The sequence below is a fragment of the Eublepharis macularius genome, chromosome 2 (genome assembly GCF_028583425.1).
Source record: "Eublepharis macularius isolate TG4126 chromosome 2, MPM_Emac_v1.0, whole genome shotgun sequence".
In the NCBI taxonomy this organism is placed as follows: domain Eukaryota; kingdom Metazoa; phylum Chordata; class Lepidosauria; order Squamata; family Eublepharidae; genus Eublepharis; species Eublepharis macularius.
This window is the reverse complement of record NC_072791.1, coordinates 232,526,798-232,776,909: the sequence shown is the minus strand read 5'-3', so window position 1 is coordinate 232,776,909 and position 250,112 is coordinate 232,526,798. Positions and strand designations below refer to the sequence as shown.

Here is a 250,112-nt window from a genome sequence, read left to right as displayed (position 1 = left end):
GCTTCTGTATTTTACTTGCACAATAAAATATATTAAGGTGAATTTTAAAAGAGGATGGCTTGGAAGACCCTGGAAGTTATCTCCAGTGCAATCCTAAACAGAGTTACACCTTTTTTAAATTCATTGGAGTTACTGGACTTGAAAGGATTTGACTCTGCTTGGGATACTGCTACTCTGGCGTTTTATCTAGGCTGATCCAAAGAGGCAAGAACCACCACATTACAAACGTCTGATGTAATTAGACCATTTTAATTCCATTTTATTTTATTTTCTTCATGTATAGCCTGCCTTTCTCACAAGTCTCAACGTGGATTACAAAATCTAAAAAACATTTCAATCAGACAAGTACCTGCAATAAACAATTCAGTATCACAAGTGGACAATTTAGCAGGACATACTGCGTCACACCTGTGTGTGTAAAGTGCCGTCAAGTCACAGCTGACTTATGGCGACCCCTGCTGGGGCCTTCAAGGCAATTAAGGAGTGGAGGTGGTTTGCCTGTGCCTTCCTCTGCAAAGGCTTCCTTGGTGGTCTCCCATCCAAGTATTGACCCTGCTTAGCTTTTGAGATCTGAGGAGATTGGGCTGTACCATGCCACCTTCCCTCCCTGCATCACACCTAGACTAATAATTAAAATGGAAGCATCTCCAACCTGTTAATTCATAAGGCCAAGGAGCCTCTCTGACAAGGTTGATTATGATACTAAAGGCACATCTATGATTGACTGATTGGATTTTTAGCCCTCCCTCCCCGCAAGCAGGCTCAGGGCGGGTTACAATAATAAATAAATAACAATAAATATGGTGTACCTGACAGCTGTCCAAAGACTTTGGAAAGCTGCTATGGTAGATTTACAGCACGAATGCCATGCTGCTACTTAACTAAATCTGGTAAGGCTTTAGGTCCACTTCCGGTTAGTAGGCAGACCAGGGACAGCCTCAGCAGTCAGCCTGTTTGAGTGCCTGGCAGGCAGTTCATCATCAACGAGAGGTGCGGAGTCAGTCTACTGCTTTCTAGGGGCAGATGTGCCTGGATGCAGCTGAGCACTGCAATGGCGCAGAGGACTCAGCAACGCAGGGGAATCTTTTTTTATACCTGCAGACACTGAGGAGGTTTAAAAGAATGTGGGAAAGATGCATTCTGCACCCTCCAACATAGCTATGATTGTTTGAGGAGTGCGATGGAAGGATAGTTTGGGTAGAGGCTGTGGCCGGGCAGCAGGTGATTTGAAGGACTGCCCGAGACGCTGGAGAGTTGCTGCCAGTCTGGGTAGGCAATACTATCCTTGATGGTGGTATGCCAGTCCAGTTTAAGGAAATTTCATGTATTCAGTTAAGGAGGGAACTGTTGCCGTCATGGAGAAGACATAGCAACTGGTTTGAGCTTGGGATGGAGGTGTGGTGTTGCACGTTCCATGATGTCATTTCCAGGGAAACCAGGAAGTGACAATGTCAGGCTATGGATGACAGGCTATGGCAGATAGACCCCTGTACCATTACAGCAAGAATCCAGGTTCTTGGTTAAAAGGTTTTATTCAGGAATCAGATCATTTCCACAGATATGTCCATAGGGTTACTTAGAAGCAAGGTAGGAAACTAAGCAGTAACAGCAAGTTGACAGAAATACTCAAGACGTGTGAAAAACATTCTGTTATAGAGCACAATTACTCCGTTCCCCCTCCAACTAGTAAAACAGAACTTTTGGCGCGAACCGGTCCTGAGAACTTCTCACATATTTTACCTATCAAGTCTAGACACTAAAAGGCATGGGATTACAATTGAAACAGTAATTCATGGGAGTGAGCAGTGTACAAGGTCAGAAGCACTGAGAGCTTCAAAGCATTAGATAAGACACCTACAACTTCTGAGGGCCTGTGAAAGTAAGCTATGGTATTGGAAATATGACATCGGGGTACAGCAACAACAATGGTTCAAAATATCAGGCCAACACTAGACAATGGCATGGATGTATGGGTACAGACATGACCAGGGCTCTTTTTTCTGGGAAATGAGGTGGTGGAACTCAGTGGGTTGCCCGCGGAGAAAATGGTCACAAGGCTGGTGGCCCTGCCCCCTGATCTCCAGACAGAGGGGAGTTGAGATTGCCCTCCACACCAGCGGCAATCTCAACTCCCCTCTGTCTGGAGATCAGGGGGTGGGGCCACCAGCCATGTGACCATTCTCAAGAGGTTCCAGAACTCCGTTCCCCCACGTTCCAGCTGAAAAAAACCCTGGATATGACAGACCACCAGCCATGTGACCATTTTCTCCAAGGGCAACCCACTGAGAGCCAAGCTACAAGTGACGCTTTACACAGGTTGGACACTTGTCAGCTTCCCTCAAGTTTTGATGGGAAATCTAGGCATCCTGGTCTTGCAGCTGTAATGGAGAGCCAAGCTGTAAAACCAGGATGCCTACATTTCCCATCAAAACTTGAGGGAAGCTGACAAGTGTCCAACCTGTGTAAAGCGTCACTTATAGCTTGGCTCTGAGTTCCACCACCTCTTTTCCCAGAAAAAAAAGCCCTGGCTGGCACAGTAAAGCATTGATAAGGGTGTAGCGATTTCCTTGAAGCAGCAGAAGCTTCTGTGGCAGAACTCTTAGGCTGTGGGTGTGGGATGCCCTACAGAAAAGATCAGCCAAAAAAGAGAGATGGATTGTAGAATCGTAATAGAAATTTATAAAAATTAGACCTGAGGAGGAGTAAATGGAGAGAAATTGTTTTACTTCTGTCACAACACTAGAAGGGTTATCCTATTGCATTGATGGCTAGTCAGTCCAGGACAGGAAAAAAAGTACTTTTTCACACTTACATAATTAACTTATTGAATTCACTGCCTCATGTCTTGGTGATGGGCCAGCAGCTTAGAAGATCTTTAAAGAGGATCAGATAAACCCATAGAACATGGTTCTAGGAACAAGTGTGGTTTATGATGGCAAAAATGGATCTTCCAAGTTTAAAAGCAGTATCATTCTGAATGCCAGTTGCTAGGGAGCCACTGTTGGTGCCCCAATGGTTCCCAAAAGCATCCATCTGGCCATTGTTGAAAAGCTAATAGTATCAGCTCAGCTATGAATCTATGATTGATAAACAAGGAAATGAGAAAACCTGGCAAGAAATTCAAGCTCAAGGGGAAAATATTTCATAGTTGTTGTATTACCAAACAGTATCAAGGTTCAAAGAACAAACCAGCAGGCTAAGAGAAAAAACAGCATTTGAATCACTAATAATTGGAGATTTGAAGCATCTATTAGGGAAAATTTACAAAATTTAACTGCAATACCACACAGAAATGGAACAAGTTAAAATCTTTATGCTAAAATGGATGGAAAACTTTGAAGAAACCATCCCGATGCACCAATGGGAAAATCTATGGACTAAAGATATTAAATTTACAGACCGTCAGTTATTAAGAGAGAACTGGTATAATTTTTTTTTGATGGTGTACTACTCCCAAAGACATTGTGGACAGTGTTGGAAATGTCAATGCATGGATGCAACAATTTATCATATGTGGTAGACATGTAAGAAAGCACAGAAATATTGGCTAAAGATACATGAAGAGATACAGAAAATTTTCAAGCTCAGGTTTGAGCTAAATCTGAAAAATATGCTATTAAACAATTTACCAAATAATATTACAAAAGAACATGGAGACCTTTTCCGGTACATGGTGACAGCAGCAAGAGTGCTATATGCAGCTAAATGGAAAACAGATCTGTGCCCTGATACGAATTTGCATCTATGGCCAAATTAACTTCTTATGTGTATAATAGACCAATAGCTGAATTTTGGAAAAAATGGAAAGATTTCTTTGACTACTTAGGTTCAAAATAAGATAAATTAAGGTAACTTAACTAACAAAGATAAAAAGACAAAACACAGGATAAATGATTAATTAAAAATGTTGATATTAAAGTCTGGTTATAAGCAACTAAGGAGAGGGAATGAGAGCTATTATATAATTTAGCTGTGCTGTAACATTCTTTTAACATACTTTAAATCTTTCTATTAGTTTAACTTTAAATGTAGTGCCTCTATGAGTTTGAATGCACTTTCTATTGTTATATCTTTTCTTTTAAAATAATTTTTTAAAAATTTAAAAAAGGAAAATGAATAATAGATTTGATATACCCTTGATATGATAGGGCTATAGCCAGCGGCATCACAAGCAGTAGTGGAAGAAAGGTGGTGGGGAGGGAAGGAACTGGCCAAGCAAGCAGCAGACTAACGAGAAGAACAAACTCGGACTGAAGGCAAACCATTGCATTGCCACTCAAAAGTTACTTGAATTCAAAGTGATTTTGTGACGTTCTGGGTTTTCTTCACTTTGCTGATACTTATCAGGGACGGGGCCTTCCTAAGGCTGTTGCAAGTGGCCGCAGCAGCTGGAGCCAGTGAACAGCAGGCAGAAGGGGGCCTGCCCTCGCCCGGGTTGGGACCCACCACCACCTGCTGCTCTGCTGAGTGAAGGAGGTATATGGTAAGATGCAATGAGAGAACAGAATGGAAGGAACTGCTGTGAATGGCCTGAGTTCCCTTGCTACGGTTGCTAACCTCCAGGCGGGGCTTGGAAAGCTCTCAGAATTACAGCTGATCTCCCGACAACAGAGCTCAGTCCCCCTGGAGAGAAAGGCTGGTTTGGACAGTGGACTCTACAGCGTCACGTCCCTGCCTTTCACCTCCCCAATCCTGCTCGGGTTGCCAGTTCCGGGTTGGGAAACTCTTGGAGATTTGGGGGAGGGGAGCTTGGAGAAAGTGGGGTTTGGGGAGAGGAAGAACTTCAGCTGGGTATAATGCCAAAGAGTCCACCCTCCAAAGTAGCCATTTTCTCCAGGGGAACTGATCTCTGTGGCCTGGAGAGCAGTTGCAATTCCAGAAGATCTCCAGCCACCACCTGGAGGCTGGCAACTCTATTTGAGGGGTGGAGCCTGGAGAGGGTGGGGTTTCGGGAGGGCCTCCTCATCAGGGTGTATAATACCATAGACTCCACCCTCCAAAGCAGCAATTTTATCCAGGGAATCTCATCTCTGTGGTCTTGAAATCAATTGTAAATTCTGGGAGATCTTCAGTCCCCACTGGGAGGTTGGCAACTTCCCAGGCTTCCTCCCCCCACCCCCCGAATATCCAGGAATTTCCCAACCTGGAGTTGGCAACCTTATTACTGGCACTAAACTGGTTAAGGATTGACATAATTTTAAAGGAGCAGCTTTGTTCCGGTCTAATCATAAAAAGAGTCACGCCCTTGCAAATCCATTTAAGGCAACGGGCTTTGATATGGTTGCCAACAGGCTTGGGAATGAACACCCCGTCCCTTGAATCAAGGGGCCTTGTGCGTGGGAAAGGGCAGGCGAAGCTTTTCGTGGCCTGGGTGTCCGCAACATCATCCAGTAAAGAGCATCCCCTGAAGCCCTGTAGGGTTGCCAGCCTCTAGGGGGTGGCTGGAGATCTCCCGAAACTACAACTGATCTCCAGGCCGCAGAACTCCAGTTGGTCCCCTGTAGAAATGGCTGCTTGGGGGTGGGGGGCTCTGCCCAGGTGTTGCTCCCGGCTGCGGTCCTGTCCCTCCGTGGCCCTCCCCTCTCCGGGCTCCATTCCCTAAAGCTGCCAGAATTGCTCAGTCTGGAGCTGGCAACCCAGGAGCGGACCGTCAGCCTCCCGAAGCACAAATAAAGACTAACTGGGATCAAATTCTTTCATTAGTCTTTAACCTTTAACTAGTCTTTGAAGTAGGGTTGCCAGCTCCAAGTTGGGAAATTCCTGGAGATTGGGGGGGGGGGAAGGGGGGGCGGGACCTGAAGAAACCTGGAGAAAGTGGGGTTTGGGGAGGGAAAGGACCTCGGCATGGCATAGTTCCATAGAGTTAGGGTTGCCAGCCTCCCGGTAGTGAGAATCGCTCAGGACTGAAAGTAATACAATAATTTTTCAATGCAATATCTGCAATTATTCAATATCCAGTTTTTATACAGTTATCCAGACCAGTTTTAATAATTAGGATGTAATCAATTACCACATAACAGCTGCAACAAGTCCCACACCCGGGGGACTAGGGGAGTGCAAAGTGAGTGCAAAAGAGTCCACTAAATTCATATAGTTCATATGTATAACACAGCCTATTACAGTTAATTAATAGGGATATTTAAGTCAGCTTTACAGTGCAGGAGCTACGTCGGGGTTCTTCCGGCGTCACTTCCGGCTGCTGTTAAAGGAGTAAGAAAAAGGGTAAATGTGGATGGGCACGCTTCTTTTTGACTATTTATTGTTAAGACCTTGAGTGAGACGCGTGTAACAAGCTGTTGTATGAATTTTTATTGTACAGTGAGTTAGGCTGTTGCCCCTGAGGAAGTCTTCTCAGACGAAAAGCTGTGGAGAATATCGTCGACCCCAGCTCTGGGCACGCTTTGGAACTGCGCCTCCTTCATCTGCATTGAGTCCAATACTGAAAGGAGTCAAGACTGTGTTAATTGATTACATCCTAATTATTAAAACTGGTCTGGATAACTGTATAAAAACTGGATATTGAATAATTGCAGATATTGCATTGAAAGAAAATGGCTACTTTGGGGGGTGGACTCTATGGAATTATGCCATGCCGTGGTCCTTTCCCTCTCCAAACCCCACTTTCTTCAGGTTTCTTCAGGTTTCACCCCCCCCCAGATCTCCAGGAATTTTCCAACTTGGTGCTGGCAACCCTACAGTCCACCCACCAAAGTAGCCATTTTCTCCCGGAGAACTGATCTCTGTGGCCCGGAGACCACTAGTAATTCCGGGAGATCTCCAGCCACTACTTGGAGGCTGGCAACCCTACTTTGAAGTACAACTCCTGTTTCTTCAGTCGGCCGCGCGGCAGCCCTAAATCCGGCACACGTTTAGGCCTGAACTGGCCCAGGCGCCTCCTCCATTTTGGACAGGGCTGCCACCTTCTCCGCAAATCTCCAGGAATTTCTCAACCCGGAGTTGGCAACCTTGCCCTGAGCCGCGACGAGCGCCGCACGTACGGAGCGAAGGAAGCTTTGCCCGGAGTAAACATGGCCTCGGGACGCCTCCGGTGACGCCATCTCTAGGCGCCGGGAGAGAGGGCGGTGATGGGCGGGGCGGGGCGCGGTGGAATGTGGGCGGGGCGCGTGCCGGCGATGTGGCTCCTCATTCGCCGCCGCCGCGCCGCTCCGGCCGGGCTCTGACTGAGGGGGCGAGAGAGCAGCGGCGCCGCTCGGCCCGGTGAGGGAGCGGGAGCGGGAGCGGGAGCGGGAGCGGGCCGGAGCCCGGAGGGGCGGCAGGCAGGCGGGCGCGGGAAGGAGGGGGGCGGCTTCTGCTGGCGGCGGGCGGGTGGCGGGAGGCGGGGAAGGGCCGGCGGGGCAGCCCCGGCTCGGGGAGAGGAGAAGCCGCAGGTCATTCGGCGGGAGGAGGAGGAGGGGGGGGCTTCGAAATGAGCCGGGACGCGGGGCTGGGGGCGAGTGAAACGCCTGACGCGCCCCCCCCCCCCCAGCAGAGTTACGCCGGTCTCCGCCCGTTGAAGCGAGTGGGCTGAGACGGGCGTGACTCTGTTCGGGATTGCACCGGCAGCTTCACCCTCCCGGGTCCGGTCGCGGCTTAGAGACCGCCTCGATTTCGAGCTTCCGAGCGTCGGCGCGCCCTTCCTCAGAGGACCCTCCTGGGACTCAGAAGCTCCTGCCCTCCCTGGGCAGCCGCCTTAGTCTGTCCGAGAGTCCGGTAGTGCCTAGAAGACGCGCAACATTTGTGGTAGGGTGTCAGCTTTCGTCAGCCGCAGCTCACTTCTTCACTTTGTCTGTAGCTGTAGAAAAGAGCAAGAGCCCAGTAGCACCTATACGACTAACAGCATTTGTGGTAGTCACAGCTCACTTCTTCAGCTACCAGTATACTTCTTGGGTATCTGAAGAAGTGACTTGTGACTCATGGAAGCTTATACCCTACCACAAATTGTGTTCGTCTTATAGGTGCTACGGGACCCTGGAAATCTAGTTGGTCTCTAAGGTGCAAGTATAACCAAATCTTGCTCTTCTGCTGCCCAGCCACCTGCCTGAAGCTAAATACCTTACGTTGCAGCAGGTCACTTCTTGACTGTAGCTCTGATCAAGGCCCCGCTCTGGTAAATAAGTTTCCTTGCAGTAATTCAGTCATGACCCCTGAGGGAGACAATGAAACAGCACCTCTGGTGCCACCGGTTTCCTAACCACCCGTTCCGGCAAAAGCTGACCCGAGTCCCCACAGCTCCTTTCCATGCATTTGTGGATGCGGTCTGGGAGCCAGCAGTCTTGACCGTCTGTGTGTGGGAAGGGTTTTTCTTTTCTTTTTAAGAAAAAGGCTCTTTTCCTTCTACTTAAAAAAAAAGTGGTTAGGAAAACAAAGCAAATCGCTCTTGATGCCTAAGCTTCAAATTAGTTTGTGTGGGTATATGTCACAAGACACGGCATGCCCTGAGAGCTCCAGGAGTTAGCTGGTATGGTAGGCATTTCTGAAAGAAAGATGCCGTTTCCTTATTGGACACTCTTTCTGTTGGCAGGTGGTCAGTCCATTCAACTCACCTTTCTGGTGCATCAAAAGACCTTTTCCCTCCACACCTCCAAAACCTGGTAACTTTTGTCATTCAGAAGATGATGATTTGAAATTAAATTGGACAGCAACGGTTCCTGGAATCTCCCGCTCTTCTTACAACATAAAGTGATAACTTTTCCTTCCCAGCATCAACGCAAGCCCAGCAGGATCAATTTTACTTGTAGGCAGTAATTCCAAACGAGCATTGATGACGAGGAGAGGAAGGCCGGCGCTCGCCTTTCGCCTCTGGACCTGTGCAGCCGCATCAGAGGCCTTCGTTTCCTTTCTCTTTGATTGAACCCAGAACTACCACGTATGTTTTGAATAGAAAGTAAGCATGGTAGGATCCTGAGCATACTCTGTGGCAACCGAGAGCGAAGGAGTGAAGGATGGCATCCCGGGAGAGGCTGTACGAACTCTGGATGCTGTACTGCAGCAAGGTAACTTTTGTTTTTTTACTTGACGTGCATTAAATGGGAGCTGACTTCTGGAAACCATGAATTTCTTAAGGGAATTGCCAGATGCAGTACGGATGACTCAAATGGCCAGTGTTTTTCTTGTCATACCCATATTCTCCTTTTTTGTATAAGTAAGGTCTGCCTCGCAGACGGAAGCGTTTATGTGTTTTCGGTGTCCCTCTACAAATGAAAAGCCTGAGGGCAAAGAACGTGTATCCTACAGGCAGACTTGACAAGGAACCAGGACTGGCGTCCTGTTCCCCCTTGGGGTGCCCCCTCTAAAATGCGCGATGTAGTTTCAGGCCTATGTAAAATGGCAACTCTGTTGAAGGTGGGTGAGAAAAGATGTGGGGCTGGATCCTTTTGTGTGAATGTAGTACTCAAGATGGGAGAGTGTGAGTTTGTGCCTGCCCGCAGGAGGGGTGTTTTGGGATATGTGAGGGGCTGTAACAGGAAGAGGGAGGCAAGGAAGATCCAATCTGTGAATGGATGCTACAGAACAAGTGAAGAGCAGCTACTGAAATGATATAAATTTATGGCGCCCTCATAACTTTCTGAGAATTATCACTGTTCTTGCACAGTACATTTCCAATATATTTCTTGCCTTGGTTTTGGTTGTTGTATTACTTTTCCTTTGATGGTTTTTGGAACGTGGCTTTGTAAAATAATTTATTTGTAGGTTCATTATCTCATCAGATCTCAGAAGCTAAGCAGGGTCGGCCTTAGTTATAATTGGATGGGAGACCTCCAACGAAGCCCAGGGCTGCAGAGGCAGGCAATAGCACACCACCTCTGGTCGTCTCTTGCCATGAAAACCCCACCAGGGATAGCCGTATGTCAGTTCTGACTTAAGGGCACCACACACACACACACACACACAACACACACAAAACACACACACGCACACGTTCATTATTAATGTAGCAAAGACTAAGGAAATTTCTGCATCTGTCTTTCCAACTTTGAAAGTGCAAATATGCTCTTTGGCACGGAAGCTCATTATTGCTGTGCTAATAGATCTTCCTTTCTGCATGAGCACATGTGAAATAATAGCAGTGAAGGCTGGCGTGAAAATGTTGAGGTGGAAACTTCCCAATTTTGTTTTCTGTCCCAGCTTGTAGTACTAATCACCTCAGCTGCTTTAGGCTGTGATACCTTGTACTCCTGTGTACTTACTTAGGGTAACTACATTGATATTGGAATAGAAAAATTGCGTATTGCACTCACAGGGAATTGCAAAGGAGCTAATACAGGGAGCTGGTTGAAACAGCAACAACTGAATGGAAGCATGATTGTGAGAGATTGGGCAGGGATCTTTGGCTACCGGGTAAGCGTGATGAGAGGGCAGCAGTGGCTTTTAAGTTGACCTTGTCCCTTCACAGGCAGGCTTAGGGGAGAGGGGAAAGGAATGACTCTTGTGACTGAGAAGAATCGGCTTTTTTTCAGCGGGAATGTGGTGGAACGGAGTTCTGGAACCTCTTGAAAATGGTCACATGGCTGGTGGCCCCGCCCCCTGATCTCCAGGCAGAGGGGAGATGAGATTGCCCTCCACACCGAGGGCAATCTCAACTCCCCTCTGCCTGGAGATCGGGGCGGGGCCACCAGCCATGTGACCATTTTCTCCAAGGGCAACCCACTGAGTTCTACCACCTCTTCCCCCAGAAAAAAAGCCCTGAAAAGAGTTAATCCCAGCGTGCACATGACCCAGGCAGTTCTCACTCAGGTCTGCCCGGGATGCGTTTTGTTACCTTCTAGTCCTCTAAGGCCTTGCCCAGGAGAAGAGGAAGAAGTGACTCCAAGGAAGGGCCTCATGCAAAGGCATGTTAGGACAACTGGCAGTCAAGCAGGAACCTAAGCACCCCTGTAGAAAGCACAGTTGGAGAACCTCCAAGTTCTCCTCCTAAGTGTACCTGGTTTTCCTTAATGGCCATCACGTCCCCTATTTTGAGAAGGCATTTTTGGTATTCATTAATATTAAAAAGGCTAATTTGACAGGTCTCATTAAATTTCAGATAATTTATGATCTGATTTAAAATGCAGGACAAATTTGTGCTTTGGAACACATCAAGGTGTGTAGTGGCCACAGATGATTTGTGGCTGAGGAAAGGACGAGAAGATGGAATCTTCTGTTGGGCCAGCATCTGTCGATGGAAAATGTGCAGACTTTGTGTATAAAAACCCAACCGGAAACTTGAATCTGTTAGTGGTTTATGGCAGTTCTGAAGCTGTTGACGTTCACAGGGCATCTGTGCAGTTTGTGATCTGTGAAAGTTGTATGTCTCAGTTCCAGAACATTTGTTGGCTGTTGTATTTGTGAGCTGGGTGATTCTGACTTCAGCAGTCATCCTAGAATTGTAAAGATGACCTTTTAGGATACTGCTTGCTTTCCTGCTTGAAAGAGCAGAAAAAATACAGAAAACTTCTGCTTCTACAATTACTCTTTTTAAAAAGAGTTTCTACAATCACTCTTTTTAAAAAGCCCAAATCCAGTTAAATTTACAGATGAATAAATACATTCTCCCGTTTGCTATTTAATCACTATTTAAATGGGCTATGTATTTAACTAGAAGTAATAGTCTTTCTACAGGAATTTAGGAAGGAGCAAGGCTGTAACAAACTTAGGAGCATTGTACAACGTGCTATATCAAGGTACCAGTGGCTGCTGAGAAACAGCTCATCACAAAGCAAACTTCTAGCAATACAAGTTTTAAATCAGTGATACTGCAGGGCATTTTCCTATTCCAAAATATGAAGGTAAGAGGGATTACTGGCAGAGTGGGCATGCAGATTATACTTTGAGAAGTAAATTGCGTGCATTTTTATTCATGTTTTGTTTGACATCCAATTCTAATTTCTCTTCCCAAAAGTACTTCAGGGTAGTTATGTGGCATTTCAAAGACACCACAGTGACCCATAACCATCTTCTCCCTTGCTTCTTGCAGTGTATTCTCTCACCACCCTGAACTCTGTGGAAGAATGGGAATTTGAACCCATTTCTGGTCTAATGTTCCAACCATTATACACCACTGTCATTTGCAATATCATCTCCACCTGGCACCAAGCACAGATTAATATTTATCATGGAATGGTTTACATCTGACAAACTTTGGATATAATCCAAAATTAAGCCCATTTCAGTCCCATTGGTTTCTAGGAGGGAGGTTTTAAGAAGGTGATTTAAACTCCTCTATCGATATCAATAAAAGTTGCAAAATGTGCAAGAGTGTGCCTTTTATTTTTGGATCAGTGTACAGAGTTAAAATGTGTCAGCTTCTGGTTTTGCTTCCAAGTCAGTAAACTGCATAGTGTATCAATTGCTTCTGCCTCTTTAAGGTACTTGTTCTATTGAGAAGATAGGAAAAGTATTACAGTCAAACAGCCAATCGCAATAGAGTAAATGCCCCGCAGCTAAGAAGAGAAAGAAACGTATTTCGAAAGGTTGGCATAAATTTGGCACAGGTTCATCATTTGCTGTTTAAACTTTCAAAAGCTTTTCTAACTGTTGAAAGGCTGTGTAGCTGGGTCAGTTACAGGTACAAAGAAAGACTCTATCCATTGTGTTGTAATTAATAAAGTTCTTAAACTTCTAAATACCTTTAAAATGTGTGTTTGTGTGTGAGTGATAAAAGTCACTGAGCCCTTCTTTTCTGTTTTTTTGGCTCATGTTTACAAGTCTTCTTCCCACTCTTTTATTATCCAGAGGAGTTAGCCGTGTTAGTCTGTAGTAGCAAAATCAAAAAGAGTCCAGTAGCACCTTTAAGACTAACCAACTTTATTGTAGCATAAGCTTTTGAGAATCACAGTTCTCTTTGTCAGATGCATCTTTTTGACTCTTTTATTAGTATTAGTAGTCAATAAGCCAGTGGTTTGAAATAATTTGGCATGTCTATAAGGAGAATATGGTTTTAAAAACTGAAAAATATGCTCAAATCAAAATTTTGTTCATTGTTTGTGCCATTTATAAGCTCCAGAATCCTAAAACAAAAATATGAACTGTCCTTCCTGGAATTGTGTGATGTCATCATACAGGTGGCAAATTGCACGTGTGAATTCTTCTAGCAGCAAAAATCCCCTGCTTGCAGGAAGCTGGGGTGAGTTAGGACGCTTGTCCCTGAGATGTGAACTTTCCATGGAGTCCCAGAAGCTCTCAAAGTATCCTATAGAAGAAAAATAAAGTAACATCCAATATATGAATTACAACTAGTATAATAAAATAGCAGAATAAAAGAAAATGGGTGCCGTTAAAATCCCTCCCAATGCCCATTCGAATCCAGCCTAAAACCCCAGAATCTTAAAAGAAGCAATAACAACAAGATTTTTTTTTAAAAAAATCCCACACGATTACTGGTAACAATCAACAAAACAATCAAATTTGGGGAGATGGTTCATTTAGGCCTCCTCAAAGGCTTACAAGCCTTGCTCGTGTGTGAGCCAAAAAGCATGAGAAGAAGGCCCTTTGGTTTGGTAATTTTTAGTTGCTACTATGGTATTAATTCTCAGATAACTGCATGTTCTAGTCCTACAAATGTCCACTGCCCAATGCCAACCAACTCTTTAAGTGAGAGCCAGCATGGTATAGCATTTAGAATATTGGACCAGGACCCGGAAGGACCAGGCTTGGATCCCGATTCTGCCATGGTGAGTTGCCGGGTGGCCTTGGGCCAGTCATACCGCTCAGCCTAACCTACCTCATAGGGTGGGTGTGAGGTTAAAAGGGAAAAAGATGAGAATGATGTAGGTCTCCTTGGGTCCCCATTGGAGGGAAGGGTGGGGTATAAATGAAGTAAATCAAAATAGAACGTCAATAACATTGGTGTGTAAGAATATTGGTATTTTCTGCCTCCTGGCCTGGCACTCCAGAGGCAAAACTGGACGTGTGAGACAGATGCTTGAGAAATGATAGGTGTGCTCCACACAGGAGTTCTTTGCCTCTGTGGACTGGGCCACCTGGGCTGTGACCTCTAATCCCCCTTCTCTGTTAAGTGGGCAGGTGAGATGGGCTTAAGATGGACTGCGCACAAGTGCAGTGTGGTTTCACATAGCACAAACCCTGAATGAGTAATGCCCGTGTCCTGAGGAAAGCAAACATGCTCTAAGATGAATGCCAGTGCAACTGTTAAATGTGTCAGCTTCTTAACAGATTTCATTACTTAAGCATTAGGCACTCAGGCGTTGTCTGTTGACATTCAAGGAGTTGAGACAATGGTCTCTTGAGTTTGCTGCGTCTCTGTATAAATATTCTGCTGTTGTTGTGGGAGGCCTTATGAAAGGCTGCCTGTTAATTTTGTGGGGGGAAAGGAGGATCCAAGCCTGCCCAGTTTTCATGTAGACTAAATAAAGTAACCATTCCTTTTGCTCAAATACCCATTTGTTTAAGGGCTGAAGAACAAAATCCTAGAACTTGAGTTGGGGCTGCCGTGCAGCTCATTCCAAAGGATTTCAGATGTGGAGTAAAAATACCACCTTTTCATTATCCTATTACTGCACTATAATTAGACCTGTGTGTCATCCATATTTGATTTATGTACTTAGAAAATGATATGTAATATGTTTCAGACTGTTCATTCACAGAAACTTAGATCAATGAAACTTCTACTCAAGTGAAACAGAGCAGTCATAGTCACACGAGGGGTACTGAATTAATTAGGGGATTCTTTTTTTTTCTGTTGTGAAATCATGACTTCTGTAGTGAATGTAAATGTTGCGGTGGTTAAAAACCTTCAACCGGGCACCATATCAACTCAGTGGACTGTATTCTCCAGTTGTTGAGTTTCATTACTGGATTTTATAATTTTTCTTGGTGGTGCCCGCCACTGGCTTTAAGACCATGTTTTAAATTATTGCCGAACATCTGTGGTGTCAGATGTCTGAACAGAAGCACGTTCTCCCAGATCTGGATATCTGTGTGTCAACAATGTAAACAGTTATCTAACAACAGGCATTAGAGTAAGCAATCGGCCATTTCCCCCAGATGTGGTCCGAGTAAGGTACTCAGGCCGTGCGATGAAGAAGTGAGTCCTCAAAATTAATCGTTGGCAGACTGGCTGGAAGTATCATTTTAGGAGCAGATATTGATTGCTTCCTTGGTCCTTCTCAAATAATTGGTCACTGCTGGAGCACCTGTAACCTTATTTCCTTTCAAAAAAGTCTTCCAAAAAATAATAAAAGTTAAGGATGTCTCTGTTATCAGGCGGCTGTTTACCTCGTGAACCATTTTTTTGCACTGCAGGATGGAATAATCCAGTATTCAGTGTGTGGGTGTGGCCAGAAAACCTCTTTTAATTCATTTTCAATAAATACTGCGACTGAACTAATAATCAATCAGTGAGGTGCTGAGAGGCCAGTATTGAAACGTCGCACGGGGTGGTTTGCCAAATAAAATATGGTCCCTAGTGGACTTGCAGAGCCCACAACTTGCAGAGCACGTTAGAAGAAAGTTACCAGAACCGCGGCGTTTGAACCCAGCCTTCTAAAGCCCCCCCTTCCCCAGTTGGATTGTATCTGATGACGGAGAATTCACTTCTGCTGAAGTGGGCTGCAACCTATGAAGGCTGACCTTTCAGTCAATGTCAGTCCTTCAGGTGCTGGAAGACTCCTTTTTGTATTGGATTCTCAGAGTGGCACAGGCTGGGAACACTTGCTGCACAGCCCAGGTCTGCCCTCAGGGCTGATTCGGGGCTGTGCTTCTGGCTCCAGAGGCGAGTCGCTGCCTTATCCCTGGCTGTCGAGGCTAGAGGTAAATCCACCCCAAGGTACAGAAAGCCACTCACAAGCTGTGCTGCACATTGCAGTCACACTTCCTCATTCTTCCGACTCTGCTGGTGACATGCTTGATCCATCCCTGAGAGATTTCTTTCGGTGGAGCAGTTCTTACAGGTTTTGACTAGTGTAATTGACTTCCCAAGGTGTATTGTTTAGAAGAAACGAGCAATCTGTAAGCTGTTCAGAGGACCTGGAATGTACTATTGTAGAATACCTACGCCTAAGTTAAATCAGTGGTCTTTTAATACAAGGGAAGATGTAGTTGGATTTGAGATCAAATTCAAACTGGGATTATGTCTCAGAATATCAGTCCGCTAGTTGCCTGTTGAGCATCATGGGAATACTCTTATGTGCAACGAGACAGTGTGCCTGTAAGATATCGACGCAGCATGCAACACAAGGTGTGCTCTCGTTACCTTTAAAAACTGCCTTACCATTTCAGGGTGGAGCACGCTTAGGCTGAGCCAATGAATTCCACCCCCCTCCGATTTTTTAGCACTTTCCTTAGTCCTGTTTTATGCCTACATGATGAAGAGTTTATTTTTGTAGTGAACTTGCTAACTGGGTGGATTAGTACTGCCCCATATAGTCCAACTCCCTTAATGGCATTTCTTTATCTCATAGGAAATTGACTGGTCCTTTGCGTGGGTGACACAGACTTGGGTCATGCCTAGAATTTACACACACGGTGGTGGTTTTTATTGATTTCCACTTCCTGCAACAGGCAAAACTCCCCCCTCCAATGCTGCTCCTGGGGGACAGCCCCCCCCCAATAGCTTGGAGTGGAATCAGAGGTCTTCTGTGGAAGGAGGGAGTCAGCAAAAACTTGCCCCCCTTTGCACCTGTGGAAATTCTCTGCAGGATCCAAATTGCGGTGCAAGCTGCCCAAGCAAGACACCCACTGATTAGGTGGGTCCAGAACGGTTGGAATTTGCAAAGCAGCTGAGTGTCAATAACAGGAAGAAAGAAAAGGGGGAGGGGGAAAAAAACACACCCGCCACTCCAAACCCTTTGAGAGCTTTAGAGGCTCTTGGAGGGGGATCTTGGAGACTTTTCAACTGATCCTCCCCTGCAAAGAGCTCCCAGCTTATTTTGATTCTGTGCTGAAGCCCAGAGATCTGAGCAGAAAAACAGTTTATGCTTTTTAATCTGGAAAGGAACAAACAGCTTGCCATTTGCATGGTGCTTTTTCTCCCTCTGCTACTGCAGGAACTAATTACCCTAAGCCATTTGTTAGCAATTAGAATGTACTTAAATATGCCGAGACATTTCAGTGAAAACAGCCTGAAATGATGAGGCAACGGGGACGTGCTGGCAAGGCTGATCCTTAAATAAGGATGGGTTTATGACTGGAGTAACTTTCAAGAATGCCTGTCTTTGATACCCTGTACATCATGGAAAACAGGTAGGAAAAATAAGGGATTAAGTGGAATTGTTAAATTTTGGAAGCTCGTGGTGTTTTACCTCGGAACTGCGAGCAAGAATCCCATCCAGTTTAGGGATCTGAGGGCAGCATGGGGGCCATTGCCTGTGCTGTCGAGCATTCTGGGCAAAGAAGAAACTGAGGCAGGCAGGAGAGAGAAGGTTGGCTGTGCCCCTGGTTTATGGGGCATCATTCAGTTTGGCAGCACTGGGTAACGGGAGATCATGGCAGTTCCCGTTGGACAGATCTTGCATCTGTGTTACTAAATGACCAGCAGAAGTTTGCCATGACTTGAAAGTTTTTGCTTTGGGTCCAACTGCCCCCAAACCAAGAGAAACGCTGTTGCATGGCTCACCCTAGTATTCCTGCCCTAGCTTTTGTTTGTTTGTCATTTAAAAGTTCCCAGTCAATGTTTTCGGGAATAAAAATGTTTACTGTGGCATATGTGTGGGTTCTGTATGTAGTTTGTTCCATAGTCTGCAGCTGGGCTTGCTTGCTTGAGTTATGTGCATAGTTCTTGCTTTCTGGTGGCCTGACTGTTATGTGCAGATCTTACTGCATAATGGCCTCTCCTGCAGCTTGAAGCATTAACAATTTTTCCACCTTAAGCGCCATTTTAAGAGAACTAAAAGATCTTTGTTACTGGTCAGTCCAGATGTCCCTCTACATTTTTATGATTGTGTGTTTTCATAATTAGATGATTTTGTATCTGATGAAGGGCACTTTTACTCTCAATAGCACATACCCTGAAAATCTTGTCGGTCTTTAAAGTGCTACTGGACTCGACTCTTGCTGTTCTACTGCAGACCAACACAGCTATGCACCTGACAATACCTTTATGATTAAAAATGCTGTTAATGCAACTTCATGTATTATTCTCCCAGCCCTCCTCCCCTCCCAGTGCGGGAGTTCCATTTTTTACTTACTGGTTTATATGCAGCATAATTTGGCTAGATGTTTGTTTTGGGAGAGGTAGCTGCGGCATCAGACAGTGAGTTGAATTGGGTCTGTGAACCTTGGCTTTGTAAGTGAGCACTCCCCATAGTAACCCAGTTGGGACTCATGGTGGATGATTGCCAACAGGCGCCAGGAAGCGCAGCGGGAATCCACGTGTGTGGATGGAACTCAGGAGCCAAAGGACGGTTTGGCATGAAGTCTCCACGTTCTCTTGCGTAGCGCGGCTGTAATAGATTCCCTAGTTGAGTTCATTCTTCTGTGTCTTGGCTGTTGGTCTGTTTACTAAACCCGCCCTCCTTCTGGAAGTTCTTTCCCAAATAATTTTGCTAAGTAGCAATTCCTTAATGGATTAATTGAACTGCAGTCACTGATTTTCACTATGGGTGGTGGAGGAAAAATGAAGTGCCGTTTAAAGTCAAGCCTGTTAGAAGAGGAATAATTAAATCAATGACTCAGCCGTATTCCAAAAAAACGCCCATTAACATCGCAAACCTGCTGTCTAAACACCTTTTTGAGAGAGGCTGTGAAAGGCTGTGAATTGCATCCAGTTTCTAGGAGGAAGATTTGTATGCGGACTTTCCAGCAGTGAAGGGCTGTATGCAGTGGCCGCAGGTTTTACCTTGATGCCTTGAGTGTGCTACCAATTTCTTCTGCCACCCACTGCCTCTTCTGATGAAACTGGAGCCCTTGGAAGGGACATGGCTGGTGCAGTGCTATTGTAGCCCCCCACCCCCCACCCCAGTCAGGTGCTTGTGGCAAGGAGCTACTTTAACCAGGCAGTTCCCAATGGAGCCTCAAAAATGTTTGGTCCCCTTTTGCTTCTTTTCTTTTAGAATGTCATGTAATATGTTAAAATGCCTTCTGTTAGGAATGACAAACACAAACGTTACTAGCCTCCTGGAAAAGGAGTAATGAGTGGGTAGCTTTTAAATTATTAGATAGTTGGCATAGCTTGTTAGTGAAGGAATGAGATGCTAAAGCTTCAGGAGTTGTAACTTCAGATTAAATCTGTTTCAGGATAATTAGATGGCTCACGTTCAGCTACTGATGCTTAGTTTGGCTTCCTGTACGAGATGCAGCATCAAGAATCTTCTTTTGAATTTGCTTTTAAAAATTTCCATTAGTCTAGAGTATTCCTCTGTGGCAGAATATAAGATGCGCTGCTTCTAGGCAAGCGTGGGAATTGCCTGTGATGTTTCCTACTGTTTTTTGGCAAATCATACAGCGTGGTGTTTCCCATCATGCATCTCTCTGGTTACGTTTTAGTAGTGAAGTAATTTTTATAACCCGAGGAGAAAGCTTCCAGCGAAACAGAGCTGTTGTTGGTGGAAGGGAAAGCACAGGGTCTTAGAACCCGATAAATCCTGGAAATGAATTGAATTTGAAAAACATGAGCAGGGCATCACGTGATACAAGTAAGAGATCTTTTGCAGCAGAAAGGCAAAATTCATAGTGAATTTAACCAAATGATATATTGGGGTAGTTAGCCATTTGGTCTGCAATAGAAGAGCAAGATTTGAGTCCAGTGGTACCTCAGAGGCCAAGAGGTCCAGGGAGCTTGGCTCTTGAAAGCTTAGACACTGGCCTTTAAAATGCTACCGGACTACGGTCTTAACCAAGTGAAGTACTTTTAAAAACCTGATTTCTGTTAACCAGTAGGGCTTTATTAGAAACTTCTTTGCGGTAGCAAACATCCAAGAAGATAGAATTAAAATTCAACAAGACCTGAATACTCTGGAGAAGTGGGCAGCTGTGAATAGGATGCAGTTCAACAAAGACAAGTGCACAGTATTACATCGGGGCCACAAAAATGAGAAGCACAAATACTGGATGGGGGATACACTTCTGGGCAGTAGTCTATGTGAAAGGGATCTTGGGGTAAGAGTGGACTGTAAACTGAATATGAGCAGTCAGTGTGATGCAGTGGCAAAAAAGGCTGATTCAATCCTGGGTTGCATCAAAGGGGCCATAGCATCGAAATCGCAGGAGGTCATAGCCCCTCTCTATACTGCCTTGGTCAGGCCACACCTGGAGTATTGTGTGCAGTTCTGGAGACCTCACTTCAAAAAGGATGGGGCCAAAATTGAGAGGGTGCAGAGGAGAGCGACGAGAATGATCAGGGGTCTGGAGACAGCCCTACGAGGTAAGGCTGAGGGCCTTGGGAATGTTTAGTTTGGAGAAAAGGAGATTGAGGGGGGGACATGATTGCTCTCTTTAAATATTTGAAAGGCTGTCATTTGGAGGAGGGCAAGGAGCTGTTCTAGTTGGCAGCAGAGGGTAGGATGCGAAGCAATGGGCTTAAATTACATTCACAAAGGTACCGGCTGGATATTAGGAAAAACTTTTTCACCGTCAGAGTAGTTCAAAAGTGGAATCAGCTGCCTAGGGAGGTGGTGAAGTCCCCTTCACTGGCAGTTTTCAAGAAGAGGCTGGATGAATACTTGTTAGAGATGCTTTAGGCTGATCGTGCACTGGGCAGGGGGTTGGACTAGATGGTCTGTATGGCCCCTTCCAATTCTATGATTCTTCAGTATTATTTATTTACTTAATTTAGAACCCATGTTTCTCCCCAGCGGAGGCCCACAGTGGCTCCTATTGTTCTCCTCCAGTTACGGGTGAGAAGCACCTGCTTATTTAGAGAGAAACTGCTCCAGTACATGAAGGCTGTCTTAGCTAGAATCAGGGCTTTTTTGGGGGGGAAAGAGGTGGTGGAACTCAGTGGGTTGCCCTCGGAGAAAATGGTCACATGGCTGGTGGCCCCACCCCGTGATCTCCAGACAGAGGGGAGTTTAGATCTGCGGCACGGAGGGCAATCTCAACTCCCCTCTGTCTGGAGATCAGGGGGCGGGGCCACCAGCCATGTGACCATCTTCAAGAGGTTCCAGAACTCCATTCCACCACGTTCCAGCTGAAAAAAACCCCTGACTAGAATAGGTAGTCATTGGTGATAAGCCCAGCCCACAGGCTATGCGTAGGACTGCAGTGGGAAGAAGACTCAGAAATATTTCCACTTGAAAACAAATCCATTTTAAAAAGAGGAGAAAGGTATTGATTGACCGGGTGGGGTTTAAAGTAGAATGCAGAGTGCTTTACTTGGGGCATTGTACACAGCTGACTTTCTTCCCCATTCTCCTTCCTCACATTCTTTCATTTATTTTCCCAGCCTTCCTGCCCCTTTGCTCTGTCAGTATTTCCTTCTCTCCATTTACTCATACCCATCCAGTCATTTTTGGTGCTTCTCTGGTCTCTTTCCGCCCCCCCCCCACACAAAGACTTTCTGTCTTGGTCTCCTACTTTCCTGCTCTTCTATCTCTGTTAAGTGACCCAATTCTCTCTTTTAAAAAAAAAATATTTTATTTAACAGAAATGATTGCAATAACTTTTAACAACAAATATACAATAAGAGTGAAATAACAGAACTATATAACAGTAGCAAGTTGTGGTTGACAGTTATATAAACAGTTGCAGTTAGGGCTGTGCTATTCGGGTTTCACTTCGAGTAAAGATACCTGAAGCGGAACTGATTCGGCAAGCTTCAGTATTCCCGAAGTGGGGCCAGCATGCTGGTCCTGCTTCGGAATACTGAAGCAAAGCTTTCCGAAGCATTCGGAAATGCTTCGGAAAGCTTCGGGCTTGTTTAAACATCAACCCCCACCTCCCCCCCACCTACCTTGCAGTGGCTCCGGGCCAGCTCCTCTACTGCCACCGTGCCGCCGCCCAAGCCTGCAGGGTGGTGGGGAAAGCCAGAGTCGCCTCCTCCGTCCCTTCCTGCCCCTTCCTGGAGGAGGCGGAGAAAGCCCTTCCTGCCCCTCAAATGGCCACCGCGCTGCCTTGTGCTGCCGCCGCCGCCACCATGGCAGTGGCGGCAGCCCGCCGCCCAGCTGATGACCCTCCCGCCACCAGGTATGTGGGTGGGGGTTGGAGGGATCTCCCCAGGGTTGGGTGGGGGGGTCTCCCCAGGGGGGTGGGGGGTAGAGGGTTTGCCCCAGGGAGGGTGGTGGGGGGTGGTGGGGAGTTTCCCCCCCTTGCTTCAGTATGCTCTGAATCTTCACGGAGCATACCGGAGCAATTCCTGAACCCCGAATCTGAAGCGGCTTGCCGCTTTGGATTTGGGGGTATTCCGAATCAGTTTCAGAAAAAGCCCTGACCCAGGCTGAGGCCAGACGGATGTCCTTTGGGCCGGGTTCCACTAGGAGTTGCTTGTCTGCAGAGCGCAACACCCTGCAGGGGACGTAATGGAAGAGGTGGTCCCACAGGTATGCAGGTCCCAGTCCGTGAAGGGCTTTAAACACCAAGGTTAACACCTTAAACCGGATTTCAGTGAGATACTCCAGCACTGGAAGCCAGAGGCTGAATCCACACGTCCCGGCATAGCGCTAAACTGCCAGAACAATAGCGCCATTTGGCACGATGACGGCAGAAATCGCGCCAGGAAGATGCTATCGTTCCGGCAGTTTAGCACTATGCTGGGACGTGTGGATTCAGCCAGAGTTCCGTAAACCGGGATTTGTAGTTGTGAAGTTCTGCTTGTGTGATCTGGTCTAAGAGCTTCTCCATAATAAAATAGTCCCAAACTCTGGTAAGCCAGTTTGAGACCTGGGGTATATATATTTTTTCCCCAAAAGGAGGCTCTAATCGCTTTAGCTGCTGATAATGACCCAATTCTCTTTCTAATCCTTCACTTTCTGTCCCATTAACACACATCTCCTTGGACCCCCCTCTGCTACATCTCCCCAGCTGCTTAAACTTTCACGCTGCCTTGTCCAGCAGTGTGCCGTGGCCTGCTTAGGGTTGCCAGCTGCTTGGAGAAGTACAGCCTTGCCCCCTTAATAGAGGCATAATGGGTTGTTATTGCCAGGTAATGTTGTTTGCCTCCATGCCATGAAAAGCTTCACTTGCTCTTTTCCGCACATTAAGCCTCTGTTAAAGGGACAGGATTTTTTTCTCCAGATGGTTGGAAACACTAGGCCTGCTTATCCTAAGGACTGGGCACCGTTCCAGCAACAAGCTCTGTTATGACAGTGTTGAGTCACCCAACGGGCCTGCAGGCTGCACAGCTGGGTTTCCGACATTCCTGCCTGTGGGTCCCTCCTGCTCCCCAGTCTCTAGCAGTGTCCTTTGCTTTTCTGCTGCTACCCCTTTAATCCTGCCATTTTGATGCTGCCTGCAGAAACATACCAGGCTTATATAAATTGCCACAACGTGAAGGACTGCCTACTTCCTTATATACTTGTTGATGGGTGGCCGGCTCTGCTCTGCCATGGATGTTGTCACGGGCTGGGCCAGCCCAGGCAGGGTGGTTCAAGTCCAAACCTTAATGGCAGAGTCTGAGGGGAGTTCCAAGAGCAAAAGCCAGGTCAAACCGGTGGTCAGAGCACAAGATAAAGCCAGGAGTGAGTCCAGAGTCCAAGAGCAAGGTCAGGTACAATCCAAGGTCATTTACCGGTAGTGTCAGGTCCAAAAGCGGGCACGGGCACGGGCACGGGCAAGGTTCACAGAACACGGAGTGGTTGCAGGCAATAGACACGTTGCTTCCACACCCGGCAGTTCCTCCAGACTGGCTCTTATAGCCAGGCGTGGTTTTCAGACAGCTGCTGGGGCTCCATCCTGACACTACTCATCGTCACTCTCCAGCAGCTGGCGTTGGCTCAAGAGGCGAGCACTGCGCCGTCTCTCCTGCAGGTCCAGTCTCTGGCGCTGCCTGCGGCGTTCCTTGGGCGTGGGTGAACCTGGGGGGGTGGAGGCTCTTGGCTGTGCTGCACCTGTAGAAGTCCCTGGCTGAGCTTCCCCTGTGCTGTTGGAGCTAGAGGGTGCTGGTGTCTCAGCTGCTGGCTGCAAGCTCTGATCAGCCAGCAGCTGTTGCCCCTGATTGCTGGCTTCTGCTGAATCAGGGCTAGGGCTAGCTACACAGGGCTCCTCTTCTCCTGAGGAGTCCTGGCTGGCTACACGAGGCTCCTCTCCTCCAGAGGAGACCTCACTCTCAGACTGGGCCATGACAGATGTCCGGGCAAGAGCTTTGGCGGCCGTGTCTGGCTGGATGAAGTAGAGTTGACTGAAGTTGAATCCGGCAAAGACAGAAGTCCTGTACTTGCGTCGTGGGTCGTTGGATTTGGGGATCTGGCTGCCGGCCTTCGATGGGGCATGACTTGTGCCTGCTCCAATGGTCAGGAGTCTGAAAGTGATACTGGATGCCTCCTTGTCAATAGAGGCCCAGGTTGCAGCAGTGCCCCGCTCTGCTTTTTTCTATCTTTGGCAGGCCAGGCAACTTGTCCCCCGTCTCTCGACCCAGGAGCTAATGACAGTGATCCATACAGTGGGGTCACCTCTAGATTGGACTACTGTAACTCGCTCTACTCAGGGCTTCCCTTGGGTTTGACCCGGAAATTACAATGGGTCCAGAATGCTGGGCACGCGTCCTTACTGGTGTTCCGTATAGGAGACATATTACTCCCATCTTGTAGCAGCTGCACTGGCTCCCCGTGCAGTTCCAGATAAAATTCAAGGTCTTGGTTTTGACCTTTAAAGCCCTTAGCGGACAAGGACCGGCATACTTATGGGACCGCCTCTCACCATATGTGCCCCAGAGAGTGCTGAGATCAGCCAACAAACATCTACTGGTGGTCCTGGGCCCCAGACAGGCTAGACTGGCCTCAGCCAGAGCCAGGGCCTTCTTGGTCCTGGCTCCAACCTGGTGCAACTCTCTATCAGAGGATACGTGGGCCCGCCAGGATCTTTTATTGTTATCTTTTATTAAGCCTGCAAGACTGAAATGTTCCACCAGGCATATGGTTGAGGCCAGATCAGTAGTCACCTGGAAGCCTCCCCACTGGCCTCCTGGTTGGGGGTGTGTGTGTGTGTGACCATCTGCCCCCCCCCACCATATGAGTTATAGCTAATTGGAAAGGCCTGCCCCCCTCTTTCGTAAGGCCTGGAGGTGGTGTCAATGGCATTTTTGCTGTTTTATCGATCTTTTTAAATGTAACTTACGTTTTACTGTTGTAACCTGCCCTGAGCTCGCTTGCGGGGAGGGTGGGATAGAAGTTTAATAAACAAACAAACAAGCCGTTGTGGTCCTCTTCGGAGGCCCTCCTCCAGACGCCCCTGCCTTCTGAGACTAGGCAGGCGACCACCTGGGAAATGGCCTTCTTAGTGGCGGCCCCAAGACTCTGGGACTCTCTCGGGAGGGAGATGCATGGGTCTCTTTCTTTTGCCGTTTTCCACCAGCATGTGAACATTCTTTTGTTTTGCTTGACGTTTCCTCAGTGAGCCGTCCTGTCCCGTGTCTGAATGGTTTTTAAAATTGATTTTAATATGTATTAATTTGTTAGCCTCCGTGGTGACGCTTCTGAAGGCAGAAAGGCAGCATATACATTTTGAAAAATAAACCATAAACATACCATAAATAACATGTTTTCTTTGAGAACTCTGAACTGTCAAAACTTGCTTAACACACCCAGCCATTTTTCATCGAAGAAATGAGGTTACAGTCTCTGGAAAATTTATTGGAATTTAAACATGTGCAAGGAAATGTTCGAAGTTGTCTTCTCTGTGTGAAAAAAAAAATTGCACACACAATACCCCAGCAAATCTAAGAATTTTTTAAAACTCCTGTAATGGATTTTTCTGACATGTGGCCAGATTATACCTCTCATAAAATCTATCTTTTGTGCAGGATTGGAATTTCTGGATTGTATAAGACTGAAGTTTTCAAGCATTATAATGCTGTTTAACAAATGTGTTTTAAATTCTCTCTACCTGCATCGTTTTAAGAAGTGCTTTTATATTGAATCTGGAGCAAGAGATGGTTTTGCTAAATAAGGCCTCTTTATTAGCTGTGCCTGTAGTTTTCAGCCTTCAGAAGCTCAGTCCTTCCGCGTGTGCTTACCTAGTTCCTAAGACTGGTTGATACGAGTATCTTAATTGCATTTTTATTGCTTCCAGAGAACTCAGGGCTGGCATATGGCGCTCCCCCCTCCGTTTTGCTTTCACATCAACCCTGTGAGCCAGCCTGAGTTTCAAGATTGTGGGTTATCCCGTGAGCTTAATTTGTCAGCAGGGATGTCAGCCTGGGCTTGCCTCCGTGGATCAAGGCCAAGGCTCTTATCAGCAGGGCTTTTTTTCTGGGGGAAGAGGTGGTGGAACTCAGTGGGTTGCCCTCGGAGAAAATGGTCACATGGCTGGTGGCCCCGCCCCCTGATCTCCAGACAGAGGGGAGTTGAGATTGCCCTCGGTGTGGAGGGCCATCTCAACTCCCCTCTGCCTGGAGATCAGGGGGCGGGGCCACCAGCCATGTGACCATTCTCAAGAGGTTCTGGAACTCTGTTCCACCACATTCCCGCTGAAAAAAAGCCCTTCTTATTAGTATCCCCACATCTCACATTGTCTCAAGTGACAAGAATCACTTGATGAGTGAAATTTCAAGTGAAGACTTGCATGGATGAATGGTAGGGTTTCCAGCATCCAGGTGGAACCTGGACATTTGGAATTATAGCTGTGGGAGGGGGTGGGGAGATAGAAAGAGAGAGAGAGTTCATTTCCCCTGAAGAAAATGGCTGCTTTCGTGAGTGGACTCTATGGCATTATACCCCATTGAGATTCCTTCCCTCCCCAAACCCCGCCCTCTCCAGGCTCCAACCCCCCCCCCCCCAAATCTCCAGGAATTTCCCAACCCAGAATTAGCAACCTTACTGAATGGGCTATTGTAGGTACTGCACTGCAAATAGAACTGTTGTGTTGCCTCAGTCACACATGGAGTGAGCTCACACATGCAACTATCTTCCCATAGGGTAAGTAATCAAGTGTAGAGAGAAAAAGGGGATATCAATGGGGTAGATGGCATCTATCAGCCCTCCTCTGTAGTAGTGCTGTAAATTAAGACTCTTGAAAAATTTAGGTTGAGCTCAGAGTGTATTGCTATTTTTAAGAGCAAGATCTGGGTCCAATAGAACCTTAATGACCAACTAGATTTCCAAGATATGAACTTTAGAGAGCTATACTCTCCAAACTGTAGGGACAGCATTACTGATTTTTAAAGTAACACTTAGCACAAAAGAATAGGAATGATCATTGTAATATAAGGTTGTCTCCTTTTTTGAGAGAGTTACTAATTTGTTGGATCAGGGGAATGCTGTAGACACAGTTTATCTTGATTTCAGCAAGGCTTTTGATAAAGCTCCACTTGATACTTTGGTTGACATGTTGGTAAAGTATGGTTTGGATCTTACTGCTGTTAGGTGAATGTGTAACTGGTTGACAGATTGCACTCAAAGAGTGCTTGTAAATGATTCCTCTTTATCTTGGAGTCTCTCTACACAAGATACGTTACACGGGGACGCTCAAGTGACTTCCTTTCTGTGTGGTCTTATATTCAGGTGCTCTCTGTTTCCCTAGCAGTGCATGTACATCCACAATGGGAGAACAAGATCTTTCACTTGAGCGCCCCTGTGTAAGATGTCTTGTGCAGAGAGAGACTCTTGGAGAAGAGCGACAAGTGGAGCGCTTCAGGGATCTGTCCTGGGCCCTGTGTTGTACAACACCTTCATAAATGACTTGGATGAAGGAATAGAGGGGATGCTCATTAAATGTGCAGATGATACTGGAACTGGGAAGGATTGCAAACACAGTAGAAGACAGAAGCAAGTTTCAAGGTGATCTCGACAGGCTGGGCTAAAACTAACAAAATGAATTTCAGCAGAGATAAATGTAAAGTTCTGCATTTCAGTAGGTAAAGTTAAAGGCACACTTACCGGATGGGGGAGACTCATCTTGGCAGTAGTGTGTGAGAAAAGGATCTTGGGGTCTTAGTAAATCATATGCTGAACATGAGCCAGCAGTGTGATACTGTAGCTTAAAAGGCAAATTTGATTTTAGGCTGTATCAAGAGAAGTACAGTGTCCAGATCAGGTCAAGCGATGGTATTTTCTGCTCTGGTTAGACCTCACCTAGAGTATTGCGTTCAGTTTTGAGCACCCCAATTTAAAAAGGATGTTTTCAAACTGAAACATGTCCAAAGGAGGGCAACAAAGAGGGTGAAGGGTCTGGAGACCAAGTCTTAGGAGGAAATGTTGAAGGGCTGGGCATGTTTATCCTGGAGAGGAGACGCCTGAGAGATGATATGATTCTCTTCGAGAATTTGAAGGGCTGTCACACGGAGGACGGAGCGGAGTTGTTTTCTGTAGCCCCAGAGGGTTGAACCAGAACCAAAGGGTGAACATTTAAACCGAAAGAGTTTTGGGCTAAGGCATTAGGAAGAATTTCCTGAGAGTGGCAGAGGCTCCCTTGGGAGGCGGAGGTCTCTCCTTTGGATGTATCTAAGAAGATGCTCGATGGTCATCTGTTTCCATGACTCAGTATTAATTTCAGCAGATCGTGAGAGGGAGGGCAGAAGGGATGAGCTGGGCGGCTCTTTGCGGCCCTTTCCTCTATGCCCAGGGTAATGCTGATCGCCTCTTTGGGATCCGGATGGAATTTTCCTCCAGGCCAGATTAGCCAGGGATCCGGAAGGTTTTTTGCCTGCCCCTGGGTATACCAGCAGCGGTCACTGGGGGCGTGGGGGTAGGGAGGTAGCAGTGAATTTCTTGCATTGTGCAGAGGTTGGTCCAGATGACCCTTGGGGTCCCTGCCAGCTCTGTTTCTGTGTAAAGCTTCGGACCAATAGTCTAGATTTTTCTTTGAGGAGACAGCGGCGCGGATCCCTAGATATTTATTACCTCCCCCCTCTCGAAATACTGTTTCTGAGGGGCAGGCCCCCAGGAAAAGATTGGGGAGGGGGGATTGAAGAGCTGCTGAGGTAGGGAGGAATTGGTGAAAATGACATCCCCTCGCATGCATGGATCTATTCAGTGGGATCCAACCCATTGATCAGAAACCTGTACTGATACAGTTTAAAATCAAACAGAAGAGGTACTTTAGGATAGGCGTAGTGAATGGTTGCATTGTGCAGCAAGTCCGACTTTGTTTCCGAATTGCTACATGAAATTTTTTCCCCCCTTTGGAGTCTGGAACGTAACCCTGAAAATAGCCAGCCACTGATCCTACTTTTGTTTACTGCTGCCCGTACTTCCTGATGCAGCTATAAACTGTGCTGAACTTTGCTCTTCTGACTGTGCTGAAGCCCAGTAAAGACCATTTGAACTATACAAACTGTGGGAGGATCTAAGCAGAACGACAGCCGAGAAGCAACCTGTTGCTTTACCAAGTTGGCTGGTTTGCTTTAAAAAAAGAAAAGTCATGTGCCCAAATCCTCCTTGACTGTTGTTCTCATAAACTCAATCTGTTTCCACCAGCCAGTGTCAGGTGACTTTAATGGACTCCATTTCTCACAAAATTAACGGCTGATCTGCTGTTGAGAATTTGCCACAGGCCCTTAATCCTGATCATGTGAGGCTCGTCTTGAAATGTTTGCCCTTCAAGTCAGAAGGAAGCTGGGGATTCTCGTCGTAGTCTCTTGTTGTACTTCGAATGCTTTCAAAACTCAGAAGTCAGTTCCAAGTGTTAGAGTCTACAAATAATGCAGAGGCTTCGTTGCCCAGCAGATACAATACACGAGTTGGCTGGTACTGGAAGAGGTTGCGATTGGCTTTCAGTCAGGATGGTTGTGGATGATGTGGAGAGAGCAGAGAGAGTGAGCATTTTTTCTTCTTTGCTAGAGCTTGGAATCAGCCAATAACATAGATTAGCAGTAGATTCAGGACAGACACAACATATTATTAACTTGCAGTAACTGAATTCACACATAACCTTCCTGAGGACTGGAAACATGCCATGCCATCTTGATAAGCAGGAACGCGCCATTCAAGTGGATGAGCAGGAATCGAGTGCGGACTCTAATCGTGCTGATGTGTTTGTTGTTTCCAGGGTTTGGAGCGACTTGGTTTTCCTGCAGTATGAGACTTCTGAAATACTCCAGTAAATGCTGGTTGCAGAATAATGTCTGTATGATTGGGAGCCTTTGCAAGCAGGACTCTTGCGACTCTTTGAAGTCTAACCAGTTTTTTATTCTAGTTCAAGCTTTCATGGGCTTTCTCAGAGACAAACTACAAAAGACTCCAGACTTGTGTTCTTCATGTGTCAGGTCCCACAAGATTCCCTGGTCAGTGTAGAAAGTGTATGAAGAAGAGCTGCTCGATGTGATTCTTTGCCAGGGGAAAAGCGATGGGAGGGTTTCTCTCTCTTGCAAAAAGCCTCACCCTGGGGTTTTCTCTGGGAGCTCAGGGGAGGGGGAGGACATAACAGGGGCTAGGAAATCCATGGTGGCTTTTTGAGAGAGAGAGAGAGAGAGGGAGAGAGCAATGGGGGATTCTCTCTCTCTCTCTCTCTCTCTCTCTCTCTCCCTCCCTCCCTCCCTCCCTCCCTCCCTCCTGTTACATCCTGCCCCCAAGCTCCCAGAGGAAAACCTGAGCCGAGGCTTTTTGCAAGAGACAGAGAGAGGATCGCTCCCATTGCTCTTCCCCTGGCGGAGAACTGCATCGAGCAGCTGTTCTTTGTAAGACTACACTACCCAGGGAACCTTGCGGGACTTGACATGCACCCAGGCATCTTGTGTAGTTTCTGTCTTGGATAGTTCAAGTGGACTTTAGTCCATGAAAGCTTGCATTAGAATGAAAAATTGGTTAGACTTCAACGGTGCCCCAGGCTCCAATTTATTTTAGCCCCAACAGATGAAAATGGCTGCCTCTCTAGAATCTGTATGATTTGTGTGTGTGATGGGGAAAAGCAAGATCAGAGCAATGTGGAATAGTGATCAGAGTGTTGGACTAGAACTGGGGAGAATTAGGTTCAAGTCTCTGCTCTACCATGAAGCCCACTGAATCACCTCTCAGCCACGCCTACCTCACAGAGCTGTTGTGAGGCTGATATGTGAGAAGGGACAGTTTACAGGTTAGCAAGAGCTCTGTTTGCTTTTGCTTTCTATATACCAGAAACCTTTCCCCTTTATTCAGAGACCAGCTCTACAAGATTCTTAAAAGGAAGGTATGTCATTTTCAAAGGTGTAATGTATCACTTCCTGATGATAATCTCATAACGTATTAGCTTTGTTGTCAAGCTTAATGAGGAACAGGGGTTTTTAGCTTATGTATCATTTGTTTGTTAACACTAACAGCAGAGCCCCACCCTTCTAAATCTACTGAAGTCAATGAGCTTAGATGGGTGTAACTCAGTTTAGGATGACGCTGGTAGACTGCTGTTCCCTTACCTCTCTAAGGGTTCAGGTGAGGAAACAAGAAAGATTTAAATGTAAGAAAATTAATATATTAAAGGATTAGCATTGAACACGGGGTCCCCAGCGTGGTGCCCATGTGCCCCACCAACACCTTTCCCAGTGCCCAAATGTTTTCAGAAAGTGGGTGTGGCCAGATCCGCCTTTGTCCGGCAAAGCTTCTGGTGGGCCATTAGGGCTCTGATTTATTTGTTAAACCGAGCGTCTGCCCAAAATGTTGAAAGTTGCTATCCAAGTTACGCATAAAGTCACTCCCTAACATTTTGTGGTTGGTTCTGCCTCCATGGCAGTCATTTTGTGGTTGCGTCTACCATCCCGTGTCAGAATTCCAATGGTGCCCAAAAAGATTAGGGACAGTCAACGTAGCACATCCTAGAATACTCTCTATTTTGTCAAATTGGAATTAACTAAAGTTGCTGACTAAGATTTCCAGTGTTTGAGAGTAGGCCCATAAGTGCCTTGCCTATTCTTGCAATTAGTAAAACCAGAATAAATTACACAAACAGCAGACGTGGCAAGTTATGCAAAAAGAGAAAATACGTACATTTGTTTAATGTTTATGATTGACACATGTTGCAGAAGTTGGCTTTTTCTTGGGTTATAACGTGAACTGTTCACAAAATTTTATAATGCATTTTAGTGTCTACTCAAGCACCTGTTTGGTGTGATGGAGCCCAGTGTGAGTATTGGATTCAAAGGCTTCAGTTGAAAGAACGCCTTCCTGGGGTCAAGCCCTATTGAACAAAATAGGACTTACTTCCAAGTAGACCTGCTTGGGATTGCTCTCTAAGCATAGTTAATGATTGGGCACCTCGGATTCTACCATAAATGCTACTGCTAAGTGTCCTTTTTTACCCACAGAAAAGGTAGTTGGCTAACAGGGTTGTACGCACCTGTAAGCGCAGTCCCAATGTGGGGCTGCACCAAAGAAGGACGATGAAAACAGCAGTGTGCATACCTGCAACTATTGTTCATCGAGTTCTTCTGTGCGGGCACACCTTGGGACTGCGCGTGTGTGCAGGCCTGCCAACAGCTTCAGCAGGTCTGCACCCATGTGCAGTCCCACTGTGGGACTGCACAGAAGAACGACGTTGAACCAACCCTTTATCTAACCTAAGCCTGGCTCAGTTTTTTCCCTTTATGTTACATAACTTGCTAAAAAGACTGACCAGTTAACAAAAAAGGAAAGAAAACATCTGAGTGCCCTGGGATAAGGATTGGTTGCCTTCCTGAACATTGAAGTCAGAGGCCCTGTTGAATATGCCCCCATTTAGTGAAGAGAGGCAAGAGGCTATACAAGAAAGGGCCTTTTCTGCAGTGGCACCCTTCATGTTGAATTTCTTTCTGCCGATATGTGCCTGGAACGTTGCAGGCCCCAGATAAAAACGTGATAATGCCAGATGGGGTCCAAAGCGGTTTATGACACTGTTCTCCCCTTTCTCCGTTGTATCCTCCCTACAGCAACCTTGTCCTCAAGGCAGATCACAACGACACGTGAATGTGTTCCTGCTGATTGTTTGCATACCGCCTGGAAAACGTTTACAGTTACGGGGAAATACACAAACAAGTTCGTAATACATTTTCAGAAAGATAAAACCATTTTATTTCAGTCTTCCTTCCTTCCTTAGAAATACTCTGCTGAAGATTCTTCCCTTAGAAGTCTGTTTAGTACATTCTTACCCTACCCTGTCCCAAGGAGCTCAGGGCACCCCCTGAAATCACGCTGCGGGGCCCCGATTCTGGTCAGCATCACCACAGCATGGGAGGAGGAGGGGATCCTGCCTTCACCTGCACGCCATCTTTCAGACCGCAGATGGTCCCTGAAGTGCTATTCTCCTGTGGTCCTGAGAGTGGGGCAGTCAGTCCTGACTCTTAGGCTCCTCCTCCTTCCAAGCAGGGTCGGACAAACTTGCGATCCTAGGGGGAGGGGCTCCCCTCGGCTCTCCAGTTTTTTCCGGCCCTGCTTCTGCGGGGACGCAAACTTCATTGCTCTCTGGAGCAACGATCCTAGGAAAGAAGAAAGAGAAAGTGGACGGCGCTGGCTCGCAGGGGTAAAGGAAGGACTTGTTCCTCCAACCCCACCCCCCTCCCGAATCTGGTGGCACGTTTGGCAGCGAGCAGCAGAGCCGACGTTTTTCCCAGGAGCGGGAACCCGGCTTCTGCAGGGGCTAAGACGAAGATTTAGAAAAAAAAAAAAAGCCTGCCGCTGCAGAAAACAAGGCTGCAGCTCTTTTCTTTTTGGCGCGAAGAGTCGCGATCGGCGCAGCCGCGGCTAGGAAAGCTGCGACAGAAAAGCCGCAGCAACAACAGCAGGAGAAAAAGAGCGGCAGAGCCCCAATTCGCGCCGAAACGCCAGATCAAGGTAAGAGCGTTTTTCCGAGGAGGGGGTGCTTCCCGCCTGCCGGTTGGGGCTATGGAGCAACTCTAAGCTGGCCCTGTAGGGGGTTGCTGGGTTCAGTGTGTCCCCACAACTGGCATTTTCCCTTTTTCTATACAGGGAAGTTTTTGGCGGGAATGGCGGCGGAGGCGAACGCGACTGAGGGAAGGACGGTGGAGACAACCCTCAGTGGTAGGGAGTCACCCAGCTCCCCTTTATCACCCTACTTAACCCAGAGGGGGACCCCAGAGGCAGAACCTGACCTTTCTGGCCAGGAAGCTAAGGCCAATATATTGGCATGGATTAGGGCAGAAATAAAGAAAGGTTTGGATGGGGCTGTTAAAGACCTTAAAAAGCAGGCTGTGAGCCCAGGTAAAGAGAAGGCAGGATATTCGATCCAAGATAGGAAGAGACAGGCCAAGCAATCCGTGACCACTAAATCAAAGAGAAAGAAGGTGGAGAGTTGGCTAGGGGGAGACTCCAGTGAGTCGGAGGATTCCCCTTCAGGTTCAGACTTACATGGACAATCCTCACTGAGCGAGGAGGGAGAGCTTTCAGATGAAGAGGAGGAAGATGTAGGCCAACTGCAGACTAGGCTTTTCCCTCAAGAAGTGTACAATAAATTACTGGCTAAGGTCCTCAGGACACTGGAGATTTCTCAGACCCCTTCAGGGTCCCAAGATTCTGGACAATTATATCCTCAAGGCTTAGAAAGGGCACTTCCTAAAATGGGGCCCAAACAGTCAGGGGTGCCACTCCCGGCTGCTTTTCACGGCATTCTCAAGGCTGAATGGGATAATCCTGCAAAACCCAAAACATATCACTCTGCCTTCAATAAGTTTTACTCTCTGACTCCTGATTCGGCAAAACAGGTCAGGTTGCCTGTTGTGGATGATCCTGTATCGGTTCTTGCTACATCATCGATTCTACCAATGGACGCAGAGGGAGTGCCAAGGGACCCATCAGACAAAAAGATAGAGCAAGCTCTACGTAGAAACTATGAAGCTTCTTCAGCAGCACTGAGAGCCTCAGCTACAGCATCACTTTTTGCTAGAGCAGCATACACCTGGGCCTCAGATCTGGCTGCCGCAGGGAGCGAGGTTCCCAAGGACATTAAAAACGAAGCGAAGAAGATTGCTCTTACTTCGGCTTTTGCGGCAGATGCCACATTGGATGCCTTCCAAATGTCGTCCAGAGCCATGGGTTTTAACGTCACCGCCCGGCGTAACACATGGCTTAGAAATTGGGATGTAGACCCACAAGCGCGCAGTAGAGTAGCAGCCATTCCCTTCTCGGGGAGTAAGCTCTTTGGAGAGGCCTTGGAGAGGTATCTGGTGGAAGATACTGAAAAGAAGAAGGTTCTACCGTCCAGGAAAAAAGACACGAAGTATAAAGGTCGACAGCCCTTTCGGGATAGCAAAAGGTTCTCAAGACAGGGTCCTGACAGAACCTTTGGAAGTCGTTGGCAATCTAGACAAGGAAGTGACCGGCGGCCATTCACCTTCAGAAAATCGGCCACACAGACAAAGGGCCAAAAGAAAGGTGGTCAAGCGTGACTATCGGCCGATGGTCAAGCAAATTGGGGGACGCCTACAGCATTTCTCCGATCAATGGAAGCAAACGATCTCAGACAGATGGGTGCTAGACATAGTATCCAAGGGCTATTCTTTGGAGTTCGACAAGATTCCGCGACGACGTTTCATCCAGTTGCCACGGGACACTCTCATACAGAAACATCTCAAAGTGAGAGAAGCCATCCAACATCTGTTGGAAATACGGGCCATAGAACCGGTGCCAGTAAAACAGCAGAGGCAGGGAGTGTATTCAGTGTTTTTCATCGTTCTGAAGAAGAATGGGGATATTCGAGCTATTCTGGACCTCAAATGGCTGAATCGTCATGTGAAGTCACGCAAGTTCAAAATGGAGACAATGAAATCAACCATACAGACCATCCAAAAGGGAGACTTTCTCGCATCCATAGATCTGTCGGAGGCCTATTTGCATATCCCTATTCGAGAATCCCACAGGAAATATCTCCGCTTCGCCTACGATGGGAATCACTATCAATACAGGGCCCTGCCTTTCGGTCTGAAATCTTCTCCGAGAGTGTTTACCAAGGTCTTAGTGACTCTAATAGCCTTCCTCAGAACCCAAGGAATAGCCCTGTGCCCATACCTCGACGACATCCTAATAAAATCCTCATCCATGCGAGCGACTCACTCAGCAGTGAAGGTTACGATGGACTGCCTGGAAAGACACGGATTTGTTGTCAACAAGCAGAAAAGCACTCTGACACCTACACAGATTATTACCCACTTGGGAGTTATTGTGGACACGATAAAAGACAGAGCCTTCGTGTCATTGGAGAGACAGCAGAAAATCATAGAGCTGGTCCAGGAAGTTCAGAGGAACAGACAGGTGGAGGTGATGACGTTGGCAAAGCTTCTGGGAATGATGGGGTCATGCCAAGAGACACTACAGTGGTCACGATTTCACACACGTCCTCTGCAACGCTTCCTTCGCCCATATCAACGGATAATAATGACCAGAAGGGAGATGGTAGTAGAGGTTCCGGAGGCGCTGACGGAAAGGATGGAGTGGTGGACAAATCCGACAAGATTCATAGAGGGTGTACCACTCAGAGAACCAAAAAGACTGGTACTAACCACGGATGCAAGTCTGACAGGTTGGGGGGCACACTTACAGGACAGAATGATTCAAGGTCTGTGGAACAAGTCGGAAAGACACTTCAGCATAAATCTGCTCGAACTAAGGGCCATAAAAAATGGTCTAAAAGGGTTAAAGAACTCTTTAGAAGACCATCATGTTCTAGTACAAACGGACAATATGACGGCGAAAGCCTACATAAACAAACAGGGAGGCACCAGGTTCAAAGCTCTGAATGCGGAGGCGGAGGAGATCTTCACTTGGGCAGAGGTAAACTTAAAGTCCCTAAAAGCGGTACACGTGGCGGGCCAACAGAACCATCTGGCGGACTGGCTGAGCAGGAACCTGATAGACCAGGCCGAATGGAGGCTGGACCCTCTGGTCTTCGCCCAGATATGCGTGAGGTTAGGGACGCCGAAAGTGGATCTTTTTGCACGGGCTCGGAACACTCAACTTCCGAGATTCTTTTCGAGACAGAAGGAACAACACGCAGAGGGAACAGATGCGCTAAATATGGACTGGCCAAAATGTCTCCTGTATGCGTTTCCTCCATTGAGGATCATACACAGGGTAATTCAAAAGGTCGTAGAACAGCGAGCAGAAGTGATCCTAATTGCTCCGTTCTGGCCCAGGAGACCATGGTTCCAGGAACTCAAGAGACTGTCGCAGTACGAACCATGGAGGCTTCCATACAAGAAAGACCTGCTGACCCAAGAAGGAATATACCATCCAAACCTGGAAACGCTAAATCTGGCAGCCTGGAAGTTGAGCGCAGTCAATTGATGGATCTAGGATATGATGAGAAGGTCATCTCTACGATGTTGGCCTCGAGAAAAAGCTCAACGAACAGGATCTATAATAATACGTGGCAAGTGTTCCATTCCTGGTGTATGGAGAGGACTCTGGATCCGAGAAAGGCTTCTGTCAAGAAAATTTTGCTGTTCTTACAAGAAGGGCTGGAGAAGGGGCTCAGCACGAGCACGTTGAAAAGACAGGTGGCAGCATTGTCGGCAGTACTGGGATTGAAAAGAGGAACTTCGCTCACAAAGCACCCACATATTAAAAGATTTTTGAGGGGCGCAATGCTGCTGAATCCACCGCAAGTTCATAGATTCCCGACGTGGAACCTTAATTTGGTTCTGACTGCTCTTACGAAGGAACCGTTTGAGCCTATGGCTACTTGTTCCCTTAAGTTACTAACTCTAAAAACAGTATTCCTAGTAGGGATAACGTCGGCTAGAAGGGTGTCAGAGATTAGGGCACTCTCAGTGAATAAAGACTTGTGTACCTTCCATAACGATAAGGTAGTGCTCAGATTAGACCCTGCTTTCATCCCAAAAGTAAATTCTCTTTTCCACAGGGAGGAGGACATAGTTTTGCCTTCCTTCTGTGTTAATCCGAAACATGATAGGGAAAAAGAATGGCACAAGTTAGATGTCAGGAGAGCGCTGAGTTTCTACATAGATAGAACCAGACATATCCGGAAGGTAGAGAGTCTGTTTATATCTTTTAGGAACTACTCATTGGGACAAGGAGTATCAACTTCCACGTTGAGTAGATGGATTAAGGAATGTATAGTCTTAGCTTACAGAAATAGGAAGGTGGAATTGCCAATAGGGATCACAGCTCACTCATTAAGGGGGGCGGCTACTTCTGCGGCTTATAGGTCTTTCCCTTCTTTGGAAAGGATTTGCAGAGCGGCAACATGGAAATCGGTTCACACATTCACTAGGCATTACAGAGTAGATCAGTTGGCATCGGCGGAGGCCGCCTTTGGGAGACGGGTATTGCAACACGTGCTGTAAACACAGGATAGCTCCCACCCAGGGATTCACTGCTAGATATATATCCCAAGAGTCAGGACTGACTGCCCCACTCTCAGGACCACAGGAGAATGGAAGGTTCTTTTTCACTTACCGTGAATCTTCCTTTCTCTGTGGTCCGAGAGTGGGGCAGTCCAAATCCCACCCTGAGACACTGTATACAGACACTAATGATTTATGCTAACTAGATGATATGGAGAAGGAAGTTAGAACTTGTTCGAGTTCGTTTGTTCCTGTTTCTGTTTGTTTTTGTTGGGTGTATGTTACTTGTGAGTTCAGTTATTGACAGGTGCAGAATTTGGAGGGGTGTTCTGGGCTTGAAAACGAACTGGAGAGCCGAGGGGAGCCCCTCCCCCTAGGATCGCAAGTTTGTCCGACCCTGCTTGGAAGGAGGAGGAGCCTAAGAGTCAGGACTGACTGCCCCACTCTCGGACCACAGAGAAAGGAAGATTCACGGTAAGTGAAAAAGAACCTTCCATTTGCCTCCCCCCCCCCCGTGCTGTTATGGATTGGAAGACGCCGTGGGGCAAGGCGGGATCCCCTCCTCCCACCACACTGCCCTGGTCCCGACTGGTATTGGGACCACTGCACTGCAGTTTAAGGAATTCCTGAGTGGGACCCCACCCTTTAAAATGGCGGCACGTCTCCAAGGCGAACGCAAGGGTGGCGTTGCTTCTAGTTGAGTGCCAAAGTAGGGTTTTGCTTTGGGGATTTTGGGGGTCTGGTTGGACGCTCTGTCCCCACTGCATTTCTACCAGCTCATCTCCTTACTACCTTTCCGGGTGTTTCTGCCCTCCTCTTTAGATCACTCCCTGTGGGAAGTCATCTCAGTATTTATTCCTATCAAAAATTTGAACTGAGCATCTGCATTACGTCTTAAAGAACAGGCAAATGGATTTTAAAAATCTGCCAAGTTTCAAGCAATGTTTTAATAATCTCTTGAAATTGGACTTGCAGCTATATAATCAGACCTGTTTGAAATCCAGCTTGCCAGGGGCTGCGAGCCGGAAAGGCTCTCTATGGTGTTTCCCTCAAACAGAACAGCAGCCTCCAAGTGAACGACTTTTCCTGCTGCTGCCAGGATCTGGCCAAGTCATCATTTAATTCTACGCTGCCTTTGTGTTCTTGCAGCTTGAGTTGTATCTTCTGCTTTACCTTCATAAACAATTTAATTGTTCAAGATTATTTTGCCATGGTTCATTCAAGGGCTTCTGCCTGCTAGTGTCATATTATAGGTTGGCACTGGCAGCTAGTGGCTCTGTCTTGTTTAGAGTGTCAGACTGGGATCTGGGAGATCCAGGTTCGAATCCTGAGTCTGCCATGAAAGCTTGGTGGGTGATAGGGTTGCCAGTCCCCTGCTGGGGGTGGGGGGATCCCCTGCTCCCACCCTCCACCTTCTGCCCCTGCTTACCTGGCCAGCGGGGGAGGCACAGGCCTCCCAGGACATGCTCCCGGGTGGTGCGGCATGCTCCCATGGGCCCGCTCCGGGCCCGAATATTTATTTGTTTGTTTGTTTGTTTATAGTCCGCCTTTCTCACTGAGACTCAAGGCGGATTACATAGTGTGAGATCAGTACAATCAGTAGCAAGGGCAAGGGTAGGCATTTCCATACAGTGTCAAGGACATTTCCATAAACAGTGTCTTAGGGTAGGTGAATACAAGTTTACAAAGACGTAGCATTAGCAAGGATCCAATACAGGGTTGAAGGGTTGCTGAAACAGAACATAATCCATTCTAGAACTGACATTAGACAACATGAAGCACAAGCAGTATATACGAGTACATATGTAAAGCAACATAATGGTGGAGCCCATGGTTGGGCTGCCAACTCATTGGCAAAACGTCTGAGACCCCCTCCCTACAATACAGCCCTCCCATCTGAGTAAAAAAGCCTTTTTGAATAATTCAGTTTTGCATTGTTTGCGGAAAGCCAGGAGCGTGGGGGCTCCTGGGTAGCGCTTGCAGGGTCGGTGCAGCCTGTGCGATGATGTCACTTCCCAGAAGTGATGTCACCATGCGGCCCTGGGCCTGCGTGCGCAAAGGAGAACACAGCAAGTAGGTGCCAGGTCCCCCACCTCCCACCTGGAGGACAGTAGGTGGCCTTGGGCCAGTCGCATGCTCTCAGCCGAACCTACTTTTGCAGGGTTTATTGCGAGCGTAAAAAGAAGAAGAGGAGAACAGTGTAGGCAGCTTAGGGTCCCTATTGGATGCAGAGCGGGAGTATAAATGAAGTAAGTAAATTATTTATGCTATTGCTTTCTAACATGCCTGAGATAAGGATAGTGCCATATAAAAGCAGCGTAAGAATAAAGGAGAGTGCGGAGCCGTTCCATGCTGCCTTTCTGAATAAAGATGGGTGGGTGTGTTCAGTGCTGTCAGTTAAATACGCTTGTATGTGCTTGATCCATCTGTATATTTGGAGACATACAGACTATTAGCAAGATGACATGGGTCTCTAGTGACCTCTCCTCCAAAATGAAGAGCAGCCCAGAATTTCTTACCTCCCGTGTTAGGAGAGTTCAGTCTGTTCCTTGGAACAGTGATTTGCTTAGCTGGTGTTGGAGGTGAATTTGGTAGTTTATGTCATTACACTTTGGGAAAGTCACCAAGATTATAATTTTACCGCTTGCAGAAAGAACGCCACATAGCAGCATTGACTTTTATCGACCCAGGCCGGTTTCCTCTGCTAGAAGCATGTTTGTTCCTTGGATACATTTTCCGGTTAGATCACTGCCACCTCAGTCCTCAGACTAACTTGTCAACTGCAAACCGTATTTTAAAAAACACAATCGCTTGGTAAAAGTCTCCTGCATATTCCAGTCTCCCATATAGTTACCATCCCCTTCTGTTTTTAGAATAGACCTTTGCTGGCTGGGAAAGAGTTTTTACTCCAAAAATGCTGACCATGGGAACTCTCTTTCCTCTTAAGTCATGGTATTGTGTGGGCAAAAGCCCATCCTAAATGTGTGTATAGGAACTCCCCACCCCCTGCCACCCCATGGTGCTTGAACCCTGGATATTTCAGGTATGGTTAAAGTCTGTTCAGTCCCCCCCCCCCCCGATGTATAGAAGTTGTTCAGAAAAGCCTTAAATTTTAAAAGATTAAAAAGTGCATGAAATCTGTATTCTCCATATCTTATTTCCTTGTTTAACCTATCCCCAAACTCCCTTCTGTTGAGGGGGCCTGAGCTGCTCAGAGCATGTGAGAGAGGGAAATCAGAGCAGGTTTTGCAGGTGGATTTTTCACGTGCCGTTTTGGCCACTGTCACTTGTACCGGCTTGTAGCACAACATAAATTTTGCAGGCTAGATGCATTTCGGAGTGCTTAAAAATGGTACCAACCCATAAGGGAAACAGTTGTGAAGATAATAATTTTTTTTTAGAAAATGGTTTAGGAATCTGATCATCTTTTGGGACTGTTTGGCTTTGTTACTGAATAACTCTGAAATTTGATTTACAGCAAGTAGAATTATGTTAAACCTATATGCATTGTGCAACTATCTACGTTACCGTAGCAGAAAATGACCGGGGTGCTATGTGCACGTGTATAGCTGTAGAACAATAAATAACATTAAATCTGTTCAATTGTCTTTACAGAAAGATCCAGACTACTTGAAACTCTGGTTGGACAGCTTTGTGTCTAGTTATGAAAAGTTTCTGGATGTGGACTTTGAGAAGCTGCCCACTAGGTACGTGTAAACAGGCCTTTGTGTTGATGCCCAGTAGCAGTGTGGCTGGCAAAATAAATATGTAAAACACAATTGTGTGTATGCATGTGTGTGTGTCTACTGATCTGTAGCAATGTTTAACTCGCGTGGAACTTTTTTACTCTGCAGACGCCTGTGTGCGTATTTCTGCACATACAGAAACGCAGTGCAAACTTGGTAATTCCATCCACTGTTGTTTGGTCTTATATCTTGCTGAGCTACATGTTATCATTGCTGGATTTGGGGTCCCGCTTCATTAGTGAATGAAGAGCCCCGTGGTACAGAGTGGTAAGCGGCAGTACTGCAGCCCAAGCTCTACTCACGACCTGAGTTCGATCCCAGCGGAAGCCGGGTTCAGGTAGCTGGCTCAAGGTTGACTCAACCTTCCATCCTTCTGAGGTTGGTAAAATGAGTACCCAGTTTCCTTGGGGTAAATTGCAGATGACTAAGGAAGGCAATGGCAAACCACCCCGTAAAAAGTCTGCCAAGAAAACGTCGTGATGTGACGTCCCCCCATGGGTTAGTAATGACTCGGTGCTTGCACAGGGGACTACCTTCATTAGTGAATATTCTGCCTGTCTTCAAGTGTCCTAGATTACTACTCTCAGGTGTCAGTTATGGGATTGTCCAGAGCAAGGAAGGGATCTGAAAAGTACTGCCAGCTTAGACAAAAGTATGAAAAATGTGACCAGCTTATAGGGACAGATTCTACATTGTTGACTGAACAGGATTTGAGTCAGGTGTCTACATTATTCCTGTCCATGGGCTGCATACACCCCAAATTGGGTGATTCAAAGATTACACGTTGAACCTACAGCCCCTATTTTTAACATTACCTCTAATATGAAAAGAGATTGGGCAGACTCTTGGGTGCGGTATGTGGCCTCCCTTCATTGACACTCTATGAACCTTAAAAAATGTAGCTTCTGGTGACATCGACTTCGTTTCTTGTATCAACTACGACTCAGCAGTGACCCAAGGTAAACTTGTATGGCGAATAAGCCTGTTGTCTGTGTAAAGATTTTTTTCTCCACTCTACACTGGTATTTCTTGATTTTCCCGGCTAACGTTCTTTAAAAGCAAGTTTGGGACTGGTAAATTATGCAGCAAAGTAAACATTGTTGATTGCATGGAACCAGGAAATAACCTCTGTCTGTGCTTCTTTGAATATACTCATTGCAGCAAAGAGGTATTTCAGGAAAGATAGTTGCTGGTAATACTAACCGAATGTATAGTTTATTTCAGTTTGATGCCTAAAAATATAGCTAGCAGATCTATTGTATTTCTCATCTCTGGTTTTTAAATGAACTGGAAACTGCTTTATGGTGAAATCACATTTCCAAACTTTTATGGACTGCCTCATTAGCTCTTTTATTCCTAAGCAAATGTATCTTGATGGTTGGGACAAATTAAATTACTTACCTACTAGGCTGAAATCAACCAGTTCTTTTGTTTAGCTCTTTGATGGTTGTTAGCCTTTCAAGTGGTTGTTAAGGGTGTGCTCTGTTGTTTGAGTGTCCCTGCTTACTGCAGACGGCCATGTCCCCTGAAATCCTGCCCTGGGGAATATTGGGTCCCTGGAAACAGCATTCGAGTCCACTAATCCTTGGTGACAAGATTTCTGATTACATGGCAGGCCGTGATGGGGTGGGTCTACAATGGCAGGAGGGAAGGGCAACAATTATGAGGGGTCCTCTTCCACAAGCAAAAAGCTAAGCCAATATATTTATATAACTGAGATCAAATAAAGACATCAAAGTAATTTTCTTTATTATGATTCATGCTTCCTGGGGCTACGTGCTTTAAACCTCAGAATTTACATTGACAGTAGTTGGGTTTGCAGTCTGCACTGACTCAGAGGCTATAAAGCTTCTTTTTACAACTTAACAGGTACTCCAGGGAAAGCAGGGTGGGTATGACTTAGCTCCCAGCGCAAGAGCCATTCGGCTGCTTACATAGTCAGTTGACCCTTGCCAGGGGAGATCAAAGGATAGTGGAGCCTCACCCAAACCACAGAGACTGGGAGACCAGATGGGAAAGGTTAGATCTTCCCTCTGGGACAGGAAAAGAAATAGGACCCACAAGAGGTGGACAGTGCAAAGATTATAAAAACCAAGACAAGAGGATGAAATTCTTAGGTCTCTGTAAGAAGGTAAGATGGTTAACTAACACTAGAGCTCCCTTACAGTTGTTGCCAAACAAAGGCGAGAAACCCCATAATAAGAAACTTAGATAAAGGATGTTTTCTGAAACTTGCGTCTTTGAAGAATATATAGCCTTTACCATCATTAGGGGTAAGTCTAGCATCCACGTCAGAGGCTTCTGGTTATATAATTTAAAAATGGTTTTTTATTAGTGCAAAAACATTTTTAAAAAGCATACAGGAGAGAAAAAGGGGAAAAAGAGACTACAGTGCTGGCTACAAAAACACTATTGGCAAATCTGTACACATGCATCTATAAAAGATTTCCAAATATCTAAATATAAGTCCATGCATAGTTGCCTTCTATATGTGATACATTCAAATGTGTTTTTTTATAATCTGTTTTTTATTTTTAAAACGGAAAAGGGGGTACATTTTCCATTCAAATGTTGATAAGTTTATAAGGTCTTCAGTCCAGTGATTTACACTACACGGACTTTTGTCTTTCCAATGTTGAAGTCTTTTAGCAATGTAAGGGCATGGAGGATCCATTTCTGTTGACCATTGGTTAGATTCCAAGACCCACAGGCAAGTAGTTCGACAGGGCATTAACATCCTCAAAAATAAATGAGTTTTCTAACACACCATTAATATGACCAGGGCTTTTTTTCTGGGAAAAGAGGTGGTGGAACTCAGTAGGTTGCCCTCGGAGAAAATGGCCACATGGCTGGTGGCCCTGCCCCCTGATCTCCAGACAGAGGGGAGTTGAGATTGCCCTCCGCGTGCTTGGTGGCGTGGAGGGCAATCTCAACTGCCCTCGGTCTGGAGATCAGGGGGCGGGGCCACCAGCCATGTGACCATTTTCAAGAGGTTCCGGAACTCCATTCCACCGCGTTCCTGCTGTGGAAAAAAGCCCTGGATATGACTAATAACTTCCTCCCCAAGGGCCTAATGACTAAACATGACCAAAGCAGATGCTTATGACATGCATCTTGTGATGGTGCTTAAACCTTTAGTAAAAGGACGCTGCGATGTCCAATAGACCCTGAACATAGTTTGTTGCTGAATAAGTCGTCAAGTTAAGATCCGTGGTAGCAACAGGTTTATGGCTCAAGGCTGATCCCATTGCTTCAACAAAATTGGATGCTCCAGATCATTATTCCATTCATCTCTAAGATTCTGTGTATCATATTTATTAACTGGCCTCAAATATTTATATACAAATATTGTAGATTTCAGTTTCTGTATTGATTCAGTAAGAATCTCTAGAAGTGGGGGAGATTCTGAAGCACTCAAAGCTGCAGACCATATTTTGACACCAACCAATGTTGCAATTGTAAATATTACCATTCAGCAGAAGTTGGCAAATCATATTTAGACTTCAGCTGAGAAAAATGACAAGAACTCATCTTCATTTCCTATCAATTGATCTAAAGTAAAAAATTCCCTTATCTGTCCAAGCCTTCCATAAGAAAGATTGCTTTCCGATTTTTAAATTGGGATTTGACGATAATGTTCGTTTAGCATGTGAGAACGGATCGGATTGATATTTCATGATATTATGTGTCATACTTCTCTAGCTGCAGGAACAGTTGGAGGAACAAAACCCATTTTAACATAGATAGACCCTAATGCATCCCACTTAAGAGGTGATTCCGAAAACGAGGCCTCTGAAAGAGCTCAGATGGGATACTCCAAGTGGGGTGGCGGGGGGGGGGGAATCCCAGTAATTTTATATGCTAACAAAATATGCCTGATGATAAGTACTGAGGCCTGGAAGACCAAATCCTCCTCCATTAATCGAAAGTTGCATCCTCTTTAAAGAAATCTTGGGTGGTGTTGAGCCCTACATAAATTTTATGAATATATCTACAAGATATATTAAAAGGAATTGCATGCATAACATACATAATTTGAGGTATAATATTCATTTTTAGTGTGATTCTTTACCCCATAGTGACACGTTGAGGGTTGCCCATCTATCCAAATCCAAGGATATATCCAAAATCAATTTATTAAAATTCATTGAAATCATGCCCCTAATATTCCTTGGATTCAATATCCCAAGGTAATTATTTTTCTTTTGATCATTCTGTTATATTTACACGATGTTTTGTATGCTTGCTGTTTAACCAGGCAAAAGGTATTGTTAAACAAAGGGTGAGAGACACAGAGCGCCAACGAGATTTAGCTCAATCTCCTCATTTTATGGCCCTTAGGGAATCTAGATATGTTATGGGTATGGGCAGATATCTCACTCATTTGGACGTCCCATCTTATAGAAGAGCTTTCCCCCTGGCCCGATGGGAAGTTATTCCTTCAATGGCCATTGAAGGGAAATATAGAAAGATCCCATACGAGGACAAAGATCCAGAGGAGTTAGCTGTGTTAGTCTGTAGTAGCAAAATCAAAAAGAGTCCAGTAGCACCTTTAAGACTAACCAATTTTATTGCAGCTTATGCTGCAATAAAATTGGTTAGTCTTAAAGGTGCTACTGGACTCTTTTTGATTTTTCATACGAGGACAGACGCTGCCACTGCTCCACTGGTGAAGTGGAATCACTTATTTATATGTTCTTTCGCTGTCCTTCCCATCAAGTCTATAGGGACAAGTTTATTTCCCCACTCTTAGACAGACCAGTGGCAGAGGCAAATAAGGCCTGCCTGGAGAAACTCCTAATTGATGAAAATCCAACTATCTCCAGGCAAATAGCCAAATTCTGTCTCCATTTGGTTAAATTAGATAATAAAAAGCATATCCATACATAGTCTGTCCTGCTCTTTTTACGATTTCAACTATTTTAACATCAGTGTTTTAAATATTAGAATTACTGCGGTTCCCAGAGAACTATATACATTTTAAGATAAGATTTTAAATGCTAAATGTAGTTTTCTATGTCCTTTACATTTTTACGCTGGATTTAACTTTTCTATTGATTGCTAAGGATGTATTGCCATTGTAATGGTCTCTGACCGCAAATTCATTCATTCATTCATTCATTCATTCATTCATTCATTCATTCATTCATTCATTCATTCATTCATTCATTCATTCATTCATATGCTTGCTATTTCTTCATTTCATTTCTTAACTGTTTGAAGGTTGGTAGACTGATTTTTGTACATGCGCTGGGTCCCTTCAGTCATGTTTATCAAGATGGGGTGGGGGGAGCAGTTGATCCCCCCCCCCTGAATTGCAAGTGCATTTGTCCCTGTATATGCTAGCGCAAGTGAAAGAGGACACACAAAACTGAGATGGAGCCTTCAAGTGGCAACGCAGCAAAGAGTCTTGGAGTCCTAGTTCTTCAGCTGTGGGCATTCTTAATGACTAATTGGTGTCATTCCAAGAGATGTAGGTTACACTGGGAGTAAGGAAGAGAGGGGCCTTGCTGCATGGAGACCCGGGACAGCCACGGAACCTCTAAACTCCCATGTAGGCAGAAACAGAACACAACAAGACATTCCCCCCCCCCAAATCTCCTTTCCTTCCCTTATAAGCTCATTGATTCATAAATCTTGAGCAGCGGAAAATACTTATTCCTTATCTTTTTTGGATACAAGAGCTAGGACAGACATATTTTGCAATGGCTAAGATAAATTTAGGATCCTTATCGCTAAGCAGAAGAGCCAGTGTTTCTGGCGTATAAGGGGGCAGTTGGTTAATTAAGGGCTTAATATAATAATTTCTTATATTTTCAAAGAACCTACATTCAAGTAGGACATGAAAGGATGTATCAATCCTATTAAGGCCCCAAGGATAAATTCTGTTGGGAGTAGGGTCTATTTAAAAATCTCCCCTGTAAAACCTTTGTGGGTATAATATTCAATCTTGTAAACAAGAAAGCTCTGCAGCATGGTAAGATAGTACATATGGGGGGGTGTATGGATTTTGGGAAAGAAAGACCAAAAGGTAGAAGTGAACAAACTCTGCGAGCTCTTGAAATCAAACTGCTCTGGTCGATTTCTAGGACACAGTTTTTAATTAGAGAAAATGCTTTGGATTTGCTAGACTCAAAAATATCATCCGTCGACATTCCAGCTACCATCAGTTTCTCATCCTGGGCTTTCATCCAAGTCGATTGGTGGGTATCCTGATTTAGGGCATCTAACGAGCCATCTTCAGCGTAGAGCCCAAATCTCCAGGCATCTCCTAGGGCAGAGGGTGACGTTATGAAGTATTTGGCAGACCACTGCACTCAGCTTGTGTGGGTGGGTGGGTGGGTGGGGTGTGTGATTTGGCCTGAGAAGGGGACACTGGATGTGTTCGCCTATCACAGAGTCATTTGCAGGGGATTATTAAAATGCTACCAATGGGAAATGACCAGCCAACTTGGATGTTAACTGTATTGTGGGTACCTTTAGATTAAAGTATTGTTGGTTGTTCCTCTTTTTAATAGTATTTTTCATAATGACATGGCGGCAGATTAAAAAGGAGCAGAGAGTCCCCAAACTGGAGCTCTGTATGAACGTTGTCTTTACCAGGATTGTGTAGTAATGTTTTATGAGAGCTCAGTATAAAATCTGGTGGGCTTTGCTCGGAGTTTAATAACCAGATTAAAGTTTCAGGACAAAAAACCTTCCACATATAGAATTGGACTGGCCTAGGAACAGATGTCCAGAGATAATATCTAGGCAGCCATCAAGGCAAAGGAGGATTGCTTTGGAACCTTTGAGGGCTGGCGGCAAGTAGCTTCGTGTTACATCATCTGTTCAGTGCGTGCAGGTGGATGAAATATATACAGATACTCACACAGATTAAATAATTAAAGAGGCTTGCTCCAGAAGTCTGGTGGCACCTTAAAGAGTAACACATTTATTATAGCATAAATGGTGTGTGTGTGTTTACACATTGAATTTCAGCCCCCCCTCCCCTTTTGCTTTCTGTAATGATTACCATACAAAAGGCGGCACATCTCAGTCTGTTGCTGGGTTCTCATTACGGGGTTTTGTAACACTGGTGAAGCACCAAACTTAAAAGGGGAGACTTCTTTGGTGTTAGCCATTGATCTGTGACAGCTCATGATAGAATTCTTGATTCTCAAATTGAGCACATGTGAATGCCTACAGCTGCCTAATTGTGGATCAGGCCCTTGGAACATCAAAGTGAGGGTGGCTGCTCAGACTGGCCGCAGCTCTCCAAGGTCTTGGGTAGACGTCTTTCACTTCACCTGTCGCCGGATCCTTTAACTGGCGATGCCAGCGGTTGAACTTGGGTCCTTCTGTATGCCAAGCAGATGCTGTGCCACTGACCCGTGGGCCCTCCCCCAATTTAAAATGCTGCAGGATGTAGCATATGTCTGTGCAGAATTGTTTTCTCTAATCTCCTCCCCCCCCACCCGCTTACACCCCAGTCCTTATCCTATTACAAGGAAGTAAATGCTGTTGAAAGCAGTGGGCTTCCTGCCGAGAAATGTATTTAGGGTCAGGCTGTTCCCAGGTGATTTCATGGAGCTTCTGTTGGGAAGCAAGACAGAGCACTCTGCGGTAGAATAGAGCCCCGGGCAGCCGTGTCTGTGGAACATGAAAGATTAATCGCCTCTGCTGCTTTCTGTTTGCCAAAATATTGATGGCATCTTGTTCTACTTGCAATTGAAAGCGTGAAACCTTGCCGGCTGGCGAGAGTCTCTCTTTGCCTTCCTGCGGGAGAGGAGAAAACTTCTCAGCGGCAAAAGAAATGTGAGCTCTCATCTTCTAATTACAGCGTTCAGCACTTGAAGGAGATGTATGTGGTTGTGCAAAAAAGTCACCTGGACAATGAGATGTGTGGTTCTAGTGTGGAAATGTGACAAAACGTGGCAGGATTTCTGTTAAAATATACGAGTTTTTGCAACTTTGGATGAGGGGTACGAAACTGCTGTCACTCTGTAATTAATCTCATAGATTCATGGTACAATCTTAAACAGAGTTTCGGTCTTCTAAGCCCATTGACTTCAATGGATTTAGAAGGGTGTAACTGCAGAGGTTTGCGCCATCTGTATTAGTTTCTCAGTAGACTTCCATCCCTTTCCAGTTAGCATGCACAAGTCCAAGCTGTACTGAGGGAAGGAGCAAGAAAATGATAAGAAAATAGAGACAGGGCTGGTTCCGATCAAATATTCCACTGGTGAAAAAGAGGAAGAGGTCACATTAGACCACCCCAAAGGCTGTGTTTGAAATCAGGGGCCTTGCATAGATAAAAGTCATATGCAGTGGGGGCTGTAGTAAGAAGGGGAATTGGCGGGGATTGAGCAAAGAAAGTGGCTGGATCCAACCCCTGGCTACACCAGTACTTTTCTTCTTCTTCAGGGCTTAATGCAAGGGAGCACAAGTTACCTGGGCCAGGGTTGAACCTTGATTGGAATTAATTAGGTCGCATTGTGAGAGTGTATGACGTCATCCTGCCATGCCCTGTCTTGGAGTTCGAATTCTGGGGATCTGGCAACATTGAAATATGATTATTTTTGTCATCACGCTGTAAGAAAATAGTCATTAGGGTTGGGTATAACAGTGCCAGAAGGAGGGAGGAACCAAGCAGTCCCCAAGCCTAGGGTTGGCAGCTCTGGGTTGGAAAATTCCTTTGGGGTGGGGTTTGGGGAGGAAACTCAGCAGTGATGTAATACCATAGAGGCCACCTCTAAAGCTGCCATTTTCTCCAGGGGAACTGATATCTTTTGTCTGGAGATCAGTCGTAATTCCAGGAGAACTCTAGCCTCCCCTCCACCCATGAGGTGGGCAACCCTATCCAAGCCTCATGCGAGGAACCAGCAGCTATACGTTTCTGCCGGGGGGAGCATCCTCTCAATGCAAGAGTAACTGGAGCAAAATGACTTTCCTGCATCCTAACTCCATCCCTTACTTTTCCTAGAAGAGGAACGACGTGTTCATGCTTAAATTCTTCTTTGAATCAGTTAGTTCTTCCTCTGCCACGAAGGTTTGTTTTTGGTTAGAGGCCAAGGATAACCCAGTCCCCAAACATCCTTGACTGTAGGATTTCCCTCCCGCAGTCATATCTCATCTTCAGAACTGTGTTTCTCCTGAATTTCTCTGGTATGCTCCAATAACCATCATAAATATGATCTCTAGCACTTTGTCCTTTTCTGAATCCAGTTTGCACATCTGACATCTCTTATTCCATATATGGTAAGAGTCTTGGTGTAGATTTTTGAGCATCACTTTGCTTCCATGGGAAATCAGTGTGGTGGCCTGATCGTTGCTGCGTTCTTTGGTATCTCCTTTTTTTGGAATTGGAATATGATGGAGCATTTTCAGTCTGTGGACCATTGTTTCCCCCCCCCCCCCCCGTATTTGTTGATATACTTTTGTTAATATTTTGATAGACTCAATTTCTGTAGCTTGATGTAGCTCTATTGTTATCACATGTACTCTAGGTGATTTGTTTCTCCCAATTGCTTTGAGTACAGCTTTCACTTCTCTTTATAAAATTGCAGGTTCTTCATCAAAAGATTTTTTCTTTAAAGCACTCTCATCTTTTCATCTCTTCTGTGTAGTTCTTTGGTGATTGTTTCCATCTTTTCTTTATTTTTCCCTTACTGGGGTTCAGTCTTTCCAAGCTGATTTTTCAGCATCCCCTATCCATGGCTTGAATATCCCTTTGATCTCCAGGATTTTATGGAATAGATTGCTTGATCTTCATTTTGTTGTTCTCTTCGTTTTCTTTGCACTGGTTTTATAATAGTTCTTTGTCTTAGTGTGTAAGTTGCTGAAAAGCTGCGTTTAGGATTCTGATTGTATTTCTGTCACTTTTTACTTTTTCTTCTCATCAAGCTTAAGCTCTCATCAGTCATCTATCAAGGTTTCTCCATTTTTGGCTGCAGGAATAATTGTTGCATATTCTTCCCAGATGTCTCTATTTTCAGCCCAGTTCTTCCAGTTCATGATCATTTAAATTAAGTAATGTAAATATGTTCTTTACGTGATCTTTGAGTTCTTCAGAAATGTTATATAGATTATATTTTGGCTCTGTGTTTCTTTTAGTATTTTTCGTCTGCTTTATTCTGATTTTTGATGTTAACAATACTTGTTCTGTTCCACAGTCAGCTCCTGGTCTTGTTTTAGCAGAGGGCATAGAGCTTTTCCATCTTCTGTTTCTGATTTTGTAATCTACATGATTCCTGTATTAACCATCTGGTGACATCCACGTATACATTCGTTTGTTCAGCTGCCTGAAGCGTCTTTGCAATGAACAAATTGTTGGCTTTGCAAAGTTCTATGAGTTGCTGCCCTGCGGTGAAAGTGTTGTAAAATTGCATTCCATATGATCAACATGAACACAAACTCTAGTTCTTACGTCTCATTTGCAGTGTTTCTGCCGCTCACATAGTTTCTCCCTTTTGTGATTGGTGTTCAGTTACACTTTCTAATGCTTCCATGAATTTTGAGTAGGACACCAGAATTGCACTTGCTGCCACTGCATATGCCTCCCAGAGAATATTAGAGATTTCAACACATGATCATTGTCTTAATATGTTTTAAGAACTACCCATCAGTGTGTTGAGGCAGAGAAAAATCCATAAAGTAACTAGACAGTTGAGAAAAAACTTACTGCCACCAGGCAGCGGTCAACAGCACTGCAGCCAACAAGACCAAGAGTGTGCAGCACATGGTATGAATAGGGCATATTTGTTCTGTTCTAAAAGTTTCTTCTGCATTCCTTGATAACGCCTTGACAAGTTGGTAGTGCTGTTGTAAGGCTGACCTCTGCACTTTGAGAAATCTGTTTTGCAAAGCACTTGATTTGCCATTTCTTCACCAGTGTGGGTTTTCAAATTGAGGAATGTTATAAATTGTTCAGCTGATTTTCCTTCTGCGGGAGCACATATTTTAGTACAGTACTCAGTTGATCAATATGTGAAAGTATGCAGCAGTACTTATTTCATCCACCATAGCTGAACGAACGTCATCACTGTTTAGATCAGCAAGTCCATCACATTCTGTTTTGGATAAGTATGATGGGTTACCTTTGCCTGCGTTCCCATATTTTGGGATTGGCCTGCTAAAAAATAGGTCAGACTGAGCCACAAGCCATAACAATCCCAAGAAATGGCCATTCTGCCGTGACCCGGATGTCTCATTTGATTCCCGGAAAGGCAGGCCACATTCAGCTAATGTTTGAGTAACAGCTACAAAATGCTGCAAGACATGTTGCCAGTATTCACACTTTCTTTTACTTTGTTCTCCCAGTGTTTGTTTTAATCCGAAAACCAGCGCTGTGGTGGATCTCCTGTGGCTGCAGCTCTCTTGAGGCTCCTTCTCAGGCTTCGCTTTTCTCTGCCCAGGACCCAAGATGGCTTCCATCTCCCTTTTCTCATCACTAAAATTCCCTGTTCTCTCAGAAATCCTTTCCCACACTTTACACTTTAATTTCAGAATCCATTTGGGGATGGGTGAAGAGTTTTAAAGTGGGAGACATATGGAGGTGACCATTTCTCCCACCAGTTAGTGTTGGATTTCCCCCAGGTAGTTAGGGTTCCCAGGTGCTCACCAGTGGCGGGCAAACACCTGGGGGTTTGCCACCTTTCCTGATGACCTGCCAGTGGTTGGTGGGAGGTGGCAAGCTCCCGGAGATTGCCCACCACCGGCAGGCATCCCAGGAACGTGCGCCATGTGTGCACTCCCAAGGGGCGGGATGACCCCCTCCAGGGAAGTGACATCGTCACTCCCCCGGAAGTGGCCACAGGAGCATTCCTGGACTTCATTGGGGGCGATTTGGGCCCCAAACGGGCCAAATCGGCTCCGTACGGAGTGCTCCGTGGCTGGTACAACGATACCACTTTTGGGGGTGACATCATCGTGTGTGTGTGAAGACCTTCCTGCCAGCATGAGATAAATGCCAGGTTCCCCCCTCCCGGCAGGAGGATATAGGGACCTGGCAACCCTACAGGTAGTCCATCCTGTCAGGTTGCTTGGGAGTGTGACTAAGCTAAATAAATGGACCTTCAGTGGCCTAAGATATTCCTTTTCCCCTAGTCCTGCTGCTTGCGGAAAACTAATATTGCAGTTCCGACCGTGGAACTTGGGATGCAGATTTTCATTTGGCACAGAGAAATAGCTTGGACATTTTTGCCATTTCCTTGGCAAATGGCAGTTGGTTTCCCCCCTCAAGTGGGGAATTGAAATTCCAGTTAAGACTCCAGGTTTTTTTGAGACTCCAGGCACCTGCATTCCGAGGTCAGGGTGTGTTTAATCAACCCAGCCTTATGCCAGCCCTGCAGTCCCCCCCCCCCCAGGAGGAACCCTTGCCTCCCTTGCCTCCACAGGAGAGTCCAGAACAGAAGAGCAAATGGAGGCCTAGGAACTGGGGGAAAGGTCTGCCATGTAGAGTGCTGCATACCTATGGATAATGCCTTCTTTAAACGTCTCAAATTTAAGTCATAATAATAATAACATTCAATTTATATACCACCCTTCAGGACAACTTAACACCCGTTCAGAGTAGTTTACAAAGTATGTTGTTATTATCCTCACAACAACAATTACCCTGTGAGGTGGGTGGAGCTGAGAGAGCTCTGGAAGAGCTGTGACTCACCCAAGGTCACTCAGCTGGCTTCAAACAGAGGAGTGGGGAATCAAACCCGGCTCTCCGGATTAGAGTCCTGCCACTCTCAACCACTACACCAAACTGCCATGGGACTTGGTGAGATGTCAAGCGAATGCTCTTTGGTTAAACATTTGGTCCATTATTTACATAATTGGAAAAAAACCCATAATGAATGCATTGGGTTTTCCACTGCTCTTGTAAAATAACTCCATTTTATAATTAGCCAGGCGAAGGGCTTGGGATCATGGTACTTGAATTGCTAGTTTGTCTCCTATTGTCCAGCCCACCAATTAAGATATCCTTCTTAAGCCCTACTCTCAATGCCTCCACCTACAAAAGTGAAGTGGGTGGCAACCAGAGACAGGGGTTTTTTGGTGGTGACACCTCTCCTTTGGCATTGGAGTTGCCAGCTCCAGCTTGGGAAATTCCTGGAGATTTGGGGGTGGTGCCTGTAGAGGGGGCAATTTGTGGGGAGGGGTCATCTTGAATCAGTGGCTTACCAAATGGCTTACCCTGTGAAGTTTCCAGGATCTCCAGGGGTCTTGATCTTTGTAGTATGGAGACCAGTTGTAATTCTGGGAGGAGGATGGCAGCCCTATTTGGAACGTTCTCCCACTTGAGGCTTGCCTGCCCCTGACCTTACTTTCGAGGCCAGGCCTCAACATTTCTCCCTCTGAGGCGGAGGACATCTTGGGTGATTCCCACCATCCAATCAGGGAGGCAGGAACTAACTTTCTTCCTCTTCCTGTCTAGCCTGTGGGACCACCCTCTCTCTCTTCAGTTCTGTTCCTGCCTCCAGGGAGAGCAGTTCTGCAGCAGACTAGCTCTGCTGCCTTTTTTTCTCTCTATTTCTTGTTTATCTTTCTTCTTCCTCACATCATTCTTTACCTTACTCCTTACTTGCTTCATTACCTTACTCTCCTCCCATTTCCTCTTCTTTTACTCCTCTTGCCAAAGAATGAAAAGAAGAGGACGAGATGGTCTCTAGAGAGTCATCGGACTCTGAGGAAAGCTTCATGGAGGAGAATTTGGGCTGTTCCCACGGAGAGCCATCCTTCCGGTGGCGGGAACAGGCCCAGCCAGCACCAGCATGCCTCTGAGGCTGTATGGGTTCCCTGGCAAGGAGAATATGGGCTGTTCCCATGGAGTGCCGTCCTACCGATGGCGGGAACAGGCCCAGCCGGCACCAGCATGCCTCTGAGGCTGTATGGGTTCCCCGGCAAGGAAATGGCCTTGGAAGAGACGCAGGCCTCTCAACAGCTCCATCTTCCACAGAGGGAGCTTGTTAAAACAGCGTGCCTCAGCCAGTCAGCTGAGAACAGCGCCACCTGGTGGAGCTCAATTTTGGCGGGAAACAACGCAATGCACTTGCCAATCTCCTGGCAGGAGAAACATGGCTGAAACATAATCCAGACACCCAGAGCTCCAGCCAACAAGCCCAGGAGGGCCACGTAAGTGTTCCCCCGAGCGTGTTATACCTCCAGAATTCCTGTCAGCAATGAGACTGACTGTGAGGGAGGAAATCCTGTTACTTTACCAGTCAGAAGCACCTTGGCCCTATAAAGATTGCAGGAATCTCCTCAGCCCTGGCCCCATGTGAATGTGCCCATGCCAATCTCCTGGCTGGAGATTTTACAGCAGGCCTTTCCCCTTTGGATTTAGCCCTGCTTTTACAACAGGATCTAGCCCTGCCTTTCCCTGTCAGATGGGTAATGTATAAAGGGCGCAATTTTGCCGGTGTCTTTGAACCTTTTAACTCTTAAGACTAACCAGGAGAGAGGAAATAGTGGTGTGGTGTCTACCTCCTCCCTCCATGAGTAAGGCTGTAGCTCTGTGGAAGAGCTTCTGCTTTGTATGCAAAAGATCCAGGTTTGTTCCCCATTAACTCCAGTTTAAGAGTTTAGGTAGATGAGGAGAAAAACCTCTTTCTGAGACCCTGGTGACCTGCTGCCAGTCTGAGGAGATAACACTGACCGATGGTCTGAGTCAGAATAAGGCAGTTTGCAACGTTTATCAGTCAGGGATCCCCACGGAGCAGGGGGATCACCCTCAGATAGAGTTTGTAATGACAGGGAGAAGGATGAATTCCTTCAGATGTGGCAAAGGAAGAAATATCCCTACCAGAGCAGTCAGTCCAGCTGTCAGAATCTGAGGTCTACCAGAATTTACACCTAAGACATTCTCAGCCTTAGAGCTGTAAAAATTAGCCTTGGGGGAGTAGGACCCTTAGACTGGGAATACCAAATCCAGCCCAGGGAAACGAGTCCACTTCCTCGTGAAGGTTCCTCAGAAAAGGTCCTCCCATTTCCAGAATATTTGTGGAGAAGGTTCAAGGCTGAGTGTTCTACACCATAAGCCAATTAATAATCCTCAAACTTGGTCCCCCCAAAAAACTGTACTTACTACCTTTCTTTGCTATGAGTTGTTGCAGGTACCTGCGATGGAACCTCCAGTGGCTACTCTTCAGTCATCTGGGCTCTGGCCAGAAGATGGGTAAGGATCAGTCAGAGACCACTTAGACAAGAAGAGAGAGGCCATGCTAACAAGAGCTCACGAGGCCATGACCATGGCTATTGAGGCTACAGCTATTGTCTCTATTGCCTCAAGAGTGTCAGAAGTATGGATCTGGAAACTGATCCAACTCCTCCTGTACAACAATAGCTGCCCCCATTGAATGGGCAAACAGAAATGTAAGGGTCAATACCTTCAAGGCAGACATCATCCTGGATACATTTACCTTTTTCTTCTAGGATTATGGTCTTGACAGCAGTGACAAGCTGGCACACTTGAGTAAGAGCATGGCCAGCAGATTCACACTCTAAAAATATCATCCTGGCTTACCTCTTTCAGAGAGACAAGCTATTTGGGGGTGCCCTGGGAAAGATCTAGATTGAGACCTAGGACAGAAGAATGTGTTGCCAAAAACACTCAAACAATCTGAGAGGAGATCCATTGGACCTCAGCCTTTTATTCATAACACGCACTACTAAGGTCCAGACAAGATTCCAAATGGCCATCCTGAGGTTAATCTAGGCAACCCTTTAATAAGGGGGGTCTTTTTAAGACCACACTTGTAGTATAGCGGTTAAATAACTGAACAGTGATGCAGTCCTCTGCAGGTTTACTTCTCACTGCTGCCATGAACTTTCCATATGGTCTTGGATAAACCAGTCCTCTCAGTCTCAGCTCTCCAGCTGTATTGTGGGGATAATGCTTACCTTTTCCCAAGATCAAACAGACAGTTCTCCACACGGGGAAAGAGATCAACCTTAATACCCAGATCTCTAAGACAGAACTTGCTAGCTGTCCCGTGAGAGGCCAACTACTCTTTACCATCAAGCTTAGGTTGACAAGCAGGCAGGCCTTACACATAGTCTCACAAGGCTATTCCATACAATTTGAAAGCTGCCCTCCAGAAAGGGGTCTACTCAATCTTCTTCTCAGTCCCTAAAAAGAATAGGGACTGGAGGGTGTTATTAGACCTCAAGTTTTTTGAACAAGTTTATCAAATTATATCACTTCTGAGTGGAGACTCTGGGCTCAGTCGCAGTGACTAATCAATCAGAAGAACACATGACATCTACAGATCTCACAGAGACATACCTCCATGTACCAATTCTGACAGCCCATCAAAATTATCTAAGATTTTATGTTTAAAAAAAAAAAAATTAAAAATAAAAATTGGCAGTTCTGAGCCATCCTGTTTTGGCCTGTCCGTCACACCGAGAGTATTTACAAAATTCATGATCAACCTCATCATATGTTTCAGAGACAGGGGGTATTCATGTTCACTTGTACCCAGATGATCTCCTGATCGGTTCAAGAGAAAATCTCACCACAACACTCAATTCACCATTCAGTCCCTACAAGCTTGAACACCTGGGTTAGATCACAGTCACCAAAAGGGTTTTTTCTATCCCTCACCAAAGAAAAGGTCAGGAAGACCAAACTGCTGACTGAGACTGTCATCAGAGTGCATAATCACTTCTCACAACACTACTGAAACTGATGGGTTTGCTAGTTGCTACCTACAATGCAATACCTTTGGGGTCGTCTATAGGCAAGACCACTTCAGACCTTTCTTAGATCTCATTAACAACAGATCATGGAGAAGACAGATCTTCCCATTCAGATACCACTTCAGATCAAAACCCATCTGAGCTAAGGTCACCAACCCAATACAAAGCAAAAGATTCATGATCCCTCGAGAACAACAAATATTTACAGGTGTAAGAATCAGGTTGGGCATGTCTCCCTATCAATGACGTAGGAAGGGGAGCAATTTGTCTGGCCCTGCTCCAGTTCAGAGCTCTGTATGGACAAGGTTGCAGACAAAATATATATAAACAAGCAGGGGGGATTCAAGACCTTGAAGTGACACAGGTGGCAGCAAGGATACTTACCTGGGAGGATGGTCATCTAGCTTCAATCAGAACTGTACACATCAAAGGCATATCCAATGCCCGGGCAGACTGGCTGAGGGGACATTGGGAATAGTCCCTTAAGAAACATCTCATAACATTGCACTTCACAACACCTCATGAACCTGTGTGCGCCCCAACACAGCCATCAACTACCGGGGTACATGACAAGATTTGTTCTACTCACAAGCAGATGCCCTGACATTGCAGTGGCCATTAGGCCTCCTCTATGTATTACTACCCTTACTAGTAACAGACCATGCCTTTCCACCCTCCAACAGATGGTGATATTTCCACCTTTTACCCTACTGACCTCTTCGGTCAAGTTACAGCAGGGACCAATTTGGCTCCCTCATTTAGACTTACTCTGCTTAACCGTGTGGAAGTAGAAAGGAACGCCTTCCTAAGATGGGGATATTTCTGAGAGGTGACCAACACTCTCCTAGCATTCAGAAAACAGTTTATGCTCAGAATTTACCACTCTTATTGGGAAGCCCTCACTCAGTAGACATTTTACACAGCCCTGACCAAGCATCCATTTGAACCAGTCAAGGATGTTCCCCTGAGAAGGCCGAGAATGAAGACTATCTTCCTTATTATGGTCGCGTCTGACAGAAGATTTAGTCAGACCTGAACTCTGTATCTTTCCCAATAGTAAGGTGATGCCTCGTGCTGTCTTCCAAAACCGTATTCCAAACTGCATAGTTTGCAAGAGATAAGGCTACCATATTTATACCTGTACCCTAAATAGACGAGGGAGAGGCTCTGACACAACCTAGATGTCAGAAGGAGGATTAAGGCCTCTGCTCCGAATAGTGCAAATTAGAAAGTCAGTCTTACTGTTCTTAAATATATCTCATCTCAGTTTAGGGAAGAAAATGTCTTCAGCAGCAGCAGGTGCCAATAGCAAAACATACACTATCGAAACTCCTAAAAACTCTTTTCGCAGAGGTTCCTTGTGGAATACCAGCTCACTCTTTGAGCAATGCTACTACCAGTGCAGCGTTACACGGGAACACTTTTGTAGAAGAAGGCTACAAGTTTGTCAGTCTTGACCTTATTAAGATGCTACAAATCGAATCTATATGATTCAGCGGACACCGACTGTAGTGGAAAAGTACTGCAGTGCATGATCATGGACGAAGACCACATCCCACCCAGAAACTGGAAACTGCTTTGGGAGCACCCAAGATGTCCTCCGCCTCAGAGGGAGAACGGACCTTTGGACACTTACCGTGAAGGGTCCTTCTCCTCTGAGGAAAGGAGGACATCTTGCCCTCCCCGGGTCTCCGTCCTTCTCTACCCTGCTGCCTCATTCTTATACCTCCTCCGGGTTATGCTTTATTTACAGTACATGTTAATGCAACAGGTGTTTTTTCTCTCAGTATTAACAGTTGCTGAATGATAAATTCAATGTTACTGCTTTGTGGAGTCACCTGAACTGAAGAGAGGGTGGTTCCACAGGCTAGACAGGAAGAGGAAGAAAGTTAGTTCCTGCCTCCCTGATTGGATGGTGGGAATCACCCAAGATGTCCTCCTTTCCTCAGAGGAGAAGGACCCTTCACGGTAAGTGTCCAAAGGTCCGTTCTCTTTACCCAGGTTTTTAACTAAGGGGTTTCTCTTTAGTTGTTTTATGGTCTGCTCCTAGCCCAAGGACTGTTTTATTAATATTTTGGACTGCTCTGGTGGTTTCATGTGCTTTTATGTCCTTGGCTGGTTTTACTTGGGTTTTTTTTGTGTTTTGTTTTATTAGCTTGTTTTTATTAGATTTATTTTAGTTGTGAGCTGCTTCGAGCAAGTCTGGGGAGGCAGCACACAAATTTCCTAAATAAAGAAATAAAATCACCATTGTTGTGTAAGATGTATGTTTTTGTGCAACTTGCTTTTGAAATGGGCCAGTTTAAGTTAAATCTAGCCACTCAAAGGTGTTGGAATATATGTGTGTTGCAAGGTCTGAGATTCAGTCGTTATGGGGTTAATGTGTTTACCTACCATGCTATTGTTTAGATTGACCTGGAAGGGGAACCTGGCTCCAAGCCAATAATCTACAAGCCCGGGAAACTTGAGAGTGTTTGTAAACTGTTATTGGTCAACAGGTCAGGGGACTGTCCTTTCAGGGTCAAGAAGGAGGAGGAAGGAGAAGATTCTCTGTTCTGTTATCCCAGCTCTTTGTTGTAAACAGTAGTGAGAAAATGTAGCTCCAGGCATTTTGTTATTTTGTAGGCAACCTGTGACTCTTTTCCTCTAGAAGTAAATGATTTTTAAAAGCTAAACTCGTGTGCTGACTCTCTATTGATTCAAGATCCATTGCACCTCTGATTTAAAGCTATTTTAACCTTTTTTCCCCAACAAAAGGCACCTTTATTTCCCTTTGATTTTTTCTTCTATGCTCTTTACAAATGGTAAAACATACTGAACTCAGTCCAAGGGGAGCACTTTTAAGGCCTATTTGGTTTGGCAGGAACGCTCAGCGCTTGCCCTGCCATTGAAACTGATAGGACTGTTAAGTTTTTAATTTGTCCTGGATTGTGTGACTTTTCATCTTATGGCCCATGCTACAGTGCGCTGCAGTCCTTGTGGGTCATCGGTTTGGTATTTAGTAGACCAGCCCTTGATGATCTCATAATTGCAGTGTGCCGATTATAGCAATGCTTCCATAGAGAAGTCATATTTAAATAAGGCTAATATTTTTTTAGATGTAGTTTAATTATAGGATTAAGAAAGAAGAACTTTATTGGCATAAAGGCTGACTTTTTCATGTTATTAAGCACAGCAGACCTATTAATGTGTGAAAGATGTTCAAGAGGATTGCTCCTTGCCTGTTTTTAAGGAAGTTCTTGGGTGTCTTTTTAGGGTGGACGACGTGCCCCCTGACATCTCGCTGCTTCCCGATAACATTCTTCAGGTCTTGAGGCTTCAGCTGCTGCATTGTGTACAGAAACTGTCCGAAGGACTGGAAGAACCACAGCAGGCCTTATCGCTGCTCCTCGTCAAATTCTTCATTATCCTTTGCCGGTATCTTTTTTTTTAAAGCTAGTTGAAGTTCTGTGAGGTTTTTTGGTGGGGGGACGTCAGTACTGCCCCTTCAGGGTTGTTCTGGCCCTTCCAACTCCCACCCCCATCCTTCAACTACCCCATCTTACTTAGCCCCCTCACTTCCTAATTTCTTCACCCCCTTTCTCATTGGCCTGTCTTCAGCTTGCACACTTCGGACAATACCATCTCCGTCATGGGTAAACAGAGGGCGTCATGGACGGTTGGAGGTTCTGGGCAAAACTCAAGAATAGGCCCTATAACAGTGATGGTGAACCTTTTTGAGCCCGAGTGCCCAAACTGCAACACAAAACCAACTTACTTATTTCAACGTGCCAGCACTGCAATTAAACCTGAATACTGAGGTTTTAGTTAAAACAAACAAACAACTCATACAGTTGCCCCAACTAATTAACATTCTCTCTCTCTCTCTCTCTCTCTCTCTCTCTCTCTCTCTCTCACTCACTCACTCACTCACTCACTCACTCACTCAGGAGCCACAAATGAAAGTAAAGCAAGTTAAATCAAAGCAGTTTGCCCTTCTTTAGACCAGCAGCCCTGCTTACAAGCACTCTCTCTCTCTCTCTCTCTCTCTCTCTCTCTCTCTCTCACTCACTCAAGAGCCACGACTGAAAGTAAAGCAAGTTAAATCAATGCAGCTTACTCTTCTTTAGAAAGCCAGCCCCAGCAGCCCGGCTGCTGCCTCCGCTTCCTGCTGCTAACGAGACGGGCAGCAGGGAGGCAGCCTTGAGGAAAAGGAATCACGTGGGCAGGGCCAAAACCCATGTGATCTCTGCTCAGAGCTACTGGAACGCCATTGCAGGTGTTCCACCTCCAAATGAGCCTTGGACCTGTGGTTCATGTGCCCACAGAGAGGGCTCTGTGTGCCAGCTGTGGCACGCGTGCCATAGGTTCACCATCGCTGCCCTAGAATCACTGGGTAGAAGAACAAGGCAAGGTGCAGACCCTGCCCCGTTCAGTGAGGCCTTATCCTACTGTTAGGGGCTGGCAGTGAGGCGGGGGCGGGGCTCCTAAACAGGGCAGCTTGATGGTTTGGGCCCCCCCCCCCCAGCCTGGGGCCTGGGGCAGCTGCCTCAGCTGCTTCATGATTAAGACCACCTTTGTGGGGCAGGATCAGGTCTAGAGAAGCAGGAAATGTTCTTATGTGTGTCTACTTAAAAGTGAGTCCTATTTTATTTACTGGCGCTCCCTCCCAGGAAAGAGTTCTTAGGAAAGCAGCTGCAAGTTGGACTCTGTACCCAGTAACGGTCTCAACAGTAAGAGTAAGTGGAGATGGTGGATGTCAGATTCTAATTCCCTTCCTGAAGTTCCATTTAGAATTGTTGCTGTGATTCCAGTCACCCTCGGACAATTTGTTACTTGTCTGTATGTAGCAGCCTTACGGCTTGAGTGTTCAGGTTTCCAGCTGAAAGGCACGCAGACACGTCAAGTGGGATCTCTCCTGTTTTTCCAAATCTTGATGTGTGTTCCCATCAGTACTTCTGTTAAATGCTAAAGTGGGTTCATTAAACTTGCACAATTTTACCATGGCTTACTCCCCGCCCTCTCATGTCTTTGCTTCTGTTACAGAAACATGGCTAACGTGGAAGAGATTGGGACATGTTCCTACATTAACCATGTCATTACGATGACTACCCTCTACATTCAGCAGGTGAGCAATTCTTTTTGTTGCTTTTCTGTGAGAAATTTGTTCTATATTTTGTTCTGCATTGGGAATTTACTCTTGATATTGTTTCTTAACTTAAAATAGTAAAGAGTCCAATAGCACTTTTAAGACTAACCAATTTTGTTGTAGCATAAGCTTTTGAGAACTACCGCTCTCTTCACCAGATGCATCATCAGCTTTCGAGAACAAGATCTCTCTTCATCAGATGCATTGTCAGCTTTCGAGAACCAGAGCTCTCTTCATCAGATGCATCATCAGCTTTTGAGAACCACAGCTCTCTTCGTCAGATGCATCGTCAGCTTTCGAGAACCACAGCTCTCTTCATCAGATGTATCGTCAGCTTTCGAGAACCACAGCTCTCTTCGTCAGATGCATCTGATGAAGAGAGCTGCAGTTCTCGAAAGCTGGTGGTGCATCTGACGAAGAGAGCTGTGGTTCTCTTCGTCAGATGCATCTGGTGAAGCTCTCTTCATCAGATGCATTTGATGAAGAGAACTGCAGTTCTCGAAAGCTGGTGATGCATCTGACGAAGAGAGCTGTGGCTCTCAAAAGCTTATGCTACAATAAAGTTGGTTAGTCTTAAAGGTGCTAAAGGCAAAGTCAGAGCTTTTTTCCTGGGAAAAGAGGTGGTGGAATTCAGTGGTGGAACTCAAAACTGCACAATAACGTCACTTTGGGTCAGCTGGAACAAGGAGGGAGTTTTTTAAAGTTTAAATTGTCCTCAGCGAAAATGGTCACATGGCCGGTGGTCTTGCCCCCTGATCTCCAGACAGAGGGGCGTTTAGATTGCCCTCTGCGCCAACCTCAACTCTCCTCTGTCTGGAGATCAGGGGGCGGGGCCACCGGCCATGTGACCATTTTCAAGAGGTTCCAGAACTCTGTTCCACCGCATTCCAGCTGAAAAAAAGCCCTGGGCAAAGTCATGTAAAGTGTAACATGTAATTTGATCATGATACCAGGCCTCATGGTAGTTCAACGCTTAACTGGGGACGGTGGTCTTTTTTTCTTTAAACTTCTTTTACATACTTCCTTGGGATGCCTGTGTTTCTGGCAGAGCTTTTGCCTACCACCTGTGTCTTTGCCTCTTAGTTGAAAAGCAAAACGAAAGAGAAAGAACTGGCTGATCAAACACCCATTGAAGAGTTTGTGAGACACGCTCTGGCATTTTGCGAAAGCCTCTATGATCCGTATCGAAACTGGAGGCAGAGAATTGCTGGGTAAGCGTGCATCAAGTGGCGCCAGTTAATGTTGATAATCTCCTTAAAAATATTAATGACTTGGCTTTGTGAGGAAATGGTCTCGCTCAACCTGAAACCCCAGTGTGACACTCAAAAGAAAATGTGGGCCCACCTTTCCTTACCCCGGTAAGGAGGGGTGTTAAGCAGCCGTGGCCTAAGTTTCCGCTTCTGGGTGGGGGAGAGTGCAGCCCGGCTCGTTCTCGCGCTGGTGGCCAGAGTCACGTGGGAAGCCCTCCGTCACATGGAGTCAGTAAATACCAGGTCTGGAAGTATGTTTCTACCTACAAAATCTGAGCAAGCAGAAAAAGGAAAGCTGGGCACACCATGCATCTTTTTTCAAGCAGTATTTGTGAGAAGAAATAAATCTAAACACGGTTTGTCTTTTCTGTTTTGTGTGTGTGCATACTTGCATCCAGCACAGTGTTTCTGTGGGCAGTGGATCAGTGGAGCACAAATTTCTTGCCATTCCCATCTTGCTGTAGCCTGAAAGAATGCCTAGTTGCTGCTGTGGGGATTCCCTTCTCCGCCAGGAGCAGCAGTTGAGGGGGCATTTCAGGCTACAGGGAGAGGAGAAAGCTGAGAATATAATTGCCTGCAGGAGGAAGACCTTCTGCTCACGGGAGCGCTGTGCTGGATGGAACCAAGCCATTTGCCTGTATCCTGCCACCCTGATCAGCAAACTTTGAAGCCTTCAGACTTCACCTCCCATGGAAGAACTGCTTGGATTTGGAGAGAGGCTCCTTACACTGGAGGAAGCCTTCACACCTTTCTTGAGCAGAATGGTAGAGGAGATACAGGCCATTCTACTGACAAAGTGAGCTTTGACTCATGATAACTTAAGCGCTAGAAGAATTGCTTGGTCTTTAAGGTGCTCCTGGACACAAACTTTGTTCAGTAATTATGTGGAGATGTCTGTACCATGTGCTATATACAATACAACAATAAAGGTCTAGCTTATACCCAGTTCTTGAAACCCCACGATGAAACTATAACCATTTACTCCTTGCTGCTCTTTCAGTATACAAAAAGCGTTACCAAGTGAATTGTAGAATGGGTTGCTTGTGGGGAGGGCAGAATAAAAATCCAAAGTAAATAAATAAAAATAAAATTTGGGTCACTGAAATGTTGATGTGTATAGTTATAAAACGTGTATCGGTACAGTCACATCTTCGTAAAGCCAAATAACCATACCTGTTTAAAAATGAAAGGTGTCAAAATAAAGACACTGTACCTTGGTAGCATTTAAAATATTGTAAAATCTTTGATGGATTAAATGTACCATGCCGTAAATTGTATTGGAATGAATGGGTGTATCGAACGGAGCTCCTTGAAATTCGTTTCTGGGGATCGGCAAACTCTCAAGAACAGCATGCGGGGAGCGAGGGGGCCAGGAATTCTGCAGTGCAAGGGGGGAATTGATAGAAATTGCTGCATGTCTTCTGAAGGCTTGCCTTTTTTAGAGCTATGTGGTTGGGTATTTATTTAACATTTTAATGCCGCCTCTCTATCTAAATAGGGTCCCAGGGCAGTGAACATGAAAACATTTGAACATTAAAACTGCATTTAGAATAATATATAAAACGTTTCAATAAAATATATAAACACACAATCACACAACACCAAATCCAGGGAAGAGGGTCAATAGCAGTTATTGGGAGAACGCCAAACAAAACAAGAGTCTTCATCGGCTGGCCGAAGGCAACGATAGAGGGAGACAGACTTTCCATTATGCATTTTTTAGAATAAATAAAACTGCGTTCTGCATATATGCCTATAAATAACTCTCGTCCTGTAACTCCCCTTTCCCCTCCTTTTTTTACAATTGTAGGCGAATTCTGAGCACTGTTGAAAAAAGTAGACAAAAGTATAAGCCAGCTTCGCTCACTGTGGAGTTTGTTCCTTTCTTTTACCGTGAGTATTACTTAAGTGTCAGAATGTCACTGGTGCTTACCTTCAGAAACAGTGGCGTGGATTCCAAGCTTTATTGCCGCTTGTATCGTGCCCTTCTTTGCTGTGGAGCTTATCCCTCCCATGTTAGGCACTGGTCTTCAGTCAAGACCCATGTCTTTCAATGAGCCAAAAAGTGCCTAGCATTAGAGGCATATGGCCTCTGTGGGGGAACTTGTTCACAGCAGACAAAGAGGGGTTTGCGTGGAAAGGCGGCTTAGGACTCAAGTCTTGTGTTTCTTGCTACACAGTTCCAATCTCAAAATGATAGGAATTGTGACATGAATTAATCTTCTGTTTAGCTAAGAATTAATTTTTGTTTTGACATCCATCATTTGGATATTTTCAGGGCTTTTTTTCAGGGGGAACATGGGGGAACGGAGTTCCAGAACCTCTTGAAAATGGTCACATGGCCGGTGGCCCTGCCCCCTGATCTCCAGACAGAGGGGAGTTGAGATTGCCCTCCGCGCCGCTCAGCGGTGCGGAGGGCAATCTCAACTCCCCTCTGTCTGGAGATCAGGGGGCGGGGCCACCAGCCATGTGACCATTTTCTCTGAGGGCAACCCACTGAGTTCCGCCAGCTCTTTTCCCAGAAAAAAAGCCCTGGATATTTTCATTCATATAATGGAAGAGGGTTTTCCTATTGTTACAATACAAAAAAGTATGGTGCAATATAGTGAATAGGGAGTTGGGTTTCAACCAGGTAAACTGTGATTAGTGCTAAATTGCAAACAGAAAGTTAAACTCTGGACTGGTGCTGGGATGAATCTTGGTTCATTCTTCCTTCTCTAAATTTTGGTTTGGAGACTTGGCTAAACTCAGTGGTTCTTCAGTTGTGACTTGTGACTAGAGATGGGCACGAACAGCAATATGAACTAAAAAAACCCACAAACAGCCCAATCTGCTGTTCACGAACAAGCTGTTCATGAGGCCCCATTCTAAACAAACAGCTGGTCGTTGCAAGCCTCGTTCATTGCTGTTCATTGCTGTTCGTCATGCTAGACAGTTGCACCTGCAATCAATTTCCATGGCAACTCGGGCAGGGATTGTCTGAACTCTGTCTGAACTCCTGCTGTTGCCCTGGAAACCCCAATCTAAGCCCTATTTAGCTTGATAGGCAGGTCTTCCTTCCAAGTGTGGACTGGAGCTCCAAATTTGTTACAAGAGGAAAAGACCAGGGGGGAGGGGGGCTCCGAGCTCTGGCTTTCAGGGAGAGACAGCTGCTGTTAGAGAGACAGGGTGAGTGCATTGGAGCTTGAATTTTCTTTGTGTGGGGTGGGATAGGGATCTACCCCTTCAGGTTCCAGGGCTGCTGCCAGGCTCTGGGGCCAAGCTATTATTTATTATTGGTACCTTTCCTGCTGCCTGCTCAGGTAGAGTTTCTGGGAGTGGCGCGGTAAGGATCTTGATGGCTGGAGGAGAGCCTGCTGGCCCCCACGAACAACGAACATGTTCGTGACAGGATCATGTTTGTCATTGTTCGTTGTTCATGGATGGCAATGAACAACGAACACCATGTTCGGTTTTTTTCTGTTTGTGCCCATGTCTACTTGTGACCCAAGATTAGATTATGACTCTTTTTGCAGGCGTGTCCTGAGGCTCACGCTCCTAAGATGGGAGAGGACCTTTCGGTCCCCTTCCTCAGAAGGAAGGGAGAAGGAGAAGAGAAGGTGTTGGTGGGCGTTCTCATTCCTGGGGGTTCAGCTTCCTCCGTGACACCAGCTGTGTGGGGATCAATGGGTGTAACCCATTCTGGACCCCGTTCAGGCAGCAGCTCATAGTGTAAAGCTCCAAAGCAGAGTAAGTTTAGAAGTGGCCTACTTCAGAAAGTTGAAGAACCACCAATCTAATGAGCGTGCTTAATTTTCTTTTTGTAGCAATAAATGCCTGCTCTAATGTTGAGGCTCCTAAATTTTAAAAAACTGAAACTATTGAGGACTCAGTCTAAAATTTAGAAGGAAATTATTTCACCACAATGTGTATTTTGATGTTTTAGGAACAGGTGATAGAATTCCAGTTAGCATTAACATGGGTCCCCTAAGAAATTTGTTTGCATATTTTAGTAATATTTTAAACTGTTAAATCCAGATTGTTGTTTCAGTGGTCAACTTGATTTAATACTCAGCCATGCCACCCTCCCTCCTTTTTTGTTTTTGGCTTTTTGTTTTTTTAAAAGATAAAATGGTGACCTTTTAACAAGGCTGGCTTGTGACATGATTGGAAGTTTCTCATGGGTGCTAATTCCAAACAAAATACTTCTTTGTGTTTTTGGCTGCAACTGGACTGTCTATAGAAGGTTGTTGCTGTGGCAGCCGTTTCCAGGTTAATGTTTATTTCTCAGAAACATTCCTTCAGCTATTTGTAAGTGCCTGATGTCAGGTGTTGGTATGAGCAAACATAATGATTTTTCACTGAAATTGAATGGTTTGGGCCAATGCCTGTTCTCATTTTAGTCTATACGTGTTTAGATTTCATGAAATCAACTTGGGCATTGCAAACATTTTTTTCATGCATTACAGTTATTTAAGTTCTGTTTCAATACATAAAACATCTTTGTGTTTAACCGCATCATTAAATGTTTAATGACAATAGTTCTCAACTTTTTGAAATGAGGACAGATTTCTGAGGCTACTGGACTTTTGGGGGGACTCACAGGTGGCATCATTCCACACTTTCCTCCCTCTCCCCAATATAATACTGCAGGAAATGCCCTCCCGGTAACAATGAGCAAATTTAAATTTTATTTGCCATACATACGTAGTATGGCTGAACCACAAGCTATATTTCTTAGCCATTTTACACATTACACAGCAGCAAGCCCAGATTTGGCACGGAGCCTTCTCTCCAGCACCATGTTCTGACTGCTGGACTTCTTCCTCCTTTGAGACAGTTGCAACTCACTCTGGGGTTGATTGCGAACCGTTGGCTTGAATCCAGTGGTGCTCAAGCAGAAACATAAACAGATTTGCGCAACGCCTAGCGCAGTCCTCCCTGTTCGGCTGCAAACCAGCACCCTACTGGTTCGAATCCCACTCCTGCCATGAGCTCAGTAGGTGGCCTTGGGTCAGCCACTCCTCTCAGCCCAGCTCTCCAGCTGCATCGTGGAGATAATAATAATAATAATAATAACATTCGATTTATATACCGCCCTTCAGGACAACTTAATGCCCACTCAGAGCGGTTTACAAAGTGTTATTATTACCCCACAACAATCACCCTGTGAGGTGGGTGGGGCTAAGAGAGCTCAAGAGAACTGTGACTCGCCCAAGGTCACCCAGCTGGCTTTGTGGAGGAGTAGGGAATCAAACCCAGCTCTCCAGATTAGAGTCCCGTGCTCTTAACCACTACACCAAACTATATAACACTAACTTGTTCACCGCTCTGGGTGAGGCACTAATCTGTCTAGAAGAGCAGTTTTTTCATCATCATCGTTGTCGTCGTCCCCAGAAATGGCTTGCACAAGATCTTTTGCAAATGAAAGTGCAAATGGGGATACGATAAACGTGACTTAGTTCAGGCGGCTGCTTCTTTCTTTTTGTTACGTTGCACGTGTGCAAGAGGAAGTGGAAATTTTGCATTGGGTCCGGACCAATGTTTTATGAAATTATTCCAAAAATATTTATTGTATTTTCCAGATAATACAACAGATTTTGTCCTCTTTCCTGTCTTGTTCTAGTGTTACTGAATTATGGGATATGATTTATGATTACAGAATGGTATTTCCCAAATCTTTGGTGCCCAGGATCTTCTTTTCCCCCTCAAAATTGGAGGCACATTTCACTGTTCCACTTGAACTTTGAAAGAAACTGAAGAACTGCATTGTTTAAGAATAATTTTCTGGAAAGATTTTACTGGGATATGCTTCGAGGGTAATATAAGCCATACTGTAAAACATTCCAGTAATTTGTTGTCTTCCTTCAGAGTGTTTTCAAGAAAGTGAGCATCTGAAAGAAAGCTTGAAATGTTGCCTGCTACATCTCTTTGGAGCGATTATTGCTGGGGGGCAGGTAAGAATGGAGGGGCTGTGGCTCCGTGAGCTCTGTTTTGTATGCACATCATCGCCAGTTCAATTCCCAGCATCTCCTGTTAAAAGGATCAAGTAGCAGCTGATAGGAAAGACCTTGGCTAGGGACCTTGGAGAGCCTCTGCCTGGAAGAAGAGACAGAACCGACCTTGGTAGACCTACGGTCTGATTTGGTATAAGGCAACATTTTTAGTTCAATGTATTGACTGTGGTGTGGGCTTACTGACTGGCATCTTAACTTTTTTGGCTGATAATCAGTGGGGTGTGCCGGCCAACAGTGAAGAATTTGTTCCAAAAAGGAGCAATTTTTTTAAAATGGGGCAAAATATGATTGTCGTTGATTTTACCTGACTGAAATATTATGGGCTGCCTGAAGGTGTGAGGTTCTAGTCCACAAACTCTGTACTGCAATCAGGGCTTTTTTTCAGGGGGAACGCAGGGGAACGGAGTTCTGGAACCTCATGAAAATGGTCACTTGGCTGGTGGCCCCACCCCCTGATCTCCAGACAGAGGGGAGTTGAGGGCAATCTCAACTCCCCTCTGTCTGGAGATCAGGGGGCGGGGCCACCAGCCATGTGACCATTTTCTCCGAGGGCAACCCACTGAGTTCCACCACCTCTTTTCCCAGAAAAAAAGCCCTGACTACAATACATGTAGTAGTCCTTAAGGTGCCACAAGACACCACTTCTGGAAACTTATGAATCAGGCTTTCTGCCACTCAGCTGCCTGTTTGACCTGTATGTGTGTCGTTATGTAGGGGTGTGTGTATGTGTATAATCACCAGTGTGTGTCTGCTAGAATGCCAAGAGTAAATGTTTGTTTAAAATGGCATTTGTATCCTGCTTTCTCGTGGAAACACAAGTAAACATTAAAATGATGATGCTCAAACACACACACACTCTGTTTCAAAGGTGAAATGGATTTGCTTGTGCGTGAGTCCATATAGCACCTAGCAGATGGGATTTCAGCCAGGTATAATAAGCAGCAAGCATATTCTATCCTGTTCCAAAGAGACTGATCGTCTGTGGGAGGAGCATAACATGCAGCGCTTGTTAGACTGAGTCACTTGCATGAGTAAATAAAGTTGGAGTAAAAGTGCAAATGTTTATCAGGCATCCTTTGCACTGAGCGTAATGTACTTCAACTGAAGAAGAGTAGAAATATGTGAGTTCCCGTGCCAAGAAATTCAGAAATGTGTTCAAGGATAGCCTGGAAATGGGACAGCCTCACCCTTCCGATGAGTTCGTTCTGGTGCTGCCATTTGGAAGGTTGAAACCGGCTTCCAGTCCGTTGTCCTGACATTACGGTGATGTATTAATGGCAAATAAAGACCTCCTGGCAATAGTATCAGTCTGTGGATGGAATAAGCAGAGGATGACTTTGTCCCACAAGAATTTTTAGTAGAGTTTTTAAAAGCGTTATTTGTACCAGAAGAATTTTGGACTTCAGAGAGGCATGTGAAGTCTAATATAGGTCCTCAAATCTTAGCAAGTGGCCGAGTTTCCTTTTTGAAATGCTATTAACACACCAGTTTTATCCAGATAAAGCAGTATATTTAAAATAGTTGGATATGTCAGATCTTAGACATTTTAATGGGTCGTTTTTTAAAAAAAGATACTGATGCAATACAGTGATATGGGGGCGGGGTTTTATTGATAACTTTAGAGAAATGCTCTTCAAGCAATATCTCCTGCCACCATGGAAGTCCTGATGCGTGTGTTAGCGGATTGTGACATATGGGATACCAAAGATCCAGATGAAGTGAGCCGGAAGGCGGAGCTGACGCTGAAATGCCTGACGGAAGTGGTGCATATCCTTCTGACCAGCAGCTCCGATCAGCGGCAAGTGGAAACTAGCACCATATTGGAGAACTACTTCAAGCTGCTCAATTCTGACCATGCCGCTTTGCCTAATTCAAGGCGGTCCAGGCAATGGGAAAGCAGGTTCATAGCACTACAGATTCAAATGTTGAGTAAGTAGTATTGGGAGGGGTCTGCAACTTATGGTTCTAGAGCCAAATGTAGCTCAGTATGGAACCAAATGTAGCTCTTAAAAGAAATAAAAGAAAATCTTTTAAGTTAAGGTATATTTGAGGAGATAGGTGGGGTTCTAGAATAACTAGTCTGTGAAGGGATTGGCAGGCAAAGATTTTTATGGGGTCAAAGGGCTTCTTAGAGATGGTTTACAGAAAGGAAAATAATAAAGATGAACAGATGTCAGCAATCCAAGCATGGAATGTGCCCATTTATGCTCTAAAACAATTGCACAGGTTGCTTCCGCATATATCATGAATCTAATTCTGAACATGGTCCGAGATGCAGATTGTTAAATCCACAGATTAGGGCCATGTACAGAAGAGGGGGCGGGTCTTTTGTGAAAACACCAGGTTTGCAGAAAAATTCTAAAAACTAAAGGGGAGGGGTTGTAACAACTCCCCCATCACACAGACTTTGTCTGCTCTTGCAGAGATAATGTACAGGAAACAGCTCTTGCACTTCGAGAAGAAACCAGAGGGCGGGGGGGAGGGGTTGCATTGGTGAGGAAGACTGTTGGGAGGGAAAAGACGAAAGAGGCTGGGGAAGGCAGGAGTTGAGCAGGGCCATATTAACCCATGGCTGGGCCCCGAGGCTTTCAGGCATTTCGGGGCCCCTCCGGCTCTTCAGTCCTTCACCCCTCTACAGCTGTCAGCCTGACCCTGGTACGGTAGGTACTAGACTGCAGTCCATTTTGAGGGGCTCCTGAAGAATTCTATTCTGAGTTTTAAAAATATTTTTATTGCATGAATAGAACTCTCCAGGAAAACATATTTTAGGGGTACAATTGTTCATTACTGTAATATTTTGAAGTGAATAAAATTTTATTCATTAAAATATATAATTTATGAACAATTGTTTTAATATAAGAGACAATTTGCTTCACTTCAATAGGGAAGCAGTTAATTATTTTAATAGAGGTTATATAAGAAAATCAATTATTTGTAATTTATGTGGGGGTGTGCCTCAGCAAAAAAAAAATGATGGGCCCCTAATCCCTGTGGGGCCCCTAGGCTTCGGCCTAGTTAACCTTATGAATAATACGGCCCTGGCCTAGGCTTCGGCCTAGTCAGCCTTATGGATAATATGGCCCCGGCCTAGGCTTCGGCCTAGTCAACCTTATGGATAATACGGCCCTGACCTAGGCTTCGGCCTAGTCAGCCTTATGAATAATACGGCCCTGACCTAAGCTTCAGCCTAGTCAACCTTATGAATAATACTGCCCTGGAGTTGAGTCCAGGCTTTCACCTGCATATCGACTGCTGCACCATCCTCTCTTTCCTACCTGCCCCCTCCCCCAGCTCTTCCACCTCATTGCTAGGAGGTTAAGAGTAGAGTGGCCAGAAAAGGCAGGCATTGAGCACACGGTGGCATTGAGGTTGCTGCCTCTGCCTGCCTCATCCTCCACTCCTCCTTTCTACCACTTCCTCGTCATAGCTGCTAAGAGGGAAAGAAGAGGGTGATTGAAGATGGCAGGCATGCAGCCTCATTTCCCAGCAATCTCCCCTCTTCCCCAGCACTGCAAAGTGATTTTAGGGCAGTTGAGTGCCAGTGGCATCTGGGCTGAGAGGGAGCCTGCAGCAGCTTGCACTGTGCCAGCTCAAATGTTGCCAGCACCCAATGACCCTAGCCAAGCTGCCCTCCTCTTTCCCTCCTGGTGGTGGTGGTGGTGGTGGCAGCAGCAGTATTTCCCTCTGAGTTTCTCATGGGTCCTCTGCTTTATGACAAATGGGGAGATGGTGCGTGCCACATCATGAGACTCCATGTGTGCTACTTCGTGATTAAGGTCTCAAAACAACTAGTGTTTGGGCTGCAGAAACCTTATGGAGTATTAATAAATTAATCAATAATATTAATTGTTTTAGATTTTCCGAGTTGTATGGCCATGGTCTTGGCATTGTAGTTCCTGACATTTTAGTAGCAGCTGTGACTGGCATCTTCAGAGGTGTAGCACCGAAAGACAGAGATCTCTCAGTGTCAGTGTGTGGAGAAAATGTTAATAGGTAATTTGTATCTACTCAGGAAGGTGGGTTTGGGCTGAGTCATCCTGTAAGTTTCCCAGGGTGTGGAATGCCAATGGGGGGAAACTTCACTGTATCATGAGGAGGTTCTTTTGCATACGGATTGGTGGTTGATATGCTAATCTTATCTGCAGGGCTATTGTAAGATGAAGAGTATTTTGTTAGTCTGGTGTTTTTCAGGATTGGAAACCATGCCCTGTTCACTCTTAAACTCTCTTCTTTCCTGTTGAAATTGTGCTTATGCTTATGAATTTCAGTGGCTTCCCTGTGCAATCTGACAAAGTAGTTGGAAGTGTTGTCCAGTATTTTAGTGTCCTGGAATAGGATACTGTGTCCTGTTTGAGTTAGGATATGTTCAGCCACTACTGATTTTTCTGGATGGCCAAGTCTGCAGTGTCTTTCATGTTCTTTTATTCTTGTCTGGATGCTACGCTGTGTGGTCCAGATGTAAACTTGTCCACAGCTGCAGGGTATGCAGTATACTCCTGCAGAGGTGAGGGGGTCTCTACTGTCTTTTGCTGATTGTAGCATCTGTTGTATTTTTCTAGTGGGTCTGAATACTGTTTGTAAGTTGTGCTTTTTCATAAGTTTTCCCATCTGATCAGTGATTCCTTTGATATATGGCAAAAACATATATATTGTTTGATTTATCCTGGGTTTAATCGCTCTTCTGATTTCAGAAGGGTGGTGATTGATAGTTGAAGCCCTCTCAGCCCGGTTATAGCAAACTTCTACATGGAACATTTGAAAAAACAGCTTTAGAATCAGCATCCCAGAAACCTACAATCTGTCCGGTTCGTGGATGATACCTTTATCATTTGGAGCCATGGTGAGGAAGAATTTATGTTTTTAAACCATCTCAACAATATCCACCTGAACATACAATTCGCCATGGAAAAAGAAATCGAGGGTAAACTACCATTTCTAGATACCTTGGTCATCTGCAAAGCAAACTTTCAATTAGGTCACAAGGTCTAAAGGAAACCAACTCACACGGATCGGTACTTACACAAAAACTCCAATCACCACCCTCAACAGAAAAGAGGCATAATAAAAACATTAGTAGACTGTGCATGACAGATATGTGAACCACACTTTCTCAACAAGGAAATTAATCTTCTAAACCACGCACTTCAAGCAAATGGCTACTCCAGAAATGAAATCAGAAGAACGATTAAACCCAGGATAAATCAAACAACTAAGGAAAAACAGTATCTTATTCCAGGACATTAAAATACTGGACAAAACATCCAATCCAACTACTTTGTCTGATTGCACAGGGAAGCCATTGAAATTCATAAGCATAAGCACAATTTTAACAGGAAAGGAGAGAGTTTAATAATGAATAGGGCATGGTTTCCAGTCCTGAAAAACACCAGACTAACAAAATACTCTACATCTTACAATAGCCCTGCAGATAAGATTAGCATATCAACCACCAATCCATATGCAAAAGGACCTCCTCAGGACACAGTGAAGCTTCCCCCCATTAGCATTCCACACCCTGGGAAACTCTTACAGGATGACTCAGCCCAAACTCACCTTCCTGAGTAGATATAAATTACCTGCTAACATCTTCTCCACACATTGACACTGAGAGATCTCTGTCTTTCGGTGCTACACCTCTGAAGATGCCAGTCACAGCTGCTGGCGAAACATCAGGAACTACAATGCCAAGACCATGGCCATGCAGACCGGAAAATCTACAACAACAAACGTTCTCTGGCCGTGAAAGCCTTCGAGAATATATCAATAATATTAAGCTGCTTAATTTATATTATGCAATTGGGTTTTCTTATCCTGGATCTTGGTTGCTCTGAATTTTGACATGATCTTGCTCTTTAATTATAAACGGTTGCTGAGCCCCGCTTTGTGGTTTGCAGTGTCTCCATTGGACCTGATGCGTTTGGGGAACCTGGCCCACTTGCCCTCTCATCCAGTCATTTTATGATTTGTGCAGTGTAATAGTTTCTAAAATAAAACTGCTTTGTAATTCTATGGGGAAATTGAGCATCTGGAAGACAACTAAATATACCTTATAAGTGATTCTCTATTTGATTTGGAGCTTCAGGGCAGGATCAGTGGAACAGAGAAACAATGAGAAACAACTCGGGATGTGGAAATTTCCACTTCAAGGGGGGGGGGGGCTCACAGAGCTGATGTGTTAAAATTTTTAGCCACCCCTAACATGAAGATGCTGATTTGGGTAACTGTGTAGTAAATGCATACATAAGATGGCTGATTTCACATTGATAAATCTGTAGAGATGGGAAGGTGGAGGGTGAAGTGAAAGCAATGGTTTTCTCTGTGTTGCAGTCCTAAGTTGCTAAGTGCATGTAGAAAGAATTGCCTGCCTGTTACTTTTTAAAAACTGCGTACGCCACCGACAGCACTTTTAAAATCCTCTGTGAAGTCCTAAGCAGAGTTATACCCTTCCAAGTCCATTGCACTCAAGGGGCTTTAGAAGAGAGTAACTCTGCTTAGGATTGCACCATAAAGATCTCCTTCTATTTGGCTTATCTTAAAAAACCCTGCTGCACTCGGAGGAGTGTACAGTTTCATCATCATATTACATACAAAAATGAAACCATAATTCTGAACAAGAGTGGTCATTGGTTGTTCCCCTTCTTAGTGCCACAGCCAATACTGAAAAGCGCGTTCTGCTTTTTCGTATTAAATCGTTCATGGCTTACAACTGAGGCCCCTGTAGAATGTTTTTGGCTTCCACACACTCAAAGATAAATCAGCAAAGTTTTATGGATGGCCAGTTACGTGACTGTCTTTCTTGGGTATTCGCTTTTGCTTTCTTAGATGCCATCACCGCCATGTTAGACTGCACGGACAGACCTGTTCTGCAAGCCATTTTCCTTAACAGTAACTGCTTTGAACATCTCATCCGGCTGCTGCAAAATTGCAAGGTAAACAGAGCATTGCTTGAGTGTTGTCCTTCAAGAGAAAATGTTCCGGCTTTCCTAAGAGCTCAGTTGTTCTAATGTCTTAGCCATACATTTAGGTAAAATCTTTTTTAGAACCAGGGCTTTTTTTCAGGGGGAACGCGGGGGAACGGAGTTCCGGCACCTCTTGAAAATGGTCACATGGCTGGTGGTCCTGCCCCCTGATCTCCAGACAGAGGGGAGTTGAGAGTGCCCTCTGCGCCGCTGAGCGGTGTGGAGGGCAATCTCAACTCCCCTCTGTCTGGAGATCAGGGGGCAGGACCACCAGCCGTGTGATCATTTTCTCCGAGGGCAACCCACTGAGTTCCACCACCTCTTTTCCCAGAAAAAAAGCCCTGTTTAGAACCATGGAGAAAATGGTTTGATATGAGGACAATTATATCCCCAAGGAATATCTTGTACTTCTTGAATGCTGTTAATGGTGTAAGATGTACTTAAATGTACTGTATGGCTGGCTTGGCAGGCTGTGAATTACAGTGGTCTCATTTTCTTCTCCTAGAGGGCACATAGTTCTGTCTGTCTGTCTGTGGTTCTGTATTAATTCCAGAAGCTACAAATTGCATGGCAAACCCATGTACTTGCCGTTGCTGACTTCTTCTAACAGTTTCTTCCCACCAGTCATGCAGTGAACACTCATTTAGGTCTGTACAGAAATAACATAGTGTTAAGGGCACGTGGTCTTCCTTCCCCTCTGTAATAATTTCCCCCTTCTTTCCAGTAACCATGGTTTGGACCTGCTGGTGCGTTGGTACAAACCATGGTTTTCCCCTAAGCCAGAATCTGAAGTCATGGTTTGAAGTCTCTTTGTAAACTTTTGTAAACTGGTTAGAATTACCCATAGTTAGTGTTTTAAATTTAAAGCCATGATTCATAATTCTGTAAAGGGGAGGCATTGACCTCAAATGAGGTGGAAAGAGAACAAGTGAGTATAGGATGGCTTTTCAGATTGAAAGCCTCTTTTTTGAAACAGCCGGCGTTAGGTCTGCCTTGGACATCTGCTTTTGCGATCATGCCCTGTCAATAGCTCGGTTGCACTGAGTATTTATGGATAAACTTACTTAGTCATGTTGTTTTGGTATTATTTTAAAGCATTTCATTGAGCTTCTTATGCAATACCCTTGTTTGCTTGCAGCATCAGAGTTCAGTGGGGTTCAGTCATGCTTTGGGGCAGTTATCTTTGGTAGGCTTAACACACAGAACAGAGAGACCGTTTGCTCTGCAGATTTGCTCCAAAGGCTGAGGTGTGCCTCTTTAGTTCTCTTTCCAAATAAAATGTACAGCTAAAGTTAAAAGTAAACCCATTTCCCTCTCTGTTGCGTATTGAGGTTCACAGATGATGCAGTAAAATGATTGATGCCCAGAGTGCAAGGAGCAAATATGCAAAATTAAACCTTATATTCTGTTGGCATTATTGTTAAGTGGTTAAGTTAGCCAATATATGTGCAGTGATGAGAGACCAATGAAAAGGTCAATTATTTTGATAACAATGGTGAAGTAGCACAGAACTCCAACAGTTTGGATTTTTTCCATTGCCTTGTAATTGGTCAGAGACTTGTTGCTTGTTTGGTGGGGTTCATTGAATGGCTCAAGGGCTTTTTGCATCCATGGAAGCGTTGCCCGAGACTGGAGTAGTCAGGATAGATTCTGCTGTGAAAAATCTTACAGGTGAATGTGGCGTTTAAACATTTATTGCCATGTGCTGGGATTATCCTTCAAAACACTTTTGGGTAAATAGGGTTGCCCCTAATGGGGTTGTGAAAGTATGTGCCTAAAGAGGGGGGGCTGAAGAGTCCCTGATGGGTGCATAAAATGTGGTGGTGGTTGATTTTTTTGAACCTGTGCATTGGATGATGATCAGAGCTTTCCGGGTGACTTTGGGAAATAAATAAGGTTCACTGGTGAGAAGAAAGGGCTTGAAAAGCCTCGGGCACATGTAGGGGTTCATTGGGGGCCCACTGCAATCCTGTGTGCATTTGAATATCTTGATTTGTATTCAGAATCCATTGCTGTTAAAATAAAGGACTACATTTGGAGGAGACCCTCAATTTTTAGCCTTACACCTGCCTGCATCCCAACGAATTTGCATGGTTGCATGATAGGGATCTGCTACACAGGCATTTCAATAAATTAAGAAGCTTCAGTTTTTGTATTTCCTTTGATGCATTTGAATATTTAATAAAGGCCTTTTTGTTCTATTAACATCTTCATAGTGAAATTGTTCTGCGTATTGCCAGAGTTATTGTGAATCTGCTCAGATGTGAAACCGCGAATGAAACTTAACACTCTTGTGTTTATGAGTTGTTGCAGGGCTTTTTTTCAACGGGAACGTGGTGGAACGGAGTTCCGGAACCTCTTGAAAATGGTCACATGGCTGGTGGCCCCGCCCCCTGATGGGAGTTGAGATTGCCCTCCGCGCCATGCAGCGCGGAGGGTGATCTCAACTCCCCTCTGTCTGGAGATCAGGGGGTGGGGCCACCAGCCATGTGACCATTTTCTCCAAGGGCAACCCACCGAGTTCCACCTCCTTTTTTCCTAGGAAAAAAGCCTTGAGTAGTTGTGTTTGCGTGTTCTGGACAACGCTGGTTTTCTTGTCATGTTTTGTGCTGTACATTGAATGCCAATGTAGTTTCAGGGCACGTTTTGCTCATAAACCTGTTAGGGGCATTTTCTCAAGCAAACAGAGAAGATACATTTTGCTTGGAGAAACAGGGCCTACCTTCCCCTTTGATGCTGTTACTATATTGCTCTTTGTCATGAAGTATCCCTCAGCAGGCTTGGGTAGCAGTGCATTGTTCACGGCGCTCCTCCGATTGACTGGGGGAAGCTCTGTGGTTGACACCGCGACTGAGAGGCTGGGAGAGGGCCATTCAGATAGTGCTTCGCATCTCTCTACCCGTCACTCCGGTGACTTTAACCTTGGTTATATCTTTAGCACTGATTAATGCTAATCAAGGTTCCCATCTTTGGAACCCAGGATTTGAAACCAACACTTGATGTCGACTTGCAGATTCTGGCTACAGGGGCAAGGGTCACAAGTCCAGTACGTATGTGTAGGAATGGAGATCCAAGTATTTTATTCCTGTCATGAGGGTAAGGGGAAATGTTGCTAAGGAGCAAGATCGGATGTGGTGGTACAGTGTGAAATGGAATTAGAGCAGGGGAAGACATGCGGAAAATGAGCCTGTGTAGTGAGAGAAGAATCCCATGTTCCTATTGCTGAAATTGAGTTCATTCACAAATTCAAAACAATGGGAACACCCCCCCCCCTTCCTGGCTGAATAGGGGCGTGGGATCCTTTTCTCACGACTTACACTTACGTTCTACATTTCATCCCCTGCTCCAAGGATGCATGCAGAAACTACAGAAAAGTTTTTGTTCCGGTTGGCTTATTGATACCATGCAGCTTCCCTTTTTAATTTGCAAAGAAGATGATGAGTATCTCCAGATCGTGGCATTCTCTTTTTGTGTCTCAGTAAACCCTGTGCCAGTTTCTGGCCTCTACAGTTTGCATCTGTTAAGAGTACAGCTAGACAGCAAAGATAATGTAATTAGCAATGGAAGGTTTTAAGCAAAAACACTTTTGTTTGTTAACAGTCATGTTTACTCCCTGGTGGTCTGTTGCAGTAAGTCTTCCCGTCCTCTGGGTAGCGGCTGGAGGCCAAGTACTTAACACAGCTATTTCCATTCTTATCTTTCATTTTAACAGCTCTGTTTAAATGCTAACAATAAGGTGGTACACAAGAATGAGAAAGACCTTGCCAACCAGTTACTGACAGGAATGAATCGGGAACAGGTATCTCCTACAAGCCTGCGTATTTTGCCTTAGGTGCAGCTGAGGCACAGCGGCGATGGGCGGGGTGGGCAGTTTCCTGGACTTCACCTCCTCTGTTTTCCAGCACTATTTAGGCAAATTCTGGTGTGTATCCCAACCAATACTGACTTCTAAATTATTCTTGTCTTTAATCAAGTGAAAGTCACTATTATTTTCAAAGATGCTTCAAGGCTTAAATTAACCAGTGCACCTCAGTTTATGTTGTTTTCAGACAGATGAGGTTGAACTACAGGAATAAAATTCCACTTTTAATACTATCAGCCTGGTGATGATTTATTATAGTCCCCCCCCCTTCTCTCTGCGCCTTCTGACTTGTCTAAGCACTGTGGTGTGTTGGGCTTTAGGGCTTCGTGGAATCTGTGTGATTGAATTTGATGTCTTGATTCTGTTGCCAAAAATACAAAATCAAAATATTTATATTACAATGGACAGACTGAATATGGGAGGTTGGAAGCAACTGGCGAAATTAGTTTTAATGTTTCCTTTGGCATCATGCAAAAATGCTGGCTCTTGTTGCTTATTTAGAAATGAGGTAAAAAAATTTTAAAGGTCGATTCTCCTTCAGAATGGCTGAACTGAAGAAACTGATGCACCTCCTGAACCCCCAATTGTTCCTAAATTAACCTATTAATAACCAAATTGATGATCTTTAACTCACCTAACATTGTTCATTTTTTACTCCATTTTTGTTTTATTTTGCTCTGCATGAGATGCTCTTTATTTACAATATGTTACTGAGCAGGTTCCCAAATAAGTCTACTAATTCAATGCCAAAATATTCCCAGACTTTTAAGTAGCATAAATTTCCACCAGTAGCATAAAGGAACCAAAAAAGGCAGGAAAGATTTGCAATTCTTTTGGAATGAGACTTGTGGAGTTGGCAGTTTGTCAAAGACAGTGATGACAGGTGCTGACCCAGTTTGCAATCCCCAGTTGCTTTTTTATTTTGTGAAAGGCACTGAGGACTGTCCCACAGCTTACCCACAAGTCTTGTCAAAGGCTGTGTGCGAGGAAACTGGATAGTTATCTGCGGAGTTGCTTTTATGTTTTCTTTTAGCTCCCTCCCTCTTGAGATTGTCCATTAAATAGCATGAGGTCCAGACCATCTTAATGGGTACTTGTGAGTGCTTTTCTCAGTCTCTTTCAGAAATACGTGGCTACTCTTCTCTTGTGTCTTCTGTTTTGTAGGTTGTGGTGTCGTAACATACATCCCTGTGGGGGAGCCAATTGGGGTGGCATGCTGTTGTTTTCATCCTGGCAAGAAAGCACAGGGGTGCGGTGTGTGACCCTGAGTGCATTGCTGTGTGCGGTTTGTGTGTGTGTTTGAATGCATTACATCTTTCCGTCTTGTGGTGTTTTCAGGTCTTTCAGGGGCAGCTTGACCACTTGGCAGTGTCTGCCATCCAGGCCCTGACTGCAGTGATGCTCAAGTCTCCGGCTGCTAAGGTAAGCAAGGCTTCCTTAAAGACTGATGTAAGCAACTGCTTTGGACCATCTTGCTTAGTATCCCATATATTCTGACGGGCAGTTGCTTTCCAAAGTCTCGTGTCGAGGTCTTTTCCAGGTTAGCCTCCCAGCATCCTGTTTAACTGGCGAGGGGGTGGGGTGGGGGTTGAACCTGGGACCGTGGCTCAGTGGTAGGAATCAGCTTGGCCTGCAGGCAGCCCCGGGTTCAGTCCTTGTCATTGGGCAGTTGGTGATGTGAAAGACCCCCACTTTTGACCCTGGAGAGCCGCTGCCCGTCTGAGTAGACCGTACTTGACCTTGATGGACTGATGGCAGCTTCATGTATTCATGTGTTCTGTGTTCAAAGCAGGTGCTCTGCCCCTGAGTCAAAGCCATTGGCTGTCACATACAAGGCTCTCCGTGGCCTTGGCCTGGCATACCTACAGGACCGCTTCCCTCCCCGTGTCCCTCCAGGGTGAACAGGGTGTCCTTCCAGTGCCGCCCTGCACATAGGCGAAATCAGCAGCTGCGCATACACGTGCATTCCCTGTGGCGGCCCCTGCCCTGTGGAACGGCCCGCCTGAGGAGGTCAGGAGAGCCCCCACTCTCTTGGCTTTCCTCAGTTGATGCAAAACTGAATTATTCAAAAGGCTTTTTACTCAGACAGGAGGGCTGTACTGTGGGGGCGGGGGTCTGAAAGAGATGCTTCACTAACAAGTTAGGGACCATAGACTTCACCACTATGTTGCCTTATGCTTTAAACATATGCCCCTCCTATGTACTACATGTTGCTTTATGTATGATGTGTCCGGGGTCCGCAGCCCAGCCCCCAGACTTACCTGGAGAAGAGGACGGGAGACCCCTGGGAGACAGTGGTCCAGCTGCCTCATCAGACAGCCAGACCCAAAACCAGCCGGTCACAGGGGGAAGAGACACCCAAGCCTCAGAGGGTTAGAAGGGGCAGGTGGAGGCCAGCTAGTCCCACCTTCCAGTGGGACTCCAGGGGGCCAGGTAGGGAGACTGGGGACAACCCAGAGGGGGCTAGAGCAGACGGAGAGGGCCAAGATAGTGGGGACAGGCAGCCAGCAGCTGGTCAAACTGAAGCCTTACCAGCCAGGGAGGAGAAGCAGCCTCAGCAGCTCAGAGCCACGCCCCAGCCCGCAGCCCCGCTAGCCCAGGGGATGCTAGGAGCTAAACAGCTCCAGGTGGAGCTGCCGGAGGCATTCTGTGGGAGAAGATGGACAGCCAGCCAAGGAGGCTCAGCTGTGCCTGCCTTCAGCCGTCAGCTCAGTCAGAGAGGCTGGACAGCCAGCCAACGAGGTGCAGGTGGACCGGCCCTGTGCTTCCAGCCAAATGAACACAGGTGCAGCTGCCTAGGCCAGCTAGGGCCATGGTTAGAAGGCAGCAGGAGGACGTGGTTGGCAGGTGGAGCATGGCAAGGCTGAAGGAATAAAAGGGAAGCCCACCCACAGGGTGGGATGGGTTGAGTAGGAGTGATGGAGCAGAGTTGGAATGGAGCAGAGTGAGAGCATGAGAGGAGGTGAGGAGGAGATGGGGAAGATCAAGGGGGAGGACTGGATCAGGTTGAGCAGGCCAGCGAGTGGACTGAGAGGGAGTCTACAGAGCAGGGTCCTGCAATATCCCTGGCACCCCTTTGACGTCAGGGCCAGGCATGCCGGCGCCCTGCCCAGCAGCGGCTGCAGCAAGCCCTGACATGATCCTACCAGGTAGTTATGTTTTGTCCGATGTAAGTCCTAGAATTGCTTCTACTCTGTTTCAGCATTTCTAATGCTACTGTTATGTCTTTATAAACTTGCATTTATTTACCCTATGGCATTTTTTATTGAAATGTCCTTGATATTGACTGTACTAATCTCGCACTGTGTAGTCCGCCTTGAGTCTCAATGAGAAAGGCAGGCTATAAATGACATGCATACATACACCCCCCGCCCCCCCCCTCCAATGCTTATTAAACTCCAGAAAGGATCTCAGAGAGTGCAGTGTTCTGTACTTAACACCACAGGCAAACTAACTAGGTAGTTTCCACTGGCGTAAAGAGTCTAGAATGCAATCTTATCCTCCTCGGTCAGTTTTTATTAGAGGACAATGAAAGCAGTGTTCGGCTGTTGCCTCAGCTATGTGCTTAGCCAAGGAATCGGTGTTTCATTCAGGTTTTATGGATCAAAGGTTGAGGGCTTCATGAAACATTGGGACCCTTTTCGTGGCTTTTGCTGAAGGGGCCATAATCTTGAAAGTATGGCACATTTTGCTGTGGCCAGGGAAGCAACACGGAAGAATCAAAGGGAGCTTTTAATAGTTTACAATAAGGTCATATGAAGAGTTTATGTAATTTTAATAATATTTGGCTTGAAATAAGCCGTATGTTTGTATGTTGTTTACAAATGTTTTAAATTTTACTCCAGGAAGTGTTTAAGGAGCGGATCGGATATGCTCATATATTTGAAGTCCTCAAAACTATGGGTCAGCCTTCACGGGAATTGCTTGAAGAACTTATGAATATGGTGAGAGATACTTTAATGGCTCTTACAGCTTTTTTCCTTTTAAGAGATTGTCCCAAGCAGTGTGGTGCGAAACATCCCCAACAATTACTGTTTATCATTTTCATCCTGTAAGGAAAAAAGTACCCTCAGTATAAATTTACCCCAGAAACTGGGTTTATTTATCGGGGTAACTTTGTACCATAACTGTTTTAAATATTGGGCTACAGAGGTAATCCAGCTAAGTTTTCACCCCAGCTGTGTTTCTGTTCTTTGCCATACCTTACATTTCATTTCTTGCTGCTAGAACAGCATACTTCTAGTTGCCTGTCTTCACACAATGTTAACAAACAATAGCCACCGTATGGGGATGTTCTAACTCTTTAAAGGCTAATAGATTTCTTCAACAGAAGCTTCTGTGCCCTCAGAGGGCAGATTTCTGTGTGTGTTGCTACAGAGATTTTTTAAAAAAGTTAAAATGGTAGAGCCGCAAACTAAAAAAGTAGTGATAAGTCTGGGACATTTCTTTGTATACAAGAAAAGAGCATTCTTGTTTCTTAGCTCGGATGCATTTGGGCTGTGCATGGAAATGTCACTAACCTGTGTTTGATGGATTCTTGACCCTACAGTTGACATTGCTCTGTGGCCCCCTGCCAACTGGGAGACAGCAGGTCACACACCTGAAGAAATAGGCTCTAGTCCTTGGAAAGCGTACGCTGTAATAAATCTGTTAATTTAAGCTGCCGGAGAACTGTTGCTTTTGGTTTAACTGAGCAGCGTTGAGGCTAAGGTGCCAGTCACTGTGTTTGCTTTCTCCAAAGGCTGTTGAAGGGGATCACACAACTGTCGGCATCTTGGGCATAAGCAACGTCCAGCCTTTGTTGCTGCTGATTCGGTGGCTTCCCGAGCTCGAGTCGCCCGAACTTCAGGTCTTCGTCTCAAACTGGCTGAAGCGAATCTGCTGCATCAACAGGCAAAGTCGGGCTACCTGCGTCAATACAAATATGGTCGTCTGCATCATTGAGACGCTCAGCGGACACTCTTTGCTCCATGAGGTGTGCGCCGAGAACCTGATAGCCCTCTTGGGGTCTTTGGGGAGCCAGTCAATGAGCTCTGAAGAACTACACCAGCTCATCAGGCTGCTGAGGACTAACGACCCGAAGCAGGCGCACCCTTACGTTGTCCCTGTAATGCGTGCAATTCTCACCATGGCGAGGAAGCAAGGACTGGACAATGCCTTGCAGTATTTTGACCTGACCCACAGCATGGCAGGCATCGCGGTGCCACCCATCCAGAGGTGGCCAGGCTCTGCATTTGCCTTTAGTGCCTGGCTATGCCTGGACCAAGACCAAGTGAGCCCGGGTGCCAACAGCAGCAAGGGCGGCAAGAGGAAACAACTCTACAGGTATACCGGGATGGAAGGTGGCATTGGCTAGGCAGCAAGAGACGGAATTCTTCCTGGGCTTTGTGCTCTTTTTGTATCCCCAAAGCCACTTTGCTAACTCTGTATTCGGTGGTGTAGGGCATGCGGGTTTAAATCGGTCTTTCGTGCTGCGTTCTTTATGACCAGTGAGTGCATTAAATCCAGTGTCCAATATATCACTGATTCAGTAAACCGTGCAGCAGTAATATCTTGGGCCAGCCAGAGAACCGTGAGAAGGGCTGGGGAAAGGGCATTTCCCATTATGAGCACCAGGAAAAGTCCTGGTAGCTTGTGGGGGGGGGGGGGGCTGAGCTCTCCTGCCCATAAAGGGTTTGGTCTGGATGAGCTTTAGCCACTGCTGAGTGACTTGCTTGGTGGCGGCCTGCTTGCCTGGGGTGACTTGTGTATGGTGCCAGGCCGCTGCATTGCCATGTGGCTCACCTAGGCTAGACAAGTGAGGTGGCCACTCCTGCATGACTCACCCCATGATGTTGCAGCTGAGATGGGCACCGTGTTTGACTTGGGTGGGTTGTGCCTCCCCCCCTCCCCCCCGCTGGGATGTGGTGGGGGCAGGGCCCTTTTGTAGGCCATTTTAAGCCTCCCAGGGCACGCCTGCCATTCACTGTTTGCCTCCTCTGATTCTCCTGCTTCTGCCTGTTACTGCCACTCTCCCCGCCCCCCCCCCACTCATCTTCACCTTGGAAACTAAGTAAATTACAACTGAATCTGGGGGGGGTAGTCTTGCAAGATACTGGCAGCTGTTGCTGTTGCCTAAGCAATCTAGAATGGGTACTGAGACATTATCTTGCGAGATCTCGGCACTCTTAAGCTATTGTGTTTTATTTTGTCTCCCCCCCGCCACTTTTTGAAAAGTTCTCAAATGTTTTTTGCACACCTGGAGGAATTACACGTTTTATATGTACCCTAGCCCTCTGTGACTCATTGTGTGGGTTTTTTGATGTGCATGGTGGAGGGCATCCCTAGGAGATTGTCATATAATATTACCCATAAGCCTGTTATTTTAGGTATTTGTATATTATGTGCAGCACACTCTTTGTTTAGAAAAGCTTTTGGGCTGCCAGACAATCATTGATCATGGTATAATCAACGTAGTTTTAAATGATACAACAAAATCAAAATCTGTCAGAACAGGTGATTTGCCCTGGCCCGTTGACAGTTTCTTCGCTATGTACATTTTTTATTGTTAGAGGTGTGTTTATGTCAGAATCTTCTTTTAATGAAGAGAAGGCTATCCACCATCCTGTTTTAAATGTGTTGTTTTTAATTAACATGAATTTTTACTTATATTTTTAATATGTTGTTATTCGCCCTGAGCCCGCTTGCAGGGAGGGCGGAATACAAATTTGAAATAAATAAATAAATAACAAGTAATTCCAAAATGGTAGACCGAGGCCCATTTGTGGATTGTGGGTGCTGAGATGAGCAGACTGTGATGTGCAGTGCCAATAAAGTGTCTTGAGGAGCCACTTCAGGGCAAAATTGGCAGAGTGTAGGTCTGAGCTGGTATAAATCCCCACCACATAAAGAAGTTGATGAGTTTGATTTGATGTTTCAGAATGGGTATGCAGCCTGTTAGCAGACAAGCAGAGTATTAATGGACAGCTAGAAGAAAACTGTTTCTTTGCTGGTACAAAGTGGTCCATAAAAATTACTATCTGAATATTTCTTAAGGCTGAATCTGCAACGGCTCTGAAAAATGTTTCAGTTGTAGGCCACCTAATGATACAATTTCCCTTTGTTATTTGTGATCTAATCGCTAAAAATCACTTGAGCTCAGCATAGGCTGCCTTCAAAGTAAGTCTTGTTAAATTCCATCTTAATGTGCACTTTTTTAAAAAAATCTCAAATTACTAGTATAAATGATTGCTTGTTTTTTGTTGTTTAACGGCTGGAAGAGATTACTAGTGACTTGTTTTCCTGTTGGATTGTAAAGAGCCCCCCAGTTGCTTCTAATATAACTCTAGGAATTAGCATATAAGCTAGTGAAGAGTGCCATCTACTGCAAAATTCATGCCCTCTTTGTACAACTTCCTAAATCCTGGTCTAAATCTCCAGAGCTTTTGAAGACTGAGAGTCAAGCTACAAGTGACTTTTTTCACGCGTAGAACACTTGATCGTTTTTGCAAGTTTTCCTGGGAACTGAAGTCCCAGCGTCCTTCCCCTCTCTGTTAGAATCGCTGCCTGAAGAGCCAGAGAAAGCCGGCGGCGGCAGCAGCTTTTGCAAATCATTCCTCCAGTCACAAGCCTCCTCTCAACGATCTTTGGGGGTGGGCAGCTGCAGCTTTCTCCCTGGGCGTCTTGCTCCCGGGGAGCTGCTCTGGATTTGCAAAAGCTGCTGCTGCCGCCAGCTTTCTCTGGCTCTTCAGGCAGCGATTCTAACAGAGAGGGGAAGGACACTGGGACTTCAGTTCCCAGGAAAGCTTGCGAAAACGATCAAGTGTTCTATGCATGAAAAAAGTCACGTGTAGCTTGGCTCTGAGGAAATTGCAGCACAAATTGAAAAACAGCATTCTGCCCAGTACAGGGAAGGGCTGCACATAATCAGTGGAGAGCTGTCAAAAACAGGAGGGTGACCCTGTTACAGTCTTGTAAAGGCTGCTCTGCCTTCCTGCATGAATATGCCAAGTTACAAAATGATTCTTGGGGCTGCCATTTTGACGGGGAAGGAACCCTTCAATACAACTTGACAGCTGCCTGTAAACCAAATGTGTATGCAGATACGACAGACTTGTGAGACTTGACTTTACTGGGTGTGTATTTCTAGACAAATGATCTATATTCTTTAAAAAACATTTCCCCTTTTTGTAGCTTTTTTACAGCTAGTGGGATGGGCTTTGAAGCTTTCCTTACCTGCTCTGGAACGCTGGTGGTTGCAGTGTGTACAAAGAAGGAATATGCCACCGTGATGCTATCAGATCACTGCTTCTGTGATTCTCTCTGGGTAAGAGGGGCTGTTCCGGTATATGTAGAGCTCTTAAACATGTGAACTGGGTTCCTATAGAGAGATCCTGGGAATTGCCTGAGAGAGCATACACACAACCTTCTCTTTTCCTCCTCTAACTCCCACCAATTTACTCAGCCAAGGTCATGGTTCAGTATGTCCAACCCTGGTTAAAGGGAAGACAGTGCTACTGTTCAGAACCTGAGTCTGCCCTGGGGGTGTTTAGAAAAGTCTTCCATATTCATTTCACCACAGGTTGAATAATGATTAAACATGATGAACTTGGGTAGAGGAATGCTGAAGGGTAATTTGCGACTGATAGTTAACGGTGTGGGGGACAGCATGCGCAGTTGAATGGTCCATGTAAACATCTTTTGGCACAGGTAGATTGTATGTCCTCTGGCTTATGAGTAGATCTGGGGCCTGTTCTTGCTTAACTGGCGGAGACCTATAGCTCACTGCGATGGTCCTATTGTTTGCTTGATGGCATTTGGAGATGAATGGCTCAGTTTCTGGTGTGCTTTGGCAGTGAGAAGCCCCATTGCTTAGCCACTTGTAACTGTTTTATAGACAACACTGAGGACTTAACTGAATAGTATGATCCCATTTCTCAACAGCACAATATCAGCATTGTTCATGTGCCTGGGAAAAGGCCCTTTGGGCAAAGCCTTGTCTATATTTATGTGAACGGACAGCGGAAGATCTCCGTGCCACTCAGATTTCCTGCCATGAACGAAGTAAGTCTCTGCTACTATACATAACATCTCCCTCAGTTGTTTGAATATAGTAAAGATCATGAAGTGCAATTGTCAAGTACAAACAAAAAATAAATTCTGCCAAGGATGACGCGGTCACATCCTCATCAACCAAGAGGTGGCTGTTGTAATGCACGCGGTGAGTTTGACAGTCGCCTTGGGTCCTCGAAGAGCATCTGAGAACGTTAACCGCTTCAGAGTGCAGAGAGTGGCTAGGAGGTGAAACGGACCCGTTGGCAAGTGTGTTCAGAGGGTTATTTATTTTATTTATTTCTATTTGTTGGATATATATCCTGCCCTCCCTGCAAGCGGGCTCAGGGTGGGTCACAACATCACAAAACTGCTATTTCAAGAAGATATATATACAGTAAGTACAATAAATTACAGTGTATTATGCTAAATCCCAGTGTGTTTCAGATTCGTCTCAAAGTGGCAATTTAAAACTTTTAAAAGGTCAAAGTACTCTCAATGAAGGTTAATCTTCCTAGATGTTCTTCCTTGATTGTTAAGATAATTGGCTTTGTTTCTCCTTCCTTTGTTGACTACATTGGGTTGAATCCATTTCCTCGGATGGGGGCGGTTTCTGCCAGCAGAATGGGACGTTTCTCAAAATGCTGCTCTTGAGGGAGGGGACCCTGGGGAACAGCAGGAGGGGCAAATTGGAGGGGGGGGGGGAGGATCTGCCACAAAGGAGAGTCGAATCGGCAAAAATCGACCCCACCTTCTATTAGTGGAAGTCTGCCACTGGATCTAACCCATTATCATCCCACATAACTGGATCTCCTCTTCTGCTTTATCCTCATAACCACACTTTGAGATGGGTTAGGCTCTGAGAGAATGACTGGCCGAGGGTCATCCAGCAAGCTTCATGACTTAGCGAGGATTCGAACCTTGGCTCCCTCAGTCGTCATGCAGCTCTCTAACCACTGTGCATTACCGGCCTTCCTACATTTGCCCTCTGAAGTATACCATTTAAACACCAGCGGGGCATTTGGTGCTGTGTGACCTCCATACGACATGCTGCGCCTAAGGAACTGTAATTAGCTCTAATGGCCCTGTAAACGTACGTCCCAAGAGAGTTCATAAACTCACGATGAGTTGATTTTGTGGATACAAATAAAACAAGGCTGAGTTTAAACAGTAGATTAAATTAGAGTAGATAGCACTTTCTTTGCGTCTGAGTTATGTATACTCATTAGGGCTAACTTGCACAGTATGAAGAGTTGGAACGTTTGCCACTTCAAATTACAGGCTAAGGATTGCATGTTTGAATGCAACCCCCTGCTATTAAAATATCCTTGCAAACAGAAAACTAGGACATCAGGGGAAATTTGCCTCCTTCTTGGTAAGCTGATAATTTTGTTGCAGGGAGAGTCACACCACCCATGTAATAGCATCCACACATGTAACTTACCCATTTTCCCTTTTATAATACATTATTCTGTTGATTATATGAAGTGACTTATCTGTTGCGTTTTATCCTGCCCTGTCTGTTCTCCCCTTCCTGCATTTTATCCTCACCCTCTATGAGAAGTAGGATGAGAGAGAACGGCAGACCCCCAAGGTCACCCCAGTTGGTGCCAGGCCACCGGTCTCCCCAACATTTTAATCACTACGCTAAGCATTCTCTAGCGTGCTTTAACAGAGTAGTAATTTTAAAAAAAAATATTGTAGAAAACAAAATGATAGTATAGATGGGGTACAGAAAGAAAAAAGGATTATGTAACGTAATTGTATAGATCAGAAATAATTATATATAACAGAGTATATAAGACAAAAAATATTCTCCTCAATGTCCCTTCATACTTTTTAAGACAGAGTCTATAAAATACAGTGGTGCTTGCTTACGTATGTTGGGGTACATTTATATTCAACATTTTAGGTTTCAAACTTCATAACTAAACTGTTCTGTAACTACATTATTGGTTTCATCATTACTATATAACATATAGTTCAATATAACATTTTGCTACTTCTGCATACCTACTATGATGCTTAACAAATAACAAAGTTTAACAAACTTTTAACAGATATTTTTTTTTTTTGTAAAATTTTTATTGGGTTAGAACATTAATATTTTTACATTACATTGCATTCAATTATCCCCTAATTTTTCGTTTCTAACCCCCTCCCTTTCCCCCCCTTTTGTTGACTTCCAACAGCTTTCCCACCCTCTGTCCCTTTTCCCTTACTTCTATTAATTTCCTCTATCTAAAACAAATATATATTCTCCATTATATTAAGCAGTACATCTTTAACTCTTTTACTTACTAAACATCCAAACTATACTTCTTTAGATAAACAATTTATCCCATTTTCCAGTTTTGAATATTTCTGTATGTCATAAACCATAAAAATTTCCCACATTTAAATCAAACAATTTGATTTGTTCTCTCTATATTAATCATTTCTTCTCTTTATAGTATTTCTATATAACTCATCACATAGTCAGTCATTTTAACTCTTCTATACATTCAGTTTGGTGCATATAAGTCTTATCAAGTAAAAAAAAAATATTGTTAATTACTCAATCCTCATGTTTAAACCGTTAATTATTCTCTATCAATATTCTATCAATTAACCTTTACATATCTATATATATCTCAATCAATTAATTAATCTAACTGCTTATAAATTCACATTTCTCTTCCTCCCCCGGTAAAGTCACCCCTCTCTTTTATACTTTTATTGTACTTCAGTAGTTCTCAAACTGCCACAGTTTTCCTCCCACCTCCCACTTCTTCTCCAGATATTGTTTCAGCTTCTCCCAGTCTGTGTTAAACTGCCCTGAGTCCAGATCTCTCAGTTTTCTTGTCATCTTGTCCATTTCAGCCATATACAGCAATTTGTAGATCCAATCTTCAATAGTTGGCACTTCTTGTACTTTCCATTTCTGCGCATACAAAAGTCTAGCTGCTGCAGTCATATAAAATATCAACGTCCTATGGTGGGCTGGGATTCCCTCCATTCCCAAGTTTAGCAGCAGGAGTTCTGGGTTCTTATTTATTTGAAACTGTAAAATTTCACTCATTTCTCTTATTATTTCCCCCCAGAACTGCCTAGCTACCTCACACGACCACCACATATGATAGAGGGAGCCCTCATGCTTTCTACATTTTTAGCATTTATTAGAAGTGTTCAAGTTTCCTAGCGCAATCTTCTTTGGTGTCATGTACCAACGATAGATCATTTTGAAAATGTTCTCTTTAATATTAATACATGTCGTTGTCTTCATTGTAGTTTTCCACAAGTATTCCCATGCCTCCATTGTTATTTCTTTATTAAAATTTATAGCCCATTTCACCATTTGTGTTTTAACTGTCTCATCCTCGGTATACCATTTCAACAGTACTTGGTATACCTTGGATATTCTTTTCTTGTCCTCTTTAAAAAGGGTCTGCTCTAGTTCCGAATTCTCTGTTCGTATACCTCCCTTTACAGAGTCCGAGTTATACAAATCTCTGATCTGTCTATACTGGAACCAATCGTAGTTCGGTGATAGTTCCTCTTGCGTCTTTATTCTAAGTTTAGACACTTCAGTTTTAGTTATTTCTTTGTACGTTAAACATTGTTGTTCATTATCAACAGCTCTCGGATCTATCACCTCGTATGGAACCACCCACAAAGGGGTTCCTTCTTGTAGGTAAATTCTGTACTTCTTCCAGATTGTATATAAACTTCTCCTTACAAAATGATGCAGGAACATCGAGTTGACCTTTACTTTGTCATGCCATAGGTATGCGTGCCATCCAAAAAAATTTTTATATCCCTCTAGGGCTAATAGTTTCTTATTCTTTAATGTCATCCACTCTTTTAACCAAACTAGGCAGATTGCATCATGGTAAAGTCTCAGGTTGGGCAGTTGCATTCCGCCTCTTTCCTTTGCATCTTGTAGAACTTTTACTTTCACTCGAGGCTTCTTGCCTGCCCAAACAAAATCTGATATTTTCCTCTGCCATTTTTCAAATTGTTTAGAGTCTCTGATGATTGGTATTGTCTGTAGCAAAAACATTACTCTTGGTAACACATTCATCTTAACTGCTGCAATCCTGCCCAACCATGACAAATTCAGTCTATTCCATTTGATCAAGTCTCTCTCTATCTGAGTCCATAATTTTTCATAATTATTCTTGAACAAATCTATATTTTTTGCAGTCAGCTCAACTCCCAAATATTTCACCTTACTAGTTACTTCACAGTCCGTTGTTTCCATTAACAATTGTTGTTTCTGCTTAGTCATGTTTTTACATAATATCTTTGACTTCTTTTTGTTAATGAAGAAACCTGCCAAGTCACCAAACTCCTTGATCTTGTCTATCACTTTTGGCATGTTCTCCAATGGATCTTCTACAATTAACATTATGTCATCTGCAAATGCTCTAACCTTGTATGAATAGTCCTTTATTTTTATTCCTCGTATTTCCTCGTCTTGTCGTATTTGTATCATCAGAATCTCCAATACTAAAATGAACAACAATGGAGATAACGGGCAACCTTGTCTTGTTCCTTTACTAATCGTCAATTTCTTGGTCAGTTCATCATTCACTACAATTGCTGCAGTCTGGTCTCTATAAATTTCTTTAATTGCTCTGATGAATCTTTCTCCCAATTGTAGCTTTTCCATAGTGGCAAACAAAAAATCCCAGTTTAAATTGTCAAACGCTTTTTCAGCGTCTACAAAGAAGAAACCAACCTCTTTGTCACAACGCTTATCATAATATTCAATAGCATTGATCACTGTCCTTAAATTGTCTCTTATTTGTCTGTCTGGCAAAAAGCCTGCTTGTTCCTCCTCTATAACTTCCGAGAGCCACCCCTTCAGTCTCTCCGCCAATATCTTCGTAAAAATTTTATAATCATTGTTAAGTAGTGATATAGGTCTGTAATTTTTCACGTTAGTCAAATCTTGGCCCTCTTTTGGGATCAATGATATATTCGCTTCGCTCCAAGTGTCTGGAATTCTTTGATCCCTAAAAACTCCATTCATCACCTCTTTTAGGAATGGTGCCAGTTCGTTGGCCATTGTCTTATAAAATTTAGCCGTAAGTCCATCTGGCCCTGGCGCCTTTCCTAGATTTGCAGATTGTATTGCCTTACTTATTTCCTCATCAGTTACTTCACTATTCAACTTATTTCTCCAAGCTTCCGAGATCTCTGGAAGTTTGGTTTTCTCCAAATATGATGCTATTGATTCTTTGGTTACTTCTTTTTTATTATACAGCTTAGCATAAAATTTATAAAAGGCTCTACTAATGGTAGTCTGCTCCAGGTACGTTTTATTTTCTTCACAGATTTTATTTATTATTTTCTTTTCCCTTTTCTTCTTCAATTGCCATGCCAAATATTTCCCAGGTTTATTAGCACCCTCAAAAGCTTTTTGATTCAGTCTTTTAAGGTTCCACTCCAATTCTTTATTACTCATTGCTGTTAACTGTTCTTGAAGAATTTTAATTTCCTGATGTATTTTCTTTTTCCCTGGTCTCTTTTTTAACTGTATTTCTTTGGCCTTTATTTTCTCCTCAATCTCTTGTCTTTTCTCCTCTTTCTTTTTCCTTGCTCTGCCATTTAAGTCCATTAGTATGCCCCTTACAACCGCCTTGTACGCGTCCCAAACTTTACTGGTTGGTACTTCTTTATTCACGTTATATTGTATAAAAAACTTTGTCTCTCTTCTCAATATTTCCATATTTTCACTTTCCTGTAGCAAGTCCTCATTTATTCTCCAGGCTTTCCTTTTTCTCCTTTTTCCAAATTTCCACATAATTGGATTGTGATCTGAGCCTACCATCGGCATTATTTCTACCTCCTTAGTCCATAACGCTAAGTCCTTTGAGGCCCAGATCATATCAATTCTTGATAATGTAAGATGCCTTGCAGAATAAAAAGTAAACTGTTTGGTTTTAGGATATTCTCTCCTCCATACATCTTCGAGAGTCTCTTGTTGAATCAACTCAAAAAAAAGCTTTGGCAATAGTCCTCTTTTCTTTTGTGCTGTTGTAGTCTTTTTATCTAGTTCCAAATCTGTCACTCCATTAAAATCTCCAGCAAGAATTATCTGGTCATATACAAGATCGTCTAAATGCTTCCTTAAATCCTCAAAGAAGCTTTCCTTTGCACCGTTAGGTGCATAAAGTCCGACTACCAACACTCTCTTTAAATTCCAATTACATTCCACCGCTACAAATCTAGCTTCCACATCTCTCATAACAAATTTTGGCTGCAGCTCCTCTTTTATGTACAACACCACTCCTCTTTTTTTCTTGTTAGAGGCCGCTACAAATTCTTTGCCCAATTTTCCAGATTTTAAATATTTTACATCCTGTTTTCTAATATGGGTCTCCTGCAAACAAACAATATCACATTTTTGTTTTAGTAGCCAATGAAAAATATTTTTCCTCTTATTCGGTGAGTTTAGTCCATTTACATTCCAAGATAATACATTACACTCCATATTCATGGTTTTGTTGGTAAGTCTTTTTCATTGTCCTTGATAAATCTCTCCATCTCCCGCTCAGATCTGATGCGTTTTTTTGCCCCTCCAAACTCAAAGGACACTCCTTCCGGTAACTCCCATCTGTATCTGATATTCATGTCCTTCAAAGTTTGAATTAGCACTCTATATTTTTTCCTGTCCAGTAACACTGATCTGGGCAGTTCCTTCATTATGATAATCGTCTTGCCATCAATCTCCAATGGATCTTGAAATTGTTTTGTCACAATCCTCTCTTTCATGTTTCTAGTTGTAAACTGCACAATCACATCCCTTGGTAGTTTCCTCTGGGTTGCAATTCTCGAGTTCACACGGTACGCCACATCTAGGATAGCCACAATTTCCTCCTCCTCCTTCCCCAGGTAATCAGCCAACACCTCAGTCATCTGTTCTTGCGCTGACTTCCCTTCCACTTCTGGCAGACCACGAAAACGAAGCTGCTTCTCCATGTGTTTAGTTTCTGCAACTGACATCCTCCCCTTCACCAGTCTCATCTCTGTTTGTTGCGTTTCTATTAAATTCTCCATCGCGTCTTCTACTGTTTTAACTCTCTGCTGCGTTCCTTGTAATTCACTACTAATCGTTTCCACGCCTTTTTTCACTTCTGACAGCTCCGACTTTACTGTCTGTATAACTTCTTTGATCTCTTTAATAAGCTCCAATTTCGTGTCCTTAAGTTCTTTCATCATGTCTATAAGCTTTTTGTCCAAATTTTCTATTGCCGATTGCCACTCTTTTTTCGACATCGTGGGGCTTGCTTTAGCTCGCTCCCACGAATCTGCTCTCTTCCTTAGCTCCGTGGCGTATGTTTAAACGTTTTCCTTTTTTTTCAAATGTCCCAATCTTTGCCAAAATTAATTTTTTGTATCCAAAATGTCGGGCGTCTTTTCTCTATGGTTTCTCTATGTTATTGTAATCCAAGATGGCCTACTTCCTCTTCCGCTGAAGCCGCGACCCTTCCCTTTTCAAAAATGGCGATTCCCTACTTCCTGTCCGTCGGCAAGGGCCGCTTCCCTCCAGCCACTCTATTGTTGTTACGCACTTCCTGTCTCCCGTCTTCCCACAGCAGGTCTCGCGATGGTGTCTTTTTCCCACAGCTCCAAAACCACAGGTATTCAAAACAATAGTCCGATTTTTGCAATAACTTCTTTAAATTTAGTCTCTTTTAAAATACAACTCCTGCCGAGTCTTCACCTCCTTTTCACTAGTCTGTTGCAGTTTAAAAATCTACTTTCTTTCCTCTCTGTTTTTATCAATCTGTCCCGTTTCAAGAGATAGCGATCTTTACCTTCTCTTCAACTTTCTCGGGTTGTAATCGCTGTTTCGATCTTAAATTCTCCTCTCGACTTCCCTCCCCGATCGAAGCTTGGGTATGTAGGTCTTATGCCAGCCGAATTGGCCCCAGAACTGCCGCAGAGATTATAGCCGACCCGTCGCAAGGTGGGACCTCAAGGATTGGGGGGGAGACTCCTTGAGTAGAGCCCCCCCTCATCCGAGATCTAGCTCACCCTAGGGTCTTGAGCGTTCTTTGCCTGCTCCCCGCCTGAGAGCAGTCGGCCGCGGGTTATTTTCACCCCTCCGGCCGGTTAAAACGGCAGTCCGGTCAGCTCCGCAAATGGAGCTGCGTTAGACCTCCATGAATCCCAAACCGGAAGTCAAACTTTTAACAGATATTTTGATAGGTAATATATCATAATACAAAAGGAAAGTCTATTATTTATTGCAAAATAAGAGAGTAAAAGATGCTTCTGCTCACCATCTACTTTATACATTTATAGTCAAGATATTATATTTAAAACTTATTCACATTCTGCTTCTACAATACATTGCATTTATGTACAATTTTTTAAACGGTTTCTCATTCTAAATTTGTCTCCTGCTTACATAGTACGCATTCTATCTCTCCTCAGATTTCTTAACTGATCTGTTTCTCAAATAGGTTGTTAATTACCAGTGTAGTAATTTCAATGATGTGATTATGCTTGGCAGCATAATCTTAAACAAGCTTACCCCTGTCCATTGAAATCGCTAAACTTAGAAAGATGTAATGTTGTTGGGGTTTGCATCGGTGGCCTCCTAGCTAGATCAAGATGGTTAGCCGTGTTAGTCTGTCTGTAGCAGTAGAAAAGAGCAAGAGTCCATAAGGACCTATAAGAGTAACAAAATTTTTGGTAGGGTATGAGCTTTTGTGAGCCACAGCTCACTTCTTCAGATACCAGGTATCTAAAGAATTTTGTTAGTCTTATAACAACAGCAGCAACAACAACATCCGATTTATATACCGTCCTTCAGGACAACTTAATGCCCACTCAGACTTTTTTTTTCTTTATAAACATAATCATACAAAATCCAAAATATAACAATTCCTAAGGAGTTCCATACATCTAGAAATTCAATAGTTCTTGACAATGAATGTTAGAAGAAACAATATCTTTTTCCTGCAAAAATTGCACAATAGGGAACCATATTGCTTGGAAATTTTTTCGATAGGCTTCCAAATGTTGAATGCCTGTAGAGCAATCCACTTTACCCAATATAAAATGATTCCAGATGGAATCATACCAATTTTGTAGTGAGGGCCCTTTCTTATTTCTCCATTTCTTGGCAATCTCTATCCTAGCAATTGCTTATTGTAGCCAGCTTGTTTTTATCTACTTGTTTTAACAAATCTATTTCTAGAAAAATATTTTCTGGATTTCTTGGAATCTGTTGGCCCACTATACTTTCTATTTGCAATAATACTTTATTCCAGAACCTTTTAACGATGGGGCAAAGCCAAAAACAATGTAAAAAGTCTCCTGTCTGTCCACAACCTTTCCAACATTTTAAGTTCAATTTTTTTTTTAAATTTAGCAATTCTCATTGGAGTTAAATAGCTTCTATGTAATATTTTAAATGAGTTAAGGTGAATTGTTGAAATTTTAGAGTTAAAACTTGGGGCCTTCCATGCTTTTTCAAACTCTTCTTTGGAAATTCTACCTTCACAATCTGCAGTCCAAGCTCTTTCAGCTGTTATATTAGGTTTATTACATGTTGATAATAATTTATAGATCTTAGAAAGGAGACCTTTATGGCCACTCTCACTTTGCTTAAATAGTGCTTCTAGAGCAGTTAAAGGCATTGCCCAATTTCGCACTATACCTAGGGTTTCTAGAATATGTCTAATCTGATAATAATTTAACCAAGATATACTGTCTTGCATTGCAGCCTCTATATCTGGGTTGGAAAGGATTTGACCATTTGAAATAAAATCTGCCAATCTAACAAAGCCTTTAAGGTACCATCGTCTAAAAGGAGAATTCCCTTGAGCAGGAGGGAACCAAGATTGATTAGTATAAGAGGCATATCTGGAGGATAAGGGAAGAAGTTCACTTCTATATTTATCCCAAATTTTCAAAGATATCCTTAAAAATTTATTTTTTTGGACTAGGGGCGATCTATCCATCGGTAAATTCCAAAAAATTTCTAGAATTGTACGTTTGTCACAAAAGGCCTTTTCAGTATGTTGCCAGCTTGTTTGTTCATCTGGATTGAACATAATTACTCTAAGCAGTGCCGTTAATATGGCAGCTTAATAATAAAGTTGCCCACTCAGACTTGTTTACTAAGTACGTTATTATTATCCCCACAACAAAACACCCTGTGAGGTGGGTGGGGCTGAGAGAGCTCCAGAGAGCTGTGACTAGTGGCAAGCTGCTTCGGAATTCTGGTATTTACTCAGTTCGGTATGCTCCGTAAAGATTTGGAGCATAATGAAGTGAGAGGGAGCAACCCCCCCACCCCACCTCCTAGCCCCCTGGGGCAACCCCTCCACCCCCCACCCACTTACCTGGCTGGCAGGGAGAGGGGGAGGGTGATCAGCTAGGTGGCGGGACGCTGCCACTGTGGCAGCAGCAGCACAAGCAGGGCTGGGGTGGCCCGGAGCTGGCTCCTCTGCCACTGCACCGCCTCCTCTGGGCCTGCAGGGCAGCAGGGAAGGCCAGAGCTGCCTCCTCCGGCCCTTCCTGCTTGTCAAATGGCCACTGCAGCAGCCATTTGAGGGGCAGGAAGGGCTTTCTCCTCCTCCTATGCCGCGCTGCAGCCCTGCAGGGCAGCGGGGAGGGCCGGAGCCACGACTGCTGCCGCCGCCTCCTCCACCACCAGTGACAGGGGAAAGGTAAGTGAGGGGGGTGGCTGGGGCTGAGGGTTGGGGAGCTGTTTAAAGGGCCCTGCAGGAAAGGGTCCCTTTAAACTCAGCCCCAAAGCTTTCTGAAGCATTACGAATGCTTCGGAAAGTTTTGATGCGGAATTTCCGAATCGGCTAGCATGCTGGCCCTGATTCGGAAATCCTGAATCTTTACGGATCGGGTCTGATTCAGGTATTTTATCCAAATCAGAAACCTGAAGCGCACATCCCTAGCTGTGACTAGCCCAAGGTCACCCAATTGGCTTCAAGTGGAGCAGTGGGGAATCAAACCCAGCTCTCCAGATTAAAGTCCTGCACTCTTAACCACTACGCCAAACTGGCTCTACTGGACTCAGCCTCCTAGACATAATTATTTTTGAAGTTCCAAACTGCTTCACTTCATGGAAATCACATGAGATGGTAGACTGGCCTAGGAAAGTTCTCCTTCACTGCATTCCACACGTAGCGAATACTAATGAGGTAGGTGAGTTAGTGCACTGTACCCCAAATTTCAAAGATCTCCCAATCTCCTGAAGTGTATTCTGGCCACAATGACTTCACGCACAGTGCTTCCTTAGAATTTCTTAATGCTCTTGGATAGCAATCTTGACCAATGCTGATACTAAGTTTGAGCTGAACTGTGAAGATTTATGCCAAGAAGTTCTTATTTCTTCTGTATCGAGACCGCTTGTGTGATTCTTCTCTGCGCTTAAAAAACCCCACAACTTTTATATCGAGAACTGAATGTCCAAATCTTCATATTTTAGACAGGAATGTAGAGCAGTGCAGCTGTTCCTGAAAGCTGCCAGTAGAACCAGATGTGAACAAATGGATGTTCCTAACTGAACTTAAAGAGAGTGAATGTTGGCAACTCAACCCCAGTATGGATTTACAGGACTAATTTTGTTCTGGCCTGGTTTCAGCACTCAGTCTGTCATAAAGCGATCTGTTTTGATTACTTAGTGTAGAAGAAAAAGGCAGGAAGCCTGTGATCTTATTGATCTGCCTGCAGAGCTTCTATTGGTTCTCGATTTTGTCAGTCATGGTATCCTTCTGGATGAAACAAAACAGAATTCCAGTGGCACCTTAAAGACTTTAACAACATTTACAGTGAAATCCTAAGCAGAGTTACTCCAGTGTAGGGTTTCAGTGGGCTTAGACTGGAGTCACTCTGCTTCGGATTTCACTGTTATTCCATAATGAGCTTTTGTGAGTCAGAGAATAACTGGAATAAGTGTTGTTAGTCTTTCAGGGGCCACTGGACTTCTGTTTTATTTTTATTTTGGTACAGTAATTAATATGGCCGCCCCACTGGAATTATCCTTCTGGACAACCTTTCTGGGATGGGTGTTGTGGGTCCACTTTAGGCCATTATTTGGCATTTTTGCCTTTACCAGCGCTTTAGTGACACCACATTTTAAAGAGGATATGTGTGAAAGTGGATGTAATTTGTTACCATGTTTTTTTTTTCTTACACGGGGACTCTCCAGCCCTTTACTTCTTGCGGCATTGGTTCTGCTGGCCAAAGGACCACGACTCCTCCGCCGTCCCAGATCCCAGACCCACCTTTTGCTTCCCCTGTAATGCCTCATCGGACGTCCTTAGGTGGGATTCTCTCTCCAGGCAGCTGGGGCGGGCTGCTCGGGAAACCAGAACTGGTCACCAAGCTGATCTCGGCAGGAACTCAAGACAGCGAGTGGGGGTGCCCCACCTCTCTAGAAGGCCAGCTTGGATCTGTTATTATATTTCATGAAGCCCTGCAGCCTTCTCATGTGAAAGCGTTATATTTGGCAGGTGAGCGCTTCAACTACTGCTCGTCTTAGATGCTTTAGTGGTAAAAATGCATGTCCGCATCCCACAAGTGGGATCTGGGTCAGGCCTGGTCCACCTAGTTATTTTAAGTGTGGCCCTGTTCAGTTTTTAATATTTAACATTTTACTTGTATTGAGGTGACAGCAATAGAAATACGTAGAACATTAATGTTTACTTATTTTTAATTTTAACGGAATGACCACACATCCACGCACATGCACACGCACGCATATATAACCGCACTGTTAAATAGGCTCTGCGCATCTCCTTGTTTAGTGCTTACGGCACATTGAGCTAGTCTGGATGCTGATGTTTTTGCTTGCTGTGGCTTCATGACTGCCTGTGGGGCTCCAGTTTCTTCTTGAATCTGGATCCATCCCCACAGACTGGATGCGTGGTATCCCCACGTGCGTCTTTCTTGCTGTGCCAGCGAGAGTTTCAAGATCATCTGTACTAACAATAGTGTAATAAAAGTGTTGACAGAAATGCATTGTAATGTTTTTCATATTTTGAAGGTCCAAACTGCTTAACCCCATGGAAATCCCAGGAGGCTGAGATGGTAGATCTGCCTAGCAAAGTCCTTTTTCATTATACTCCAAAGGTATCAGTGAAGAGATGTCCCCCCCCCCCCCCCGGTTGTGCTCATGCAAGTTGAATGCAGCATTGGAAAAAAAATAGACCCATGTGAAGTAGGACTTGGCTGCTTCTGTTTTTAATCTGGGGGGGGGGCTAGCAGTGTCTTCCTCTGGGCTTCGAGGGGTGTGCTTGGTTGTGGGGGGGGGAGGTTTGAAGGCCCATCACCAACAGGGAGAGAAATTCTTGAATAAGTGCATTGCATTCTTTCAAGGTCATGAGACATTTCATCAGGAAGTTATAAACGTCGTTTCTATATTTTCTCAGTTAAAGATCCTGCTAGATTTGGTGGCGGCTCTTGCATGCATGGATCATGAGCAGCTCTTGCGTGCAGCTCACAGGAGCCAGCGTGGTGTAGTGGTTAGAGTGTTTGCCTAGAACTAGGGAGGTCCAGGTTCGAATCTCCACTCTGCTGGCTGGGTGACCTTGGGCCAGTCACACACTCTTAGCCCAGCCAACCTCTCAGAGTTGATGTGAGGAAAAAATGGCGGAGAGGGGATAACAGCGTCAGCTGCTTTTTGTCTCCACTGGGGTTGAAGGCAAATTATACATGAAGTAAATCATAAAGAAATAAACTTCCAATCAGATAGGAAGAGAGGGGAAGAGTCCCATTTCCAGTAACCGCGGGATGGCACTGGCTGCTCACTGCCCCCGTGGATGCTCCCCGCACCTCACCGAAGTCGCTTTTGGTTTTAGAGCAGAAAAAAGAAGCTGGCAGAGAAGATGTAAATCACGGTTGGAGGGACAGGTCTGTACGGGTTTGTCACATGCCAGGCCAGGAGAGGCAAATGCCCCGTCCCTTTAACTGAGGCTTTGTTGGGTGCCAGGCAAGGCGGCGCAGGCCACGCTTCCAACGCGTGGAGCGCTCAAGCAAGAGGCTAGTTCCAGCAGCATAGTCAAGGTCCAGCCCTAGGTCCAGAGCACAGAGTCCAAACGCCGGTGGTCGCCTGGTCCAGTGGGCAGTCTGAAAAGCAAAGTCAGTCAGTCGGCCCAGCGGTCAGTTAGTGGCGAGTTCAAGAGCTGGACGGAAGGAGAGTCGAGGGACGGTCTGAAGATCACAGAAACAAGACCAGCTCCAGCGCAAGAGTCGGGGTGGTGACTTGCTGGTCTCTCTCGGCTGGGCGTGCAGCCAGTTGCTTGGGAGCGATCCTGGGGCTACTCGTCGCTGCCAGCCAGCAGCTGGCATTGGACCAGGGGGCGTGCGCTTTGCCATCTCTCCTGCAGGCTTGCCTCAGTGGCTGTGCCTCTGCTGCTGGCTGTGGGTCCTGAGGAGCCTGCAGCTGGCCAGCTGGCTTGCCCGTGCCTGGTTCGGGGCCAGCTACCCAGGGCTCCTCTTCTCCTAAGGAGTCCTCTCCTGTCGAGGGGCCCTCAACACTGCTCTGCCCTGGCTGGCCCACGACAGGCTTAATGGCAAGGGTTTTTTTTTTTAAATAAATGGAGTGATGTTATTTTGATCCATTGCATGAAAACCTTCAGTTACCCATTTTCATACATGACCCTTCTCTTACAGGGACAGGATCCGCCCCCCCCCTTCCAGGTTGCTGGCACCCTTGGTCCCCTGCCCTCACCCCCACATCTGCTTTTATTTTTCATGTCCGACTTCCATTCCCTCATTTTATGTGCTGGCGGGTTAACCTGGCACTTAGCTCAGACCTCAGTAATTCGAGAGAAGAGAGAGTATTTTCCATTTATCCAAGAATCTAATAGTTGCTGACATCTAAAGGGAGGGTCTAGTGGTCTGTTGCAATCAGATTCGGAGGCAACTCCTCCTATCCCCTTCTTAACCTTTTGCAAAAGCGTTATTTTATTTTTAAAAGAGAGAGAGATGCATTCAGATATTGTGAACATAAGTTTGTTCACGATGAGCGCAGTCCTGGCTTCTTGTCATGTGCCCATGGCTCTTCCCTGCCTCATGTGCAGGGCGTTCTCGTTCCAGAAATTTTCACTCCTGTTAGTTGCAATGCGCAGAAATGGACATCTGTACAAAAGTGTGTTTGTTTCCTATAAATTGGGATTCCAAAACAATTAAGCCATGGTTTGGAATCCTGTGTTTTGGCGTGGTGGGGAGTGGGGGGGGGGCTGTCAAGGGTTCCAAGCCCCTCTGCCCCGGCCCAGCTAAGGGGAAGGGACACAGGCTGCCCGGAAGGCCTTTTTCAGACAGCACACAAATTACAAAAGGGGCAAGAGGAGAAAGTCTCCCTCATGCCTAGGTAGGCTGCCACCAGCTCCCCTGTCTATCCCAAGGCTGAGGAGTCAGGGAGCAAAGCTCCAGAGCCTATTAGGGAATTAACCAAACAGAAATCTGCCTTGCAAGGGTGGTTTGCAAGCAGAGGTCGCAGCACAAAGTACTGTTATGGTAGGTGTTTCTCGAGCACACACAGGGTGAGTTAAACAAAAATTGTATAGCTTTGAGACTTCAGAGTCACAATAACCCTCACAGGGTAAAAATGCAATTGTTTATTAATCAGAATGCAAGGTTATCACAAAGCACAAGACGAAATGTGAGAACAAAACAAAACAAAAAAAACCCTATAGCTGTTGGCACTACGTACCACAGTAATTCCTTAGGAGGCAAAACAAGTTGGTCTCCAAGATGTAGCAATCAAAGTCTCTGGTCAAGAGCCCACACAGCCAAGCAGCCGTCTCCAAGGTGGGAGCCTCAGTCCCTCTCACAAGACCAGCCAGAAGCAGAACAAGGGGGCAAGGGGCAGTTGTCTGTTGCTGACTCCCGCCACAAGCTCAGACTCCCATGTTTTTCGTAGCCAATTTATGCTAGTTGAGGCCGGAGTAGCTCAGGCCTGACAGCCAATCCAGTCACAGCTTGCCAACGTCACCTGAGAAATAGGTGTCTAGTGCAAAAGGGACGCGTGTCAAGTCTGCAGCTCTTGGCACACGACCCAAATCTGCAGGTGCAAATTTGATTGCCAGTTAACTCACACACAAAAAAGGTCAGCTATGGAGGCTCGACTTGACACCAGCTAGAACAGGTTGTCTTATCTCAAGGACAGAAGTGAAAGTACCTTGCTGCTAGCAAGAGACGAAGAGGACTCTCAAGGGGGGGAAAATTTCTCTTAGAAATGAACTGACTCTCAAGAAACGGCTTCTCATACAAACTGAGCATAGCATTTTTTTCTCCATAGGGGCAAACTCCACTTGGGGTGGCTCAGCAAATGGGAGCTTGCAGACACCCGGGAGCAGGAAGCCTTCAGTTGTGCGCTGCACTTGAGAGGAGGAGGCAGGGCCAGAGAAACAAACTCAGTTCCTGCCCGTTGCAAACAAACCTCTTTTTTTATCTGTTTGATTTCTCAATAAAAGCTTAAGTATGATTCTTATTTATGAATGAACATGGAATCCTGTTTTCTGTTTCCTTCTGGCAGGCTTGCAAAAGCCCAATATGTCTTGACCTTTCCCCAAATCTTTTCCATGGAAGGCTGACTGGAAACAAAGTTGTGAATTGGGACATCAAGGTAGGGCACTTTCAGTCATCTTTTGTAAGCGTCGCTTTATTTTATGCTAAACTGGATGATGAAGTGTGTGAGAAGCTGCCCCCTGACCTACCCATATGTTCTGGGACCAGTGACAAATTGTGGTGTGTGTGTGTGTGTGTGTTTTGCAAAATGACCAAGAGTTAAAGGAGGGTAAGGCTTATGGGAGAAGGCAGTAGTAACAGAAGAAAGTTAGCTGAGTAGATGTATTATAAATTGTAATATCTTGGAAGTGCTTAATAAGGGTGCATGAAATGAAAGATAGTAAAGAGTCCAGTAGCACCTTTAACCAACTTTATTGTAGCATAAGCTTTCCAGAACCACAGCTCTCTTTGTCAGATGCATCCGACGAAGAGAGCTGTGGTTCTCGAAAGCTTATGCTACAATAAAGTTAGTTAAAGGTGCTACTGGACTCTCTATTTATTTTGCAACTACAGACTAACACGGCTATGGATCTATGAAATAGAAGAGCTTCAGTAAGTTTTCTGCAGGGGTCCTCTGAACAGCAGCTTTCAGAAGTACTGCTGATCCATATCTGAAGAATTCCTTGATGAAGTATCATCTTTCCTCTTGCTTTGTTATTTGAAAGATACTTAGATTCAGTGCCTTGTTGATGTTGATCCTGGGTTGATCCCCATCTGAGGTCTGGATTGGCTTGGGACACGAAGAGGATCCATGTAGATCTAGCACTGCCTTGAATAGGGCCTGCAGGGTTCGGAAATTCAGTAATTTGGAAAATGCATTGAGGGCTGGTTGGCTTTATTTGCTTTTTGAGTGTGGAATTAAGTTGTCCTGAAGGGGCGGTATATAAATCGAATGTTGTTATTATTATTGTTATTGATATTATTTATGTACACACATGCTTCCAAGGCATTTCAGAATCTTTGTGCTGCTGGTATAATGAGAAGTCCAGTTTGCTTATTTCTCATTGATGTGGATATTTAAAAATCTTTTTGTTGTTGGTTTCAAGATGTTTACTTTCTTTTTCCTCACCTTTCCTATTCTTTTCCCCTCCCCCCCATTTCCTTCTTGGTGTCTCAAGGATATGATCAATTGTGTAGGGGGATTAAACGTGCTCTTCCCGCTGCTCGAGCAGATCAGCTTCCTTGGTGACCAGGTGCCCGAGAGGACAGACCGGCAATTTCTGCCCCCTGAATTGGTGACACCAGTTGAAGGAGACTGGGTGGTATTAACTTCCACCAAGGCTTCAGGTAGGAAAAGGACTGTAAATTGAAATGGCATGTAGCCTTTTCTCTGAGCTAGAAGGGAACAGTGGACTAAAATGAAAGTATTTCCTGATTTTTCTCTTCTTCTACAATTGTGTAAGAATTCTGTCTGTCGGTGCCTGCCTGCCTTCCTACCTGGCTCTATTTTATCTTACAGAGGCTCGCTTGGAGAAGAACATAGTCGCAACCTTCATTTTGGTGATAAAGCACTTTATTCAAAGGCATCTGATCAACCAGGAGAATCTTGTTCACATGCACGGAGTCGCCACCTTAGGAGCCCTATTGCAGAATGTGAGCAAAAATTATAAAACGATGCATATGGGTACCTTCCAAATCTTGGCAGATAACAACCGGACTAAGCAGTGTTGAGAAGCTGTCATTCCTTGTGCATTGTTAGCCCCATGTTTTATAAGCCAGTTGCTGTGCAAATTCACGATACCTTGAATGTTGCTGTGCTTGCAGATGCCCAGAATGGGTATACACCTTGGTTTACCTGAAGCACAGTGGATCTTCCATTGTTAGAGCAGCTTACATTGGGTTTCCATTGGTCTGAATGGGAACAAACTGCTCTGATATAGATCAGTAAAAACTTAAAAGAGTTGAATATGAAATGCCACCAGTGCCGTGAAATCAGAAGAGTGGGACATATCCAGCACACACCCTCTTGCTGCAGTCCTCTGAAATTCTGCTTCTGGGGTAGCTCAGTGAAACTTCAGGGACATGGGAGTCTGATACTGGCAGAAATCGCCCCCTTATCCTATGCCAACCGAAGTGCTGTGGTGCCTGCAGAACGGCAGCTTCAGGTGCTGCACTTCCCAGCTACTTATTAGCATCCTGAGTTAGAAGCTAGGAAGATCATTCTTCCTTGCTTATCCCAATCAGCTTTCTCCCAAACCCTCTGAAAACCCAGGCCGCTGGGTGCTGGACTGGCCCCTGAGAGGACAGGCATGCAACTGATGGCAGAATGCACTTACATGGGGGAGGAGCAAGTGACTATATGAAGCTGCCTTGTGCCATTTGTCCACCTAGGGTAATGTTACCTGTGCTAACAGGCAGCAGCTCCTCAGGCTCTCAGGCGGAGAGGAGTCTTTCCCGGCGTCTGTTGCCTGAGATCTTTTTAGCTACAGATCCCAGGGATTGAGCTAGGGATCTCTTGAAACACTTGAGAGCTCTGCTTGTAGAAGACAGAGTCGAGTGTAAATTGCCTAATCCCAACTAGTATTGCAGCCTCCCAATCCTCAAGGCTGTTTTTTTTTCCCTGTGGGGTCCCGAGACTCCAAGCAACGCCTTTCTGGCGGGGGGAGCGGGGGTCAAAAATGACTGCTTGTGGAAAGGGAACATAGGGGGAGTCTGCATGCCTTGTGCTGGCCTGTTGGATACAACCCAATACTGAACGTGTTTCCTGGTACCCACTTCATTCTTCCTCAAAGCAAAGGACCAAGCCTGGCTCTGATCCACCTCATCGGATGGGGATACGTAGCCGTAGAACAGGGAAGGTCTCGTCACCTTTCTGTCTGCCGCGAGCACCCCTTTGGGAAGCAGCGGCCCATTTCTTAGGAGGAGTCCTTGCTGCGGAACCTCCTCCTGCGTTGTGATTGGCCCCAACCCCCGTGACCACCATTTGGTGGGCGGTTGTGCCATCCAGGGCAGCCATTTTGTTCTCAACATTCCAGAAATGCCCACTGGCTCAACAAGGACGAAAGACCCTTGTAGCATTTGAGTAAACACCTAATGCAAGAAGTTGGCCTCAACTCCCAAAGAAAGTGGCCACGTGTAAATTGGAAGCTGTTGTACAAAATGATTGGCTTTCTTTAAAATCCTCTTTAGCAAAAAAAAAAAAAATCTTACTAGGTTAAATGTGAAATACTTTGTCGTTATTGCTTAGGTGCCAAGCAGCTTCATGGATGTGAATGTACTGATGGCAGTCCAGTTACTTATAGAACAGGCCTCCGTGGCCAAAAATGTGCAACTTTTGCAGCAGATGTATCAATACTTACTTTTCGACTTCAGTATCTGGAACCGGGGAGATTTCCCGTTTAGAATTGGTAAGGTTTTACGCTTAATAAAATGAAAGAGCGCAACACTGTTTGCAGCATATAGAACTTTGGTTCCAAAACAAGGTGGTTCGGCTGGATCGGGCCCACAGAGTGAAATGTATTGTTTACTTATTTGAAATATTTTATTGATCTGAAATATTTCCCCCCACCTTATCCCTGCAAGATCAGAGTGCCTAACAGAAGTGGTGAAAGCTGCAAGAACTCAAAAGTCATAAACACCAAGCAACAAATTAACAATTAAAACACACAAAAAACCAATACGCACTCCACCAGATGCCCTCTAGAATAAACAGAAATAGAGGGAACTGCCCGTGTTTTCCTCCTGAATCAGAGCAAAGGCACTTTAAAAAACCCTCTTTGCTTGCGCATGTCCTTGTTCCTGCTCTGGATCTAATTAGCAAAAGATAACAAAGAGATGTCAAAAGAGAAGGGGGGGGGGTGTTGGACATGATGTCGAAACGGAACCCTGGACTTACGGGTGGGACGCTTTGCTGCTGGGTAAAGGATGGGAGCAATATGGGCCTCTGGAGTTGCCCTGCAGAGAAGGCTCAGAGTCTGGAAGAGTTCTGAATGTGTGAATGCAGTAGAGATGCATATGGCTCTGTGTGTGTGTGTGTGTGTGTGTGTGTGTGTACACATACACACACACACACACACACACACACTCTTAAGGATTGGGCCATTTGGGACTAATTGAGAAGCAGTAGAGACCTGGGGCGGAGCTGGCCCGTCCTGATGGGGAACCTTGCTACGTTTTCAGGGCACATCCAGTACCTGTCTACGATTGTCAGAGACAACAGAAGGCTCTTCCGGAAGAAGTACGGAGCGCAGTTTTTACTGGATACTTTGAGGTTCTATTATGGGTATGAGTCTTTATTCTTCTTGAATAATTTCTTTGTTGTGTATTGCATTTGAAGTTGACACTCTGAATACCCACTGTAATCTAACACAACCCAAGCCAGACTTTCCAGAGTTGTGAACACTTTTTTCCATTTCTCCTACAGTTATCGCTTTTTACTGGCAAATAGCTACAGATGCTGCAAGAGTGTTATATCGAACATTCAATATTGTATATTTGAGATGTTCAGATTATCTCAAATATACTATATAAATGATACCAATCACAGAGTTAGAAGGGGCCATACAGACCTTCTAATCCAACCTCCTGCCCAATGCAGGATGAGCCTAAAGCATCCCTGACAAATATTCATCCAGCCTCTTCTTGAAAACTGCCAGTGAAGGGGAGCTCACCACCTCTCTAGGCAGCTGATTCCAGCTTTGAACTACTCTGATCATGAAAAGTTTTTCCTAATATCCAGCCGGTACCGTTCTGCATGTAATTTAAGCCCGTTGCTTCAGGTCCTACCCTCTGCTGCCAACTGTAACAGCTCCTTGCCCTCCTCCAAATGACAGCCTTTCAAATATTTAAAGAGAGCAATCATGTCCCCCCTCAACCTCCTCTTCTCCAAACTAAACATTCCCAAGGCCCTCAGCCTTTCCTCGTAGGGCTCAGTCTCCAGACCCCTGATCATTCTCGTCGATCTCCTCTGCACCCTCTCGATTTTGTCCACATCCTTTTTGAAGTGAGGCCTCCAGAACTGCACACAATACTCCAGGTGTGGCCTGACCGAGGCAGTATAGAGAGGGGCTATGACCTCCTGCAATTTCGACGCTATGGCCCCTTTGATACAACCCAAGATTGAATTAGCCTTTTTTGCCACCGCATCACACTGACTGCTCATATTTAGTTTACAGTCCACTCTTACCCCAAGATCCCTTTCACATATACTACTGCCCAGAAGTGTATCCCCCATCCAGTATTTGTGCTTCCCATTTTTGTGGCCCAGATGTAATACTGTGCACTTGTCTTCGTTGAATTGCATCCTATTCACAGCTGCCCACTTCTCCAGAGTATTCAGGTCTTGTTGAATTTTAACTCTGTCTTCTTGGGTGTTTGCCACTCCTCCCAATTTGCTATCATCAGCAAATTTAATGAGCAGCCCTTCCACTCCTTCATCCAGACCATTGATAAAAATATTGAAAAGTACCGGGCCCAAAACCGAGCCCTGTGGCACCCCACTGGACACCTCCCTCCAATCTGATGAAACGCCATTGACCATCACTCTTTGGGTGCGGTCCTCTAACCAGTTCCCTATCCACCAAACTGTCCTATATAGTCCAGTCTTCCAGTTTATCCATTAGTGTCAGGCCTGGCTAGGGGATTCTCTCAGACTCTCCACTTCATCCAACACGGTTGTATGAGTTTAAGGTCTTCATTCAGATAAAACTCCCTAGAAGTGCACTGATAGAGAGATTGCCTGGAATGCTGAAGCAAAGTCTTCCCCGAGAGGTTATACCCCCAGTCCCCTCCCCCTAGTTCAAACAAGTCAGTTGAGGTCAGCGAAAGTCTTGAAAAAGCTGCAGAGCATAATTTCCTAAGGTCTTTTCCCAGACTGATAACACCTCTCTGCAAAGCGTAACCAAGATACAAGAAAGTTACACTACAGGAAGAAAGCCCATCCCCACCCCCAGTAGATATGCATTCACAGTTATGGCAGGCAGGCTGGCTTACCTGCCTGACACTTAGAATGTCATGGGGGACCTTACTGAAAGCTTTACTGAAATCCAAGTAAATCATGGTGACAGAGTTCCCACGATCCAGTAAGCTTGTCACTTGATCAAAGAAGGAAACCAGGTTGGTCTGACAAGATCTGTTGGGGACAAAACCATGTTGACATCCCCGGGTCACTGAGCAGTCCTTCCGATGCTTACAGATCAATCCCTTAAAATCTGCTCTAATATCATCCCAGCAACAGAAGTCAGACTGACCAGCCTGTAGTTTCCCAGGTCATCCTTCTTCCCTTTCTTAAAGATTGGGATAACATTTGCTCTTCTCCAATCTTGTGGCACATCCCCAGTCCTCCAGGAGGCCTTGAAGATGATGGACAGGGGTTCTGCAAGTTCTCTAGAAAGTTCTTTGAGTGCTCTTGGGTGCACACCATCCGGCCCAGGGGATTTGTATTCTTCCAGTGCAGCCAGATGCCTCTCCACAACTTCTCTGTTAATGTCAACTAGTCACCCAGGTGTCCTGTCATGTCTTCTACCATCTCTAGATGGGCTTCAGTTCTTCAGGGAGAAAGAGGCAAAAAAGTCATTAAGCCTGTCTGCTTTTTCTCTGTCCTCCATCAGAGTTTCTCCTTCCACTTTCAACAGCGTTCCAATTGCCTCTTTTACCTTGCGTTTGCTTCTCCCATATTTGTGGAAGTTTTTCTTATTGTAGCGAGCCCCCCTGGCCAGACACAGCTCATACTGAGCTTTGGCTTCTCTGATGGCTGATCTGCAGTACCAAGTAACCCTCATATATTCCTCTTTAGAGGTCTGTCCTCTCCAATTCCTGAACATTTCCTTTTTCTCCCTTAGCTTATTCTGGAGCTCTCTGTTCATCCACATCGGTTTCTTGGATCCCTTACCATGTTTCCGTCTTGCTGGGATAGTGAGGGCTGAGCTTGCAAAAACTCATGTTTGAGAAGAGCCCACCCTTCACTCGCTCTTTTCCCTTCCAGCACCCCCCCCCCATGGAATTTAATTTTAATTTAATTTACTTTATTACATTTATATTCCGCCTTCCCCGCTTTCGCGGGCTCAGGGCGGATAACAAAAATACAAATGTTAATACCATTAAAAATATTAAAAGCACTATAATCATTAAAATGAATGACTCTCATTAAGCCTCTGAGTTCATTGAAGTCGGCCCTATGAAAATCTAACCTACGAGTCTGGCTACGAACTTCCTTGGCCCCCCACAGCAACTGGAATTCAAGGAGGACATGGTCACTTCCCCCTAAGGTCCCCACCACATTCACCCCATCTACCAATTCTTCCCTGTTAGTTAATATTAAGTCTAATATGGCCGAGACCCTTGTAGCTTCCTTCACCATTTGAAAGAGGAAGTTATTGACCAGGCAGGTCAGGAAGTTGCGTGAGTCTTGTTGCTTTGCTGAGCTTGTCTCCCAGCATACATCGGAAAAGTTGAAGTCACCCATAATTATAAAGTTCTGATGTCTGGATACTCTACCAATCTGTTCAAGGAGGGCAGCATCCATTTCCTCTCCCTGGTCAGGCGGTCTGTAGCAGTCCTCCAACAACAATACCCTTTGTCCTTCCTCCTTTTATTTCCACCCCATATACTTTCCACTGGGCTGTCAAACACATTCTTCAGAACTTGCTGACAATCAAGCCCTCTCCTTACATAGAATGTTACTCCACCTCCTCTTCTACCCTTTCTTTTTTTCCTCGAACAACTCATACCCATCCACTACCACATTCCAGTCATGGGAATCATCCCACCAAGTCTCAGTAATTCCTACTATGTCGTAGCCCTCTGTATGCAAGAAAAGCTCAAGCTCTTCCTTCTTATTACCCATATTTCGGGCATTGGTATATAGGCACTTGTAGCCTTGTACCTTTGTTTGATCTGTCCTACCCAGGTGGGCCCCAGCTGTTGTCACTTCTTCATTGAAATCCCCATGTTGATCATCCCCTTCCCCTTGCGGCATCAGTTTAAAGCTCTCCTGATGAATCTCTGCAGGTTCTTTCCAAATATTTTCTTCCCTGACCTTGAGAGGTGAAGCCCATCATGTGTCAGAAGGCCTTCTCTGAGAAAACTTAGCCCGTGGTCCCAGAACCCGAAGCGGACCTGCTGGCACCACCAGCTGAGCCAACGATTCACCTCGAGTATGGTCTGCTCCCTTCGCATTCCTCTTCCTTTGACAGGAAGTATAGAAGAGAATACCACCTGTGCCCCCAATGTCTTTAACTGCTTTCCAGGAGCTTCATAGTCTTCTTTAGTTCTTGTGATGGTATTTGCGGCCATGTCATTCGTTCCCACACGAACCAGCACAAATGAGTACGGCTCAGTTGGTCTGATCAGTTGTGGCAGTCGGTCTGTAATATCCTGAATTCTAGCTCCCGGCAAGCAGCACATCTCTCGGAGTAGGGGATCTGGCCTGGACACACAACATTCCATAGCCCTGAGCAGAGAGTCCCCGAAGACCACCACTTTCCGTTTTCTTCCACTTCTGTGTGGCCCCATGCCCTCTTCACTCCCTCCTCCAGGTCTTTGAGGTTCTCTTTCCACTCTCATCTCCATCACCATCTCAAGCACCTCAAAACGATTCTTGAGCTCTAGTGGACCAGAACGTTGCCTTAGACTACATCTTCTGGTTGGTACTGCAGAACTGAGAGGAGGCTCAGAAGGGAGATCAACTCTTCCTTCTTCTCTTTGACTTACTTCTTTATGCTTGTGCAGAGCCCCCAGGCTCTTGTCAATAAAATCCTCTCCCTCCTTGATCTCCTGAAGGGTGGCGATCCTCTCCTCCAGGCTCTGAATCTTCTCCTCCAAAAGCCTGACCAGCTTACACTTCTGACAAGTGAAGTCCACCTTCTCTTCCAGGAGGAAAACAAACATTGCACACTCCATGCAGGTGACTGAAAAGGGGCCTTCTGTCGACATCATCGCCTTCCAAGTATATTCCAAGAGTTCTCTGAGCAGAGTTTCGGGGTTCTCAGGCCGAAAGGCAAAAAGACAACCAACCCCCCCTTATCTTCTAGCAGCAGCTCACCACATGCTCTCCACTCCTTGCCTCAGCCCAGCTGTCTCAGCTCTGCCTCTGGTGAGGAGGAGCCTTTTGTTTCAAAGGGTCACTTCCTATCAAGCACCGCAGAGCCCAGCACAGTAGGGGGCGGGCAGGTGCACCCCCTCAGTGGGGGCTTTCAAGACATCTGTTTACAAGTGGGGGACCCACAAGGACGTGTGGGGGGGGTGTCTCATTTTCCTCTCTCCAATTCTTTCCTCGCTTCCTTCCTTGAAAGCCCCCACTGAGTAAATGTAAGATCTTTTAGCTCAGATTTACATCTTTAGTTTTTGTAATACATGACGCTGTCTGCCTGTCTTTTTTTTGTTAGAACTGGCTGTAAAGACAATGACTTGCCTCTGGATGATCTCCGAACGATACGAACATCTCTATATGGACTAATCAAATATTTCTTAAGCAAAGGAGGTGTGCATGAGGAAGTGCAGAGCATCATGGGATACATAGCAGCCATCAGTGACGAGGAGCAGGTGTGATTCTTTAGCTTCTGCCCAGTTTTCTTGCCCTATTACATTTGGTGGAGACCTTGGTTTGATGTGACACAAGTGAAACTAGAACTAAACTTGGGTTTGCCGCTGCCGCTCTCCCCTCATGCTGCATTTCCTTTCCTGGTTTGCAACAAGTTGTAGTTGTTACATCTAGACCAGAATTGCAAACCATGATCAAACTATGCCAAAGCATGCTCGAACCATAGTTTGCCAGTTTGAACCATGGCTTGCGGCAAATCAGGGCATTGTATGAGAGTCTTATTATATTGCTTCTTAGGTGTATCATTCTACTGGTTGCGTTGACTTACATTGCGTAATCCATCTTGAGTCTCAAATGAGAAAAGTGGGGAAAGAAGGGGAATGTATTACCGCAAAGCTCATTTCAGGGTTTTCCCATAAAGCCAGGCCATGGTTTGACATTATGCCTAAACCTGGTTTTACTTTCATTTTTAGTTTAGTTTATATATTCTAGGTAACTATAAATGGGACATGTCAAATGAAAACCAAATGATGTTTGCAGTGAATTGCGTTGAATCGTAGAGATTGGCATGAATTATACAGTTACTTAATTTCAATTTTTCTTCCTCCCTCCTTGACAAGCTCTGCGGGATCTTAGAGATGCTGTTCAGCCTGCTTTATACCAGCCCAACCCGAGACCAACTTTTCTTGTTGCTTTTTGAGCCAGGAAATGCCGATATTCTTTATGCTTTGTTGCTGAATCACAGGTACTCCGACAGACTGAGGGAGCTTGTATTCAAGGTAACTCATTGTGTTTTCTCTGACATGCCTGTTACTCCAGATGTTAAGATTATCTTGCATGAATAATTGTCTGTTGGCTGAAATCCTCTGCATGTTTATAAAGACTGAAATAGGTTACGTTTTGGTACTGACAAATAAAGGCACGCCAACTTCAGGAGGATACAAGAGTGCTTTCCAAGCAGCTCTGAGACCTGCATGCCCAGAAGGGACTGCTTGTCCTTGACCAAAACCTTAGTGAAAAAATGCATCTAAATGATGTGTCTTCAGTGACCAGACTAGCCATTTCTGCAGATACAAGTATTTTTGCCCATGGAGTTCAATATTCCTGCCTCCCTGCTCCTCACAGCAGCCTCAAATACCCCCAGAAATGGTGTTCCCTCTCCCCCCAGACACAGGATTTCAGGGGGCATTTATAGCTGCTGAGAGAGGATAGAGGCAGGAAAATCATGCTTCGTGAGTGGAAATCCTTTTGCTTTGGGGCATGTTAGTCTGGATCCAACCACTTAGTCTAATCTTCTTGTATAAGGAGCAAAAGAAACTCCAGCATTAACAGGGAACATAGGCAGGTGGACTGTTAACCCAGGGGCACATTCTTATATTTAGAAGAGATGTCTTATAGAAGGAAAATCAAAAATCTATGTGACATTTAAAAGGCAAAAAGCAGAAATTTGAAAATGCAAAAGCTTCAAAGTGGGGAAAAAAACACACAGAATATTTTTGTCTACTTACTGGTTCCAGATATAAATCCAGGCAGGGTTTGAAAGTTTTTGTAAGTGTAGCAGTAGCTCTTTTTGTCTTTAAGCCATTACCAGGAGGCCATCAAGCCACCTCCAAACAAAGCAGCAAGAAGTTCAGCGATCTGGCTGGTCTCCTTCAACATCTCTAGCTCCTTCTGTTTAAACACAAGTGACCAACAAAATAACAGAGGCGGTATAGGGCATATTCAGGGGTCTGTTGTAATTGATCAGACCCTTCCTCCCGCACAAACTCAGGCCATCATAATGGCAAACACTTTGCTATCTTGTAATAATAGTAGCCTTCATATAGCTGCAGGCTCTGACCTGGATAGCCCAGGTGAGCCTGATCTTGTCAGATCTCAGAAGCTAAGCAGGGTCGGCCTTGGTTAGTAATTGAATGGGAGACCTCCAATGAAGACCAGGGTTGCAGAGGCAGGCAGTGGCAAAACCATCTCTGCTAATCTCTTGCCGTGAAAACCCCACTAGGGGTCACCATAAGTCAGCTATAACTTGAGAGCATCCTCCAACACCGTATAGCTGCAGAGTGTTAACAGAGACATCCAGCAATGAATATTTGTCTGCTGGGAAGTGTTTCTGAAAAGGTTTAAAAATTGTGCCTAATTTTCTAAGCCAGATCTTACAGACGATTTCTTCTTCTATATTGTGAAGGCAAAGAGCCTGCTTGAATTGTTCTCTGCATCCAGTAGCCTTTTCCTGCAGAATGTACGTAGGACATGTACACGCGCTCTTCTGGTCGCCAAACTCAGTCTCCCGTGCATTATTTCTCTGCAGATTGTGGAGCAGATGCTGAAATGCACCAAAGTCTACGAGCGGAGCAAACAGCGCATGAAGCTCCGAGAAGTGGGGTATTCTGGGCTGGGTCTGCTCTTGAATGAGGTGCCAGTTACTACATCTCTTATTAAGAGCCTTCTCAACCAAGTTCTGCATGCAGGTATTCAGACGATCGGCGTGTCGTTTGCATCTTATCAGCATTCAGTTATTGCTGAAACATTGCACACACTCAGGCATTCTGTAAAATTGGGTAAAACACATGAGTTTAATTCTGTATATGTTACAAAAGTATCTGTGGGCTCAGTTTATTTTAGTGTTTTGAGGGCAAATTTGAAAGTACATTTGTCTGTTGGTTTTGCTGGCATTTATTTTGGATAATCAGGTCATGAACCTTTGAACTTTCATTTCTTGTTTACGACAGCTGTCTTAATTCTTCCTCTGCAGATCCAGTGGTGAATTACAAGGACTTCATTGCTGTAGTTCACTTGGCCCACAAAGCAGATATAAACGTGAGAGTGGCCATCTGTCAAAAGGTTTGTTTTTTAAAAAGAACAGGGCAGGGCTGGTGGATTCATAGCCATGTCAGTATTGAATAGGGAAGGACTGGCAACGTGCCTGTTCATGGAAATTGGGGGAGTGACAGTGGATATTAAGAGTGTTTATGCTGTGATCAGGTTTTCGCTGTAGGTAAAGTCATGGTGGTTGGTTCATACCATATTTCTGGTTCATGTGATACCTTTCCCACCTGATTGTCACCTCATTCGTGAAAGAATGGCACTTAACGACTGGCCACATGAACCCTGTGTATGGGATAGTGTTGTAGCTCAGCCATTCTTTAGCGGGAAGCTGATGTAACATGCCGAGATGACTTCATAGCTGTACGAGTGCTCAGTTAATACTGCATTATCAGCCCTTCCATTCCTTTTGTAAGTCTGTTTTGTAAAAACCAATCATTATAATCTATTTAGGATTTGAATAGCTAACGCAGAGCAATCCACCCCTTCTAAGACCATTGACTTCAGTGGTCTTAGGTATCTCTGCTCAGGGTTGCACTGAAAATGTATGTAACAACATCCTATTGAAAGCTGCAAAGTGTATTTCAGTTGGTCTTGAGTCACTAAAAGAGTCGCCCCCTTCTAAGTCCATTGAAGTCTCAGTGCACTTAGAAGGGTGTCAGTCTGTTTAGGGTGGCACGGTAGAGGCTGAGTTAACGCTGATGATTCTTTCCCTTGCAAAAGTCATTTCTAAGCCTTCATGACACTCATTCTGTAGAAACGTAGGCTTGGATCCTATCTAGCGTGACCGCTGCGGTGCTTGCATGAGTGAAAATGTGTTCCTTCCCTCTCAGTTATGTCTTGTTGTCAGGGCTTTTTTTCAGGGGGAACACGGGGGAACGGAGTTCAGGCACCTCTTGAAAATGGTCACATGGCTGGTGGCCCCGCCCCCTGATCTCCAGACAGAGGGGAGTTAAGATTGCCCTCCGTGCCGCTGAGCGGCGCGGAGGGCAATCTCAACTCCCCTCTGCCTGGAGATCAGGGGGCGGGGCCACCAGCCATGTGACCATTTTCGCCGAGGGCAACCCACGGAGTTCCACCCCTTCTTTCCCCAGAAAGGAAGCCCTGCTTGTCGGACTCCCATGTCTTCATTGGGAGGAGAGAATGAATGAAAATTCTCCCTCCATTTCCTCTGGTAGAAGTGAGAGCCTGAAGCAGGATTAGGACCCGCCCCATAACCTCTCGCGGAGGCTTTAAGAATTATTCTGGCTTCCTGAATGGAATCAAAAGTCTAGCCTGATGCTCCCAGTTTGGCACTTAAGCCTTGACTTGTGTGCTTTCTGCAGCTTTTGCAAATCCTCCACACCCAGCAGGATTCAGCCCAACAGATTTCTCAACAGCTGGGGTGGCAGGAGACACTGACAAGACTCTTCTTGAAAGAAAACGCCGAGCTCAGGAGTGGTCTTCGGGAGAACAGAAGGGACTCCACGAAAGAAGGTGAAAGGAGAGCTTCTTTCAAAGAATTTCAGCAGGGCTGTTCTTTGAGGGCCGATGGAGAAAGTGCTGCCAGTTTCGCCTCTGTCAATGGTCTGTGTGATCAGTGGAGCTTAGAAGACGGCAAACCTGTCCTGGTGTTTGAAGACCTCTCCACAGCAGAAATGCCGTTCAGGCCGGAGGACTCAGAGGAGTTGTGGCAAAAGAATCCTTCGCACTTGAGCTTAGACCTGTCAAGTGTTGACTCTTACGAACTGGGGGATTCTGGGGACCCGATGGCCGACAGCCTGCCCAGCACACCTTCCCCCAGCGAAAGCACAAAGCCCTTTTCTGGGCAGCTTTCACATGCAGCCGTGGAGGTGGCACCCGCGACTGATCTTTCATTATTCGAAATCAATGAGGTATGTAGCTTGCCCGTGCCTTCTGAAAGAATTTTTGTGTTGGGGTTGGGTTTGGTTTTTATTTAAATTTTAAAAAAAATTGTTGTCATCCTTCGGTGGTGTTTTTTGTAGGCATGTGAAGAAGACCTCATGCAGCTGCTCACAGATGTCCTGCTCTGTTTGATGTGGAAAGGCGCAGAGAAGTCTGACGATGAGGCCTGGATTGAGAGGGGACAGGTTTTTTCTGCTCTCACCAAGCTGGGGATATCCAATGAACTGTTGCGCCCGTCAGATGAAATAAAACTCAAGTAAGCCGAGGGTGGTTAGTTCACTTCATGAATCTTGAGGAGAGAGATGTAATTGATTTTTTTTTTAAAAAAATCATTGCCTAAATTTTGATGTTATTGAGCAATTTATCTATCTGTCTGTAATTGACTTGTGAGAGCCTAAGTGCCTCTCAGCTGTTCGGTTGAGGCTCACAAGAACTTGATCGTTGTTGTGGGTTTGGTTCTTTTCAGTTCTTAATTGGGTTTCCTCAGAATGGCTTGCTTTTCTGCCATGTGTTTTTCCACTTAGTTTGCTTGAGAAGATGCTGGAATGGGCCGTCACGGACAGCCGGGATACCAAGTCCCTCCCCATGTATGCCGAAAATGCTTTCCGGCTCCTCCTTATTGTGCAGGATTTCCTCCAAGCTGAAGGACTGGTGAATTCAAGCCTGTGGACAGAAAAGGTAGGGACCAGAGGCTGCGGAAGGAGCCACGAAGGAACAGCTGCCAGGCGACGTAGGCAGCCTGCTTCTTAATCCAGTTCTAGAAAGAAGCAGATTAGAAAGAAATGAGCATGTATTCTGGGTGAATATTTATCACAATTTATCACAGAATACGCTTCATGAGTGGGTGAGCTGGTGAAGTGACAAGGTGTTTTCTTGAGGGCATTCTGAGAAATTTCCACGTGGGAGCTGCTTTTCTAGTGTTGGAGGAGAAAGGTTGTTTTTTTTTTAACAAAACATTTTTGGACTGTCGCCAACTATTGATCAATAAAAGTATTTTGACGTCTAAAACATTTCTAGGTTTCTGAATACATTTTGTAAGTCGGGAATCTTGCTTAGCAAACACATCTTAAAAAACCTTTTTTACTTCACGATGGTAACTCTGCAGTGGCCAATCCCACTTCCTGCCCGGCAGCACAAGGGCTGCTCGAAAGCCTTCCTGCTGCTTTGGGGAACGTTGGAGAGCAGAACGGCCTCGCTGGAATTGGGTCTGAACTTCCCCGCCTTGCATTTAAACCCCAGGGATATTTACCTATGGACATAACCGTTTCAAAATATTGCGAATGCTATTTTAACATAGCGGTTTCGTGCCCCAGTCAAACCATCTTTTGCACCATAGGAAGCCAAACACCTAGAGCTTTCCTAAAGGAAGCAGCTGCCCTGCCGTTTCCGTGTGTTCTTGAGCACGAGTGAACTTTTAAAGCAGAGAATTAATTGAAGTGAATTCTTAGGTAAAGTGCCCAGGAAGATCTGCCACTGCTCTTCCAAAGATATGCCAAAATATTGTCGAAGGCTTTCACGGCTGGAGAACGATGGTTGTTGTGGGTTTTCCGGGCTGTATTGCCGTGGTCTTGGCATTGTAGTTCCTGACGTTTCCTGCCAAAGATGACCTGCCAACACCTTTTCCACACTGTGACACTGAGAGATCTCTGTCTTTTGGTGCTACACCTCTGAAGATGCCAGCCACAGCTGCTGGCGAAACGTCAGGAACTACAATGCCAAGACCACGGCAATACAGCCCGGAAAACCCACAACAACCATATGCCAAAATAGATCCTAGCCTAGTAGCCTCACCTGGTAATATAATTCCTGTAATTGTGCTGTTACCTTTCTGTGAGGGCTAACTTCTGGGATGGGTCAGGTTAGCTTAATGTGGGGGGAAATTACTTTATTTTGTATTATTAGTATGTGCACATTCTGCATCCAGGCCTGAGGCAGCTCCAGAATAGTTACGTTTGCCCTCTGTTACTGACTACGTTTCATAGCAGTGTGTTGGAAAGTCAAATACATACAGCAGCATTAATTCTGGGGTCGGGGTAGCATTTGAAAAGGTTGCAGAAGGAATTCCTGAATGATCCCGAGCTTTTCTTTGCCTCGAGTTCTTTTCTCCTTTCTCCTGCTTCTGTTCCTTGTCACAGCTCTTGGAAGAACTGGTGACCTTGATGGACACTTTGTCGGTCTGGTATTCCTCTGGCCCAGAGTGTGTGAAGCTCTGCCAAGTGCAGGTCCAGATGCTCTTGGGCTTCATCGGGCAGGATAACTTGCAGGTATGTTGCCTCATCCCCTGTATGGTACAGTTGTCACCTAGAATTTTTTTTTTGTGAAGGATGAGACAAAGGCAGGGAGACTTGAGATCAAATTCCAGCCTGTCTGCAAAGTTTACGGAGTGACCTAGGGCCAGTCACTCCCATGGAATGCCATCTTGACCCCTTTAGAGGCGGGTGGGGCTAAAAACGTAATTCATGTGTAAATTACAGACTCACTGGCATGGGCACAAATACATGTCCCAGTCTTGTTTCCTTAGGCTGGGATCCTGAGTGCCCTTTTTATTCATGGTAGGCACTTCCGTTCTCAGTAGAGGGGGAGGACAGTGTTTGCTGATTCCTCCCTTCCATTGCAGCCCTCCATTTTCATATCCGTTATATTTCTGCGAGGTCCTCTGACCCAGAGGGTCACCATTTTAGAGGGACCAGAAGACTACAGTGTGAGGGAGGAGACAGGAAAGTCGCCGTTCATACGGTGCAGCTCCACTCACATTGCACAGCATCCAAGACAATCACATCTAGGAATACTGGAAGTCAAGAATAAAGTACTCTTGGTGAGCCCACAGCAGCTGCTGACTCTGTGGTGCGTCGCTTCCTTTATGCTCCCAAGCGGACAGGTGCTGAGACGCTATGATGGCACATTTGAGAAACCATTACTCTTTTCTTTCATGTCTGATGAAGAACTTTGCCAGAATACTGTCCCCAACTTCAGAGATGTCCCAAGGAGAGCTACCCTGTTGACCTGTTCATAGCTTTGTGGGATACCTACACCTGAGATACATTTTAAAATGTGTGATGGTTTGTAGAGCTTTGCATTTATCAAGGGCATGACCTGAAGAAACGTGGAGCTGGGTCTAGTCAATAGCAAATGAAAAACTGGTGCGGAAATCCATGTACATCCCCCATGAGTTCCGTGGTAGGAGAAAGGCAGGATACTGGAATAATAAAGAACAATCGGTGCAGTGGCTTTGGGAGATGGTTTTAGTGTGCTGTTGGGTACGTTGCTTTCTTTTTGCAGGTTTGTGCGATGGCTGCTGCCAAACTGAACACTCTTCTTCAGACCAAAGTGCTCGACAACCAAGCGGAGTCCTGCTACCTCCTGGGCCGGCTGGAAGGCATTCTGAGCCGATCCATCCAAGAAAAGACAGAAACGTACTCCTTCTTGATTCCACTTGTCCGAACGCTCATTTCCAAAATATATGAACTCCTCTTCATGAACTTGCACTTGCCGTCCTTACCATCTACAAACGGAAGCCCCTCATTTTTTGAGGATTTCCAGGACTACTGCAGCACTGAGGAATGGAAGGTTTATATTGATAAATACGTAAGTAATGACCCACTTTGGGGAGGAGTCTGTAGGTTTATTTTGCTAGTGCAGCAGCAAGGCAACTGGCTTATTATTTGCTTGCCTTTTGTGCTGCAGATTATTCCGAATATGAAGCAGTATGAAGTCAGTACTTTCAGCGATGGCCATGAACACATGGCAGTGTATTGGAAGGACTGTTACGAGGCACTGATGGTGAATATCCATAAACGGGAGCGAGAGCGGGGAGAAAGCAAGCTCAAATTTCAGGTGAAGCTCTTGTTTATTTCACAACCTGCATGACCTTCAAAGGAGTTCTTCCAGCATCGTTGTTACTTAGCCAGGAGGCGCTCTGATCCACCCCAGTTGTAGCTGAATCAGACTGACAGCAATTTTGGCTAGGCTTGATATCTGAAATTGTTCTCTGAGCCATTCAGTTCAGACCCCTCGAGTAGCGTGGTTCTGCAGAACTCACAGGCAGTTTTTGACGTTCTCCATTGTGTCTCTCATGCATTAGTGTTCACACAGTAGGGAAGGACCCCACATAAGGGACCTACCACACAGTCCCTTCATACACGTGCCCTTATTTCGACTCCTTTGGAGGGGTGTCATTTTTTAACCTTTCTTGCCATGATTGGCCTGCAACACTTTAGCTTCCCTTTTAATTGCATTTTATTTATAAAATGGATTACAAAAAACTAAAGAATTTAGAATTAGGTACAGCAATATAAAAGACTCCACATTAAAAAAGATTACAGGAATTGCAGATATAGAGAACCTTTATAAAGTGAGAAAAAGGATCTCCTTAACATGTTTTTTAAAAAAATCTTTAATTAAATGAAAGATTTGGCAGATACAGACTTTTAAAAAGTTAAATTACAAAGCAGTAGTATAGTCTAAAACAGATAAAATACATAGTTCAGAGAGAGAAAAATCATCAAAAGAATGTAAAATCTCACTGGAAGAAAAACTTCTGAGCAACAGGAGCCCCAGTGAGAAAATTCCCCAAACTCTGTGCATTGAATTAGGCAATGAGAGATGATGTAACCACAAGCAACTAACAGAAGGGAAGACTAGTGTTTCAGTATCTGGAGGTTAGAGGGGGGGAAATTGGAGAAAGAGAGGAGCAGGGAGACACATTGCCAGCTGTGTTAGTTGGTAGCATGTAATCCGTTAGTATATTTAACATTCCTATAATGTATAAGCCTGTGACAGAATGCAATTTAAAGAAAGGTTTCCACAGTGCAGCAGTCAGAGATGGAAGGGAAAGAGTTAATAACTGCCTGAAGGAGAGCTTAATTGACAAGCTTACCCCCCTCTTTCTGACTGGCTAGACAGAATCAGCTTTAGGATAACAGTTGGTGCTGACAAGATGTTCAATTCAGTTGGGAGTTTGGAGTGGAGGGTGTGAGAGAGTCTCATAAGGAGGGTCAGACAGATGCCCCTCGAAAGTCAGGGAAAAGATATAAGTTGCCCTAACTTTAACATCTGCGTTTTGAGGAATATTCTAGTAAAGAAATTCCAAGTGTCAAAGCCAGCACAAGCTGAAACCCATTTACACATCCAGATAGAACTGGGTGTTTGTTTTTGACAAAGAGTGAGTGGGTAGTAAGTGGAGACTCGCATTCAAGCCAAGGGGATAGGATTGTGTCTTCTTAGGTATAGAGGAATAATTCCTGCCCAGTGTCTAAAAAGCGGGTTTGGCTTTAAGGAGGACCCCTGGTCTATAAAGGGAGAACTGTGTTGAACTAACATCTGGAAACCTAAGCTTAAAAGGGGAACTCTGTGAAGTAAAATTATTACTGAAATCTTGAACCAAACACCTCTCATTATTAAGAACTAAGAACATAGAAACTAAGCTTAAAGGAAACGTTTTTGTCTGAAACTTATTCTGTTCAACCTGTAAGTTTTACCTCAGCACTTTCATTCCCTGACTGCCCTTATTCCATCCCTGCCTGTACAATAAAGTTTGTTTCGGTTGAACATTATTCAGCCTCCAGTGCCATTGCCTTCACAAAAGAAGAGGGCTCCTGCTGCCCCCCCCCCACACACACACACGTCAAGTTGCTGGGCTCAGCTAAAAAGCCAAAAACTGCTTCTCAGGGAGGGACATAAAAAGAACTTTAAAACTACAAAAGGAGGCAAACTACTTGGGGCACAAGTACACAAAGTTAGATTTTGACGGGGAAATCTGCCTTAGAGTGGGGGAGTGAAGGGGGGGGGTCCGTCATAAAGCCATATCCAAGTATCTTTATAGTTGTAATTCTACCACCTTTTTTTCTCCATGAGGCTGCCTTATACTTAGCCAGACCTTGGCATTGCCCTCCTAAGGAGAGTTCTAAGCCCACAGACTTCAATGGATGCTCTTGAAGGTCTGTCTAGACCAGTCTTGCCTATTCAGATTGGGAGGGGCACTCCAGAGTCTCCGCTAGAGGCTTCTCACATGACCTCCTATCTGCTCCTTTTAACGGGAACTTGGGAACTTGCAAGGAAGACCCTTTATCACTAAGTCAAGGCCTTTCCCTGACTTGTATATGATTTTTTGCTCATTGTAGCCAGTCCCACAATTTAGTCTACTGTTCCATTAGCATAAGAATGTCATTGGCTTTCTAATACATTGCATGTACAATTCTTGAAGTAAAAGCCCTCCTTTAATACCACTCCTTTTAAACATGTTAATTGATTTTTGGAGACTAAGACAAGAATAGAATTGCAACATAAAAATGTTCTATAGCAGTTATTTTATAGCAGTGTTACGTTGTTTTCTACACTCTTGATGGTTGCGTGCTAAAACAGTCTGTTCTCTTGGAATCCCATTTCCAACTCTGCTCGGATATCTTTGTGTTTGAGCCCAGGGCACATTTGCTATCTAAGGAGTCTCTTTCTAGATAGATGTGAATCTCTGTTTGGATTCACACAAGAATACTCTTTGTTCTGCAATCATACTGCTTTATTTTATTTTATTGTAATACTATTTTAGAGATTATGGAACATTACACAAATGATTTTAATGTTGTTTCATTGCCTCGTTAATGTTTATGATTCTGTAGATAACTCATTTCACAACCTTTGCTCTAGGAGTTTTTTGTGGAGCCACTTAACCGAAGGTCCCGGCAGGAAAACATGCGTTACAACAGCATGGTAAAACAACAGAACAATCAGCACACGGCAACTCTGAGACAGTGGAGAGCTGCCAAACTCTACCTTGCTTGTGAGCAGGGCCCCTGGGCTGAAAGGTAGGAGAAGCCCGTTTCTGTTTTGCACTGCATCTTTATTTCTGTTTAGAATCTGTCATATCTCTGTGTCACGCTTACTAGTTACATGTTCTTTTATTCATGTTTCGCCTGCATGTAAGGATTGGAACATGTCAAGAAACTGTCCTAGTCTATTTCTTGGCTTTTTCAGACCTTTGGGTCAGGTTTCTAGGCCTGGTTAAACTACAAAAAGTCCATCTCTGGAAAAGGACATCCTGAGTTTGCAGTTTTCAGATGGACTGAAGCACACATGTGCGCGATGAGATCAGAGCTTTAAGGTCAGAGGCCAGGAGGGCGGTTTTGCACTTACACCTCTCATCACTAGCAGAAGGAACCCCCTGGGTGTGAGAGAGTCTCCCGAATGGTGGAAACGTGCCAGCTGGAGAGGTGTGTGGGCACAAGGTTTAGCAGCGTCACTGATTGGTTTATCAGGCACAGGCCATGCCGAAGCAGCTTGCAGAAAAGCGAGGGCCTTCGTTCTAGTTGAGACCTCCTTTTGCTTGTGCGGTTGCTGGTGGAGACCTGCCGCGACCTGCCCTTTGTGCTTGGGTCCTTGTCACCAGGAGAGGACTTTTGTCCTTGGATTTGGGACTTTGGAGTTCTACCCCTACTCTGACTAGGTAACATCTTTGTCTCAGAGGACCAAAACCAATATATCATTTTAGAATATTTCTGGTGCTTTCTTATTTTCTTTCCTGTTCTGCACAGCGTCTATGTTTGTAACTTCTTGCTCTTTTCTTAATAAATCCTATTAGTTATACTTCTTTGGTGTTATTTGTGTTTTGGCGCCTCAGTCCAAATCCAGTATCTTGACCCATTTGGGCTACAGCTACCCTTGTCATTGTTTAGTCAAACTTAACCTGCCGGTGTCCTACATTGCAGGGTTAACTTCTTAGATAGCTGTGGAGGCTTTTCTCTCGGTCTCACAGCTGAGGGTTAGTCAGAGAGACTGGTGGTGGCTTGTTACCCTGGGCAGTGAGGATTTACTCCCTGCCTTTGAAGGTTTACTCTTGACCCCCCCCCACTCCAGCCTTCCTGTGGGAAAGGGGGGCCATGACAACAATTCTAGTAAAATTGCCAGTGGCTGTTTCCTGCTGAGAAGTACTGTTTAGGAAATGAACATACATATGCTCTCCAACTGTCGTAATTTTGTGACGAAGTTTAGCCAGGATAATTAAAGTCATCCTAACTCCACACTATTCTGATAACTTTCACATGTCTGGGACAATGGCATCCCTTTGGGAGGCAAGAGAGGAAGTGGGTGGCTTAGAAAAACTGGGGATTCATTCTGTAAATCTGATTGGTGCTGGGTTGCTTTACATATTATGTGTCATAATCAGCCCAGGAATCCCCTCAAGTCTGTCCAAAAAGGATTGCAAAATAGTAGAGTCCAGTAGCACCTTTAAGGCTAACCAACTTTATTGTAGCATAAGCTTTAGAGAACCATGGCTTTCTTTGTCAGATGCATCGTCAGCTTTTGAGAACCACAGCTCTCTTCGTCACACTAACATGGCTAACTCCTCTGGATTTATGACCAAAAAAGGATCGGTTTCACACATAAGAATCATGCCCACCAATTGGATCAATCTCTCTTTCGTGAACTGTTGTGTTCATTCCCTCCTGCTCTCATTTTGGTTCCCATCTGTCACTGTCGCTCCAGAGAGAGCCCTTTAATGCAGCCCCTTATGCAGAATTTGAGGGACAGCCTCTCCCACTCTCCTGCAGAAAAGTATGCATCATCTGTTTTTATTGCAACCCTTCTTCCCCCGCAATCTGCTTGCCCTAAATGCTCTGTTTGTCTCATGCTTTTCAGTGGAAATTGTCCTAATCATTAAATCATGCTCCTGAAGGATTTTAGTTTATTTTGCTTATATTCTTTTCATCAGGAAACTAAACCCTGTTCGCTGGAAACTTTCAAATGTGGAAAACTACTCACGAATGAGGCTTAAATTAGTACAGAATCACAACTTCAGCTCTCACCAGGATGCCAGCGCCCTGAGGGATAATCTGGGTGAGATCTAGCAGCCATTGTGTTTAGAAACGGATGCTTTAACTATGTGTATCTTGATTGCTCACCAATGTTGGTTTTCTTTCAGCATCTGGAGATGCTTCTCTAATTTGTTGTACTCTCTTATGAACTTACCTGACTTCTACAGTCATCTTTGAGTGCCCCCCATTCTGAGATTAGGCAGGTGGCAACCAGGGACAGTGCCTTCTCAGTGGTGACACAAAAACTCTGGAACTCTTCTCCCAAGAGGCGCTACTCTGTCCCATTACGTTTCCATATTCTGGAAGTGGGTTAAGGCTTTGGTTTCATTTGGTGTTCCCTCAGTGATCCTCTCTTAGTTCTGGTTTAGATTGTTCTGGCGATGCGTGGTTTTTTAACAGGCTTTAAAGAGATTTTATTATGTATGTTTTGTTAGCCACCTTGGCAGAACTTAGGAGTGGAGATGGGCACGAAATGGGAAAAAAACGAACCCTGAGTTTTGTAGTTCGTCGCATTCCACTAACCACGAACTTTCACGAAATTGTCCCGTTTCGCTAAGCGATTTGTTAGGTTCGTGATTTGTCAGATCCCAGGGCCCTACAATGGCCCCCTTCATACCCAGAGATGCCAAACTCACAGGGAGACTTCAGTAGGCTTTCCTTCAGCCACCCTCCAAGTAGCTCTCTTCAGGCTCTCTTTGCTGACTTTTCCTTCCCATCCTCCTGTTGCTCTGACATGCCCTCCCCCCCCCCCGTCTCCAAGTTCTTGAAGGAAAAGTTGAGCAGAGCAGATCCACTAAGGATCCGCTCCGGGGAGCTTGAGGGCGGGGGTGGGTGGGGAGGCATGTCAGACCAGCAGGAGGACAGGAGGTAAAGAGTCAGGGAAGGGTTCCTGAAGCTGGCAAGCAGCAAGCAGTGGCAGAAGGAGCTGCTGAGGCTGCCACCACCGCTGCTACTCGATCATCCCGTTCTTAAAAACGGAGAAGGGAAATGGAGAGGGGAAGGAGTTTCCCAACTACAGTTCCCAGGTAAACTTGCGCAGACCCACATTGCTCAGCTCTCAGGTTGGTAGGGAGAGCTGCCTATCAAGGTTATGTGGGCTAAGATTGGGGTTTCCACAGCAACAAAAGGTCTGCAGACATTTCGGACCTATGTTGCCTAGGGAAGCAATGGATCGGCGCCAGCCTGTCTGGCATCATGAAGCATTCATGAATAGACATGTGAACGAGTATGAATCAAATTTCGTGATGAATTGGGCCAATTTGTGTTTCACGAAACGCGTTTTGTGGGGCTGCGGTTTTCATGAAATTCACAACTTTTTGGCCTGATTTGTTCGATTTGTGAACGATTCGTGATACCAAACAGGCGCTGGCACCGATCCATTGATTCCCTAGGCAACATAGGCCCGGAATGTCTACAGACCTTCCATTGCCATCGGAAACCCCAATCTTGGTGTCATGGCCCAGTCTGGGCTCAGTGAGAGCAACTCCTCAGGAGGAGAGGGGCTTTGTGTAGCCAGCCAGGACTCTTCAGGAGAAGAGGAGCTCCATGTAGCCGGCCCTGACTCAGCAGAGGCTGGTAATCAGGAGCCACAGCTGCTGGCTAATCGGCGCTTACAGCCAGCAGCTGAGGCAGAGCCACCAGTACTCTCCAGCCCCAGCACCACAGGGGAAGCTCAGTCAGGGACTGCCAACACCACAGGGGAAGCCCAGCCAGGGGTTTCCACCCCACCCCCCCAGGTTCGCCTACGCCTAAAGAACGCCGCAGACAAAAGCTGAGTCTGGAGCTGCAGGAGAGACGGTGCAGTGCTCGTCTCCTGAACCAACGCCAGCTGCTGGAGAGCGATGATGAGTAGCAGTAGGACGGAGCCCCAGCAGCTGGCTATAACCAATGCCTGGCTATAAAAGCTGAGCCAAGGGAACTGCCAGGTGTGGAAGCAAAGTGTCCTCATACCTGAAACCACTCTGTGTGCCGTGTAACTTGCTCGTGCCTGCCTTTGGAGCTGACACTATTGGCAACTGACCTTGGACTGTACCTGACCTGGCTCTTGGACTTTGGACTCACTCCTGGCATTTAGTTTGTGCTCTTGACTTGGCTTTCGACCCTTGAACTCCCCTTGGGCTTTGTGTTGGTGCTTGGACTTGAACCACCCTGCTTGGGCTGGCCCAGCCTGTGACACTTAGACCACGTAACCTTGACAGGCATCTCTCCTTGCCACCTGGAGAGCTTCCATTCTGCCCTATACAGTGAGGAGCAGGAGGGTTAGTCCCCTGGGCAACTGAGGAGATGGACCTTCTGTAGCCATGGGAACACCATCTCATCCCTCCAAACCCAGTTAGGCAGGTCTGTCTGCCAACCACAGACCTCCTGTTCTGCTCTGTGTGAGCGTTTGTTATATAAGGCACAGCTCTTTGCCTTGTGCTTTTAGTTCCAGTAGACAGAGGGAGAGGGAGGACCTGTTGCTGGGATTTGGAGTGCGAGAGAGAGGAGTTGGGAGCTTTGGGCTGGATTTGCTGCTGCTTCTAAAGAGACTGAAAAACCTCTTTCTAATTTTCCTCCCTTGTCCTTGCTGGGAAGGTCTTTGGGTGAGGGTGCCTTTTTTCCTCCACCCCACCCGAGTCTCAGGCCTTTGCCTGGCTCTGGGGCCTAGCTTGACTGAGGCCTCTCTTATTTTTTCTTTGCTTGTCTTCATTTCTTCTTAATTCTTTCTCTGCTCTTTTGAGGGCTCACACTCTTGTTGTTTGGTTTTATATTGTGCACCTCTCCCACCTGGGCAGGTGTCTGTGTGGTGATTTTGGGACACTCCCCCCAAGCCCAGTCTCAGGGCCACTGTCTGGCTCTGGGGCCCAGCTTTGTGGGTTCTGGTCAGCATTTTGCAATCTTGGCCAAACTAGGAGGGAGAGTGGAAGAGAGCCTGCTGAAGTCTCCCTGCAACTGTGACATCTTTGGGTATGTAGGGGGCTGTTGAAGCGCCCCGGATTCTGACGAATCACAATACTAACAAATAGTATCGTGAAATGGGGCAATTTCATGGAATTTCATGTTTCATGATTAATGGAATGTGACGAAACACGAAACTCTCCTTTCGTTTTTTCCATTTTGTGCCCATCTCTATTCACGAATCGACCCCAAAAGTCGTGGATTTCGTGAAAAACGTGGCCCCACGAAACACGTTTTTGTGAATCATGAATCGGCCCAATTCATCATGAAATTTGATTTGTATTTTGATTCGTGCCCATGTCTGCTTAGGAGGGCAAAAGGCTGGGTATATATTTTATTAAATAAATAATAACTATTATAACCTTAAATAGAATCCTAAGATCGTATGGATGGTGCACGTATCCAGCCGTAACTTCATTCCTTCATTGGTCTGTACTGTAGAGCCAGCGTGGCAGTGGTTAGAGTGTTGGACTAGGATTTGGAGGGCCCAAGGTCCAGTCGCCAAGTGGTTATCAAAGTTAGCCAGTGACCTTGGGCCAGTTCCTCTCTCTTAGCTAAACCTGCCTCACAGGGTAGATGTTATGAGGATTAAATGGCGGAGGGGAGAATGATGATTGTAAACTGTTGTGGTTCCCTGCGGGGGAGGAAAGAGTGGTATAAATAAATAACAAGCAGTCGTGGAGTGCAGGTGGCTTTCTTTAACTGCGAAATGTCCTTTTCTCTCCCAAGGAGTGCAGCAGACAGAACCCTCGAGTGAGGCTCTTCTTCTGGAGGCAGTGAAGCAAGTGAAAGTCAGTGGTATGGAAGAGGATGTACTGGAACTGCCTGATGAAGATGCAGCGTCCGGCGCAAACATGTATGCAGGGCAGTATGGGGAACCCAAGGCCAGAAACCAAAGAGCAAGCTTTAGGGCATCCTTTTATATTTTGGACACACATGCAATACAATGCTTGCTTCTCTTAAACGTTCGAACACCAGCCCATCTCCCCCACCCTCTCACCACCTGCTTTGGGAAGCACCCTTCGTTTCAGAAGAAATTTGTCACGTGGCATAAGGGAGCAGTTGTTTGATAGACACCAGCCCAAAGCCTCTTTGTTTACTACTTGGGATTCCAGCACAAGCATGTCTGCTGACAGGAATTGTGTGCTGTGTGTTGGATCCAATCAGCTTTTCCATTGGAGAATAGGGGAGGGGAGTGTTCCCTTTGAGCAGTCTGGAAAAATCATGAAGTGGTTCTAGTGTAGAATGGTGGTTCCTGAACTAGGGGTTATGACCCCAAAGTGCATTGTGACTCCCTTGCAGGTAGACTGGAGGGAAGCGCATTGGGGAAAGAGCTTCTGCCCTTCTCCACCTTGCTCCAGGGAGTTTGAGAACTGCTGCTCTAGAGAAAAGATGTGAGCGAAGCTGCACCATCTGAGGGTAAATTTCAAGACCATCGTTGGCCTTTTCAGTCAACAGATCTTTCCATGCACATGGGGCGAACATCCTACATGCATTCTTCCTGGTACACGTGGTCATCATTTCATCTGGAAAGACACAATGCGTGGATTTTCAGCCTCACAACATGCGTTGTGCCTTTCAGACAAAATGGTGATTGCATGTACTGGGAAGATCACGTCTAGTGCGTTCACCCCATATGGGTGGTCCAACGTATTTTCTGGAAGGGGCTTCTACTCCATGCCAAAAGGGCACCACTGGGTATCGAAACGGCAATGCAGAAGCATTTTGAGGGTATAGCAGGTCATAACCTGGTGAAAAACTGACTTGTCCCCAAGGTTTTCTCAGCATTGCTTCCCTCAAGAATATAAATTCCAGCTGTATTCCCATGTTCATCGGTGGTTTGGTTCCTGCTCCCCTGCATTAGGTTAGCAGGCTTGAAATCTTCCCATGGGTAGCGGGTGAGGGTTGTGCAGATACCTCCTTACTGCTAGAATGATCTGGTGGCAGATCTTTCGGGGTTTTATTCGGATGTGCATTTGATGTACTTTCGGTAGAATTAATAGATTGAATGGATATTGAAACAGTACCTGTCTTAATATGGAGGGAGTTAAAAATGGAGAGACCCGACTATGATTGTATAACAGGCTGTGCAAGCTTATTTCTGCGTGGGGTTATAAAAGCCATTTATTTGGTACCAGGAAGCGATAAGAATAGCGGACTTCTAGTTTCATTGGTTATTGCATTGTTTGTATCTAGTTCTGCTGGGAAGTTCAGCTAGGAAATTCAGGGGGACGATGCCGGTGTTAACAGAATTAATCTCCTAACTGTGGGTAAGAGATCAAAAGCGGGTTCTGGCTCGTGCATGCCTCCCATCTCATCCTTGAAGTGAATTTACCCCTTCCCCCTTAACTGGGGTTAGGAGATACCAGCTTTAAACATCATTAGTGCGAACAAAGTTTTTCCTTACTCAGGATTTTTTTTAGCCATCTTCAAATCCTGGTGAAGTGGAGAACCTCGACTAAGATTGCTGCCAATAAATCTGTTAACTACAAGTTAAGAGTGAAGGTTCATGGGTACTGCTTAGAACATTGGTGAAAAGACTGAGGGTACCCAGGTTTAAGATCTGTCAGAGAGCTAATCTTTAATTATTTAGTATTTTTTGCTCACCCTTCCTCCAGGGAGGTGAGGGTGATATGCGTGTGTTTTTCTCCTTTCCTCTATGTTATCTCCACAACAACCCTGTGAAGTAGGTTGAGCTGGGTGACTGGCCCAGCATCACCCAGTAATGGGTTTGTGGGATGGTGAGATTTGAACCTGGGTCTCCCAGATCCAAATCTGACACTGATGAGCGCACTTCACTTGTTCTCTGTGTTTGACCTTGGGCAGCCAGCCTTTATTCTATTTCACAAGGATGACTTGGGAAGGTGGTCCCTCTGAGCCCCTTTGGGGGAAGGGAAGAGATAATAATGAAACAAGTAAATAAAGGCAAGAGAAGTTTATTCTGGGACAGGGCATGGTAGGAGTGCATTTCTAGAACTTGTTACTTTCTAAAATACTCTTGTTTTTCTTGTATTTTTATGATAATTTTTGAGCTCCTAATTAAGTCAAGCTTGTCATTTGCAATTCTTTCAGGGATGAGAAAGGAGAACCAAGTCAGAAAGAAAAGCTCGTGCTCTCAGAAGACTGTGAACTCATTACTGTAATTACTGTGATACCTGGAAGACTGGAGGTCACCAATCAGCACATTTATTTCTATGACGGCAGCACCGAGAAAGAAGAGGGTGAGCCCCCCGTCTTGTGAATGACTTCCTTGATTTTTTTAAAGCACTGTATGATTAATCGCCACCCCCCCTTTAACTTGCAAATTGAGTCAATTTGATAGTTCTATATGTTACATGCCATCATGTTGCTTCCAACTTAAGGCAATGCTTTGAACTAACAACCTCCAAAACGTCCTACCAATTAACAGCTTTGCTCAGATCTTGCAAACTGAAGGCCGTGACTTCTGTTATTGAGTCAAGCCATCTCATTTTGGATCTTCCTCTTTTCCTACTGCCTTCCAGCTTTCATAGCATTATGGTCTTTTCTAGTGAGTCTTGTCTTCTTGAGATGCGATTGAAGTATGATAGCCTCACAATTTACTCATTTTATCTTCTAGGGAGAATTTAGGCTTGATTGATTTAGAACCCTCTTATTTGACTTTTTGGCCATGCATGGCATCTGTAAAATTCTCCTCCAGTGCTACACTTCACATGAACCTTCCTATCATCTTTCTGCAGTGTTCAACTTTCACATCCATACATAGTAATGAGGAATACTATTTATCTTGATCTCGTTCCCCGGTGACACATCCTTCTCCTTAAGGATCTTTTCTAGTTCCATCATGGCTGCCCTTCCAAGTCTCAGTCTCCTTCCGATTTCATGGTTGCAGTCTCCCTTTTGGGAGAAGCGTGCACGGTATTGTTCAAGGGCAGGAAAGGGAAGGCTTTTTAAATAAATGCTTTTTAGATTCCTTGGTCTGGCCCCCCACCTGTAAGCATTTCCCCCTCTACCTCTTATGATGCTAATGCTCAGCAAGATGATGGAATGCTTGGCGGCATTGCTCCTTTACTGGCTGAGGCAGGCCTCTTTCAAATAGCGCAGGCCAGAATGCACTATTTCCCCCTAACCCCAGACCTGCTGTGGGACGACAAGATTCTTCACCACGGCCTGGGCACTCTAAAGTTCACAGTCTGGTTTGTCTTTCCCGTGAATTAGTCTTTTCCTCCCCAGTCCAAAAGGTCCTGTTGGAAGCTAGGAAACGGTCCACCTGAAAATCGTATCTAGCCATATGGAAAAAAAACATTTTCTTTGGGCCAAAGATAACAGTGCCTCATTGCTCTCCATTTTACACTATTTGGCCCAGTTAAAGGACCAGGGTTTGGCTAGTTCCTCCATTAAGGTCCATTTGGCAGCCATTGCCTCCTACCATGACAACATACAGGGAAAATCCCTCTTAGCCCAGTCGGAACGCAAGTCCTTCCTTAGAGGTCGAGCAAACCTGTGTCCTCCAGCGTCCAGGCCTGTTCCTCAGTGGTGTTGCTCCTTGGTTCTCCCCTCAATCACGCCCAAACCTTCGAGCCCCTTTAGCTCCCTGCCCCTCAAGATGCTGGCAGCTAAAACAGCTTACCTGGTAGCCTAACCTCAGGTAGGAAGGTGAGTGAATTGCAGCTCTGAAATCTGACCCTCCTTTCATTAAGATGTTCTCAGATGAGGTTGTTCTCTGTCCAAACCTCCCTTTTCCACCAAAGGTGGTCTCCGCTTTTCACATGAACCAGGGCATCGTCTTACCTGTCTTCTTTCCAGCACTTCAGGATGACACAGAGAGACTTTTGCACACTCTGAATGTTAACCATGCCTTGTGTTTCTATCTAGACATGAGGACAGCTCCTTCCCCCATCTCTTTGTGTCATTTAAAGGGAGCAAAAAGGGCCAGAAAGTCTCTGCCCAGACTCTTTCAAAGTGGGTCGCGTGGCTCAGTAAGCCTTGTTACTACCATTGTAAGCAACCAGCCCATTACATAGAAAGGCTCAGTCCACCTCCTCAGCCTTCAGATTGGGCCTCCCACTAGTCCACTTATGCCAGGCAAGCCACCTGGTCAACGCCGTCTACATTCATCAAACATTATACCTTTGAGGTGGGCTCCAGAACGGACACAACTGTTGGCAAGGCAGCCCTAAAGAGTCTTTTGCATTAAAGAGCTTCACACCCTTTTCCTGGGTAAGTTAGGTCGCTAATCTCCCACGTGGGACTGCACAGAAGACATGACAATGAAAACAGGCTTGCACGTACCTGTAACTGTTGTTCATCGAGCGGTCTTCTGTGCAGGCACACATCCCTCCCTCCTCCCCTGCCTTGAGCTCTTTTTTCTTACCTTTCTTCTGCACTGGCGGCTTAGAGAACTGAGGGAGGGACCCCCTTGCCCTGCCTTTTTAGCTGTGCCTGGGGGGAAAGCACATGCAAAGGCTAAGCAAGCATCTCGCGCCTCTAGGAGTTTTAGAACATCTGCAGCTGGCCTGTGCATGCGCAGATACCACGTGTGCCTGCACAGAAAACCACTTCATGAGTATCAGTTACAGGTGAGTGTAACCATGTTTTCTATTCCTGGCATCTTCAATTAAACAAGATCTTAGGTAGTTTGCCTAGGAGGATTCTGTATGAGAGCTTGGAAAACCACTGAGCTAGGTGGCCTAATGGCTTGACACAATGCGAGATGACTTTGAGTGTTCTAGGGTAACTGTAAACATAAAGTAGCGTAATTTTTGTCTCGTGAGATGACCTGTTTTATTGAGTGCATGAATGACTTGGATTCAAAGGAGCTGCTAAGCTTCCCCAAGCCACATCTTCCGTTGCTAGATTGTTTTGAGGGTTCCGGTCAAGCTGGGAGAGTATTTTATTTTGATAACTGGTCATCTTAGTGCCATCCTGTGCAAAGTTACTGCAATCCAAGCCCATTGAGTTCAGTGGGATTAGACTGGTAACTCTGCACAGGATGGCACCATTAGTTTTGCATCATTAAAAGAAAAACCTGTTGCTTGTTTTAGAACTGTGGAGAAAAATGTCCATCAAAATTCCACAGGTGTCGCTGACTTTCCGTCACAGTGTTTGTTTTCTGAGCCAAGTTAATAGACTTCTTTGGCTTACTGATGAGTGTCTGTCTGTCAGCATATTCAAAGACAGTGACCGAGTCCCTTCTACTGGCAGGTACCGGCTTTGATTTCAAATGGCCCCTTTCTCAAATTCGAGAGGTTCACTTACGTCGCTATAACTTGAGAAGGTCGGCCTTGGAGATATTCTTTATTGACCAGACTAACTACTTCCTTAACTTTAAAAAAGAGGTATGTTATTTTACAGAGACCCATATTTAGAATCCTTATTGGATGGAGTTCTTATAACATTTGCATCGCTGTGATCACAGGTGTGGAAACGGTTCTTCTGAAAGGATCCAACTCAGTTGTACGATCTCATCATTCCAGGCAAGGCTAAATAAAGCCTCTGCCAGGCATACTGTAGTGGGAGCTCAAAGGCCTTTTAGTTCATTATGTTGTTTAGGCGTTGTACATCCACTAAAACTGTACAGTGTGGATGTGATAAACAGGTAGGTGGTAAACGATAGAGTTTTACCATAGAGTTCTGCAATTCATAGAACTACCAATTTTCGCTTCTGGATTGTATCCTGGAAGCGATGAGCCAGCAACTAGGTTGGAGCCTTATTTTTATTTATTTTTCTCCTGCCCCCCCCCACCTTCCTACTGGTTGTCAGGCTCAGCAAGTGCTTTTAGAAAGTGGGCAAGGCTGGGGGAGGCGGCTTTTTCCAGCAAGCCTTCTGATTGGCCGTTGAAGATTTGATTGGTTGTGCAGCTTTTCTAAAAACATTGCTTTGGCAGCAGCTGCCACCACAGCACAAGGATCGTCACTGTGTGACTGAAGGTAAGCTATGGCAGCCATTTTGTGGCTGATACCACCAGCATTAATGGCTATTTTGCAGCAGCCATTTTGTGGCTGTGCCCGCCACACTGTGTCAGAATTCCAAAGTAGCCCGCAGGCTCAGAAAAGTTGAGGGACCCCTGCTGTAGCTAGACGTAAAAAGTTAAATTTGTAGAAAGGATAACGTTGGTTGAACTGAAATAATGTGAAAATTTAACTAAAGACAAATAGCTGTCCCTTGTTTACAGAATGGTTAACTTGGCTTTTCATTAGATGCTTTACCCAGTCAGTTTGCTTTCTTACAGGCAAGAAACAAAGTGTATAGCCGAATTCTGTCTCTCTGCTCCCCGAATATTAGTGGAACCAGATCTCCACAAGAATTGTTTAAAGCCTCAGGACTTACACAGGTAGGATGATATTTCTGGGAACAGCTTGGACATTTTAGAAATTTTATGTAGCTTTGGTCCTTTTAAAGAAGCCTAACAAACCCACAGAAACTTTCTTTCCTTTATGTATCAGAATAACCCAGCCTTCATGATCCACACAGCTGACGGCTACAACCCCTAATTTGTGATGCACACAGGATTGTGTCCCTTTTCCTTTGGGGAGAGAGTCTAATATAGTGACTCACAGGTTATCTATGGGTCAGAACGCACAAGATAAACGTCAAGTGAAGAGCACTTGATTGGTCCCGCAATCTCTGCTGGGAATAGTAGTCTAAAAGCCCCACCCCTCTCCGAGCGAAGTGGAATTTCTTGCAAAGAACAGCCACTCATCTGAAGAGATTGTCTTTCAAAGAGATTCTCTCAAAGAGAGGCCGATTCTCTTTCAAAAATCCAAACAGCTGGTTTTGCTTCAGCCCAGAGATGGAGGTGGGGTGGGGGGAATCCGACTTGCAACCCCCTGTCAGGAGGGACGAAATTCTCTCTTGTTCGCAAAACACCTCTGCTTTTTTTCTGACTCCTGTTATGTCGTCCCCCACCCACCCCCATCCCAAGTTCTCAGAGGATTTTTGAAAAAGAGAAAGTGCATGCGTGTGCGTGCATGCATGTGAAACTCCCCCCTCCTTCCCCAGCTGAGAATCACGTTGATCAGATGGTTTTTTTAAACTACAATTCCCAGGGATCATTGCAGGATCTGACACTTGCCTATGAGTATCGTGTTTTTTGACCCTGAGTCCTGTGAAACTTCCATCAGGGACCAAGCACTTGAAGGAAGTGCTTGACGGACTTGAAGGAAGAGGACTTGAAGGAAGAGGGCATGATTCCTCCTATTGGGACAGGAGATGTCTCCCTCTAGTGGTCATTGGAAGCGATCAGCCTCTTCCTCCTCCAGCAGTTCCTTCCCTGCCTGTACTGCACAGTGCTTCTCTGCTTGCTTTTATTTTAGCTTTCTGCTGCTAAGGCATTCCATGTAGGTGTTTTCCTCCAACTCCCTTCCCCAAACAATCAACAAAAATACCACATTGGAGAATCTTGCATGTGAAAAGGTTTCTGAAACGGATGAATCATGGAGTGAACTAATCACAGAGATCTATTCTCCCATGGTGCTCTACGCCTCCAAACAGTTCGCCTGTTATGTTCTCTTCAGTATTTGAGTGGGATCAAAGTGAAGCATTCAGGAGAAGTTAGTATTAAAAAAACTGGTTTACTAGGCACAATAGCTTCCAACAATAGCAAATCATCAAAACAAAGCCTAAACAGACACATTATGTTACCCACAAACATCAGTGCTGATAGACCAAGATGGGTAGCCGTGTTAGTCTGTCCATAGCAGTAGAAAAGAGCCAAGAGTCCAGGAGCACCTATAAGACTAACAAAATTTGTGGTAGGGTTGGAGCTTCCGTGAGTCACAGCTCACTTCTTCAAATACGAAGAAGTATCTGAAGTATCCTGCCACAAATTTTGTTAGTCTTATAGGTGCTACTAAACATCAGTGCTTGCTTTAAACATCTGCTAAGAGATTGGGCGGGGGGAGGGGTTCAGCCATTTGCTTCATGGCCAGAGAGTAAAATTGGGTTGGATCTTGTCAGGGACGTGGAAGGAGGAGATAGACACTCGCAGGGATGCCTAACTCTATTCCTGCTACAGTCCGGAGTGTGGAATCAAGTACACATGAGCAGGGCTTTTTTTCAGGGGGAACGCGGGGGAACGGAGTTCCGGAACCTCTTGAAAATGGTCACATGGCCGGTGGCCCCGCCCCCTGATCTCCAGATAGAGGGGAGTTGAGAGTGCCCTCCGCGCCCCAGTGGGGTAATCGAAACTCCCCTCTGTCTGGAGATCAGGGGGCGGGGCCACCAGCCATGTGATCATTTTCTCCAAGGGCAACCCACTGAGTTCCACCACCTCTTTTCCCAGAAAAAAAGCCCTGGACATGAGTATTAACCTGATTTCTGGGGCGTGCGTGTGTGTGTTGTGTCTCCAGCCTCTGAGTTCTAATGACCAAGCCTCTGTTCTTCATACAGCAATCTCTCTCGTTGCTCCTTTATGGGTATGTCATGGGTCCTTTGCAACTCCTCTGTGGGTCCGAAGCTTTTGGACATGAATTGGCAACATCTGCTTGAGGCAGGATCTTTTTCACATGAATAGATGAAGAAAGGGCTCAAGCAAGATTTAGCAGTTCCTAGCTAGTCCTGTTCCATCTTCCTCCTGGCTGCCTTTCTATGTTGCTTCATGTGCCAGTCCCTCTTCTGCTGTCTGTTCTGGTCATTACAGTGTGGAAGCTCCATCCTGCATCTCAGACCACTCGTGAGGAAAGAGACCCTCCTCAGCACCCTGGCTCCTTTAACCACAGAGAACTTATCTCTTACTCCAAGACTGCTTTGTTGTCTTAGCACACCAGCCTCCTTTTATAGCTGAAGAACTTTTCAACTGACATGTTGATTCTAGGGTTCAGCTATCCCTGGATTTTGAGGTTCCTGTTTGCATTGCCATCACCCAGACTGTGTGGATACTGTTGAGATTCTGAGGACTTCTTTAAACAGACCCCTGGTCGTTTCCACAGGTCCATAATTCCTAAGGTTTCTTTGAGAGAAGCCATGATAGTCATAATATTATAAGCTTATGCAGACATAGAGTTCCTTGAGATGTTAATGCTAAACCGTGGTTTGGTGCTACCTGAACAGGCCTGTCTCCTCTCTGCTTCCTCCTTTCCTTGGGTGTGCAGTGCCTTTAGAAACTTCCAGTCTAGCATGAACTATAGTTTGCTTATTACATCCTCCAAACCAGGATTGTGAAGCAGCTTTCAAACCATTGCTTGAATCAAACCATAGTTAGCCATTTTGCATGTAACAGCAGACTATTTTGTACTACATTGGAAGTCTCTAATCAATGCTAACTGCTCAAGAGGAGGAGAAATTATGCCATGAACTCATTTCATATAGTACTAAGGCATGATTTGGTGCTGTGACTGAGTCAGCCCATATTCTAGGAGTGGGGCAACCTTTTTGCCCTGGGTGCTGGAAGGAAAAATCAACGTTGTCACCTCCCTGTGAAGATATTGATGTGCGGAGAAAAGAGTTACAGTTGGCCAGAGCCCTCTGAGCCCCACAGACTGTACGCAGTTTCTCAAAAGGGTGGGTTGTCTGGTAAAAACACTAACAAGATGTCTTATCTACTGAGCTAACTTGGAGCCATCTTTGTCATGTGGTCATTGCCTTTGTTTTATCTTTAGAAATGGGTGAACAGAGAGATATCAAACTTCGACTACCTCATTCAGCTGAACACAATGGCAGGACGAACCTATAACGACCTGGCACAATATCCTGTGGTATCTTTTTAATGCTCGTTGCTTGACTAAATACAATATTGTGGTGTTTTATCAAAATGCTCATAAAGAGGTCTAATGAGTGCCTTTTTAATTAAAGTTTCCCTGGATCCTACAAGATTATACTTCTGAAGAATTGGATCTGAATAATCCTGCTGTGTTCCGGGATCTGTCCAAACCCATTGGTGTGGTAAATGAAAAGAACAGCAAGGCTGTGCATGAAAGGTATTTTGTTTAAAGCAGCCACTAAAAGTGTTTAGTTAAGGTCGCTGTCCTTTTTGTCTTGAATACTCTTCGTGTATTTATCCTTAGGTTTCGGTTTATAATTGTGAAGTTGGTTGCTTTAATGGTAGGAAATACACGAATGCCACGTAGCTGGGAAAAAACTAAATAGCATTAAAAGTGTTGTTATGAGCATTTGTACATTTAATTGAATAATGTAAATATTTTACGTATATGTTATTTTAAATACATTTTTATGTTTTGACGTTTGCTGCATTAGCAGCAAACCATCTATTTGGGTGGAAAGACACCATCCAGGTTGGATTCCCCACTCCTCTGCTTAAAGCCAGCTGGGTGACCTTGGGTCAGTCACAGCTCTCTCGGAGCTCTCTCAGCCCCACCCACCTCAAAGGGTGATTGTTGTGAGGGTAATAACAACATACTTTGTAAACAGGTCTGAGTGGGTGTTAGGTTGTACTGAAGGGCGGTATATAAATTGAATATTGTTATTATTATAAATAAAATACACTGTTGCGGCATTTAAGGGATTTGGGGATGCACATGACTCAAAACTCCCTTGCGCCAAATGCATAGAAATAATAAGTATGCAGATTGTCTTCTGGATCACAACCTTTGTGTAGGCGTACTTCCTAGAATGGTCCTGCTGGTGGGGTACCTGAATGAAGCTTCCAGGCTCCAGAGGCAGGTTCCCTTTCCAGGTCATCTCTAGGGGTGTGCACTTCAGGTATCCGATTAGGAAAGCTTAGTTATTTCCGAATTGGAGCCTCAGAAATACTGAAACAAAGCTTCCCGAAGAATTCATAATGCTTCGGGAGCCCCAGGGGTTAAGTTTAAAGGGCCCTGTTGCAAGCGGCAGGGCCCTTTAAACTTTTCCATTCCCACTCTTTCCTCCCCACCCCCACTTACCTGGCACTGGCTGGAGGTGAAGGCCCTCCTGTCTCCCCGCTGGCCTCTGGTGGTGGCAGCCCTCTCTGCCAGCCAGCCGTGCTGGCAGCAGCGGCAATTAAGGCCCTCTCTGCCGGATAGCCGCAGCGGTTGCGATGGCAGCAGGAAAGGCCCTCTGTGCCGGATAGCCGCAGCGGCCGCAGCAGCACCAGGGAAGGCCCTGTCTGCCGGCCAGCCACACCAGCTGTGGCGGCGGCAGGGAAGACCCTTTTCCGCTGGCCAGCGCGGCATTAATGGCTGGAGCCTGACGAGGTAAGTGGGGTGGGGGTGGGAGTTTAAGGTTGGGGGTGGCCTCCCCCTCCCCCATCACTTCAGTATGCTCCGAATCTTTACGGAGCATACCGAAGTGACATAGTAGCCCACATCTGAAGCGGCATGCCACTTTGGATTTTAGGTTTTTTTCCGATGCTTTTCCGACTCAAATATTTTTCGGGTGCACACCCCTAGTCATCACAAGTAGTGCAACATGAAAGAGATGGTCAGTGCTGACCACGTGTTTGGAGGAGTGAGGAGGGCATTGAATCGACATGTACTCTCCGAAAATATAACTTAGGAAGGTGATTGCAATGACCACCAGTTCTGTGAGTGCACGTGCAGAAGTCTTTTTTGACGCAGGGCATGTATGTGAAGATCTGCAGAACAGGGCTGTGGTCTTCTTTGAGGAAGCCCTGGGAACCAACAAGTATTCTTATTTATACCATACTATTTACACCTTTTAGAATGACCTCCTTAATATTATTTTTAAAATGGATGTATTTTAATGGGATGTCTCTGAGATTTTAGTTTTAATGGCACAAGGGTTAGACCAAACACTGGAGACTTAGGAGAAGCAAGTGTGCTGTGGTGGTCGAACTAGTATCCGGGAGACCCACAATGCTCGCTCCCAAGATTGTCTGCATTTACTCCGAAGTTCTTCTTCTTCTTTTTTTTTTTTAAGGAGCACTTGAATTTTGAGCATCGTCATCACTGCGTTTATATACCACTCTTCTGGACATATTCGTGCCTCCCTCAGAGCGGTGAACAAAGTCAATGTAGCTGGGTTGCTGGGGCTGAGAGGAGTGGCTTACCCAAGGCCTGTGCTGAGCTCGTGACAGTAGTGGGAATCGAAGCAGCAGAGTGCTGATTTGCATCCCAACCACTATGCCATAGCCGCTCTCAATAAATAAATGCTAATTAACAACTGTGGAATACCTCTAAAACATGAATTATTTCTGCTGTGGGGCTTCTGCTAAGGTTTGCTTAACTCATTGAAAATATGGCTGAATTTACAGTTACGGAATCTTTTTTTAAGATATGAGAATTTTGAAGATCCCCTGGGAATCATTGACAAGTTCCATTATGGTACTCACTACTCGAACGCTGCCGGGGTGATGCATTACCTCATTCGGGTAGAGCCTTTTACCTCCTTGCACATCCAGCTTCAGAGCGGCAGGTATGAGATGAAGAAAGGAGACGTGTATTCGTGCTCGCTGTCCCAGTTATGGGGGGATGGGTTATCGTTTTGCAAAACACAAATTGGCTTTTTTTTAAAAAAACTGATTTTCACATGCTCATATTGTGGTGCAGAATGACTCCATTTAAAATCAATTTTCTTTACGCCCCATTGAATCTAATGAACTATGAGTGCAAGGCATTCGTGAAAATGGATCTTTCTACACCTTTGCTCCCATCTGCCACTTGTGGTAGCATGAGCTTTTCATCCATGCAAGAGAGAGGAGGTGCAGTTTCACTATATTCTTCCTCTGTGCTGCATCCCCCACCCTCGTGGCACGCCCACAACACCTTTTTGAAGGTGGGGAAAGATCAGCTCCATGAGTACCATCTACTAGCAGTTTTTAGGATCCAGCTCAAAACATAGTAAAACTATTGTCCTGCATGAAATGTTTAATGGAATTGTGTCGCATGGGTTGATTTTCATGTTTAAAAGGGAAAAGAGCGATTAGGGGTGTGCATCCAAAAACAATCCGGGAAATCCAGATGTGGAATTCAGGGGTCCCATAAAAATTCAGAATTCCTAGAATTCGGGACAGATTTTCTGATTTGATTCAGGTATATCAGATAAATTTGGCTTTCTTTGCAGGGAAACAGCAAAAGAAACCAGCCTATTAGCTATTCCCGAATTTACCTGAATTAACCTGAATTTATTTGGGTTAAAAATTTGGGTACCTGAATTGGATCTGGGATTCTCTAATCCAGGAAAACTTAATTTTGCCATATCGGCTTTTACCCCAAATCCTGGTCCCGACTTGCACACCCCTAGGAGAGATGATGTGCAAGTTTTTTATCAAAACATGCAAATATCTTGTAGGCATCTCATAGGCACACAGTTTCTCACCATATAATTGTTGGCCGTGATCTGAAACTTCATTCTCTGAAGTACAAACAGTTTACTACTCAGTTCAATGGAGTAGGAAGCTCCCCACATGCAACCCACTTGTGTGTGCACAGAACTAGCCCCTCCATTGAGGTGAATGGTAAAGGCCTTAATGGAGAGTGATATGTTCATTGGAATCCCTGCAGGATGAAGCTATTGTTCATCATCGGTCTTCCAGTGCAGTCCCACATCGGACTGTGCACGCGCAGGCCTGCAGATTTGGATGTTGCTTTCGCTGAAAATCCACTAGAGGGCGCTCTCGCTCAAAACGGCCCTTAGGAGGCGGAGCACCCACAATACCCTCAGTTCCTCTTTTGCTGCCGGTCAAAGAGGTTCTTGCTGGTACAACGGTTGGATAAGTTGTGTTTCTTGCTGTAGGCACTGCCTTAATTTCACCCCTAAGGCTAGGGCTGAGAGAGATGGCCGCCTGAAAGCATCTCTTTGGAAGAGGGCGCTGGACGTGGCCAAAACCCCAGCAGAGGCCAAAAAGACTGACACCAATCCCGGAGACTCCCACGGAGTCAGACACCATCGAGTTCCTCAGAGGCTGCAAAGAGGTTGGATCCGAACCACTTGGGTTCACAGACACTGAGACTTCAGGAGCCGTTGACTCCGGCTGCGAGTACGGAACCGACGGAACTGGTGCGGGATTAGATCCCAGAACCGAGGTCACCAGTCAGATCGGATCTGACGGCTGACGCTCAGCGGAAGAAGGCAAAGGACGAGGGAGTCATATCGGAGGGTGAACCCCCTTGGAAGAAGACTAAGTCAAGACACTTGAATGCCCAGGAGTCTTCATCATCAACTCTGAGGGAACAATGGATGGAGCAGGAGATGCTTATAATTGACCCTCCATGTATGCCCTCAATTAGATCGAGGTCACACTCCACCCGCTCCAGATCATGATTGGACCACTCACTGCAGGAAGAAGGCGAACTGCCCCGTAGGAGACAGAGGTCTCGTCGATCCCTGAGGGGCAGTTACCATTCTAGAGGGGAGAGCTCCTGGTCGCGGGGGCAGCCTTCTGATTACCAGGTTGACACAGGGCACACGATGTACTGCGTAGAGAATCTTCACCAGAGCCAGTCAGTAGAAGCCAGTCCTTCTCCAACTCTAGGATGGCGTATCAACTGTCTGAGCCAGAGACCTTCGATGAACCATTCCGGGGAAGAGACAGGCCTAGTCCACCCTCAGACACCCCTCCCCCCAGAGGAGACGGTGGGTGATACAGGGGAAGTTTCTCCGACGGATGTCTTCAGATCTTACTCGGAGATGCTTATGAGGATGGCAAAGGCATTGGAAATTGACATCACTTCGTCCAAACCGAGATCAAGGAATAAGATCCTGAAACATATATATTCAAGTTCCACTTCCAGTGTAGCCTTCCCTATCATAGAGGGATTTCTTGAGGTCATGAATGCAATTAACTCAAAACCAGCCTCTGATCTCGCCATGACCAAGAAAGCTGAGAGCCTGTATAGGACCAAGGATAAGGCATGCCTGCATCTTTTAGTACACCTGCCTCCAGCTTCTTTCATGACTGAAGAGATGCAAACAAGGCAGAGGCAGGGTGCCTGTTCAATACCATCCGATAAGGAGGGTTGGAAGTTAGACACTATGGGCAGGAAAATCTACTCCTCAGCAGCATTGAGCATCAAGGTGGCCAATTATACGGCCTTGATGGGGGCTTACCAACTCTTTCTATGGAGTAAGGCAGCAGCCTTTCATACAAAACTACCAGACGAACAAAAGTCCTTTACTAAAGTCATCCAAGAGGAGGCTACAAAGTTGGCTTGCCACCAAATCAACGCAAGCAGAAATGCGCTGGATACAGCAGTGGGTACCATGGCCTCGGTGGTAGTTCTACAACGGCATGCTTGGCTGAGAGCGACGGCACTTCCTGTTGAAACCAGAAATAAAGTGAAGGACTTACCCTTTGATGGCAAGACCTTGTTTTTGGAAAAAAATGGACGAGTACTTATCTCAGAAGTGGAAGGATTGCTTGACAGCTAAATCTTATGGAGTAATCCCCCATGCCCAACAAGGGCAAGGGAGGGGACAGTTTAAACAGCAGTTGTATAAAAGTAGGGCATACCGATACCAACCGTATCAGGGATACACATATCCTAACCAAAGGCCCTGCCCTCTACCACAAAGTTCCTTCCAGAGAAGGAAGCAGGGTCACAGGCAGAAGCAAGGGCTCCAGTCGCATCCTAAGGAGCATAATAATGGCCAAGAGCAGTTCTGACTAGAACAAGGGCCAGAGCCTGTGTTTGGTAATAGGTTGAATAGTTACTATTCCATTTGGTCTGTTGTTACTTCTGTTGTGTGGGTTTTAAAGATTGTTTATCAAGGTTATAAAGTTGGGTTTGAAAGTTTCCCTCGTCTGGGTCTTCCTAAAATTTCAAACACACACACATGTCCCAAACTCGGGACGGAACTTGAGGCACTGCTCAGTAAAGGGGCGGTACGTCAAGTTGGGGAGAGTGAATCTAAGGAGAGTTTCTACTCCAGATTCTTTATGGTTGATAAAAAAGATGGAGGAAAGAGACCAATATCAGATCTGAGGGAACTTAACAAGTTTATTTTGGTTCACAAGTTTCGTATGATTACGTTGCACACGGTCATGGCACTGCTCACGCCAGGGTGTTGGTTCGCTGTTCTTGATCTCAAGGACGCGTACTTTCACATCTCCATCTGTGAGACACATGGAAAATATTTGAGGTTCACATATGGTGGAAGTGTTTACCAATACCAAGTCTTACCCTTTGGGCTCTCTCTGGCCCCACATGTATTTACTAAACGCATGGCGGTGGTAATTGCTCATTTCCGTTCTATGGGGTGTTGTATATATCCGTATTTAGACGACTGGTTGATTGTGGGGCAGTCTGAGCAAGATGTCCGTAGGCAAGTTTCTTTAACACTTCACCTTTGCCTGCGTTTGGGTTTGTTTGTAAATCAAAAGAAATCTAAATTGACTCCCTCTAAAGAGGTCCAGTTTATTGGGGCCATGCTTGATTGTACGCTAAATAAGGCCTCTCTACCACCTGATAGGATTCAAAAGATCAAGGGGTTGGTCAGACTCTTCCAGAGATGCAGATTCCAATCTGCACGGAAGATACAAACCTTGTTGGCGTTCACGGCCTCCTCCACGGCTGTGGTGCTGTTGGCTAGAATGCAAATGAGACGTTTGCAGTTGTGGTTCATTTCACTTTTTTGTAGTGAAATGGACTCACAAGAAAGAAAATTTAATGTCCCCAGGGAGGTTGTGTGGTCCCTGCAATGGTGGACGGTTGACGCTCACCTGTTAGCAGGGGTTCGGTTTGGGCATAGGACGGCAGACTTGTCCATTACTACCAATGCCTCAAAACTTAGGCTGGGGAGCGCACTGCGGTGACGGTTACGCTCATGGTACTTGGGAGCCTGGTGAGAAGGACGGCCACATTAACCTGCTAGAACTGGAAGCGATACATTATGCCTTAATGTCGTTTGCAGATGTGGTAGCAGGGAAGTCTGTCACGATTCTCACAGACAATTCTACAGCGATGTGTTACATCAACAGACAGGGAGGCACAGCGTCAAGGAGCCTGTGCTTAGAAGCCATAGAGATTTGGACTTGGGCTACCAGTCATTCCACCTGGCTGCAGGCAGTACATATCCCTGGGGTGGACAATGTGATAGCAGATCGTCTCAGTAGAGTGGGCAGAGACTCGCATGGACGGGCAATAAAGGACATTTATTTGGACACCGTTTTCCAAAGTTGGGGTATACCAGATGTGGATTTATTTGCGTCAGAAGGTAACCGGAAAACAGAGCTGTATTGTTCACGGGGAGGTCGTGGGCGGGGGTCTCTAAGAGATGCTTTCAGTTGCAGTGGTCCAGAAAGTTTTACTACGCTTTCCCTACTATACCCTTGCTGACCAGGGTGGTCAGCAAAATGCAAGCGGAAGGGACTCAAGCAGTTGTCATCGCCCCTTTTGGCCAAGGCAACCATGGTTTCAGGGGCTGGTGGACCCGAAGAGCCAGCTCCGCCACTTACCTGCGACTCTGGACCTCCTGTCACGGAATGGGATCCTTCACCACGACGTTCAGAGACTCAGGTTGACGGCCTGGCTGATACCGTAGGTGGGTCGCTTTCGGATGCTGTGACTCATGTCATTCTCAATGCTTGGTGATCATCAACCAGGCTTTCATATTTTCTGAAATGGGACAGGTTCAGAATCTGGGCGGAAGGCAAGGAACTAGACCCAGTCAATTGGCCTCTTCCTGCCATTTTAGAATTTTTGTTGGGACTCGAACACACTAATTCATCTGTTAAAGTTTACTTAACGGAGATTTCCACTTTCCATGCACCAGTTGATAATAAGACTTTTTTCTCACCATACTTGGAAGTTGTTTTTGAAGGGTTTAAACGATGTGTTTCCTCCTGCCAGGAGGGTAGTGCCCCAGTGGTCGCTTCAGTTAGTTCTGACACAATTGTTGGGTAAACCCTTTGAGCCCTTGACGACCTGCCACTTAAGGTTGTTGTCCATGAAGGTGGCCTTTCTAGTGGCGATCGCTTCAGCTAGGAGGGTGAGTGAGTTAGCTGCCTTGTGCGTGAATCCACCCTTTTTAAAGGTGCCCCCTGATAAGGTGGTGTTAAGGACAAAGGTGGAGTTTTTACCTAAGATTGTATTGAAATTCCATGTGTCACAGGAAATAGTTTTGCCTGTATTTTTCAGGGAACAGTCTAATGGGGCAGAGAGGGCCCTTCACACTTTGGATGTTCAAAGAGCGATTTTGTTTTATCTTGACCGTACGAGGTCATTTAGGGTTGATTCACAACTGTTTGTCTACTTTGCTGGTCCTAATAAGGGGAAGAAAGCCAGTGCCCAAACTATATCACAGTGGGTGGTGCAGGTGATTAAACTGTGTTACGAGAATGCGGACTTACCGTGTCCCCTGGAGGTGCATACCCATTCCACCAGGTCCCAGGTGTTGGCGTTGGCGCTGCTGAGGGGAGTGCCAATGCCAGACATCTGCAGGGTGGCCACATGGTCTTCAGCCGACACCTTCATGAAACACCAAGTCTTGGGTGTGCTAGACAGGAGAGAGGCAGCAGTGGGGACAGCGGTGCTACAATCAATCTTTTTATGACAAGCAAGTTCTACCACCCAGGTAAATAGCTTGTTAATCTCCCATGTGGGACTGCACTGGAAGACCAACGATGAAAAACAGTGTAACTGTTGTTCACCGAGGGCCTCTGTGCAGGCACACATACCCTCCCTCCTCCCCCGCTGAGCCTTCCTACTTGGGGTCGTACGGTGGCGAAAGAGGAACCGAGGGTATCAGGGGGCGCACCGCCCTCCTAAGGGCCTTTTTGGTGGGAAGACGGCCGTGCATGCGTGATGGAGAGCGAGAGCACCCCCTAGCAGATTTTCAGCTAAAGTAACCTCCGAATTGGCAGGCCTGCATGTGCGCAGTCTCATGTGTGCCTGCACAGAAGACCTCGATAAACAACAGTTACAGGTAAATGCAACACTGCTTATTGACTGCTCTGTGTAGCTAACTGTGCAGCTTTAATGGAATTTCAATGAGCGAACTGATGGTTTTTATTCACTATGCAGCTTCTGCAATTCATATTGTCCCAAATGTTGGCTCAAAATACATCAATGTGTGTTCTGACCCACAGATTTGACTGTGCTGATCGGCAGTTCCATTCCATCCCTGCTACCTGGCAGGCTCTCATGGACAACCCAAATGATGTCAAGGAGCTGATCCCAGAGTTCTTCTACTTCCCAGAGTTCCTGGAGAATCAAAACAGTAAATCATCAGATCAATAATGAGCTCATTAGAAAGTTGGTCTTGCCTTCCATTTTTCTCAGGGGAAGCAACTTGATAATGCTGTTTAAGTGATGTGCTTGTCTAAAATGCTGATCCCTTACTTCAGGAGGAATAGAAAACCAAGTTTACATTCAAAAGGGAGGTTATTCTATCTTAAATAACAGTTTAAAGTATTGTCTATTAATAATTATATTCTAAAACTGTTTTTTGTGGCTCCCTCCAACCAGTCTTCACTGTACTACAGCACATGCTTTCCTAAGTAGTGGTCTGTTCCCCCTCCCTTCTTTCCTGTGTCTTGGAAAAACTAAATATTTTAAATCCAGAGGAGTTAGCCATGTTAGTCTGTAGTTGCAAAATAGTAAATAGTCCAGTAGCACCTTGAAGACTAACCAACTTTATTGGAGCAGAAGCTTTCAAGAACCACAGCTCTTTTTGTCAGATGCATCTGACAAAGAGAGCTGTAGTTGTTGTAGATTTTCTGGGCTGTATAGCCGTGGTCTTGGCATTGTAGTTCCTGACGTTTCGCCAGCAGCTGTGACTGGCGTCTTCAGAGGTGTAGCACCAAAAGACAGAGATCTCTCAGTGTCACAGTGAGGAAAAGGTGTTGGAAGGTAATTTTTATCTACTCAGGAAGGTGGGGTTGGGCTGAGTCATCCTGTAAGAGTTTCCCAGGGTGTGGAATGCTAATGGCAGGAGGCTTCACTGTATCCTGAGGAAGTTCTTTTGCATATGGATTGGTGCTTGATATGTTAATCTTCTCTGCAGGGCTATTGTCGGGTATAGAGTGTTTTGTTAGCCTGGTGTTTTTCAGGACTGGAAACCATGCTCTTTTCATTCTTAAAGTCTCTTCTTTCCTGTTGAAATTGTGCTTATGCTTATGAATTTCAATGGCTTCCCTGTGCAATCTGACGAAGTAGTTGGAAGTGTTGTCCAGTATTTTAGTGTCCTGGAATCAGATACTCTGTCCTGTTTGAGTTAGGCTATGTTCAGCCACTGCTGATTTTTCCGGTTGGTCAAGTTTGCAGTGTCTTTCATGTTCTTTTATTCTTGTCTGGATGCTCTGCTGTGTGGTCCCGATGTAAACTTGTCCACAGCTGCAGGGTATGCGGCAGGGCTTTTTTTCTGGGAAAAGAGGTGGTGGAACTTAGTGGAATGTCCTTGGAGAAAATGGTCACATGGCTGGTGGCCCTGCCCCCTGATCTCCAGACAGAGTTGAGATTGCCATCCGCGCCACTTCAGTGTTGCAGATGGCAATCTCAACTCCCCTCTGTCTGGAGATCAGGGGGCGGGGCCACCAGCCATGTGACCATTTTCAAGAGGTTCCAGAACTCTGTTCCCCCTGAAAAAAAGCCCTGGTGTGCGGTATACTCCTGCAGAGGTGAGGGTGTCTCTACTGTCTTTTGCTGATCGTAGCATCTGTTGTATTTTCTGGTGGGTCTGAATATCGCTTGGAGGTTGTGCTTTTTCATAAGCTTTCCCATCTGATCAGTGATTCCTTTAATATATGGCAAAAACACTTTTCCTGTGGGAGACTGTGTTTCCTTGGTTGTTTGATTTATCCTTGGTTTAATTGCTCTTCTGATTTCATTTCAGGAGTAGCCATTTGATTCAAGTGCATGGTTTAGATGATTAGTTTCCTTGTTGAGAAAGTGTGGTTCACATATCCCTCTTGCACGATCTACTAATGTTTTTATTATGCCTCCTTTCTGTCAAGGGTGGTGATTGGAATTTTTGTGCAAGTACCGATCCATTTGTTGGTTTCCTGTAGACCTTGTGACCTAACTGAAAGTTTGCGGATGACCAAGGTATCTAGAAATGGGAGTTTACCCTCGATTTCTTTCTCCATGGTGAATTGTATGTTCAGGTGGATGTTGTTGAGGTGGTTTAAAAATTCCATCAATTCTTCCTCCCCATGGCTCCAAATGATAAATGTATCATCCACAAACCGGAACCAGACACTAGGTTTGTGGGGTGCTGATTCTAGAGCTGTTTTTTCAAAATGTTCCATGTAGAAGTTTGCTATAACTGGGCTGAGAGGGCTTCCCATGGCCACCCCATCCATCTGTTCATAGAATTCATTATCCCATTGGAAGTAACTGGTTGTCAGACAATGGTGGAATAAGGCGGTTACATCCTCTGGGAAAATCTGATTAATAAGTGTGATTGTGTCTTTTACTGGAACCTTAGTAAACAGGGATACAACATCAAAACTGACGAGTATGTCCTGTGGATTGAGTTTCAGAGAACTGATTTTGTTGATGAAATGTGCTGAATCTTTGATGTAAGACGTGGTTTTTCTGATGTGGTCCTGTAGAAGATTGGCCAGATGTTTAGCTAATTCATATGTCGGTTAACCAGTGGCACTCACGAGGGGTCGGAGTGGGACTGAATCCTTATTAAAAGAGAGCTGTGGTTCTCGAAAGCTTATGCTACAATAAAGTTGGTTAGTCTTCAAGGTGCGACTGGACTCTTAAATATTTTAATAAGTGCATAATTGGTGTTACAAGTATTAATAGCTGCCAAATCTCTGTTGTCTTTAGATTTTAACTTGGGTCAGCTCCAGATTTCAAAAGAAGTGGTCGGTGACGTCATCCTCCCCAAATGGGCCCAGTCACCGGAGGACTTCATTTATAAGCACAGGAAGGCTTTGGTGAGTCGTTGCCTTCTGGGTCCAGCAGGGGAAAAGTGAAAAGCTGTTTTGTACGTGCTGCCAACGAGGCTCAGATATAAGTGGTGCTGAAGACAGCATTTGCTCAGTTACCACCGAGCAGCTTTTGCTACCCATTTTGTGAGGGAAATTTTATGGATCTGTGAGTAGGTGATAATGATGGAGGATTTTCAGTTTTATTGGGTTGTATGAAGCATATACAGCATAGTCAGTATAAATATATTAACAGAGAAGGGTATGGAAAGGTCCCCCTCAGACCACACACATTTGTGTGCTTAAAGAAACCGTTTTCTCGTTTCTTCAGCATATAAATGAAAGAAAGGAAATGCAACAGATGGGTGAGGAGGAGAGGCCAGAATTGCGTTGGCGTCTCCAGACCTCTGTACTTTCCACTTATTATTAATTCACTTATAAACCACCTTCCTCCACACCCGAGGTGGCTGACATAATTCTCATTCCTCGTTTTACCCTCACAACAACCCTGTAAGGTATGTTAGATTGACACTGTATGACTGGCCCAAGGTCACCCAACAAGCTTTCCTGGCAGAGATGGAGATCGAACCTGGGCCTCCAAGATCCTAGTCTGGCACTCTAACAACAGCACCAGACTGATTCTTCGTGTCACACCTGTCATAAGTTATTAAAGGAAAAATGTGAAGCGTAGTGAAATTTTGCTAATTATCCCAATCTTACTGGTCCTGTAGAAAGTTTCGAGTGGCTTGCAAGGGGATCCCAGTACCTAGCATTTATTTGGCCCACATCCACTCTAGTCACAGAATCACAGAGTTGGAAGGGATCATACAGACCATCTAATCCAACCCCTTGCCCAATTCAGGATGAGCCTAAAGCATCCCTGACAAATATTCATCCAGCCTCTTCTTGAAAACTGCCAGTGAAGGGGAGCTCAGCACCTCCCTAGGCAGCTGATTCCACCTTTGAACTCCTCTGACTGTGAAAAAGTTCTTCCTAATGTCCAGCCAGTACCGTTCTGCATGTCATTTAAGCCCGTTGCTTTGAGTCCTATCCTCTGCTGCCAGCTGGAACAGCTCCTTGCCCTCCTCCAAATGACAGCCTTTCAAATATTTAAAGAGAGCAATCATGTCCCCTCTCAATCTCCTCTTCTCCAAACTAAACATTCCCAAGGCCCTCAGCCTTTCCTCGTAGGGCTCAGTCTCCAGACCCCTGATCATCCTCATCGCTCTCCTCTGCATCCTTTTTGAAGTGAGGCCTCCAGAACTGCGCACAATACTCCAGGTGCAGCCTGACCAAGGCAGTATAGAGAGGGGCTATGATCTCCTGCGATTTCGATGCAATGGCCCCTTTGATACAACCCAAGATTGAATTAGCCTTTTTTGCCACCGCATCACACTGACTGCTCATATTTAGTTTACAGTCCACTGTTACCCCAAGATCTCTTTCGCATACACTAATACCCAGAAGTGTATCCCCCATCCAGTATTTGTTCTTTGCATTTTTGTGGCCCAGATGTAACACTGTGCACTTACTGTGTAGTAGTCAGTGCTAGCAACCTTCTCTGCCCCCAAACCCCTCTCTCCTGATATCTCCTGATTTATTTATTTATGTCATTTATAGTCTGGTTTTCTCATTGAGACTCAAGGCAGATTATATAGTGTGAGATTAGTACAATCAGTATCAAGGACATTCCATATAGTGTCAAAGACATTTCCATAAACAATGCCATAGGACAAATAAACACAATTTTACAAAGACGTAGCTTTAGCAAGGATCCAGTACAGAGTTGAAGAAATGCTGAAACAGAACATAATCAATTCTAGGGCTGACATTAAACAACATGAAGCACAAGTAGTATATAGGAGTACATATTTAAAGCAACAGATAATATGTAAGGCAACATAGTGGTAAAGTCTATGGTCCCTGACTCATTAGCGAGGCATCTGAGACCCCCCTCTCTGCAATACAGCCCTCCTATCTGAGTAAAAAGCCTTTTTGAACAATCTACCATTTCCCACTTCCTCCTACAGCCCATGCCCATTAAGAGGCGGGGTGATCCAGCTCTTCCATGGGGGTCTTTTTTTTTTTTTAATAAATTTTTTATTTTTCATAGCTACAAAACACTACACAAAACTATCACAAGGAAAAGGGAGAGGGAAGGGACAAAGGGGGGTGGAAAAAGAAAAGGGGGGGAATGAACTACAAACACTAAACACTACACTTCAATGTTTCCCTTCATACTGTCATAATACAAAAATAGCTCCATAAAATAATGATGGAGTGGTTAATCATACAGAGAATAAACATTTCAAATTCTGATTAAACTTTCCTCCCCCTTCTAGGTCCCGGACGCAATTCTCTCTGTGCAACTGCTGTTGCGATGCTCTCCTCCTCCCCCCCCCCCCTCCGGCTCCTCCTTTTCTTCGTTCTTGGTGCAGCAGAGTTCTGGGTTTTTATTCTCAAAATCCTTTAGTTGATCTTCTGATAATATCTTATAGGCCTGATCTTTATATCTGAACCATATTCCTTCCGGGAATAACCATTTGTACTTTATTCCATGGTCCCTCAGAAGTGCTGCAAACTTTTTATATTTAAAACGCCGTTTCCGGACTAGAAATGGAACGTCCTTCAAAATCTTGACTTTCAAACCCATAAAGTCCAAATCCGCATTGTATGAGTTATATAGGATGGTGTCCCGAATCTTTTTAAATGAAAAGTCAATAATGATCTCACGAGGCAACTGTCGCTTTGTTGCATATTTTGAAGAAGCCCGACGGACCTCCAAAATGGCGCTTTTGACCTCTTCTTTAGTCGTCCTCGCGGGTGTCGCCAGTAGTTCCGAGACCAAATCCCACAGATCCTCATTTTCCTCCTCTTTCACGTTTTGGAGACGCAAAATTGTCTGCGTTCGTTCCACCTGTAGCCCGATCAGCTGGTTCTCCACCAACTTCAGGTCCTTTTTTGTAGCCTTCACAAGTGACGCACTTTCCAGAGCAGACTTTTCTGCCCCCCCCCGCTGCTGCCTTAATGGTTTTCACCTCGCTTTCAATTGAGCCCACCCTTTGATCAGTTTCGTTCAGCTTGTCAACAAAGGGTTTTATAGCTTCCACCACCGCCCTGCGTACCAACTCTTCGAGCGACTCCCCCTTCTGCAAGGTAGCCGAGATTGACTTACCGAGAGCGGGACTTTGCTTCTTTGCTGCCATTTTGGGGGGGGGGGCGCCAACAAAATTCTGGAACTCAACGAAGGGGAAGAGCGAGTCTTCTTCAGATCAACCTCTCCTTCACAAACGCTTGTAGAACAGAAGGGATTCGCTTGTTTACAGGCTTCCGCCTGTTTCTTTTACTTGCCGTTTCTCGTTGCCCGGCGGCACTCGAGGCGCCGCGCACATCTGCCGGCCTCCATAGGGACAAACGGGCAATTCCCCCCCCCCCCCGCATTGATTCCGGGGAGTTCTTCCCGCCGCGTCCCGGACCCTGGCTCCCTCCCTGGGAGTCCTGGGGGCTAATCCTTGCGGGTCAGCCGCCCGGTCAGGGTGCCCGGTCGTTTCCTCCCGGACCAGCCGAGAGGAGCGTCCGGCATGGCTGAGAAAACGAAACCGAATCTCTTCCATGGGGGTCTTGAGAGCTGGCTTTGCTCTGCCTTACCCATGGTCCTTCAAGAGGTGGTCAAATGTTGAGCGGGTGAAATGGACTGCACCATGGCCGACTGCACTGGGGGGTGGGGGGCGACACCTTGAATGCTTTTTCACAAGGGAAAAAACCTTCCATGCAAAGAGAGAAAATAACTCTACAGGGAGAAAGTTTCTATTCCATTTTCTTTGCTTGCTGTGCTGGTTTTCTGATTAGCAGGGTGTTGTTTTTAATATAGGTGAGCATTCCAAAATGGACATGGTGCAGTCCTTTCTATCACTTCACCTTTCTACCCCCTCATTCTTGAGCATATGTAAATCAGGTGTGCCTTAAAGCGCACACACCTCCCATTCTCTCTCTTTTTTTTAAATCCGCTTCTTTCAATGGGAAAAGGCATGGGTACTGCCTGGTATCTTGCCTGCGTTCTTCTTGCTCTTCCTTCTAGAACAGATAATGTTTATTGGATGTGAGCTTCCAAGATGTCGTCGTGCCTCACAGTTTGGAAGCCAGAGTGGACTCACATGTCTCAGATAACCTTCTTTGCCTTGTTTCCCTACGCATGGATTTACCAATTTCTTCCCCAGGCAGGCTCTTAGGTTTTAGGTAATTTCACATGTGAAAAACTAAAAGATGTGTCTAAAGGGTAAGATAAAACTCAGAGAGAATGTCAAATGTCAGCAGTTGTACACATTATTTGTATGGATTTTACAAGTCTGTATTGGTTATTAACTGTAAATACATCTGATTGATTGATTGATTGATTGATTATTTGTATTGAAGACAAGCTGTAAATATGATGCCTGCAGGATTTTTTTTAAAAGGTGAATTTGGACCAATTGCCTGCTGAAACATGGTTTTCCTCCTTTCTGTTTTAGGAGTCAGAATACGTGTCTGCTCACCTCCATGAGTGGATCGATCTGATCTTTGGCTACAAACAGAGAGGATCCGCTGCAGTGGAGGCACTCAATGTTTTCTACTACTGTACTTATGAAGGTACCAAGGCACACATTTCTCATGGCATTGTGTCCTAAGAACGAGTGTTTGAAGTTGTCCAGAAATAAGGGCAGGGAAGGAAGTGCCTGACAGGTTTTAATGTAGCACACGGTAGAACATTTGCACCGTACCTCAACTTTGCTATGATTATAAGGAGAGCCCTTTCGGATTAGACCAAGAACCACCTCGTCCACCTGAGTCCCTTTCACAGCCAGCCCTTGAGCAGCCCGTAAGCAGAGTTTATGGAGGGCCAGCAACCCTCCTCCACTGTTTGCATCGCCTCCTTCTCAGCAAGGGGCCACTGCCTCTGGATGTGGATGCTCCATTTAGCCATCAGGGCTAATATTAATAGGGCTCTTTTTCCTGAAGAGTCTGTGGACCTCTGAAATCCACGTATGTCAGAAGTATCACACAGGAGTGAATTCCATAACTGGAAGATGCACTTAGAAGGAATTCTTTCGGTCTCACCTGAATCTACCGCCCATTGATTTCAGAGTGATCCTAACAAATTCCTCCCTATCTGCTTTCTCTACACTTCTCATGAGTCTGAGGCACACACACCCCTTTCCTCCCTGAGAAGGGGCTCAACCAACCCCTGGTCATGTTGGTGGGGCCCTTTCTGCCCTTTCACACTCTCCTTTTTGAGCCGCAGCGGGCCAAAGTGTTCAGTGGAGTCCAGATGCAGCCGCACTTTAGATTAATATAAAACCATTACAATACTGGCCTGCTTTTTAAAAATTCTCTATTGCAGCCTTGAGAATACAGTCACTGCTTCGTTGATCTGAACGGATAAATTTCTAATAGTTTTAATTTATTCTGCTTTTGCACCCTGTGCTGATACCACAAACTCCTTGAAGACTTTTTCTGTCCTGAGGATCCATCTGCTGCTCTGCGGTACAAGAGAGGAGTCGGAGAGGTCCGGGCTTCCATAGCACTGCTCTGCCGCTTGCCTCCAGCGAATGGCTCGCTGGGTTGGCTCATGGCTCAGAGGGATGTACCTGCGGGCAGACTTACCTGCAATAGGGATGTCCTGGCTTAATCCTGATGTTCTCCAGCGAGTGACAAAGACGGCGTTTGTCAGGGCAGAACAGTCTGCGAGCCAGATCTTGGTTACCCACGTTAATCGGTCCAGATGTAACATGAAAACATCATTTATTTCAATTGTCCCTGTTGCCTGCTTAGGTCTAGTCAGCCTCTTACTGGCTGTTCTGTCAACTTCACGCTTAAGAGCGTTCCTCTGTTTCTTGGAGCCTTCACTTTTTATTAACAATGTAGCAAGAAATTCCTTTTTACTTAAATAATTTTGACCCAATATTTACCCAGCCTGCCAGTTCTTAAGTACTTTTCAATGTCATGTAGCAAACACAAAGTGCCATGGAGGTGATCGAGCACTCAGCTACACCAGAGGTGCTCGGAGATAAAGGAAGAGTGTCTGTCTGTCCATCTCACCTAAGAGGTGCCAAAAGATTTCTGGAAACTCAAGAGTACTAATGCTTTCGCTGTACATTATCTGAAATGGCATATAGAAGAACAGCCGTGCTGACTTAGATTCATAGCCCGTATAGGCCTCCAACCCCCCCCCCCCACTTGGTATTCAAAGTTATATTGCCCCCAAACACAAAGGTTCCCTTTAGCCATTGTGGCTAATAGCTATCGATGGACCTGTCCTCCATGAATTTCTCTTAATTTGTGGCAATTGCCATATCCTGCGGCAGTGAGTTCTGCAAGTTAACTATCCTTCACCATTCCTTGTAATGTGCACGTGGGTTCTACCCATGTGTTTAGTATGATTGTATGGTTATGTAGCATGCGTGTGGCTCAGCCAACATGGTTAGCATAATGTGCAAGCATGCAGTTTGCCTTAATCATGCGTCAGGAAGATGGAATCATTTATGAAAAGCAACGTAGGAAGAAGAGCAGAGACACCATGTTGCTGTAGTAAACACACCGATAGGCTGCAAGTCATTTCTCAGATTAAACAGCCATATAAGTAAAGAATGCTTTGATCTCTGGGGTTTTTTTTTTGCCATTTCTCTGTCATTTCAGGAGCTGTGGATTTGGATGCTTTGACGGATGAGAAAGAAAGGAAAGCTTTGGAAGGCATGATTAACAATTTTGGACAGACGCCTTGCCAGCTACTGAAGGTATCTCCCTTGGCAGCTGTGCAGAGTGTGGGACGAGAGGGTTCCTGCGTTCCTATAATCATGGGATCTCCTTGCTTGGGCACTGCCTCTCATATACAGTGAACAGAGTGAGTGGGAAGAGCAAGCAGTATTTAGGATTGCTCCCAGTCTTGCTGCAGAGAGAGGAGAGGGAAGCAAGGGGGCCTCCAAGCACCCCACCATATGTACAGTTGGAAATTAATTTGGCGAGAGACTGCGTTCTTGGGAGGGTGAATGTGTACCTTGCCTTGTCCTCCTCTGGAAGCATGTGTGGCTTGGCTCGCTTGAGTCAGTTGCAGTCCCTGACTGCTTTACAACCCAATCCCGACAGATTTAGCTGGGCCCAGGCCTTCTGAAATCAATGGGCAGCCCTCAGTGTTCATGAAGACAGGGCTGTGTGGGTGAGAAGGCCTTAGGGAGATACTTGTATGTAATCGTGCCTTGCATTGCTGCTGCAATTCGGCCCTAGGAGCCTCATCCCGTGAGACTGTCGGCAGAGGAAGTGGTGCAGAAGCAGAGCAGAAGCGACAGCTCCACTCTTAACCTCTTTCAGCATCTCCCTGAACTGAAGTCCTTCTTCATTGAGGTAACAGCCGGTCAAGCCGCATCAGGACACCGCGGGCAGACATGATAATGTTGGAATACAAGTTCAGATACGTTAGAGCAAGCTTCGGGATGTCAGCACTGCTTCAGTAGTGCCAAACGGGAAGGACTGGTTTGGATGTCAGTTAGTTGTTGGATGCACGAGCGATGTTACTACGTGATAAGTCAAAGTCATTTCCCAGCTTAGCTGGAAGCTTCAAGTCCCTCTCTTTTTTGGCAGAAAAAGTGGAGAACCAGAAATGCCAGAAGGCATAACCCTGGTTTCTAGAATCTCCTTTTCAGACGGGTGTCCAGATGTGCCAGGGATTCCCACTGTGACACCCACGGGCAACGTGCCGATTGCTATTTGCTAGCACCTTTCCTGGTGCCCGCCAAGTGTTTTTTAGAAAGTGGGTGGGGCAAGGGGAGGGCCTTTGCCCACTGGGGCTCTGATTGGCCATTGGAGAGCTGATGGGCTGTGCAGATTTTTTAAAGGTTGCCCCAACATCAGCTGTTATCACAGCACAAGGATCTTCACTGCATGACTGAAGCTGAGCTATATGTATACAAGAATATATTTTAAAACAATATGTTTATTTTGAAAGGCAGCCTGTTAAACGTGGCTTCTGCCTGAAATGCTGAATAGTTATTACTAAAGTTATATATGACTTCACTCTCCGCTATTTACTGGTTGGTTCTACTTCTTGTGGTAGCCATTTTGTTATTAGCCCCGCCTCTTGTGGTTGTGCGCACCACTCTGTGCCAGAATTCCCAAAGTGCCCATAGGCGGGAGGAGGTGGGGACCCCTGAGACAGGGTGTATTTGTGAGGACATCCAGTCTGTTTTCATGAGCTTTGTAAATAAATCTGTTTGGTCTCTTAATGCTGCCAACTAATAGAGTTCCCCCCACTCACCCCAGGGAATCAGTGATGGCGTTCCCATCGTTAAGGCCATGGTCCCCAGGAACCAGTCGCGTTCTTTCATGTCGCAAGGGAGCCCAGAGTACTTGGTGAGTCAGACATTTGGAAAAGTTTTTTTTTTTAAAGATATGTGGAAAAGTTCATGTTGGGATGATGGTCAAGTGTGAAATCACAGAGAGAAGTGGACAGTGATCTTCTTTATGCTCAAAGATCCAGAGGAGTTGGCCGTGTTAGTCTGTAGTTGCAAAATAGTAAAGAGTCCAGTAGCACCTTTAAGACTAACCAACTTTATTGTAGCATAAGCTTTCCAGAACCACAGCTGTCTTCGCCAGATGCATCTGACGAAGAGAGCTGTGATTCTTGAAAGCTTATGCTACAATAAAGTTGGTTAGTCTTAAAGGTGCGTCTGACGAAGAGAGCTGTGCTTCTTCATGCTGGTGCCCTCTTAACAGTGGAAGAATCCGAGGAGGAGCATCATCATGTGTACTGATCTAAATTTGCCCTGGATTTGAGGCACTGTCAGTTATCATCAGGCCCATTAGATGTTTTTTTATTGTTTCCCAGAAATCCAGTATTAATTCGGTGCTGTACATAAAATAAGAGGCGTAGGATTGCAGCTGAAGGTGCCATTCTACCAGTGTGGAGGCCCTTCTGTTGTCGGGGGAGGGTGCCTTTTGCTCATCTTGGCTTTGCCCCCTGCTCCCAAGAGCCCCTTCACCTCCAGGAGCAGAATTTGAGGGGTGGGATTAGCAAGTTGCGACAGGAATTGGGGAGAGAGAAGGAAATCCTGCTCTGCCAACTTCACTCCTCCAACAGCGCTTCTGGTCTGTTCCGTAGGCCCCAACCTCAGTCTTGCAGCCTAAAAGACTAGAGGGAGGGAGGGGGGCAGGGACAAGCAGAGGGGGAGATGAGTGGTGCTCCTCTGACTCGCGCTATTGTCTCTGCTGATGAGATGTGAGGCAACACGTGTTGCACTAAGTTGGTATTTTTTTACCATTGATGGCTTCGCAGCTGTTCATCCAACATGTTCTTTTTGAAGGTAACGTTGAGTTTGAATGGCCTCATCGGAACCCACGGGTGGCTGCCTTATGACAGAACTATCTCCAACTACTTCACTTTCGTTAGAGATCAAACTGTGACGAATCCCAAGTGAGTAAAAACAGAGAGAGATAGGTGCAGGCCTGCCCCTTTCCTCATTTGTTTCATTACCGCAGAGTATTAGTATCATGAGACGAGGTGAAAAATAATCTGTCACCGCATCTTAAAGACTTGCAGGTTTAGTCTGGCATACAGTAAGTCTATATGGACTCTTCTATTTATTTGTTTGTTTGTGTCATTTATAGTCTGCTTTCTCACTGAGTCTCAAGGCGGATTACATAGTGTGAGATTAATACAATCAGTGGCAAGGACAAGGGCAGGCGTTTCCATACAGTGTCAAGGACATTTCCATAAACAATGTCATAGGGTAAATGAATACAGGTTTACAAAGACGTAGCATTAGCAAGGATCCAATACGGGGTTGAAGAATTGCTGAAACAGAACATAATCAGTTCCAGGACTGACATTAGATAACGTGAAGCACAGGTAGTATGTAGGAGTACATATTCAAAGCAAGAGATAATAAGCAAGGCAGTATAGTGGTGACTAGACCCCACTTTTTCAGACGCATGTACAGTTATCTTCAGTGGGCAGATAATTCACTCAAACAGGTCACTTTTTTCCTGTACCCAGAGAGTATGCCTGTGAAAGCCTTTAAAAGACGCAGAGAAAAACATACCTGAACTTCATGCCTCTGGTTACACATGCTCTGACTGACAGAACCTTATTCCATAGTAAGGCTTTTAAAGTGTCCGGCTAATCTCTGCTGGCTTTATTCCAACAGACTAACATAGCTACCCCTCTCAAATCCTTTGAAGTGAGGTCAGATGTTTTCAGGGTAGAGCTCATGTATGTATGTTAACCAGGGCTTTTTTTCGGGGAAAAGCGGTGGTGCAACTCAGTGGGTTGCCCTCGGAGAAAATGGTCACATGGCTGGTGGCCCCGCCCCCTGATCTCCAGACAGAGGGGAGTTTAGATTGCCCTCCACACCACTCAGTGGCGTGGAGGTCAATCTAAACTCTCCTCTGTCTGGAGATCAGGGGGCGGGGCCACCAGCCATGTGACGATTTTCAAGAGGTTCCAGAACTCCGTTCCCCCGCGTTCCCCCTGAAAAAAAGCCCTGATGTTAACTACTGATGAAGAAAGCCAGTGCGCTAGTTGGGGGAGATATACCTGTGTTAAATGGGAGTAAAATTATCTTTGACAGATGCAGTGGAACGTTTAGGGGCATTCCTCAACCCTAATTTGCTTTCTGAAAATCCAGAATTTTTTTACAATTCACATCTGAGTAAGAAACAGTTTTTCTTTCTAAATTCAGCTGACTTGGTGACACAGGTCCATGCTCCTATAATTTTTGAGGCTGGATTACCATAATTCTCTATACATAGGGCTGCCCTTGAAGGCAGCTTGGAAATTGCAATTAGTCCAAAGTGGTATGGGCAGTTTATTAACTGGTCGGGAATGCTGTGTGCCTGTTATTTATGTAATTTATTTATTTAAAACACTTTCCACCCACTCCACCTAAATAGAGTTACACCTATTTAGAACCAACATCATGGACTTCTTACGAGTTCTCAGACTCAATTCAAGGTGCTGGTTATTATATTTAAAGCAATTCAGGCTTTCCAGCTGTGACATACCAAACATTGAAGGTTTTAGGCTGTGAATCACCCTTAAGAAACAAGCCATTTAACATCTAGTGTCAGTACTGCTTGGAGAGCTTGTGTAATTTAGTGTTTGTGAATATCAGTGACAGGCTAACAAATCTCCAATTAAAATTTCAGCTCAAGCCTTGCAAACTTACTGTCGTCCCTGAAAGGAAACTTTGTCTCACCCCAAGACATGCATCTGTAATTATATGGAAGACGACATGTTTTAGAGTGTTTAGAGTGACCAAGGGAAGTGGATCTGTGCACAGTAGAGGGGCCGGTGCTTGCCACGTTTTCCATAAGTCGTCCTCCTCCTCCTTTCTCTCTGGCAGCCAGCCTCTGTGTAATAATGGCTAGCCCCACATCAGTGCTGCTCCACTTGCCACCACCTTTAGTAGCAGGCATTTAATTACTATGGGGATTATGGTGACTGGCCTACCTTGCAGGTTGTTGTAATGTAAACTTTACTAAGGCAATAGACGTGAAGCAAGCTGCAGAATCAATTATGTTTTCTTATTTTAACAAAAAGCTTATTTTACTGTCTTAATGTGTTTAGAGTACACTTTTAAAAGTAATTCTGGAATGCTGGTACATGCTGTAAGCATTATACAATGAATAAGGCTATACTTTTTAAATGATTGGATAATACAGATTTTAATGTTGGTAGAACGCAGCGAGTTGTAAGTGGGCCATTTGCACCCGGACTGGAGATCACACCCAGGTTGTTCGTAGTGTCCCATGATGCCAAGCTTCTTTTTAGTGGAGGCCATTGGGACAACAGCATCAGAGTGGTGTCGCTTGCCAAGGGAAAATTGATCGCACAGCATATCAGGCACATGGGTAAGTTGCTTCAGAAAAAGGGAACAGTCTTTTTAAAGGATGCATTGTCTTATTCCTTTGATCGGTCAATAGTTGGTACATAAACAGCAAACAAAATGGGAAGTCTCTGATTGAAATAGGTATTTCCTGTTGCGGGATGAGACGGTCGTTGTATCGGTGCAGTGGTGCTGTAATCTGTGTTGATCCTGCTAAACCTTGTGGATTTGTTCACAGTGTCAGTCACCCCCAACTGCATTGTATGCAAACAGCCTTGGTTTCTGTTTTGGAAAAAAAAGACGGGGTTGACAAACTGCAAGGCGCAAAAGCTAGTTGTGTGATAATTTGGGAACTGACCATTTTTTCAGATGTTGCCAGACAACCAAAGAGAACTAAAATGTTTGTAGACTGGCAGGGAACTGTTTTAAATTAAATAGATTATATAATGTAGAAGTGGGGAACCTGTGATGAATTTCAGGGCGAAATCTAATTTTCCTGTGCTCTCTCTCTCCTTTCTTGTTTGTTTTCTTTATCCCCCCCCTGCCCCCGGAAGTACTTGCAACCCTGACCTTTCCTTCTCTCACCTCCACATATGGCCTATGAGATCTCACAATATAGTTTTACAAGAGAAGACACTGATTTTATTATTCTAATGGTTTTCTGACCCCCCCCCCAATTATTTGTTGTTGTTTTTAATTTCATATTTTTCTGTAAAACTGGGACTTCCCCCATGCTTGTAAAAAAACACCCCCTGTTTGTCTTGTCTTGGCCTCATTGTGAGGTTTTTTTTGCTCCATATTCTTTGTCCAGTTCAGAATTCAATATAATGACATTTGGTGCCCTCATGAAAAAATAATCTTGGCACTAATAACTACCCAAGAATGTTTAAAAAAACATAATCTGATGTAGATCAAGATATTAGTCTGTCTGTAGCAGTGGAAAAGAGCAAGAGTCCAGTAGCACCTATTAGGTATTCAACCTAATCTCTCTAGTACTGATTCTTGTTTCTAACAGAGTCCAAATTCATCTGCAGATAGATCCTGGCTTGATTCAGACATCATATGAAACCATGGTTCAATTAAACTAACCATGGTTTATACGATGATTCAAATGCAAGCCAGTCACTCATTATAGTTAGTTAATTGCCACGAAACCATACTGTGAAAACTTGGTTTGTCATAGTTGTGGTTTCATGTGACACACGAGTATGGACATAGTGTTTTAATCTGTTTTATTTCCCAGGGCTGTCTTGACTGCAGTGCATCCTGGGATATTTATTTATTATCTGGGTTTCTCTGAGGAAAAAGCAAAGCTGATGGAACCGGCTGTTATCAGTGCAAACCAGGATTCAAATAATAGTCTGTGAACCAAATCCTGGTTTTACAGATTAACCATAGTCAAAATAAACTACGGGTTTATATTACGTCTCAGCTGACCCAATACCTTGAATATAGAAGTTGCATTTGGCTTCCATGGCTAGACCTGCCCTGCACTGAGTACAATCCAAATCTGAATTTCTCCTGCTATGCAAAGTCCACTGAAATTAATGAGAAATGTGGTTAAGGGGAGGGGGCTATTAATCTCACTGGCCATTGCATTTGATAAATTCTCCATTTGCCTGATTTACTCTTTTTAATTTGGAGGCAACTTTATTCTACTCATTTGTTTCGCAACTTGGAACGGTGGCTTTGTTTGTTAAAACTGTTGAATAGCGCTTTGTCTCTCTTTAATTAGATTTTGAGTCATTTATCATGGCCTTGCCGCTAATTTCCTTTCTCTGTCACACAGATATTGTGACGTGCTTAGCTATGGATTTCTGTGGGATCCACTTAATTTCCGGTTCAAGGGATACCACTTGCGTAATCTGGCAAATAGTTCAGCAGGTAAGTCAGCCGACCTTTGGGAACTGCTTGCGATGGACCCACGTTGTTTTGGGGCCGGGTGCCTGTGCAGAGAGAAGAACGTTAGGGGGGAAGCTGGACGGGGGCGGCATTTGCTGCCCCGACACGGGTCTTTCCTGTGTCTCCTGCAAAGTTACAGAGGAAGTTGGGGCACAGCTTTCAGATCTGGAATGTGCTAAAAAGAACGGTGCCGGAAAGGCCTCATTTGCTTACTCCAGAATGGCGTAGAAATACATTGACTTTCTGATTGTCCAATGAAATGCAGTAAATGAAGACTTAATGCACTAAGGGAACCCAGAATGAAAGAGCTGTATGATGCAATGGTGGAAGGTGCCAAAATACCTTGGAAGTAAAGGTAAAGGTAAAGGTGGTCCCCTGTGCAAGCCCCGAGTCATTACTGACCCACGGGGGGGGGGGGGCGTTGCATCACGACATTTTCTCGGCAGACTTTTGTTACGGGGTGGTTTGCCATGGCCTTCCCCAGTCATCTACACTTTACCCCCAGGAAACTGGGTACTCGTTTTACCAACCTCAGAAGGAGTTATCTCTAGGCAACTTGGTAGGCCACCTAACTGTTAAGTGCTGGACCTCCATGAAGCCTAACACTTCATGCATCTGATGAAGTGGGCTGTAGGCCGTGAAAGCTTCAGAGAACAGCAAGTCTCTTCATCTTTAAGGTGGTGCAAGACTTTTCATTGTGATTGGCTGTGGCTCTCTTGAGGACGTCGATTGTGTATGAGGTGCAAATCTTTTCTTTGCACTTGGGTGTCTCCTGCTGGGAAGAGACTTCCCGAGGAATAGTCTGCAGCAGGAAAAACCAACAGGAGTTTTAAAGATTAGCACCTTGAAGACGCACCAGAGTTTTATAACTGCCAGAATGTGTTGAAGAGAAGAGCACGGGTTTGCTCCTAAGGAAGTGGGCTGCGTGCTGGGAAAGAATTTTTGTTCAGGGGCCTGGAGACTCTTTTGCGGCAACTGACCTTTTCAGTGCAAATCCGAGCAGCCGTTTCTTTCCTTATCAAGCTTTTGTCAGGTGCGTTGTTGCGCCGAACGCTTGTTGAGTGTGTTTGGGATTTATTTATTTATTTAAAATATGTATATGGCTGCCTTTTTTCTGACCAGTTAAGGTCCTGAGACTGCGTGGCAAAAGAAATTGCATTGCCAAGGAGAATATGTTATCTTTGCAAAGGCTTATTTCCAAATTCCAATTTACTGATGCTACAGGGGCGGGGGCTGAAGGGCACCTGGATGGGAGGAATCAGCTGGAGGAGAGGGGGGGTCTTTAAGCTGTGCCCACCAATGGTTTGAGTAGAAACGGTCTCCTTGGGGCTGTTTTTCTCCCCTTGATTTGAAGCCCAGCTCAGCAAAAAAATGGCTTTGAGAGCAGTGGAATTGCTACACACACCGATTCTGCCCTGCAAGTGCCTTGCAACAATGTGGGGTGGGAAACTCCACGTTTCCCCCTTGCCATGTCTAGTTCCATCCTTAACTTACACTGTCTTGCGATCTTGGCATCATCCAGCATTGTCTGAAACACCAGCTGTGATGTTTTGTGAACATATCAGATGTATGATGATGATAAAACAATCCTTGAGTTATACTTCTCTGCTGGTTTCTCATTTTATATATGAGAAAATTTGCTTCACTGGGCCTTAACAATGCAGAAACCAAATGCAGGAAGAAGCAGGATGAGTTGGCCAGAAACAAGCCCACTCGACCGTGTTGCCCTGTATAGTTTTATTCAGGAGTCCCACTGACTTTAGTCGGGCTTATTTCCAGGTAGCTATGCCCAGGATTGCACTACAATATGTTGAAAATGTCTTTGGGAAGTGCCTTGTTTGGTTTAGGAGATCCATCATGATATTTCCTTGAATATTTAATATTTTAATCATCCATTTGTTTCGTGTTTAATACCAGGGAGGAGTACCTGCAGGTTTGGTTCCTAAACCTTTGCAGATTCTGTATGGACATACCAATGAAGTCGCTTGTGTTGGGATTAGTACGGAGCTGGACATGGCAGTCTCGGGGGCCAAGGTGGGTTGGCGTAATTTTTGTATCCAACTTTCATTCCAAGTGAATAAAGCGATACCTTATTGATCACTCACTTGAACTCCTTTAGGTTTCCTATTTTTTTGTGTTCCAGAAAGATTAGTTTGTGCTTCACTGTCCATTTCTTTTCATGTTTTCCCCGTTTATACATTTAAAATGTTGCATCTTCTAGAGAGAGCTCTTACGGCTAGGAATTTTTCACTTCTTACGCCAGTCTGTCTTTACCAAAAAGGAGGAGGAAGGAAATTAATGATGCAAAGAAAATGCATCTAACAGTATATAAGGTATATAAGTGTCAAGAAGCACAGTGTGCCATGGAGCAAAACTCAGGGGAAAGCCATATCGTCGACAGGACAGCATCAAGATCAAGACATGGTGTTTGCAAGACAGTGGTCTTCTCAACACCCTTCTTCAGATGGCAAGCTGCCTTAGCAGCGGTTTCCACAATTTGGGCGTTGTGGCTGAGGGTGTCCCACTTAATGTCCTAGCAGTTGTGACCCACGGCAGCCCCTCTCTCTCGTCGTGCCTTGGTGTCAGCTTGCCAGGTTGTTTTGACTTGGATTCTGTGGTTTGAAAATGGTTCTGTCGGTCTCACCTCCGAGTCCCTAGCTTAGGTTGGTTGGCTTGGATTCTCTGGTCTGGCATGGGTTGCGTCGGGCTTGCCACATTGGCCTGTGGTTTTGCTGGGGTTCTCCATTTTTACATTGGTTCTGTTCGGCTAGTTGGTCCTGTTTGCATTGAGCGGCTTTTGGCCAGTGGTTGCTTGCGCTTGAATGTTTGGCTATTGGTTTCTTTGCCCTGCAGAAGGCAAGAAGGATAACTGTGGGCACCTTGTTCAGGGGGCTGTAGAACTGGACCCCTTGATCCAATCTACTTGAAGCTTGTGGGGAGAGGGAGTCTTTAGTGGACAAGCAGGACTAGGTTCCCTGCATTTTTGGTGTCCTTTGCTTGAAAAACAGCCTTCCAAACCCCGTCCCCCAAAAGATTCCACACAGGGAATGATGAACCTGAAGAGTTTCAGAGTTCTGGGGGGGGGGGGTGGAATCTGAATACCAAAATGGTATTGCGGGACCTGAATTACCTAGAATACTGGTATTTATGCCCTTTCCAGCATACAAATTAAAAAATACGGTTTTTTGCAGGTGCACATCTCTAGTTATGGGACGTGCATGGACTATACAGGTTAGGGGGCTGTACCGAGGAAGTAGACAGAAAGGACCCTGGGGGGGGGGACTGCGAGAATGGCGTGCATCTTTTGCCTGTTCCACAGAGGGGTTGCTGGACCCAACCCATGAAAAGCGAACTCAGCAAAATGAAATGGCTGTGACCACTATTTCTTTCTCTCTTTTTTAACAGGATGGCACCGTGATTGTTCACTCTGTACGGAAGGGGCAGTTCGTGAGGACCTTAAGGCCCCCCTGTGAGAGCTCTCTCTTGCTCACTGTTCCGAACCTGGCTGTATCCTGGGAAGGACACGTAGTTGTCCACACCAGTATAGAAGGGAAGACAACCCTCAAGGTATCGGGTCACCCAGCCCCACAGACAAGGGACCGATTGCGTGCCGCTTCCTTTTCTTTCTCAGGCGGGAGATGGGACAATACAGCTTAGATCAAAAAGACTCTCTCAGGTCCAGCTCTGTTCTCACTCCTTTGCCTGATTCTGCTTTCTGCAAGCCAAAGGCTCCCTTCATGTACATTTTCCCCTCCACATATAAAATTTAGCACAAAGCCAGGCTTATATGTGAATCCATGCAAGCCGCACTTGCAAGGGCCATCCAACACCACAAAAAGAGGGAGAGAAGAAGTCATGTGGGCAAGTACTACGCGTGTACGAACGTATGTACAAACTTGGTTCATGCTAAATGTTTCCTGTGCGATGGAAGTAGAAGCGTGCTCTGAAAACCTGTCCTCCCACTTCGCCACATGCAAAGCCAGCCGTCTGTCTAGGCAACGCCTGTGTCACTGCTGTGCAGAAGTCCATTCCCTTATGGGCACATACTGAATTCTAAGTAGTATTTCCCCCACCCCCACCCCCACCTTTATTCCCCGACGGCCTCTGCCTTTCCACTTAGCATCTCCACATTCTCAGCCCTGACCTAGAAGAAAGAGGGTCACTGCGTGATTAACAGACTCTCTCTTCCTCTGAGTGGTTATGGTTAATACTCACGGTGAAGTCTCTTTTTTGCAACTGTGATTTATGCAGAAATAGGTCCACGCTAAAGTTAAATGGCAAGCACCATCAATTCTTCATGACCCCCCTAGGAGAGAACAGGGGGATTTTTCTAGAAGCAGGTTTTATCAGTGGTGATTGTAGTCTCAAGGAGAGACTCGTAGCAGCGGCTGAAGCTCTTCCGGCTGCATTCCTGTGCAATGCTCCAGGTTGTGGTCGGTGTATATTCCCTTGGTGTCTAGGCTTTTCAGAGGGAGAGGAACTGAGAGCACCCCGCACCCCCCAGGCAATGCTGTGTGATCAAGCATTGACAGCCATCTGGAAGCGGACCCTGCCGCCGGTGTGATCCATCTACCATTTAGGAGCAGAATACCTTCTTCAACAGGGTCCCCCTGGTGCTCTGTTCAGTATGCCACTGCACTTGGAGCTTTTTGTTGGTGGCACCCAGATTACGGAACGTCTTCACCTATGGGGCATGGCTGGCATATTCCCTCTTGGCTTTAGGAGGGCATTAAAAACTTCTGTCTCCCAGCAGACATTTAAGTTAGCCTAAATTTGCCTTGCTGCAGATTGACCTGCTGCTAGCTCATTCTCCATCAATAACTTTGTTTTATTGTTGAGCTCTGTGTGTGTGTGGGGGGGGGGCAGTATTGTGTTTTTATATGACATAGTATCTCGGTATTTGTTTTTTTATTGCGATTCATGCAATTGTGAGTTAACTTGGGAACGCCTATGTCGACCAGTGGTTTAAAATAATTTAATAAATGGAATGAGAAGACATGTTTGGATGGGGGCATACTTGCTTAGGCATGCCATCACACAACACGTTTTATGTATGATTGGGGGAACAAGCTCTCAGCCAGCTAGTTTAAGAAAATTGCATGCCCATGGCTTATGTGAGATCTTTTTGCATTGCGGCTAATGCCTTTGGCAACAAATACAGCTTTACTTTGCTTGTTACATTTTTTTCTTTTCCCTCATCCAAGGAACTCAAAATAGGACTTGAACCTGGGTCTCCCAGATCCTAGTCTGCCACTCTTAACCACCACACCAAGGTGGTTTAAATTACCACAAGATCTCAGGGCTTTCCCTCTCTGTACAAAAGACTTAACTCTGTAGTGCTCTGTAATCGTTTTTGTTTTGTTTGTATAGGATAAGAATGCACTACATCTCTATTCTGTGAATGGAAAATATTTGGGCTCCGAGAGCCTGAAAGAGGACGTGTCGGACCTCTGTGTGACTGGAGAACATATTGTCATGGGGAGCCTGCAGGGATGTATGTCCATAAGGGATCTCTATAGGTAAGAGGGAGGCCTGGGGGGAAGGGTCTTTGCTAGAATGTTGTCATTTTTTATGGAAGCTGAGATTGTTAGGAAGCTATCCTCTTGTGGCATCAGGGCGTACACACACCTCAGACACACTGGGGATTCTAGGGGTGCACAAGAGATTCTAGGGTTGCTGTCCTGGGGAGGGTGCAAATTTGTCAATGACATTGTTGCCTGGAAGGGACCAGACCTGGAGCAGTTTGGGGTTATGGACTCTAACCTTGGAGAAGTTGGCCCTTCCCGGCTCTAAAAAAGCATTTTCCCATGATGGAGCTAGAAACAAGTTAAGAATGGCAAATGATTCACTGACCGTTCTTACCAACCTCTGTACGTTCTTTTACTTACTCTGTATTTTTGGAATATATCTTATCCCTTGAGGCGCAGTCTGGATCCCTTCTTAAGAAATGCCTCGGAACATAATTTTCAGTTGATAGTGTCTGGGTTATGTTGTCGTATGGGGCTGCTCCTCTCTTTTTCCTTTTCTGTGTGATTTTTAGCTCATTAGGTCATAGGTTTTCAGGCAAAGTCTTGGGCTTTCAATCATTTTTTGCATGGAGCCTGGTAATTTTAACTGCTTTATTATTGTTGGTTTATATATGGGTTGGAGCCAAGCTCCCCATTCTGCAAGCCAAAGAGCAATTGTGCTGCCTCAGTCACGGGGGGAGAGAGGCACCGATTCGTGCTGCAGACTCCCTACACCCACATCATGCCCAAGAGTCTCTCTTTTTTGTGGGGAAGGCTTGTTCTGCACGCAGGCCTTGGATCCAATCCAGTCCACTCTTCTTCTTTGTCTTCTCTAATTAATACGTAGCTGGAACAAAATAAACTGAACAACAAATCAAAGACAAACATCTAGCCTTCAAAATAGATGTTATGCAGGTATCTTCTTGTACATTGACAAAAGTATTTAAAAGCTTTATACCCTACACTGGTATTTTGGTGTTAGCTGTACGTTCTGGTAAATGCCAGAATTTTTAAAAATGCAGACGAAACTATTAATTGTTATAGGACCATAAGAAGGCTTAAGATTTCAACAGGTCCAGAATTTTTTTAAAAAAGTGTTACTAGCACCCGTAAAGAAATGTCCAATGTCGTATGTATCATTTAACGTATCATAGGTGTAAATGTCAAAAAGCAAGATCATGCCAAGAAGACTTCTGACATTTCCCGCTAGAATCTCACCAGTAAATGTCAACATTCACCAGCGTGATGACAGCTTGATGCGCTGTGTTTCCGTCCATTCTATGTAATGAAGTCTTTGTCTTCTCTTTACTGCAGCCTCAGCCTCAGCGTTTCTCCCTTAGCCATGCGACTGCCAATTCGCTGCATCTCTGTGACCAAAGAGCACAGCCACATTCTGGTGGGCCTTGAAGATGGCAAGTTGATTATCGTTGGTGTTGGGAAACCAGCTGAGGTAAAACCTACCGTCAGGAACTTTATCTACAGAACAGTGGGGAATTCGCTTATTTCCGCTTTCCAGCGTAGCAGGCGATCTCCTTTGTGGCTTGAGCTTTCAAGGGGGAAGAAATAGTTCTGAATATATTTTTGTGGGCTCTTTTAAGCTGGGACCTTTGCTTAAAAACAGCAGCAGAGAAGGGGACTGCGTGGGGGAAAATCGGGGTGTTCCTGGACTCGCGTGCAGCTTGTGGTGACGTAGGCTGAGTTTACTCATTGTACTGCTGCTGCTTGCTTAGATGGAGTAACCGAACCAACGGAAGGAACATGCTTTCATTACTGCCTGTCGTAACGCTTCATTCTAAGCACTCTCGCTTCCACCCTGTTCATCCCCCCGTTAATCCCTCGATTCAGAAGACATAATGAAATCCATTCTTAGGAGAACACGGAACAGACATTCATTTTCTGCTAAGCATTCATTTTCTGCTTAGCTGTGTTCACATTGGCATTGTTAACAGCACCTTGGAGTTGTTCAGTAGAACTATGAAAATAATAAGTACTGCTGGTTGATCTCAAAGGATGGGTGTAAAGTTGTGAGATGCGAGGGTCCATTGCAGTGTCCATGGGGGTCATACGCTGTAGTCTGCTGTACAAAATGGATTTCACCAAATGTGCTCCCTTTTGCTGTGCAGATCAAAAAAACATGCAAACCCACGCTTTCCGTGTTGATGGCACACTCTCACATCATGTTTCCAAAAATAGCTTTTGATTGAAAACGATGCCTGGCTGGGTACACTTCAGGCTCATGCCTGACCCTCTTCACAAGATGCCAGGAAATAACTCATAAACCCCCTGAAAATGTTGTCATCTCAGTTGTCTAGTGGGTGAGCAGTTGAAGCACCTTCCAAATGCCTGGCACGTTTTGCACTGATATGCTCCTCTTCGACCTGCCTCCAAGCCAATAGCACTCAAACATTGCACTAACAGTATTACTTCCTTGTGTATTATCTGCAGGGCTTTTTTTCTGGGGAAAGAGGTGGGGGAACTCTGTGGGTTGCCCTCGGAGAAAATGGTCACATGGCTGGTGGCCCCGCCCCCTGATCTCCAGACAGAGGGGAGTTGAGATTGCCCGTGATCTAAACTCCCCTCTGTCTGGAGATCAGGGGGCGGGGCCACCAACCATGTGACCATTTTCAAGAGGTTCCGGAACTCCGTTCCCCCACGTTCCCCCTGAAAAAAAGCCCTGATTATCTGTAATCAGATACTGACTTGTGCATTTCTGCCAAAAAGTTGCTTTGTGTTACCCTAGAAATTGGAATACCTTTAACTGCATTGGCCTTATCGGCCTCTGTGGGTGTGATTTATTTATTTAGCACTCCAGATTACACGGTTTAAAAATCATTCTTGCTGTGATTTCTTTCGTTCAAGATGAGTGTACATGTGTACAGATCCAGCACTGTGAGGATGTCAAAGCTGTTGTACACGATCCTCTTCTTCCCAGAACATTGTCAGGCGTTGGGTTATTTGACCCCCTCAGTTTGCTTGCAGCATGTGTACGCAGAAGTCTCGTTGTGTTCGTTGAAACCTGCTCTCCGTTAAATACATTTTAAGACTGGTTTTGTTATTTTACATGGAACCTTTTTAATTTGTACTTAAAAACACAAGACCCCCACACAGAAATCCAGAAATCTAAACTCCCAGTTTCAAGAAGTCAAAACGCATCAAAAAACCACTTGAAAATGTGAAGTCGTGTCAATGTTCATGTATTTGTCGGCTCTCGCAATGTCCAAGCCTTGAATTGTAAAAGAATTCCTGTGGCTTCTGTCGTTTCGAAAGCGCGTTGCATCTCATCCTGTCTGTACTTCTCCAGAATCTGTGTCTGAAGGTTTTATTTAATTTATCCCCTTCTCCCCTCCCCCCCCCCTTTTTGTGTTTTTCTGAATCCCTTTGAACAGATGCGCGCAGGCCAGCTGTCCCGAAAGTTGTGGGGGTCAAGCAAACGAGTCAGCCAGATTTCCTCAGGAGAAACTGAATATAACACTCAAGATTCTGTGTGATTTTCCTGCCTTCCTTTTTGGATTCCACAGATTTATTTAATCTTCTGATCACTTCTTCAAATAGATTTCTCAAATTTCTTTAAAATTATGTTGGCACAACAGCACAATTTCCACATACACATTATTCCACAGCATCAGCGGTTCTCTTTCAATATTTTATGTCAGAAACAATAAGCAAATTTGATACTTAAACATGTATACCTACGTTTATGGTGTGTGTGTGTGTGTGTGTGTGTGTGTGTGTGTGTGTGTGTGTGTGTGTGTGTGTGTGTTTGTATACATTTATATTTTGTGTGTGTGAACCATCTGTGTGTGTACAAATCTGGGTTTTTTAATTTATATATGGTTACAGTGAATTTCAAAAATGTGTTAAATATTCACATTTGCATGGGAATGCTGACAGCTCTAGTTGGCAAACGTCCAGAAATATCCTCTCCACTCTTGGGGGCGGGGGGGGGCGGGGGGGGGTGCCGCCAGCATTCCTCTCTGCTCCTGAGTTTTAGAAAGCAAGCCACATTGGTCAGGGATTGTCTCCTCAGTACTTGGGTTTGCTGCATTCTTGATGTTTACTGTAACCTATATTATAAAGGCCATGATCCAGTGAGCCCCTTGCCCAGGGCACAAGTAATTGTGTTTCTGCAGATGGGCTTGTTGGGCCCCCTGCCCCGCCCCCCATCAGATACCTCCAGCAGGCATTTCCTTTGCAAATAGTGTGAGGCTGGCAAGGAGGGTGGGGCACAAGGCTGCCCCTGTGCCGGAAAAGAAGAAAAATTCATTTCTGAATTTGGCACGGGCAGTTTTCTGGATCTCAACCACATCCTATGCTGAAGAGATATAAAATAGGAAATACCCGTTTTTCATCTCAGAGTTCCAGTAAGCTTTTAATTCCAGAATATTTTGGTTAACAGTTATTTAGACTTTGTAATCTTGTGAAGAAAAACGTAAGCACTTAAGAAATATAGTTCTCTTACTGTTTAGATTCACCAGCTGATTGCTACTGTTGTTCACCCCTTCTTGCTTGGCTGTGCTCCGAGTTGTTCTGATGTTGTTTCAGTTGTACTCTTTGGAGGTCACATCTTGGTTTATTAAGTGTTGAAGAAGGAATGGCAACATCATAGGCACAGGTGAGGAGGGGAAAGTAATATGATACTCTTAGTATCATGGGACTGGTAGGATTTGGCACATTAGTGGGTAAAAAAACCCTTTAGAACTCTTAAATTCAGCATAATCTCAGAGGGGAACTGGTCTAGTTGTTCACAGTAACTGATTTTCAGCTGCTGCAAAAGAAATAAAATTGAAGCAAATTCAATAGTTAGATAATTCAGCAAGAAAATACACACTCCTTACATATGCGACCCAGCAAGCCAAACCACGCAAGAAGCAATTGTCTTTCTGAGAGCCTAATTGAATATCATTTTCTTCCCTGGGAAACATCCCTGGGAATGCACCTCGAGAGATGCGTTGTGGAGTTCTGTGCTCCCGAGTCTTGCATGAGTCCAGTTCAGATTGGGAATGCAAGGCGGGGGGGGGGGGGTGAGACAAACAGCAGATCCTTTGGCCTGTTTCAGGCTGGGGAAATGGCATGCGGGGGTCTAAGCTCCCCCTCTACATGCATCCTGCTCCAGATCTGAATTGGACCCCCATGTGCTTGGGAAGGGCAGAATTACAGAACGTGTCTCTTGACCTGACCTGGGGAAAATGTAACGTGTAGTTCTGCACATGCAAGCCGGCCAGTGGGTAGGTTTTATCTAACATCCACAGTGGACCTTTTGCCAAACCAACTGGGTGTAAGTATTGTATGCATTTATAGTTAATTCTCTGTGTATCGCCAGAAAAAAAGCCCTGTGCGTCTTGCAGTGTTCTTTGTGTTTGGAAAGTGTTGTTTGGATGAGGGATGAAGGATTTATTTTTAAAAGCCACTTCAGACTGGTTCTAGGCCATTGTGTTTGGGAAATGACACAGTATAATACCTCTGTAGTTCTAGTGTTTTAATGCGAAAGGTCTCATGGAAACCCTGACTTCCAGAGCAAAGGATACTTTTCTGTTAGGATGTGTAATTTTGTTGGAAGTTCTTTTGGTTTTGTTTAAAACAAGGTATCTATATAATTAAAGAGATAATGAAATAATACTCTCTCCCCACCCTGCTTTTCAAAATGGATGTCATAAGCTCTCCCTGATTTCTTTACAGGCCAGAAATTTCCTCTGTTCCCAGGGCCCTACAAGAATTTGGGGTTATTTTTAAAGTTTGGGGCACAGCGGTGATTCTTTCCTTCTTTCCTAAACCTCATGGAGCCATTATATGTAGGAAAAAAATACTTAACTGTTTTTTTCATGTACACAAAATAACTTTAATTTTGCACTTGTCTAAAAAAATATGTTTACTTTTTTATTTCTTTATAAAGCTATAAAGTGATGTTGATTATGGTTAGAAAAATCCTGCTAGACAAGAACATTGCTATCCTGTGAACTTGTGGGGATAAAATGGAGGGATAAAATGGAAAGACTCTGTTACAACAGTAAGTTGTTAGAAACCCATTTGGGGGTTATTCTTTATACAACTGCTGGTCATGGTGATCAACTGGGATTTAAAGGATTAATATAGTTCACAGGCAAGATTTAAAATTTCATTATGGATTTTGGAGGAGGTCATTTTTTTTTTAGTAACTGTACCAAAGATAATTTGGATGTGTTAAGATGTTAGGGAATGTGTTCGTTTGCGCCGTGTTTAAAACTGAAGGTGGATATTGGATATCATGTTTTGTTTTTTAATACGATGTCATTGATCAGGTGGTTTTGTGTGGTTTTCCATAGACTATGTTTTGTGGGCATTCTGGTAATGGGCTTTATCTAACTGTATATATCTGAGATGAAGTGTGTATATTTTGGACTTGTTTAATTTCAAGGTAGCAAATTCAATATTTAAACTGGCATGTGCTCCAGATGAGGAAGCCGGAGCCATCAGGGGTCTGTTCCTTGCTCATTTGTCCCTCAAATGCGCTCCACAGGGGCCTCTCACTTTCCCCCTGTGGTTTTTAGTGAGTTTATGAAATGTGGCTGATTTACAACCAGAGAAAAAGAGCAGCAGCTAGTGGCTCCGTGACAAGGTTTCATGTTCCTTTTCAACTGATATTGCAGCTGTATCGTATGTATATTGCATATTCATTGGTTCTAAAGCTGACGGGCGGGGCGGGTGGAAGAAGCCATCAGAATTCTTGTATATTTATTTAATTTAAGAAGTAAGCTGTGACTTGAAACTTCTCTAACTGGCAAATTGCCAAAAAGCTGACAGCTTTTGTTGTTGTTACAATTGCAATGCCTTTTTAATTTACTAAATCTATATGCCACTTTCTTTGCAAGCTGAAAGTGGCCTGAAATGATATAGACCATAGAGAATGATAATAAACTAGTACATATATATATATATATACATTGCGAGATATGTAAAAATGTTGTTTCACATATTAGCATTCGAAGTGGCTAGCAGAACAAACAGCCCCAACAGATGGCTTTTTAGAAAGCAAATGGCTTTCTAAACGGACTTCCAAAAAAGCTTTTGGTTACTGCCTGAAAACCTGGAGACGGGGGCTGAGGTGGGTCTCTCTGGATAACAGAAGGGACCTGTGAACCTTTCAGAGGCATAGAGGCTTGTTAAATCCTCCACTTGCCCAGGACAAAACACCCAAGACTCGTTTATCTCAAAACAGCATCATTTGTTGTGACTTGACACAGGTGAGCTCCTCTCAGGAGCTGCAGTTCTTCTTCCCCTCGTTTGATTACTGTGAGGCAGGCTTCTAAGATGCTTCTGCCTGAGCCTGGCCATGGCAGCCTGTGGGAAAAGCAGCTTGCGTGTTGCTAGTTGCTGTCTTCTTTCTTTTCTAGCAGGTACCTGCCTGGCAGTGTGGGTGGCGGGTTCTTGCCCCCGGGCCACTACTGAAAAGGCCATGTTAATTCCCACTTTTATTTCCACCTCCACCTTTCACCAGTCTTTCATATGTGATTTTAGTCAAAACAAGGAGATGTTCCTTCAAGTAGTTTAGACACCAGGAGTACAGGATTTCACAGTTCAAAACCAAACTTCTGGAAATTAGTTGTGCCAGATTTCAGATAAACACTGCATGAGACAGACTCTGGAGAAGTGTAGACATGCCTTTGTTGAAATCAATGAGAATGAAACACCTTACCCAAGTCCCATTGGCTATGATTAATTCCTTCTGTGTTAGGTGTATTTATCCCCATTCAATGAGCTCCTTTTTTACTTGGTTGGAATGTAAATGGTACCTGCTTAACATAGTGGATGAAATCTGCTGTACAGAAAACAGAATCTCTCTGGACCACCAGGACACTGGCTTTAGCCCAGTGCATAGTTAAGCATGCTTGGTTCCGACTGAAACCAGGGCTTCTGAACTATTGCTCTGCTACTTTTGTAACCTGTCAATTAGTGATCTTTAGGGACATGAACCCATTTCAGACAGCACACTAGAAATGGGCACAAACCAGGAAAATTCTGAACCATGCGGTTTGTGGTTTGTCGCATTTCACAAACCACGAACTTTCACAAACCGGTTCACAAACTGGTTTGTTTGGTTGGTGAAAATGTCACTTCTGGGTCAGCAGGTCTGCAGAGAGCCCCTCCCCCGTTGCCTAGGAAACTGATTGATCGGCACCAGGCTGTCTGCAGTGATGAACCGAAATACAAACCAAACGAACTGGGCTAAAATTCGTCATGGTTCGTGAGAAACAAGCCAAACCACAGCTTTAGACCATGGTTTCCAATTCTGGTTGTGGCTGTGCCATATTCATGTTGTAAAACGTGGACAGCAAAAGATCTCTTTTTTATTTAGCTAAATACTGTATTAAGAATTTAGGGCTTGGTCTGCCAAGCAAAGGCCTGCTTTAGACAGCGTTCTACCACCATTATGCACAGACTGAAGGATTATCCTGAACAGGCTTGCTTTACCCAACAGTGGGCAACACTCGCTTTGTCCATAAGCACTAATTAATCTTCAAGGTATAGATGGCATAACCTAATAGGATTAAGTACACTTCAGCCCATTGAAATCAATGGGGGGGGGGGCGCGTTGATGATTCACACTTAACTGTGTTGCTTTGTCTTGTTAGTGCAATGGTCTTCAACCTGTCCACGCCTCCTGGGTTTGTGAGGTCCTATAGAGCTGCCATTTTTACTACTTTGAGAAGAGTTCATGTGCAACCATTGGAAGCAAAGGAGCTGCTGCACACATGACAAGACAGGGTCATTCAGCAGTGGCTTCCTTTGTGGAACAGACGAATTGGAATGATTGGCTCCACCTCTTCCTGTCACATGACTGTTGTCATGTGCTTGTAGCTCACTGGATTCCTTGCTTCTGGCTGGGGTCAAAAGTGGGTCTTGGGTCTGGAAAGGTAGAAGACCACTACTTTGGAGTATTTAGTGGAATAATAAGAAGTGAAAGTTGACTTGATTTTTCAAATCTGTAGCACCTTTTCTGAAAATTCAGTTTTAGGAAGCTAATAGAAATGGAGACTGCCATTGGTAATGTACATGGTGGCAGACAGCAACATTTGAGCATTTCTCTATTTAAATTATGTATATTTCAACAATTTCAAATCAGTCTTAACATTTACTTGCTTAATAGTACTTTTCCCATTTGGGTGCTGGAATTACCATTTTGTTGATGCCTAAGACTAACTACACAGGTTCTTCTTTCCCCTTGTGATAATTTACCAATCAGTGTATAAATCTGCTTCATAGGTTATCCTGCTGGTGCGGGTCATCACTGGGAAACCAAGCTCTATGGGGGCCTTTCCACACATGGGATACGTTTGTGGATAATGCCACTTTAACAAAAAAAAACCTTATTTTTGAGGGGGCGGGGTACCAAGCCTAGTTTTCAAAGCAGGAGGAAGTGTTTCAGACCACAAACATTTGTGGTACTATACAAGGGTGTTTTAGGATTAAGGCAATTGTTGATAGGATGTGGCTGCAGCCGTAGTAATTTCATTTTCCAGACTGTCCTCTTGCTCACCCAGTAATGGCTGTGTTCTTTGTATGTTACAATGCTGCAAGTAAAAAAAGAGGACGGAGGATGTTGAACGAGAGCGCAGCAGTCAAAAAATAAGGACTTTGTAGAACAGCATCACCTTTATTAGCAACTTGCTGTGGAAATTGTGCTGCTATTTAAACCTGATTTTATTTTTCTAAACAAAGATTCACTTACCATGTGCCTCTGCGTTTGCTTAAAACACTATACTTAATGTTGAAATGGGACATTTGCTGTAAGGACAAATGATAATCTCATACAGGTAATTCTAATTGTGCAATTGTGATTATAAATTAATTTTAATGCCAAAAATGCCTTCAAATTTGAGATGGAATGAAGTGTTTTGATATACTAGCCTTCATGCAATGTTAAAATATTTGTTAGTCTTCTGTGCAATACCTTTCCTGTATTTTGGGGATGCTTTTAAAGTTAAGTAATATAACTGTTTATATTATTTTAATAAGTTTTGACTGGTAAGATTTATAATTCTAAGTGTGTATGTATGTATATTGGCTAACATTGAATTTGTTTCTGTACAGCATGTTGAGAAATGTTTAAAATTTTGCACTTTGTAGGATTTACAAATTTGTAATTTAACCCTTTTTAAAATGCTTGCTTACTTTGTACATAAAATGATTATCTAATTAGGTTTGTATATAACAGAAGAGTCTGAAGCTGATTAAATAAAAATGGAACGTGATTTTTGCACTGGTAGTGGTGTTATTTGTTGCTTCCCACAATAACTGTTTCCTGGCCCTGGACAGAGGCAGCAAGCACGAAGACTGGAACAGAGAGGCCGTTTTCACACTGCTTACCGGCCACGGAACATAGTGCCAAGCTCCCGGAATGACAGCATCTTCCTGGCGTGACTCCCGTTCTCGCGCGAAATCGCACCGAGAAGACTCTGTCGTTCCGGGAGCTTGGCGCGATGTTCCGTGGCCGGTAAGCAGTGTTAAAACGGCCATAGATACACCAGTATATTCAGCTGGATTAGTGACTGCATGTACATGGGGGTGCTTCCATACGGGCTTCCTCTCTTGAAGCGACAGCTGGGGCTAAATGTAAACGGATGGCTTGGATCCAGCCAGCTTTTTCACTCAACCTCACCCAGTTCGCTGTGCCACAGTCTCCATCCCATGTGGCTTTTATACTTGCAGAAGCCACGATTCTCAGCAGAGCCTTTTTGAGTGGCCAGACAGTGGCCTCCTTCCTTTTCACCAGCAGAAAAGCTGGTTGGAACCAACCCATTAATAAGAAGGTTAAAAAAATCTACACATCAGATGCTTAGAAGGGAGGGCAGAGACAGAGAGCAGGATTTGCTTTTCCCATTTCCTACCAAATAGCTCATGGGAAGATTTTAATAATTTGGAATGTATACTGACCCAGCTGTCCTACGCCTGTTCCCTTAGATCAATGCAATAGTATTTACTTAAATGAACACTTAATTTAATGACAGCAGTAAGTTAAGATCAGGTGCGGTGACTGAGTAGGCCACCTTGGCAATGCAGTGAACCCATTCTATTCTGATTTTATATCTCCAAGGTGGTGAGAAAAAAAGCAAGTTATTTTTTAATGAAGTTCCTCCTGCAGGCTGGACTGTGTTTTACTGTCTCTCTCCCCCACAAAAAAGGGAACAAGAAGTGGAGGAGAGATCTCTACTAATTCCCAGAATAAGTTCTGCACAATAGCAAATGTGCAGGCCTTTGGAAGAAGGAATGGCGTGGGGAAAGCGGTTTGCAGAGCCTGCTGCCTCCCCCTTGCCCAGATGGCTTCCAGCCACACACAAGAAGGCCCTTTATCTCTGCCATCCAAGGCACCAGCTCAAGGGCTCCCCTTTCTTGTGTCATGAACGATCCAGCCGACAGCCCAGCAGCATCTGGCAGAAAGAGATGGTGTGTGGAAAAGGAGTACTTGAAAATACGGTATAAGTAACTCTGCAGGCCGTCTCCGTGGGGCAGGAAGCTAGCCAAATCTACTTAAGCAAGGTAACGCAAAAGAGGATGTCAAACACACACACACGCACACAGCCAAACTGTAGCATGCTCCCATCAGCACATGCGGCAACTTCCGTTCCCTAGCTCTTCCTTTACTGCAGTGGGTTCCAAGCGTTTCTGATGTGGTCCTCCCACAAGTCCAAATCTACCTTGTATCGCGCAACCCACTGGCAAAATATAGCATGCACAAATCAATACAGCTGCAAAAGCCTGGAGCCCAAAGGTTGCTGCTCTACAGAGTCTTCTCTGTCCTTCCATAGAAAAGACGCTTGCAAGAGACCTGCCTCCTTCAAGTAAAAATGCTTACTCTGTTATCTATGAAGAATTTTTTATTTTTGTTGCTTTAAAAATTCTTACTTAAGCAAGGGTGCAAAACTTTTTGAGCCAGGCTTTTAAAGAGAGAGGAACTGGGGATCCTGTTCTGGTTTGTGTACATCACCATTACCACCACTTTCTTCCCTTCAGGCAGCGCTTACAAGTGAGGTGTCGGGTGGACATCACAATTGCTGGAAGCCCGTCCTCCTCTGCAGACAGTGGTTTCTCAGTGGTGAAAGGAGAGCACGCCAGATATGCCCTCTGGCTTGGTACAGGCTCTTATGCATCTCCTGGCCCTAAGCATTGTCACCAAAAGAGATTCTGGGAAGTCCAAACTCTACCCAGAAGCCAGTCGCCAGGCCCAATAGTTTAAAGACCAGCAACGACTGAAGGTCTGGATTTTTGCCCCATGGTACAACTATTTTGATACCCACTCAGCAGGCAGCCCTGGTTCGGATATGACGAATGTGTTAAGGCTTCTCAAGACTCTCAGCCAGCAGGAAACTGAAATCCGTTCCTGGTTCATGTTCCGTTGGAGAATTCCCTCTGAACAAAGAGAAAATGTGTGCTTGTGTTAACTTCTCAGTTTTTTTAAAGAATAGTGCTTTCCTATATTAAATATCAAAAAAACGCTGGCAGAATGCCTTACGGTTCAGCTGTAATGCATAAAATATCTGCTACGCTGGTGCAGGGCCAGCAAGTGGGGGCGGGGGGGGGGTAGGGAGATGGCATTGCTGGGCAGCCAATGGGGCCTGAGCTCCCCAAAAGGGCCTGCAGCTACCCCCTGCCCTCCTACAGTAGAGACACTGCCACCCCCTCCCCTGCCACCAATTGTGGAAGCAGCTCCTCCTCCACTCCTCCATCTGCATTGGGGGGGAGGGTACAAGCAGCCCCCTTCTGGGTGGCAGCAACAGAGTAATAGAGGACAGGAGAATGATGTAAGGGGCTTTGGGTGCCCACTGGGGAGAAAGGCAGGGCATCAGTGACTTAAACGAACTTTGTACCCTGCTCTCCCACCTGGGCGGGAGTTTCTGAGCAAGTCTCAAAGGCTGCCTGGCACAACTACCTGCCAGAGGGGTGCCGCCACTGCTGCTTGCTTCTTGAGCTCGGCCTTGTGCCACACTGTGCAGCCACTGCCAGAAGCAGCAACACCACGTGCCATTTCAAGGGCAAGCGACGGCTGCAGATGGCTCGAGCAGCTGCCACTGCCCTGAGGACTGCCACTGCCAACTTCTCAGCCAGATGAGAGAACGGTGATAGCAGTTTAGGTCTCGGAACAGCCGCTGCTCCTCCTGCCTACCTTCTCTCTGCCGGGATTTCTGCTGCGGCTATTCATAGTAGGTTGTTGTTTATTTACCAGACAAATAATCAGCAATGGCGTGGTGTAATGATTAGAGTTATTGGCACAGGATCTGGGAGATGCAGGTTTGAATCCTCACTATAACCTTGGGCCAGTTGCGTTCTCTCGCAGCCTAACCTACCTTGCAGAAGAGCAAGAATCAGGTCCAGTCGCACCTGACAGACCAACTAGATTCCCAGGGTAGGAGCTCTGACTCTCAAAAGCTCATACTCTTGAAATCTAGTTGGTCTTCAAGGTCCTATTAGGTCTGATTCTTGCTTTCCTGCTGCAGAGGCTAATGTGGCTACCCATCTGAAACTACCACACAGATTAGTTGTAAAGATAAAATGGAGAAGGGGAGAATGCTGGAAGGTCCTGACTGGGAAGAAGGATCATGGGATACAAATGAAGCAAATAAAACGGCAAGCAGGAGTTGCCCTCTCCCCTGCGATGGAGAAAACCCCGCCACAGCCGGTGGCAGCGACACCCTGACTTGGGGAGGAGCTACTGAGTGGGAGAAATCTTGCTCAGAGTCCCCCACTGTTCTGGTCTGACACAATTCACACCGTGTGAAGGTTTGTAGTGCCCTGAACACTTCCAATAACATGGAGATACAGAAGCTCCGCAAACAGCACCACACAAATAACAGGAGGGCACTGGAACTGTTGCGTAAGAGATCTCAAGGGTGAAGCCCACGCGGAGCGTTCTGCGCTTGGCAGAAAATGTCAAGATTGTGATAGAAGGGCTTAGGAGTCAATGTTAGCTACTTCTTTAAAAGACAAAATGCCAGAATTAATCTCCATAGATGCTTAAATAAACTTCACAAAAACAATCCTAGCTTAAATGCTGCCAACTCTTGAGATGGGGAAGCTTGAAGTAAAATGCCTGACTGGGTTTTCTCTGTTGCCGAGGTCACAGCAAGCAGTACTTGGCATTTAGGCCTCTGTTAATACCAGAGATAAGAAGCTGGGCTGCTCCTTCACTCCGTGTTTTCCTCTAACTACATAAAACAGTCTTGTCCAAGGAGGCCTTTCATCTAAATAAGTCCATTGGGTGGCATTCAGGTTTGGGGAGCTGCAGGTGTCAGGCTCCACACCAGGGTTGCCGGAGCATGGGGGCGGGGGGGGGGTGCCCTCCAGACTGGCCTTCCTTTCCAGTTGGGCTCTGGGTTGGCCTGAGAACTGAAGGGGGGAGCGGGGTTTACCACACCCTCTGCTTTCTCCCCCTCCGCCAGGTAGACAGATGGCTCCTATTCTCTGTGGCTTGCCTTGCTCTCGCTTGTTCGCTCTGACCAATCTGTCTCCCAACTACGCCTCATCGGCCTGCCCGCTTTTAAGGGGCCTTCCTGATAGGCCATCCCCACCTCCACCAGGCATTGCCCTGTCCTGTGCTGCCCCTCCCCCCTCCCCGGGGTACTGCCAGTGTCCCGATGCAGACTCACACTGGCAGCAGGCAAGGGAAAACTCCCAAGTTGTCCGAGCAGGGCAGCACCCAGCTCCAAGGTTGGCAGCGCTCCCGAGGCTCTGGTGATGAAGGGGGAGAGCTGGCCTGCACCTGGCTTTCTGTTGCCAGCCCAGGGCTGGGAAGCTGAGGGACCGATGTGCTGGGACCTGGCTGTGGATCAGTATCTGAGCCTTCAGGGCCTGCCTCCTCCTGCAGTGCCTCTGCCACTGGCTGTGGATCTGGGTCAGGTTCGCCAGCTGTCTCTTCCTCAGAAGAGTCCTCTGAGGGCCAAGCTACACATGACAAATGACACTTGAACAGCAAGTGTATTTCTCCCTGTTCACTTGCCCTCCACTCAATCCACTTGCCGTTCAAGTGTCATTCGTCATGTGTAGCTTGGCCCTGAGTCTCTCTGCTCCGCAGGGCCAGGTTGGTCCATGACAGCCAGCCAAGCTGGCTTATGAGGGAGTTTGCACCACTCTTCCCTGACCCTTGGCCCCTCCCTCAGGGCTTCCCGCCCTCCTTTAGGGTGGAGTTGGCTGGGCTGCCCTGATGTGGCGTGCTGCTTCTGGTCTCGGAGCCTCCTCCGAAGGCTCTGCCGCTGCCTTGGTGGCCTCCCAAGGCCTTGCTGCTGCTCTGTGAGCTGTTGCGGGCTCTGCCGTCATGTTGGCGCCCTCCGGCACTCTTGCGGTCATTTGTCTGGCCACAGCGGGCTCTGCCGCAGGGATCACAGCCTCTGAGGACTTTGCTGCCTTGTCTTGGGCCACTGTGGGCTTGGGTCCCACTCTAGTGGCCTCTGTAGGTCCTGCCGCCACTCGCTGGGTTGTGCTGGGCCTTGCCACCATGTGAGTGGCTGCCGCTGAGCCACCCTCCTCTCCCCGTCACTCATTGGGCCCCGTTGCCTCCATGGGACCTGCTGCTGCTCCTGGGACCATGGTGGGGGTGGGTGGGCGCTTCTCTGGGCCGTTGGTGGCCTTCAGGGGCCTTGAAGATGAATCCAGGAGGTAAATCATGGTTCAGGACTGCTTTTGAATATACAAAGCTATTCCAAATCATCAAACCACTGATCTGTCGAACTCAGTCCTGGGGTGGATCCAGCCCTCCCCCAACTTAAGTCTCTCTTCCTCCAATGGAGGTAACAAGATGGGGAAGCATTTGGAACACCTTTCCTATGAGGAACGGCTAGAGTCTAGAAAAAAGATGGGAAGACATGATAGAAGTTTATAAAATTATGCCTGGGGTAGAGAATAGGGATCTCATTCCCCCGGTGGAGGTGGGGGACCCCTACCCACCCTGCTTTCAGCCTTTAGCCCCCGCCACTGTCATTCCTGGTGTAACGCAGAAGCGCAGAGTTACACCATGGGTCAATTGGATAAAAATTGGCACCAAAACTAGACTCTGGGGTAAGTGTCCAGATCGGCTCCCCCATCATGCCGGGAGACCTGGCAACCCTAGAAGAGAAAGTGGATAGAGGTGACACTTTTCGTCCTCTAGAATTCAGGGGAACTGAATGAAGTTGATGGGAAACTGATTCAGGACAAACATAAGGAAAATTCTTTACTCAATGAGTAATTAAAATGTGGAATTCACTGCCAGCGTGGAAAGCTTTGAAAGGAGGCTAGACAGATTGATGGAGGTCCATTAGTGGCTACTAGCCGAAGGGCAATTCCGCATCCAAGGGCAGTAAAAGTGTGAATCGCAGTGCTAGGAGGCACAACTGGGGGAGGCCTTGGTTTCTACGCCCTGTTTGTTGGCAGTCCAGAGCACATGGTTGGCTGTTGTATGAAACAGGGTATCGGACTAGACAGGTGTCTAGTCTGATGTTCTTATGAAAGCTTCAATCTTTGCTCAGTGGAGCTGTTATGTCAGATAAGGACCCACCCATGTCTGCTCTGATTAACAGCCCCTGTCCATGGTCTCATGCTGGTGAGAGGTTCTTTAATGGGAGATGCTGGGAATTAAGCCCGAGCCCTTCTGCATGCCCTGACCTGAATAGCCCAGGTGAGCCTGATCTCATCAGAAGCAAGGCAGGGTTGGACTTGGTTAGGAATTGGATGGGAGACTTCCAATGAAGACCAGGGTTGCAGAGACAGGCAACAGCAAACCACCCATTAGATTCTTGCCATGAAAACCCTGTAAGGGGTCACCGTAAGTCACCTATGACTTGAGGGCAGGATTTCATTTTTCACTCCTTTGGCAAGCATTCTACCCATGAGGCTCAGACCAATCCATGCCTCTCTGTAAAGCTCTCAGCTTCATAAGTGTGTCCCTCACCCTTCCAACATCACACCGAAATACAAATAAGCTTCCGAGCTATGCCCAAGGGGGGAAAAAAACACCATCCGAAGGGCAGATTTTCTTAATGCTGCGCAGGCTTTCTAAAGTGTGACACTGGTATGCAGTGGTGTTACCCCCATGTGAGTGCTGTTAACATCTGGATCCAGGTAATGTGGATTGATGTTGAAAGGAACCAAACCAAGGGCCAACAAGGAAGGCGGGTACACGATTGGCATGTCGTTGGTCGTGTGGATGCTGATGGTTGCCACATTAGTTCCTGCACTGGATCCCACGTACGGGATCCCATCCTGTAAGACACAAATCACTTGTGTAAGAACACACTCTTCTCAAAAGTTTATCTTGGACTTTTTTAAAAAGAAAGAAAATGCTAACGCTTATTGAAATAGTTAAGAGAAGGCTCGGCATACAAAGGCATCTTGCTCGAGACCTCTGGCTCCACAAACCACTTTGTTTGCCCTGATTGGTTCTTCTCTGTACAAAGATCAATATCTGTGCTTAAAAAATCCTCCCTGGTGCAAAAGCAGGCACACAGATTTTGTAATTGAATTCAGTTGGCATCCTGAGCCAATTCCTGTTACATTCCTAACAGAGCGAATTGGGGACTTAACGCATTCCCAATGAGAAAATGCGCATTCATGGTCACGTCTCCTCGGTAGTTCCCATGTGTGCCTGCAGAGAAGACAACGCACAACAGCTGCAGGTAATTGCAACCTTGTTTCCTTACAGTGCAACAGGGTAGAACGTTTCGGGTTTGTGGTACTGGAATGTAGCGGCAAGGAGGTAGTAAATGGGTGGCAAATTGCAGATGGAGGAATTTTCAATTCAAGCTCTGGAGGCAGTTGCCCAAAAAATCCATCCTTCTCTCACATAAGAATACAGATGCCCTGCTAATAATAGGGTTTGAAACTTACTCAAATTTCTTCCTTTCTTTAAGAAGACTGTCACAGAGTAGGCATTGAAATCAGTGGTTTAAAAAAAGCTTCCAGGGTGCACAATAAGGAATGCAAATTGTGTAATTTATAGTCAACCAGGGCTGTCTCATCTTTCAAACACTGAATAAATGCAAGGTATAATCTTTGCTTACTATGTATCTCGGTCTGGAAAAACACTTAAAAGCAGGTGTTTCTCCAGACTCTGAGACACAGTATTTAGGTTTGATTTTTTTTGTCTACTCCCCATGAACCCCGTTTATTAGAACAAAATCCTGAACATGTTTAATGGGAAGTAATCACAGCTCAACTGAATGGGGCTTACTCCCAGCTAAGCGTGGGTAGGATCACAGCCAAAGTCTCAGCTTGGAAAACTGTTGCTTGGGTGTAGTGGCAAAGAGCAGCAGGACTCTAATCTGGAGAGCCAGGTTTGATTCCCCACTCCTCCGCTTGAAGCCAGCTGGGTGACCTTGGATCAGTCACAGCTCTCTCAGAGCTCTCACAACTCCACCCACTTCACAGGGTGATTGTTATGGGGGATAACAACACACTTTGTAAACTGCTCTGAGTGGGTGTTGTTGTCCTGAAGGGTGGTATATAAAGTGAATGTTATTATGTTGTTATTATCATCTTCCCTTTACAGTGGGCAGCAGCAAAATCTCTGTTCCTGATGTCCAAATATGGCCAATGCAAATGAAATGTGCTCAAGATTTCTGAAAAGGCAGTGGCTGCGTGGCTCAAGCCTAGCAAATATGATCTTAGAAGAATTTTATCATAAATGACTTTGTAGTCTCCAAAGCAGTCCTTCCATGGTTCTACTGGACTTTAATGCAATATTTAGCACAAGATCCAAGTGCCAGATAACGCATGCACAAAACGCATAAGTGATCCTAGGTTTCTGCCTTTTGGACTTCTTGATCGCATTACTCCCATGAAGACCAATCTGTCTCCACACCGTGATGACAGGAGATCAGGATTATGGGAGATCAGAAATGCTCAGGTCTACCCAGCCCTCCTTCTTCATGTGGTGGATGATACATTAGCCAGAGCCCAATCAGCGCGCAGCCAGAGAACACCCTTAAAGATCAAGAGCATCGTAAGGTTTTGCTACAATGTGGCTACACTTGGAAATGTTCTACTGATTTCCTTCCTCCTTTGCTTGGAAGCGTTTAGTTATATTACCTCGAGAACTCTCTTCCTGATCAGCGGGATCAGCCCATTGTCGTAAAGAACTTTCAAAAGGCGAAAGGTGTTTCCACCGCCTGTAGGAAAAAGAAGTCTGGTTTGACCTGACATTCACCACTCATGTTACATGGGCCCAGAGAACAAGCCCCAAACCCAGCGAGAGACCCAAGCCTTCTGCAGACGGATATAAGCAGGGCTTTTTTTCAGAGGGAACGCGCGGGAACGGAGTTCTGGAACCTCTTGAAAATGGCCACATGGCTGGTGGCCCCGCCCCCTGATCTCCAGACAGAGGGGAGTTGAGATTGCCCTCCGCGCCGCTCGGCAGCACAGACGGCGATCTCAACTCCCCTCTGTCTGGAGATCAGGGGGCGGGGCCACCAGCCATGTGACCATTTTCTCCGAGGGCAACCCACTGAGTTCCACCACCTCTTTTCCCTGAAAAAAAGCCCTGGATATAAGTACAAAGCTATGTGGGAAGCAACTGTGTGGCTCTCTGCCAAAGCACATCCTTTACATGCAGAAGATCTTCGTTTCTGTCCCAGGAGCCTCCGGTTAACAGGTCTCAGCTAGCAGGTTTCAGAAAGACCTCTCTCGGTCCAAGACTGGGGGAAACCACTCCCGGTGAGATTAGCTAGATGGCTCAATATATGGTGGTCTCATCCAGTCATATTTCAGGTCAACGTCTGGGTCAAGCTGAGCTGCACCCACATAGCGTTGGATTTGGCACTACTGTTATGTTACAGCAATTGTCCGCAACTAGACTCTCTTGTTTGCACAGGAAAACTCAGTTGCAAACTACCGTAGAAGCATATCTGGCAGTGGGCGGCTGTGGCCCTAGCTTCCAATCCAAAACTGCGGTTCCAGGAAAGAATCCCACAGGAAAAAAGCCCACACGGAAAGAAGCCCACATGGAAATAATATTTTTTATTAATTACACCTTTTTAAATTGAATTGCAGAGCTTTTGAAATACATGCTGTTGGGTGCAGCAACATTAAAATAAGTCGTTTTCCTATACTTGCATTTTAACAAATACATTGTGGTGCACCCAGTGACCATGACAAAAGACTACCTAACCCTAATAATAAAAGCAACAATTATTTAACAACAATAACAGCAATAACAACAACTCAGATTTAATTTTTCATTGCAAATTAGCCAATCTCCTTACGTAATTAAGTTCATCTTCCACCTGCTCATATTGCGGCACAGAAGGGGCAGCCGTGTCATGTGGTGCCTCCTATTTCCTCTTTTTCCCCTCTAAGCGACCTGCCTCTGCCTTAGCCCCTCTGCAGCCCATCGAAGAGAGACCGCACACTGGGACGGCTGCAGTGGAATCGGGAATGAAGGGCGTTGTGAAATCCCTCACAAGAGTTTGTAGTTTTGGCGACCGTTCTAGGGCTGCATCAGGATGATTCCACACTCTTATAGGAAACTGAGTATCGTCTCTACCTGCTGCACCCTCAATGTATGTCAAAAGGAAGTACGCGAGCACCTCACTGTGGCTGTCTCCATCTGGAAATGTGGCAGCAAGCCCATCAAAAGCACTTCTCACATCACTGACTGGGACAAAGGCTAACGCCGCAAGAGATTTCAGTGTCATTTTTATGTTCATATTAGTTTCTGATTCAGTCTTCAAGCCAAGACTGTTGATTTTCCTAATGAGACTCTGGCACAGGTGGAAATAACACCCTTTGGAAAGGCAACCCTCGCTGCATTCATACAAGCCTTCTCAAAATCGACCCAAACCTTTTGAGGTGCCAGTGTTCAACTAAAAGACGAGCCCCTCCCAACTGCGGAGACAGGTCTGACCCAGCAGGGCTCTTCTTACGTTAGTCACGTGACCCGAGCCCCTTGGCTGCTGCCGCTGCTGCCTCCTCGTCTTTCCTGAATAGTAGAAGTAGTTAAGCCCTCGTAGAGCTATGAAGCTAAGCAGGGCTGACTCTGGCAAGTATTTGGAAGGGAGAAATCAAAAAACATAGCTGTAATTAATAAAAAATGGTATTTGTAATTGTAATTAATAAAAAATATTATTTCCATGTGGGCTTTTTTCGATGTGGGCATTTTTCTTGTGAGCGTTTATGACCGTGGGGTTTTTTTGTGGGCGTTTTTTTTGTGGGCTTTTTTCCTGAGGGCTTTTTTCCCGTATGCTTTTTTCTGGTCACCCAAAACTGCGACCCCAAACTAAACATTTGTACCAGAATTACTGCTCGTGATTTATCATGAGGTTTGAATGGAGAGTTTTGTCAGATAACCTCAGCTTCATTGCTAACAAAGAGAAGAGTTCTGGCTTCTCTTATTAAGAAATAGTGCCAGATTTTCGTTTTATTTGGTTGTTACCAGGAAAACAATATAGGCGTGTGCTGAAAAAGCCAAAAAGAGCTCCCATCTACCAATGAATATCGCTTCCGCTTTTCTTACAGCTTCTCCAGGGTCAGGGGATTCATGGATGCTGTCCAATGCATAGCCTAGGGAAAAACCAAGACATTGAAAATAAACCAATAAAACGTAGTATTTGCAGCATCAATGGAAAGCAGAACGATGCCCGGATCTGACACAATGGAAGAACAAGCTACATGAATATGCATCAATGGCAAAATTAACATCTTATATACTCAATAGGCCAGTCCAAGAATTCCAGGAAAAATGGAAATAGATTATGTAGCAAAAAATTAAGAATAATTAAGAGCAACTTTTATAAAATGTGATGATAGACGGAAATATATTTAAATAGAAATAGGAAATTAGGAATATATATGAACAAGTGTATGATTAAATTAATGACAATTTAATTCAATTTATAGTAGTTTATTCACTATGTTTATTTCTTATAGGATTTAGATGTTATGTTTAGATCCATATATGAGCCAGATGATTACTGATGACTGCAGTTCAGGTTCTACGTACTTTTTATTAGGTTTTGAACTGGACAAATCACAAGTGTACAAAACAGGAGGTCGCGCTATCGAAGCAGAGGACTGTGTGTTGCGGCAGCATTTCTATTGACCAAAGAGCATTCCGCAGAAGAAAGTGTAAGCTGACTAGGCATGGGCAGGGGGGGAGGCAAAAGAAGCATGACTTAACGACAAATTCTAGGCTGCAGGGGACCAATTCTACACTTCATGTCCTGACACAAAGTCAGCTCGCTAAGGATTCATTTTGAGAGTTGGGTATAAGTTCTACGTTGGCGGAGGAGGAAGGTGATGGCTTAGTCAGCTACCAGTGCTCCAAGGCCCCTGCCCTCCAAGGCTTTGAAATGCTGTGCTACCCCCCAACCTCCAGCAAGAATGGACAACCCTCAGCCGTTTTGGTCACAAACCTGACGTAGGGGAAGCCGAAACAATGGAGCACGTTGTTTAGAAGCCCTTGGTACCAGATTGCACGTGCTAAATACATTTACCCCTAACAAAGGCATTGCCAGACTGGTCAGAATCAAACCGTATCAATTATCTTTTATCTGACGAATCCCAGACTATTACCATTAATGTTGCCAAATTCTGGGCTGCTTGCTACGTCACCCAAAAAAGAGTGGTTAAATTCCCTCAAGTTGGCTAACGGATGAGGCCTGTTTGCAAGTACTGCTTGGACAGGGCTTTCTTTTGAGCCGGAATGCTCCGGCAGCTCTTTAAAACACCTGTGTGACTGTTGTCATGTGGATATTTTAAAAATGGCCTATTTTGGCCATTTTGGGCCTGGATCAGGCCCAAAGCAGCCTGGATCAGGCTGCTGCTGGGCACGGGACGGTTCTCCCGCTTGGCACTGACCCAATCTGGGCTGTTTTGGGCCCTAAATAGGCCCAAATTGGCTAAAACGGCAAAGAAACGGCCTGGATCAAAGCTGAAACAGCCTGGATTGGGGCCAAAACAGCCATGATCAGGCTGGTGCCAGGTTGAGGAGGGTTCCCCAAGCCAGCAGCGACCCAATCCAGGCCGTTTTGGCTGTTTTGGGCTCATTTAGAGCCCAAAACGGCCAGGATAGGCCAGGCCCAAAATGGCCAGGATTGGGCCTGAAACAATCAGGATTGGGCCTCTGCTGGGTGAGGGAACACTCCCCGCCCAGCAGCCACCTGATCCTGGTCATTTTGGGCCCATTTTGACCATTTTGGACCCAATTCAGGCCCAAGATGGCCAGGATGGGGCCGTGCCCAGCGGGTGTGTGCTCTCCCGTGTGGCAGCAGCCTGTTCCAGGCTGATTCTGGCCCATTTTGGCCCTATTTGGGCCCAGAACGGGCCCTAAATGACCAGGTTCAGGCTGCTGCCCTGAGAGAGAGTGCTCTCTCGTGTGGCAACAGCCTGTTCCAGGCTGATCCGAGCCGTTTTAGCCCAATTTGGGCCCGAAATGGCCCAGATCTGGCCACTTGTGGGCGGGGGAGTGCTCCCCTGTGGCGGAGCGGCCCATTCTGGGCCGAATTGAACCTCCCCACAGAGCACAGGAGTGCTCCTGAGGCGGCCACGCCTGCATGATGTCATCAGTTCCCGGAGTTGATCTCAAAGCTTGCTTGGGAATTGTATCCCAAGGGCTCAAGTCCAGAGGGGATGTCAGCCACCACCCATGCCACGGAGAGAGCTGAGGTCCTGCAATGAATTGGCCTCCTCTTTCTTGTGCCACCCCAAGCAGTTCTCTGGGGGGCATGGCCAGAGCCCCCACCCCAGGTTTCTTCCCACAAACTGGGGAACTAACTCTGTGGTTTAGAATCATGGTTGGTGGGGAGAAAACGAACCCCCGTTTCAGCAGGCACCCCACACCGGACACCACAGCGAAGCGGAGATTAATTCAAAGCATCTGGAACCAGGAAGCCTTTAACTGTGTGCTGTGTGCAAATGGAAGAGGGAGGGGCAATGGGTCAGGGTTATACCCGTCAGGGGAAAACATGGAGGGGTGCCTGCTGCTTACCTCCCCGCAGCCCCTTCCCCCAGCCCTAGGCACTTCCAAGATCAGAACTCAGATGTGTGTGTGGGGGAGGGGGAGAATCTGTTAGGAGGCCTCTGTACTCCTTTACCCATTTGCCTTCTTGGCTGTTGAGAGTCAGAGGCAGCATTGTGTAGTGGTTAGTGTGCTGACCTAAGATCTGGGAGACCCAGGTTCAACTTCCCGCTCTGCCCTCAAGTTTTCGGGATGGCCCTGGGCTATTCCCTCACTCCCAGTCTATCTCAATTTCAGATGGCTGAATAATGTGCTCACGATACCAGACACCTTTTTCACTTTCTTGCAAAATGAGATATGAGGAATTTCAGTTCACTCAAGGTCTGGTTTTTTTCACTTGCAAATTTCTCAAGCTACCAGTGCACTGTGTGCCCCCCCCCTCCGTTTCACAGGTCAGCAGCAAATCAGAATATCTGGTTATGGAAGAAACAAGATTCTTAGATCTTACTAGCAAGCAGCAGATCCTGCAGGTCTTCATTGGCAGCAAATGCTTTATTTCTTTCAGGTTTCTATCCTCTTAGTCCCGAGACATTGCTAATTAGGTGTTTCATCCTATGATTGCCTTGACTTATGCTGTCCGATCTGCTGTTTCCACATGTCCTTAAAGGGTCAGCCCACTCACTAAATGCTGCTGGCTTTCCCCCTTTACTCCACACGTCTCTGATTGCACAACGGTAGCAGGCTGCTTCGCTTCCATTTTTTCTGCACCTTTTCTGAGAATGCACTTTCTTGCGGTCCCCAAAAAGGTGCCAACAAAACGGAAGCCAAGCAGCCTGCTCCTGTTGTGAAACTGGAGACGTGTGGAGTGAAGGGGGAAAGCTGGCACCCTTTAAGGATGTGTGGGGAAAAAAGTAAAAAGGTAAACCAACAAATGTTTTTTCTATCAGGGCCGGTTAATGGCAATTCGCGTCTTACCTAAGCTTTCAAACGTCTCTCTTGCCATCTTGGCATACGCATCTCGGTCTCTCAGGGCATAAGGAACAAATAAAATTCTGACTTCCGGTTTGGGATTCATGGAGGTCTAACGCAGCTCCATTTGCGGAGCTGACCGGATTGCCGTTTTAACCGGCCGGAGGGGTGAAAATAACCCGCGGCCGACTGCTCTCAGGCGGGGAGCAGGCAAAGAACGCTCAAGACCCTAGGGTGAGCTAGATCTCGGACGAGGGGGGGCTCTACACAAGGAGTCTCCCCCCCGATCCTTGAGGTCCCACCCTGCGACGGGTCGGCTATAATCTCTGCGGCAATTTTGGGGCCAATTCGGCTGGCATAAGACCTACATACCCAAGCTTCGATCGGGGAGGGAAGTCGAGAGGAGAATTTAAGATCGAAACAGCGATTACAACCCGAGAAAGTTGAAGAGAAGGTAAAGATCGCTATCTCTTGAAACGGGACAGATTGACAAAAACAGAGAGGAAAGAAAGTAGATTTTTAAACTGCAACAGACTAGTGAAAAGGAGGTGAAGACTCGGCAGGAGTTGTATTTTAAAAGAGACTAAGTTTAAAGAAGTTATTACAAAAAACGGACTATTGTTTTGAATACCTGTGGTTTTGGAGCTGTGGGAAAAAGACACCATCGCGAGACCTGCTGTGGGAAGACGGGAGACAGGAAGTGCGTAACAACAATAGAGTGGCTGGAGGGAAGCGGCCCTTGCCAAGGGACAGGAAGTGGGGAATCGCCATTTTTGAAAGTGGAAGGGTCGTGGCTTCAGCGGAAGAGGAAGTAGGCCATCTTGGATTATAATAACATAGAGAAACCATAGAGAAAAGACGCCCGACATTTTGGATATAAAAAATTAATTTTGGCAAAGATTGGGACATTTGAAAAAAAGGAAAACGTTTAATTATACGCCACGGAGCTGAGGAAGAGAGCAGATTCGTGGGAGCGAGCTAAAGCAAGCCCCACGATGTCGAAAAAAGAGTGGCAATCGGCAATAGAAAATTTGGACAAAAAACTTATAGACATGATGAAAGAACTTAAGGATACGAAATTGGAGCTTATTAAAGAGGTCAAAGAAGTTACACAGACAGTAAAGTCGGAGCTGTCAGAAGTGAAAAAAGGCGTGGAAACGATTAGCAGTGAATTACAAGGAACGAAACAGAGAGTCAAAACAGTAGAAGACGCGATGGAGAATTTAATAGAAACGCAACAAACAGAGATGAGATTGGTAAAGGGGAGGATGTCAGTTGCAGAAACTAAACACATGGAGAAGCAGCTTCGTTTTCGTGGTCTGCCAGAAGTTGAAGGGAAGTCAGCGCAAGAACAGATGACTGAGGTGTTGGCTGAATACCTGGGGAAGGAGGAGGAGGAAATTGTGGCTATCCTAGATGTGGCGTATCGTGTGAACTCGAGAATTGCAACCCAGAGGAAACTACCAAGGGATGTGATCGTGCAGTTTACAACTAGAAATATGAAAGAGAGGATTGTGACAAAACAATTTCAAGATCCATTGGAGATTGATGGCAAGACGATTATTATAATGAAGGAATTGCCCAGATCAGTGTTACTGGACAGGAAAAAATATAGAGTGTTAATTCAGACTTTGAAGGACATGAACATTAGGTACAGATGGGAGTTACCGGAAGGAGTGTCCTTTGAGTTTGGAGGGGCAAAAAAGCGTATCAGATCTGAGCGGGAGATGGAGAGATTTATTAAGGACAATGAAAAAGACTTACCAACAAAACCATGAATATGGAGTGTAAAGTATTATCTTGGAATGTAAATGGACTAAACTCACCGAATAAGAGAAAAAATATTTTTCATTGGCTACTAAAACAAAAATGTGATATTGTTTGTTTGCAGGAGACCCATATTAGAAAACAGGATGTAAAATATTTAAAATCTGGAAAATTGGGCAAAGAATTTGTAGCGGCTTCCAACAAGAAAAAAAGAGGAGTGGTGTTGTATATAAAAGAGGAGCTGCAGCCAAAATTTGTTATGAGAGATGTGGAAGCTAGATTTGTAGCAGTGGAATGTAATTGGAACTTAAAGAGAGTGTTGGTAGTCGGACTTTATGCACCTAACGGTGCAAAGGAAAGCTTCTTTGAGGACTTAAGGAAGCACTTAGACGATCTTGTATATGACCAGATAATTCTTGCTGGAGATTTCAATGGAGTGACAGATTTGGAACTAGACAAAAAGACTACAAAAGCACAAAAGAAAAGAGGACTATTGCCAAAGCTTTTTTTTTGAGTTGATTCAACAAGAGACTCTCGAAGACGTATGGAGGAGAGAATATCCTAAAACCAGACAGTTTACTTTTTATTCTGCAAGGCATTTTACATTATCAAGAATTGATATGATCTGGGCCTCAAAGGACTTAGCGTTATGGACTAAGGAGGTAGAAATAATGCCGATGGTAGGCTCAGATCACAACCCAATTATGTGGAAATTTGGAAAAAGGAGAAAAAGGAAAGCCTGGAGAATAAATGAGGACTTGTTACAGGAAAGTGAGAATATGGAAACATTGAGAAGAGAGACTAAGTTTTTTATACAATACAACGTGAATAAAGAAGTACCAACCAGTAAAGTTTGGGACGCGTATAAGGCGGTTGTAAGGGGCATACTAATGGACTTAAATGGTAGAGCAAGGAAAAAGAAAGAGGAGAAAAGACAAGAGATTGAGGAGAAAATAAAGGCCAAAGAAGTACAGTTAAAAAAGAGACCAGGGAAAAAGAAAATACATCAGGAAATTAAAATTCTTCAAGAACAGTTAACAGCAATGAGTAATAAAGAATTGGAGTGGAACCTTAAAAGACTGAATCAAAAAGCTTTTGAGGGTGCTAATAAACCTGGGAAATATTTGGCATGGCAATTAAAGAAGAAAAGGGAAAAGAAAATAATAAATAAAATTTGTGAAGAAAACAAAACGTATTTGGAGCAGACTACCATTAGCAGAGCCTTTTATAAATTTTACGCTAAGCTGTATAATAAAAAAGAAGTAAACAAAGAATCAATAGCATCATATTTGGAGAAAACCAAACTTCCAGAGATCTCGGAAGCTTGGAGAAATAAGTTGAACAGTGAAGTAACTGACGAGGAAATAAGTATGGCAATACAATCCGCAAATCTAGGAAAGGCGCCAGGGCCAGATGGACTTACGGCTAAATTTTATAAGACAATGGCCAACGAACTGGCACCATTCCTAAAAGAGGTGATGAACGGAGTTTTTAGGGATCAAAGAATTCCAGACACTTGGAGTGAAGCGAATATATCATTGATCCCAAAAGAGGGCCAAGATCTGACTAGCGTGAAAAATTACAGGCCTATATCATTACTTAACAATGATTATAAAATTTTTGCAAAGATATTGGCGGAGAGACTGAAGGGGTGGCTCTCGGAAGTTATAGAGGAAGAACAAGCAGGTTTTTTGCCGGACAGACAAATAAGAGACAATTTAAGGACAGTGATCAATGCTATTGAATATTATGACAAGCGTTGTGACAAGGAGGTTGGTTTCTTCTTTGTTGATGCTGAAAAGGCGTTTGACAATTTAAACTGGGACTTTATGTTTGCCACTATGGAAAAGCTACAACTGGGAGAAAGATTCATCAGAGCAATTAAAGAAATATATAGGGACCAGACTGCAGCAATTGTAGTGAATGATGAACTGACCAAGAAATTGACGATTAGTAAAGGAACAAGACAAGGTTGCCCGTTATCTCCATTGTTGTTCATATTAGTATTGGAGATTCTGATGATACAAATACGACAAGACGAGGAAATACGAGGAATAAAAATAAAGGACTATTCATACAAGGTTAGAGCATTTGCAGATGACATAATGTTAATTGTAGAAGATCCATTGGAGAACATGCCAAAAGTGATAGATAAGATTAAGGAGTTTGGTGACTTGGCAGGTTTCTTCATTAATAAAAAGAAGTCAAAGATACTATGTAAAAACATGACTAAGCAGAAACAACAATTGTTAATGGAAACAACGGACTGTGAAGTAACTAGTAAGGTGAAATATTTGGGAGTTGAGCTGACTGCAAAAAATATAGATTTGTTCAAGAATAATTATGAAAAATTATGGACTCAGATAGAGAGAGACTTGATCAAATGGAATAGACTGAATTTGTCATGGTTGGGCAGGATTGCAGCAGTTAAGATGAATGTGTTACCAAGAGTAATGTTTTTGTTACAGACAATACCAATCATCAGAGACTCTAAACAATTTGAAAAATGGCAGAGGAAAATATCAGATTTTGTTTGGGCAGGCAAGAAGCCTCGAGTGAAAGTAAAAGTTCTACAAGATGCAAAGGAGAGAGGCGGAATGCAACTGCCCAATCTGAGACTTTACCATGATGCAATCTGCCTAGTTTGGCTAAAAGAGTGGATGACATTAAAGAATAAGAAACTATTAGCCCTAGAGGGATATAAAAAATTTTTTGGATGGCACGCATACCTATGGCATGACAAAGTAAAGGTCAACTCGATGTTCCTGCATCATTTTGTAAGGAGAAGTCTATATACAATCTGGAAGAAGTACAGAACTTACCTACAAGAAGGAACCCCCTTGTGGGTGGTTCCATATGAGGTGATAGATCCGAGAGCTGTGGATAATGAACAACAATGTTTAACGTACAAAGAAATAACTAAGATTGAAGTATCTAAACTTAGAATAAAGACGCAAGAGGAACTATCACCTAACTATGATTGGTTCCAGTATAGACAGATTAGAGACTTATACAACTCGGACTTTGCAAAAGGGGGCATACGAATAGAGAACTCGGAACTAGAGCAGACCCTTCTTAAAGAAGACAAGAAAAGAATATCCAAGGTATACCAAGTACTGTTGAAATGGTATACTGAGGATGAGATAGTTAAAACACAGATGGTGAAATGGGCTATAAATTTCAATAAAGAAATAACAATGGAGGCATGGGAATACTTGTGGAAAACTACAATGAAGACAACGACATGCATTAATATTAAAGAGAACATTTTCAAAATGATCTATCGTTGGTACATGACACCAAAGAAGATTGCGCTAGGGAACTTGAATACTTCTAATAAATGCTGGAAATGTAAGAAACATGAGGGCTCCCTCTATCATATGTGGTGGTCGTGTGAGGTAGCTAGGCAGTTCTGGGGGGAAATAATAAGAGAAATGAGTGAAATTTTACAGTTTCAAATAAATAAGAACCCAGAACTCCTGCTGCTAAACTTGGGAATGGAGGGAATTCCAGCCCATCATAGGACGTTGATTTTTTATATGACTGCAGCAGCTAGACTTTTGTACGCGCAGAAATGGAAAGTACAAGAAGTGCCAACTATTGAAGATTGGATTTACAAATTGCTGTATATGGCTGAAATGGACAAGATGACAAGAAAACTGAGAGATCTGGACTCAGGGCAGTTCAACACAGACTGGGAGAAGCTGAAACAATATCTGGAGAAGAAATGGGAGGTGGGAGGAAAACTGTGGCAGTTTGAGAACTACTGAAGTATAATAAAAGTATAAAAGAGAGGGGTGACTTTACCGGGGGAGGAAGAGAAATGTGAATTTATAAGCAGTTAGATTAATTGATTGAGATATATATAGATATGTATAGGTTAACTGATAGAACATTGATAGAGAATAATTAATGATAAGGTTTAAACATGAGGATTGAGTAAATAACAATATTTTCTTTCTTTGATAAGATTTATATGCACCAAACTGAATGTACAGAAGAGTTAAATTGATTGATTATGCGAGGAGTTATATAGAATTACCATAAAAAGTTGAAATGAGTAATATATAGAGAACAAATCAAATTGTTTGATTTAAATGTGGGAAATTTTTATGGTTTATGATATATAGGTTTATATAGAAATATTCAAAACTGGAAAATGGGATAAATTGTTTATCTAAAGACGTATAGTTTGGGTGTATAATAAGTAAAGGAGTTAAAGATGTACTGCTTAATATAATGGAGAATGTATATCTCTTTTAGACAGAGGAATTTAATAGAAGTAAGGGAAAAGGGACAGAGGGTGGGAAAGCTGTTGGAAGTCAACAAAAGGGGGGGAAAGGGAGGGGGTTAGAAACGAAAAATTAGGGGAAAATTGACTGTAATGTAAAAATAAAAATGTTCTAACCCAATAAAAAATTTTTCTAAAAAAAAGGAACAAATAAAATTCTCTTCACATCCCTGGGAAAGACAACTTGGTCACTATGAACAATCCATCAGCAGCTGATGTCAAGGCCTACTATAACGCAGCGCAGGATAACTCCCATATACTCTACTCAGAGCTCCCGGATGCATCCTGAGGGTTTCCCTAACATTTTCATGCAAGAAGTGGAGATGGGATTTTGCTGTATACGGCCAGGCGGAAAGTGCACGCCGAGGGGCGGAGGGGCCTTTGTGCTCTAAAGCAGGGAGGCGCCGGTAAAAGGGAGCAAGCCGCTCTGCCGCTCTGCCAAGCCGAGAAGGCATTTCTTTGGGTCACTTCCTGAACTCCTCCTCCCTCCCCCAGGCGGGATGTGCAGGCATCAACAGAACAGGCAGGGCTTCAAGAGGGCAAGGCTTCTCGGGACTGGGGCAGAGAAGAGCCAGGCTAGTGGATTTGGGGCGGGGGGGGGGGACACCTGATCCGGTCTCCTCTGGGGCAACTCAGGACACTCCTGGATGCTCCAAATGGACCATCTTTGGGGAAATGCAGGAAAGAAACTGTAACATCTGAGCATCACCCAGCATGGCGTGGTAGTTAAGGGAGAGGGGCCGGGGTCTGGGTTCCGCTCCCAGCTCTGCCAAGAAAGAAACGGCTCACTTTGGACAAGCCACTCTCTGCCTCCCACTCTCAGCTTAGCCCACCTTGTCAGGTTGTTCTGTAACGAGGAAAGGGAGGGGGGGAGCCGCGGGTGCTGTCCTGAGCGCCTTGGAGGGAAGGGGGGGATGAAAATGCACAAAATGAAGAAATGCAGCGCACACATCGGGAGAGCTCGGCTCCTCATTGTTCCCAAGTTCTAGCCCCTAACCGGGGAGGCTCCCGGGTCCAAAACTCCCGACTCAGCCACGAGGCTCCCAACGTTGCCTGGAGCCCCTGCCTGAGTCTAGTCACCGGGACTCTAAAGGAACGCCCAAGCAAACCTTACTCTAAAGTCCAGAGGACTTCGCCGCGTTAGTCTGCACTTGCACAACAGTAAAGAGTCCAGCCGCGCCTTTAAGACGAACCAACTTTATTGCTGCATAAGCTTCCGAGAGCCACGATGCCTCCGACGAAGAGAGCTGTGGCTCCGGAAAGCTTCTGCTCCAATAAAGTTGGTTGGCCTTAAAGGCGCTGCGGGACTCTTTCCGGCTTTGCTCCGAAGTAGCCCCCGAGCAAAGTCTCGAAGACGAGCGACTCCCTCCCGGACAGGCGCCGCCCCTCCGGCCCGGCCCGGGGCTCCCCTCCGCGCGCCCCCTTTGCGGCACTCACGGCCCGAGGAAGCGGCGCAGGGGCGGCCGGACGTGCTCCAGGTACCCCCCGCCGTGCAGCGTCGAGTTGGAGACCAGCAGCAGCCGCCGCCGCCGCCGCCCGGCCATGCGCGCCGCCACAGCCCCGCCGCGGGCAGCCAGCTCGGCGCCGCCTCCTGCCTGCTCGATTGCTCTCGCCTCCGCGGGGCGGCCCCGGCCCGCCTCCCCGCCCGCCCCGCCTGCGCGCCAGGCGGCGGGGCCGGGGCCGGGCCGGGGACGTGGCCGGCATGCTGGACTTCGTGCTCTTCGCGGCCACCTTCCTGCTGGTGCTGGTGGGCGCCGTCCTCTACCTCTACCCGGTGAGTGCGGGGCGGGGCTGCGGGGTTGCCAACCCTCCGGCGGGGCCCGGGGATCTCCCGGGAGGGCAGCCTCTGCCGGCGGCAAGGGGGGGGGCTCCCTCCCCAGATTCGGCCCCCTGCAGGCTCCGTCCCCAAATCCCCAGCAATTTTGCAACCGGGTGTCAGCAACCCTCCAGTTCGGGGGCCGACTGCTGGCGCCTGGAGTGAGCAACACACGGTGCAATCCTATGCAAGTTCCTCCAGGCTAAGGCCATTGATTTCAATGGGCTTAGACGGAAGTATTTTGGCTTAGGATAGGAAGATTCTGGTCCAGTAGCTGCTTTCACACACACAGGATAATGCGCTTTCAATGCGCTTTCAAGATTGTTTGCAAGTGGATTTTCTTGTTTCACACAGGACAGTCCACTTGCAAACCTTCACGAAAGGGCATTCTCCAATATGGGTGAAAGCCGCCTTAGAGACTCTTCTATTACAGACCAACACAGCCACCCGCCGGCTGGAACTATTTGTATACAATTGCACTTCCACAGCTGGCTCTGGCTTCTTCAGAGCACAGCAGCCTAAATTTTATTTATCAGATTTATAGTCCACTCTCCTTGCAAGCTGGCTCAGAGCAGATCGCATCAATAAAACACAATATAAAAGATAAAAACAGGTAGCATATCGATAAAACCTACAGCAGCACAAATTCAATAAAACACAGCAGTGCTCATATTGACCAGATCCTTCAGCGTCCAAATTCCCGTAGGGTGGAGTGGCCCGCTGCCAGATACCTCACAGACCTGGGCAGCGCCCCCCCCCCCATGGCAGAAGGCCAGTTGGATGGCTCGCCCGCCATATATTCCTGGAGGAACGTCTCAGTCTTACAGGCCCAGGGAAAAGATGATCAGTCTTGCTGGGCCCAGGTTTCTACGGGCAGAGAGTTGCACTAGGTTAGTGCCAGTGCCGAAAAGGCCCTGGCCCTGGTCGAGGCAACGCGAACCTCCTTGGAGCTGGGAGCCCCCAGTAGATGGTTTTCTGCTGTGCAAAGTACCCTCTGGGGAATATATGGTGAGCTGCAGTCCTGTAGGCAGGCCATTTTTAGGCATGGGACATGGTTGCCAGCAACCTGGAAAAGTGCCCTCCTAACCCAATAGGAGAGGCTTAACACAATGTTATTTACCGGGTGGTGCATTTACCTCCACATCATGAAAAGTTTCATCTGCCCATCTCCACGCAGTACGCTTCTATGAAGGGGACTGGCCGTTTTCCTCCAGGCCTGTTGGCAACCCTGTCTCAGGAGGGGATGTTACGAAGGGAGGCAGGTCCAGAATGAGATTCATCCCCAAGAGGGACCGGTTCGCCCTACGTAGGTGTGAGAGGCTCTGCCAGTGGTACAGTCCATAAAACCTCGCACAGGGGTGAAATGAGAGACGCAGGCACAGTAGGACGTGACAAAGCATAACAGAAGTAATGAACAGCCCTAAGAGATATTTGCACCTATATTTTCAGGAGAGTAGACGTGCTGGTCTGCAGTAGAAGAAGAATATTTAGGTCCAGTAGCAACCTTAAAGACTCACTAGATCCCCAAGGTATGAGTTGTCGAGCGTCTGCTCTTGAAAATTCATACCCTGGGAATCTGGTGGGTCTTTAAGCTGCGACTGGACACGAATCGAGCACTTGCAGTAAATCCCAAGTGCCGATTACCCTCCCGTGGGGCGAGAGGGGGTGATGCTGCCAGGGGTCCCATGGCTGCTGCATAAACTCTGGTAATCAAGGCCTCACTTCTTCAGGTCTGGTGGTGGTGGGGAGTGCCCTCAAGTCACAGCTGACTTATGGCGACCCCTGGTGGGGTTTTCATGGCAAGAGGCTCACAGAGGTGGTTTCCCACTGCCTGCCTCTGCGACCCTGGTCTTCCTTGGAGGTCTCCTATCCAATGACTAACCGAGGCGGGCCCTGCTTGGCTTCTGAGATCAGACAAGGTCAGGCTCACCTGGGCTATCCAGGTCAGGGCTCTTCAATGTATGTTTATTCTTCCGTGGTGAGTCCTGATGGGTTCCTTCATGCTGGGTTTTAATTAATATCTTTTATTGTTTTGTTTGTATTATGTTCTGAATAAATCATAGCTTTGTGGGTCTCCCAGGTATTGGTTAGAGGGCTCTCTCACCAGCTGCTCTCTGATCCTTTTACTTTGGGGGGGGGGGTGATTGAACCTGGCTGGGACCTCTGCCACGGAGCCCCGAGCCCTTCCTCAAAATGAAATCTAGCCATGAACTTGACTTGTATGCCCAGAGGAGTTAGCTGTGTTAGTCTGTAGTTGCAAAATAGAAAAAGAGTCTGAAAGGACACCCCCCCCCCTCAGAGAGAGAGACGCCAAACGTAGTGCTCTGCTCATAGGAACGATGTTTTATTTTGTTTTAGCTCCTTTTATCTAGTTTGAATTTATGGTTGGATTTCAGCTAGCCAGCAACAACAACTTATCTATTTAGGGCTTGCAGCACCTCAGCGTTTTAAAGAGCTGTTGTTTTTAACTTGTTGTTTTTAACTTGTCTGAAAGGATTGGAAGGAATTCTCCTACGTATAGTAAGTTCCTTGATTTTTGACTCCTTCTACCTGTGACTATCTTAAGCCCAAGTTCAACTGAATGGGAAAAGACTTGGCTTAATTAACAAGTATTTCTGTTGTGAAGCCAGAAGATAAGCTTATAGTTTGCTGTCTCAAGCAAATCACTACCCTTAGTAAAATGGGAGTTGGCAAACGCCGGCGTGTTAAAGAAGAGGAGGAGGAGACTCTTTCACTGCCTGCTAGCAAACAGACAAAAATAGATGTTTTTGCTCCTGAGAGTTATACAATATATAATGTTCTGGTTTCAAATAAAATTGAGTAAAGAGTCCAGTAGTACCATTAAGACTAAACAACTTTATTGTAGCATAAGCTTTCGAGAACCACAGCTCTCTTCGTCAGATGCATCATCAGCTTTCAAGAACCACAGCTCTCTTCGTCTGACGATGCATCTGACGGAGAGAGCTGTGGTTCTCGAATGCTGGTGATGCATCTGACGAAGAGAGCTGTGGTTCTCGAATGCTGGTGATGCATCTGACGAAGAGAGCTGTGGTTCTCAAAAGCTTATGCTACAATAAAGTTGGTTAGTCTTAACGGCGCTACTGGACTCTTTACTATTTTTGACTTATATGGGACCAGACCCTTGGGCCGTTAAGGTCCGTGTTGTCCGCTGAGACTGGCAGTGGCTTTCCCAGGCAGAGGTCCCCTCACCTACTGCATGGTTCTTTTAAGGGGAGATGCTGCAGACCCCCTTGCAAAACGCTGCCTCTCAGCAGTGGCCCCTCCCCACTGAGCCCTCCGTTTCCTGGGCTGATTCTGATGATCTTAATCGAGCTTCTGCTGGAGGCCGCCGATTTATTTGTCCTAAACCCGGTGTCCTGCAGCCGTGGTATTCAGCCATTTCCTGCTTCGTTGTGGTTCGATCTCTTTTTTCATTCTAAGCCTGGTGACCTGTCAGGGGCAATTACTCTCCTGCAGAAGTTCCCAAGATACCAGGGCAGAGATTGTTTTTGCCACATAAATCAAATAATGCAGAAGAAAGGCCCAAAGGGAGTGTTGAGGAGCAAAACAGTGACTTAAGCCAAGGTATTGATCCATCCCAAGTCGCAGTCCCAGGAACTGTGGGTCAAGCGTTCGTCTCCCCCTTTTCTGCGTTGGCCCCATCTCAGACTGGAAAAGCTGAGGGCGAAACACAGAACTGCAGCCCTGGAGGATGGGGTGACCACTTCTGTTACCAGATTATTGGCCTTCTAGACCAGACTGAAACATGCATGTGTTAAACTTTGAAGAGAATTCAACTGAAGCCGGTGGGGTGTGTGCAAGCAAATGCGTCTTCGAACCTGGCATAAAACTGTGTTGGCTCCGGTTACGGGCACAGCTGCGTCCCTATATGAGCCCTGTGGAAGTTAGTTGGGCTGCCTGCGTAACTCTGCAAAGCTGAGGGAAGAAATAGCAAAGTGACACCACGAGCCAAGCCTCCTTTTCGCTTCGGACAGCATCAAGGCTGCACTCCTCTGCGCACTCACCTGGGAGTAAGCCCCACTGAATATAGTTGGGCCTACTGCTAAATTGGCATGTCAGGAATTGTACAGTTAGTCATGAACAATAGATGGAGTTCTGTTTTTCTTCTCCCTCAGGCTTCCAGGCAGGCTTCAGGTATCCCGGGAATGACTCCGACGGATGAAAAGTAAGTAGATTCTGTAGAAAGCCAGTTTGGTGTAGTGGTTAGGAGTGCAGGACTCGAATCTGGAGAGCCGGGTTTGATTCCCCACTCCCCCGCTTGGAGCCAGCTGGGTGACCTTGGGTCAGTCACAGCTCTCTCAGAGCTCTCTCAGTCCCACCCACCTCACAGGGTGTTTGTTGTGGGGATAATAATGACACACTTTGTAAACAGCTCTGAGTGGGTGTTAAGTCATCGTGAAGGGCGGTATATAAATCGAATGTTACTATTATTATTATTATTAAATGCATATTCCTTCCCCCTCCGTGATGGACAAGGAAACTCTGCCAGTGAACCCTTCCCCCCCTTCTCAACACATACACACTCAGCAAACCAGATTCTCCCACAATCTTGCCACAATTTGTGATCCAGTGTGTTCCTCTGCTTGGCACATGTCTGTTACAGAAAGCTTGCGTGCCAGGGGCCTAGGAAGGAGCATGAATTACGCATGGCTAAGGGCCTGGAGGGGATTGCAACTTGCCTGCACAGAGTAGACCTGCTGGGGGAACAGAAAGTTCTGATGAGACCCCTGTGGGGCGTCTCTGTGACTGCTGCGCTGCATGCGCCGAAAAGGAAAGAGCGTGGCCTGTTTCTTGACTCCCGGCCGCCCAGCAGACACAGTCCTCTTCCTCCTGCTTTCGTTCTAGGGATGGGAACCTCTCAGACATCATAACCAGCGGCAGCTTGCATGAGTTCCTGGTGAATCTCCATGAGAAGTACGGCCCGGTCGTCTCCTACTGGTTTGGGCGGCACCTTGTGATCAGCCTCGGGTCCATTGACCTTCTGAAGCAGCACATCAACCCAAACAGGACGTGTGAGTCCCTGCTGAAACTCTCCTCTCTACTAAAATAAGCTTCGTATTGCAAACGAGGATGAGAACTGGGTTTCTCGAGCTTGCTACTGCCTGCTTGTGGAAATCTGCAATTTGGCGAAACCAGAGTTTGTTCCTCTGGTTTGCTAGGTTCAGTTTGTAAAGGTTCTGTTTAACTACAGTTCACTATTGTAATAAGAAATTGGTTAGCCCTTTTTGCATGGAAGAATTAATTTCCCCCCACAAACCTCTCTGCTCTGCACTTGTTCTGCTACCGCCAGCCCTGTCTCTCCTCAGCAGCCTCTGAGGGGGTGCGGCAGTGGCGCTGCGAGTAACTGAGGAAGAACTGCTCTCTGCTACTGTGAGTTCGGGCATCGTTGCCTTTCCTCACTAGCTAGCCTAAGAGGTAGGGTTTCCAGGGCCCCTTACCCTCCGGGCGGGAGGGGGGGACTTGGTACTCACCTTTTCTTGGTCCCCGGGCTGTATGATGTCATCATTCCCGTGAACTAACGTCATCGTGCAAGCCCAGGAGCACGTGCATGCACTTCGCAGTGGGACAATTTGGTCCCCAAATGAGCCCAAATTGCAAAGGGTGACATTTCTAACGGGCTGTTTTGCTGTGACTTCTACCCCCAGGGGAAATCTGACTTGCTTGGATTCCACAGTCCTGCCCTTCCAACCTTCTTCACAAACCTGTGACGCAGCAGAGCGAGAGACTGACAGAGTTGGGGGGAAGGAGAGAGAGAGAAAGTGAAGGAAGGCCGAGGGTGAGGAAAGGAAGCAGAGGGGTGGGGCTGGGCTGGCTGCTTCTGAAAGTTTGTCTAGCACGTTTTGATCCCAGCCGTCCTCCACTGAGCACAAGCTGGCAAGTTTCATGGCGGAGTGGGAATGCAAACCCAAGTTTCTCAGGTCCTGGATCAGCCGTTCTAACCACTATACCCCCCTGGCCCTAGAGGAAGCAGCCCTTGAGATTTGTCTGGTCAGGAGAAGGAAAATTTCAATAGAACTTCCTAGCAAGGAAACGTAACAAGTGGTGGTGTTACACGTAGGACAATAATATAAGCATGACAATGTGGTATAGATGTATAGCAAGAAATGTCCTCTGCAGGGCTTTTTTTCTGGGAAAAGAGGTGGCGGAACTCAGTGGGTTGCCCTCGGAGAAAATGGTCACATGGCCGGTGGCCCCGCCCCCTGATCTCCAGACAGAGGGGAGTTGAGATGGCCCTCGGAGGGCCATCTCAACTCCCCTCTGTCTGGAGATCAGGGGGCGGGGCCACCGGCCATGTGACCATTTTCAAGCGGTTCCGGAACTCCGTTCTACCGCGTTCCTGCTCAAAAAAAGCCTTGGTCCTCTGACAAAATTCCCCTGGCTGTGCAATCAGTTGTGAAAATCTCAAGGCCCATTTCCTCAACTGGTTGAATTGGGGCTCCCTGTGCCTGACGGCACAGTCTCCGGAAGCTCTGGGTGCAGGCGGCGTCTGCGTTGGCTCTGAGAGACACCAGTTCAAGGCTGGCTTCAGTATTTGCTGCTGAAATCTGGCTGCCGTTGTAATGTGAAGGGAGATTTCTGCTTCAAAAGGGAAAAGAGGTGGATCTTTAGCCCCCAAGGCCTCAGGTTTTAAGTGCCGAAGTCACAAAGCAGAGAAGGTTAAATTTTCTCTTGATGCTTTTTAAAGGGAGTTTGCCTTTTAAAAAAGAACATGGCATTTAGCAAACCCATTGTTTCTTGTGCAAAGAAAGGTTGCAAAATTCCTTAGGCAAACCTGCTTGTCAAAGAGAGAGTTTAGGGGGATCCTTTCCTTTCCTTTTTGCATGACCCAGCTGTTCGGCTTGTCATGAGTAATATTCAAAAGCCGTTTCTGGGCCATAGAGCATCTGAGACTTCGTAAAAGCCTTCTGAGGGAACGGAGATAAAGACCTGTTTTTGCCTCTACCCCAGAGACAGTGAGAGAAAAGCACGAGTCACGAGCTCTCTTTCTCTCCTGCCTCCCTTTTGTGTCTTCTCTATTGTGGGTTCTGTCCCCACGAAGGCTATACATATTTGTGTGTGACCGATGAGCATATGGAACAGGAAACAAGTCCCACTACTTTTCTCATCACTTCGTGTGGAGTACCGTTATTCCGAGTTCTCTCTGATGTAAAAAGTTTGTGATCCGTGGAGATTCCTTTGGTCAAGATCCAGAGGAGTTAGCTGTGTTAGTCTGTAGTAGAAAAAATCAAAAAGAGTCCAGTAGCACCTTTAAGACTAACCAACTTTATTGTAGCATAAGCGTTTGAGAATCACAGAGAGCTGTGATTCTCGAAAGCTTACGCTACAATAAAGTTGGTTAGTCTTAAAGGTGCTACTGGACTCTATGGTCAAGAGTCGCTTTGGACTTGTAATAATCCAGATTCTCTTGTGGGAGAACTCTAGTACCTTTGGTCACTTGCAGTAATATTTAGAAATGATGCATGATAAGCAAATAGTTAGGTCTCCACGGAGCTTCCAACCTACATCTTGATAGAAGTGAAATTATCAAGGCTGGGAGGTAAAGAAAGATAAGGGGAAGCCCGTGATGCCATTGTGCCATTATCACATACTTGGGCTTGGATCCAAACACTTACTGCTTCTGCGGGCTCTGTGTGTGTATGTGTCTGTGTGTGTCTGTGTGTGTGTGTGTGTGTGTTATTTCCCCTTCTTCCACTTCCACATTATTTCTGTGGGGTCTTGGGCCCCTCAGGCAGCATTCCGCATGGTGCAATGGGTTTCAGCGGGAGAAGGGCAGTGGGAAAGTTGTGTTCCTCTTCTTGAGCTCCGTTTGCCAAGGCTTCTTGAAACTGTGCTCTAAAATAGGCAGTGCCAAAAAGATGTTTTGCAGTTAGAAAATGAGTTTTGTGCAAAAGCTGTGTCAGCTGATGTAAAAAGTGACCTGGCCGTGTGAAAAGTAAAGTGAGTCACTTACAGTAAAATCCTAAACTGAGCTGCTCCCAGCTAAGCCCGTGGGCGTAGGTTTTTGTTCCCTCCGCCAAAGGCTCTCCTTGCCGGTTCCATGTGTGTGTTGTGGTGGCGCTTGCTGCGTGCGCACAAATGTCCATTGTATATACCGGCTGAGCAAATCAGATTTTCCTTTAAAAATCCTTGCTGCACACACCATCTTGGACCCTAGCCTTAGAGCCAGGTGGAGTGGGGTCAGTTTATAATAATGTTTATGAACACTGTAGAATCCTTTGCAAGGAATGGGATCGTGGACTTGGGATGGGTTTGAAGAAGAGCAGCTGTGCTACTCTAAGGTACTACTGGACCCGAATCTTGCTCTTCTACCACAGCCTAAAATGGCTACCCACCTGAAACTGTGCTTACTCGGTGTCTGGCCCAGACATGTACCCTGTGACTCTGTCACTTGCTGTGGTTGTGTGACAGGTACAAATGTGTCTACATGGAAGGAATTGAGAGGTGGCATGAAAAAAGGTACCCCCTCCCCTTTCAGGGATTTTATACTGTCACAGGGTGGGAGGGATGCCCCCACATTTTAAGAACCATCACATTTGTCCTTTGCAAATTTAGCATAGAACTTCGAGCCTGTAGCCAGAACCAGAGAGGAGGAGGGGACAGGGCGGATCGAACAGTTGTATCGAACCAAGCCACCTGCAGAAAGAAGTGATATGAGCCAGTTTGGTGGAGTGGTTAAGAGCGGTGGGACTCTAATCTGGAGAACCCTTCTCTGCTTAAAGCCAGCTGGGTGATCTTGGGTCGGTCACAGCTCTCTCAGCCCCACTCATCTCACAGGGTGATTGTTGGAAGGATAATTATGACAACTTTGTAAACTGCTCTGAGTTACATAATTGTGTTACGTTGTCCAAAAAGGGTGGTATACAAATTGAATGTTATTCTTATTATAAAATTTCATTAAAACGGGTGTTTTTTTTCAAATGCTACAAGGTCAAAAAGGAGCTTTGTGGCACCTTAAAGATGCATTGAGTTTTGTGCATCTATAAGTGCATGTGTAAGTATAAGTAACCAAGGAGAGAAGGAGATTTACCACATAACTTCTGTTACTAAAATTCTTATATCTTAACCTTTATCATTTTAGCTCATTTTTAAATATAGTGCCGGTTTAAGTTATGAACTAATTTTAGACCTGTTATTTGTATAAGTTACTATAAATTACTATAGTCATAGTATACAAAGTTACTATTTGTATAAGTTACTATAAGTCACTATATTAATTGCAAGTATTGTTTGTATAAGCGTTGCTATGCACTTTCCATTGCCAAATCTTATCTATTTCTAAATAATTTTTAAAAAAATCAAATACTGCAAGGTCAAAAAGGGGTCTTGTGGCACCTTAAAGATGCTCCGGTTTGGGGGGACTAGAGCCCATTTTGGAATTGCCAAGAGAGGTCTACATCAGCTGAACAAAATCTGTATTGATGATTTGGTTTGTACTGGGTATTGTGTGGGGAAAGGGCGTGTGGGGTGGTCCGCTTCAGGAGTGGCTTTTCGGGAGAGCAGCCGGTCCTCTGAGAAGAGCTTGCCTGAGTCCAGTTACTGTTGTCCTCACAGTTAAAATGAAGAGTAAGTTTCTTAGTGGTGTTTGGGGACACACTGGAGAGTGATGAGGGAAATCAATGAAGAAAATGTAAGCTTTCACTTGCTTTCATATTCTTCATTTCAAGAAGCTAAAAGCTTCTGCTTCCCCCCTGCCCCTCTTTTGACGACTCCCCAGCTCCACACAGTCAGCAAGACTTTAAAATGTGTATTCTGGGTTTTTTTTAAAAAAAGACCAATAATAATTAATGTGCTCCTGTGGGTAGCTGTTTTGCTTGTACACCAGCCTTCTTGACTTCCATTTGGTGTTCTTAACACTATTGAACCAAGTTGGGGGGGAAACCATCCATTTAACTCAACTGCCTGTAAATTGGGCTTCAAGCAAAGAAAAGAACTGAGCAGCGATAGAAGTCTCTTAGGCTGTGGAAAGGGAGGCGTCATCCTTTGAATAGTTTAGAACTCATTTCAGGCTCCGCTGAATATTTCGATTATATTTTGTGTTTCAGGGTTTTTTTGCTTATGGCATGTTTGCCTCAGGTTCTCTGCTGTTTGCCAAGTTTCTTTGTTTAATGCATGTTTTTGGGGAGGTATGCTGAGAGGGAGTCTGTATCTCAGAGGCCTGTGTGCGAGATCTGCATTATTCTTTTAATTCTTGGTTTGATCCCAGACATACACAGCGTGGATGTCACACAGCTGTATTCATATTTTTAAAAGCCTGTGCTTGTGCAAAAGAGGGATGCTTTCCTTACAAGAACTGGAATCGGAAGAGCTGCCCTGCGTGCCTTGAAAAACTGGTTTTTTCCACAAGAGCAGTACAGCAGTGTTCTGTGGGAATAATACTATAGAATGGACATGGGCATGAACCATGAAAAAACCAAACCGTGCGGTTCGTGGTTTGTGGCATTTTCACCAACCAGGAACCACGAACTCCCACAAACGGGGGCAAATTCACGAACCGGTTCTTGGGGTTTAAAATGCCCCTTTCCAGCCGCTTAGCAGTGGTAGGGAAGGGGCATTTTAAAGCCCGGATCAGCTGCTTGCCGTGGAGAACCCCGACAAGCAGCTGATCATTTAAACAGCGGGGCTGTTTAAATGGCCACTCCCAGAAGCAGGGAAATGGCCATTTAAACAGCGGGTGGGGCTTGGCTGGATGGCTGGGAACTCTCAGCCAGCCAAGCCCCACCCACAGTTTAAATGGCCATTTCCCCGCTGCTTGGAGCGGCGGGGAAATGGCCATTTAAACGATGGGGTTTGGCTGGCCGGCCCGGAACTCCAAGCCAAGCCCCGCTTTGCAGCATCATGGAAGAAGGTGCTGCTGCTTAAAACGAACCAAACAAACCAGTAGACTAGTTCATGGAAGTTTGTGGAAACGAGCTTCCACAAACCACTCGTTCGCGAACCACAAACCGGGCTGGTTCATGGGGTTTTTTTGTTGGTATTCCAGTTTGTGCCAATATCTACTATAGAATGTATAAGCTAGCTGCATTTGGAGTTTTTTTCGTTGTTGCAAATTGCATTGAGAGCAGACGGTTTGCCATATGGTCATCATCTGACATTATGGGACAGAGGATATTGTCAGCCCACAAAGCGACCTGCATAATAAGTTGATACCTACAGCTCTTGTCACTCATTTTTTGGCATGGTTGAGAAATGTACTTCCTGGAATCCCCTCTGATAACCTAGCCGGCTCCTGTCGCAATACCAAAGCTATAGGTGAATCTCAAAACTTGCCAGGCGAGGTATTAACATTTGTGGAAGCTGGCTGTTGCAGGAGAAGCTGCTCCTCTGTAAACCTGCCCTCCGAGAGAGTTGCTGGATAGTTCAGCCGACACCCAATTCCTTCAGTAGATTTCTTCAAGGAGGGCTTTGCTCCCTTCCTCTTCCTTTCTTCCCTGCAATGTTTGGCCATGTAAATAGTTTGTGTGTTTTATTTCTGTTAGTCAGGGCTTTTTTTCTGGGAAAAGAGGTGGCGGAACTCAGTGGGTTGCCCTCAGAGAAAATGGTCACATGGCTGGTGGCCCCGCCCCCGATCTCCAGACAGAGGGGAGCGGCGCGGAGGGCAATCTCAACTCCCCTCTGTCTGGAGATCAGGGGGCGGGGCCACCGGCCATGTGACCATTTTCAAGAGGTGCCGGAACTCCGTTCCACCGTGTTCCTGCTGAAAAAAAGCCCTGCAGTTAGTTAATGTGGGATTTTGGATGTGTGTTGCTAAGGTTTAAAATGCAGACCTCCAAAGGAAGGAGGAAGGGGGCGGGATGGGTGAGTGTCAGGTGCATCACCTGCCCTGATCAGGCTCAGCCCCGCCCTGTTTGATACTTATTCCTGTTCGAGTTAAAGGCTTTGCCTGAACTGCTTGGCCTTGCGTCTCGGACCTGTGAAGGGAAACTATGCGAGGGAAGTGTTTGTTCTCGCTGTTATCTGTACACTCCTGTGAACCACACCAGAACCCTTTCTCCCTAGTCTGAGAAGAGACACTGGCACGACCTTGAAAACGCCCATTCAACATTCCTGCTGTTTTCTCACTTAGCTGCTTTCTCACTGAAACTAATTGACGCCAGACTGGGGGGGGGGGTCTTGGAAGTTACCCACACTTTGGAACCTATAACTGCTTGGTGTTTAGATGTATCCGTTATTCCTGGCAAAGATGGAGAAAGTGCATGATACTGTTGGCTTATCAATAAAGTCCTTTTACTGCTTGCAGTGAAGTCTTTGAGAGTTACTTGGTATCCATACAATGAGTGAAGATTTGCTGAGGCTGGATGGTAATTGTGCCCTCGGGAGTGGAGTAAACGGCAGTTTAGTCAAGGGTACTTATGGAAAGCAGTCCGTAAATCAGGCGGGCAGTCTGTGTGGGTGAGAGGACAGTTATTCTGTGAGTGAAATGCTGAGAGAAGAAGTCTATGTGTTTACTTGGTGGATGAAATCAGCTTATGTGGCGAGTGAACTTCTGGGAACTCGTAGAATTCTATGTTCTTCTGTTTGAAGGATATTTTTAGCCCAAGTGGCTATTGTGGGGCAGATTATTCTTTGTGACCAGGTCTGTGTATAAACATTCAAAAATGTTTTGAAACCATGAAGCTTATGAGCTATTCTGAAACTATAAGCTATTCTTATAAATTACTCTGAAACCGTTAACACATACATTCTCTTTCTGGTTAAGCAATATACCCATTTTATCTAGCATTAAGAATCTCCTTTTTTACCTCGTAGTCACCCCCACACGCTGACCATTCTGCGAAGACTTCTTATATAATAAGTCAAACTGAGAGAGAGCTAGGGCAGTGAAAATCTAAGGGACCACTAAGGAAATCAAGGAAGCAGCAATACACAGGTCACATAAAGGGGGCAAGATGCTACATTCTCTTTTCCTGATCTGCCCATTCTTGCAAGGACAAGGAGGAATTGTCAAGGGGAGATGGTTGCCTAGTGATTGTCCCACATGCTATCCTGTAGTTTTTGGATCTCTCGGAAGTAGATCCATTCAGAACCCAGTACCTGGTGGGCTTTTTGTGTATCTTTATTCCCATTGCAAAATTCAGGATTTCTGGATGTTGCTTCCCCCCCCCCCCAGCCCCGAGACCAGAATTCCCCTGATTAAAAAACTGGAGTCCACTCAATGTTTTGAGTATGGAGCTGCCCTTTTTGAATTGCTGTGCCTCTGGAGAGCCTCTTTGCTGGGCACTGCAGGGATTTCTGCTTGACTCGAGTCTCCCTCTTCCAGCGGATCCTTTTGAAACAATGCTGAAGTCCTTGTTGCGGTATCAGTCTGGCCTGGGTGGAGATGTGGGTGAGAGCTGCCTAAGAAAAAAGTTGTATGAAACGGGTGTGGCCAAGTCACTGCAGAGTAACTTCCCTGTCATCCAAAAGGTGAGTAGCTTGGATGGAGGGCTGTCTTTTGGCTCATCGGTTAAGAGATTTTAAGAGCAGTCCTTGAAGGGGATGGCAAGGAAAGAAAAGCTTTTTTCTCTTCAGGGTGGTTTTGTTTTGGGGGGGGAAGTTGAAACACACACAATACTTTCTTATCAACTCTAAGCTTAGTTTACCACCTTGACAACATAAATAGTGCAATCCTAAACAGAGTTACTCCAGTCTAAGTTCATTGGAATCAGTGGGCTTAGACTTGAGTAACTCTGCTTAGGATTGCACTGAAAGAACATCATTTAGAACTTGGTTAGCATATAAGGTAGTATTATATGACATATTTTATGAAACTTAAAAGTTTCTAAAGCCAACACTGCAAATATCCCCAGTCCCAGAGAGAGGGAAAGCTGCAATGCTGTGGAAGTAAAACCCACCGTGTCTATGCAGAAGCAAGCCCCATTTTATCCACTGGGGCTTACTCCCAGGAAATTGCTGCTATAATTGTAGCCCATGTTACCTTTGCCAAGGGGCAGGCAGGGGAAAAAACTGAAAATAGCAAGCACAACATTTGTATTTAAAAAAAGAAGTTTATCCCCCCCCCCCCCCCCGCTGTCTCATGCTATCACAACAGGACTAGCAGCATGTTTGGATTTCAGGTTTATAACATTAGAAACACACTATCGAAGAATTCAGTATTATCCCATATACATAATAGCGTGTTGAGTGAGGACAAAATTAGTCACGTTTATATCAATAAATTATAATTCACTAGTAAAAACTTACCCTAAAAAGCATTTCCAAAGATCTCCAAAGAGAAACTGTTTCTCTTTGGAGGGTATTTTTTAGTGCTCTCCAAAATTTCTAACCTTGGGCAAAAAAAAAAAAAAAAAAAGCAAAAATCCTCTGCTTTTTCTGCACCTTCCTAATTTTTCCTCCTGGGCTCTTGCATCTCTGAGCGTGGCTTGGTAATGACATTTCTTAATTTTGCAAAATTCTGTGAATCCTCGCACCCACTGTTCTGCAGGAATGGTCTTTTCTCAGTGTCAGCTCTTGCCCAGTTTGATTCTTTGTTTTTCAGAGTCACTCGCTGATGCAGTGGGGCCATAGCTCAGCATCAGCGCTCTGGCTTTGGATGTATGAGGTCCAGGATGCAATCCTTGCTGGTTCATTTTAATGAGTCTCTGGAACCTGGATCAGAATAGATCACACTGGGCCGGATGAGCTAGCTTTCTGACTCCGTCTCCTCCTGCAATAGAGAAATGCTGCAATTTTTTACACAACGAAAAATGGTTAGGTTATATTTGCATGGAGGTCTTGGACATACGTACAACAGACTGCAAATAATTATTCTGTGTAGAGGCTTTTGGATAAAAGGCACATAGATGCCTCATTTTATTAATTGTGTTGATTTAATCCACATTGAGACTCAGTGAGATTGGTGGACTATAGCAAATTAAAGTAGGAACCTTAAATAATTATAAGTATTAGCAGACTAAGACTCTTTATATTTCAGAATTTAGTCCAATAACCAGGGCTCCTTTTCAGCTGGAACGCAGTGGAATGGAGTTCCGGCATCTCTTGAAAATGGTCACATGGCCGGTGGCCCCGCCCCCTGATCTCCAGACAGAGGGGAGTTTAGATTGCCCTCCACGCTGCCGAGTGGCACGGAGGGCAATCTCAACTCCCCTCTGTCTGGAGATCAGGGGGCGGGGCCACCGGCCATGTGACCATTTTCAAGAGGGCAATTTAAACTTTAAAAAAACTCCCTCCTTGTTCCAGCTGACCCAAAGTGACATCATTGTGTGGTCCTGAGTTCCACCGCTGAGTTCCACCACCTCTTCCCAGAAAAAAACGCCCTGCCAATAACTACGCAGGAATTGCTGGCCTGGTTGCTGTTTTTTACTACCTACTGGATTCTAATACAGGGCCAGCAGGTAAATGGTGAAGTTGGTTGTTTGAGGTGCTACTGCAGCTTATTCTAAAGCAGTGACATGATCCTCAGCTCGGTATCTGTTCTGACTTAGGCAAGAGGCTTGTGCAAGTAGGCATCACCATTCGCTTCCATACAGCATCCATCCCCACACTCACATCTCTTGCCACATGCTGGAGTGGACGTTTACAGTGAAAGGGACAAGGGACCCTGATGCACACTTGCTCCGTGTGCATGTTGGAGCCATCTCACCCTTGAGGCATTGCTAGTTTGGGGATCTCACTGCCGCTGGGCAGGGCCCCATCTGGGCCGGCCCTGACATCAGAGGGGCACCAGGGATGCTGCAGGACCCTGCTCTGTGGAAGGAGGAGCAGTATACATCACCCAGACTCCCTCTCAGTCCACTTGCTGGCCTGCTCAGCCTGTGCCACCTACCCTCTTTGGACTCTGCCATCTCCATCTCCATCTCCATCTCCATCTCCTCCTCCTCCTCCTCCTCCTCCTCCTCCTTCATCATCCACTCTCCTCCTTGCCTCTGCTCTCACACTGCTCTGCTTCCACTCCACGCCATCACTCCTTACTCACACCCACCACCTCAGAGCTCTTCTTAGCCACCTTATATAGGGTTTCCTTTCCCCGCCCCGCCCTCCTTCTAGGCTTGTTCCCTCTCCTGACTTGGCCCAGCTGTGCCGTCCCTCAGGTGTTTCCCTCCTACCACTAATCCCTTCTTGGCTTCCTTGCCTTGCTGGCAGGGTGGGGTTGAATGCGAGCCATTCCCAGCTGAGGTCTCCTTGGCCTTGCTCACGAGGAGCTGCCCCAGCCGGCTTCTGTGCTGCTGAGCCTGCCTGGCCTTGCTCGCGAGGAGCTGCCCTGGCCAGCTTCTGGGCTGCCTGCTCATTGATGCTGGGCGGGGCTACCCATCTCCTCCCCCAGAATGCCTGTGGCAGCTCCACCTGGAGGGGCTTGACTCCTAGCACCTCCTGAGCCAGGCTGCTGTCCTCTAGCCGGGGTGTGGCTCTGGGCTGTAGTGGCTGCTTCTCCTCCTTGGCTGGTAAGGGCTCTGTTTGGGCTGCTGCTGAGTCCCTATTCCCCCTGCCTTGGCCCTTTGCCCCTGTCCTGCTTAGCCCCCTCTCTTCCCCCTGGAGGATGGGACTGGCTGGCCTCTCCCTGCTCCCTCCAGCCTTCTGAGGCTTTGGCCTTTCGCCCCTTCCCCCTGGAGTAGGCCGGTTCTGGCTCTGTTTGCCAGTCAGAACGGTTGAACTGCTGTCTCTCGGTTGCCCCCCGCTGCTGCCTGTCAGCAAGTCCGGGGGCTGGGCTGCTGACCCCGGACACTCACATTATCATTGATAGGGTATTACTCTTACCAGGGCTTTTTTTCTGGGGAAAGAGGTGGTGGAACTCAGTGGGTTGCCCTTGGAGAAAATGGTCACATGGCTGGTGGCCTTTCCCCCTGATCTCCAGACAGAGGGGAGTTTAGATGGCCCTCCGCGCCGCTGGAGCGGCGCGGAGGGCCATCTAAACTCCCCTCTGTCTGGAGATCAGGGGGCGGGGCCACCGGCCATGTGACCATTTTCAAGAGGTTCCAGAACTCCGTCCCCCCGCGTTCCCCCTGAAAAAAAGCCCTGACTCTTATGTAAGTAAATCTTCTGGCTTGTGGTATGTAGGCTTGCTTTCCCAGTTTATTGCTGTTAGGGGGAAATAGCACGACTGGTACAGTTTTCTTTCATTCTCTCCTTTTTGGTAAGCTGTCGGAAGAGTTGCTGGCAAAGTGGCTGTCCTTCCCTGAGACTCAGCATGTGCCCCTCAGCCAGCATATGCTAGGGTTTGCAATGAAAGCAGTGACACAGATCGCAATGGGCAGCAGGTTCGAAGACGACCAAGAAGTTATCCGATTCCGCAGGAACCATGATGCGGTAAGTCGAGAGGAGGAGGGCAAGCAGCTCCGTTTTGATTTCCGTTTCTGTCGGTTTGATGATGCCTGCATTTCAAGATTGCAGCGATGGCGAGTATTCCAGATGTCTGCTGGAAATGTGAACAGTGCGAAGGGACATTTTTATCATCTTTGGATACAAATTCATTCATTCAGAAGATTTTAAAGATTATTATACAGTTGAATCCAGAGGCTTTTCTTTTGGGACTGATGGACAGACAGTTGGAAAAAAGTCATGGAACTTTGTATGTATATATAACAGCAGCAAGATTATTATTATGCGTGGAAGTGGAAAGGTTTGGCAATATCTACAACAGAGGAATAGTGGGTGAAGATTTGGGAATTAGCAAAGATGGCTAAACTTAGTTTTTTTATTAGAGAAAAGACGGTATTTACATTTATTGCTGACTGGAAACCTCTTAATTGTACTTGTATATGCCTCAGAGAAAACCAGAAGACTTTCAAGGCTTTTTTTCTTTATATTTTCTTTTTTATTATATTTTTTCTTTTTTTCTTTTTCTTTCTTTTTTCTCTTCTTTTTATGCTCTATTTTATTTATGTTATGTTTTGTTGTTTGTATATTGAATACTGTGCATAAAATATACACAGTGATGTATACTGGTTGTATGCTGCCCTTCCTTAAGGGAGATCAGGGTGAGAGTTCAGCTTTGCAATAAACCTATGAGGTCAGCTAGACTGAAACACACACTTGGTTCAGACACACAAAACCGTGGTTCAGTAAAGCTCACCATTGTTAATATGATGGTTGACGTGTGGGCTGCTCCATTCCCTCTAGTTAGTTAGGATTCATCAAGCTAGGATCTGAAACTCTGGCTGGAAGTTGGTTCATTGACTGTGTGAGAGCAGAACCAAAAGTGACAAAAGGCACAGATTGGACACTGGTCAGCTTCCCTCAAGTTTTGATGGGAAATGCAGGCATCCTGGTCTTGCAGCTTGGCTCCCCGACTGCTGTCCAATGGACTTTTCAACTGTCACTTGTCCAACATTCCGCCAAGCTGCCTACATTTCCCATCAAAACCTTAGGGAAGCTGACAAGTGTCCAATCTGTGCCTTTTGTCACTTGTGGTTCTGCTCTTAGTTAACTTTGGATTTGAGGGACCTAGGAATGCAGATGACCTGGCTTAATTGTTTTTTGTTCCCTGGTGTCTTAGTCACCAAAATGCAGCTCAGGATCTCATCTGGGTCTGTGCAAGAGAGACCCAGGAAAAAAACAGGGGCTATGAAACCAGTATTTGTCGACTTAAATCTGGATTTAGCCTGGAAGCCAAATCCTGGTTTCACCAAATAGCCACAATTAAGGAAAACCATGCCTTCATGTTGTGTCTGAACTGAACCGTAGTGACTTACTCAAAGCCATCCAGTAAGAGCCAAACTATATGTTACTTTTTTAAAGATGTCTAGTCCAGGTGCCCAGACTGCTTTGGCTGTACCCACGCAGTAACTGTGGGGATGTACTTTTTAAAGCACTGCAGGGGGCCCCATGAAGCTCGAGACGATGGTTGTAGGGAGAGGAGGGTCCTCTGTCTTACTCCTCTGTGCCATTTTTCTCGACCTATAGTTTGGCAGTCGGCTTTGTTGTTGAGTGGGAACTGGAACATGGGCACGCTACATACTGCCACTGTACCATTCCCACTTTCTAGCTGGGCGCCATGTGTTTTGCTCAAAACATTTTCGAGTTCTGGAATATTATGTAACGTTCCAGTCATTTATGATTTCTCTCTCCATGAATCTGCATGTAGATAGTGCAAGTTCTGCTGGGCCATCCCTTTTGTGAGCTTTGGATCTTGCCTTCCCCAGGAAACAGCAGAGCTTGGTACTGCAGTGGAAGATTGATTGAACGATCTTGGCGCTACTTCAAGCAATGCTATTCCAACCATGTAGTGATTTCAGCAGATTGTAACTGTGCACGGGTGTAAAATATTGCAAGTCAGCTTCTTAGTCTGCATTCTTATTACGGAGCCAGATTTTTGTGTTCAGGGCAGATGGAAATCAGCCAAATTTCACTAATAACTCTGAAGGGTAACTTGATTTGATACTTTTCTCTTTCCTTCAGATATGGGCAGAAATAGGAAAAGGGTTCTTGGATGGGTCACTTGACAGAAGTACAACCAGAAAAAAGATGTATGAAAACGGTAAATTCCATTCCTTGGTTCTTGCACGGAGCTCTGTCAGATTAACGAATATATAAAGTGGTGATCACACCAGCTGAAGAACTGCCAGTTGTTTATATTTTCAGAAGACTTCCTTTTGACTCTGTGGTGTCTTGCACCTGTTACCACATAATATGATGAAGTCTGCCATAGCTCCTGTTCTCCAGTTTAACAAAACCAGGGCTTTTTTTCAGGGGGAACGTGGGGGAACAGAGTTCCGGAACCTCTTGAAAATGGTCACATGGCTGGTGGCCCCGCCCCCTGATCTCCAGACAGAGGGGAGTTTAGAGTGCCCTCCGTGCCACGGCACGGAGGGCAGTCTAAACTCCCCTCTGTCTGGAGATCAGGGGGTGGGGCCACCAGCCATGTGACCATTTTCTCTGAGGGCAACCCACTGAGTTCCACCACCTCTTTCCCCAGAAAAAAAGCCCTGAACAAAACTAATAACAGCAAATTTTGGGCTGTTCCAACAAGTGTTGGACACACCCAGCCCCTTTGTAGTTTTTAACATTCAGTTGAAGGAAATGTTCTGGAAGGCTCAGAATCTTGATTTTTCTGTCTGGTTCTAAAAAAGAAAGTTTCATTACTGTTACCAAAATTACGAAATTCTTGTTTTCTCCCTCAGGAAAACATACACATACTGTTTGTAGGATACGTTCAGAGTCTTTAAATCTACGCAGTTGTGCTGTGTTGCTCTATTACATTTCTAGCACCGAGTGTGTACTTTTTTTTAAAAGGTCAAGAATATACACATTAAAAAACAGGACACATCAACAAGCTTTTCCAAAATTCTGGTAGTGATGCTGAGAACTCTGAAACGGGCCTTTTTAGCACAGGCAATTTTTGCCACATTTGGCCCCATAATTCTTAGTGTTTTCTTCCAAATTCCAGACAATTGACTCCTCCTCCAGATTTCAATGTGGCATTTCAAGTGTTCTCTTCCAAGTTTTCTCCCCGTGCAGAAAAAGCACAGCAGAAAACAGAGATCTTATGAGATTAGGCTCACCTGATCTCCCGGTCAGGGAGGTTTTACATGGATGCATTTAAAGCAGTGATATAGTTCTGTTCTACATATAACACTTCTGGGAACTGCAACGAACAGTGTTGCTGGCATGTGTAATACATGTTATACAGATGCATGCAGCTGGTCGAGCATACTCGTGCAATTCTTAAAGGGTAAAGCAGATTTTTTGGGGTGGGGGGAACAGTCCAGCTGCCTGCTCTGCCAACATGGTTTTTCAGAATGCTGCCCTCTGCTGGCTGACAGAGGAACTTCTTTCTTTTGCATGCCGGAAGCTTTGATGGAATTGGAGCTGGTCTTGAAGAAAGTCATCAAAGAGAGGCAGGGCAGGAGCGTCAGCCGACATATCTTCATAGACTCTCTGCTGCAAGGCAACCAGAGTGACAAGCAGGTATCTCCAGCGGAGGGTGTAATGATCCATTTAACAGAGTCCCACTAGATTTGCTGCTAATTGCATCTTGATGGATTGGATTTAATTGGATTGCCTCCGTCTCCTTCCTAGCCGTAATGGCTGGTGTTTCCCCTCTCCAAATGACGAGGCTTTGGGGGGTGGGGGGGCGTGTTTCTCTTTCATTGTTCTTTTTTTTTGCTTTTCAAAGGGATGGTGAAGAGTGAGGAACAAGCACTTTGCTTAATACAAAGTAATATCAGTGTTATAATATTGTCGAAGGCTTTCATGGCCGGAGAACGATGGTTGTTGTGGGTTTTCCGGGCTGTATTGCCGTGGCCTTGGCATTGTAGTTCCTGACGTTTCGCCAGCAGCTGTGGCTGGCATCTTCAGAGGTGTAGCACCAAAAGACAGAGATCTCTCAGTGTCACCACACTGAGAGATCAGTGTCACGTGACAAGTGTCACTGTGGACAAGTTTACATCGGGACCACAAAGCGTAGCATCCAGACAAGAATAAAAGAACATGAAAGACACTGCAGACTTGGACAACCTGAAAAATCAGCAGTGGCTGAACATAGCCTAACTCAAACAGGGCACAGTATCTTATTCCAGGACACCAAAATACTGGACAACACTTCCAACTACTTTGTCAGACTGCACAGGGAAGCCATTGAAATTCACAAGCATAAGCAAAACTTCAACAGGAAAGAAGAAACCCTAAGAATGAACAGAGCATGGTTTCCAGTTCTGAAAAACACCAGGCTAACAAAACATTCTATCCCCGACAATAGCCCTGCAGAGAAGATTAGCACATCAAGCACCAATCCATATGCAAAAGAACCTCCTCAGGATACAGTGAAGCCTCCCGCCATTAGCATTCCACACCCTGGGAAACTCTTACAGGATGACTCAGCTCAACCCCACCCCTCCTGAGTAGATATAAATGACCTGCCAACATCTTTTCCACACTGTGACACTGAGAGATCTCTGTCTTTTGGTGCTACACCTCTGAAGATGCCAGCCACAGCTGCTGGCGAAACGTCAGGAACTACAATGCCAAGACCACGGCTATACAGCCCGGAAAACCCACAACAACCTGTTTCTGTAGCCAGTCTGTAGGCTGCCCTTATATAATAAATAAACTCTCAGAAGCTATATAGAGTGGGGCGGGGCTACAAGACTCACCAAGCATGTTGGCCTCAGTACTTTGAGTCCCATTTGGAGCCCCAGAATGGAACCCAGAATACTCCATCTTGGAACGCATAAACAGTTGCCTCGTCCTCAGTTGGCTTTATTTATTCAAAAATGAACCCTGCTTGGGGCGTGATCACGTGGGAGGAAACTGCCAGGCTGCGGAGTTGAGTGGGCCACCCCCCTAAACATGATTACGTACCACTGGCAATTCAGAGATTCCTCACGCAAATCACGTCAGCGCAATTGGATCCGTGTGCCTGTAATCCATTTTCTGCATTGTCTGCAGTCCCAACTAACTACATCAAGACACCTGCTGTGTAAAAACTGTAATGACGGTGTGGCTTAATTGCAGTTTTAGCTGGAAAGTTGGAGCTCCTTCCAGGGTTGCAAGGACTACCCCTCCCCTTGATCAAGAAACCCTGGCTTACTAAAAGCACAGATAACCAGTTGAAATTCACTGTGTGGCTCTTTGTCCTTCTCTCTGTGGGAACCTGACCTTCTAAAACCCTCCCCTATTCTTGTAGGCTGTGCTCTTGACACCAAATATATAAATCAAATGTTGTTATGTTGTTGTGATTGGGTCTCAGGGATCATGTATGATGGATCCAGTTTTGTCCTCTGAAGCCGCGTCTCATTTTTCTTGCATAAAATGTTTAACTGAGAAGGAGAGACAAGATTGAGAAGGGGCTTGTGGATCATATAATCTCTGTATCACCCCAAGTTTAGTATATGTCCTGCTGAAGTGTTAAGTGTGTTATTCTTTGTGGTGTTTGTGGCAAAAGATTAACAAAAGGCCAAAAGAGCAGCCTCAAGACCAAGGCCCAAGATTTAGCAATCTGAAATGGAAACCTACCCCTTCATCTCCTCTACCCATTTATGCATCTAATGAAGTCTGTGCCATAGGAAAATCATAAGTCTTTGCTACAAAACAGTAAGCTTGCAATCCCGTGCAGACTTATTTGGTACCAGGTCCTGTTAAGTATGGTGGCGCTGACTTCTGAATACACACATACTCAGAATGCACCAAGACCAGGGCTTTTTTTCTGGGAAAAGAGGTGGTGCAACTCAGTGGTGAAACTCAGGACCGCACAATGATATCACTTTGGGTCAGCTGGAACAAGGGGGGAGTTTTTTAAAGTTTAAATCGCCCTCAGCGAAAACGGTCACATGGCTCAGCGGCGCGGAGGGCAATCTAAACTCCCCTCTGTCTGGAGATCAGGGGGCGGGGCCACCGGCCATGTGACCATTTTCAGGAGGTGCTGGAACTCCATTCCACCGTGTTCCAGCTGAAAAAAAGCCCTGACCAAGACGATGTTTTTGGGATTTAAATGCTCCCTGGGTGTAACTCCTCTACAGGCCAAGTCACGTATTACAAAGACATGGCGTTCCTTGCCTCCCAGGCCCGTGTGGGTCGGGCTCCGATGGGGCCTGCAGCACGTGGGGAGAGGTGTTAAGCCTCTTGTCCCATGCTGTTTTCCTGCCTTAAAATGGCCCTGAGGAGCCGTGGTTTGCCCTGTTGAGGATACTGAAGTGTAGCCATTAGGACAAGTTTAGTGGGATTATGAGAAAATTATCATCCACTGATGCCATTTTCCCAAACCAAATTTTATCTCCTAGATACTGGAAGACACGATGATATTTTCCCTTGCAGGATCCGTAATCGCTGCCAAGTGTAAGTACATAACGCAGCCTATAAAACATCATACAGCCACAGAAGGAGGTTCTTGCCTTTTGAAAATACTAACAAACTCCAGCTGCAACTTTTAGACTAACTTCTTTAATTTAGAAAGTATGAGTTTTTGTAGGCAGTTCCCCATTTCATCCGATGCCAGTGAGACTGGCCCCAAGCTTGGAAATCAGCCTGTGTGGAACAGTTATGCCAGGACCTCCTGCGGGGTCATTTCGTTGTAAGGTTAACTGAAAGACTAACAGAAATTGTCCCAGCAAAAGCGTTTGTGATCCAGGGCTTACTTTTCCTGTGAAATTTTGGCTCACAAAAGATTACGGTGTAATTGATAAAGCATTACTTTAAGGTATTGCTACAGACAAGCTAACACTGCTACCCGCTTACCAGCAAAGATTATAGATGGGGAAATCAAGGATGCAAAAAGAATACTGCTCCCAACGGTCCTAGTGTGAGAAGAAGACAAAAACCCTTCTTCGGCCTTGACTGACACAGTCAAATTTTTGCATAAATTCCCCTCTCGCTACCTTGCACTCCATATGTTCACTTGAATACAGGTGATAGTTTCACTTTCTTCCCCCCCCCCCCAATTGGAATGATCAGGAATCGGATGTTTGTGCTTTATGTCCATTTAGTCTTAAACACAACCCTGTCCACTCACAGTGAACTGCTAATGGACCCTTCCTGCCTGATATGTTCTGCTCATGCGATAGTGATAGAACCGCAGTGTAGATCTGCCCTGAATGAAGTTTAGCCCTCTGGTGGTGTTTTTTTCATTTTGTAATGGGTACAAGTGGCACTTGGTTCCATGATCTTTTGCTTTGATGCATATTGCATTTGTGGGGCTTTATGGTTCTCTAACTTTTAGGTGGCAAATTTAAGCAGAAAACCAAAAAAATGGGAAGAGGGAGGGTTGTCTTGATGAGGAAGCCCTAATGAACATTCTGTTTTCTGGGCCAGTGGAGAAGGATGCAGAAAATGGGAAGGGCAGAGCCCATGAACAGTGTCATAGTTTTGGGATAGCTTATTTCACATTCTGGGGAAACGGTTTGTAGACTTGGGCCTCCCAGATTTTGTCCTAGTAGGAACACAGGGATGAATTGACAAAGCTACTTCTGACAAGAAAAGCTCCCCATGCGATGCCTCTCCTCACCTCCCGCTAGGAGTTTGCCCAGGGTGAAGTATTCTCGGCTTCCGTTAAACCTTGCTCTACAAATCGAAGCACATTTGTTAAACCAGAGCCTGCATCAGGACCACGGCACAGGGGGAGGAGGGAATTAAGCTCGTCCCGTTTTCTTGGTCTAAAATGGGGGCGAGGTTTAACCCCCACCCATGCCATGGTCCCAGTTCAAATCAGGCCCCCCGTGTGTCTAATAATCACGCTTTTAAGAAATCCCCTGGGAGCTCTGGATTCCGAACTCCCATGGTCTCCCTTGGCCCGGAGGCCAGCTGCTGTGGCTCACACAACCCTTCCTCTCCTCCATACACAGATGAGAATATGAGCCTGTTTTACAGGTGATTGTCAGAGTAACTGAGATAATGGATGTGAAACACTCTTAGGAAAATGCACTGTGTACATAAGTATAGCCTTTTCAAAAGACTCTTCAGCCTTTTTAGTGGTATTTGCAAATAGATGTTTTCATTTCCTTTGAGCCACCAGCCAGCTGCTTCCGCCTCGTGGGAAGCTCCAGTTCACAGGATCTGACTTCTCCATTGCAGCTCCTTAATTTTAGTTATTTTTAGCTACTGTACAAGAACAGCAGAATTCGAGTCCAGTAGCATCTTGTAGGCCAATAAGATTTTCATGGAGCTTTGACTCTTGAAAGCTTATGCCCTGAAAACCTTGTTGGTCTTCAAGATGCTACTGGACTCAGATCTTGCTGTTCAGCTGCAGACCAATGCACCGGTAATGTACAAGAACTGTAAACTGAAGGGAAGGAGTTGCTGACTAAACCTGTATTTTTTCCCCCTCTGGTGCCTTTTTTCAGTGTGCACCTGGGCGGTGTACTTCTTGACTACTGCCAAAGAAGTTCAACAGAAGCTGTACAAGGAGATGGAGCAAGTTCTAGGGAAGGGTCCCATTACATACGCGAAAATTGAGCAGCTCAGGTGTGTGTGTATGAAATTTTATTTTATTTTTTTTAAACAAAATGTTGATGGATTTTTTTGGTTAAAACAAATGCTGATGTAGTACTGCGTCCTGGTTAAAGCGGTTGAAGTCAATGGACTCAGAAGGACATAACTCTGTTTAAGATGGCACCATAAAACATCACTCACATTCTAATAAACATTTTCAAGTTGTGATGTGAATATCTGGTTTAATGTTGAACGCTTCATTAACTTCCGGCTTTTAGAATTCAAGCAAACTGCCCCTGGAATCCAGAGTGATGTTCAATTTTATTTGGTATAAAAAGACCTTTAATAGATACTTGTTTGCAGATATTGCCGGCAGGTTCTGTGTGAGACAGTGAGGACATCGAAGCTGACGCCAATCGCTGCACGGCTGCAAGAACTGGAGGGCAGGGTTGACCAGCACATTATTCCGAAAGAGGTAGAGGGGAACCTAGTGCTCATATGCGCCATTTCTTATTGGTCGATGCTCATCTTTCATTGATTATTATGATGCCTAGGGAGATGGTGTGGAGAGATTGAAGCTCTTAAATTCACACAGCAGAGCATAAATAATTCTTTTCAGTGTATCATAACAGTTGTCATAACAGAAAGAATATACACTGGAGATGTTTTTTTTTTTTTTTACTATTTCATATCATTCTCAGTCAGGAGTGGAATTTTGATAAAAAGATGTCACATCCTTTCTGAAAACTCCTCCTTATACAATCATCCTTTATTAACAATAGATAGAATATTGGGTTTGGTGTGTTTCCAGTGGCTGAAAAATGGTTGTTGACAGACCATGGAAATAAATATATATTGTGTGCACTGATAGGATGAATAATATTGATTTAAATAATTTATTACACATAAAGATTAATATATTGTCGAAGGCTTTCACGGCCAGAGAACGATGGCTGTTGTGGATTTTCCAGGCTGTATAGCCATGGTCTTGGCATTGTAGTTCCTGATGTTTCACCAGCAGCTGTGGCTGGCATCTTCAGACCTGTGTCACCTGTGACACTGAGAGATCTCTGTCTTTTGGTGCTACACCTCTGAAGATGCCAGTCACAGCTGCTGGCGAAACGTCAGGAACTACAATGCCAAGACCACGGCTGTACAGCCCGGAAAATCCACAACAACCACATACAGATTAAGTTAAATTACTGCAATGTCTGTATGTGGGCCTGATCTTGAAAAATGCTCGGAAACTTCAATTGGTGCAGAAGGCTGCACTGAGAATGTTGCCTGCAGAGGGTCATAGAGACCGTATCACTCCAGGCTTGGCCCATCTATGATGGCTGCCAATCTGACTCAAGTGCCCGTGCTGGCCCTTAAAGCCCAGTATGGTTTGGGATCAGCATACATGAAGAACTGCCTACTCTCGCACAAACCTTCCCACATACTCTGGTCATCTTCCAAAGCCCTGCTTCTAGTGTCCCCCACCTTCTCAGATTAGGCAGGTAGCAACCTAAGGGAGAGCCTTCTTGACTGTGAGACCAAAATTAATAGGACTCTGTCCCCACAGATACTTATCTGTCCCCTTCTGACACTGTCTTCTGCCAGTGGGTGAAAACTTTTTTTTGTTGTGTCTGATATTCCCTCAATGGTCTCTCCTTCCTGCCCTGTTTTAATTACTGTTTTATATGCTTCTAATAAGTGTTTTAGTTTTGGTTTTAATTGTTCTTATGATAGATTTTTATAGTGTTTTGTTTTACCTGTTAGCCATCCTGATTAGGCAGAAAGGCAGCATACCAATTTTTGTTAATATAAATCTGAAGCCAGAAAGGGACTCCTCATGCATGCGGGTTCATTGGCCGATTCTGTTTCGTTGGGATTGACTGAAATGTTCCGTTTTCAGTTTTGTTCTGTTTTGAATTTTGTTTCAGACTCTAGTGCTGTATGCTCTAGGTGTGGTGCTGCAAGACAGCTCAGCTTGGCCATTGCCCTACAGGTAGGAAACTCTAGCAACTTCATCATATGTTTTTGTAATTTTTTTTCCCCCTAGTGGTTTTGAAATGGTCGTTTTGGTCTATCATGTGGCACTGTCCTTTGTGGACTGTGCCACCTTAGATTACAGGGGGAGGATTACACATTTTAATGTTCCTTCACATAAAAACAGGAGGGAGGAAAAATAACACATTTAAGAGAAATCACTCACTAGCAGATTTTTCCACAGAAGAGAGAAATGGGGAATGTTCATCTTAGGAGGACATGGCATCGGAGGCTAAAATATTTAGAAGAATGTTTGCTTCCAAGGTCAGGGTTTTACATGACTGAAAATATGATTTCCCAAAATGCTTTCTGTAGCATTAAAAAAATTAATAGCTTTATTTTCTAAATGTTCATAGTCTTCTGGGGTAAATGCTGCATTCAGCTATTATAATAATAATATGTTTATTGCTTTTCCGGCCGAAGCCATAAGCCATACAAACACCAACAAAATATGAACTGTACACTTGAACATACCCAATTCACACAGACATAACTCGTCATTATCAGCTATTATATATATAATTTTTTTAGGCCAGCTATGAGAATAAAATGTTGAAATCTCAGTTCATAACATTGTGTTGCAGGGGAGGAAATGTCATTTGAGGGGTTGGATTTTGAAGGAAATTGAGATGCTAACTTTATTTCCAGAAAAGAACTTTTTTAAAAAAGGAATGTGTCATGACTTCCTTTCCGTCATGTAGTTAGATTTTTGCCTTTAACCCTCTTCTTCTTACACCCTCTGAGTAGATAATGCTGCCACCAGAAATTATATTTCAAACTAGTTAATTTAAAATTTCCCCTGAATAATGTGCCCAAGTGTCAGGCTTCTTGTGGGACTGTGTGGACCAGAGGACAGGAATGGGATATATAGGAATCACACATACTCTGGGTGAAAAAAAAACCAAGATAAACTTTTATTTTTACATGTAGCGCATTGGTTTCCCACTATTGCTTAAGCTTGGTGGTTTCAGAGATAGTTATCTATTCTTAAAGTTTCTTTACGTAAGCTCAGGCACGGAAAGTAATTTTCCACTCAGGTCTTCTTTATGAGAATAAGCTCCATACATACAGATTCATTCAGGCCTTTCCACACAGCTTGCCTGATTTAAACAGACCAACCTCTCACTCAAACAGACATAGAATTTCTCTCTCAGGCTTCACGCAGACGGCCTGCTTTGCCCAGAATGAATACTTTTCTCTCAGAAACGCACAGTGCAGGCTTCACGCAGACGGCCTGCTTTGCCCAAAATGAATATTTTTCTCTTAGAAACGCACAGTTCAGGCTTCACACAGATTGCCTGCTTTGCCCAGAATGAATACTCTTCTCTCAGAAACGCATGGTTCAGGCTTCACGCAGATAGCCAGCTTTGCCCAGAATGAATACTTTTCTCTCAGAAATGCAGACTGCCTGCTTTGCCCAGAAGGAATACTTTTCTCTCAGAAACGCACAGTTCAGGCTTCATGCAGACAGCCTGCTTTGCCAGAAGGAATACTTTTCTCTCAGATACGCACAGTTCAGGCTTCACACAGATAGCCAGCTTTGCCCAGAATGAATACTTTTCTCTCAGAAATGCAGACTGCCTGCTTTGCCCAGAAGGAATACTTTTCTCTCAGAAACGCACAGTTCAGGCTTCACGCAGGCGGCCTGCTTTGCCCAGAATGAATACTTTTCTCTCAGAAACGCACAGTTCAGGCTTCACGCAGGCGGCCTGCTTTGCCCAGAATGAATACTTTTCTCTCAGAAACGCACAGTTCAGGCTTCACGCAGATAGCCAGCTTTGCCCAGAATGAATACTTTTCTCTCAGAAATGCAGACTGCCTGCTTTGCCCAGAAGGAATACTTTTCTCTCAGAAACGCACAGTTCAGGCTTCATGCAGATGGCCTGCTTTGCCCAGAAGGAATACTTTTCTCTCAGAAACGCACAGTTCAGGCTTCACGCAGATAGCCAGCTTTGCCCAGAATGAATACTTTTCTCTCAGAAATGCAGACTGCCTACTTTGCCCAGAAGGAATACTTTTCTCTCAGAAACGCACAGTTCAGGCTTCACGCAGATTGCCTGCTTTGCCCAGAATGAATACTTTTCTCTCCGCTCAGTAACTAATAACTGCAGTTTGCTCTGCCCCTAGAATATTGCTACTGTCCAGTCAGATTTCACTCCACTCACTCTCCTCAACTCTGCATATACTCTCAGTCATCAGTCACTTCACTCACTCATCCCTCTCTTTTACCCCACCCCTGTCCATTTTTCTTCTGTATCACACCAATCATTTAAATAAACACACACATTTAAAATCATTACAGAATGATTTCCAAACCTGAATTCTACTCAAGAAAGAAAAATACTGTGGCTTGCTTTAGCCTCCAGATGGCAACTCTTAACACAGTTTAGGGTTGGGGGAGGATGGGAATGAAATGAGTCACTGATTTAATTCAGAGAGGAAAGACAGTTGGCCTGGTCGAACGAAAATTTCTCTAAGGGCCTTCTTCTGTCTCTTGTAGCTGTAGCTGCATTTTTGGAACTAGGAAGTAAAGAGACAACCGAGAACTGTGACCCAAAAGCCTTATGAGTGGCTGATGTCTGCAGGAACAGTAGAGGCAGAGGACGAAGTAAAATGTCAGAGGCTGTGCTAGTTTTAAAAATGGCCACCTTAACCTGCTCTTTCAGAAGAGGCTCAGAACACAAGCCCTGTTATTAGACAAATATAGGGTTGCCAGCTCCAAGTTGGGAAATTCCTGGAGATCTTGAGGGAGAAACCTGCAGAAAGTGGGGTTTGGGGAGGGAAAGGACCTTGGCATGGCATTATGGATTTCACCCTTCAAAGCAGCCATTTTCTGCAGGTGAACTGATCTCTGTGGCCTGGAGACCAGTTGTAATTCTGCGAGATCTCCAGCCACTACCTGAAGGCTGGCAACCCTAGAAAAATAGCTTATATTTGGGGCCCAGGCACCCATTATACAGGTTGGGTCTGGGGACCCCACCCTGTGTAAGAGTCTAATGTAAATTCCTGCCCATGCAGGGTGTCCAGTTCAGATCAGGACCGTGTGGCATGTGTGGAGAAGCGGCTTCTCCTTTCCCCCATATTGTTTTCTCTAAATGAAATGGACCCAAGAAGATGTTATTTGCCTGTTAGTGAAATTAATATGCACCCTGGGAAACACATGAGTTTTCACAATGGACCAAGCAGTGCTTTCCTGGGACCACTTCAGGTTGGGAAAGTATTGAAGGAAAGACCGAGGCCCCTTCTCTGTGCACGCTGTGGTCCAGAGCTGACTTATGGCAATTTCCACCATGATAACAGCCGTTGGAGTTTGTTTATTGTCTTGCAACTATTTCTCTCTTCCTCCTGCATCATTCCCATACCATTTTGTCCACATGACTTCTCCCAACATCAGCCTTTCAGGGATCAGAGGAGCTGCTGGGGGGACTGGGACCAGGGCCTTTTTGGTCCTGGCCCCCACCTGGTGGAACTCTGTCTATGGAGATCAGGGCCCAGTGGGAGCTGTTATCCTTCTGCCAGGCCTATAAGACAGAGATGTTCTATCAGGCATATGGTGGTTGAGGCAGGTGGGCCATGGGACCAGCCTTCTGCCATGGGAGGCTCAACCCCCCCCCCCCATCCGTTCTGCTAACATCTAGCAGTTGACTGCCCCATCCCATGGATTGTTGTTTTTGTTGGGTCGTGCAATATGTGTGCCGCTGCCTTTTTGAAACTGTAGTCTTGATTTTACTCATGTTTTATCTGGTTTTAAATTAATATGTTGTGTTATATATGTTGTTCTTCACTCTGAGCCTGCTTGCAGAGAAAGCGAATTAGGAATGCAGTATGAAAATATAAATAAGGTGGGAAAGAGCCATTTCTGTGATATCACAGAATCCAGCCTGATAAATCTCAGTGGGAGAAACTCAGCAACTGGTATTTGGTGTTGGGATCTCACGCCCGTGCGATGAAAGGGCTGTGTGTGTTTGTGTGTCAGGGGGAAGAAAAGCTTGAGAAAATGTGAACTGTGAAGGAAAGACCTTGAAGAAGGAAAAACTTGGGCATTCTTGCGGTGTAACTTTGTTCTAGAGAGCAGCAAATGCCAGAAAGAAACTTGGAAATTTCTTCCATGGATTGCGACTCTTAGTGTATAAGCATATTTTTAGTGTATTGTTATCTATATTATGTTTTAGTGTATATGTTATTTATTGCCCGCCTTTCTCACTTAAAATCAAGGCAGATTGCACACTGGAAGTCAATATGATCAATGGCTGGCACATTGATTAAACATTCAGTAGAGTATGGACAGCAGAAACGTGAAGAGAATAGAGTACGATATTGAATACAATAGAGTATGGACTGCAGAAATTTGAATGCAGAGCTTAAAAAGATGCTGAAACAAAAACTACGTGAAAACTGCCCAGTAGGAGCAACAGCAACAGAAAATACCCAGTAGTAGAGTCTACAGTCCCTATTCCTTTTACAAAGCATCTCTCTGAGCCATTTCCTTACTGCACAGCCCTATTCGCTGTTTTTTAAAAACCCTCCAGAGTAATTCAGTTTTGCATTGATGGCAGAAAGCCAAAGAGTGGGAGCTTTCCTTCAGGCAGGTCATTCCGTAATGCAGAGGCCACCCCAGAGAATGTTCATGTATGGGCAGTGTTTGATTTTGCCTATTACACCTGGTAATAATTAATAGTAATAGTTCCCAAGACTTAATGGCACTTCCTAGAAGAGAGGGCAGCGATTTCTTCTACTCCCCCTTCCCACTACAGATTCTCACTTTATGCTCAGTACTGTCCCTGAGGGTCTGCTGACCCTCCAGGAACAAAATTGGGTGGAGGAGGGGGAAACACTGTCGCTGCAAAGTTCACGGAGAGTTGGATAAAAGAAGATGGCTGTCCAAAAATGCAAGCCATCTTCAGAATTTGCCTGTTGACTTTAAGGAGAAAATGGTGAGGCATGCAATTGAGTAGTAAATGAAGTTGAATAGTAAAAGATCTAACGCACAGTGAAATAATTGCATGTGCTATAGTATAGCCTTTAATCAATATTACTTGCTACAATGAATGTGTGGATTGCCCCCCCCCCCCCCACCGCCGGCCCCATAAAATAAACAGCCCGGCATCATCTTGGCGCCTTGTTAGTTCTTTGATGGTGGGAATCTCAGGTTAATTTAGGCTCAGCTGTGTAATTGCTTGTTTGAAACCCCCCACTGACCTGATGGTGAGACAAGCTCTTCTTTCTAATGACGCATCAGCTTCTTCACACACAGCCATTCACAGGCCAGCTGGGCTGAGAAAAAGTGGGAGGAAGCATTTCACAGGGAAGGAGAAGGGGGAGAGCGGAGAAATCGGGTTGCTGCAAGTTGACCAAATGGCACAAAATGGTGTGTGTGTGTGTGTGTGTGTGTGTGTGAAAAAACAGCATCAGTTTGATGCAGACACACACTTAGTGGAATCTTGTGTGTTATAGATTGCTTCAGCTTCTGGCTTGTCAGCAGAGCAGTTCTGTAAACTGGTTTTAAGGAGGTTGCTAACCCCCCCCCCCAACTTTTTTATAGATTTGATCCAGATAGATTCAATGATGAAACTGCCATGAAAAACCTGTCTCTTCTGGGCTTTTCTGGAAGTCAAGAGTGCCCTGAGCTGAGGTGAGAAAAACCAAAGACGTGTTTTTGGTGTTATTAATAATATTTATTTATTATTTATTTATGTAGTCCGCCTTTCTCATTGAGACTCAAGGCGGATTACACAGTATGAGATTAGTACAATTAGTATCAAGTACCTTTCAATACAGTATCAAGGACATTTCATAAACAATACCAGTACTATGTACATGGTACATGGTGGTACATAGGAGTACATATTTAAAGCGGCAGATAATATGTAAGGCAATATAGTGATGAAGTCTATGGTCCCTAACTCATTAGCGAAGCATCACCCCTACAATACAGCCCTCCCATTTGAGTAAAAAACCTTTTTGAATAGTTCGGTTTTGCATCATTTATGAAAAGCCTGGAGGGTTGGGGCTCTTCCGACTTCCTCAGGCAGGCCATTCCACAGGATAGGGGCCACCACAGAGAAAGCCCTTGTATGGGCTGCTGCTGACTTCACCCGTGTGCAGCCTGGCACCTGCAGGAGACCCTGTTCAGGTGAGCAAAGCTGCCGTGGAGGAACATAGGGAGGGAGGCGGTCCCATAGGTATGCCGGACCAAAGCCGTGAAGAGCTTTGTATGTAATAACTAATACCTTGAACTGAGCACGGTAACTGATGGGTAGCCAATGGAGCAGATGTAGGATGGGAGTGATGTTCATGCTCCTGCTCGCTCCTGATAATAATAAGAACAACAATAACGTGCTTATAGATCACCATTCTGACAGATTAGTGCCACTCTCAGAATGGCAAGAACGTCAGTGCTGTTATTATCTCCATAATAAAGCTGGGGCTGAGAGGAAGGGTGCACCCAAGGCCACTGGCTGAACTCATGGCTGTAGTGGGATTCGAACCAGCTGAGTGCTGATTCAGAGCCCAGCCACTTAACCACTATGCTATGCAAGAAGTTCATTTCCGATGTCGTTAGAACTTCTCCAGGTTAGTGAGGCACTGGATCAGGTCCAGATGAAAATTTCCCCCAACAGAAAAGTGGATGATCTTCACTGCTTTTCCACAGGCAAACTATTCTGGGGTCCCTTCCTCCCCAAAGCACCACTGGAGGGGGCATGTGGAACTGTGGTGGGAGGGAAAGGGTGGGCATCCCGTTTTGCTGACAGAAATCTCTTCTTCCAGTGGAGATTTTCCCGAGGCTCAAAGTCAATGGGTCATGCGGTCCTCACAGTTACACATTCTACATCTGCCGTGTCGCTTTTTGGTTCCCAGGTTTGCCTATATGGTAGCCACCGTATTGCTGAGCGTGGTGGTGAGGAAGCTGCACCTGTGCCCTGTGGAAGGACAAGTTATAGATATCAAATATGAGCTGGTCACCTCACCGAAGGAGGAAGCGTGGATAACTGTATCCAAGAGAAACTGAGGCAAAGAGGGAAACCCTTTCTCGTGTGAAGAGCCATCTGGCACCACCACACCCAGCATACTTATTCTGAATCCACCTCAGACATTTTCCTCCTCCTCTAACAATAAAATCAGGGTATCTTTTACTATGAATCTACTCTGTAAACACAGGAGTAATACAAGAGGAGATTGCTGTAAGTTTTTTAAAAAAACTGTAGACCTTCCATCCTGCCCCCATCCCTTCTGATTTGGAAGCCCTTATCTCTGTTTGGCCCCGTTGTGGTAAAACTTTGCACATGCACAAAGGAACTCTTTTTTTCTCTCTGAAGGACTTTTTTAATCGCTCAGGGGAACTACTTGTTCAGTATTGAGCCCTGACTTCGAATTAAGCCCTGACTTTGCTTACAAAAACAAATAAAAGGCTACAAACTGTTGTTTACCAAGCTATGGTGGAGATCAGACGCACATTTTTCATTAATAAAGGTGTAAAACCCTGCAGCTGTTCTCTATCCCCTACAGCAGGGATGGGGAAAGTGAACTTTACTGGTTTGTCTGTTTGTTTGTGTATGTCATTTGTAGTCCACCTTTTTCACTGAGACTCAAGGCGGATTACATAGTGTGAGATTAGTACAATCAGTAGCAAGGACATTTCCATACAGTGTCAAGGACATTTTCATTAACAGTGTCATAGGATTTTACAAAGACATAGCATTAGCAAGGATCCAATGCAAAGTTGAAGAATTGCTGAAGCAGAACATAATCAATTCTAGGGCTGACATTAGATAACATGAAGCACAGGTAGTATATATTCATATTCAAAGCAAGAGATAATAAGCAAGGCAATATAGTGGTGAAGTCTATGGTCCATAACTAGCAAAGCATCTGCGATCTCCCCTCCCCACAATACTTCCCTCCTATCTGAGTAAAAATCCTGTTTGAATAATTTGGTTTTGGAAAGCGAGGAGGGTGGGGGCTCTCCTGACCTCCTCAGGCAGGCCGTTCCACAGGGTGGGGGCCACCACAGAGAAAGCCCGTGTGCAGGCTGCTGTTGTGGAACAAATTTGGGTAAATCTATGTATGAACTGTTACTTTTTAAAACCAATATTTAATTGCCAGTGGAGACCTATCCTTTGGAGTTCATAAACGGGGTTCTAATCCAACCAATATTAGTCTTGATTAAGCTCTATTGAAAGCAGTTGAACAAAATGTTGGTTGGCTTTCGGTTGGATGTGGTTGCAGTTAACTTCAACTGCAGAGTGGTTCCAGAATGATGGTGGAAATGGATTCTGGGCCAGAAGTTATTTTGGATGTAATCAATTTAGCATAATGTGCTCTTAAAGAGAGAGTCTTTTTTTGTTGGTGTCCAGTTATATCCTGTTGGTAGTTGAAATAGTTCGGAGTCTTTTTGCTGTACAACATAAAGAAGGATCACACAAAGTATACAACTGCTGCAGGTTTTTTGGTTCTAAAGCATCTCTGAGCAAAAGGCATTCAACGTCGTCTCAGCCATTATATGACACAGAATGTGTCGATTATATGCTTCCAACTAGATCTAGAGGACTTAGCCGTGTTAGTCTGTAGTTGCAAAATAGTAAAGAGTTCAGTAGCACCTTTAAGACTAACCAACTTTATTGTAGCATAAGCTTTCGAGAACCACAGCTCTCTTCATCAGATGCACTGGATGAAGAGAATTGTTCTCAAAAGCTTATGCTACAATAAAGTTGGTTAGTCTTAAAGGTGCTACTGAACTCTTTAATATTATGCTTCCAATTAGTTTCACGTTAATTGACCCCCCCCAAGCAATTTTTTCTTTTTTTATCTTTTTTGCCTTTTACTGTGAAGTTTCTACTATGTATATAATTGACCGCAATAGAAAATAGACAATTAAAAACGCTTGGCAACATCAGTACACTGCTTTTGAAAAGCTTGCAATGCTGGTTACTGACTTGGGGAGTTTCACTTTCCCTGGTGTATCTGTCTTGGTTTGGGGATTAAAAGAGCCCTCTGGATTATTTTACAAAACATTTGGGTAAATTGTGGGGAAAAGAGCACCTCCATCCTTTTGTATGAGGCACACTGCTCCTCGTGAGGATTCTTTTCTGGGAGTTTAGGCTGGTGCACAGAGAAATCTAGTTCAAGACACGGAATTTGGACTGGCCAGTCTTCCCAGCATTGTGCTTCTATGAGATTTTGAGGCTGGCGTGCTGGATTTCGATCAGTACCAGGAATGATAACATTTGCTACACATCAGCACTGCGCAGCTTGTGTTTGGTCTACGAGGGGCAAAGCGAAAGAAGGGGAAGAAAAGGCTGACTTCAGGGATTAACGCAGGAGTGTTGCAGATGGAGAGGCAGGCAGATGCTTTAACCCTTTAATCGCCACAGACTCAGTTTATATCTACCTTGAGGGAGTTACTCTTAGAGAAGACGGATGCGAATAGTGGCAGAAGGCAGCAGTGGAAGAGAAATGCCACCTTTTGATTTAACCAAGGTTAGCAAGAGAGTGCCTGAAATTTTGGAACAGTAGCGTGTAAGCTGCCTGTGGCTGTGGACCAATAGGAATTCAATTATTTTCTCGTTAATCGATTCTTGCCTTCTTTTGGTTTGCTATTATCTTGCCTCTTATTACCATATTTTCCTTCCTTTTTAAATAAACTTGCTTTGGTGGAATTTGGTTGCCCAAGTTAGCATATTGTTTTGGGGGGAGGTTCTTGAGAGCTTCCGTCTCCCTTGTGCCAGACATACTGATTGAGACTTCCTCCCGCTAAAAGCCCGTAACGACCCGGTAGATCGCGCAGAAAATGTGGAAGATCGCATTTTCTCGTGCGAGATTTGCGCAACGTCACGTGATGTCACACAAATGTCGCGCGAGAAAACGCGATCTTCGTTTTTTGCGCGATCTACCGGGTTGTTGTCTAAGGGTCTCTAGATGTGCAGGTTTCTACAACCATATAGCAGTTAAAAAGTAAATGGCTGTTAAAAAATAAAGGGGAGCCCAAACAGCCTCAGAACGCCTCCATGGCGGAAGGAAGGGTCCTCCCACAAGCTATTTCCCCGGGTCACAATTGGGGAGGGAAATTTTCCTCACCTGTTTTTACTGCTCTATGTGCACAGAATACTCCACATGGAGCAGAACAAACGGGGGGGGGACTCCCTCCCCGGCTCTTTTGACATGGGGAAATGGCTCGAGGGAGAGGTAAGAGCCCTTCCTCCCCCTGTGGAAGCATTCTGAGGCCATTTGGGCTCTCCTTTATTTTCAACAGCCATTCCCCAAAGCTGCTGTGTAGCTGCAGGGAGCTTGAGTTAGGTCCCTAGACCCAACTCTTTAAAAACCTGCATGGCTAGCTTGGCCCTAACCTCTGATGGGATTCGCAGCTCTCCTCCAGGCCTCAAGTAAACGAGCAGCTTGGATTGGTATCCGATGTGGGTGGCACTGGCATTTGCCAAGAAGAATGCCAGTGACGTGTGCATAGCCCAGGAAGGTCACTCATCAAGGGTCAGTGTAGTTTGAAAGACAATCTAGTTGTTGGGTGTCGTTATCCCCCCCCCAAAAAAACAGTGCAAATGGACATATTTCAATCTTACGTTCATTTTGACAGGTAGTTTTTTTCTGGGAATAATTCCCATGAACATCTCTCAGTGACGCACACCCTTGCCAGCTGCCTTTGTTGTTCACTAACACAATGTTTCCAAATTCATAAGAAGGTCAAAAATCTACCACTCGGAGTCTCTCTACACGAGACTCCAGGCTGTGTGTCCATCAAGTGTCGGGAGACACAATGTTAGCTGGGAAGCATAGTTTTAAAAGACAGTTGGCAGAGGTTGCTCCGGAGGGGACAGATTCTCTAACAGCACTCCACGGCCTCTGGTGTGCTGGACTGTCTCCCCTTCCAGAGCTTTTACCCTGCTGCCCTTGCTGCTTAAAACTTTGAATTAACCGAACATAGGCAGGGCAAAGGCTCCAGAAGGGGAGATGCCAGAGGCGGCAGAAGGCTGAGAATCTGTCGCCTCCGGAGAGATCTCCGCTGGCTCTTACCATTTAAAAATATGCTTCCTGGCTAACATTGGGTCTCCCAACATGTGAAGTACACATGTCAAAAGTACTGGGTAGAGAGAGACTCAGTATTCTGGCTAGAAAGGGCACTGTAAGCGAGGCTTTGGTTTACTGCTCCGTACTATCCCCGCCCTTTAGGGGCCTTTTCACTTCCCCAGCGAAGCAGTGTTATAGTTACAGCACGGAGAGGGTGCCTGGGCCATGGGGTGGGGGGAATGGAATCGTCACTTTTGCACTTTATAGATGTGACAGAGATGGAGGTAGAAACATCAGTGAGTACTATGGGGATGGGGCGGGCGGGGGGGGGGCATGTTTTCACACCCCGATGTGGCTGCAGCGTATGTCTTTTGTATTTTGGAAGCTACATGAAGAAGGCTTTGAAACACAAAACCTAAGTTTGTTCTTCAGTTCTTCTTACAGGTCCTCTCCTTCCTTTCCTTCCTTCCTTCTTCTCTCACTTGGCGTAGAGAGAAACCTAGTCTGCATAGCAACAGACTGCCAGAAGAGACGAACTTCTAAGCACCAGTTTGGGATTGAATTAACAGCTATTAAAATGCAGCAATCTCCTTATGCCAAAATTCAATTTGCTGTAAATTAAAAATGAGTATTATTAAGTTGTTTAAAATATAACAAGAGCTGTGCAAATCTCTGTCAGCTCCTCTCATAAATTTCCATGGTAGGATGCAAACAAAATCCACCTTCAATTCTGTTTTGGTCCAGTATTTCTTAATTGCCCTGGTGTGGATCACAGCTCTTGACAGGACGTAACGGCCTGATCACCTGTGCCTTGCGGAGGTCATTGGTTACACCTGGCATGTGAGAAACGAATAACAAATCCTAGAACCTGATTCTCAAACTCCTGCAGTACAGGTGACTTCCCTTCATTGGGGGGCTGTTCTGTTTTGTTCTTGATCTGTAAACCGTCACTACATAGCAAGAGGATACTTACCCGTTGTCTTCTAAGACTTACGTTCTCGATATCCTGAAATTCTTAAAAGGGGGAGGAGTGTATAATAATCTCTCTTGTGCAATTTAGAATTTGCAGAGGTGGCAGGAAGAAAAGAACACAGATGGGCTTCACCCACACATACAATCACTCTAACAGTCAAATATAGGAACCAATTCTATTGGATCTCCCTCCCCTTAAAAACATTTCTTTCATTATTTGTATTCTCCCTCTTCCTGTAGGGGCTTCCCTGTGTGATGAAAAGGGGTGAGGATTAGATTGCTACCCTCTCAGCTGATCTCCAGACCCTGAGAGATCAGTACCCCTGGAGAAAATGGCTGCTTTGGGGAGTGGATTCTATGGCTGTATATCCTTTTGAGGTCCGTCCCCTCCCCAAACCCAACCCCCAAAAATCTCCAGGAATTTCTCTACCTGGATTTGCCCTCCCTGCTTGCTCCCCACCCACCCCCACATTCACTGCTGCTTGTATACATAGCCTGTATGGTCAGGGAAACAAAAGAACAGAAATGGGATGATGGGTAAGGGGTGGCAACGTTAACTACTGACCAAATACGGTCATCATCATAACGACAATAAAACAACATTCGATTTATATACCGCCCTTCAGGACAACTTAACGGCCATTCAGAGCAGTTTGCAAAGCATGTTGTTGTTATCCTCACACAACAATCACCCTGTGAGATGGGTGGGGCTGAGAGAGCTCTGAGAGAGCTGTGACTGACCCCAGATGGCTTCAAGCGGAGTAGTGGAGAATAAAAACCAGTTCTCCAGTCCTGCGCTCTTAACCCCTACACAAAACTGACTATATTTTAAGGTTGGTTTCGATTGAGGATGAGGACGGAGGAGCTAAGGGCTTATTTGGCATTCTGTCCCATGCTGGATACTGTATTAACACAAATATTGTGTGTGTGAAGTGCTGTCAAGTCACAGCAACGTTATGGGGCTTTCAAGCAAGGGAGGAACCAGATCAGCCTAGCCTGGGCCATCAAAGTCCGGGTAACACAATCCAGATTTCGGGCCCTGCTTGATCCTACTTTCTTAATGGACTCCTTGGCAGCAGCTGCCATAATCCCCATTTGAAAGTCAGCCCGTCCACGTGCTTCCGGTTTCCATTTTAGGTGGTTCTTTACATACTGTTATATTTTATTCTTTTTAAAGGATTTTTATACCTACGACTTTCCAGATATTTGGGGGCTGCATGCAACTTGGAGCCGATGCAGCATACAAATAGGGTGTAGGGGTGGAGCTGAAAAACCTTCGCCTGGCTCACCTAGCAAGTCCCATAGGTCATTGGGTCAGTTCCTGCTGCTTCACCAGCAAGTGGCTGGAAGGATAAACTCATCCTTGTTTAGCTTGTTAGGAAACGCTTGAGAAATAATAAGGGCCAACCTGACAGTTCGGCTCCATGTATGTTACGTCAATTTTGAACCCCCTTTGGTCTGAGGTAAATGAGGCAAGATTACCCACCTTACTCCAGTGCTTTTAAGAGTAAATCAGTGCGTGAAGCAGGGCTTTTTTTCAGGGGGAACGCGAGGGAACGGAGTTCCGGAACCTCTTGAAAATGGTCACATGGCTGGTGGCCCCGCCCCCTGATCTCCAGACAGAGGGGAGTTGAGATTGCCCTCCACGCCACTCAATCTCAACTCCCCTCTGTCTGGAGATCAGGGGGCGGGGCCACCACCCATGTGACCATTTACTCTGAGGGCAACCCACTGAGTTCCACCACCTCTTTTCCCAGAAAAAAATCCGACGTGAAGAGTTCCATAGCACAGGCCAAAGAATTGTCTCTTGCTAATGACTGCAGATTAAGGCGCAAGTAAAGACACAGCAGCAGAAGCAGGGAGGAAAAGTTGGCAAACCTACGCGCAAGTTTTGGAAGGTCACTCAGGTTAGTATTGCAAATGAAGAGCTCAGTGGGATATGAGTGCTTAGAGTTTGCGCAGGTGTTCAGATACCACGGCAGGGGGCTGCTGCTGACCCTAGAAGCCTAGAGCAATATACCAGGAGCTAACAGAAAGGTGTAAATGCAAAATCTCTCTCCAGTGCCGTGACTCTAATTTATTGTGGCAGGGCTTGGAGTGTTGGTGAGATTTATGACTAAAAGTTTGCTTAGCAATGTAAGCACCCATTTTTCACTGCTGAATAGCAGTCACAGCACCAGAGTGTTCTTTGTTATTATTTTTAAATGATGTGTCAACCCTAGAAGTCAA

General features: G+C 45.4%; 3 protein-coding genes across 5 annotated transcripts; 2 read left to right on the top strand and 1 right to left on the bottom strand.

The window, feature by feature from the left end:
* The first annotated feature begins 7,164 nt into the window (after nt 1-7,164).
* On the top strand, nt 7,165-185,542 carry NBEAL1 (neurobeachin like 1). Its single transcript, XM_054971050.1, has 56 exons — nt 7,165-7,218; nt 8,522-8,993; nt 41,837-41,928; nt 61,900-62,061; nt 63,670-63,751; nt 64,856-64,983; nt 66,833-66,915; nt 70,873-70,958; nt 72,641-72,947; nt 77,841-77,947; nt 81,690-81,776; nt 83,178-83,261; nt 85,685-85,783; nt 86,581-87,164; nt 90,012-90,144; nt 90,762-90,881; nt 103,045-103,348; nt 103,882-103,967; nt 107,377-107,466; nt 108,527-108,695; nt 108,868-109,001; nt 110,596-110,755; nt 111,528-111,630; nt 116,732-116,888; nt 117,507-117,665; nt 119,195-119,354; nt 119,639-119,727; nt 121,035-121,583; nt 121,695-121,870; nt 122,139-122,292; nt 123,750-123,878; nt 124,894-125,199; nt 125,299-125,448; nt 128,257-128,414; nt 130,319-130,443; nt 134,088-134,214; nt 136,431-136,579; nt 139,542-139,675; nt 140,570-140,671; nt 143,937-144,032; nt 144,130-144,254; nt 146,509-146,649; nt 153,263-153,393; nt 155,955-156,064; nt 160,564-160,681; nt 162,728-162,825; nt 163,313-163,429; nt 164,345-164,434; nt 165,385-165,494; nt 167,760-167,932; nt 169,697-169,791; nt 171,727-171,843; nt 173,215-173,376; nt 175,180-175,328; nt 176,631-176,766; nt 178,703-185,542. Exons 2-56 carry the CDS (start codon nt 8,943-8,945, stop codon nt 178,802-178,804), a joined length of 8,145 nt encoding a protein of 2,714 aa, XP_054827025.1. The 5' UTR covers nt 7,165-7,218; nt 8,522-8,942; the 3' UTR covers nt 178,805-185,542.
* Nucleotides 179,954-207,829, bottom strand: LOC129324063 (alpha-aspartyl dipeptidase-like). Of its 2 annotated transcripts, XR_008596511.1 has the most exons (8): nt 207,671-207,829; nt 206,394-206,403; nt 200,182-200,260; nt 196,737-196,811; nt 194,343-194,422; nt 192,345-192,518; nt 187,586-187,697; nt 179,954-180,081 (listed from the first exon to the last, which is right to left on the bottom strand). XR_008596511.1 is itself a non-coding variant. In XM_054971051.1 (7 exons), exons 1-7 carry the CDS (start codon nt 207,775-207,777, stop codon nt 187,674-187,676), a joined length of 549 nt encoding a protein of 182 aa, XP_054827026.1. In that variant the 5' UTR covers nt 207,778-207,829; the 3' UTR covers nt 187,154-187,673. The 2 variants fall into 2 exon arrangements, 1 of the variants encoding a protein (XP_054827026.1); XM_054971051.1 differs by lacking the exon at nt 179,954-180,081 and having other exon boundaries at nt 187,154-187,697.
* A 60-nt stretch (nt 207,830-207,889) lies between these two features.
* On the top strand, nt 207,890-243,425 carry LOC129325051 (cytochrome P450 20A1). Of its 2 annotated transcripts, XM_054972558.1 has the most exons (14): nt 207,890-208,007; nt 212,186-212,235; nt 212,916-213,082; nt 221,329-221,474; nt 222,547-222,609; nt 225,144-225,311; nt 227,403-227,481; nt 228,796-228,911; nt 231,722-231,776; nt 233,777-233,897; nt 234,228-234,339; nt 235,790-235,854; nt 241,438-241,527; nt 242,754-243,425. In XM_054972558.1, exons 1-14 carry the CDS (start codon nt 207,936-207,938, stop codon nt 242,902-242,904), a joined length of 1,455 nt encoding a protein of 484 aa, XP_054828533.1. In that variant the 5' UTR covers nt 207,890-207,935; the 3' UTR covers nt 242,905-243,425. The 2 variants fall into 2 exon arrangements, with proteins under 2 accessions (XP_054828533.1, XP_054828534.1); XM_054972559.1 differs by lacking the exon at nt 222,547-222,609.
* The last annotated feature ends 6,687 nt before the right edge of the window (nt 243,426-250,112 follow it).

Bases quoted from the DNA above. Each gene is read 5' to 3' on its own strand.
- NBEAL1 (XM_054971050.1), top strand. From the start codon at position 8,943: ATGGCATCCCGGGAGAGGCTGTACGAACTCTGGATGCTGTACTGCAGC. The intron at 162,826-163,312 runs GTATCTCCCTTG...ATTCGGCCCTAG, and splicing joins CGCCTTGCCAGCTACTGAAG to GAGCCTCATCCCGTGAGACT. The intron at 175,329-176,630 runs GTAAGAGGGAGG...TCTTTACTGCAG, and splicing joins TCCATAAGGGATCTCTATAG to CCTCAGCCTCAGCGTTTCTC.
- LOC129324063 (XM_054971051.1), bottom strand. From the start codon at position 207,777: ATGGCCGGGCGGCGGCGGCGGCGGCTGCTGCTGGTCTCCAACTCGACG. The intron at 196,812-200,181 runs GTAAGACGCGAA...GTTTTTCCCTAG, and splicing joins AGAGACGTTTGAAAGCTTAG to GCTATGCATTGGACAGCATC. The intron at 187,698-192,344 runs GTAACACCACTG...CTCTTTGTTCAG, and splicing joins TTAACAGCACTCACATGGGG to AGGGAATTCTCCAACGGAAC.
- LOC129325051 (XM_054972558.1), top strand. From the start codon at position 207,936: ATGCTGGACTTCGTGCTCTTCGCGGCCACCTTCCTGCTGGTGCTGGTG. The intron at 221,475-222,546 runs GTGAGTAGCTTG...TTTGTTTTTCAG, and splicing joins ACTTCCCTGTCATCCAAAAG to AGTCACTCGCTGATGCAGTG. The intron at 231,777-233,776 runs GTAAGTACATAA...GCCTTTTTTCAG, and splicing joins ATCCGTAATCGCTGCCAAGT to TGTGCACCTGGGCGGTGTAC.